Below are 281,570 nucleotides of genomic sequence, written 5' to 3'. Positions count from 1 at the left end.
GCCATATGGCGGGCGTGTATGGCGCCATAGCCCGTGAAACACATTCGGTTGACAGCGCTGTAATTCGCTGGTGGCACGTTTGCTGTGCGGAGCCCGGAAGACCAGCAATTTCCAGTTCGTCAAACAATTTTTCTTTTTCTCTCCCGATCTGTGCATCCATCGACGCAGTTTACAACAATTGTCACTCTTGCCTTTCTTTTTTATTATTTTTGCAGCGGGCCTCTTATCATAATCACTTGACTGTAGCGATAGTCACTTTTTGATGTAACTTCCCTAAAGTATCATGAGCCATTGTAGAAATTATTTCTATTTTGCTTCTCGTTCAAGCAGGCAGAACGCGGGCTCCTTTCTTTTTATTTCGCTGCTGTATGGCAGTGACCTTGCCACATGCGCGGCGCCGGAGTTTTGCCAGGCTCCAACAGCTCCCCATAGAGCCCATAGTTTGAAATAATTCACACAACATGGCCAATGAAATTGCGACGTGGTGGATATTATGCAAAACCAGTCGGCCAATCAGGAGCCTCCATGTCTGGCTGGCTTTTCGGTCGGTCCTGGCTACCATCGACTTCTACTGGATTTCAGGCCTGCCGCCGTTACTCGGTATTCAAAATAACTAAAGCGATTTTGGGGTTAAATAAAGATTTACTTGATACAAAGCACTAATTCAAAGATCTGATACATGGGTGCACTGCGCGTACAAAGCCCACTGCGTTGCTGACACACTGGGACAAAGTTCGAACATGAAGCAGAACGAACACACCGTTGAATTCCTAATACCGAACCAGTCTCATGAGTGCGTACCATTTCATGATGAGCATCTTCTTTCGCTGCCTGCGGTGCATCCATTACAGCGAAGCGAAAAGCGCTTGTGTGGCACGTAATCCTGTCTTTGTTGACAGTCCTCGAAGTCCAACGGCGCTCGAACTTTTTCTTCACGCTCCAACTAATTAAGCATTCCGGTACCGCAGTTGACAAATTGTTCGTGGGATAACAGTTATGTTCAGAAACAGCACAACACGCGTAGACTCACAAGGACGAACTAATAAACCCGCGTAATAAACCATATTTCTGCAAACTGCTCTGTCGATTGACACCACCGAACACAGGAGGACGACATGCCGGCCATGCTATTTCGAAACTATGCTGAAACGGCCGAGACGCTGTACGCACATGCGCGCTACAAAATGCGATTTCAAAACGTTCTCGACCAGTCGGAGCGCGCGCGCAGTCTAGGCCAGTGGGCTTGTAACATGGTGTATGGGCGCAGTGGTACATACTCTACAGCCGCGTCCACGGGTACCTGAGGAGGACTGGTTTTGCTCCGCGTTGCTGCGCGATGTACTGGATGTACGGTACCAAGTTTTCGACGTGTTTCAGAGCCACGTCGCAGCAGAACGTTCATTTTTTGGAGCTACTTGTGCATGTTTTAATGGGGAGGTGATAGGGCGATATTTGGAAAGGTTCTATGAAATGTGCGCGGAAAATGGGAATTTGCAGAACTTGAAATTCCGATTCTTGCTTTGTGCCCAACTGACGAAGTATATTCGGACCTCCGCTCCCACTGATTACGCATGCAAAGAATCCCCCCCCCCCCATGGTACTAAGAACTTCCATTTCTCACTGAATTCTGAACTTGAAAGTTGGTGGTAAATTCGTTACATAATTACCTCAATGACGTAACTCGCAACTAGCAACTTTTGAGTGGTAATTAACATTCCAATTTCTGCTGAAATGTACTTTATTTGAGATTAGCACGTTTATTTGAGAAATAGCACGTGCGTGCTTTACCTGATGAACATTGGTGTCCGGTGGATGTTACACGCACGGAGAACAGATGATTCCCCCAAATATGACCAATGCACCTCAGATAAATAAGAGAGCTAAATTGACTCCTGTGTATTCGTTTAAAATCAAAGACGTCCACAAAGCAATGGCTGCCCGACCTTGTGCTATTTTGATCCGAATCAATCAAAGTAAAAATGCATTCTAAGAAGACACAAAATAACTCTCTATAGTAAAACGCGCGTCGTCAGCACGACAGCAATCTACCGTCGTCTAGCAAAACGTGCATTCGCGACCCAAGATGAAGGGTCATAAGTGCTTGCAAAAGGTATCTGATTTTCGCGATAACTTTTCACGCGGAACCTCGAACAATGTGCGCATGTAATCGGTACTTCTCTTTGACACTGTCTTGTTCCGGCTCTATGCATGACAAGCTTTACCGCAAAAAGAGTAAAGTTAAAAACAGGACGCTCGTGAAGCTGTACTTCAAGACACGTCGCAAACCAGAGAGAGAGAGACACACACAGAAAATACACATCTTATATACGCACCTTTAAGCGGTAGGCGAGCAAATGAGTCAAGCAAAACAACCGGGGCGCACAGACCGCGTGACCGCAGAACGCCAATTCGCCTCTCCATATAATCTACCGCTTGTATTTGCAACCTACAGTTGCCTCCGGCTACGCGACATTACCCTCGGCACCCCACTACGCAATAGAGTGACGCGTTCCGTACAGTTTTCCTCTCTGCGCTCACCGATACACAACGAGGGTGGGAGGGAGTCCGCCAGGCACCTGCAGTGTCAGGCCCCATACCAGACACAAAACGCGGAGCGTTTATATTCCCTCACTGGACTCCAATAAATATTTATCATTCACTCCGCATGCGATGCACAAGTAACAGCCACTACACGCGAACGTCAGACATCGATTAAACATTGTCAGCTTCAAACCTTAGTATGAGGGCTTCGAAACCCATTCATCATATTCAAGATCCATCGTGTAGACTTCAACTTCAAAACACTGTCACGCTGACTTCGACTTAAAAACACATCACGCTAACTTCAACTTCAAATCCCATCACACTCACTCCAACTTCAAATCCCATCCCGTCACAACATAGCCCTTCATTCAACTTCAACTTCACATCACATCATGCCCTTCATTCCACATCACGTCATTCTCTATGAAGTGATGAAGGAGGTCAGTTAAGGCCATCATGAATGAATTCGCCGACCTATGCTCATGCGCTGCCTCATTGGTGGCAGTGAAGGCAATTATGTCAGAGTCGCATGATTTTCGTTATTCGCTGTGCGCACTTTTTTCCTCGTCTGTTAGCCTCTTTGCTGTGAAATTTCAGCAGCGTGCTCTGTGAAAAAGAGCAACCCTACATTTATCTGTTGCAGCCCCATTAAGCCAACCCACAGAAAATAATGCAGGCCGTATTTGTTATGACGCCTGATGCATTTGGTACATTCCTTTTCGAGAGCCCTGTACTTTGTCGATATCAGCAGAGGTAAGGACCTGTCGTACATGTCAATACATTTCGTGCTTAATCCTGTACATGCCACAGCATTGACTTGGACATTTTGGTGTGTGACAGTGCAATGGAAATTTTAAGATGCTATAATACACTATGTATGCTAAGGAAGAATAAATGTATACGTCTGGTAGCCTCTAGTTTCTTTGGGGCCAGGGCAGGGTTTGCCTCTGCATCTTGTGGGATCTGCCGTTATTTAGGTAATTTATCCCACGAGTGTAGGCTATAATAGCCCGGTTTCTTCCCCTGCTACCAACCAAGAATGACTCTGACACGCAGAGTAGACCAACTCATTGTCCCTGTACCTCTGTCAAGCGCTTCTGCACTGTCTGTCGTCAACGACACGAGTGTCCCGTCTCCTGCACCTTTCTTCCCGTCACACCTCACAGTGACCATCGCTCCCCGAGCCTCCGAGGAAGAAGTCAGGTTGGTTTTTATCGGTGTACAATATCAGCGCAAGCAATCTCGTTTCCGAGGCTGGGAGCAGGTCACAGACCCAGTGCACACGTGAATGGCAAAGTTCATTCGATGTAATATCAGTGTGCAATATCAGTAAATATTCGAATCAGTAAATATCCGAATCACTCCCTTACGGATTCGGATATGAGATGTACCGAATAGAGATACCGAATGAGATTTCTGGGCTATTTGGAACTGGACTATTTCCAGCAGTCAAGAAGCTTCAACAGTGATATACTGTACAGTATATCACTATTACAGCTGCCTGACTGCTGAAAATAGTCCATTTCAAAATAGCCCAGATCTCTCATTCGGTTAAAGTGGATATCGCATTCCCAATTCTTATTGAAAGTAATCAAAACTTGCCATTCCCAATTAACGGTCTTGGACAAATACATACTGAAACAAACAAGAATTTAGTGGGTTTCGATAATAAATCACTGAAATGTCAATGGGAACGAAATGGAGCGGAAAGCATGTTCTAGCCGTAAAAAGAAATTACACTTGATGCCGTTTCTGTGTGAACATTTATTCTTGCACATATAACAACACAGTAGACGTGAAAATAGTACAAGCGATATGTATAAATGTGAAAGCTATTTCAGATGATTTTATACGTTTCAAATTTTATATGTGGGAATATTCACCAAGCAGTTGAAAATCGCTAGCATGACATAGAACAACAATAGTAGAAACCTGGTTCACCACTTACATGTTCTGAAAGCATACTGTCCTTCACCAACACACACAACGTCGATCAACGAAGAGTAGATTTATAGGGATGTGTCCCCAATGTCTGAAGAGTCCTGACGATAAAAACAAAAGAACTTGAAGACTTGAAGGACTGAGTTCTGCCATGCTCTTGTGTTTCGTAGGTGATTCGCGATAGGCCATCCACCTTCAGTATTTTGCATGAAAATTAACGCCATCAAACTTCAGCGAGATTCCGTTTTGACTAACTGCTGACAAACGCAGACGCACCTACGTCAGCCGCGTCGCACGAGCATAACCTTCAAGAAATATAATTTCAAAAGATGTTAGCACAGCACCATGTTGGGCGTCAAATACATTACATACCGTTGCTCACAGCGCGGGCGGTAACACTAAGGGCCCGAAACTCGCCAGTTCCTTTGTGGGATAAAGTGAGGCGCTTCATGCGTTTCACGTCATCGGACGTCAGAAAACGTCATAAATTGAACGTCATGGAGACATCCGGTGGCTAGTGATTACTGATTGGTTCCCATGAGGATGAATTCGTTTTCTGAGCGATGATTGGTCGTTTTCAAATTTGTTCGCGAGCGCTCAAACAGCCGACAGCGAGGAGGCTGTGCCGGCTGGAACCGGCGTCCACGGAGTCGCCGGCGTCGCAAGCTGTATCACGTGACTATCCTCGAACAGTCACAGCTTTCAGGGAAGATGCCTGCGCAACATTTCTGCTCTGCTTCTTGGTGTAGAAACTATTCAAGCGTCCGAACGCCTCGTACTCGATATCCGGCCAACGACTGCCGACAGGTAAGTCATTTGTCATTTCTTGTTGCCTTACAACACCGCATCCGCTTCGTGTATTGTGAATAAGTTGCTTAACAGTTACCGTAAATCGAGACCGGAATACGCTGTGACCGAGTCCGACAGCGTAGCTTGCAGATACGATGGTAGACTATATTTCTTTTAGTGAAACAATATCATCTGAATGTTATGATTAAATACCCGCTCACATCGTACTATTAGTCTCGCTACTCACGCTACTGTAAGTCTGATTCTCGATGATTTCGCTCGACAAGTTTAGTCCGACGTTGACTTAGTAGCTGTTCTGTACGTAGCGCAAAAGCCAAGTTTGTCAAGCTATTCGGCCTGAATTGTGAAGTAGCGCAACAAAAGGTATTTTTTGTACTAAGGTCGCTCATCACACCCCATGGCTGCGAACTTCTCACAACCCTACCACCGTTCTTATTTTTCGCGTTCAATAGCCCAGAATTCTTTCTATTTACATTGCAACTTTCATATGCATAGCTGTATGTCTGATACTAATTTTCATCTTGCAGCCAGCTCCAGTTCCCACTAGCAGTCGTTGCCAGAGACAGTCCGACGTTATCAGGCTTCTTCAAGCAAATTCCGGAGCAAAATGTCATGTTGTTTTCGTTACCGCAGTCATGCTGCGTACGTCTTGCTTGCATAACCGTATGTCGCACAATAAAATACTTCATGTGACAAAAACAACCAAGGCTCCGTCGTACTCCTGAAACTGCCACTGCATTCCGACAAACGCAAACAAAAAAGAAATTAAAAAACAGTGAATGGAAGAAAAAAAAAGGAACAACAAAGCAAGACGGGAAGCAGAGCAGAGAGGAGGAAATTAGTGAGAGGGAAACGGATGACACGTAATTTACGTCTTTCGCGCCATAATAAAAAAAAAAAAGATAGGGCGGCTAGTCCTCAGTCATTGGTCCAGCTCCGGAGGTCACGTGAGTTTTCAGCTACAATAGATTTCCACTACAGCTTCGCGCCCCTGGTAACACCAGGCTCGTCGGTACATCGGTGCAGGACGATCCCGGCCGGGCGGCTCAGAGGCCAGTGTCAGAGTTCCTGAGAACATCCAACTTGTGGAGCGCCTGATCCTCAAGGACCAACGGATAACATGTCTCGAATTGGCTCGAAAGACGGACCTTTCTGTGGGAACGTTAAACACTATCATTCATGAACACATCCAGTTTCGGAAAGCCGGGCCTCATCACCAAAGGAGTCGTCCTCCTACAGGACAATGCACGCCCGCACACCGCGCATCTCACTACAGGCACCTTACAGGAATTTGGCTGGGAGTTGCTGCCAAATACCCCTTACAGTCCAGACCTCGCCTCCTGCGACTTCCATCTCTTCGGGCCACTGAAGGCGTTTCTTGGGGGCTGCCACTTCAGCTGCGACGACGAGGTCAAGAATGCGTCCGATCATGGCTGCTACGTGTAGGTAACGATTTCTACGCTGCTGGCATCCAAGCCCTCGTGAAACGCTGGGACAAGTGCATTAGTGCAGCTGGATATTACGTTGAAAAATAAAACTAATTTCTCGCCTGTAAGTTCATTTTACTTTTTCGAAAAATGAAAAGTGCCGGTTTGACTTGAACGCCCCTCGTATATCTGCACGTGAGCCCTCCTTGATGTTACGTATGTTCGATGGTTACGTTTGCTACCCTAGGAGAAGTAATCACACGTACGCCATACCTATACGGTGAAGCCTCTTTAATATGACCACCACCATTCCCGCAGATTTTGGTCATAAAACGCATTGTCATACTAACGCGCAAACCCCAGTGACCGCTTCCTTCCAGTCCTTCTTACGTGCTCGACAGCAGCAGCACTCTGTAGCCGGGTCCAGTGGGCCTTTTATGCATTGCAGAGCTTAGAGTACCATATTTGCGCTCCTCACGTGTCACCCTCTGCAGTCTATCCCTGGGACTACTCTCCGGGTGATGTGACCGGTCGTAGTAACGGGACGATAATACGTGCGTTTTACGCTACTTGTGACAAAAGCCTCGTTCGCAGTCACACAAGCCAGTGTCATACCACCGATGTAGATTTCCGTAGCGGCTGAACGGTTCCCAAGGAAAACGATTATCATGTGAGGTTGTCAGATTATCGGGAGGTATGCTAATGAGGGTTCAGCGTATTGTGAGAATTTCGTCTATCTTTTGAAATCTGCAGTTTTGTGGCACAAGGCCGTTTCAGCTGTGGCGTTATCTGATGCCGTCCGTTAGAAATGACTACTCACGGTCCTACTGATATAGAATACTAGCAGTACTAAATGCTACTTTAGGCGACAGAAAACGCTTATTGGTAAGGATCTGGACAAGCAGTGCAACAATCTACACTTCGCTAGCCGCTACACAATGTCAAGACTGCATTGGATCCTCGTCCGATATTTTCTGTGGGTTTCCGTGGAGGCTCTTAATGTCAGCCCAGTTCAAAGGGCACCAACTCATCCTCCTTACTGCCGTGTCCATGCTTTCTGTTTCCTCACTGTGTGGCGTTACAACACAGGATCTCAGCGGTGTCTCCCCCACAGGAAATTTGAACCAATCAAGACACTGAGTTGGTAATGAAAACGCCTATAAGCAGACAGCCATCACAATACTACACTCCACGCCCCTCGTGAGCAAAAGGTCGTATAGCAGCTTGTATGAATTGCAGACCACACTCAAAGACCCTCATTGTCGCGAATTTTTCTCTCCGGTGTGCAGAGGGGGATACGTAGAAGCAAAATACTCTGAAATGTTGCCAGGTTGGTGAGAGCTATGAGGACCTGCTGAATGATGGTAGCGCTAGGTCCCTTTTTTGGGTAGTTCATCAGTGCTGCCTTTGTTCTGGTAATATAGCACTGGTAATATTTAAAAAAAAATGTCTACATAATAAAGAGTAGAAGTCTGCAGCATAACGCCTTCCCTCAGAATGACGTGGTTTGTGGAGTTCTCTCCTCTAATATGATGGAATTCACTAAGACAATTGGTGTCTGCACAAGGTAGTGTGTATATAGAAAACACTTGGCTTATCCACTACCAAGGCAACAATAAGGGAAGAGTTTCGCACACCGACGTGAGCTCACACACTCAAAGGAAAAAAAAAGAGTAAAATATAGAGCAATTGCAGCTTCTACTGCCCTAGGCTCCCCATGCTAATACCCTAGCCCCGACATTTACTCCCCAGGACTGCAAATTGTCACGGAACTTTGCAAATGCCCTTCCGAATGGAACACTCGACGTAAATGTGCACTCTTGGTCAATTTGATACCGTAAGGCGCTTAGCCAACTTCGCAATCTTCCACCCAAGTTCGCCCTTGTTCTTTAGCGTACCTTTCCCTCTGTATGTCACAAGATTTTATTTCACTCCATATATTATGGTTGACGGGTTGATTCCCAGTATTTTCACGCATGCGCAAGAATTCTACACCTGGTATTCGTGGAACAGAGCGTGGACAGCAGTCTCCATGCCGTGACATTCATTTACTCCCGTGCATTTACCCCTGAAAGGAATTACTTTTTTTTACTGTATTTTGACCCCAATAGGAGTAAAATTATTTATTTCCTTATTGACTCAACCAGAAAAAGCTACCCGGATTTATTTGGGAGAACTTGAGACGCACGCAGATCCACATGCGTAGCATCTTCTTTTCGTTCAAACGGCCATGCGAGCCCGGTTAGCGCGGTTTTCCTTGTTTTTTTTTTCTTTTCTTTTTTATCTATCTCTCTGGAATCTTGGTTCAGAGAGCGGACTAGCTGATCACTGAGATCGTTGAGCAAAGGGGATTTAGAGCAAAAATGATTCAGTAATCAGACTTTACTTAGTAATAGACTTGATCAAGTTCTTTTTTTTTTACCTAGCCCGACGATTGAAGACATCAATATGATGTATAACGCAGCCGCCGCAATTGTGAATAAAACTGAGCTGGGATGCAGACACAGACGAATGTAAGAGGACATTTCACTCGTATCTCAGACGGTTTAGTATACAGGGTGTTTCAAAAAACGTGTCATTCGGACTTTATAAAAAACGGGACGACGGAAGAATACGGGATAAACGGCACTTGTGTGGCAACTGAATTTGCCATCTTGCAAAAATATTTTCATTTGATTTTAATTAAAAGAAATTGAATTTCTTTAATTGAACTTCAAAATTTCCCAAGTCAATCTCACGTTTTTTTTTTCACAATTAGAGAGCCCGTAGCGACTTAGTCAGAACCACCAAGAAATCCGCTGGATATTGCAAAGGGAACAGCCCAAAAAATTCCCGGAGTTGAGGCTTCAGAGTTTCGGGTATTCAACGGCGCACCAAATCAGTCGCAAAGATGCGCGGAGGGCAGGACATGTTCCTGCCCCCATGAAGCTCGAACAGTTTATCGCAGGACCGGCGTGCAGCACAAGACGCGCAGATAACAAGGCAGGTGACATTCCACCATACGTTGATAAGCGGCAAACAAAAATGATTCCGCCTCTGTTTTGCCGCCCTGTTTTTTTTTTTTTTTCGACCTTCTATCTTTCATGGGGGCAGGAGCATGTCCTCCTATCCACTAGTATTTGCGTCTGATTTGGTGCGCCGTAGAATGCCCGAAACTTTGAAACCTCAATTTCGGGACTTTTTTTGGGCAGTTTCATTTGCAATATCGAGCGGATTTCTTGGTGGATCTGACTAAGTTCGCTACGGGCTTCTAATTCTGTAAAAAAAACGTGAGGTTCACTTGGGAAATTTTGGAGTTCAATAATGGAAATTCAATTTATTTTAATTAAAATCAACGAAAATATTTTTACAAGATGGCAAATTGAGTTGCCACACAAGTGCCGTTTGCCCCGTATTTTTCCGTCGCCCCGTTTTTTTATCATGTCCTAATGACACGTTATTTGAAACACCCTGTATATGGACATCAAAGTAAAAATGAAACTTAGTTTATGAGTTTACATCAGCACCCATCGGTTTCTGTGGGTTTCACATATGACGATGAGTGTAAGTGAGCAGTAAACAGCGTTTCAGAATTACTTTGTCTCTGAAATATCGAAAAAACTTGGAATCGGTAACGAAATGAAGTATAGGATGGGTATACGTGATAACACAGCATAAGAGCAGGCATGCTGGTGGATAAATTACATAGTTCTCGGGTACTATGCCTGGGCACTATGAAGATTGAATGCTTGACACAGAGTGAGGTACTCTAGTGCCCAAGCTCAGGCTTTCTTCAACTGGAACACGCATCAAGTGTCACCAAAGTACTTTCAGGCAAGGTCGGAACGTTTGTGTTCCCGCCCCCGCCCTCTTAATTTTACATTCTCATTGGTGTGGCCTTTGTAAACATCGTAGCTGGAGGTATATAAAATAAAGTTCGTAGGAAAGGAAGACTCTGATTTTGCCATCGTTATCTAAGAGAACAAGGCCACCGCTCTTGTAGCTTGTCCGGGCCAGTCCTCCTCAGGTACCCGTTGTCGCGGTAGAGGAGTATGTACAGCTGCATCCAGTCACCACGTCGAAACCCTATTTCGAGCCGCGAGCTTGTGCGCGCTCCTATTGGTCAAACATGTTTTGAAATCGAATTTTGCACGCGCGCATCTGCGTGCCGCGTCTCGGCCGTTTGGGGGTACTTTCGAAAGAGCGGGGCGTTCACTCGTGTTCAGTCTTCTGGTTGCTTTACAGTTGACAGACTGATTGTAGAAATAGTTTCGCGAGTGCATTAGAGTCGCTCAACACGTATGGTGCTCTTTATCAATATAACTAATATCATGGTAAGAGTCATGCGTTTGAACGCGAATAATACGTTCGTATGCCGCCAGATTTCGAGGACTGACAAAAAGTACAGCATTACGGACGACACAAGCGCTTTGCGTTTCGCTGTAATATATGACGCAGAGAAAACAGCGAAAGAAGATGCTCTTGATAAACAGTTACGCTGCTGGTTCGGACATTGTTACTCCTGTACTCCGCGCGAAGTGAATGCCTTTTGGCTGAAGGTCGCTTTCCTTTATATTTAATAACAGGGGAAGACTTGGAAACTAGTACAAGTCGATTATAGTCAGGACAGGGCGAATGGTGATCCACACGAGGAAGCTTCTGGGGAGCCGAATATGTGCACAGTGTGTTCAATATGGCAATTTCATTGGTAGCGTAGCCAGCGTTGTGTACATTTAGGGCCTTTTATCTCAATTCCTTTAGTAGATAAGGCAACAAGTTCGATGCTAGAGAGAGCGCGAAACAGTGCTGCGTGAGTGTTTTCTATTTCATTTGCGGAATTTCCAAAAGGCCTTGAGATAAGAGATCCTGAATGTGCCCGTGTGTCAGGAGTCTTATTCCAGGCTGCCCGAGCTGACGCGATGGATGCCCAGACTAGCGGTCGAGACGTGCTTTAATTAACCCTACAAATGTGACTTTTCCGCTATTTCTTTTTTTCTGTTTTGATCTCATGTTGTGGAACCACTCAGCATAAAGTCATAGCAAAAAGGATGGAGTACGAGACGCCTGTGATGCGAGACTTCCAGATTTCTGTGTACATTGCGTCTACCTCTACAATGGGACGCTCTTACGTGTCAAACTGTTTAGTAAGTGCCACAGTTTCACAGCGCCACAGCGAACTGCGTGTATTTCATTTTCCTCTGACAACGACTGCGGCAATCAGCTATTTGTCGTCGACACCATTCGACATAGCCGTGTGCAACGTCTTGTCTGTGGAGCTGTACGGAGTATAGCATATTTAGGGCTGCGAGTGTCAACGAGTGGGACTTGTCTAGTTGTTCCACGCACTGCGTGGTGATGGTGCGTATCCAGTAAACCACAAACGTCTGTTAGACGTACCAGAAAGATCCCAACATATAAGACCGAAGGGAACGTCTAATCAATATCTATGATACGTACAGATAGTACGTTGTAGACGGTGGAGGTCTATGGGACGTTCATTGTTGCCATGTTCTAGACGTCCTCTGTGTATCCATTTAGCATGTGCAATGAACGTATAATGAAGGTACAAACTTGTGAGACGTCTACGAAACGTTGTTTCGACAATCAGTTCAGTAGTTATTTTTACATACTGCTAGAAGAAAGCGAATCTATCTTGTGAGAACCTGACAAAGTGAAGAACAAGTAAAAGCATGTTTTTCCATTGTTAAAGTCCTGCTCTCTCCAATTACGTAGCACTCTTCCACCAACACAGGACACTATCATTTTGATAGCTTCACTCACTAGGTACTCTCATCATAGACAATAGCCAGAATTACAAACAATATTTGTCAGGAAGGAATGTTTGAAATGTTAGCGGGTAGTTTGAATGGTTGCAGACGTATATGTTAACTGCACAAACGTATCCTCGTCACCGTTACAAACGTTTGCGGCCCCCACTACATTGAACAAACATCCCACAACTATTTGTATTTTAGTATATGCTCCATCCAGTACGCCGATAGAGCTTATTGCGAAATGCACCGGCTCTGTCGGGTGGGGTACGGTCACGGATACGGCATGCACACAGAATAGCCGAAAAAGTAGATTTACAATTCGATCTATATTGTCGCATTTTAAAACGGCAGGGACGTCGATAGGACGTATATTAGACGTCACAATGCCTCACAAACACGTCCACTGGATGTGACAAATGTCCAGCAGGTACCTCCAGAGGACATTCATTTATACAGTTATGGACGAGCTTCCGGCGATCCGTAGCACATCAATGGAATGGAATGTGGACTTGTCTGGATATCTACAAGACATCCCAAATGTCCACCATGTTCCATCTTCCGGATGTTCATTAGGCGTTTTTTTTTTGTTTGTTTACTGTGTAGGCTGTGGTTTCTGCGGTCGATGAAATTCGTCCGCAAAAGTTCTGTCGATATTCGCCTTTCCATGGCAGAGGTTCAAGTCATTGCCAGCTCACTCTGCTATTTCACTTTTCATCGATAGTGGTTGGAAACTGGCGGGATTCTCCTCCTCAATCTCAGCGCTGAGAGCACATGCGACAAGAGCTTTGTGCGCTCATGCGAATGCCGACGACGCCGACGCGCACAAATTTACAGGCACAAAGTTGTAAAATTCATGCAACTGGCGTGTCTTTCCATGCTGTCTTCATCGTTTTTGTTCACAGCACTCCTGTGACAGTATCTTCTCCTTATCATCGTTTTTGTACGGACATGCGAATGCTGACGACGTCGACGCGATCGCGGAAAAGCTTTCACTATAGACATGACGCTCTAAAAGGCGTACATCCCTATTTCTCTTCAATTCGCATGATGGCATTATTTTGTGAAGTGGTTGGACTTAACCGACATAGTCTGCGTCGCCAAGCGCTACTTAATTTCCATATTTAGGGGCGACAGCAAACATGATCGTGTACCATACTCTCGTAGAAAGCAGGGACACCAAGGGGAACAAAGTGGTGCGCATCAACGAGGACCTTACACTAAATCTGCGAAAGAGCGACTTTCTGGGAGAACTAGTCACGGCACAGTGGAAAGATGAAAATATGCACTGTCAACCTGTACGTAAGCTTCCATACGTAAGGTGTACGTAAGCTTTATACCAAGTCAACTCACACCACGCTCATCTCATTACAATTGAAGTTGTGCCGGGAAAGACCCCATGAAGAAAAACTACGACCGAATGTAACTGATAATGAAGGAAATGTGCGTACCACAAGTAACATTTACTGGAGTTTACTGAAGGTTCGTTGAAGCACGCTGCATGGGAAATACTCAGTTGTCTCGTGACGTAAAGCCCCGATCATTACATTGCATGGGAAATAATGAATTTTGAAGATATCTTTTTGAACGAGTTGCGATGGACGCAAAATGTGGTATGGATTTACCGTGGAAGCTTGAAAGGCCCAAGAACGACCTTACTTGCTCTTTCCGTATGTGGGTGTTTAATTTTTTATTTGTTATTTCTTAGAAACAGTATAGTTAATTACATGGAAAATTCGTGTTGCGCTCCCAATACGTTTTCTACCCTGTCAGGATTTTGTGCAATACAGCCACTGCAGAAGGCCAAGCTTGAACACAGCTACTGGCATGACAAATGCACACCCTATCAAATGTAACTGATGGTCAACAAACAAACACATTCATATATGCAAATCTCAACTCCATAAACAGTCAGACATGAACAGATATTGGCAGCCGTCGCACACAAAGAGAGAGAGAGAGAGAGTGAAGATCTATTAGGTTTACGTATTATGAAAAAAAAAAACAGCTTATTAGGTCTGTTCAGAATAGCTAGCAGGCTGCTGCTCCGATGAAGAAATATGGCACCGCCGTGCAGTCTATTCCCAGTTTGTACCAACTGGTGACCAACCGGTACGAAACTGGTGGCAACTGGAAAGTGAACTGGTACAAGTTCAAGCTTGACTATTGGAAAGCGGAAAGTGAAGTGGTAACATATTCAGCTGGAGCAGTTTACGTGTTTTGGGGAAGGTCCAGTTTTGATACCAGGAAGTGTTTGCAATAACATTATGAAGATTGCAGGACACCGCTATAGAAATGATCAGAAAGTATTTTATAGCACAAAATTCATATTTCAATTTTTTAAGGTTAGTTAGTGTTAACAAAAGGTAATTTGACATTGTTATATTTGTATTTTGCACTTTCCTGCTCCAGCGATGAATGATGCATAACGGCTGCTTCCGTGCTGGTGCAGCATTCGTCATCGCTTCATGTGTTTTGACTGTATACATTTACATACAGCCTGAAGTTAGATTTTTGCTCCTTATGTTCTTAGCATGATCTGCACATACATGTTGTTTGTATAGTCTGAAGAATGTGTCTGTATACTAGTGAAGTGGGTGCAACACTACAATGAGTGTTAGGAGCTTTGTGCTTATGTATGATTGGGCGGGTGCCATTGGATTACAGCTCGGCTACCACTGTGGAGACGCTTTATTGTAAGTACTACGTCGTTTTAGTTAGTACTACTGTTTTCCTTGTGTATAATTTAGCCACAAAAACCATTTCTCTTTCTTTCTTCCACATTAGATTGATGTCACCTGCAGTTACATGTTGTTTTACAAATAAGATCCTGTTTATGCTACGCGAAAAGCATTTTTGTATTGCAGTTTCTTGGATGTGCCTGTGTTGGAAAAAGCAATTCTGCATAGGAGCACCACTTATGTACCAATTAGGCTGGTACAAGCGAAACTGTGTTAGTGGACAGGGGCCACTTCAACAGGACCAAGCTCAACAATCAGGTTTGCAACCGGTACCAGTTTTAAATGAAATAAGGGTGAGCAGACAAGCGAGCTGCAGGCAGTTTTAAGTAGGCACCACTTGAGGCTGGGGCAAGTTGGAAACCAGTTGAGCCAGCTCCCCTATCAGAAATTAGCCTTTCAGGCCTCATGTGTTAAAGGACCCCTCAGGCTGAAAGGCCTCTGAGACTAGGAGGACCTCTGAGGCTGGGAGGACCTTTCAGGCTGGGATTACCTCTCAGGTTGGGACTACCTCCCAGGAAGGCGACGTCAGTACGGGCATGAAGGACCCAGTGGACGCATCCGGGTGGCATACAAACTGTTTCCTATGCGCTGTTTTCCAGTGAGCGCTGTTGAAAGATGAACGTCACTGAAAAGGTTAGCCAGCTGTAGGAGTCGAGCCCACATCTTCTGGATTACCAGTCCAGGGCTCTACCAATTGAGCTACGCTAACACGCCTTCCCAGCGACTTCCAGGGTGCATCATCTGAAGACACCAACCAGCCACTCTCTGTCATCCTCTCATCCTCCTTTCACTCTTACATTTTTGCTGACTCATACACACATTCATACGACGGTATCGACGCAAGAGGCAACTGTTGAACATGAGAGAACTGATGTTCTGAGGCTGGAACAACATTAACCTTTCTATGTTCAACAGCCAAAAATTTAAGAGTGAAAGGAGGATGAGTGAGAGAGAGTGGCTGGTTTGACCCTTCAGATGGACGCACCCCGGAAGTCGCTTGGAAGGCGTGTTAGCTTAGCTCAATTGGTAGAGCCCTGGACCGGTAATGCAGAAGATGTGGGTTCGACTCCTACAGCTGGCTAACCTTTTCTGTGACTTCCACCTTTCATAGTTAATTTCTTAGGCAAATTGAGGCTTTGTATGTGTTTTCTTTTCTATGTTGTTCCTGCCGCTGAACATCAGTCCTCTCATGATCGCTGTTTGGATAGAGCGTGAGCAACAATGCCGCAACAGATGTTAGTGCTACACTCAAATTTATTTCCGGAAGTCATTGCACTTCTCGCTCAAGAATTTTCGAATGGAGCGGGATCTGATGCTGGCCTCTTCTTCCAATATAGGATTTGGTCCTTGTGTCAGGCGCTGAATGAAAAAGGCTGGAATAGAAGTGGAAGTTGCCATGAGCTGAGAATACAACACAATACCAGGATTTTCACTTGGCAGCATGCAAGTGAGCATTGCTTCGACCTCAGACAGGATTGTAGTGATTCAGCCGTCCTGGAACTTCGCGACAAAGGCTCATTATCAACATTCTCTGCTGGGAGTACTTGAAAGGGCCTACATGTTGGTGATGCGCTTTTGTTGTGAAGTTTTGCTGCATTGATAGACAGGCTCCTGCATGACACAGCCAGGGAAATGATACAGCTGCAAGTAATGATAAGCTGAACATTGTACAGATGCCTTATTACACTATTGGTGTTACAGTACTGCGAACTATGTGGCACAACTTACCGCATAACGCATCCACCTTCACAGGAGTCAGGCATGGATACCCCCCTCCGTTTCCGTTTTGCCAAGTTTCTTCGCCCACTTCGACAGACTGCCGGTGAAAGACCTCTTGTTCAGAATATCTGAGCCCCAGATCGCTGTTGCCGCTTGCTTAACCAAGCGACTGTCCACTGTCTCTGCAGACAGCTTCGTCAATTTAATCCGTGGAATTTTGACACCGTTTCCAATGTCAATCTACAAAACTGACATGTTTTGCTTTATAAGCATCCAACCTGCCACAACACAAGAACAGTTGTAGTTCATGCTTGTTTATGTTAATGCTGCCATTGTGATTTTAGATTGGTAATCCTGCTAACAATGTGGTAGCAATAGCTGCCCAAGCAAGCTTGAACTGAACGTATCAGTGCCAGTGCTACCTACTCTTGAATTATGAGCAACCGAGATCGCGTCTGAGCTGTTGCGGCAACTGAACTATTGAACTTTGAGCTGGTGATTGAGCTGTCGAAATTCCAAGCGCCACTTTCAATACCTCAGGATAACATTGTAAACTGCCAGTTAGTCAATGAGCTGCCCGTTGTTGAGTTGTGCAATGCGGCACGTGACTCCAGCGTTTTCAAGTCGAATTCCCAGCTGTGTGTTGTTACAGGCATGAAAAACCATGCAGCTTACATTCCATACTGCAGGTAGTGGGAGTGTGTGTCTGCCTGCTGAGCAGTAACGGTGTCATGAATATGCTTTTCATGAGTGAATCAGTAGGGAGTGGGGTCACGGTACGCGCCACCAAAATTTAATGTACGTGTCGTCCCAGATAAATTCCCCAGTAGGAAATTCACACATGATCAGGTCCAATGAGTAAATTCTCTTTGGGTAGGCATCCCCATGCCTTAAGTCATTCCCTGTGCAGGATGCGGCTCGCTGGCTTGCACTCAATAGTACGTCGGAAGGCTTTGGGTCAAGTACCCTGTCAATCTCCATTATCAATCGCATTTAAGAACAACAACAATGACTTAGTCATCCTTGCAAGTAATTAACAAGGTCATTGGTTACATTTTTTTTTCATACAGTACGGTGGCAATATACTGCTAAAATTCTTCTTTCCAATTCCAATTTTACATTTGTCCATTCAGTTCACAAATGGGATATAAACAGGTAAACAGGTTCGCAGGATGTCATGATAGTCTTTTCTTTCGTTCCACAACATTTGTTGGATCTCCATGAAGTGTCCCTGATAACAGTGTTGTGGAAAGCTGCATACAACAGACAAAAGGAAAGTGAAGGAAGGAAGGAATTTCGTCTAAAGATGATATCTATTTGCGGACCGTCTGCAAGACTGGATGTAAGGCGACAGAACGAGCAGTTGCCAAGTCGAATGGCACTAATGGGCCCGCACATGCATTATTGGTTTGGTCTGATTCAGTCTGTCTGCCATCAGTGCATATCCAAGAGTGATAGCCTTATCTTCCTTGCAAACTTGCTACAAAACATGGACTTCAAGGGGCCAGAAATACACATTTACCACTGTTGTACTTTCTCTAAATTATCTGAGATGCGACAACGCTAAGATCTGGTTCTACTTTTCAAAGTAGTAAGAGATATCAAGGAATAAACATCAGTGTGGATACAAAAATCCGGTCCTTGATGACAATATACACAAACGGCATCTGGAATGCACCACGTCTTGTGAATACAGAATTGATATTGGTCATGTGACATTCATATAAAATTTTCACATAAGCAATTAAATTAAACAAGGTGAAGGTGACATGTACTGGATTATAAAAATGCTGCATGCTTACCATGTCAATGTCAGTAGGTTGGCTAGCATCGCCATTTTGTTGGCTGTCTTCACCAGCAACCGCTGACTGCGGCACTGGCAGTGCTGCTGGAATTCCGGCCACTTGTTGAGACTCCATGGATGACGCGTCTAGAGGAAATGCATCCAGGTTGTCCACTTCTAGCTGCTGTCTGGGAGGCGTGATGGGACATGATTGTGCACATCCACTTGGGGGCTGCAGTAGTGCCTGCTCAACTTCATGCCATGGGCTTCGCACTGTATGCTCCGTGACATTGTTGTGGACGGGCGTTTGTTCGACAACATCCAGGTACAGGAGGGGCTGTCTTTCTTACTGCCTCGGAACGGGGGCTTTGCAGTGGCAGTCTGAACAGAATTAAATATGTTGCTCTATACATGCTGCCGCACAGAGCCAGCATACTGCTTCATAAGAAAAAACGAAAAGAAACCGCACAATCATCATGCACATTGTACTCAGGGAGTCGATACATGATGTGCTGGAAGAAAGGCGAACTGAAATCCTTGTGACCAAACTTCAGCAGGAGACAAACAACAGCGTAATGTGTTTTTAAAAGTTTTTTATGGACCTTTTATTCTGATTGCATGTCCGCTCCATTGGAGCTAGACCCTCGTTACAGGGCCAGTGTGTCCAATCCATCCATCCATCATACAAAAAAAAAGGCCGATAGGAAGTACGTTGGCCAAAGAAAAACAAACAGCGCCCTCAGTTAGTGGTGTAGATCACAATCTATTTTCTTGGTAAAACACTCTGCAGATGTTAAGACCTACCTGCATTTAAAATCTTGATGTGGAGTGTGAGAGCCAATCTGTTCAATTCGGCCTCACCGTCATTGTCATGAGCCAGCAGTGGCGCCGCTACATGCTTATAAGCGCGTGCCACGTGCTGTTCTGAGTTTTTTCATCGTACGACGTTCATCATCATACGTCGTTAGTCTGTTGAATCCTCGCTTTACCTTATTCGGCCCTTCATCACCCAAATTGCTAGGTATATCTTTCCAGTCTCTAATTCATTGTATGTATCATACCAGAGTGCTAGTAAACTGTGTGTTATCCAAATGCCGTACTCCTGAATCTTATTTTGAGTTTGGCAGATAGCCAGGGACATCGGGTCCGTCACCAGCGTTAGCACCTTTCTTCACCCCTTTCCCTTGGTCTATCTTGCCTCACATGGCGCAGTCGACAGGATACGGCAAGTGATTCTTCAGATTTTTCACTTCTGGTTGATACCGTATTAATTTTTGCAAGTACTTCGACTTTGAAGTTTTGTGCTTATGGACGTAGTTCGAAAGGCATATTCGATTTAGGCTTAGCCTCGTCATTCGAACGCATTGCATTGCAACAGTTCTATCCCTTCGTAACTTCTACTTCACTTTTTGTCACGCATTAATTGCGTCTTCACTTTTTCGGTGCATTTGTGCATTTTTCAGTTGTTCGCAATTTCGAACGCGACGTTCGACTTTCTTTAGGTTCAGCTGGTAACACCTATCTGGAGCATGGTGCAGGATTGTTTCTGTCTCTCGGTTTTCGTTGTGTCTTAACGACAAATATAGTCTTTTGAGTTCGTGAAAGTCCAAAGGTGTTGAGACTTCTTTTGCGTCCAGCACAAGAGTTGTTTGAAGAGTGCGTCTTACGTAATCTCACACTCCCAGAGAACGCTGATCCTCGTCAGGCAGCAATTCTCATCATGGAAGACGACGAAAGGAGGAAACATGCATCTACGTGTGCTATTCCCACCAAAAATGACAACGAGGAATACCAAACATCGGAGGAATACGAATCATCCCAAGATTAACATCAGGATGAACAAGTCTCATCAACTAACAAAACAAGTAAGAAGACACCTATCGCGAGTTCCTCTGCTCCGATCACCATCGATCAGTTAGCTGAGATTTTCAAACAGATGGTTTCCACACCACAGAGGATAGTAACCACCCCCGACCTTAGTCAGACATTGAAGTTCTTTTATGGACGGCCCAACGATGATTTTCGCGCATGGCTTTCATCAATTGAGGTGTACGTATCCAGTACGGTTGGGACGATCATACCGCTTTGGCCATTGCAAAGAGTGAGCTTCGTGGTGCGGCCAAGGATTGGGACGATGGATCCGGAAGAAGTTGTGTCACATGGCAAGAGTTGGTCAAAAGTTTGAAAGATCAATTTGATTATGATCCAGATCTACCAGATTGGAATCGTGATTGTGAAGCTAAAGTACAGAAAAGCGAAGATTTACAGAAAAGCGAAAAAAAATCTATTTCTGACTACATTCATGCAAAGATCAAAATACTCTGCAAGTGCCCTTACCAGCTCAGGGAACGTGACAAGATCCGTTACATCACCATGGGTCTACAGAGCGAGGCAACGAGGACAAGTCTCACTTCCTACTACTTGTCTACTAGATGTGACTGTCTCACTCTGATCAAGCTGGCACGACAGATCGAACCTTCTCAGAAACACCGTGATCCAAACTGGCGTCAACAAGGAGCCAAGCCAAAGGACTACACGAAGAAGGAACATCAACGTCAGCAAGGCTTTTCGTCCACATCACAGCCTAAGTACTCATCTCGGCAAAAGGGTGAGAAACATTCTCCTACTTCCACCAAAACATCGGACAAATCAAGCCAAAAATACAAAGACCCAAAGGACTACACCAAACATCAAGACAAAGACAAGAAACACAGCTACACTTCTTCAATAAGACACGACTTACCATCTAGACACCCCGTGAGACCCGTCATTGAGATTCTTGTAAACAACACACCGGTCGACGCCCTGGTTGACACGGGTGCAGACATCTCAATCTTAAGAAAACAGGAAGCAGAGCTTTGGGATATTAACATAAAACCATGGAGTGACTCAGCAATGATCGCCGTCGATAACGAGTCCATGCCGTTAGGCGAAGCCGTCGTGGAAGTGAAGTTAGCGAACACAACTGTTTCTCTTCAAGTTGCTATCGTCAATAACATCATATATCGTTTCATACTTGTTAGCGACTGGCGCACATCTGCCAAGCTTGGAATCAACGTTTCGCCTAATGGACACATCTCCATCCAGTTACCTCCAAAGTCCCACCAGGAGAATATCTTCAACAGCATGTTCGTAAAGAAAGACTCCCTCCAGGAACTTTCTCAAACGTCTCCATCACACGCTGAAGAATTTCAACCCATACAGGAACGGATCTTCTACAACACGACATCCAAGGATCAAGACACTTCGACAGACATCAAAACTCATCACATCCTTCACGCTTCCAGCAACGTGCAAGAACTGTCCTTTCCCACTTCTTCCTGGCACCAACATCGTGGCACCTCAGGACGGCCCCAACATCGTGGCATCCGAGGACAAGGTGAAGATACCATCTCATCAAGCAACATCAGTCTCCGCAAGAACAAGTTTGCCTCCTGCAGTTTTGCCTGAGCTGCCTGAGCTCTTCGGACACATCCTCATAGAGTTTGGCAGGAACCATGTCTGCGGCTTTGTCCAGGTCAGGCAGCATTTCCAGGTGACGCTGTTTTGCTGCGTTCTGTGCATGTTTGCTTTTCGCCTAATTTAAATGACAAAATGCACATGAACCATATAGCAGATTTTAAGGAGTTGCAACTACAGTGACGCGCACACTTGTCTCGAACAGCGGAGCGCGTGTCATCGGGCGCTGATAGACACGTGGAAACGAGATTGGGATGATCCACTGCCCCCCAGAAGGGAGGGTCGGTACACACAACGGATGCCTTCGCCGCACCGCACCGGTTCTCTGATCACCCGTTGTGCGTACCGGCCCTCCCTTCAACTATATAGTGTATCATTCTAATCTCGTCTCCAGATGTCTGTCAGCGCCCGATGACACGCGCTCCGCTGTTCGAGGCAAGTCTGCGCGCCACTGTAGCACTTCCACTGCAGTTATCAATTTCGTGTGCACAAATCACAATAAGTAAAACAACATGTTGAGCGGCGTAACACTAATAGTAATGCATCCGCAAGCTGGAGTTACACTAGGGTAGCTGGAAATGCCGTTTACAGTTACAACAGCAGTAATGCAAATATGCAGTTGAAGTTAAAGCAGTTTCATTAGATATTGGGCCTTCCAAGTAAGAAGCAAGAAGCGAAAGACACATGGCAGTACCAGCCATTCTACAGGGTGTCCCAGAAAACGTGTAATTGAATTGTAATAAAAAAAAAAACTACGGCACACAGAATGATGCGGTCAACGTCATTTGTTCTTACTACGTTTTTGCCAGTTCCTGATGTGCATAGGGCTTTACAGGTCTTTTTTTTTTGCTGATGATGTTTTAACGACAGACGTGCGTGTTGGCGGTAAAGTAGAATGCATGTTAAGCTCGGCTGTCATGCATACGTTGCAGTCGTCGCGTGCGTCTCGAAGCCGGTAGAGCCGGTTCCGCCGCACTGATGGTACTGAAAGCCATGCGCTCCTGTATTCCTCTTCAAGCTGCGGAGCCCTGCACTATGCAGACTTACGCACACAAAACCTTGTTGTTCGTGTTACCGCTTAACTGGCATTTTCCGTTACGCCGATGTAACTCCAGCCTTCTGTGCGCATTACTCTTTGCGGAATGCTAGCCACTGCATAAAAACATTGGGTATACACAAAAGCTAGAAATTATGAGGCAGGAATTCAAACCTTCGGCTTCTTGGTACTTGCGTGTGCATTTGCGGTGTTGCCCAGGGGCCTTTTCCGCTTCCTAGCGTGGGTTCGGAGACCCGGTATTGTTACTGGAAGAAATAAGCAGGAAACTTGAAAGAGTGACGTGTTCAGCATGTAAAGTACAACGTTGATACTATATGCTGTTGTAGCAACCAAAATATAACACTAATAATAATTCTGGGTTTACGACGCGTGATAACTAGGATTGCGACTGTGAGGCCACCGAATTGCTTGCCTCTTCGCCTGGGTTCGAAGCCTCGACCGGGGGACTGGAAAGTCGACACTCTACCAACCAATCCACCGTGGCGGCAAACAAAATATAGCAACGCCACTCCTGCACGTGTGAATCATGTTTAAATGTTCCTTTTGGCATTCATTTCTGACTTCTTATACATGGGATATAGGTTAATTGTGGCCCATCGGCCGCTGCCTTAGCGATAACACTGGTCTTCATAACTACGTAGTCCGGCGGTGCCCAGTGCATAATCTGAAATGCCACCGATAATTATAGTTCATTTTCATACTTACCGGAAAGCCTGATGATCTGCGCTTCGTAAAAGCCTCCTTCTGTGGCGTCGTCCCCGGACCAAAAGACATCGCAGATAATATCGGGGTTGAAGTCATTTTCGTTCACGGGATCGAAGTTTGTTATGTGCGAAACTGGCACAACCGACGTCGTTTTGTAAAAGCTGTACCTGATAAGCACATACATCTCTCGCAGCGAACGAACACAGGGCGTCAACAAAAGTACGAACAGTAATAACAAAAAAAGCTAAAGCAAAGAGAACAACTTAAACAACACGGAAGAGCGAATCAACTTGGCAGTAAGGACGAGGTTTTTCTGCAATATTTACTAAAATATCTGTAAAGGTAGTTATCTGTTATGTTCTGCATGGCCACTGCTTTTCGCTTTCTTTATTGCATGCCACAACTTTGTATTACAAATATATAAAACCATACTTTGCTCGCTCTGAAATTTTCCCCACGTAACCACTAACCTCCTTACCTTTCACTATGTTTGCCAATTCTTGCCTGTTGTCCGTTTCGTTCACGTGTTCGTGAACCTCCCATTTTTGTGTAACCGGTCTGGAGCCGAGATCACTCCGTTCACATAATCCCCTCCACACTCTAACAAAGCGGCCATTCACTCCGGCCGTAGAGGCCCGTACGGACCCTTTCTTCCCTCCGGGCTGTTGACCCACAATTCACATGAACTTTTAACACGTCACACCTAACCCTTTAAAGCTCAGCTACGCCGATTTTCGAGTGTTACAGAATGGAATGGTACTCACACGATGTGTTCATAAGGGAACACTGATGATGTATGCAAAATAGTTATCCCAAACTCCTCGGGGTTTTCCGAAAAAGTGAATTTTTAGTTTCACTTACAACCCGTCTTGTGGCCCGCAAACCCTGTGTCGACGACACATTTGTGGTCTGCCCGCGCTCCGGCTTGGCATGACTTTTGGCTTGGTTTCTTCCGCCAAGCCGGCGAGTTTCTTCTGCCGAGCCGTCTGCTGCGTAGATTCACATTGGGGAAGTGATAAACAGTTCGCTATTAGAGAGCCAGTGCATTTCTGGACTTCACTAAACCCACTAGGAACGTGAGTTTTGCTTCCTTCGACTGCAAAGCATTTGCTAGGCCAGTACAGTCTTCCTGGTGTGATTCGTGTTCTGTGCTGCGTGCCGAGAATGCGTGAGCGTTTTGCTCCCGTCTGCAAGAACACTTCAGCATGCAGTTCCAATGTTTCAAACCACAATTTTCCGAAAGGCGAAAGACAAATCTATTGACTGCAACAATGGATTACAACTCCGACTGGGTGCCACCTTCGAAAGCAGTGATTTGATCTGTTCATCTGGCTCATACGAATGTTACGGAAGCAATGCGCAACTTGTTTCACAAGAAGCCGAAGATGTCTCGTCCGGGATGCTGTGCCAACCTTATCTGCAGCAGGAGATTGCAGGGGCAGGACTAGGCAGCAGATAAAGGTACGACGCGTAATGTTAGACAAGTCAGTCATTCGGTGCAAATTGCATCACGTAGAAGAGAAAAATACGCTATCTGTCAGTTACTGCTTCATCCTTTAGAGATTACGCCCCAGCGGGTGTATTCTCAGTACAGAATTGGAACTGCCTTATTTGTTAAATGATTTCGCAGGCATTCTGGCACCACCGAAAACCTTGCACTCCGCGTCTCAACTGTCACCGTCTGGGTTTCAAGCTGAAGGCTGTCACCAGTGCCAACCAGTCGCCCCTTCAAAGTTCATCTGTTTTTGTTGACGGAACAGTAACACCTGGTACTGAGACATTTCATTTTCTGATTAATCAAGTGCATTCCATCACTTGTGCTCGACTTCTTGTGTTCGTATACCCTTGCTGTTGCTCGCTAGCTTAGAGCAACCATGCCTGAGGTGCCAGCGCTTTCAGAGTACATTCAAGCGGTATTATGAGGAAGAAGATGTTGGTCTGAAGCGCGGGAAACGCGCTCGAGAATAAATCATTCTTTTGGGCTACCGCCTAGCAAGTGCCTGCTCTTGCGATTCTTCTCCTAACATTTGGTGGAGGTGTTAGGACCCTCCACCCTCCTCCTCGGAAGATTATCCCTCCTCCCCCTCGTAAGATTATCCTCCAGCGGATAATCTTAAGGCATGGTGCACCTCAGACTCTGATCAGCGACCGTGGTGCAGCGTTTCTCTCCGAAACTGTCCAGAATGTAGTTCAGCTGAGCAACATCGTCCACCGCACTACCACCCCGTACCACACGCAGACCAACGGTCTTACTGAGAGACTCAATCGAACGCTCGCCGAGATGATGTCCATGTACGTGACGGCGGATCACACAAATTGGGATGTCATTCTGCCATACATCACCTATGCCTACAATACCGCCCGCCAAGCGACCACAGGCTTTTCTTCTTACTACCTACTGTACGGCCGCGAATCTTTGTCCCTTCTTGACTGCCTCCTCCCACGGGTTAGCGACGATCCGCTCGATCCCGTTTCCGCCGCCGCTCTGTGCAACGCCGAGGACGCACGTCAGCTCGCACGGATCCGCACACACGACTCTCAGCAACTGCAGTCTACCCGATACAACGCGCCGCATCGCCCGGTATCTTACAACCCCGGTGATCTGGTCTGGTTATGGACGCCAACGCGTCGAGTTGGGCGCTCTGCGAAGCTACTCCCACGCTACACAGGCCCTCATAAGGTCCTCCGCCGTATATCTGAGCTGAACTATCAAATAGAGCCATGCACACCACCCGCCGACCGCAGAACGCCCGCCATCCAGACCGTGCATGTCATCCGGCTCAAACCGTTTCATGCGGCATGAGGACATAGCCGCCTTCGCCGAGGGGGGGTAATGTGAGGAAGAAGATGTTGGTCTGAAGCGCGGGAAACGCGCTCGAGAATAAATCATTCTTTTGGGCTACCGCCTAGCAGTATCATCGTATCATATGCACGGCAGCACATCTTGTGTATTTTGAGTAAGGTATAAATTCAATGTTGGCTCAGCTGTTGTATTTTGGTCACAAATAAGGTGTTCTTACAGAGCGCTCAAGGGCAGTTCAAGCAGTTTCATGTGTGCAACAGCACATGCTTTTTCTCAGTCTTGAATAAGGTAAATCGAAATCTTCCAGTTGATGTCTTTCGGTCATAAATTATGTTTTTCGAGACATTCCAACAGCATCATGTGTGCAACAGTACATACTTTTTCTCGGGTGAAGTAAGCCGTGGTGTTCTGGCAGTGCAGCAGAAGCTTTTGTTGCATTCAAGTGGTATCATGTATACAAAAACTTGTTTTATGCCTTTCTGTAGCTGCTGTACTAATATTGTGAGTACGGAGACATTCCTGCAGAACATATCGGAGCATATTGTGTGCTATTGTTTGTATCATCTGCAGCAGTATATTGATAATGTTAATTATTCAATGACTTCAGCTAACATTTACATTCTTACTTCCAGGTAAACCTGTCACGCAGATGCCCTACCCCTTGGTATGCATAGTTCAAGATTGTACCGAAACAATCCACCTGGAGTATTATTCTTCGACTGGCAGTGGCATAACTATCACAACACACCACATACTGCATGTCTATGGTGCGTGTACAATGCATCAAACCTATTCTCAGGTACAGGCCAGCTGGTACGCAATTACAACATGAAACAACTGACACAGAGACCGTGAAGTCATGCCTTTTCCTCCGCCTCGGGTTTCATGTTATTATCCTCACATGCAGCTCAATTCGCCTGTGCTGTGCAGCATGAGCAAAAGCATATATTGTTTGTGGTCACATGACACGGAACATAAATACAGTGAAACCTTCCTATGTTGGACACCCGCGGTGCAGCCGAAGCGTCTCCTACTTATAGAGGTGTCCGAGTTACAGAATATGACGGCAACAAAAAATGGAAGAGATCACAGCTGTGAGAAATGTCCCCCTTCTTCGATTTAAGGTCCTTAGTGGTACCTGGTGGTGGTGCCTGGTAGTGGTACCTCTACCCACTCTTCACTGATAATTATTACTGATTTTAGTATATTCAATTCCGTTCCGATCCTACTCAATGGCATTACCTCTGGAGCTTTTCGAGCAGCAAGGACTTGTGTCTGAAGCGTCAGGCCACTTCTCATAGCTTTGGTGCAGTGCTCGTTCAAAGGCTCTAGACAAACTGAAGACAAGTGCTCACATAAAGAATTACAATTTAGACTGACAGCACTTGTTTTTGGACTCTAAAAACTAAAGCAACAAAATGCTGAGACCAGTATAGGGGGAGAAAGGGGCAAAAGTCAAGGCCACTGGCTCATTTTGGGTCTTTTTGGTGCAAAGATGGGCCGATATTGAGGTAATTTGGCCAGGGTTTTGTCCGACTTTGCAGGGAAATCCCTATCCTACTTCCAAGATAGGGAGGTGTCCGACATAGAGAATTTCGTCCCCATGTAGTTTCAATGGGAGCCTGCCCGTGCAATGAAATCATGGGGAGTTGTCCGAGGTAGGGAGGTGTCCGGCTTTGGAGGTTTTACTGTACTATGGAGCATTCTACATCATGTAATCTAACAGTTGTTCACATTTGGATATTTTAACCATAGAATTTACCCTGCATGCACCATACCATGTCCAAACACGAACAACTGCTAGAGAGCAGCATGTACTGTTTCCGTATAGCACTTATGGCTTGCGTCCTGTGATCGGAAACAGTGGTGTCTTTTTTTCTGCTACAACCAGTAAACTACAGTAAAGATTTAGAAATACTGCGTCATACCATAAAGCACTATGGGAAATGGCAGTTTGAAAAACTGGAGAAGACTGTTATTAGAATGGGGGACATGATCTACGGTGAATTTTTTTACAGTGTGTGCTGTACCACGTAATGCACTGCAGGCCTACCACAGTATGGTAACGCTCTTAATTCTGATATGCTTAAAAAAGGAATGTGTGCGTTTCTTGTACTAACTTCCCCTTATGCAAGGTTGTAGAAAAATGTTTTCAGTTAATGGGGAGGGAGAGGACATCATTCTGGAGTCTCGTTGACCTACAACGTGTTGTGTGTGAATGTCATTTTGAAGAGTGTAGGCGGTACAAGACTGTGTTCCCACATTCTTGGCAGTGTTGACTAATAACCATAATAAAGTAGAGGGTTATCAGTTGCTTCATATATTTGTGTCATGGCAAAGTATGTAGATATGCATCTATGCATCTGTCTCAACATGCAGGTGACAAAACTGCTTTTTATGCCTAAGCTATGACAAATAGTTGTTTGTTCAGCACCACTAATCATGTGCCGGCCTCCATGACATGTCTGTGACATTCCAAAGTGATTAACATGTCCCATAGACGTGTGCAATGCTGAAGATGATTGTGTACCTTCTATGGATTCTTGATTCAAGAAACGTACTGTGTGATTTGCTAACAGCGCCTGGCTGTACCTTCACAATTCTACATAAAAATATGTAAAACTTGCCGAAGGAAACATCATGAAGGTCATTAGCGAAAAACCCTGAGACGAAGGATAGGAAGGGACATACACAATGTCTCAACATAGCGTGTTTATGTCCCTTCTTGTATCTCCTCTTCAGGTCTGGCCATCATGGACACTATCACCAGCTCGCTTGCTGGTGAACCGTTCTTTCAACGATAAGGGTCACTTTCATGGACTGGATGGCAGCCAACATGCTGTCAATAAAAATAATAATGGAAGGAGCTCAATATGATCCTTAGGCTGTGCGTGGTCACTGCTTTCTGACAAATGGTGACTTAGAATTTCAGGACAGTGCCTGCAGTTGTAGTATTCTTGTGTTCTCACCCTTGACGCCCGTTGTGTGTCATCGGTCACCTGTAATCTGCTAATATGCACATAGCTAAAACAAAGTATATTTGTATTTCTTTGAATACAGTTGGTACAGCACATTGTTTTTTACATATTCTTTGGAAAATATAAATAAAAAATTCTCTACTCTCCAAGTCTCCTGTCAGCTCTACAGAGCAGCTTCGAATTTCACTAGAAGCCACGTGTGAAACCTGGACCAAAGTAGTGGTGAAGGTCCATATAGGTCATAGATAGATACTATTATTATTATTAGATCATAGGTCAGGCTTAGGTCCTGGTTGGTAGCAACGCATTTGAATCTTATTAAAAATTGGTGCAGGAGATGACCAACATAACTAAATACACCAACTGACTCTCACAAATTTTGTGGTGTTATACTTTTGAAACAACATTAATACACCGCAGTGGTCTTTTCTCCTTTGTTCCTTTTAAGCTAGAAATATTATGTTTTCGGCATCACCAGCCTTAGTTGCTGAGCATGCAGTTATTTACGTTGAGCACTGCAGTTTCATATTTGTTTCTCTGAACAAGCAAGCCCGCTTCCTCATTTTGATAAGAGTCTTTCAGCTTTGACAGGGCATTTGTGGACAAGGAAAACATTTGAACTATTGTGTATTTTGCTATGAAGTGCACCATACAAGGCAGAGGACACCATCAACCATTTCCACCAAGGTTATTAAATTTGTGATAAAGTACATATACCTTTTATCACTGACTAATTTGGTGACAAAGTTACTTGAGTGGCAGTTGTGCAATTTTAAGCACATATTTAAAAAAAATAGGATATGGGAAGTGCTGACTGGTTGAACATGTGGAGTACGCAATATAATCATTGGGGGTTTACGTCGCGAGAGAACTGAGTGTGGAATACACAGCACAGTGTAATGTTCCTTATTCTGGCAATGTTAGCATGGTTCAAGAAGTGGGAAATGTTGCACTACCCTTAATAACATCTGTTGGGCCCAGCAAACAGGATACACACACCCTGATCTGAAGACACTATGCCTAACTCAAAAGCAATATGAGATCGACCCGTACGTGTTTATTTGCAAAACTATTATGAATGAAATATGGCCTGTGTGGTATAGAACAATGCGCACACTCAAGTAAACATGCAAAAAATACGTATAAGGTCTCTCGACCTACATGCCGCGATGCGCTCTACGAGATAAACAACACACTGCAAAACTACATCCAACACTTTTTGTGCGGGGCAACTCTAATGAGCACTTTCATATAACTGACGAATGGTTCAACGAATGCAGTTCGAGTGGTCACGATACGTTCCTACGTCGTTCATTGCAGTCGCGCTATGATGCTGCACAATATATGTATCTCGTGTAACAAGCCTGGCAATCGCGCGATGTGCATGGGCAGAAATACGGCCTTCTTTCTTTGAAGACCAGTCCTCTACAGGTATATGCTCAAACGATCACCAAGTCTCACGTTGTTGCTCAATCGCTCCCATTCCTGCACTTGTAGTAAAAGCAGCAAACGGGTTGACGTGAATGGCAGCTGAACGGTTGAACTGCGAAGTTCTCGAGCACACAATCACAATTTCACGCCGAAAATGATGTTGAGGTGAGTTCGCGGTTATTGTTTCCATCGTTCAATAGTTCTCGGGATTACTTCGGACGAAACGCTCATCGTAGCTGGCGGCCATAACTGGATTTCCTCGCAAACGGGAGAAGACGCCAGGGAAGTCAGAGAAAGCATCAGCTTTCATCCAATCAGACGCACGGTTCTCTATCTACGTAGATGGAGCAGGTCTATCCCATCTACGTCACAAAAATGGCTGCGCCCATGGCTTGTTTTGGTTTCTTTGATGAATTAATTTTCGTAATAGGAAGACAAAATTGAGAAACGAAGGTGCGTTTCGGGGGCAGTTGGATGTGCTCGTTCTGAATATTACAACCGCTTCAACACATCTGGAAATCGGCGTAGCTGACCTTTAAATACCCTGCCAATGATGAGGACGGTGCCCCGAAGAAGAACAGTCTCTGTTCGAAATATCGGCGGCTCCTGTACTGAGCAACTTCCTTCCTACCTTGGCCTAAGTAATTTAAGTCATTGAAATTGTTCATTAACACTCAGCTAAGAACGACCCTAAGAACGTTTCATGGTAGTCGGATTGGAATGGTGCGATTCTGAGCTGGGAGGCTTTATGTAAAAGGTGCTTTACTGTGTCAGCACTGACCGCCGTCGTGCTACCATGTGTCCGTTAGAGTGATGTGCCCGTACAACAAAGACAGAGAAAGTGCAGTCAGAGAGCTCGACTCGTTTGGGACCCATTGCCGATTTCTGTCAATACGATGTCAGTATTGTTGTTTTTGCTTCTTTTATTTCAAATCCGCACAGAAGCCCAGCTTGGCATGTTCTTTTCATTTCGACCAGCATGAGGGTGGCTAGCGCATTCCCTAGTCACGCGGCAAACTTAATGCAATAGACGGAACGACAGTAACTTCACCCCATAACCAATCATCATCTCGAATGACACCATTCGCTCCCCTGATTTGTTGAAAACAGGATGCGTACGCCATTTCTGTTATAATGATGTCCGAAAGAGACAATGTTTAAGACCGAAGGTCGCACAGACGACGACGTATTCATCCGTTGGTCCGCGTGTTCGTATTTACATACAGGACGCCTGCGATAACTGCAGTGATGATCTGTAACACATAGCGCTGTCAAAGAAAACCTGATAGCTCCCTGATCAGGGTGGTGTTACAAACGGACTGATCTTACTATGCAGCACCTGTTTTTTCAGACAAGCGTCATGGGAGAGTGTCAGTTTTTCTTTGACAGTGTTATGTGTCAGCGATCATTTCTGCTGTTAGGGTGGTCACCCTCCGTATAGCTGAGTCAGATTTCGTATATTATTGTAATATAGAGGGAGTCCAAGAAAAGTGTCATTGGATTCTAATAAAAAAACTACGCCACCTCGAACCCTTCGGTCAACATCATTTGTTCTTACTAGGTTTTTGCCACCTCCTGATTTGCATGTCACGTAACCTAAGTTTAATTGTGTAAATTTTTGCGAAGTGAACTCGGAAATTTCCCAGTTAAAGGTAACTGTTTTACCTCACGAACATGAAGAGCGTGCCGAATTTATTCGAATTCATGATAATTGACAGGATCTATCATATCAGGAAAAAATAGCCGAACATCACGCTTCTCGGGGCACTTCAGTATAACGCGCGAGGACTTTTTGAGCGCAATCGCTGTCAATCCGACGAGAGGAGGTTGGAAACCCAGCCCACAGAGTGATAGTAGAGACAGCTCTTGAAGTTGAGAAAGGGACGGTATGGTCCCAGCCGAGGCCGGACGCGATAAGCTATGTCTGTTTTATCACTCTCTGCCGTGCCCGGTATAGGCTGGGTTACCAATCTCCTTTCGTCAAATTGTCAGTGATTTCACTGAAAAATTCGTCGCGTGCTATCCTGTGCGAGCTCCGTAGAGCATAATTTTCGGCTATTTTTTTTCGGTACGATAGCCCCTCAATATTCCTGGCAATCATCATGAACCTCAGTAAATTCGGCATGCTCTTCACAATGGTAGGGTAAAAAAGTGACTTTTACTTGGCAAATTTCAGAGTTCAGTTCGCAAAAATTTACATAAATAGCTTAGCTTACATAACAAGCACATCAAGAGGTGGCCAAAACTTAGTAAGAACAAATGGTGTTGACCATATGATTCCAGGCGGCGTAGTTTTTCATCTTTTTCAAAATTCAATGACACATTTTTCTGGGACACCCTGTATGTCACTTAAAAATGGCTACCCAAAACTGTCGTTGATCCCAAATTCTTATATATCTATTCATGTGTATGTCTTAGGATCCTAACAGTTTTCAGTTACTATCTCTGTTGTTATTTCGTGACTCGAAAAAATCCAGATAGTTGTTGCAGGGGACGAAGCTAGTAGATTATGAAAAAAAAAAAAAAAACACGAGAAATAGTTTTTATGTTCATGCGCAACATGCAAAGTTTCGCACTTAATACCCTGTGAACCGTTATTTGAAGCGGTACCCGGTACTCTTTTACCGGTTTAGTTCCGGTTCAGCTTAAAGATGTAGTCGACTCTTTCGCTTCGGTTCAGTTCCGGTTCGGCCAAAAATAACGATTATTAACGGTTTGCAGTTTGGGTCCGATGTTCGGTTCGACTAATGACTCTAATGTCGTATGGGTCAGAGCTGGCTTCATAAAAAATGTACATTTGCTTTCTATGATCCCTTTCTGTTCATTATTTTGCTGCACAAAGAGGCTCACGGTATACAATAGTCGTCACGTTTCATGAAGCGAGACGTTTGCTGTGCATATTTTAAGAGGGCATACTAGCTCTCCGTCACAATGTATTTCCTATGTAACAGTTTTTATGCTTTCCCTCGGTAACCGCCGCGCAGATTTTGATGCGGGTGGCTTCATCATAAAGAGGAAGACGAGATGAAGAGCATTACGCTACCACATTTATCATATATGTATGTATTTTACGGCGACGTCACAAATGCGAAATTTTTCTCCTCCGTCTCTGAACAGGTTTTATTAAGCTTCTATAGACATTTCGAAAAAAACTTTCCATCTACTTTCTCTGGATATACTTCAGGAATCGATAGACATCAAATTTATATGTCTACCACTTTCCGTTTTTATAAAAAAGCATGAAACGTGAGTACGAATAAATACCGTCTCAGAGCCCCGTAAACCGCGTCATTCTGTGTCGCCCTCTAGCCGTAGCACAGGAAAAACCGCGCGGAACATTTTGACCGTATCCATCCGCCGACCATGCGGCGCGCACGCGCACTGTAGTGCTCCCTCTCTCCTCTTTACTTTCATGGACAGCGGACTTAGAGCATGGCCTTGGACACCAGAACAAAAGCTTACTTAGCTGCTCGTAAAGGGATTATCGTCAGCCAGCATTGTCGGGGGGGGGGGGGGGGACGTTGGGTCGACGAGCCAGCATTGTCGCGGCCCGTGTAGGAGACCACCGATACCAATAAGCCTCTTCTTTTTCGGTGCGCTTATAGAGAAGTGAGATGAGGTTATTAGCTTCACATGAAACGTCAATTTGCTCGATTTTGCCGTTTCGGGTTTGTGCTTACTCAGTCAACTGTCTCATAAGGCTAACGAGAATCTCTCGTATTTACGGTTAGTGGAAGGCCGACTTCACAAACATTCCAGTAACGTTCAACAGGACTGCCCTGAAAATGTTCGTAATGGTGAAACAGCCAGCAAGCGGATTACACAGAGATAAATGTTTCTGAGGATAACGGTGCTTAGAACTGCAGCTATATTTGTTGTTTCTCTTTCTTTCTTTTATTGATCGATTTATTTCTACTTTGATGTTTATTATTTTTTCTTTTTTTTCATGAAAGCTCCACGTGAACCAATAAGAAAAATCGATCAAGCGGCCGCTGCACAATTATTTCCGCCCACGCAATGAGCAACAGTCTTTTCCCGAACCCAAGTTCACATTCGCGAAGCAAGGAAAACCAACGACAACCAAGGAAAGCAGGGGGAGGGGGATATATTTATTAGAGGAAAAAAAGAAAGAAAAAAGAGGCTAAAGGTCAGCCAAACGGGACGTCGGCTTGCTATTCCGGAAATACATAAATAAATAAATAAAATCGGGAAATATGAGAAAAATGAAACGGACGCGACGGAACAGCACGTCCGTTAGTTGATTATAAGGTTAGTAAAAGTTCGGTGTTTGCATTTTCGTGCTACACCCACAGACGTAGGAAAGTGTGGGACAGTGTGGGACAGTGTGGGAATGTCAGCGCAAAGGACGCAGGTGTCGCTGAATATAGACGCTGGTGTCAAACCTAGATGCCAACGCGGTACCTCACGGGTACTTCTTTGAATACGAAAAAAATAACTAAATGAAAGGAAGTGATCTGTAATACGGATTGACATTGATTGGTTCACAGACAGCTGCTATATTGGTAAAACCACAAAACGAAGGTCGTTAGAAGGCCTTGTTGACTGCGCTGAGTGCTTGCTGAGAGATTGCTGCCGAGAGTTGATTGTTGCTGAGTGATTGGGTTGCTGAGTGCTGATTGTTGCCGGGTGAGTGCGTTGATGAGTATGCGACAGTACCGCGACCGGTACGACAGCGCGAATGCCGGTTGCCGCCAGAGAAGTGCCGGGGAGGTATGAGACGGACAGAAGGTAGGCCGGGTGCCCAATGTACCGAACGTGACGGATGCACCGGTGAGGGCGGGCAGGGGGACGGGGCACGAGAAGGCTCGGGCACCGGGGTGATGGCAGGCCAAAAGGCAGGCTTGACACGATCCACCGAGACCACCTCGAGCCGGTGAGGAAGCCTAATGGTGATGGTCTTCGCTTGACGAGAGTGGACGGGAAAAGGGCCGTCGTACGGGGGTTTGAGCGGTTTACGAACCGCGTCGTGCCGCAGAAACACATGGGTTGCGGAATGAAGAGCCGAATGAATGAAGACGGGACGGGACGGGATGAAGAGGACCGTGTGGGCAGTGGTCGCAAGTCAGCACAGTACGACGGCAGGCGAGTGGCGTAGTGAAGAAGGTCAGGAGCAGGTTGGGCGAGAGTTGCATGGTCGAAGAATTCTCCTGGTAGTCTTAACGGCGCGCCATGCACGAGCTCAGCAGGTGAGACAGGTGCGTCTGTCTTGATGGCAGCCCTGACGCCAAGGATAATTAGTGGTAGGCGTTCCAGGGAAGGGAATGTTGTGGATGGACAGAGATTGTGGACAAGCAATGAGGTCTTGGATGGCAGCATCGTGGTCCTGAGCTTGCGCAATTGAAGCGTAGTCGACAGTGGTCGGGAACGTGATGGCGGAAATCCGTGCCCGTGAGAGAGCGTCCGCTGCCACGTTGCTGGTGCCAGGGAGGTGTCGAATATCTGTGGTGAATTCGGAGATGTACGCGAGATGGCGCACCTCCCGAGGCGAATGAGATGAGGAACCGGATGAGATGGCGTACGTAAGGGGCTTGTGGTCGGTGTAGACTGTGAAATTGCGTCCTTCGAGAAAGTGGTGGAAGTGCTTGATGGCGAGATATGTGGCAAGCAATTCACGGCCAAACGTACTATACCGGGCCTCCGCCGGCTTCAGAGGCTTTGAAAAGAAGGCGAGTGGCTGAAGCTGTTCGTCAGGGGTGACTTGATGGAGGGCACCACCAACAGCTTCAGGTGTGCGTGGCCTCACGCTAGGACGGTGCCGGTAGAACTGCCGTGCCAGCGCCGTAGCGCGTGGCAGCAGAGGCCCGTCGTCATCGTCGTCCACGGGCCGCCACATCCAATGCGCCGTTACGTCCACCGATGGATGTAACGGCGCGTTGAATGTAACGTCTCATTGGACGTAGCGTCCCCAGACCGGTTAGAGCCGGGTCCTAGGTTAGTTTCCAGGGTAGGTTAGTTTAGGATTGTTTTTGGCAGTTCACCGTCCACAGTTCATCGCATCTTCCTCATCACATTATAATTGGATATTCTGAAATCCTAAGCTGTTTGGAGAAGGATCGAAGACCGCTTGGTCGAAAGCCGTTCGATCGAAAGCCGGTTGATCGACGCCGTTTATTCGAAAGACGTTTTTTCGAAGGGAGTTCGAAGGTCGCAGCGTGTCCTTAGCACCTCTTTCTCTGTAACTTTTGACTCGAGTATATGGAGCATGAGGCAATCAGTGTCCTCTCCTTGTTTGTTTGTTTGTTTCCTGCTTTTTTTTCGGCTAAAGAGGGGAGACCACTGGTTATTTGCAGACCTTTGTCATTCGCGAACATCACAGCCGTTTCGAGTTTGTGCTTACTCAGTCAACTGTCTCATAAGGCTAACGAGAATCTCTCGTATTTACGGTTAGTGGAAGGTCGACTTCACAAACATTCCAGTAACGTTCAACAGGACTGCCCTGTAATGTTCGTAATGTTGAAACAGCCAGCAAGCAGATTACACACAGATAAATGTTTAAGATAACGGTACTTAGAACTGCAGCTTTATTTGTTGTTTCTCTTTCTTTTATTGATCGATTTATTTTTATTTTTATCTTTATTATTTCATTTTATTCTCATGAACGCTCCACGTGAACCAATAAGAAAAATCGATCAAGCGACCGCTGCTAATTATTTCCGCCCACGCAATGAGCAACAGTCTTTTCTGGAACCCAAATTCACGTTCGCGTAGCAAGGAAAACCAACGACAACCAACGACAGCGACTGGGGAGGGGGATATAATTATTAGACGAAAAGGAAAAAAAAAACGGGCTAAAGGTCAGCCAAACGGGACGTCGGCTGGCTATTCCAAAAATACATAAATAAATAAATAAAATTAAGAAATAGGAGATAAATGAAACGGACGCGACGGAACAGCACGTTAGTTAGTTGATTGTTAGATTAGTAAAAGTTCGGTGTTTGCATTTTTATGTTCAGGTTAGTCTAAGTGGGCTTTGGCAATTTCCGCGCAGAGACAGCCAGGTAACATTTATTTACAGTGGTTTATTTTGCAACGGGGACTTCGATCATGTTATTTTGAGATACGGCCAATTTTTCGAAACCGGTTCCCTGGATTTTCCATGTTTCGACAATCCTTGCTATAGTTGCATGTTGGATGACCCAAAACCTATACCCGTCTGTCTTTGGACGGCGAACAAAGGCAGGCCTTCTGAGGAAGATAAGGAAAAGCTCCGGGTCACTGGGGATTCTCCGCTGAACTAGTGTCTACGCTGAACGAAAAGTCTGGTGTAATGTGAAGTACCCTGTGAAAACCAAGGAGTGTCTAAAAATATAGTACTGAAGTTTCCGGGTAATAATCAGAGCGTTATGAGACGGAAATCGTGCTCCGAGACCTCGTCGCGCGTCTTGTCCATTTATACATAAAGATTGAGTTCAAGGAGTTATTCCGAAATCCTAAGCTGTTTGGAGAAGGCGTTTTATCGAAGACCGCTTGGTCGCAAGCCGTTCGATCGAAAGCCGGTTGATCGACGCCGTTTGTTCGAAAGACGTTATTTAGAAGGGAATTCGAAGCTCGCAGCGTGTCCTTAGCACCTCTTTTTCTGTAACTTTTGATTCGAACATATGGAGCATGAGGCAATGAGTGTCCTCTCCTTTTTTGTTTGTTTCTTGCTTTTTTTTTCAGCTAAAGAGGGGAGACCACTAGTCATTTGCAGAAAGGTTTTATTGGTCATTCACGAACAGCACAGCCTTCTCGCTTTTTACTCTCTCCCATCCGAAAGGAAATAAAATTGAATAAAACTGAATTGAATTGAATAAAACAATTCGGAAGCATCCCCCGTAGCTGCAGGACACATACCGAAGAAAATGTCTTCACGTTGGGAGCAGCCAATAGTCTGTGCTCCTTCTGGGCACCCTTTTCATTGCTGGGATCCGAAATGGGTGTCCGCCCATTTGGTCGAACGCCGTTTGATCGAAGGCGTTTGATCGAACGCCGCTTGGTCGAACGCCGTTTGATCGAAAGCCGGTTGATCGACGCGGTTTGTTCGAAAGACGTTTGTTCGAAGGGAATTCAAAGCTGCATGCACTGTGTTGTCCCCACCACGTTTTCTGTAACTTTTGACTCGAGCATACGGAGCAGGCAATCAGTGTCCTCTGCTTTTTTTATTTCTTCTTTTTTTTTCTTTTTTGCTTTTTGCAGCCGAAGAGGGGAGACCTCTGGTTGGTTGCAGACGTTTGTCATTTACGAATCAGTAGGACACATATTGAAGAAAGCTGCCCCAGGTTGAGAGCAGCCGATAGTCTATCCTTGTTCTGGGCACCCTTCTTATTGCTGGCGACATATCTAAAGGGAACGGTCTGAAACGGGATAGTCATATGTGCAAAGCCACTCGAAGTCTGTGGGTGCTAAGAACGAAATTTCGCCATGGTACAACGAGACATATTAAATTAACAGCATGTAAAACCTTAGTTCGACCTTAGAGTATGCATCTGCATTCTGGAATCACTACTCATGTACGCTATCAGAAGAAATAGAGAAAGTACAAAGATCTGCTGCCCTGCTTATCCTGTCTACGTTTTGAATGACTTCTTTGGTTACATGTCTGTTGCAAGAACTAAATTTAGGTTCACTTGCACATAGGCGAAAAGTAAATAAACTGAAACTGCTCTTTCTCCTATACAGTGGTCAGTTGGATACAAACAATAATACACTGTTAAAATTTGTTCACATTCGACGGGAATAAATCATTAAAACTGTCATTTACTTATTTTTTAATTCGTTTGCCAAAATGTTTAATACTTGACATCAATTTTTATTTGACAAAGGGTTGGGGGATTAACAAGTACAGCATGTGTAGTCACTATGTGTCAGAGCGGCAAAACCGGTTAAGGGTGAACAACCTCGGCCCTTGTACTGCTTTTTGGACACGAAAAAGTGGGTTAGCATGAGGAATGTGTTGACGGGGAAGCAGATTACACAAAGTTAAATGTTCCTTAGGATAACTGCATTTAGAACTGCAGCTTTTTTTTCCTTGTATTTTTTTTTGTCATTTTCGACACTCCAAGTAAACCAATTAAAAAAAATCGATCAAACGACCGCTGCCGTTTCGATCAAACGGCGTCCGATCAAATGGTTTTCGACCAAATGTCCCGCGTTCGAGCAAACGGCTTTCGACCAAACGATGTTCGATCAAATGTCCCGGAACCTCTGAAATGGGATAGTGATATGTGCACGAAAGGCACTCGAAATCTGAATGCTAAGAAGGAAATTTCGCCATAGTATAAAATACAAATATTGTATTAACAGCCATATAAAACTTTAGTTCAATCTTGTTTAGAGTATGCATCTGGTCCAAACGAAGCAATAAAAAAATCAATCAAACGACCACTGCCGTTTCGATCAAACAGTGTTCGATCAAATGACTTTCGACCAAATGTCCCGAGTTCGATCAAACGGCTTTCGTTCTTGCGGAGACGATTTCTCCGGGGGACATTTTTCCCTGGGGACGGTTCTGCCTGGGGACATTTTTTTCCGGGGAAGAAAATCTGGCATCTCGGGCGAGCTTTGATTATATGAAACGACTTCTCCGTGATCATTCCTTCATTTGGCAACTAGCGCTCATATTCATCTCTGGAAACCCCAATTTTATAATTGCATCTGTGTTGCCCTTCTAGAATAGCGATTTTCCTAAAATACGCCTAAATTTGGCTCACATGTGTCCTTTTATTTTTTGTCGAATCGTTCCTCTTGGCGTTCAGGAAAAAAAAAAAGACTGTGTAGGGAATATCGAGACTCCCGCTGCGAGGCCTTGCCGCTCGACCTTCCCATATCTTTTTTGGTTGGTTTCCGTGTGTCGACCCGATGCCTTTATCGCCCTTCACCTCCTTTGTACGGTTTTGCAACCTGGTACACCACAAGAAAAGGGGTCCCCTGTCACTGGGGTTGTCGACTGACATTTTTCTGAGCGGGTGTAAGGTAAAATAAAAAAGAGGGAGAACATGGAGGAAAGGAGACTTTCAAATATGTTACTGAAGTTTTCGGTAATAATAAGAAGTCTGTTCTACGACGGAAATTTTGAAAAGACTTTTGCATTAACGCTTTGTAAATGAATTCACATATTTGATAATACTTACTTACCAGAAATATACATATCAAAATGTCATTTTTGCATGAATAATAGAGTTATTATCAAGGTAAATTGCATGTTGTAAAACTATTTTTGGGACCCCTCATATAGGACCCCTGTTAACGAATGCTGCCCTTCTAGACGCAGGCGGGTTAAGTTTGTTGTGCATTTCTCACAAAATATGGACTTTGTCGCAGGCAATGCTATGTACCTCGTAACTTTAATGAGCTCCCCTTCGACAGTTTTTTCTTTGGAGTACAAACTAAAAAAAGCGCTACGGCAACTTTATCATAGGATGTAGTACCTTTATATGTTCACATGCTGTCAAACTGTATGCCGCTGGCTGCTTCAGGGCGAGTGCCACAAGCCTTTCGGCTTCGACGGGCCTGTTTTATTATATTTGTAGTCTGCTTTCTTGCTTGTTGCGATTATTATTATGTAAGCGAGTGCAAAAAAAGGGAATACCGTTTCGAGCACTAGATTATCCAGACTGGCATTGTAAGCGCTGTGTGTAGGCAATGTCTATAGCCTAGTTTATAGCGCTGGTAGATCCAATTGAGAGCCTCCGAGATACCGGCATCCGTACTATCCGACCACACTTGTACGTCGGCAACTCGGCATCGAGTAAGTATGCACTAGTAAAACAATACGAAGAGCAACTAAACATTCCATAATCAGTCAGTACAGGCGGTAGTGACTTGTGAAAACAATAATTGTAGCATAAATATATAACAACAACAAAAAAATAAAAATAAAGTACTCATGTAGCAATATGAGACAAGCAAAAAGACGTGAATGTCTCGAATCGAACTGCGGACCTTTCGTGACAAAGTCCGACACTATACCACTCGACAAACAACGCAGAGGGCGCGGGCCGCCTTAAACTCGCGAGGTCAACCATGCACAATGGGGATTATTTCGGGAGTCGGAGGCGAACGGCGTGATAAGGACGGCGACCGTGGCGCCATCTAGAATCGGGAAAATCGTGAATCGGAGTTGCTTCCCGACTCGTATGGCCTCTTAAGCATATTTGACTGTTTTTTCCCCGCATATTAGCATGCATATTTTGGAAGATGTTTGTGCATAAATTCCCGGGGCCTGATGAGATGACTGATATACAATGCCGTATAATGTAGAGAATTTTGATACCAGTATCGGCACGTTATACGTAGTTACACAGAGTTATACATGGTAGCTTTGTTGCACTGCTCTGTGAAATACAAATTTGTTTCTCATTTCTCTTTTTCAGAGAAGACTACCCCTCGATACTATGCCCTCGATTATTACACTTATGTTCTGCCTTTACCGACATGATATAACCCACTACCACGCGAGTCCTACCATGCTATACGCTTGTGCACATGTATGAATTATTTTCATAATTCATACCTAGTCCTACCCGCAGTCCTACCCTGCGGCACGTGTAACATGTCGCCACGAGGCAGACAAGTCGTACGTGTAACATAACTGTACCATTATTCTTTTCTTTTCAAGCTAACGTGCTCAAATTTTCAATATGCAGACGATACTCTTCTTCTGGAATCCATGTAACTAGTTTCTTGTACCTTTGTCTATACCTCCAGCAGGGGTGCCGGCCTTTACGAATTATTGCTAGGTCGAGAAACTGCAGCTCATAACTGCTCATTTTTTCTACTGTGACCCGGAGCCTTGAGCATTCTTTTGAAAGAGAGACGCTAGTTGAACTAAATCACACTTCACATGCCCGTGATCGACAGTGTTCGACTATTTATTATTAACGACACTGATGCCATGCGTGATTTAGTTCAACTCGTGTCACTTTTTCATGTCACTCATGTTACTCCGCTTCACAGTAGAAAAATTAGAAGTGATAACCTTCAGTTTCTGGAACTAGCAATAATGCGTAAAGGCCGGCACCTCAGCAGGTATGAACGAATACGCAAGAAATCCTTATGCCTTTTCACTCTAATGCCTCAAAGACAATAAACATAAGGACTACCTTGAACGTTTCACAGTCGCCTCTAACCCATTTGTGTCATCACGAGTTGAGTAATAGCTTTCACGCCCAGCTGGAACTGGTGAAGTGCGCCGGATATAACGATGACATATTGAAGATTCGTGCAGAATCCTCAGGAGTTTGAAATGTAAACGGATTAGGATTGACGGGGAGAGTCGTAAGCGTGTAGTAGTTATTCCCTAAGTACATGGTTTTTCATGTTATCTTACGAAGTATGCCCGTAAGCATGATGTCGAGGGTTGTATATCGCGGAACACGAAGTTAAGCTCTATACCAACGGATAAACAAAAGTGGAATACCAGGGAAAGATAGATGCAACGTCTGACATGAAGATGCTGCTGTAAAATGTGCAACGGGAGTGGTGTACGACATTCCATTTTGAGACCTATATTGACCAACCGGGGCGTTGTGTGAATACGCGTGTCACGGAGCACATAAAGTAGTAAACACTGACCACGACTATTCCGAAACACACGGGAAATGGCGACACCATTAATTTAGCAATTAGAGCTCATTAGGACCACGCACAGTAACTGGAACCATCCAAGGAGTCACCACACTAATTGGTGAGCACATAACTCGTGTCCACACCACCCTGCATGTTTCCAGATATTCGTGGTCATCAAAAAGAAAAAAAGGAATAAATAGAGTGGAGAGAAAAAATTTATTCGAAAATCAGCAATGTCGTGTCAAAGAAACCACTCAGGAATGACAAGAGACTGCCATGTTGCTTGTTGACGGATGCTAGTTGCACAGCTCGACGACAGGTGGCCACCTACTAAGAATGCATCGCACCAGATGGCACCACAGTCATGGCTGTATGCGATAAAGACAGAGAACAAAATACTAGTGGCGTGTAAAAATTGTAACAAAAAAGACTGCTAAACAAGTGCTAAACTTGTGCTCACAAAACATGGGAAATGGGCTAACTGCTACCGCAAACATGTGACAGCAAGGAAAAAAGGCTTAAGGTGATGAATTAGGCCTACCTGCACAACCACAAGACAGCCACAAGACGACAACCACAAAATGCTAGGCGCACACCGTTAAACATGCGACAACACGGAGAAAAGGGTTAAGACGCACAACGCTACGGAACTCAAGTCAGTGCCTAACGAGTCCAGTCATATGCGGAAAATGCTAACATGCTAACCTCTGTGCCAAATGCTAAAAATGCAACAGCACAGAGGAAAGGCTTAACACCAGTGCGGTAAAAAATGCGTAAGCACCGGGAAAAAGGCTACAGTAACTCAGTCACTTTTCCAGCACGGCGATGGAGCATCTCCCCTCCCGTCCACAGACAATCCTCAACTGATGTGGTGCGGCGACGATGGCGCGACCGTCGGTACGTCCGTACCCTCGTAGAGCCCTGCTCTACGAGGGTTGCCAGATGGCGAAGGCCTTTTATAGCCCGTTTTCCGGCCACCTATAGCCAAAATATAGCCAAGCACGCAAGTACCTACTAGCCAAATACATAGCCAAAAGCGCCCGATGTGTTTGCACATTCTACTACTTCCATGCATTTTACAGATGCGGCAGGAGAAGCTCCTTGCTTGTTATTCGTTTCGGTTTGACCGCTGGCGCAAAAACGACACCCGTGCATTGAATGAAGGATAAACATTTATTATTCGTGAAATTATGCGACTAGAATGACGGATAAATTCAAACTCCAGTCAGTTGTAGAGTACTAATGGCATTCCTCAGAGTTGCTTCCCGGATCTTCAGGATCCTTGTCCCCCTGCAGTTACTTCCCACCATTAACTTTCTTCATAAAGCACGTGGCTCGAGAACTTCTTAAGGAAGCCGTCTGATGGCTTCAAATCGGCACAGCAGCACAAACTGCCTTTGAGAACGTAGAACTTCATGAACACAAGGTCCTCAAGAGTGGTCGAAGGAACGGTTCCTCAGGTGTGTTTTCATAACAGCAACCTGACTAAATACTCTTTCTACGGCAGCATTGGAGACCGGGACGCTGAGGGAACTCCGACAGCTTCGCTAACATCTTTTTCCAAAAGCTGTTTTCCATGCGTCACACTTCTATCCGGAACTTTGGTGTGTTCTCATCCCGTGCGTCCTTTATAACAATCTGCAGCAGCGAGAACTCAGATTTGATGTCAGAAACTGAGTCGGCAGGAATCAGGTTGCGAAACGATCGATGGAATGCGGAAATTTATGTTTTCTCAAGATTGCTGCATTTTAGCTGCTATAGAGATTCCAGTACTTGCTAAGGGAAGTCGTCTCAACACACTTTTGTCACAGAGGACAACAAAGTCTTTGCATCTTTTCATCACACTCAGTTTTTCCTTATGAGGGAGCTTTTCTTATTGCATGTATTGTGTCAGCAAAGCAAAACATAAAGCACGAGCTTTCAGGGTTAAGAACAACACACTGGCGCAGCAGTGGATTCAAGGAACGTCTGTAACTCTTTTTTTTTCTTGTTTCACATTTTCGTCGTTTCTATGCGGAAATGCGGACCCACGGTTCAAAGTCAGAATATAGCCAAAAAGTACCCAAATAGCCAAACCCGGTATTTACCCGCTAAATACGAGCACAACTAACCAAATTTGGCTATTTCTAGACAAATCTGGCAACCCTGTGCTCTACGGGTGCTACGCATGCGTGCGCGCGCTTCTAGCGCCCTCTGCGCCGCCGCGGCAGTGTGGCTGGCATCGAGCAGTCATCGAGCAGGGATCCCTTTCGCGTGCGTTCCCCTGCAACTCACGATTTCACTCTCCTTTCTCTGGGCGTGCTCCTAGTGGCAAAGGATTGTTTCTCCGTTTCACTTTTGCTCTTGTTTGTTTGTACGGCACGACGTCATCACCCAGGCTTGCAGCTGCATGATTCAACAGCCTGTACAGTTGTGCTCTAGACAGGACCTGTTATTTATCTAATCATTATCCCACGATCATTTCCTTTATTGTACTATAATGATTGCATAATACACACAATAGTGCAATAGTGTTACTGTGCACAGTAACACTATTGTAGAAAAGCACAAAACTCCATGTATGAAAGCTGATCGTAGCAGTTATGCATTTTAATCCCAAAGACTTGCTAAATTAGACTTACCAAAATCAGGAAATAAACTATCCTACGAAGTAACACCATCAATGGGTAAATACGAGGAGCTCAGTGAGGCATCTTCGTTCCATGCGAGAGCCAGGCAGACAAGTAAATAATGACGGTTTGTTCCTTCTCAATAATGCCACGCACTTGTCCTCCTTGCGTTTACTTTCTGAACGAATTTAATCGCGAGATTATTAAGAATCATGACAGCGCTACTCCCAGTCAGATCAAGAGCGTGGCAGCACTGTCGTCATCGTAAATGTACTGTTTCAAAAAGAATGTTTTTTGTCAAAAAGAAAAATATATAGACCTAGATAAATCAACAAAAGCAAAGCATGCATCATATGACAGGACATATCTGGGCGTGTCAGGAGTGATTTCAACAAACACTGTCACGCGAGGAAAAATCGCATGTTTGCCAGACAACAAAGGAAAGTAAGCATAGAGAAACACTTGAATAAAGAGGAACACACACTCTCCAGCGTCAAACTATTTCTAAACGTACACACACTCAACTTATTCAAGAGTACTCATCCTAAACGCGTCCAGGAAAATGCCCACCATCGACCAGCGTTCCATTTTCTGATGCAAAACTTTTTCTCTACTAACGGTAAACTCAATGGTCACCTGAAACATAGTGCATGGCGTCATCGTGATGATATTCGAGCCACCTTCTGTTCGATATGGACTGGAAGATACTTCGTAGCAACCCTTTTATCCGGCCAACAGGGTAAATAATACAGTGACCGGATTTTCTATTCAAAATTTGCAAAGGGCACACTTGGATCTCTACGATAGCTTTGTCTCTGTGACTGTACGCATCATTCGCGACGACGGATGAGAAATGGACGAGAAAGATGTCGTTTTCTTATTAAACCATCTGTTGAGAGGTATGTTGAGGACGGTCACTTTTTATATGAAAAACAAGCTCGTCAGTTCCAACGAGTTGTACGCCGACAGGAGTATTTTGGACGTCGTGCTTCATTCCACGCCCATGGCTCGCCTGACTGTGCACGCGGCTGGACTCGCTGTCGAGGACGACGAACATTTCGAAAACGACTACGACGTCTCGTCTCGCGGTCCGAAACAACGCTTCGAAATGACGAAGGGTGGAAAATACTTTAACCTGGTCAGACAGACCAATACCGATCTGTTCCTACAGCCGCGCCTGATGGTAGCTGCCGTAAAATTCACGTCATTTTCCTCTTAAACAACTACGAATGTAAACTCATATCGGCCCCAACGACAAGAAATGGTACAATTACGAGGTGGACATAAAATAGATGACGTCACACTTGAAAAAGATGACGCTGGCACCTTCCCTGTTTTTGGATTAAGAGAGGCGGCTTCAGAACACACCAGCCATCTACGTCTTACGTGGATTGGAAACCGAAGTGAGAACTTTGAGTGCCCCGAGCTTGGACGCTCGTTTTGAAAATGTTTAGCCGAAAGGGTGCCTTCCAAATTATGGGTTGCCCTGCACGTCACGTCCGGCTTTCTTGGCAATATCCAATCGAACCCCAACAAATTACATTCCGTCATTACGATCCGTCTCATTCAATTCTCTCTGTGGACGGCCAGCAAGTGCGAGCCGAGTGCGACTTCAAAAGAACGACCTCGTGAAAATGTTTTACTTTAACTTCTTGCAAGAACTGGGTGAAAAACATTTCACGTACAGCCACGATTGATTTAAAACGAACAGATTCCTTCTCTACTCAACTTTGACCTGCCTGGACAAGTGTTCCTCTCCTTCGCATTTGGACGAGTTTTGAAATAAGAACGCGCGTCTGCAATTACGCTTCGCTAAAGCGCTGCCACACGCGGTCACCGTACCGCACTGCTTAAGCTGGGACAGAGGAAAGGATGGAAAATACAAGCGTACTTTATACTAATGGTCGTAGGTCACTACACTCGCTACAGTTAGTGACACGCAAATGTGGGCAGCTGTGTGTTGTATTAGTTCTTTTATTAGCAACACCTTTTGCATTAACATGGTGGCGTTCTCGCATATTTCCTCATTTGAGCAGTGATTGGGTAAGTGCCAGCGCCCCCGCAATCTTCTGCCGTTGCTTCAAAGCCTGTATCAAAGACGAACCAACCCCCGTAGAATCCGGCCTGGTTTACCTTGCACACCTGTGAGTAAAATGGGGCGGCTTAACTGTCTGTACATCGTAATTAGACGTACTTACTTTGTTGCTTATCGTGACATCATCGTCAAACGTATATAATGTATCATTCTTCCACAGAATGCATGTTAAGCGTTCGTTGTCCACAACGACGTCATTTGATCTCTTGTAGCAGATCTGTAACAGAAAGGAAAAGCATAGATAACTTGTTATTTTGTCGCTGCCAATACGTCACCGCGGCCGACGTATTTCGAGCTCTTGCACGGTTTGGCGAAATCAAGTGTTGTCGCTTGTGCCTTCTCAGCCTGAGTTGGTGGTGTCACGAATTCCGTGACCCGTTTTGCAGGACTAATAGAAAACATCTGCAGAGTTGTAGCTGGTATATTGACCTCTGTAAGGAGCCGGAGGTTGTCAATCTGCGAAAGAGAGAAAGTGAATTATTGCAAACGCGTGCTGTTCGCAATTTGTTGATAGAAGTAATATAGCATCGAGTAGTAAGGCTAAAGTGATATCTCTATTCTACAATAAATTTCCCAAAATGACCAAGCCGACCTGACGCTTCTCTTGCGTTTTAGTTAACAACGTATTGAGTAAAGTGCCGTGTCCGCGATGTGTCCCAGTATATTTTGATGTACCTCCTACATGCTACTTCTACGTTAAGCTAAACCGTATTGCTAAGAACGTTGAGATTGAGATCAGTGTGCAGCGAGATCATAGTTTCGGATACACACAACATGAAGTGGACAACCTAAAGGCCCGCCTTTTGGCACGCATGTGCGAAGAAGTGACATCGATAGCTGTATAGTCCACGCGCAACACTGCGAGGTGGTGATAGCCTACGGGCGACGTAATTCCAAAACACTACCCAGTGCAACAGACCGTGTTCTCTCTACTCCTAACGGATGATTGGTGATGCTCTGGCAACCTACGCTGGCATGGCGACGCCCAGACGCCACTGCCATCCGAGTGGTTTCAAATATCGTTGGAGGAAAGAACGCAGAGATCTTTCGTCAGCGTACCCTTCCACTTCTGTGGCCGAACTTTCTATGAGTTGTGTTAAATTGCAGATGTTGACTGCCTAGTGTTTTCCTAGTGGACTGATTGTATTAAATCAGGACCTGACATTCACGATGAAAAGAAGGATATTTCTTCTTGGTATGGGGAGAGAGTGGTCAGCCAGTTTTAATGGCTTGGTACTCCTATGGTAGGATACAAGCCATGCATAGGTCGTCGACGAAGGCAGCCTTTTCATGTTCATCGTTATTTGGATTGAACTGTGAGAAAAATGTGTCGTGCGTTTGGCACGTATCAGAACCAGCAGAGCTGCGAAGACTCGTGGTGCTGGTAGTGTGATGATTTCAATCGAACTGAGATGATAGCAACATTTCGGGAATCGTGAATACATATCTGAATGTTATAGGAGTGAAATGCACATGAGACTGTAATATCATTCAGGTAAACTGCTAGCGTAAATAGGAGGTGCATGCATGGGCAGAAAAACAGAATCAGAACGCAATGGGGGTACGTGCTTTACTTATGAAAATAATTTCATATCGCACGAAGGGCACATATGTGGCGGTTGTAATTTCCAGTTGAGAGTGGTGCACCATATAAAGGTGTCACGTCAGGTCTGTCCGTGAAAAGCGCCGACGTATGATTCAGTACTGCTCTATAGTAACTAATTGCTAAATATGTCTCAGGTATAATTATGTGTACGACGCGCCCAGTGCTTTCACACTGCTCGTCGCATATTTATAAGTATCCCAAGCTGGAATTCGGTCAATGATTTGTATTCCAATATTTATATGATTTGTATTTGGCCAATATATTTGTATTGAAACGGAACCAGCTAAGCTTTCTTGTTTTTGATCTGTATATTTTCCGACGTATAACGAGATAGAGCAACGATAACTGACAAAAAGAACTTTTTGACCATTGTTCGTCATTTTACTCCAACGCTACGTCTCTTGATACGATGTCTCAGCTGATATCTTGCGTGGTTCACAGTTCAACATATCGCAGGACAGGAAGTCGAGCGATGAAGTTACAAATTACATGAATTTTTTCACACTGGGTGCTCCGCTTTATGTTTCTGATGTCACTGATGTAATCGTACGTACTAAATAAACACGAAACAAAAACGAGACAGACTCAAAAAGTATCGCTGAGACATCAAGTGGAAAAGATATCTGCTTTCTGTTCCTCCATCGATATTTGAAACCGGTGAAAATACAGCAGCATCTCGGCGTGGCCATGGTACCGCAGGTTGCCAGGCAATCAGCTATAGCCCGCGAAAGCTAGACACAGAGCTAGACGTTGTACAGAGTTGTGTTTTGGAATTACGCGTACGGGCGCCACGTCAATGCCACCTAGATATCAAGGCCTGAGCACTCTTTCGATAACAGCACGCACCTGGAAACCAGCACCTGTGGCCTAGCGACATTCCACGCCGAGACTGTGAGGTGAAATGGGATCGAATTCGGGCGCGGGTGATGCTGTCAGCGTGTTTTTTCTGGGTGTAAAAAGTCAAACGCCGGCAGAATTTCCTGCGAAGTCTGCCCAGGGCGCACGAACCCCCACCCTCTGCGGTAGTCGTGACGTTGCCCGCCTGAGTGTGGCCGACTATGACGAGCAGTTTCACCACCACCACCTAGCACCTGGACCGGCTGCCAAACATTTTCAATGAGGGAGGTTTTCCCTTCGCTCTCGCGATGAGTTCACATGTACCAATGCCAACATCCTCAGTAGGGCCACATGCGCGACGTCAATTGAAAGAGCGGTGAGGCCTTCTGGTATTCATGTGGCATTGGCCACCTCGACACGCCGGTACGACAGCACAGCCTATCACAAACATCACAAACATGCCCAAACTCGTTATTCAGATACAAACTCTGTGTTGGTGAATGCAAACTCCGACGGACGCGCATTTGTTTCAAGTACACACGCTAATATTTTAAGTCATGCATATTGGTACGGTACTAATCCATTCTTTAAAGCGCCAGGGATACAGCAACCAACCAACACAGCAGCCCTACAACCAACAACATAACACAGGCGCAACTTTCAACGACAGCCGTCAAAAAAGCTGACTGACTGCCATACAGACCTATTGATGGTAGGTCGACACATCTTTCCTTCTGCTGACTGATAGAGAATACTTCCAGTATTATCCTGAAGTCTTAGCTGAAGTCTATGATTCGCCTATAGTCAACAGAGATAAGGAACGTCCCGTTTGCGACGTCAGACACAAAAACAATTTTGTTCCCTGCAACACCACCGATCCTTTGGCCTGAAGAAAACATGGTGAAAATTACGCATGCGTTGTTGTATCCTTCGTCTTTGCTCCCCTGGTGCTTTAAAGGGACAATGAAATTTCCTGAACCCCCGTATCTTTTGGCTGCTAACTGTTGTTCCTGTCGAACAACTAATATGCTAGAATTTTTTCGGGACGAAATCGCTCCACTCTGTGAGAAGCGCGCGCTTCACGTTTCTTTTCCGCTTTCCTCCTCTCCCACGCGCATTCTCTTGTGGATAGAGCAATTATGTGTGCTGTGCTGCTGGCCCCCTTTCGCCACCGATGTTGTGCAATGTCAAGTAGGTCTCGGGATCTAACACGTTTTTCCGACTTTTGTTTAAAACGTTTCCGTTTATACGTTTTATCCGCCGTTTAGATTCACGTATAGTGGAAAACGTTTTCTTATGAAACGTTTAAGCGTTTGTGAATGCAAAACGTTTAAACGATTTGTGAATGCGAAACGCTTAAACGTGTCTTTTAACGTTTAAGCGTTATGTCAAGGTGAAGCGTTTAAACATCTTGTTAATACGGAACGCAACGGCTTCCGAAACGGCTAGCTATTTAAGCAACTTCTTATCTTTCTTAATAGGAAACATGGGCGCGCCAGGCATTACGGGGACAGAGATAGAAGTTGTCCCCGTTATGCCTGGCGCGTCCATGGTTCCTCCCATCAGTAATTAACCAACTACGCCAGTTTCTCACTGTCTTATCAGGAGCTTATTACTTCAGTTCATATTTGGTTTTTCGCCCCCCCCCCCATCTATTGTTCTTTTTCGTCGTACATTTTATTATGATCCGACTTGTTTTACTTCAGTTTTAAGCGGTAATGACGTTTGAATCTTTTGGATAGTTTATACTAATGCGAGTAGTATTTTGGTGAAAAGACCAACGCGGCAGAATGTCACCTTCAGCGACTACTTTATCCTGAAGAATGCAACCTGCTCTTTCCTACTGGTTCCCACTATAGCACTCTCAAACCAGAACATTTGCCAATTACACGTTAAGAACCAATCACTGTCCCGAATAATATCATTCTTGCCAAAGAGTGGTGGGAAAGAGATGAGCACGACTTTTGTGGCATGATGTGGCGTGTTTACACGAATTCCCAAAATGAGCCGTACACCTCCTGTTATGAACCAATCGGGATGGAGACAAAGATAACACCCAGAATTGTAATTCTGCCAGACGATGTCGATGAGATAAAGCTCCGATTTTGGAGTGTTAGCAATCCCAACCCAGACGAAAAATACACAATGCTGGGTCTGGTGTGTTTTCGTCTTTCACACCAGAGTGGGAATTCAGACACTGGTCTGGTTTCCTGCTGTGTCCCGTTCTGGTGTGTCGCGTTCTGGTGTGTTTCCGTTCTGGTGTGTCCCGCTCTGATGTGTTCCCGTTGTGGCGTGTTCACGCCACGTCAGTCTGTGAAATGAAAGACATCGTGTAGGCTTCGTATATATGTTTGGCGACATAGCTGTTTATTTAGCTTTCCTCTGTTACTGCGTCTGGCAAGTCGAGCAGCAGTTCGCGTACTGTGCCGGTCGTGGTATTCGATCCGTTGCGTCGCAGCTCACAGATCGTTTACGATAGCCAAAGCCTGCGGTATTGTTCTGATGGATTTAAGACCTTTGCTATGTATTCTGCCACTTTTGGGAAGGAATTGAATCCCCAAGCACAAGATATCAGTGATACAGCAGAAAATATTCGGTAACAAGTTAAAAACATTACGGCCTAACATCCAAACTTGTCCTGTCGCTACTTATGATATAATGTCGCATTTCACCGCGGAGCAGTAGTTATTCTATCGGATCGCCACGTAAATCGCTAGCAGATATTATGTGGCATATATTCTATTTTGCTGTAAAACCACGGTTCAATACCAGGTTTACTTGTAACTGTTCATTTCTCAACACACACGGAAAAATAAGTGTCTTGGCACTACATTTTTGTGCAAATTTTGGGACATGTCATGTTTTTGTAAAATAATAAGACGGTGGACTAGACATTACAGGAACGTTAACAAAAACTAATTTATTTAATGGATAATTTAACACACAGCGTTTTTTTTTGGCCTCACGAAGACAGTGCCACTGTCGAAACGTCGACCATCCTTTGTTTAATCTATGTGTTAAATTACCCATTAAATAAATTAGTTTTTGTTAACGTTCCTGTAATCTGTAGTCCACGTCTTATTATTTCATTTTTATTCAACTTCGTAGCCATCAGATATATGAACCTCTTTGTCTATATATATACATTTACTCACACACGCGCGCACACACACACACACACACACACACACACACGAAAGTAGGGGAAGTAACAAAAAGGGGGTTTATTAAAACTTAAAAATTATAAAAGTTAGGGAGGATGTCTACGGATGTCTGTTAGGATGTTAGGGAGGATGTCTACGTTACGGCGGAAGCTCCGCCTTCTTCGGGACAGAAGAGCTAAATATGGCCACGAGGCTGGTAAGGGGCATGAGAATGACGTGGTCGGTTGGGGGAAATTGGGGGAAAGCCCTGTTCGACAGGGCTTGCCCTCTCAGCCCAATTTTCTATGTACTTGTACCGTACCATGTCTAAGCAATAATAAAAACAAAAATCCAGAGCGCTTTTGTGTCAGGTCCAGGAGTGGGGTCATCGTCCTTGTGGGTCAGTGGGGATTTTAATCTGGCTGAAACGAGAAAAGGCAACAGGGTCTTATCTAGGTTGTTAAACTTCTTATTGTTGACAGCATGCCAGGGTCCTCGTTAATGGCCGATCGGAATTTGTAAATTAGGTAGGATTCCCGTTGTTCCCGGGAGCGGTCGGAGGTAAAGTTCGACTGGAGAATAAAAAATGAGGCTTCGTTGATTGAATGTTCTGGTTGTTTGAAATGGCGTCAGTCTGCAAGATTAGGTTTCTTGGTAACATCCGATCGGTGATTGTTGAATCTAATTGGGAAAGAAGTTTTTGTCTTACCCACGTATTGGGCCCGGCACGTGTTGCATTGGATTACATATATAACGTTGCATGAGTTACAGTCTACGTCTGCGTTGATGTTGACGGTAAAGTTGGAATTCGTACTTCTGACCGTTTGTGCGGTCTGCATTAAATCTGGCATCTCCTGCCCTTACATGGATGACGTGGGTTCGCCTACTTTAGAGCGGACCAAGCTATCTTGTAAGTTACGTGTACGTCTGTAAGCGACACGTGGTGGATTAGGAAATGTGTTTTTCGTGCGTTCTGACTGGAGAAGGATACTGTGGTGGCGGCTAAGTATGTTGTTAATGTTTGGGATATTTCTGGCGAATGTTACAGTTAAGTTCACAGCATTACTTTCTGATTTGTTTTGTCTTTTCTGGAGTAAGCTAGATCTGGTGGCTAGGTCTAGATCGGGTGGATACTGATGACCGACAGAGGTTTGTTGCAGCTGTTCTAAATTTCTGTCCAGATCGTCGTCATTCGAGCAGATTCTCCTATACCGAAGAACTTGACTGTAGGGAATGGCTAGTTTCGTGTGGCGAGGATGACAACTATGGAATGGCAAGTACTGCTGAGAGTCTGTGGGTTTACAGAACAGATCAGACGTTAAAACTCCATTGGTTAGCTTAATTTGAACATCAAGAAAGCTAATAGTGACGGGAGAATAGGTGTGAGTGAAGTTAATAGAAGTATGGAACTCATTGAAATCGCGTATAAATTCCAATAGGCTGTCTTCCGAATGTGGCCAGATCATAAATATGTCATCAAGGTAGCGCTTGTATAATGTGGGTTTGTCCTCACGCGTGCTCAAGAATGCTTCTTTCTTTCTTTCTTTATTTATTTACCCTCAAGTCACATGGAATTACAGAGGGGAGTGGAAGGAAGCAAATGAAAAAAAAAAAAACAAAGTTACACATAAAATACGTCCTGCAGTAAGGAACGGAATCTTGTTGAGTCCCGGACCACTGCGATGGCCGCAGGTAGGTCATTCCAGTCATTTGCTGTCTTGGGAACGAATGAGTTCTGGAAATGATTAGTTCGACTAAAGGGAATGAGGACTTTCTCAGGATGATCCAAGTACCTAGATATACGGTGAGGAGGAGAAAAAAGAGAATACCTGGGAAGAGTGTCATTATAGTAGATTTTATGAAACAGCAACAGACGAGAGAGTTTACGGCGTAGAGAAAGAGGTGGTAGAGAGGCGCGACATTTGAGCTCGCTGACGCTGGAATGACGTGAGTAATCAGAAAAAATGAAGCGAACAGCCCTGTTCTGTACAGATTCTAATTTCCGAATGAGGTGATCCTGGTAAGGATCCCAAATAGACGCCGCGTATTCAATTTTAGAGCGAACTAGTGTGGTGTAGAGTTGAAGCTTCAGTTCGATAGGTGCTTTGGAGTAGTTACGTTTGATGAAGCCTAGCATCTGGTTAGATTTCGAGCATACATGATTAATGTGAAGATCCCATGTGAGGTTGTTAGTTATATGAACACCCAAATATTTATATGAACTTACATTGTCAAGTACGTTATTATCTAGAGAATAAGTGTTGAGCGTATGGTTAGTGCGACATAATGACATGTGTTTGCACTTGTTAATGTTCAATGGCATAAGCCAAGTGTTACACCAGCAAGAAATGGCATGGAGATCACTTTGCAAGGCAGATTTATCAGAGGGGGATGTAACTATACGATAGATCACACAGTCGTCCGCAATGAAATGGCATGCGGTAAGTCATTAATGTAAATTAGGAACAGAAGTGGGCCGAGAACAGAACCTTGTGGAACTCCAGATAAGACAGATGTAATTGAGGAAGTGGTGTTATTTTCATAGACAAATTGAGTTCTGTTGTGAAGAAAGTCCCCAATCCATGCGAGTAAATTTGGATCAATTCTTAGGAGAGACAGTTTATGAAGGAGAAGATGATGAGGAACTTTATCGAAGGCTTTGCGGAAGTTAATAAATATGACGTCTGTTTGGGAACCAGCGTGTATAGATGAAAATAAGTCATAGGTGAAGTAAGCTAGTTGCGTTTCGCATGAGAGACCACGGCGAAAACCGTGTTGTACGTTAGAGAAGTATGAATTGGATTTCTTCTAGTGAACCCATGAATATATTTGCATAGTTTGGTTCCATTTTAGTGCCCATAGCGATACGTGTGTGTGTGTGTGTGTTTACAGTTTGACCGTGCACTCCCAGTCGAGTACAGCTGTTTCGTCCTACTTGGGACTCGTCAGCCCGACGTAGGGAAGTGACACGGTCTTGGGTCGGCGCTAAGAGTGCGTCTCGGCGAGTGTTCCACATTGACGGCGCCACCTGTGGAGGCCGCAGTACAAGCTAGCAAGTACATATACAAAGGAAAAATAGCCGAAGCTCTGTAGCTGCACGTTGAGCATATGTTTACAGTTTGACCGTGCACTCCAAACTCCCACATCCTTTTTATATGTACTTGCTGGCTTGCACTGCGGCTTCCACAGGTGGCGCCGTCACCGTGGAACATTGACGTCTCGCCGAGACGTCACTGTTAGCGCCGACCCAAGACCGTGTCACTTCCCTATGATAGGCGTGCACGGTCAAACTGTAAACTTATGCTCAACGTGCAGCTACAGAGCTTCGGCTATGTTTCCTTTGTATATATATATATATATATATATAAGGTTGGCTCACCCTGACGGGAGGAATCACATGTTACGTGACCTTCTGACGGCATCCGCTCAAACGTTGGCGGCCTGCGTACTGCTGATGAGGCCCAAGAAGGCTGAAACAGATGTCCAGTACTGGCATGGCGACGTTTGACTCGTAAACATATGATATACGTGCAGCCAAAGAGCTCTGGCTATTTTGTTTCGTTGTATACTTGACTGGCTTTGCACTAGGCTTTCACTAGTGGGTTGGCTAACCCTGACGGGAGGAATCACGTGTTACGTGACCTTCTGGAGCCATCCGCTCAAACGTTGCCTGCCTGCGTACTGCTGATGACGCCCAAGAAGACTGAAACAGCTGTCCAGTACTGGCATGGCGACGTTTGACTTACAAACATATGCTATACGTGTATACTTGCAGCTAAAGAGGCTATTTTGTTCTGTTTATATATATATATATATATAAGCACGAAAAATCACAAGACGACAAATAGCTTACAGGAAAACACAAAGGGGAGTTTATTAACACATATAGTGATAGGGGTCTACGTTTCGGCAGTCAGCGCTGCCTTCGACGGGACTCCTGTAAGCTCTTTGTCGTCTTCTGATTTTTCGTGCTTATTTCATTCTCGTGGTCAACCGCCCTCCTAAGCTTCTAATCTCTCTCTATATATACATGTAAAATGAAGAAAAATAGCATACGCTCTTTGGCTGCACGTTGAACATATGTTTATAAGTCCCAAACGTCGCCACACCAGCACTGGACAGCTGCTTCGGCCTTATTGGGCCTTCATCAGCAATGCGTAGGAGGGCGATGTTTGAGCGAGTGGCGTCGGAAGGTCACGTGGAACGTGATGTCCTCCCGTCAGGGTGAGCGACTCACCTCTGAAACCCCAGTGCGAAGCCAGTAAAGTATTAAATGAAGAAAAATAGCATACGCTCTTTGGCTGCAAGTTGAACATATGTTTATAAGTCCCAAACGTCGCCATACCAGCCTTGGACAGCTGTTTCGGCCTTATTGGGCCTTCATCAGCAATGCGTAGGAGGGCGACTTTTGAGCGAGTGGCGTCGGAAGGTCACGTGGAACGTGATGTCCTCCCGTCAGGGTGAGCGACTCAGATCTGAAAGCCCAGTGCGAAGCCAGTAAAGTATTAAATGAAGAAAAACAGCATACGCTCTTTGTCTGCACGTTGAACATATGTTTATGAGTCCCAAACGTCGCCACACCAGCATTGGACAGCTGTTTCGGCCTTATTGGGCCTTCATCAGCAATGCGTAGGAGGGTGACGTTTGAGCGAGTGGCGTCGCTTCACTTACTACTTTACTGGCTTCGCACTGGGCTTTCCGAGGTGAGTCACTCGCCCTGACGGGAGGACATCACGTTCCACGTGACCTTCCGACGCCACTCGCTCAAACGTCGCCCACCTACGCATTGCTGATGAAGGTCCAATAAGGCCGAAACAGCTGTCCAATGCTGGTGTGGCGACGTTTGGGACTTATAAACATATGTTCAACGTGCAGCCAAAGAGCGTATGCTATTTTTCTTCATTTATATATATATATATATATGTAACATGGTAACACGTGCCTGTGTAAAGTATTTGTGTGAAATAATGTCATGAAATATAAATATAGACAGCTATTATAAGCACAACTTTAATCGTTCACTATTATTGAATGACTTTTGAAACTGTGCCTTTAATATATCTTGTCAACAGACATCCAGTGCGCAACACACGACAGCCAACATATCAGTAAGGTAATATGCAGCCTATAGGCTGCCTATGCACAACACACAATAGGCAGAAGATAAATAAGAAACCAATATGCATCCTATAGGCAGCCTCTGCACGACACGCAATAGACAGAACATAAAGGAGAAACCAATTTGTAGCTTATAGGCAGCGTATGCACAACACACATTAGACACGACATGGATAAGAAACTAATATGTAGACTATAGGTAGCCTATGCACAACACACAATAAACGTAATATACATAAAAGAGGATACATAGTCTCGAGAGTTGGTATTGAAAATATTGGCAATAAAAAGTAAATATCAATAGGAAGTGGACAGAATCCATAGAAAATACATATAATGCTAATAGAAAAACACAATCATTTTTATAAGCGGTACTTGCTGTAACCAGTTCGCTGAGTTTCCTGATCATTTTTGACGATGACTGTGCACAGAGGAAATGAGGATGTAGTCAGGACGTAGGTTGAGGGAATTGACAATGCCCCTCACAATGCAGAAAAAGCTTCACCTTCAGCTCAGTATGGCCTTAGAGGGAGTTCTGTACTTTCTCTGTGTAATCATGTTTCTGTCATACATGATATATTCTATGATCAAATGCACATTGTCCTAGAAGGAATTATACGAAAGGAAGTGAAGCTTTTCCTCGATGCTGCGATCCATGAGCAGAAATGGCTCTCGCGGAAGGAACTTAATGAAGCAATTTTGCAGTTCTCGTTTGATCTGTCTGTGAGCAAAAGCGACATCCCCGGACTAACGTTAGCTTCTTCTGCCCGAGCGCATCTCTCATATTCCTACCTCACTTCCTCCTGATAATTGAGGCATACCTACCTGAGGAGGATCACGCTGTCGTAACGTGTCTTACACTCCTATGTAAAATTACGCAGCTCATTTTGTCACCGGCATTGATTGCCGAAGACATCTTCACAGTAGATGAACTGGTTGCGAAGTACCACAAGCTCTATGTAGACTGTTATGAAAGGGAAAAATTTCATTCCTAAGATGGACATGTTGGTGCACCTTCTCGAGCGGTTACGCAGGCATGGTCCCGCAAGGCACCAGTGGACAATGCTTTTTCGGGAAAAAATGGAAGTTGTTTACCTATAATGACGTGCCATTTTATATCGCAGAATACATGCAGCTCAATTCCCCCTTCCTTTTATGGCGGGCTGAGAAGAGCCCACACTTCCATGTGATATTCAGCAACACGGGCAGGGGACCAAGATACATCTGGACAGAGGTGGGCACCCTCGCGAGGGCTTGTGAGAGTGAGGGCTCCCTCACCCTCACCTCACGAAATTTGAGGTGAGGTGAGGAAAATTTTCAGAAATAATTTTGAGGTGAGGTGAGGAAAATTTTCTGAAAAACTTTTTGAGGTGAGGTGAGGTGAGGAATTTTTTTCTCCAGAAAGGCTGAGGTGAGGTGGGATGAGATACATTTTCTGAAAAATTTTTGAAGTGAGGTGAGGTGAGGGAATTTTGAGGGAGGGTGTTTTGGGAAATTTTCTGAGGTGAGGACTTTTTTTCGTGTGCCGATAGAAGAAAAGGGAAAATTTGTCCGAAAATATTTAGGTGATATGAGGCAAGTTGGCAAAAGGTAGTTGTTAGGGCTGCCTTCTTTACTTTATTTGTCTTTTCAGTGACTGTTGTAAACCGAACAATCTCTGCTTATTGGCTGGTCCTGAGTCCTGACGATGGGTCTAGACTCTGGCTGCACATCCCACAAAAAGTAGGGGGCAATATGGGCACGACATGGGGTGCACTGATGACATGACACTTATACGATTATGATTCACAAAGCTGCGCTTCGATTCGACCACCGCTGTAGCGCTCAACCTATCGGATGCCATGCGAAGGTGGTGAACGAGACAATTAGCAATGCACTTGACATCCCACTAGCTGATGGCGAGCGGCCATGATACAATGCGCAGGACATGATCGTAAATAATTTTAGCTATCATCGCCATTCATCAGGTACTCACCGCAGTCGTGGCGCTTTCTGGCCTCTGTTGCGCTTGCGCCACAAACACCTACAGTCACAATCTACCGCTGAAGCAGAGAGTCGGGACTTGATGCTTTAGTCTCGATAGTCGATACTTGCTTTAGGCTGCGTACTTTCGTCATTTAAAAAAGTGAGAAGCGTCGACATTGAGCAGAGAGGGGCACCCTCCTAACTGCAAGTGAGGTGAGGGCGCCTTGAACCCCCTCACCCTCAAAGAATTTGAGGTGGTGAGGTGAGGGAAATTTTTTATGCAAGGCTGAGGTGAGGTGAGGGAAATTCTCTGAAAAGGTTTTGAGGTGAAGTGAGGTGAGGGAATATTTTTTCAGGAAAGGCTGAGGTGAGGTGAGGAAATTTTTCTGATAATGTTTTGAGGTGAGGTAAGGCGAGGCGAGGAAAATTTTCTGAATTTTTTTTTATGTGAGGTGAGGTGAGGGAACTTCTCCGAAAAGTTGTTGAGGTGAGGTGAGGACAAAGCTCCGTCCAGGAAAATCGAGGTGAGGGCAAAGACAGTGAGGAGTTTTGCCCACCTCTGCATCTGGATGAGCTGTTTAGTTCTGCTAATATCATGAACCCAGATGCTGGAATCATGGGAAACAGTTATGCATCCGCAATCTTACACAATGTGGCCCTGCAACAGGAGACATAATGGTTGCCAAGGGTCAAAGTGAAAACAATTTCAGCTTTCTACGAATCACCAAAATTATTGAATACATGGAAAAAAAGGTACTTCCACTGTGAGGTGATGTATAAAGTTGAGCTGTCATCATTTCAGCGGGTTTCTTTTAAAGCAGGCTCGGCATAGCGTAATAATAACAAATAAGGATTTCTTCTACCCATGGCCGCTTCTGGGATACAAACGAAATGAATGGATTTTGTGTATACAAAATGTGGAGTTTTTGGATGAACTTGAGTTGTTGTGATGAACCTTTTTTCTTATCTCAACTATGAGGAAAACATTTGATATAGAGAAATTTATTTTAATCTTCATGTGTGTGTACCATAATAAACTTTGTTTAGAACATTGCGTACTCCATCCATGCCTCATTTTACATTAATTCAGAAAGTGCGATAGGGGGAAAGAATATGGCAGAGCGTGTCAACAAGATTTTTCTGTCTATTGAGGAAACGCTTGTGGTTAGTTTGTAGAAATACCAAGAACAGTGGACGGGTGCTTTGGCCCAATTTTCACTTTCCGTCACCACGTTGCTGAAGGGAGAGCTTTTGGACGACAAGACCCAAGCTACGCTTTCATTGCACCTTAAACTTGAGCTCTACTTTGAGTACGTAGAGTAGAGTAGACACCAAGTGTTGTACTGCACACTCTTACTTATTGCTGTAGTCAACACGACCTCGTGAGAGAAAAAAATTCCGGAGAACAAAGTGGCTTGTATGAATCACTGGGAAACGCTTTGGCTCAGCGATACCCTTACATGGTGTGGGACAAGGCACGGGCAGGAACCAAGCTGGCTCGCTAACCGCCAAGGAATGTATGGGCAAATACTTTCAAGTCCTATTCTACATTGTTGCATTTTCTCATCACAAAAACTTTTTCCTTGCAAAGGTCACTCTTCTCCCACCAAAATGTGATATCTTTGGGTGTTCTTTCTTGTTCAATTTCAGAGTGTTTTATGCACCGCCTCAGTAACACCAGGAAAATGCGGAGGCGGGCTGCTGCTACTGCACTGGCACCGGCTAGTGCAGCACGCCTGAAACCAGATGATGCACTCAAAGAGTTCCAGGTTTGAAAGAGATCGTCAGGCAATGGTGAAAATATCATATTCCTACCCAATGCGGGTTGTACTTAAATAATCTCCTGTTCAGTTTTTATCTGTTTCTCGTTTTTGCCTCATTCCTTCAGAGTCCTCTGGGCTCGTGTATGTGTGTCGCAGGAAAAAAATAAATATATTTAGGCAATGCATAAAACATCGCAGAGGAGGCTCATTTGAAACTTTGTCCAGGGATTTCATACACTCCCTAGGCATTCTATGAATGTGAAATCGTTTTCCATCAAAGTATGAAATGTTTCGTTCATACACGAGGGCCCTCGTGTATGTCGTATTCTTGTGTTCCTTCAACCTCAAGGTTCTATGTTGTGACGGATATTCACCAGCTCGATGCAGTCCTCTGAGTTCTCTCAATGAAATGGGCACCGGTTTTAAATATTTAAACTAAAAATAAGTATGCTATGTACCTGTCCCACACTTTTGCTTGCATCGTTATTTGGTTAGTACTGCTCCACGGCAGTGCATAAGATGAGACTTTGTGCATAACGAGTGCCTATGTTTCAGGGCATCGAAAACTCCATTAAGAACGAGGCATTACTGGACCTTCCACGGCTACCCTTGCGCACAGTGAAAACAAGCCTGTAGATTGTCTCCTTCTCTATTTCCTACAGCAAGATTGCGTAAGTGTACCTTTCAAATGAATCCATTTATTTTCGTCTTTGCTAGGTATTGTACTCAATATGCTAAATGCAAACTCCATCCGAGAATAATGACTTTTTGAATCACTGCAGCGCACATGAATAAAACAGTTTTGTTTCTGACTTAGCTAATGCATGAAGCTGAGTTGCGGATCGGGAGACAGCTCTCAGGGATGAAGCGCATCATGTTGGGACTGCTTCGTAGCTTCGAGAAGCACTTCAGTGTCACTTCTAGACATTTATGTGATATTGAATGCTACCTTAAGTTCAGGACTGTGAAGCAATCTACCTTAACACTTGTGCGTTCAATTTTGGTAACAGTTACATATAAGTTTATTTATGGAGTCTGTTTTCAATTATGTTGTAGGGAGACTTGCAAGAGGAAATTCCAAGGGTGCTAAGGCCAAATGTTTTTCTCAGGGCAACTGTCGAAGTAATCGTGTCTCCTGGGCCAAATGGTGTCCCGAAAGTGATCCTGAACAGTTTTCTCGAGTAGGATGAAGCCCTAATTCTATTACATGTGATATACTACATAAGAGGCCTCACTTATCGAGCTGCCTATGGGCAATCCTTCATATTTCCTCCATCCTCCTAGATTTCTCGAAGTGTTTCTTGTGAAAAGAGGGCCTGCATTTGAAAAATGTTATCGAACCAATGGTTTGCAAGGTCTTGCAAGACACTGGTAGTGCAAAATGAAAATAGTCGTAGGAGACTGGGACGAGGAGAAAGAGGAAGCGAAGGAAGAGGAGGCAAGGTCGTTCGAGAAAGAGATTGGAAACAATCTGATGGCTTTCTGGGATTCAGAGCGTTTACCTGCTTATTCATAAAAGAGGAACGTTATATTTGGCACAGTCGACAGGATCCGAACCTCTGCAGTCATGTGGGTGACCTTTACCATAAAATCCGAGGGGTCGGATGACTTCATCGTCACGACTGCCAAGCCGACGAGGAACCAGCGTTCGAAGTGCATTGGCAACTGTCTACAACAGAGCTAAAGGAACCCATTGCCCTCAAAGCTAAGACGACAGTGCCGGAATTGGTTCAGAAGGGGATCATCAAGGTAAACCTCAAGATGACGGATTATGAAGGACTCATTTCTAGGAAAAAAGAGAATTGCGAGACGTCGAGAGACATAGACTTCAATGCCATAATGTCCCGAATTCTTGAAATGCAGCGGTGTCAGGCCCAGCAACAACAGCGACAAATAAAACAACATCAGGAACTTATGGGTGCATTCTCGGCAGCCTGAAGCATAGGTTGGAGCTAGTCAAGCCCGATGTGTTTGACGGACAATCAGCGAACCCAATGTCTTGGCGCAACTTTTACGAATATGCTCGTGACAAAAATTACTGGCATCTAGATAATGACCGGGTAAAGAATATGCGAATGTTCTTGACTGTAATACCGAAGAAATGGTATGAGCTGCGTTTGCAGGACCATCCGGATCAGTCACGGGAAGATGGAAGAAGGATTTCCTAGTCTCATTTGAAGAAAATTTGGTGGAACGTTGGGACCGAGCCATGCGCTTCAGGCATGGATCATCCGACAGCCCTTTGGAATATTTCTTCGAAAAGCGACGATCACTGTAGGTTCCCGACAGCAACCTTCTGGCGACATCTTTAATCCCGTTGATAATGCACGAGCTGACAAAGGACATGCAAAAACAGGTTCAGGTGAAGTCGCCTAAATACGTCGAGGAGCTGCTTATATCCCTGAAGGAACTATGTGTCGATAATGGACCACGTAGTTCGGGGGATTCTCTGCAAGGCGCTGGAAGGACAAATTCCTTTCGTGATCGGCGGGGCATGTCATCACAGGATGGTGGCAATCGTGGATGGCAAGCTCGAGGTCCACCGGCCGTAAGGACTGTGAATTATCGGGAACCCGAAGATGTTGGCAGACTGCGTGTATAAAAAAACAGTAAAAGAGGGTGTACAGTCCCACCCGTTGACATCAAGTGAGACTATTTTTCTCTGCAACAAGGCTCTTTTATATGTCAATGTCACTGTAAACGGGAAACCCGACAAGGCGTTAATCGACAGTGGGGCATCGGTCAGTGTAGTAAACAGAACAATTGTGAACGACGGGTGTGACGGAAGGGCAGCAGATGTAGTCAGTTATGATGGTACAAGGAACGTTTATAACCAATGGTCCGATGTTACGTTCACTTTTCACAGCATTACCAAGCAAACGAAGGCTTTGGTAATTTAAAACGTTGAGTACGACCTCCTTTTGTCACGCCCAGACATGAAAGAACTGCGCGTGAACATCTACTGGAACGACGAGGTAACAGTGCAAGATGTCTCTGTAGGAAAGTGCGCTCTCAAAAAAGAACAGTAGAGAGAGCCGAGGAGGTCTTTCAGAAATGCCCTGACCTAATGTGCATTGACAAATATCCACAGGCCACAACATACCTGAAGGTGCCATTCGAGTTAAAATACACAACAGTTGTTCGCAAGAAACCGTACAACATGTCAAGAGATAAAGGAGCTGCCTAAAGCAGGAATTGGGAGAGATGCTACAACCGAAAGGTATTCGACCGTCGCTGTCGACGTTTGCATCTCCAATTACGATAGCACCAAAGGAAGATGGCTCGTCTAAGCTTTGCACAGATTACAGGCGTACAAACCGGCAAACGGAGCTCTTTCCTTTTCCAGTGCCACGCATTTATAGTATTATCGATGAAACTGGCGGTTGTTCCGTATTCTCTAGGATAGACCTATGCAAAGGCTTCTGGCAAGTCTCACTACAGGAAGAGTTCAAGAAGTACACGGCTTTTGTCACTCCCTTTGGGGTATACGAATGCAACAGTCTTCCATTTCGTTGGAAGTATTCACCAGCATGGTATCAGAAGTTGATGAGTGAAGCCTTGATTGATTTCCTCGGTATTTTCTGTAACGCGTACGTCGATGACATTATCATTTATTCTCAGTCAAAATAGGAACATTCACAGCATCTCGCACTGGTTCTACAAGCATTGTCCAAGGCTCATGTGAAAATCAATTACAAGAAGAGTAGAGTGAGTTTTTCAAGCAGCAGGTTCAGTTTTGGGGACGAGTGTTCGACGGTAACACGAAGACAACTAAACTTGAGTCAGTGGCACAAATCCAGACACTAATGTAAACCGTCAATGTTCGTTCTCTACGAGCCTTCCTTGGACCTCCCGGTCATTTTCGAGCCTATATCCAGGACTATGCTCGAAGAACCACATGCTTAACAAGTTTACTACAGAAGGATGTACACTTCAGCTGGACGCCGGACTGTGAGGAAGCATATGAGTATCTCGTTAAGACAATCTCCTCCGATCCGGTGCTCACGATGCCCAACTTCAGCTTGCCCTTTGAATTGACCACCGACGCTTCCCACTATGGCATAAGTGCAGTCTAGCGTTACCCAAGTGAATCAAGGATCCGCCAACTTCGGCTTGTTGGATTCCATTCATCTACCTTTACAAAGGCTGAGGTGAACTACACCACAACAAAGAAAGAAGCCTTAGCTGCCCCTCTCAAGGCGATACGCTACTTCAAACCTTACTTAGAAGGAAAGCAGTTTAAGCTCTTCACCGGCCACCAAGCTTTGACCTTTCTTTTAGAAATAACAGAACCGAAGGGGAGGGTTGCTCGTTGGATCAACGAGCTACAACAATTTGAGTTCGAAGTACCGCATGGCCCAGGGGTACATCTCACAGACGCCAATGCTCTCTCGAGACTTTGTGTGTTACGAAACTGAAGATCCCGGTGCCGTGAACGCACTGAAACTATGGAAGGTACGGAGGAGCTGAAACTAGAAAAGGAAGATACAGAGTACCGAACACGATGATACACAAAATTCTGGAGCTCTACCACGACAGTTCAGACTCTGGCGGACTCGATGGGTTCGGCCGAACGTACTGCAAGATCAGGAAGAGGTTTTGCTGGCCTAATATAAAGCGTCATGTTCGGGAATACATTGGTTCGTGTAACGCGTGCCAGATGTACAAATTGAAATTCCGGAAGAAGTTTGACGAGATGGCAGTTAGGGAACATTCAACGACACCTTTCGAGGTCGTCCATCTCGATTTCGCGGAGCTTAAAAAGAAGGGAGAAGGTGTCCCAAGAACGCAGTCATTCCTAGTTGCTATCGATGAATGTACTCTGATCATCGTTGCTCGGCCAGGGACACAGGACGCCAATAATGCCATCGCTCTGCCGGAGCGCACGATATTTCAAGCTGTGAAAGTGGTCGCGTCGGCAACGGTGCAGCATTTCGAAGCAAGAAATTTAAGTAATGAGCTGAGAGCCGGGATATTTTACTGAGGTACACTGCTCCCTATCATCCGGCAGCAAACTGTCTAGCGGAACGCATACTACGAGATGTGAAGCAGTTCATCAAGGTCTACCCTGAATTTAAAGGGGGTTGGAAGTGCTGTCTCCAAGCAGCAGTTGCACATCATAATCGATCATACACAGCTGCATTGGGATGCAGTCTGACGTACGCGGCCTATGGTGAAGTCCCGGTATTACCAGCAGATCGGCATCTCGGGATGGATCAAGGAGTGCCAATGACGGAAAAACGCAGGACCGCTCAGGAAGAAGAGCGTTATCGGAAACAAATGAAACTTAACTTTATAGGCGCCACGCGACGGACATTCCGAACATTGACATAGCTGACCAAATGCCGGTGAGAAAAGGACCTCCGGGATCATCCGCCAAATTCGTGGGGCCTTATCGAGTCGTAAAAGTGGCTAAGGTAAACGGGGTGGTTAAGAACATATCGAACAGAGGAGTACTATAGAACTCGCTTCTATACCAAACACTTTTCCGTATCATTCCGGGAGGAATGTTCTCTCAGAGGAGAAGTAAGTGTAAGAGACTGGGACGAGGAGAAAGAAGTGAAGGAAGAGGAGGAGGCAAGGACGTTCGAGAAAGAGATTGGAAACAATCTGATGGCTTTCTGGAATTCAGAGTGTTTATCTGCTTATTGATAAAAGAGGAACGTTATAACAATGTTAAGCCAATTACCTGTTGTTAAAACCAACAGTTCATTTCAGTGCACACAAGTAGTGTGCCTGCCAATGTGTAACAACTGTCCCAATAAAATCAACTGATGCCGCTTTTTCATGGTGATTCAATCCAGAAGCGGTTCATGTCAAACTGAAACACTTACCGGATAGCTCTTACTAATGTTAATCATTGTACCGATGGAAATGATGAATGATGATGAATTCCATGATGTAGGCTACAAGTTCACTAGACAAAAACTCTTCTTGGTACTAGGGATGTGTCTAAAAGGCGAAGATGCAAGCATCGACCTGATTGACCCACATCACAGAACTGACACTTAAAACGAATGCAGTACACAACGTGTACAAAGTGTACAAAGGGATTTTTTGTGGGCAACAAGGCATCCGGTTTTCCCGGAACTGAAGGGTGACAAACGGCTTAGTTCGAAAATACAATTCTATTGCCAACATCCTTGGCGGCAGCAAGTATGTTATGCGAAATATAGTGATAATAGGGGATGACAACAGTTTTGATTTGCTTATGAGGGTCATCAGACGGTTTTTCAGGGATGAACGACAGTCGTCGAATTTGAATGAATGCCCGAGAAGAAAGCACATGGAAATCATAACCAATACCAAGCGCATGCATTGCGCATACCAAGGATCTTCATGCCATCTCCACAATCATCTGGACTGAACTCAGTTTCATTCACAGGCTTCCTACAAGCGATGGGTTACCGTGAAAACCGGTAAATTTGCTGTTTTGTGGTTTCCCCAAAAAACACTTACTAGTGGCACTTGTTAAGCCGCCAGCGCAACAGCAAAAGTGTCATTCCTTCACTGTTAACCCGTCCAATGTTGTTGTCTGTGGTAGTACGGCTGCCCTGGTCTCTGCTAAACCCAAATCACGTTTTATGGATAAGCTCACCCAACTTGACGTTGCCTCCATGCTTTCCTATGTCTCCTCTACAATTCCTGATATCACTGATACGAATGTATTTCTTGAACGGTCCATTTCCCGCATTCCTGACAGTGCTTGTTCACAAAAGCCTTCACCTGTATCATCTAAGATTTCTGCCACGTTGAGTGAAAATGAACGGTCCGATCTGAAGCTTCTTGAGCGTGATAAATCCGGACGATATGTCATTCTCTCCGTCTCGGCGTTCCATGCTAAAGTTCACACCGCTCTTGGATCCTTGTTTACACCCTTTGAGGGGTCCGTCCGGAAAGCCAAAGCCCGCATCATTGGTATTCTATCTGAATCTCTTCACCCTCTTAATAATGTTGTTGGCAAACGTAAACAGTCTGATCTTGCCGTAAAATTTTTATTAGACCACAACCCCGAGTTTCCTTTTCGTGTTGCCATTAGTGAACGAGGAATGTGGCAGAGGACCGTATCTGATTACCCACAAAAGTGATTTCAAATGTCTGTCACCTTTCACTACCATCCTCTCTTTCTCTCAAAAACTCACAGAAGTTGATTGATTGTGTCAAACCCTTCCATGGCGGGAGCGTATCTATGCTGTCTCTAGATGTTAAGGATATCTACTATTCTATTCACATTCCGCTGCTCCTTAAACGTATTTCTGACTTCATTGACGACCAGCTTGCTTCTCTTCAAAATACCGTAGGGCTCACTTCCGCTAACTTTCTCAATATTCTGGAGTTGTACTTGCAATCCACAGTTGTTACATGGCAAAGGAAACATTTTATTCAAGCAATGGCGTATGTATTGGTTCCCCAGGCGCCCCTGTCCTGGCCGAAATCTATTTGCATGCCCTTAATTGCCCAATTGAAATTGGCCGACGGCCGACTCTCGGCACAAAGTCGGGGACCAGTTGGCAGCCAACTAAGTCGGCCAGCCAGTCATGTTCTAACGTCTGGCCAACGTTAACTGCCAACTACGTCGGCGAGGACCTGGCCAATGACGTTGGGCCAACAGACCGTGCCGACGGGACAGCACCGTAGCTTGCCGTCAGTCGGTTATCGAACTCATCTTCACGTAGCACCAAGGTAAGTGGCCAATGACGTCTCTTTATGACGATTTCAATCAGTTCTCGGGGGTGCACATATTACCGAAGATTGAGACAGTCACGTAGACTCTGTTGTAGTCGTTGAAACTGTCACAAAAGAGTCATATACGCCATATGAAAAAAGAGAAAGGGTCCTCTAACGTCTTCTATATGTTGCATTGTGATAGGCAGAGCGAGGTTTGGCAAGCTGTCGGCCAGGGCAGATCTGTAGCAAGAAACGAGCTCGTTGGCCAAGCACGGCTCGGTTGGCCAGACAAGCTCTTGCCAAGCTTGGTTCAATCTCGGTATGTTGCCTCGGGGAGGGTGAACGCGGAATGGTGTAGCACTGCATAAGTTCAACTTTCGATTGGCCAAGTGATTGTCTCAAACCAAATGCAGTAAGAAACAGGTGAGGCCGACAACAGCAAGCCCTTTCGCCATCACCACCACCACCACCCAGTAAGAAACAGAGGCATTATCTTCATGGTGAGCTAATACGACAAGCAATTCCTCATTTCAGTGTTGTTTGTGTACGCATCAAATTAAACTTAGACACCTCACCCTTCATTTTGACTCACACGCGAGCAGGACTCTCGAATTTGTGGAAGGTCGCAAGACAAACCTATGTATAGTATCTGGTGTTCTTCCTCAGGAAAGAAATGCACTTTCTTTTCTTTATACTGACCTGTTTGATTCTAGTGATCTCGGGCATATTGCGAGCTTTTACGATTCTCCCCCTACGCCGTTACCCTACCCCGCGAGAGAATTGAGTGGGGCCATGCATTTTTTGGCAACGGGCCGTGGTTGGCCCATGCACAGGTGTTGTTCCGTGGACCATTCTAGGACCCACGTTTACCCAATCAGTACGCAAGCTTGGTTCCTTATTGGCCAGGCATCGGCCCTACATCTGTCAGGTCGGCGCTGTACATTGGCCCGAGCTTGTGCCGGCTACGTCGGCCCGAGTAGGCCATTGTCAATCCCAAACCTTGGCCCAAGCTTTTTTTGCAAGCTGGGCCCGACAACTTTTAGGTTGGAAGCAGACGTCGGCCCAGTGTTTCGCCAATATTGCTTTTCCCGCTGGGAAGTAGCGTTGTCATGTAAAATTTCTCACTGGGCCGTGATAGGGCCATATATGGGTCAGCGGTGGCCAGGTTGGCCAGAAAGGTTGGCCCTATGTTGGTGGCCAATGGATGGCCAGTCTCAGGCCGTTGTCAATCCCCAAGCTCGGCCCAACCATCTTGTCTTATCTTGGGCCAAGGTTGGCTTAGTTGGCCAACTCCTCTCAGCCGACCTTGGGCCAAGCACGTTTTTTCACTTGGGTGCGCTGTACAGTTGTGTATTTGTCAGTGTGTTGACAGCGTCGTGTGCATCAGGTGCTACGTTGATGACATTATTGTATTTGTTAAGGACGACGATGAGGGGGTCGCGCGCCTTACTTATGGTGCACGGGGTCCCCGTGCTTAGGATCATTCTTCGTTTCGCTTTGGAACCAGTAAACACTGAAAACGACGCCTCTCTCTGGCTCCTTCCTCTACTTGGTGCCGAACAAATGGTGCCGAAACTCGGGAGATTGCTTGGAATCAGCAACTAGAAGATATAGGGGAACTCTTCAGCCAGCATAATGTCGGAGGCGTCGGAAATATCGGTGAATGAGACTTTACTTCTTCAGAAGAGGAAATCGCTTCGGCAAAGACTTACGATGGTACTGAACGAGGCTCAACAAGCCGTTGAGAATACGGACCGTTCTACGAAGTTTCTCAGTCGCTGCGAGGTGCTACAGCAATGCACCAACGTTTTTTTCTTCAAGTCTGAGCGACGTCGACAGCAAGTTGGAAGTTACGTTCTCATTGGAAGCAGAATTCGACAATGTCATTGAATACCAAGACCGGGTGGCTACTCCCACTTGTCCGCTAAAGCAACGGCTCTGTGTACAGCCCCCAAGACCTGAGGTGGCAGCGAGGACCGATGAGTACGGAGGAGAACTGGAGCGCGCCGTTCGAGCTTCCGAAGTCGTTCCACCGGTTGTACAGCAAGACGCTGCAATAAGTCGTGCCCGACCTCATTTACACAAACTCGAATTCGTCAAGTTCACCGGTGATCAAGCTGATTGGCAATAATTTTGACTTCGCTTTGAGTCTCTTGTTCACAACAATTCCTGCATAACCAACCACGAGAAGATGTCGTACTTGACGTCTGTCTTGACAGGGGAAGCAGCAGCATCAATCAAAGGCTTGCAGTTAACAGGCGACATGTATGGTACAGCGGTGGCGATGCTGGAGGTACCAACACCTTGGTTCAGCTGCACTTGAAGGGGCTGCTGAGGGTTCAGCCGGTTCAGTCTTCTCGAGATCTAGCTCAGTTGAGACGGTTGCGTGACACCGTGCAAGGACACATGAGAAGTTTGGAGACTTTGTGTACCAGTGCACGATCGTATTCTTCGTTTATTTATCCTATCATTCAATGAGCAGTACCAGATGATTTGGTCCTTAGTTTCCAGAGGAAGATTCATAATGATCCACATGAAGGTGCGCATACTGGTACACAAGAGACTCCTCCTGACGCTTTGGAGGATCGGCATGCATCAGGTTCTGCTCCAGAGCCTGCTCGACTTTGTCACAATGGAAGCGGAGTGCAGAGAACAGTTGAGCACGTTATCGGAAATGACACAAGACGTCCAACCACCAACTGCTGCGCGCCCCAGGAAGCAGCGTTACTATTTTGCGGAAAAAAGGCCGTGAGCCTCGGTGCTTAGTGCCGACCCTATTGAAAAAGCATACAAACTTTCTTGCAAGATTAGAGCTTTCTTTTAGGAATTCTCACAGAGGATGTGGATTCCTACAGACATTCTTACAGACAACATATTTTCTCACACAAAATCCTTTAAATGAACTTCTGATGGTGCATCTAAAGAGAAATTTCAAGGATGTTTTTTTGTGAGAAGACATGCAGAGCTCTGTAAGTTCTCTCACGGCTTGTAATGCAAGAGAACTCTTTCTCATAGAATTTCTCACAGCAACACCATCTGACTCATGTGACAGACTGGCGCCGTGTTCCTCTCTCTACTCGTGCACTCTACTCAGTTTCACTCTCTCAGACCTGCGCCGTGCCTCAACGAAAGATGATCTAGTAGACCGTGGCGTTCGTGGTGATCGTGGTTTGACCGTTCCCCGCCACTCAAGCACATGTAGTGAACGGTGCAGGAGTCTGCAGCGAATACTCAATATACGTCCACGTAAACTACTACGACGCTACGGGCTTTTAAAAAGTATAAGATGAAAAGGAACGTCGTTTTAAAGGAGCAATGAGGTGTCATTTAACGTCGCTCACAATCCTGCCTCCTCTGTCAAGCTGTACGTCAGGAGTAACCATGCAAGTTATTTCCGCTCTGCGGTATTGTCACTGTGCTTTCGGATTTCTAAAAATAGTATGAGAAAGCAGCCGCGGAAGCCCGACACGATCCGCTCGTGATGTCGGGAAGGCTCCGTGCCTTATTGTTACTTCGTTTTTGCACTGTCCCAAAAACCACGGGACTGTGGTTTTGTCTTCGCAGCTCACGCGCCGCTTATACGTGCATGAGCTGTGTCGCCGTACGTCACGGGTCATGTGAGGGGAGTAGATAGGTCACGTCATTTCGTTCTTCGATGCGCTATTTTGACAAGGAAAATGGTGTGCGAAACAGAGCCCTGGCGCTCGCTGTGTACGTCACCAGTGCTCATCGTTCTTTCCCCGAAACGAATTTTATTCGTTGGAGAGCACTCTGCACCGAAAAAAAACGAAAATAATTTTTGGGGTCGCCTTAATGCTCCTAAAGAACGCAACTTAACGCACAGAAGGAAGGGACGAGACAATGTTAACTTTCAACAAGCTTTTACTCAAACACGTCATGATGCTGTCTTTTATTCCTTCACCCATACCGAGAAGTTTATTCACCATTCGACGTGGGAGGTAGCTTATCTCCCTATCGGACAGGCGGATTGAAGGCATACCCAAACATTCTAGTCCTAGAAAATAAGTTTCCGGTAGGGGTGGAGGTGTAAAAGGCTGTGTCCTAACGTGTTGCAACAAGAACTTGTTGAAAGTTAGTGCTGTGTCGTCTTTTCTCCTGCTCGTCCGTAGCTGCGTCTACATGAATTCAACGAAAATCATGTTGTATCGACTTATAGAAACAAATCCTCTCCAACAGGGCTAAATCAACCAATCCACCGGTCGGGATAAGGAGGTGCGGTAATTCGATGCGAGAGGCTTCTGTCGCATTCATGTAATCGCGGTACGTGTTAGGTTGCACTCTTAAAATGATAATCACATACCAAGAAGCCCAGATTGATGCATTGCTTAGAATGAACAAAACGCCTCCAGCCTGCGCAAATCATACATTTGATGATCAAGTGCAGTAACAGTATGGAGAACAGTTTATTCACATTTGCAGGGAGTGCTGCACAGATGAGAAAAAAATGTCGCAAAGGGTGAAGACAGATCAGTTTGATGGTATTTATGACTTTTTCTAAAAGTATGTAGCATGGGCATTCCTTGTCGTACACCTTAGTACTACGAGATGGCTTACAGTATATTACACCAGGTACGCGTGCTTCTTGTCCCCATTGATGTTCAGGAGTGTGATTTAACATCTCGCACATGTTGTGCAATGTGCGCGCAGCTCTGATGGAACGCTTTGCTGCTGATGCGTGACACTCCATCCATTTCATGAGATACCTAAAGCGAACCTTGAGCCTGCCGAAAGCATTTTTACAATTATTCGTGCTTTTTATAGGTTATAATTAAAAGCCGGATTTCCACTGGGTTCAACAAGTGTGATATGACAGGGAAGGCCTGGTCACATAATGTAAGCGGCGAGAGGGGTGTTCCCTCTATGTTGATAGCATCTGACCGGAAGTGCTCGTCATCGACCAAAGCACAAACCCTAATCTCGCGTAAACTTGTGCACCTTGCCCTCTTCCTAGACTACCGAGTTTGATGTACTTGAATTTGTAGCGATGATCTACCAATGGTAAAGCTGTGGTACTGTACCTGCGTAGAGAAAGAAACAGTGCAAGTGTAATGCACATTATGTAGACAGCAGCTCGCTCAGCAACAGGCAGACTGAAATGAAGAGGAACCAAGAGCACACTGAGCCACCAGTAAAACGCAAATCCATGTGTTGTTTGGCTCTCTCTCATTCAATGCGTGCCCACCATATACAGGCAGGATTTGAGGCAGGAAAGTAACACACAAAAAAAAACTTACCATCCTTTGTAGTTATGATAAGTCTGTGGCGTGGAGCTCCGGTAGAGAGGCAAGGACGTGGCAACTGTCAAGGATGCTGACAGCAAGAGGCAAGCCAGTGACAGCGTAGAACTCTCGCATGGTAGGTTTCCATTTCGTTACGACGCACCATGGAGATCCATTGCCGTTCATGGTGCAGGATGACGGCATTGCAGAAGTCCTTGAAAGTCGCGGTCACAGTTAAACGGCTTATTCCGAACAGATGTGCGATTGTCCTGTCCTCTGTACTTGAACACAGTCGGTATAGTCCAACTGCCACACGCTTTTCATGCGAAATAGCGTTCTGTGTGTTTGTCTTAGCGCTCGAGAGAGAGGTCCCTTGTAAAAAAAAATTTTGGACATGCTTTAGAATTCCAATTGAAAAAAGTGAAAAGAGGCAATTGAAATTCAGTAGAATTGCTTTTGACTTTATTTGGAGAAACGTTTCGAACTTCTTTTGACTCCATTTGATTATTTGGTACGGACTTCCTTTTGAAATTTGTCAAAAGAACCTGTTTTGAACTTCTGCAATTGTCATTCAATTGACACTTTTATGACTTCAATTGGTCTTTCTTTTGACACCGATTTGCCATTCATTTGATTTTCTTTTGACATAATGCCGAAATTTACCTCGTTGGCCCCCATATAGCACCCAGTACCCCTGGTATTCACGACAAAGAAGCCATCTGTTAGTGATAATACACATAATTTATTACGGGTGATTATTCCATTTTCGAAAGCATGGACACAACACTCACCTTGATCTCTCGCAGACTTGTTTTCTTGCATCTGTATGGTGCAAAACAAGTCCAGATTACCATCTTGGTGTACTTCTGGCAGTCCAGCTGCAACTCTTAGAACATGGTTGTTGCTGCCAATGGCAGTGCAAAAGTGTGCCACATGAATGTGATGGATCCAGCAAGCCAAATCGCGAGGTTGACACTGCAGGAATACAAATAACTGATTAAGCAGTAACCAGCTGCTTCATGTAGACAAAGCCAGAGTTTGGCCAAATCAAAAGCAGCCGGACATTTTCTGTATGAAATCACAACTCAACAATGTATTTTTGAATCAATAGCCTCACACTCCAGAGCAGCAAGCTTACTTAAAACAGCCTAAGCTAAGAGTTCAAAATGGTCCGCATTCCCAATATGCAGGACGGGGTGATCCACATAAGGGGGCCATTCTATGCCAAATGTCTCAGGCATGAATTCGACCCTCACTGTGGTGCAAAAGTACACAGAGTTTTGTTATGAGATGAGAGCACTATGGTTTAATTTTTTGTCTTCAAATTCTCTGTTGAAATCATCGAAATTGGACGGATACCCTAGTCAAATACTAATGGTGCTGAAAAGAAAGATACCAATGATGGTCGAATTCACGTCTAGCATGCTCGGCATGGAATGATTAGTGTTTGTTGGTTCTCGTCCAATTTACCTTCCTCACCATTAAATAGAATGAAAAGTGACCCACGGCTATAATCTGTGATGCCAAGAACGTGTTGCAAAGTGTCACTGGCTCGACACATGCAGAACTTGAATGCCAATGGACGTGCAGTAATGAAGACAGAAAGGGGTCCTTACCCAGAACTGCTTCACGCCGTGTCTCATCCACTGCAGGTTTCAGAGCAGCATCTTTGTGGGCGTTGCATTGTATCCCATATGAAGTTTGCCCAATCATCTCCTCAGGAGAAAACACTGCCCAAATGAGGGCATGGGCCAGCCTGCAAATTAAAGAGCATGTTAAGAAATGGAACAATGAAACTTGATACCAAAAGAGAAAAATGGGCGAATTGGGCAAGAGAGATAGCTATGCCCATGCAGTCGTACCTTGTCCTATCCCCTTTACAGCTCCTCTCTATTCTGTGCAGAACACAGGCGTCCACGCAAACACCTAAGCCGATGTCCAGCTGCATAGAAAAGAGGTATTACACGTATTATCCTGCAAACTGTTAACTTCAAATGATATATCTTTCAAGCACACTCTTACGGCTCATCCGCACTTACCAAACACAAATAAAATATCAAAATTCCGCAGGTGAGACGAACATTACCATTGGTGCTGCTGTAACAGCAGCAGCGTTCTGGTTGGAGGCAGTCGATTAGATTTTCCATTTGATCCACCGTGTTGGTCATGACTGAAAATAAGTACCTGCTACATGCCTGTCACAACATATGTAAAAAAAAAGCCAGCTTACCACACTTCTCTTTGGCTCGGCGAAGCTTCTTTGTCAGGCGGGCATTTGCATGCTCATTGCTCAAGCTCCTCTATTTTCCGGTCGTGCTCTGCACAATGTGTACAGTGCGCACCCTGAGGCCTAGTGGAAGATCAGCAAGTAGTCAGGCTTGTGGCAGCAGCAAATCAATGAACAAGCAATCAAACATGAGAAATTGATGTTCTGAGGCTGGTTCTACAACAGGACCAATAATGCAGAACCGATTAATGTCTTTTTACTATAGGCAACAGTAGGCAAGTCTAAATTGGTAGCGCTAAATGACACGCCATTCCACGTCTGAGGATTGACTTAGACCGCAACAAATACTGGGCAGAAACAGTTAGGCTGCAATTACCACACGCCCTTCGAGGCGGATGTGTAATTGGTTGCGGAAACGCCTGGCCTCTCGCGCTTTGGGAAAACAAAGCATATTTCTCTGTACACGCTGGACTTACCCGCAGCAACGACGAAGGCTTCAGATGGCTCCGCATTTTTGCTCCACTGTATGAGGAATGTCTTCCCCTTAGCGATGTCCACGTTTGCCGGGTCATGCAAAATACTTAAACCTAATTCGATATCTTGCAGGCTGCCGACGAGATAAACGTCCAACATATTCACGCCCGGCTACTTCACCAAAATGTGCATGTTGCACGTAGTTAAGCAAATAGAAAATTGTGTGAATGAAACGTGTGAAATACAGGACACCACACAACATGAACACTCAATTCAAAACCACGTGCGGCGACAAGTCAAACAATACCCTACACTTCGCTTGCGGCTTGGATTGGCTTCGATAGCCCTAGCAGTTTGCCTCGACTAAAGGAGAGGAACGGCGCAACTTAAACCTGTAACTACAAATATGCAAACAACGCCGAATAAAATCGCACATTCCAGTTCTCTTGTTTAATCATATTATTAATAATACATATGTCTAAACAGCGGATAATAACACAGTGAATAGATGCAAACAAACAAGCCACTTCGATGTTCCCTGCTGGAAATAAAGGGCATGATCTCAATGAATTCTCCCGCAGTTCCAATGAGATTCAATGTGAAATCAGACGACCAATTTATTCAATGTGCATAAGAGGAGTATTTCTCATTGAGGGAATTGGGAGTTTTGCAGGGAAGCGGCCTTCGCGACAACGTGTTCCACCATGTTGTGTGGCGAAGGCTGCGCACAGGGAATAAATAACCAATTCAAGGAATTGGTCTAATGAGTATCAATGAGAAACGCTGACTTCCAATTGATTTAATGAGATACTCCACCAATACAAGGAATGCGAAGCCAATTGAATGAATTGGCCCAATGTGAACGAATGAGTCACGATCATTCCCAACTGAAGGAATGAGATGCTACCTTTTCGGCGCCGTAGCACGTTTCCCCATCCGCGCTCCAAAATAGTTCGCGTGATTTCAAATGTTTTTGAATATTTCTTCAAAGGTACAGGAGCCGTGGTATAACCTACTGTTGCGCCTCCCACTTGAAGCTATTGTGTTGCAATTCATGCAATATTGCACTGCACAGAAGTGGAAGCGTCCGCCAGTCGCCAGCGGAATAGTCAGTCTCTTATGAATCGTGGAAGTGTGAGGATGGCGGTCGCGCATCTGCATCAATTCGCCCTTTATCTTTATGATTTTTTGCCGTTTTAAGGTACGTAGTTGACGTGTAAGGCGTTCCTGCTCTTTGTATGCCTTTACCCCTGCAGGTATTATGAGTGCTGACGGAAAGATAGCAAGATAAAGTGGAGTGTTTTAGTGACTGTTACGAACCGCGCTGTGTGAAATGGTACGTAATATATTTTTTTGCCTTCTGACATTATAGCGACGTCATTTGAAATTGTATTTGAAATATTATATGAAGTGTATCTGAAATGCTATTTCGTGCAGGTTGAGCCTGTACAAGGCGGCACGCAAGGGAGTCTTTGTCACGATGTGACTATCACGACGTCGTGGGAACGCAGTCTCTCCTATGTTGGATATGCGTTAAATTTCGCTCAAGAACGGCAGGCTAGACCGTAAATCGTGAGGCGGCAGGTGTACAAGACAGTGAAGAACATTGTTGTCGAAAAACTCAGTGATTGAAGAAAATTTCCCCCCTGCGTTGTGCACTGTTTGGACGTTGCGAGAACGAGCCTCCATGGATTACGGTAGTGTGTGTTGGTGATGAACGTAGGTACGCCTTCAAAGACGCGTAAGTGCTGAATTGAGTATTTGTTCGTGCTATTTATTGTTTCGTGTGGTTTCTCAGTTCCATGAATACTCACACATGTGCAAGCCATTTGAAATAACTTTTCGTTTTTGTGTCTTGCTATTTGTCATAGTTTCACACCTACTGTATTGTTATGTGAACAATAAATTTTCACGAAGAAACCACACCGAGTGTATTTCTTTTTGCAGCCACAACTTCTTTCATTCTTCAACGTAACTTTCATTAGGAGCAACGGTTTTGAATGTTACTACTCATTAAAAAAGTGCATTGGCAGGGAGAATATCAGGGTGACTTGGAAATTCCATAGTGCAGCACGTTGGCTCAATGGGACACAAGACTGACCTCGAATGAATTTGTATGGGTGCTATTCAATGTGTCTCGAATTGGGCCCCATTGACTTCTACAGAGGATTTTCATTGAGACCAACTAAAACACCAGTTGTGTCCAATATATTTGTTCCAAATCATCTATTGGGAATTGGAATTTCAGTTGATTTTTTAATGGTGTTTGTCTGAAAGACGTCCAATTGAATTCAATGAGTTTTTCGGAAAATCTTCAATGGGACCATTTCTAGCAGGGTTTCTCTTAGTTTCTCTCTTGTAAGCCACTTCGATATTTCGGGCCACTTGCGGTGTCGGATTGGGCAGCTAATGAAATGTTTTATTGATTTTTGATTTGTGCAACATTTGTTGGACGCTGCACAGCCGCGCAGCGGTATAATGTTCGTCATGATGGCACACTCCAGGGCGTGTTCCAAAAGCGCGCGATTTGCGAGAGCGACAGCAGCAGCGACAATTTTTCCATGTCTCGGCTTCTCGTTCAACGATTTATATGCGAGCGGAACCTGAAGCGATGTTGACAAGCAAACCGTACGGTTGCAAGAAACCTGTTGTTGCTTCTGCCTGCGCGGAACAGAAAAAAAAAATGTCGCTGTCGCGTGTCTCTATCTATCTCCATGTTGGAACGACATCAGTAGTGAGACCTAGCTTATGTTCGATCAGGTTTCGGTGCACAATTCATGCTGGGGTATCTTCATGTTGGAACGAGATCAGTAGTGAGACCTAGCTTATGTTCGGTCAGGTTTCGGTGCACAATTCATGCTGGAGTTATCTTCATGTTGGAACGACATCAGTAGTGAGACCTAGCTTATGTTCGATCAGGTTTCGGTGCGCAATTCATGCTGGAGTATCTTCATGTTGGAACGACATCAGTACTGAGACCTAGCTTATGTTCGGTCAGGTTTCGGTGCGCAATTCATGCTGGAGTATCTTCATGTTGGAACGACATCAGTAGTGAGACCTAGCTTATGTTCGGTCAGGTTTCGGTGCACAATTCATGCTGGAGTATCTTCATGTTGGAACGACATCAGTAGTGAGACCTAGCTTATGTTCGGTCAGGTTTCTGTGCAAAATTCTTGCCGGTATCTTCATGTTGGAACGACATCAGTACTGAGACCTAGCTTATGTTCGGTCAGGTTTCGGTGCACAATTCATGCTGGAGTATCTTCATGTTGGAACGACATCAGTAGTGAGACCTAGCTTATGTTCGATCAGGTTTCGGTGCACAATTCATGCTGGAGTACCTTCATGTTGGAACGACATCAGTAGTGAGACCTAGCTTATGTTTGGTCAGGTTTCTGTGCAAAATTCTTGCCGGTATCTTCATGTTGGAACGACATCAGTACTGAGACCTAGATTATGTTCGGTCAGGTTTCGGTGCACAATTCATGCTGGAGTATCTTTATGTTGGAACGACATCAGTACTGAGACCTAGCTTATGTTCGGTCAGGTTTCGGTGCACAATTCATGCTGGAGTATCTTCATGTTGGAACGACATCAGTACTGAGACCTAGCTTATGTTCGGTCAGGTTTCGGTGCGCAATTCATGCTGGAGTATCTTCATGTTGGAACGACATCAGTACTGAGACCTAGCTTATGTTCGGTCAGGTTTCGGTGCACAATTCATGCTGGAGTATCTTTATGTTGGAACGACATCAGTACTGAGACCTAGCTTATGTTCGGTCAGGTTTCGGTGCACAATTCATGCTGGAGTATCTTCATGTTGGAACGACATCAGTACTGAGACCTAGCTTATGTTCGGTCAGGTTTCGGTGCGCAATTCATGCTGGAGTATCTTCATGTTGGAACGACATCAGTAGTGAGACCTAGCTTATGTTTGGTCAGGTTTCGGTGCACAATTCATGCTGGAGTATCTTCATGTTGGAACGACATCAGTAGTGAGACCTAGCTTGTTCGGTCAGGTTTCTGTGCAAAATTCTTACCGGTATCTTCATGTTGGAACGACATCAGTACCGAGACCTAGCTTATGTTCGGTCAGGTTTCGGTGCACAATTCATGCTGGAGTACCTTCATGTTGGAACGACATCAGTAGTGAGACCTAGCTTATGTGCGGTCAGGTTTCTGTGCACAATTCATGCTGGAGTACCTTCATGTTGGAACGACATCAGTAGTGAGACCTAGCTTATGTTCGGTCAGGTTTCGGTGCACAATTCATGCTGGAGTACCTTCATGTTGGAACGACATCAGTAGTGAGACCTAGCTTATGTTCGGTCAGGTTTCGGTGCACAATTCATGCTGGAGTATCTTCATGTTGGAACGACATTAGTAGTGAGACCTAGCTTATGTTCGGTCAGGTTTCGGTGCACAATTCATGCTGGAGTACCTTCATGTTGGAACGACATCAGTAGTGAGACCTAGCTTATGTTCGGTCAGGTTTCTGTGCAAAATTCTTGCCGGTATCTTCATGTTGGAACGACATCAGTACTGAGACCTAGCTTATGTTCGGTCAGGTTTCGGTGCACAATTCATGCTGGAGTATCTTCATGTCGGAACGACATCAGTACTGAGACCTAGCTTATGTTCGGTCAGGTTTCGGTGCACAATTCATGCTGGAGTATCTTCATGTTGGAACGACATCAGTACTGAGACCTAGCTTATGTTCGGTCAGGTTTCGGTGCGCAATTCATGCTGGAGTATCTTCATGTTGGAACGACATCAGTAGTGAGACCTAGCTTATGTTCGGTCAGGTTTCGGTGCACAATTCATGCTGGAGTATCTTCATGTTGGAACGACATCAGTAGTGAGACCTAGCTTATGTTCGGTCAGGTTTCTGTGCAAAATTCTTGCCGGTATCTTCATGTTGGAATGACATCAGTACTGAGACCTAGCTTATGTTCGGTCAGGTTTCGGTGCACAATTCATGCTGGAGTATCTTCATGTTGGAACGACATCAGTAGTGAGACCTAGCTTATGTTCGATCAGGTTTCGGTGCACAATTCATGCTGGAGTATCTTCATGTTGGAACGACATCAGTACTGAGACCTAGCTTATGTTCGGTCAGGTTTCGGTGCGCAATTCATGCTGGAGTATCTTCATGTTGGAACGACATCAGTAGTGAGACCTAGCTTATGTTCGGTCAGGTTTCGGTGCACAATTCATGCTGGAGTATCTTCATGTTGGAATGACATCAGTAGTGAGACCTAGCTTATGTTCGGTCAGGTTTCGGTGCACAATTCATGCTGGAGTACCTTCATGTTGGAACGACATCAGTACTGAGACCTAGCTTATGTTCGGTCAGGTTTCGGTGCACAATTCATGCTGGAGTATCTTCATGTTGGAACGACATCAGTACTGAGACCTAGCTTATGTTCGGTCAGGTTTCGGTGCACAATTCATGCTGGAGTATCTTTATGTTGGAACGACATCAGTACTGAGACCTAGCTTATGTTCGGTCAGGTTTCGGTGCACAATTCATGCTGGAGTATCTTCATGTTGGAACGACATCAGTACTGAGACCTAGCTTATGTTCGGTCAGGTTTCGGTGCGCAATTCATGCTGGAGTATCTTCATGTTGGAACGACATCAGTACTGAGACCTAGCTTATGTTCGGTCAGGTTTCGGTGCACAATTCATGCTGGAGTATCTTCATGTTGGAACGACATCAGTACTGAGACCTAGCTTATGTTCGGTCAGGTTTCGGTGCGCAATTCATGCTGGAGTATCTTCATGTTGGAACGACATCAGCAGTGAGACCTAGCTTATGTTCGGTCAGGTTTCGGTGCACAATTCATGCTGGAGTATCTTCATGTTGGAACGACATCAGTAGTGAGACCTAGCTTATGTTCGGTCAGGTTTCTGTGCAAAATTCTTGCCGGTATCTTCATGTTGGAACGACATCAGTACTGAGACCTAGCTTATGTTCGGTCAGGTTTCGGTGCACAATTCATGCTGGAGTATCTTCATGTTGGAACGACATCAGTAGTGAGACCTAGCTTATGTTCGATCAGGTTTTGGTGCACAATTCATGCTGGAGTATCTTCATGTTGGAACGACATCAGTACTGAGACCTAGCTTATGTTCGGTCAGGTTTCGGTGCGCAATTCATGCTGGAGTATCTTCATGTTGGAACGACATCAGTAGTGAGACCTAGCTTATGTTCGGTCAGGTTTCGGTGCACAATTCATGCTGGAGTATCTTCATGTTGGAACGACATCAGTAGTGAGACCTAGCTTATGTTCGGTCAGGTTTCGGTGCACAATTCATGCTGGAGTACCTTCATGTTGGAACGACATCAGTAGTGAGACCTAGCTTATGTTCGGTCAGGTTTCTGTGCAAAATTCTTGCCGGTATCTTCATGTTGGAACGACATCAGTACTGAGACCTAGCTTATGTTCGGTCAGGTTTCGGTGCACAATTCATGCTGGAGTATCTTCATGTTGGAACGACATCAGTACTGAGACCTAGCTTATGTTCGGTCAGGTTTCGGTGCGCAATTCATGCTGGAGTATCTTCATGTTGGAACGACATCAGTAGTGAGACCTAGCTTATGTTCGGTCAGGTTTCGGTGCACAATTCATGCTGGAGTATCTTCATGTTGGAATGACATCAGTAGTGAGACCTAGCTTATGTTCGGTCAGGTTTCTGTGCAAAATTCTTGCCGGTATCTTCATGTTGGAACGACATCAGTACTGAGACCTAGCTTATGTTCGGTCAGGTTTCGGTGCACAATTCATGCTGGAGTATCTTCATGTTGGAATGACATCAGTAGTGAGACCTAGCTTATGTTCGATCAGGTTTCGGTGCACAATTCATGCTGGAGTACCTTCATGTTGGAACGACATCAGTAGTGAGACCTAGCTTATGTTTGGTCAGGTTTCTGTGCAAAATTCTTGCCGGTATCTTCATCTTGGAACGACATCAGTACTGAGACCTAGATTATGTTCGGTCAGGTTTCGGTGCACAATTCATGCTGGAGTATCTTTATGTTGGAACGACATCAGTACTGAGACCTAGCTTATGTTCGGTCAGGTTTCGGTGCACAATTCATGCTGGAGTATCTTCATGTTGGAACGACATCAGTACTGAGACCTAGCTTATGTTCGGTCAGGTTTCGGTGCGCAATTCATGCTGGAGTATCTTCATGTTGGAACGACATCAGTAGTGAGACCTAGCTTATGTTCGGTCAGGTTTCGGTGGACAATTCATGCTGGAGTATCTTCATGTTGGAACGACATCAGTACTGAGACCTAGCTTATGTTCGGTCAGGTTTCGGTGCACAATTCATGCTGGAGTATCTTTATGTTGGAACGACATCAGTACTGAGACCTAGCTTATGTTCGGTCAGGTTTCGGTGCACAATTCATGCTGGAGTATCTTCATGTTGGAACGACATCAGTACTGAGACCTAGCTTATGTTCGGTCAGGTTTCGGTGCGCAATTCATGCTGGAGTATCTTCATGTTGGAACGACATCAGTAGTGAGACCTAGCTTATGTTTGGTCAGGTTTCGGTGCACAATTCATGCTGGAGTATCTTCATGTTGGAACGACATCAGTAGTGAGACCTAGCTTATATGTTCGGTCAGGTTTCTGTGCAAAATTCTTACCGGTATCTTCATGTTGGAACGACATCAGTACCGAGACCTAGCTTATGTTCGGTCAGGTTTCGGTGCACAATTCATGCTGGAGTACCTTCATGTTGGAACGACATCAGTAGTGAGACCTAGCTTATGTGCGGTCAGGTTTCTGTGCACAATTCATGCTGGAGTACCTTCATGTTGGAACGACATCAGTAGTGAGACCTAGCTTATGTTCGGTCAGGTTTCGGTGCACAATTCATGCTGGAGTACCTTCATGTTGGAACGACATCAGTAGTGAGACCTAGCTTATGTTCGGTCAGGTTTCGGTGCACAATTCATGCTGGAGTATCTTCATGTTGGAACGACATTAGTAGTGAGACCTAGCTTATGTTCGGTCAGGTTTCGGTGCACAATTCATGCTGGAGTACCTTCATGTTGGAACGACATCAGTAGTGAGACCTAGCTTATGTTCGGTCAGGTTTCTGTGCAAAATTCTTGCCGGTATCTTCATGTTGGAACGACATCAGTACTGAGACCTAGCTTATGTTCGGTCAGGTTTCGGTGCACAATTCATGCTGGAGTATCTTCATGTCGGAACGACATCAGTACTGAGACCTAGCTTATGTTCGGTCAGGTTTCGGTGCACAATTCATGCTGGAGTATCTTCATGTTGGAACGACATCAGTACTGAGACCTAGCTTATGTTCGGTCAGGTTTCGGTGCGCAATTCATGCTGGAGTATCTTCATGTTGGAACGACATCAGTAGTGAGACCTAGCTTATGTTCGGTCAGGTTTCGGTGCACAATTCATGCTGGAGTATCTTCATGTTGGAACGACATCAGTAGTGAGACCTAGCTTATGTTCGGTCAGGTTTCTGTGCAAAATTCTTGCCGGTATCTTCATGTTGGAATGACATCAGTACTGAGACCTAGCTTATGTTCGGTCAGGTTTCGGTGCACAATTCATGCTGGAGTATCTTCATGTTGGAACGACATCAGTAGTGAGACCTAGCTTATGTTCGATCAGGTTTCGGTGCACAATTCATGCTGGAGTATCTTCATGTTGGAACGACATCAGTACTGAGACCTAGCTTATGTTCGGTCAGGTTTCGGTGCGCAATTCATGCTGGAGTATCTTCATGTTGGAACGACATCAGTAGTGAGACCTAGCTTATGTTCGGTCAGGTTTCGGTGCACAATTCATGCTGGAGTATCTTCATGTTGGAATGACATCAGTAGTGAGACCTAGCTTATGTTCGGTCAGGTTTCGGTGCACAATTCATGCTGGAGTACCTTCATGTTGGAACGACATCAGTACTGAGACCTAGCTTATGTTCGGTCAGGTTTCGGTGCACAATTCATGCTGGAGTATCTTCATGTTGGAACGACATCAGTACTGAGACCTAGCTTATGTTCGGTCAGGTTTCGGTGCACAATTCATGCTGGAGTATCTTTATGTTGGAACGACATCAGTACTGAGACCTAGCTTATGTTCGGTCAGGTTTCGGTGCACAATTCATGCTGGAGTATCTTCATGTTGGAACGACATCAGTACTGAGACCTAGCTTATGTTCGGTCAGGTTTCGGTGCGCAATTCATGCTGGAGTATCTTCATGTTGGAACGACATCAGTACTGAGACCTAGCTTATGTTCGGTCAGGTTTCGGTGCACAATTCATGCTGGAGTATCTTCATGTTGGAACGACATCAGTACTGAGACCTAGCTTATGTTCGGTCAGGTTTCGGTGCGCAATTCATGCTGGAGTATCTTCATGTTGGAACGACATCAGCAGTGAGACCTAGCTTATGTTCGGTCAGGTTTCGGTGCACAATTCATGCTGGAGTATCTTCATGTTGGAACGACATCAGTAGTGAGACCTAGCTTATGTTCGGTCAGGTTTCTGTGCAAAATTCTTGCCGGTATCTTCATGTTGGAACGACATCAGTACTGAGACCTAGCTTATGTTCGGTCAGGTTTCGGTGCACAATTCATGCTGGAGTATCTTCATGTTGGAACGACATCAGTAGTGAGACCTAGCTTATGTTCGATCAGGTTTTGGTGCACAATTCATGCTGGAGTATCTTCATGTTGGAACGACATCAGTACTGAGACCTAGCTTATGTTCGGTCAGGTTTCGGTGCGCAATTCATGCTGGAGTATCTTCATGTTGGAACGACATCAGTAGTGAGACCTAGCTTATGTTCGGTCAGGTTTCGGTGCACAATTCATGCTGGAGTATCTTCATGTTGGAACGACATCAGTAGTGAGACCTAGCTTATGTTCGGTCAGGTTTCGGTGCACAATTCATGCTGGAGTACCTTCATGTTGGAACGACATCAGTAGTGAGACCTAGCTTATGTTCGGTCAGGTTTCTGTGCAAAATTCTTGCCGGTATCTTCATGTTGGAACGACATCAGTACTGAGACCTAGCTTATGTTCGGTCAGGTTTCGGTGCACAATTCATGCTGGAGTATCTTCATGTTGGAACGACATCAGTACTGAGACCTAGCTTATGTTCGGTCAGGTTTCGGTGCACAATTCATGCTGGAGTACCTTCATGTTGGAACGACATCAGTAGTGAGACCTAGCTTATGTTCGGTCAGGTTTCTGTGCAAAATTCTTGCCGGTATCTTCATGTTGGAACGGCTCTTACTGAGACATATAGCTTCTGTTTGGTCAGGTTTCTGTGCATAAGTCGTGCCAAATGGCTCCGTCAGCTTGGTGCGCTTGGTGGATACGCCGTCAGCTTTGAATGGCTTGCGTAATCAGGGTCAACTTCTCTTCAGTTTAATTTTTTTCTCTATAATCCATGCGGGAAGATGTCTTATGGCCAAAGGTGGTCTATAGATTTTGTTTGGGCATTGGTCCAAAGAAAGTCAAAGTCAAAAGAAATACCAAACAACCCAAAGGATGCCCAAACAATGTCAATTGACAGGCAAAGTTCATTTTCATAAGGGGTGCCTGAATGTGTCAGGGAAAACGCGAAAAGCCTACTTGAAGTGGCTCTCTCCTAAATATGGCAATGCTTCCTCGAACCTGCTGTCGTTCCGGTAGAATGCCCATTGCTGTCGGCGAAATCTAGGTGCACCGTCGAGCCATAGAACTGTCATAGAACTAGAAACCAAGCCAGCGAAGGGTGACATGGTAGATACGGAAGGCATAGCGTGTTACGAATGGTGTGTGCTACAGGTTCCGGCGCCGTTCTCGCATGACGCAGCACGGCGTTTAAACAGTACGCTACTCGTTCCATAAGCGGACACGAAAGAAAACAAATACACTTCACGCACGGCATGGCACATGAAGCCCAGCGGGAGCGAGCACAACTCCGATTGGATTGGATAGCACAGCGCCGAATGCGCCTGGTCCTCACTTGGGGAAAGGTCATGGCCGAATCCACAATATCGATGATGGCGCTTCCCGGATTTGGGCGCTGGGACGAGGTCTCTGCTCTTTGCTCTCCCCCATTACTCTCTCTCGCGCGCACTTTTTCTTCTAGCATCTCGCCTTATGTTTTCTACGCCGTGGAGCAATACAGCCACCATCGTATTTGCGAGCAGCGGTTCCTCGATCCGACTCGAAAAAAACGCCTCGATATCGAGCCACAAGAGGCTCTCGTCAGACTTCTGCTTGGCACGCACACATACCTGCACTAACTGGACATTTCTTAGTGAGACGGAATCGTCAGCTGTGCACGTCGCCATGTTTGTCTCGCGGGGATCTTGGAGGATTTTGCATTGTATTATTGGTATTGTACGTGTCAGAAGATCATCGTATAGTCACCACAGTTCAGTAATGAAATGAGTCGCAAAATAATTGTGCATCAAAAATGAAATATTAGTGAAAGTAACGACGTCTAAATATGTTTTGTTATGGGAACACAAAAGCTCAGCTAGCGTCATTGTCATCATTACCCAGTGTCACTAACATGACCTGTATAGAAGGCGGTAGTGAAAGTGATATACAGGGTGTTCAAAATTCACTAGCACTTTATAACTAGGCGAACAAAAGAAAACTGTGCTATTTTTTCTGTTGCTTGAGTAAGAAACAGGTGCTACGTAATTAGCAGCACCTGTTTCTTACACTACACAAGTAGCGTAAAGTTATCATCCGGCTTCCTGTCATCGCTGTGTTTGTGTAGCGCTCGTGAAAGCTTAATTTTGAACACCCAGTATAATATCCAACTAGAGACGACAAAAAAGCAAGCTGACGAACAGTCTAGAACTTCAATCGTGGTATCAAATATAGATCAATGCCTCTGGTTCGCAGGAATAAAATGTCTCGAGGGTGTTTTTTCTTGTTACGAATGTACGTTTTTTTTGTTTTTTTTTAAGTATGGCGGTGTAGGAGCCATGCCGCGCCAGAGGTTTCCGGGTTCCGGGTGCTCCTTTCGCCCTACCATGGTGTGTGACAATTGCTGAGTGTCATATACACTTTAATGACAAACCCATAAAGTCAATAACAAGCGGCAAGATCCTTCCCTCGTGCATTGAAAACAGGAAGCATAAAACTACGCACACTATGCACTACTACGCACTCTACGCACGACAACCAGCGGATCGCAAGTCTCAATATTATGTCTCTGGCTTGTTGGCAAAGCGGATTTTGTATCTTGAGTTTCCATGGAAAGTTTCACTACAAGTTTGTATGTCATAGTGAACAACAACTTAATTAACACATTACCAGAAAATATCGCCCTTGTTTGACGTTGATGTTAATGATGGCCGCGGGTGTCTCCGACAACGGTTGAAAACGGTGCATAGTTTTGCATACCCCGAACCGAAAGAGCTTGCTTAAACCGTTCTTCAAATATATCTTCTTCTTCGCAGACCTGTGTTTGTTTGTTTGTAAGAAAAGAAAAGAGAACGTCGCGTTTCGCATTCATATTGGCTGTATGTCATACAGATGTTCTTCAGCCCATGGAAATACATCCAGTGGATGTATTTTCAGGGGATCTTATTTTCATGTGGTCTTTGCGAGTTGACTTTCGCGGCGAGTCTCTTTACCGTTCCGCGTGTCCCACCGCAAGGTCCTTTCCCGTTGGCGGTGTCGAAGAAGTTCCAAGCGGCAGCGACGCCCAAGTCATCTTCATGGTTACAGTAGTTCGCGAAGTTTTTGCGGTTCTTGTACTGGGAAGCTGCTTCGACATTCATGTATGACTTGTAACAAGTCGGCCAGACCTTGGCCGCAGGTGCGAAGCCAATTGACGTAAACTTTTTTGCCAAGCTGACAGAAATGCTCTTTGTGACTTTCTTTTTTATGATTTGCATTTGGAGGACATTACCACGGAGAAGTAAGGTGATCGAACTCTCTTCTCAAATGACGCTCCTAATTTCAAGCATCATTTGCGGCTGCGCTGTGGCGCTCTTATTCCCTCGAAGACTACCTCTCCGGAGATGCTGTTGTGGCAATGTTATGTTTTACGCTCAAACGCCAAACTAGGGAGTTTGTTAAGTAAACACACAGGTGAAGCATCCAGAAATATCTGACTGTTTTATTTTTGTTTTGTTTTTTGTAGTTCGCTGAGTTGTTTTCTTAATGTTTTGTTTCGCCTTCTTTCTCTGTCATGAAGCGTGGAAGATCGGGTGATTAAGCATTCATTGAATAGCGCAGTAGGAAAACACAGACGTACACAGAGGCCAGTCCGCGACAGTCTATTCTCCTGTGTCGTCGTCAGCGTTTCCCTGCTCCCACATAGAGCGGTGCAGTCATCACTCGCTTCGCATATGGTTGCTCTTTCTGGAAATCTTGAAGCGAACACTCATGACCAGCACTGCCAGAAAACTCACCCTTTTCCGAACCAAAATATGAAAAGCTAACAATTGCGAATTTTCTCTCACATACAAGCATCACGTGTACTTATCAAAATAGGTTTAATATACGTGCACACCGAATTACCGGGGGTGACAAAATACATCACCGATCACCATTACCGTCGTCGTTTCAGTCCTCCTAAAATTTAAAGTATGCATCATCAGTCCGCATTGCCGAGGCATAAAATCGGAGGAGCTAGTGTACCACGAAACGCGGGCACCGCGCTGATCCCACAAAAAGATTCGTGGAATTAAGAACTACGCTTTCTCTATGCCGCCTCGGACCTCGCTCTCGTAGCTTCTCCTGTGATGTCTTGTCCTGTGATCTGTGGACATTACTCAACGACGCTTACACTTACACTTACACGAGCTTAGCGTGCTTTCGATGTCAGTTAATGTCGTTAGAAACGCAGATTGTAGCTATAGTTAAGGGCTGTTTATACGTTGGCGTAACGCCGACGAGCGAGTACGCGCAACGAGGTTGACTGCCGTCGGAGTGTTTATAATCGAGCGGCAGAGAACGTTGTCTATCAGGGGGCTGTAGCAGCGGTGGGCACATTCCACACCGTTCTGAGCATGCGTTAAATACGGCCTACCACGTGCATGTTGGCACAGACGGTGCTATGACATTGCGCGCGCTCGAGGAAGCAAGCGTCGTTATCAGTTACCCTGGCGCGCGTTCCCGAACCTTGAGCGAGCTTGCCAGCTCACGATGCCTCCCCTTTCCGCGTCGCCGTCACCATAGCAACAGTGTGCTCACGTGGCGCTCTTTGTGGGTGGACAAAAAAGAGAAAGAAACTCTCCTTCGAGAACGGCGCTACCATTGCGCGTGGTCGAGGGTAATCGGCATACGAGAGGAGATGGAACAACGCACAGCTCCTCGACGTTCGCATTGCAAATGGCACTTGGCGGATCTGACGAAACGTTACTTGCAGCATGATCGGTCCAAATAGTGCATGCGCCAGTAACCGTGACATTATTGACGACTGTTTGGTGACGTCATGTAGCCTCATTGCGCACAGGTTGGAAGACATAACGCGGCGTAATGTAGGTCAAAATACATACAAAAACATTGCTTCCGCGATGTCAAATGCTGGCACCGCTTAGATGATGCAGGGGAACTATATTCAAGGAACTTGAACTAAGCTTGGTCTAACTAGAGACGCTATTGGTTTAAACTAAGCATACACTAACCAACATCGCTCTATCGCGTAATGTAGGTCAGTCAGAACATTTGCTTCTCTACCGATGTATAGACTAATGCCGGCACCTCCTACTCCTGCAAGACGCGGGGGAACCGTATTCAGGAAAACTGAAATAACCTTGGTCTCACTACACATATTATAAGTCCCAACTAGCCATAAACTAACCAACGATACTTCGTTCTGTGTTGCTCCAGCGCGCCCGCCGTGCCAAGCCCAATCATCGCAAGTGTAGGCATTTCATTCGGTGAAACGACCGACTTCGATGAGACGATTCGATTTCTTTTCATATCACGCCGTCGGTATCCGCCCCGGTTTAAAAGGGATTAGGCAGACCTGAATCCTTGAAACTCATAACAGAACGCAGAATGAAGAATGTCTTGCGCAGTGCGCGGGCCCAGTGTTAAATCAAGCCGAAATTCAACATCGGTTTTAAATCATGCTTTCTGACCCTTAAAAAATAATTGAAGAGGATTTAGCGACCCAGGTCGTCTGCGTAATGTACGAATAGTAACGAAATTACCTCGCTGCGCAGTAAAAAGTTTGATCTGCAACTCTGCAGCAATAATGAGCTAAGCGTCTTCCCGGAAATGGTTAACACACAGGACAAAAGAAAAAATTGGAGCAGGAACAGTTTCAAGAACTTTCGTCTAGAAAAGCTTTGAATCTTGCCTTCCTGTAGGACTCAATAACCGCACATCCAAGCAAATAGAATCGCAAAGTATCGTATGTGATCTCATAAATCATAAAATTTGTTACATATTTAGATTTTCAGCTTCATATAACTGTTATTTGAGACTATCCTAACACTAAAACCGTGTAAGGGACTAAAACGTATAAATTATCCACGTTCATCATATTTACGTGCCGTGAGTAGTATAGAAATGTCTCCTATAGCCAAGAGTTTTCTCTAATCCAATTCCAATCCAGATCTAAGTCATAATGCAGTTCTAATCCAGCCAAATCTAAGCCATCTGATTGGCAACCATTAGCTCCGCACACTTCATGTTGATTGGCCCATGCTAAGCCTACTGATCTGTGATTGGTTGACCATAGCGCCGCCCCTTTATCCTAATTACTTGACTCCGCCCACTTCACGCTGATGTCGATCACTGAACACAGCTCCGCCCTTTTATGCTAATTAACCGGCTCCATTGATTGGCCCATTCTAAGCCTACTGATCACTCTACCTTTTTTCCAGACTTTCTAAGCCCTCTGATTAGCCGTCCCCGATTTAAGCATACCGATTGGCCCGTTCTGAGCCCACTGATTGGCTGATTAAGCCCGCTGAACATAGCCTTTGTTAGCGCCCGCCCGCTCGGCACCGACCCCACAGCGGATTTATCTCACACTTCCAAGCTTACCTCATGCCACCAGATAGCGCAACTCAGGTGCATCAACTCTGCACGGTTCTGCTTTGAGGCGTCACATAAGCGAGATAACTTCGTTGAGATATGCTGCCACATATCATGCTCCCATTTCAATAAAAACAAGTTGTGTGACATCATACGCAAAATCTTCGACGAGAACCTGTCGGCTTACAGGGAGCAATCACTGTGTGAGCTCCAGGGACTATGTCAGGAAGTCCAGGGGAGCTATTCTCATCAAAGTAAGCTACCTGCTTACTTTCCTGCCAAGGAGGTTATTGGTCGCCGAATAAAGAAGGCGTGAACAATGGGAATGTCATTGGGAAAGGTTTTCACGTGCCGTTAGCCACTAGTTGAGCATTCGTCCGTCCGGCCTTGCTACTGTGTCGGTGTTTCCATGACACAATCATCACGAACCGCACATAGAAAGAGAAGGTTGGAGGAATGCGGAGTAAGTATCTAAAAACTTCCATGGGGTAAAAATAGGAAAATAATCTTGTGTAGCGCTGGCGTTGTGTGCGAGATAGCGAGCCTGTAAACAGTGGGGTGGCGCTGGTGCGTGCCCAATATTTTAAACAAGCGCAGTGGCGCAAAAAGATTACTATTCCCCGTACAGATTTTTAATGTAATTTCTTGTTTACGTGCAACACCTACGCGACGTCACTTGTTATTCAATGAAACTGATTTCGTTGTCTGTGCCTGGCATTCGTATTTCTCAGTGTCCACAACCCCGACAACCCCACCCCCTGTAATGAGTCGTGTGAGAAAGTCTGTGTAAGGGACATACTCGTACTAGTTTAATTATAGACGTAATCGGTTCAAGCATCGATGTGAGGAACGACCCTGCATCGGAGAGCGGTGCATTGTGGTGAAGCACGAACTATGGCAACGAGTATAGGATAGTCCGATCATATTGTTCCAATGAAATGCAAATATTTATCCATCATGCACTATTTCTGCAGCCGTGGAAACGCATTTCGAAGCAAAAACAATTCATAGTGCGAGGCATGTATGGCATACTCATCGTTAGCGCTGTTCTCGTTCAAAGTAATCACCCTCTTTTCGGTGCTTACTTTTCAGCGCAAAAATTAAGATACTACATCACTGCCTACGTCAAAATGATGTGCATCTTAACATGATCCCCTGAGCTAGGAAAAATCTAGGGACACCGAAGAAATAACTTCAAAAAGCAATGTTGTTCATAGAGGCACGGTACTGGGTGTGACGCCACTTATTGACCGTAAAAAAGCCAGCGGCGGAGAAGCCCACCGCCAAACATGTCACACCAAAATTACTAGAGCTTCAGTTCATGAGATATATTCTATAGTAACTATAATATTGAGTATCGGGATGTCCTAATTATTCTGGCACGTTTAAACCAATGTTCTGTTGTTTCTCCTCTTTTCCCTCCTCAACCTCCAGGCCTGCAGCCTTCGCATCTGCCTGGGCATCGCTAAGACGACACAGACCGTCTCTGTTCTCGCAGAGGCGAGGGAGTCTGTGATGCCCACCTTGCGTGACAAGGAGACCCTCCGCATCTACACAAGGTACCTGACACGTCACCCGCAGCACTACTTGGTAGATATCGTCATGGAGTGCCCATCATCCGCTTTCTGGTTCTGCGTTCTGTGAATGAGGATGTCTATTCCCTCGCCCACCAACATGCCGTCTCATCCCTTCCCATGTGCACCCTCGCTACTCCTTCCGTGTACTCCAGCGTCCCTGGCACCTTCACGAAAAGCGACCACCGTCCAGTCGCTTTGCTCCAACTCGTACTGGAACAGCTTAATAACGTGCACTACCGAAGAATAGCGGTCTACACGGACGTGTCGGTCTCCCCGGGCGCCTCAACTTTAGCCGTTGTTGTGCCTTCAGAAAATTACGAACTAGCGCTCAAGCTCCCTCACGAGACATCCTCCACAGAAGCAGAGCTCGCCACCATCAATAAAGCCCTTAAAGCTTACATCAACGAGGCCCCCAAACAACTGGACTCTGCTTACGGACAGCAAGGTGGCGCTGCAAATATTATCTTGTCCTTGCTCCAAGATTGTCACAGACATGTGCTCCCTAGCACTCACGACATACAGCCGTCTCACTGCCTCCGGCCACAGCGTGTGGTTTCAATGGGTACTCAGCCACATGGGCCTGCCGGGAAATACCCGCGCTGATGCTGCGGCTAGAGGAGCGCGTGGGGCAGCTGCCACCACAATGACTACCACCATTCCTCTCACTCCATCGGGCTGCTTGATACAGATCCACCGCCAGACGTCTCGCAGCACCCTCGCGTTTAGCTCAAACGCTATAGCGGCAAACACGTTCCTCCACTCCATCGACCCGAGGACGGAACTCATCCTCTCCCAGCTGCTGTCATGACAGGAGGAGTCAATCCTCCATCACCTACGCCTCGATGTTGCCCTGCTGCTCCTCTCTAAGATGGATAGAGGGGCGTCCCCGATGTGTCCCTGCTGTGCTGCAGTCACCGACATACGCCACCTTTTGTTGCACTGCAAGCAGTACGCCGGCCCCCGAGCCGTCGTCTCAACAAATCTCACTTCCCTAGGCCTCAGGGAACTTTCCGTGGTGACGCTGCTGGGGGCTTGGAGCAGTCACCCGAGCCCTCCTGCGTTACCTGAAGTACACTGGGCTGCTCAGCAGCCTTTAAGCTACCCCATCGTCCCCTGCCACTTTTTTTTTCTTTTTTTAATCTTTTTTCTCTGACTCTCTCTGCCTGTCTGACCTTTCCCCCTTTCTTTATCTTTAATGAACATATCCCCCCTTTTTTCCTATACAACATATTTAAATCCGGTAGACAGTGCCACTGTAGATCATAAGCTGTGATGCTCTACACCCTGTATATGCAGTGGGGATAAGTGTGCTTAGAAATCGGCGGAGCGTTCAGGCGGAGCTCGTCGCGGTGGCTCAGCTCAACAGCTCGTGACGTGTAAAGTAAGCAGGTAGCTTACTTTGACGAGAATAGCTCCCCTGGAGACGATCATCAATCACGCTAGGAGCTATGGATGAAAATAAAGATGCATCACACCTTGCTACACAGTCTGCTCAAGTTATTCGACGATGCGCATGCAGTTCCAGCACCCCGCTCGAATTCTCATCTCCGGCGCGTCCATGTGTAGCACGACGGTGCACACGCAGAATATAATGAGACACCACGAGTTATTTAGCATTCCATCTTAGAAGATACTCAATGTACAAAAGTATGCAGCTGAACAGGAAAAAGATTTTGACAGCGTGCAGTTTATGGACAGAATGCCCGCAGATTGGGATGAGCAATATCCCACTCTCATAGGTATTGACGATCAAATCACGGGAAAGGGGGTTCTATCGGAGGTAGAGTCTCTGTTTGTGCATGGTAGGCACCATAAGAATGCATCCGTCATTCTGATCACACAAGCCTTGATCTATCACAACGCCTCTTTACGAACGATATCGCTGAACGCCAGTTATATCATATTGTTCCAGAACGCTCGGTTCCTACAACAGATCAAAACCTTCGGCCGTCAAGTATTCGGGAAGCAGGGGCTCTCCTGTTTTCTCGACACAGATAACCAGGCAACGAAGAAGGCGCATGGTTATTTAGCTGTGGATTTTCACTTGCAAACTCCTCCCTCTCATAGCCCGCGAACGGGTATTTTACCGCACGACTTGTAGTTCCTGTTTACGCCCGCAAAATGACGGCCGATCTTAGAAGACATCTCACGCTCCTCAAAGTATCGGCCACCAGTAGACCGACGCACCGCGCTGAGTCACTTAAAGTCAGCTGCGATGACATTCGAATCCTTTTAGAAATCTGTCTGAACATTATACGCAGAAATATCTCACTTTCAATGGAACTTGATAAAAACTTGAAGAAACACAAAAAAATCTGCTTCCTCGCTTACAAATCACATCAGAAGTGCCCTCGGCAGTTGAAGAAATATAATAGGCAACAACGAGGTGGTCTCAGTCCCATACTCCCACTGCTCCTCTCAGGGCTATCAAGTCTCGTGGTGGGAGCCGCCGGGCGAGCGATATCCAAAGCCATCGGTCATGCCTCATAGAATAGAAATAGGTGAAGTTCTCAAATCTAATGATTCGGACAATGTAAAAGTGGGCAAAATACTGGAAGCCCTCTAGTACTTGCTGAAGCGTGCTCACTATCGTCCTCCACCCCTTCCACCTCCTCCTCCTCCTCTGGAACCTGTCCATTCGGAGCCCAAACCACAACACAACCAATTCGATTTTAATCCTCTACCCTCCGGTGTTGATAAAGCACACGCGAAATCTGTGCTAATAGAATTGAAGAAAGTTTTCACCTGGCAGGCGGATAATGTGGTAGAATATAGAGGGAAGCGAAACAACCGCTCAAACATAGTGGCCTTTGTGAGCTACTTAGCATGTTGTAGCACACTCATCAAGAAACCCAGTTGGTACAAAAAAAGTATAGAAAATTATAAGCGCTCTGAAAATGCACCGAATTGCTCACTGGAGCAAATATGGGGCCCTATAGAAAGATCAAGGAAAAAGTGTTAGGTGGAGTCGATCGGTACCCACGTTATCATATCTCTTCACAGATCGCGGAAGCGAATTTTGGGGTTCCCCCATTCGTCAGTATTTTCAGTCGCTACTGAATCACTATACCACGCAAAGTGGAATGAAGGCGGCCTCCTGTGAGCGCGTGCAGAGAACAATTAGAGAAAGAATAGCCAGACATTTCACTAGTACGGGAAAGTTTAATTAAATCAACAAGCTGCCGAAGATAGTGGCCAACTATAACGACTCGGTACACTCCGTCATGGGCGAAAAGCCAAAAAACGTGAATGCCGGCAATGAAGTAGCTCAGTTCGGCCAAGGGAAGTAGCTCAGGTGGACGGCCGAGGTGTTCGAAGTGTCGCGAACGAGAAAGACTGATCCACCCGCAGTGTACGTGAAGGATTCGACGGGAAAATAAATACTGGGATCATTTTACGAGCAGGAGCTGCAGCCCGTCCCCCATCTTGCCTTGTACGATAAGCGTCTCATATCCACGGTGATTAGAGAGAATAAAATTAACGGGATATTGCATTACTTGGTTCGTTGGTTCGGATACGCCAAAGATCACGATTCTTGGGTGCCCGCCAGCGATGTCAGCAAATGAATTTTACGTGTATCTGCTCTCGAACGCCAGCATGGACCTGCACCCATCCAACACGCTGAACGACTTCACGATCGCGTTAGGTAAGCCGCTACACCTGGATGATTCGTACGTCGTTGGTGTAGAGGGACTTTCCATTCCCAACAGCCTCCTGAACGTGAACCAAGCACTGGATAACCTGATAACACTATCAACACAGAAGAGGCAAACAAAACAGCTCACGTTCGAACACGCGGACACGCTATTGAATAAAATATTTCCCGAATAGAGTGGACTCGGGGATAGAGTGGACCTACGAGGATGATGATGATGATGATTATGATTTTTAATGGCGCAAAGGCAACTTTGGCCATAGAGCGCCACGACAATGGTATGAATCAAAGCTAGTTAAAAATAATCGATTTCATTTAAAGTCAAAATAGGAAAGGTAAAAAGTAGTGAAAATATTTGCATGTTCACAGGTCGTTCACGTAACCTCTGTCTCTTAAAAAGTTGTACACATGGTTAAAACTGATGAGAGGCTCGTCCCCCAGCAAAAGCGCTGGGTGAAGAGGAATCCCATACTGGGTGAAGAGGAACAGTGAGAAGTGTTGTTGACAATGGTGTTCGTGATGAGTGCAAACTATGAGTATATGCATAACGGACAAGGCTGTCCCGCAATGCTCGCACTGTGGTATCTCTTCGCCTCGGAGAAGATACCAGTGTATTAAGAAGGTGTGTCCAGCTCTCAGACGGCTGAATAGAACTTCATTTAATCAATTGCACACTGTTTGATCCGTGGTTTGATAGTGTGCAATTTGTTCAGAGTTTGTGTGTCTCAAGAGCTTTGCCATTCTTTGTTGATAACAATTTTGAGGTCTCTCAGGAGATCACTGAGAAAAATCTCAAATGCCGTAATGTCAGTATCCTGACCAGCAGCGGCAGCACGATCAGCGCTCTCATTTACCTTTATGCCTACATGGCTGGGCACCCAACAAATGCACAAACTGTGGCCTTTTCCTTGAATAAGACTCGCAAGATACTGTGCTCGTCTTACCAGCAGGTTTTTGTGCATGTGGAGACCACATATGGCATGAACTGCACTAAGAGAGTCTGTGTATTTAACCGATGATGATGTGTGCGTTTGCAAGATATGGTTGAACACAACAATGATGCCATAAACCTCAGCACTAAAAATTGACAAAATATTGCTCAAACGGTGTGGCTTAGTGTATACACCAGATACCATGGCACATGATACTCGTGTATTTGTTTTCGAAGCATCAGTGTATATCTCCACATGGTCGCCAAAGTTTTGCTTGGGAGCTTCAAATTCGTGTTGTATTTGCATGGCTGGGCGTTTCTGTTTGTCAAATTTCAGAAGGGTTGTATCATGTTGTACAGGTGGATACCAAGGAGATACCAGCTTACTGCACAACAAGGGCAGTATATTATAGCTTGTAAAATTATAACGTTCTACATCCCGTTGGACACGAATACTAAATGGAGCCACAACATTTGGCTTCTTAATAAAGAGCCGTCGGAAACAAGTGCTGGTTACAGTGGAGTGTGCAGGATGCTGTGGATAGCTCCTTACTCTCAGCCCATAAGACACTGCAAGGTAAAAAAAGCGTCGCCTTTCCAAGAACCACTCGTTTGACTCAACATATAAGCTTTGAACCGGTGTGGTTCTAAAAGCCCCAAGTACCAGCCGCAAGCCAAAGTGGTACACTGGCTCCAGAGCTTTCAGGACTGATAAGTGTGCTGATCCATATGCAACACATCCATAATCTAGTTTAGAACAAACAATAGAACTGTATATGCGGCGAAGATTCTTTCTGTCTGCACCCCAGGAACGGTGTGAAATGGTTTTAAGAATATTTAAAGATTTCAAGCATTTCACTTTCAAGATCTTGACGTGCGCCACGAAAGTGAGCTTTTTATCAAAGATGACGCCAAGGAATTTGTGTTCCTCATGTACAGCAAGAGCGTGACCATCGAGTCAGTGTGGGATCTGGGTACAGTCCCCTTATCCTGGAAAACAGGACACAAACAGTTTTTTCTGAAGAGAATTTAAAATTATTTTGATCGGCCCATTTGAGTAGTTTGTTAATTGCGAGTTGCAGCTGCCTCTCACAAGTACTCAAATTTCTGAACGAATAAGAAATCTGTACATCGTCCACATACAAAGAGTATGAAATAAAAGGGGGAATAATGCTTGCTACTGAGTTAATTTTAACTATGAAAAGTTTTACGCTTAGTACTGAACCTTGTGGAACTCAGTTTTCTTGAATAAAAAGTCACGATAGCGTTGTCCCCAGTTGAACTCTGAAGGTCCTACCTTGTAAAAAGTTGGTTATGCAACTGAAAAGTCGGCCCCGTACTCCTAATGAGTAAAGGTCTCGACGATACCATACCGCCAAGCAGTATCACAGGCCTTTTCTAAGTCAAAGAAAACAGACGCACAGTGATTTCCTCTGACGAAAGCCTCTCTCGAATGGTGGATTCCAACCGGATGAGGTGGTCTGCTGTCGACCGTGCATTTCGAAAACCACACTGGTTATTACTAAGGCAGTTATTAACCTCAAGGTAGTACATTAGTCGGTTGTTAACTATCCTCTCGAAAGTTTTTCCCAGACAGCTTGTCAGTGCAATAGGTCGGTAACTGGTTGGGTTTGAAGCATCCTTCCCAGGCTTCAGGAAGGGGATGACCGTTGCTACCTTCCATGTTGATGGCATTTGGCCCTTTTCCCAGACATTATTAAAAAACTTGAGCAAACATTCTTTAGATTCGCTTGACAGGTGAGTGAGCATAGAATATGCAATGCGGTCTGGCCCTGGGGCACTGACCTTAACTGACGACAGTCCTCTCAGGAGCTCTAGCATGGTAAAGGGCTTGTTGTATAGAAGGTTCTCACAACCTGTGACTGGAATGGCTTGTTTTCAGCTTGTTGCTTTGTAGAGAGGAAATCCTTGTAATAATGAGAAGAACTCGATATGTTGCGAAAATGCTGACCGAGCAGGTCAGCCTGCTCGCCCAAGTTCTGACATGGGGCCCCATATACCTGAAGTAAGGGGATAGAAAAGCCTGTATAATCTCCTTTACTTTTCCAAAGTCACCACCATCTATCTATCCCAAAAATACTGCAAAGTCTATCCCAAATCACCTTTGATGGAGTGTTGTGTGTTAAGGAAGAGGTAAAACCAGGCCTCCACAGCTCCCCGCATTTGCGGCAGTAGAAAAATAAAAACACGTCACAGTCACGTGGTACTACATCGTCAGGCATCATGACGGATGCCCATTGGCCAAAGGAGGATGCGCGCTCCGGGATTGGTTGATAAAGTTTCGAAATATCTCACAGCTCACTTTTCGCGGGCAATCTGGGCAGTCGGCCAGGCGGGCAGCTCCAAGCAAGGTCGCTGCGTCTCCGCGGCTCGCCGATGTCGGTTGACCACAACGACCAAAGAGGAAGTGTACGCGCGGGTATGTTCGTGAGCTGTAGTGACTCTGGCCATGTACTGATCTCCGATAAAGTGTCAACCTACGGACATTCTTGCCGGGTCGGAACTGGAATGCTTGGTGAGTTGACGCCTGAGGAACACTTTCGAGCGCTGTCGCATTTTCAAATACAGTGACTAAGAAGAGAGTGTTCGTAACGACAAAAGTATTTCCCGTGACTGTGACCTACGGTGCATCGCCAGAATGAGAAGAAGATGCTCATCTGTGAAACGCACGCACTCGTGGACTTCGCTCGCCTCCAGAAGTAGACTGTATGTGTGCTTCGAACTTGGTTTGGTTGCTGTCTATTCAAGGAACGAAACGTCCTGTACGCACGGTGAATATATGAGTCAAGCATTTGAGTTTATACGTTGCATCAATAAATATGTATTTCGCCTATCAAAAATGTCTTAGTTATTTTGGAATAACGGGCGCCAGGTATGAAAACCAGTAGAAGTCAATGGCAGCCAGGACCGGCCGAAAGCCGAGCCAAACTGAGAGGTTGCTGATTGGTTGGCTGCTAGGCATCACGACGCATTTTCATTGGTCGTATGTCCAGTGCTGCCTGAATTATCTCAAACTATGGGCTCTATGGGGAGCTGTGGGCGCCTGGTAAAACTGCACCACAAAGAGCGCTTGGCCTGCCTTCTTGTCCATTTGGCTTTCGTTTGGCTCTTTAAATGCAAGGAGGTTCTCCGTAGTGGGGTATCTGCGAAAGATACCCCAAGCTCTGTTCTGTTCTTTGCCTGTTTTCCCACAATCGTTTGTCCACCAAGGTTTGGGACACTTGGGGAGACGCCCAGATGTTTGTGGTACGGATTTCAAAGCAGCATTTATTATTGTATTCGTGATAACATTATTCGCTTCTTCAATGCTAGTGTCCTCAAAAGATTATGACACAAGGTTGGCGTCTTTCTGAAACAAGTTCCAGTCTGCCTCAGAAAGTTTCCATCGTGGAGGTCGTGACCTTAGAGAATTTGTTGGACCACGAAATTTTATAATTATAGGAAAATGGTCACTACCACGAGGCTTTTGCTCAACTGTCCACTCCAGACGTGAAAAAAGTGTAGGACAGCACAGCGAAAGGTCTAAGGAAGAGAAACTTTGCGTTGAAGAATTTATGTATGTTGGTAACCCTGAATTTAGGAGACATATTGGCCTTGAGACAAGAACCTCTCCAACATTTTCCGTCGTCTATCTATTTTTGAGCTGCTCCACAAGGGATTGTGAGCGTTAAAGTCGCCTGAGATGATGTAGGGCTGAGGAAGTTGATCGCATAGGTTTTCAAGTTCTCTTTGTTCTATTAATGATGATGGTGACAAGTATAATGAGCATACTGTCAAGAGAGTGTGAAGGCTGACCTGAACGGCAACTGCCTCCAAGTCTTGTGACAAGCGGAATACGTCTTCTGGGTATGGTCTGCGGGAGGACCACAGCCACTCCGCCAGATGCACGAGTCCCAGTTGTACGGTCCTTCCTAAAAATATTATGTCTGAGGAAAGGATTGTGGTTTTCTTCGTGTAGGTATGTTTCTTGTAAGCAGAAACAAACGGCCCTGTATTTTTCAAACAGGTCATGTATATCATCTATGTTGTGTGGAGGCCTCGACAGTTCCACTGGAGGAATACTTGCCCTTGCTTAATGAGAATTAAGAGGAACAAAATGAGTCTGGCCATTGTGTGTACTAAGGAGGTACAATCCTTAGTAGGGGGTAGTTTCTGTTTGTCTTGAAACTTGCCCCTACCTCGGCCTCCTTGTTTTTCTTTTTGCTCCTTCTTGTGGGGAGGAGCACGTGAGTTAGGTGTACTGGGGGTACTTGACGATGATTTCTGTGACATGCAGTCATCATCATCAAGGTCCATGATCTGTGTGTTTGTCTGGCGTGAACTCCCAGTGAGTTCGTCCCAGACTGAAAGTACGCCATCAACCTTTGCACAGGTTGTGGCCACCACTTGCTGACTGCCCATTTGAGCAGCCGGAGCCAATGGAGGGGAACTCTCCGCAGGCTGTTTGAGTGTTTGAGTGTTTGTTTGTAGTGTTTGAGGAGCTTGGAGTAAAGACCCAGACCACTGGGTCTCTACGAATTTCGTGGGTGGCGTCGCTCCCCTACGCACCACCGCCGCATAACCGCCTTTTTTGGCAAACTCAAATTTTGTTTTTTGCTTCTTTGTATGGGATGTATTCAGTTGCTTTAATCCTCAGCATGTCTTTCTTGTTGCCACTGAGCACAGGACCGTGAATGGACTGGGTGATTGCAGGGTGTCGGAGCGAACCGAAAACCAGAACCGGAAACAAAAAGAAAACTCTAGTTTGGTGCGAACCGGAACGGAATCGAAACCGTATACGTTTTTTTCGCTCAGGAGGGAAACCGAAAATTTCATCTAACGATTTTCGGTCCAAGAAGAAACTTCGCCAGTTTGGATTACGTATAGGCGAACGAAACTGACGTCGAGTGTTCTGAAGTCATATCATGGATACTCTACGAGGGTTACGGCTACGGTGGAATGTATGTCAGTATACTATGATGCTTATGCTCCTTTTGTAGCGTTTTATCGTTCGCGCATATAGACTTAGAGGTACATGTGACCAGTTATGACTCTCTACCAATGTGCCGTAGTGTTCGTTTTAATTTCATCCGCCCAAACTCTCCTCAACTAAACAGCGACCCAAGGGGGCTGCGTAGCTGCTTCTCTTTCAGTAATGCCGCGCAACGCGTGAGAAGTGGCGCCTCTTTTCTGGACAGGACACGAAGAAAAGAAAACGGAGCCGTCGAGCGCATTTGTGAGTGAAGGTGTTCCTCGATTTGTGTCGTACTCGTGCGGTGGTGGTTGCTGGCTAGGAAGCAGCAACAGACATTCGGATGGGACGCGATCGCACCAATCCAGCAAGAAATTACTTTACGTTTGACATCACAACAAACAATTCCGTCTATATCATGCGCTTCAAGAAAGGAGAAAGCCTATTTCAACATACAGTCACCTACAGGAACCAGGAGCTACCAATTTCACAGCTGCCTATTAATATTAAATGATATGTATGCAGAATAAACGGGTTTACATTTTGCAACATTTATTTTTTTTCTGGGTATGATTGTTCCCACCAGAAGCGGAACCGGTTAAAACCGGTATGAACCGTTATTTTTTTGCTCCGGAGCAGAACGGGTACCGGACCGTTTATGATAGAACCGGAACGAAAACCGGAACGAAAAACGTTTCGGTTCGACACCCTGGGTGATTGCCACCGCAGTTTGCACATTTAATCTTATTCTGACAGGTTTCTGCTGTATGATTTTGGTCTGTATCGGCGCAGTTTGGGCATGTAGTGCGTTCGCGGCAGACCTGCGATCCGTGCCGAAAACGATGGCACTTAAAACAACGACGTGGGTTAGGAACGTAAGGTCGCACGGGGTAGTTGATATATCCTGCTTTGATGTCTGTCGGAAGTTTGTGCAGCTGAAAGGAAAGTACGATATGTTTGGTCGGGATTTCTTTGCCATCTCGGCGCATTTTACTGCACCCTGATCTTTCAGGCCTTCCTCGACCTCAGAGTTAGAACAGTCGAGAAGCTCATGTTGTGATGTTACGCCCTTTATGATGTTGAGTGTCCTATGTTTGGAAATTGTAACTGACACATCGCTGAATCTATTGATGGAGAGTAGTGTGGAGCTTTGCAGTTTCGTTTGTACTTAGATTTGTATGTCTCCTGTCGGCAGTTTCTTTGCTGTGTAGGATTTTCCAATGACTTTCTCAAGCTCCCTAGCAACGACAAACGGTGATATTTTGGTCAAAGGCTTCGTATTGTCTTCTCTGTGGATAATAAGAAACTTGGCAAACCAAGGTTCTGGAGTGAAGTCTAGTATTTGGGTTGGCTGTTTATAATTCTCAGAATCCATAAAAGGAGAGTACTGTTTCAGTGTAGCAGGCGTGTCACCCACCATCGAGCCCAACAAGGGGGCACGCACTTACCTCTACAATATACCCGAGTGCAGCTTCTGGCGAGTGAAAAGACTGCCCAAGGTTGACCCTTGCCGCCAAAGAAGGTGAAAAGCAGGAAAGATAGAAGGAGGGAAGAAAGAAAAGCGAGATGGCGACTAGCTGAATAGTCCTGGCCGGGCCTTCCAGGACCACCCAACTATGGGAAGCAGGGGCCAAAGCGGTGTGTTGCTTTCCCGGAGGGGCCCCGAAGGGTCCTAAACAACCTCTGGGTTCACTCAACCGCCAGGATCCCCCTTTCCCCAAACACGGGAAAGCCACGCAAAGCTATACGTGGGGGTCTCCCTCCTGCGGCGACCCAACCGTTGGTGCAGGAGGGTGCTACTGCGGCTGCTGCCGGGCGATGCGGGCGCCAAGTTCCCTACGCCGGGGACTTACGAGGAAGATCGCTACGTCTTTAAGCTACCATCGCGCGTGCGCTCGGTGAAATTAATCGATAGACCGCTGCATCTCGCCTTTGGAATCGCCGACATCGATGGAGATCACCCGTAGGGCGGTAGAGGACGCGCCATCCCAGACGTGTTACCACTTGCGGAGGAAAGATCCGTTATGATGCGAGCGGGGTGATAGTGATCAATAACGATCTAATTTTGGAAACCCGATCGCTAATTACCGACACATTCAACGACCTCTTCAGAGCGACAAACTATACAGAATAAAGGGTGGAATACAAAGACAACACTTACTCACTCTCTCTCCTGGTGAATTTCAACTTCTCAACCAAGTTCCTGGACCTCATTCAGGTGAAGCATATCCACGTTGAAGGGTCCCGAAAGCACATTACGTGTAATCCCATAGTGAAGACATACCACATTCACATAAACACTCGAGAAGCAGAAAGTCGGCGCATTTCATTTCCACCAAATTACTACGAAACACCCGAAACTCTCGAGAGCGCCATCCATGAGCGTCTGCTTCCCTCACGTACGATGCATGGGCGAAGAAGTGTTCGCTGATCTTGCGGGCAAAGGTGTCGCTTACATTATCCGATTACTTTGCGTGCCTACTGGGCGCGAAATCCGTATTTACCGAAAACGGTACAGGCGTCGACGAAGTGACCATAGCTCTTCTCATTGACTGTATAATGATACACACGGATCTCGTCACGCCCTCCGTAGTGGGAAACATGCAGCATCCGATACTGAAATTAATTCCATTCGTATACGATAGGACGAAAGAACAACTGAGTTTCATCTTTCTTCCCATTCAGTACTGCAGTTAGTGCATTCAGTTAGTGCAGCGCGAAATTTCCTGAATCACCGTCTCTATACGCGACGGCATGGGTCGCAAGCTATCGCTACAAAATCGTGGTATATCGACGCTGACGCTGCACTTGAGCATGTACACTAAAGCGGTACCAATCTACGGATTTCGCGTTCCGACGGCATACAGGTCGCACCTGTACCAGAGGGGAGGTAATTTGTTTTCTCAGCTCCTGCGTTTCGCTATTCCACTCCTTACACGTGTATCACGCTACTTAAAGACGGCTGTTTGAGCCGCTAAGCGCGTGCCCAAAACTCTGTCAGAGGGAGACTCTTTCCGAAGTGCGCTTAAAAGATCGGCGAAAGATACGGGTCACGAAATTCTCGAAGGGGCCAGGCGGAGAAAGAGGAGAAAACCGAAAGTCTTCAACGGCATAAATTACGCCGGTTGCGCGGCCACAATTTAGTTGCGAGATGGACACAATTAACGTCGTACACCCCAACACTCCTCTGTTGGATAAGTCGGAAACAGTTATTTTCCGTGCCGGGAATGCAATGGCATATACTGAAGGGAGAATACGAGGTATTCTACGCGGTCGCTGACATATCTTACGTCATAGAGTTCCAGCTTTCGAATTTGGGGCATCACCATCTCGATTTGAACTCCGCGTACATAGTGACGAAAGTCCGCATCATACGTGACGATGGTTCGCTACCGGAAACACACGCTGGCGATCGGACGACCTACGGCGAGGTCTACACCGTCAACGCGTTCACCAGCTTTCAAGAACGTAGCCGTCTTATTGAATCAGACATGAGTATGAATAATGATTTGTACAGCTATAACAGATACCTGGATATTTTACTTCACGCCAGCACCACGGAGCAAAATACCGTGCATAAAGCGGGTCGTTACACGCAAGACTAAGCGCGTCAATCGGAAAGCAACATTCGCGCTCGTGAACCGGCCGAACGATACAACCTCGCACGGGATGGCAAGACCATCGACCTGGTTTCCATGATCAACTCAGACATTTTCCTGCAGCCTAAGCTACTCATATCGGGAGTGGAAATTACGCTTGTTTTTCATCAAGGCTCCGACGACTTCCGCATTATTAAGACTGATCAGGAGCAGCACACGCAAAAAGTGGAAATCACGAGTGCCGCCTTGTACATAAAAAAATCACGGGGTCACCCAGCCTATTCCTCGGGCACGAAACGGAATTGCAGCAGCGCAAGGCTCACTACACACTGGCCTGAAGTGAATCGTGTATTCATTTCCTACCTGTTGGCATCCTGGATGCATACTTGGAAGATTTATTCTTAGAGAAGATACCGTCTAAGGTGGTGGTCGCATTCATGCCCACCTTATCCTATCAGGGAGCATTCAATCGCGACCCGTATCGATTTGTGAACTGGAGTCGGCGACGCTCACTGTGAACGGGACGCAGCGAACAGACAGGTTCGACTTCAGCAATAACCTGAACCACCGAAGCTACTTCAACCTCTTGGAGCATCTGTGCGAGAAGCACGTCCCCTACGAATACGACCACTACGTTGGAAACAAGTACCTACTATACTACGACCTAGATCCCGATCAATCCTCCGTCCACCTGTCCCCGATCAGGCGTGGAAACGTTCGTCTGCAACTCGTCGCAAGTTCTGACGCGCCTTGGCCGAACCTACGACCGTATTAATACTGTACGAGAGTGTGAGAATCATGTCCGTGGATAAGAAGAGGAACGTCACTCTGGATTAGCAATGTTCGATCAAGACATCGAGAGACTCTTGAAGTACAACGATTACACATCGGCACTCTTCCGTGGTGTGTACGCTCGAGACGATCGTCTGCCCACGCTGGATAAACAAGGAATAATCGCGGTCAACACCGATCGACGACAGCAAGCTGGGGAGCACCGGATTCTCTAAACAAAAATGAAGAATGACGTCATCTACTCTGATTCCTTCGGATTGCCGCCCATCGCACCCGAGCTGAAACGCCTCGCCGGTACAAATATAATGATATCTGTATTCAAAGCCTGTATTCTCCAGTGTGTGGTGTGTACTGTTGCATCGTGGCAACACTATTGGCGAAAGGGAAATCACTGAAGAGCATTGTATCCCTGTTTTCTGATAATTTCGCCGCGAATGACCTAAAATTAATAAAGATGCTAGAAAAGTTGTTTGTTGCTTAAAAAAGCGTGGTGTCCTTTATTCTCGATAGCTCCCCACAAACTATACTTGCTTAGTAGATGAATACCCGCTATAGCTCCCTATCATATCATTCTAACAATATAGCCTCCCATCATACCAGCCTATCTTCCTAATCCATCACAACAACACATTTTTCTCTTAAAATCAGAAATACATATATTTTTATTTGACTGATGATTACATATGGGACGCGGACACCGCTGGTCTCTCGGTCACTTCTTCGCGTGAGTGAAGATGATGTTGGGCGATGCGACTCTGACCATCCCTGAATCTCTCCTCTAGTTTCAGATCTGGTAATTCTCGCATTTCTTGCAAATCTTCATCTGTGAGTCGCTTAAAACTACTGGGCATTTACACATTTATCGTTTTCCAGCAGGAGTTTCACGTACACGGCCTCCCCGTACATAGTGTCCACCTTGCGTAAGTCCAACACGTCGAGCTCTTTGTTCTTCAGAGCAATGCTCATTTTCTGAATGTCCCCATCACCGGGTTTCTTTAGTTTATCCAGCTTCTCGAAAATAGATGACATATCTCGCTTACTTCTCAGTGCAAGTTTCTACGCACACAAAGTGAACTGAAAATGAGGACAACTGTTACCTAACTTTCCTGATCTTGAAGACAATAGTAAGACATATCTTTCTCGTTGTGCGCTTCACCCGCAGTCGACCGACGGATGAACAAGTAGCTTCACAGACCTCAAATGAATTGTATATATCGCAAGTTTTATACAAAGCACCCCTGGAGGGGTGCAAGTGTGGTGCGATATGGCGAACGCGCATGTTAGCTGCGAAGTGGGCCCATAGTGTTTTTTTTTCTTAAGATAGACTTGTCTTATCAGGCAGAACAGTTAACTTTTTTAATATGCGCGGCCTCGAAGCGTGGCTGCTGAATCTAGATGACTTCATTTCTCGATTTCTCAAAACATGATTTACGATCTTCAAACTGCGAGCTTTGCTATAAAACAGATAGCCCCAACGTGTTGGGATATGCAGTGTGGCCGATGAAACTCGATGACCTCATTTCTCGGAAAACATTATTCACGACCTCCAAAGCGTGGGCGTACGCGAGCTCTGATGTGAAACAGATGACCCCAATATGTTGGGATAAGCGGTGTGGCCGATGAAGCTCCATGACCTAATTCCTCAGAGAACGTGATTTTTACGACCACCAGGAGCATGGGAGTACGCCAGTGTTGATATAAAACAGATGACATGCACCATGGCTGATGAAGCTCCATGACCTCATTTCTTGGCAAACGTGATTTACGAACTCCAAAGCATGGCAGTACGCGAGCATTGATATAAAACAGATGGCGCGAACGTGTTGGGATATGCAGCGTGGCTGATGAAGCTCTGTGACCTAATTTCTCGGAAAACATTATTCACGACCTCCAAAGCGTGGGGGTATGCGAGCTCTGACGTAAAACAGATGCCTCCAACGTGTTGGGATATGCAGCGTGGCCGATGAAGCTCCTTGACCTCATTTCTCGGAACACATTATTCACGACCTCCAAAGCATAGGAGTACGCGATATAAAACAGATGGCCCCAATGTGTCCTGACATGCAGCGTAGCTGCTAGTCTATGAGCCGCGAGAGTGCCTCAGGGGGGAACAGTCTGCTTCAACTCACTTCAAAAGTAAGTTATTCACCACACTTGGTGCACGTTTCCTACACCAAGAACACACTGTCATCCCAGGGATACCCTAAGAACATCATGCACAGACAGGGATGAGATCCCAAGGAGGGTCAAATGTGATCATCAAATCCTCGTCATCCTGTCAATGTGGCACTATTTATGGCGTACTAAGTATGTCCTCAGACCTTCCTTTTAGGACAATTGCAGGACATAGTGACGACACTTCAGGGACGAACCCTAGTTTCACTTTATTGCGTCGTATTTTTTCTTCCGCGTGCTTTTACCGATCCCATACATCTTCGTAAACTGCCGCAATAAAGTCTCACTGCTCATTTCTACTGCAATCCACAACAACAATGAGCACTGAGGTTTAAAAGAAAGCAGACAAGTGTAAAAGACAAGCAAAAAATCCTAGCAGGGGCACTATGCCCCAGAAACTCACTCGGAAAAGCACTAGAATTAGCTTCCGAAAGCGAAAACAGATACTATTTATTGGTTGTAACACGTCCCTCCATAGATTTGATGGTACTGCTCACTGCTACACAAAACGAAGGGTGAACTGTCCACGTTTGTGTCGATTATGCAAAGAGTAAATAGCCAAAGCGAGAAAATTATTGAAGTATTAGCTCTGCATCACTGCTAAGTCAATGTTTCTTACTCATTTTGGTTTGAGACACCCAGTCATGTACTTTGAAAGTCAAAAGCAGTGCTACAGAATAATGCGTTTCTACCTCTTCCACAAGAAATGCTCCATGTATGATAGACAGTCATTCTTCTTCAAAGCAGTAGTTTTACGCTCAATCAGGTTTTAGGATCGGCCCAAAAACAAAACTAATGTGTTTAGGGAGTCTGAATAGGTAAAGTAAAATAATATTTCGCGTCGCACTAGCTACCCACAGGGAAGGGCACACCCTAGGACGTAAGACGTAGGACGTGTAGGACGTACCTGAATGACTCTCCACGGACAGTCCGCAAGTGCCATCCTCAGGACAGGATGAATCGGAAGACGATTCTCGGGACGGCGCTTCTCCTACACTGTGAGCTCATGTGATGCGATCGCTTCCCCACGTGGATATATCCTTCCCGCCCTTCTTCCCGACTGACAGTGCATTTACAGGTGTCGTCAAAAGGTATGTGCTATTGGCATCTATTCATGATCAGGGAGTAGATGATTTGCGACAATATTTAATGAGTCACTTTCACGATATGGTCGCTATATTGAGAGCACAAAGAATACCCTTTAGGTTTTGCATTTGTTCTGTTGTTTTAATGATAAAGGAAACTTGTGGGGAGATAACCTCGCACATCACCCACTTTATGGCGTTTGCTCGCGAAACCCACAGCAACGGAGCCATCGTGAATACCCTAATGGACGTGATTCAGGAGTTCACAGGGCGCGTAGAAAATTATCAGCGGGAAGGTTGTGGGTTCATGTCCACCAACATCCAAAACGTTCAAATGTGCATTTCTGCCATGAAAACTAAAACATTCGGATGCAATGGGGTTCTTCCCGCTGATTTGGCTAAACGCAGGAACGTGCTAATGAATATACATTTACCAGCACGAAACGAGGGTGAGTGTTTTAAATTCAATACGCTCGCACTCCTGCAACCACAGGGTTGGAATACATGGTCAAAAAAATATGAACCACTGCCACCCACTGCGCGCACTGTAGGCGGGAGTTCGCGCAAGATTTACCCCGTGACCGGCATCACGACCAGTCCAAGCGTTGTACTGCCAGCAAAACTAATTGCATCGCAACACTGTGCAACTCCTGTAATGTGGCGTGCACGACGCGGGAAAAACTGTCCATCATGGTGCACAACCTAGCCTGCGATTTTGCCGGACTGCTGCGGCAATTTCACCTTCTCGGTTTCAAGCGAGTTCCCTTCATCGTGGCCAGTTCCAAGCAAAAAATCCGATCGTTCGAAATTGGCACCTTCCTATTCAGAGATACCATACAGTACCTAAATTCATCGCTGGGAGAGCTCGTCGGAAGAGCTCGGAAAGCGTCAATTCCATGGGGGGGGGGGGTGCAGAGGCGTTCCAATGCAGGTATTCGGAGACGATGATGATGATGATTCCGTTTTTTATGGCGCACAGACAACTAAGGTCATAGTATTCGGAGACGGCTACGAAATTTTGCTTTGCAAAGGTGTAGTCCCGTACAGCCACGTTAGCTCAGTCGCGGTCTCGACGAATTGGCTCTGCCGGTAAAATCCGCATTCCGAAATGATATGACGTCGCGAGCACGACGTTCGAGAAGAACTTCTATAAAATCTCAAATAATGCAGTCTTCGGGAGAACGCTACTAAATAAATTTCATATGCGGCATATTGTGTCATGTACGAAATGCGCAAAAGAAAAGTGCAATGTGATTTCCCCCTGCAGATTTGCTTCACAATTTTAGAACTGCGTAAGTTAACCATGTGCTCATTCTACTATGAAACCCTGGTGAGTTAGCTCACATGTCCGGTGATTACCTGCTATTTTGACACGGATTCTCTTATCCTTGGCCTAATCTGTAAGGACTTCGAGGATCAGTTAAGAGCGATCGCCGACGCACATTTAGACTTGTCTTCTTTCGATCGGGATCATCTGCTGTACAGCGAGAGGAATCGCGGTTGGCTTGGCGCGTTCAAAAGTTAAATGGGTAGCATACGCATAGAGGAAGTAATATGCTTGAAAGCCAAAATGTATTCCATCAAATAAGCCAGGGCAAAACACATAGCAAGATCTAAAGGGGTCAAAAAGAACATTGTGCACAAACATCTCCTCCATGATACGCAGCACGATACCCTATTCAAGCACAGTAGCGTATTGCACGACCAGGTTTCAATAGTGGGAAAGAAACAGTGCATGTACACCATCAGAAATGTGAAAAGAAGTCTGATGGCGTACGATGACAAACGATACCTCTACAATGACGTGGACTCCTACCCGTACGGAAGGTGCGAATATGGTGAGCTCGAATGGATGACATAGATAGCAGGATTCCACCTCGCATTCTTTCCCTCCGCACAGATAATACAGTGGATGAGAAGGAGTAGCGTGATTTGGACTGCGTAACTGGAAGGATGTGGTACCTGGTTCTCATCTCACTCGTCTGGTGCGCGCTGGCGCTGGACGCCGGCAACGGTATGGCGAGCGTCAAGCTGGAGAAGGATAAGTATGCACACGAGTGCCCAGGCGACATCTTCACCATCAGAGTGGCACGTGGTACCTACGCGGTCCAGAATTAACCTGGACAGGAACGCTACTGGATCGCTGCGCACGTGCTTTACGCAGTGCATATGGAAGTGTCAACTCATGGAGGAGGAAATTTTTCTCAGCTGCTGTTCCGGAAACGCCTACATGATCAGTCACTTTCGCGGAACCATGCCTAGCATCAAAAGCATCGACCTCTCCAAGACTGCAATGCTTTTTCTCAAACATGTACTCAATAAACATTGAAGTTTTTTTTTTTTTTGCTGCCTGTCTGAGATAAAGCCACAGCGGGCCCGCTGCCGAGCGGGCGGGTGATGACGAAGGGTATGTTCAGCAGGCTTAATCAGCCAATCAGTGGGCTCAGAGCGGGTCAATCGGTAGGCTTAAATTGGGGACGGCCAATCAGAGGGCTTAGAAAGTCTGGAAAATGAGGAGTGTGATCAGTAGGCTTAGAATGGACCAATTTGCGGAGCTGGTTAATTAGCATAAAAGGGCTGAGGTGTGCTCAGCGATCCGCATGCACCAATCAGTGTGAAGTGGGCTGAGCCCAGTAATTAGCATAAAGGGGCGGCACTACGGTCAACCAAGCAATGATCAGTAGGCTTAGCACGGGCCATTCAGCGTGAAGTGGGCGGAGCCAAGCCGACTAATTAGCATGAAGGAGCGGAGCTATGGTCAACCAATCGAAGATCAATCAAAAAATGAAGTGGGCGGAGCTAATGGTGGCCAATGCGATGGCTTAGATTTGGCTTGTGTTGGATTAGAACTGGATTATGGCTTAGAATTGGATTCGAATTTGATTGGAATTGGATTGGAGAAAACTCTTGGCTGTAGGACACATTTCTATACTACTGCCGTGGAGCTGGGGTCAGGTTTGCACTAGGTTTTCTTATGATAAACATGCGAAAGGTAACAACAACTTTGTGATAGCACATGAAACCAATTCTTACATACTTTCATACTCACCAGTCAGTCTTCGCAGTCTCGGCTATCGCGAGATGAATCCCAGCCATCCTAGCTGAATGATGTTTGTATGAATGATGTTTCGAGAAGTAGTCACAATTTATTTGTTTATATGAACTAAAGTATACGCTGTATTTACAGTTTACTTACTTAACTTGTTTATTTTATTGCTGTTACGAGACGCACCAGTTGTCGAGAGTTGCGTCGCTTCGCCACGGCGCGCAATGAGGTTGTGCAAGGGTTATATTGCTGCCTTGTGCGCACCGAGGCGACAACGGGTGAAGCATCGCGAGCTTCCAAGCTGGCGCAGGGTTCGAGAGCGTGCCCCTTGCTGCGTCGCCAGGAGATGCGGACGCGTTGCTGACATCGCCTGAAGATCGCAGCATCGCAATCACGCTCATTCCATGAGCGCGGACAGCGTTGCGGTGCTTCGATATTCAGGTGATGCCACAGTAGCTGGTTGTCGACGAAGTACGACGACATCGAGGATTACAACAGCACATGAAAGCCAGAGCAGCGTGCCGTAAGCCCCCGATTGCGCCGGGCGACGCTAGACGAGGTACGGAGGGTCATGCCCAGTCCCCTCGTGATGATGCTCGAGACGACGTCGCTTAGAAGTAGACGCGCCAGTCTCTCATGACGTCACAACCACGTGACCATATTCTGTGACGTCACGTATGACGTGTGATCCAGTGGCTTTTCGCAGGATTTCCGTTTTGAGGGCATTGCGATTTGCAGGAGTGGAATGGGGGGGGGGTACAAATGCGCTTTAGAAGACTTGCCCATTAACAACTGTGTTTCTTGCTAAATGTAGCAACATTCAATTTTCAAACACTAACGCTTTATTGCGCTGAACATTTTTTTGCTGCTCTCAAAATACCACCAAGGTAGTTCAGGGTTGTGAGCGTGTTCATTTCTGGTAATAACGTGGTGTGATATTAAAAAGAGAAAACGAGGACAGGTCACGAAAAACGCAAAGAAACACGTGCACATATGGCGCAGAGCAGTTCTCTTCATGTGAAGCGGTAAGTTTCCCCTTCATAGCCTCCTGGGTTTCCGGACCCATTTTTTTTAAAAGCTTTATAACTCGTGGTACTTGTCTGCGCTGCCATCAGGCGTCACCTGCTGTCACGGAATCTGTGGTTCTTCGATGGATATCTTCATCAGAGCGTCAACATGCGCAGGAAGCAATCGCGTAGGTTCTGAGCAGAGTATTCGATTTATACAACCATTCATGAGACCAATATTTTAGTGCGAGAGTACAACACTGTCTCGTAACTGTCCCAGTCAACACAACATTGCAAATTCAACGCTGAAAACACGTTGAAAATCAACCATGTGAATGCAGGATCAACGTTGACGACTAGCGTTGATTCAACCTGGCTAATGCCTCAGTCAGAGAAGGGTTAAATTAACAGCGACCAGAACGCATATTCCACGTCACTGAAACGTAGTTTACGCGTTAATTCAACGTATACTAATGTTGAAAGAGTGGAATAACTAACAGCAAACTGACAACATATAATTAATGTGCGATGAAAATGCAAATTACATTTCATTAGTATTCAATACATGTTATTTCTCGATGCTTTTATTTCACAAATCAGCATAATGTCCTGATAATGGTTACAAATATAGACACAAAAATGTGCTTGCCGTAAAGTTTTATTCTCCTTACATTTTATTAGCTCTGATATACTTTTCCATACTCTCTCTCTCTCGTGAACAATAAGGACCGTTAACTGACCGAACATGATTAAGAACGCGGAGGGACAGGGACAAACACACACGGACTACCAACTCGCTCTACACCTTCTCGCACTCCTTTCGTTAACTGACTGTTCTAATTGTTGAAAGCCACTAGAACCTCGCGAGAAGTCACGCCGTTTCGGCCTCCAGGCTGTCTTCTTTCTGTGCGACGACGCCTGCATAAAAGTGAACACAAACAACGCAAAAGATCAATTCGAGCAGCTAAGAGAGAAATTACGTTACATGCAAGCTCGCCCTTTGCTCAACATCTGCATTGCATTCACCCATCGCCCTCTGTCCTGAAACACAACTGACAATAATTACCACACGAATAAATTTGAAACGGCCAACAACGCTGAAAAACAATTCGGCAGCCCACCATGTAATAGTTCCCTATTTGCACACTCCACAAATGTAAACACAATTATGAACTCAAAGTCGACGTGCACATACCTGCGCTTTCCACGAATCACGCATAAACCGCACACACTGGACTTGCCAGCAGCGGTGATAATCTCCCGAGTCAGCAACCTGGTAGTACAGAGAGCCTGTCGTAACCGTCATGACCAACTCGTACATCCCAGCAGTGTGAGCGAAACCTGTGCTTACCGATATCACAGAGCACAACCCGGTTCGAAACCAAAACGACCCAGGAAACAAGGAAGAAGGAGCCGCAAAAGCTAAATAACCTTGAATCGCCAACATGAGTTAATGGCGGTTATGATCTGAGGAGAATGGCGTCTGGTGCGGCTTCCCCGATCCTCGCTTTGAAAGGAACGAACTTGAATTGGATCGTGGATGGGATTGGATTGGATAACGCAGTTTCTTTACGTATGATAAATCAACGTAATTTCTGCGTGTACACTTTACATGTGGAATCCTGAAGTAAAACTTCTGCAGAAACAATGTTGTTTGTTATATGTTTTCGGTTACGTTAAATTCCAGCGTAAGCATCAACGCTGTCATAACGTGCTCCAATTCCACTGTTCGTAAATGAGTGTTAAATCAGCGTTGAATTCCTGCATTACAATTCGCATGTTGAAATTTTACGTCAAATATGTGTGAAATTCAGGGTCGCAATTCAAGTTTCACATTGTTCAACGATATTCCACGTGGATTTTGCATTCTGTCAACCATGTGTGTTGACTGGGGGTACATCTCGTTCACAAGTTCAGTTACCACAAATTTAGCAAAGTGATTCATCGAGTGCACCGTGCTCTTGCACGATGATCTGGCCACGTTAAACCGCTGTTACTTTTTTATGCTTTACTCACAGCCTTCAAAACCAGTAGGCATCGTAAATATCAAGGTTTGATTTGAATAATCGGCAGGGCCAGATGACATTCCCCTGGGGGGGTGTCATCTGGCCAATTTTGGGGTGCTGGGAAAATCACTGAGACGCGCATAGCCAGCGTTATGAGAAGAGAGACAAAAAGCCAAAAAGTCCGACATGCTGAACTTTCTTCATGGCGTTCGCGAGAGCTCGCAGACCAATGTTCTGGGTGGCATGTCTAAACGACGCCTTCTCATTTTTGTCGGCTGGTTTTCGTCGTTGTCGTGGCAGTTTTTTCGCATTACCCTGATTCCCTGAGGCTTGTATACCACTACAATACTTAAAAGTTGAACGTGATGAGCTGCAGAACAACCGAAATGAGGGGAAACCACATGTGGGAACAGCAGAACACACGAAAAGGATAACTGACCCAAATATCCCCAAGAGTCTCGACACCAGCGAGATACAGCGGCAAGATCTCCGTAGTGAAAACATGTCTCTTGTTCTCTCATGAAAAACGTGTTTTTCTGCCGGCGTTACGCCTCTTCCAGCGGGTTTCACGTCACGTACCATGTGCGACGTGACGTGGCGTATGACATCATCAAATGGAAATTAGGCATGTTAGATTTGGCGCGTTGGTGCCATACATTCATAACTGGGAGTACACTGAGGCAGACAAAGAGAAAAGACGGACACAAGAGTATCGTCGTCTTTCTTCTCTGCGTGTCCCTCACTACTCTCAGCTATGAAGGAGATAAGGTGTCTCCCGTTGGAACAGCGCCTTAGGCTTAGGAATGCGGGCTCGCTGAAGCAACACAAAATAGAGCGACGTTGACTAGTCTGTAGTTAGCTGAAGCCTATATAGGAACGTGTGTATATCCTGTGGCAGGACAGACGGGCATTTCCCTATTTGTGGGAATTTTCCCACAGTGCACAGTAAAGAAAATTATAATGAGAAGGAAACCAGTTTGACAACGTCTCAACTCGATATTAACTTAGAATACATGCCCCGCACTGCTGCTCAGCGTCCGGTACGCTCTATCAACATGTTGGAATGATCACGTGATAGGGGATATAATTCAACCGCATTCAGCAAGCTATATGAGGTAAGATATGTCAATATGGCGGGAAAACTTACCTCGCGCCACAGAAGCCTGAAAGCAAACTCGTGGCACCTTTAACGTAGAATAAATATAAAATTTTCGTCCTTTCAATATATCTTCGTGCTGCTGTTTCACACTACACCACTTGTTTTTTACTTTAAGCTTGGATTAATCTAGCAGCCGGTTTTGAAACTATCGACTCAGAATGGCGATACCCTGCTATACTGCATGTAACATCTGGGTGTGCTTTATGAATAATATCGCGCTTCAAATAACACTTAGAATCCGTAAATTCACCAAAGACCTCCATACATTATAAGTATTTTAATCATAACTTACGAATGTCCCTTGGACTCGGTTTATCCGCTTGTTCCAGATGTTGGGTCCGGTTAGTTGGCAGTCTGAAGCAGACTCCAAGACTTCCTCATAGAAGTTCACGAAGACAACACCATTGGGTTTAGCTTCCCTACAAGAGTAGTAGGACTAGAATTAGTAATGCACCTATTAGGAAAATAAATGTGTTAGCACTGCAGCGGAAGAAGCAAGAGATAGCACAAGTTCACTATCAAATTTACAGGGCGAAGTCACGCGTGCCGGCATGCAGTGGTCGCCTCTTATTCGTATAGGTGCGACATTTTGTTATCTACGTAAGCTCTCAAGGACATTCAATCCTGATGAATTTCAGAACGATTGAGGAGCGCAGCGCAAAGTTATAATACGAAACAGCCGATTCCCGTAATCAAAATAATCTACATGCCGGTGTTGCGAAGGGAAGTTGAGACGCTGCTCACTAGACTGCGACGCCGATGCGCGCCGGGAAATGCGGTTTTCATTTCCCTTTCGTGGAACTCTAATATTTTACTCGCAAATGCACAATATGAGAAGCGAGCTTGCAGGTGTAATTTGCAGACGACAACCAATACCGATGTAAATGGACGGATGCGGTCTACATAGTCCGCAGGGAGCTCCATGCTTGCCATTATAACGCGGGACAGAGCCTCGAATTCCTCGAGCAGACGTGAAACGCTGAACATACTTTCGGCGCCATGTCTCCCAGTCATAGAACGTTCGAGCCGCCATCTGTCCCCACTCGAGCTCAAGGGCATGTCCTACAAGACGCTTGCGTAGCGCTACAATGTATGCTCTGTCGGACACGCCGTAGATTTCAATCTCGTCTTCTACACGACGTAGGAATAACAGAATGTCGTCGTTGTTGACGTGTCACTTCCGAATTGTCATTATCTCCTTGTGTTGAGGACTCACTTGAACGCCAAGGCTCATCGTTGCTTCCCCGCCTTGTCCACGGCTGCGTCCGGCAATCACCAGGGTTTAGATAGTATCCAGGACTAAGCAGTGATTCTCTCTCCGGAGTCCCATTCAAGCTAGGTTGCCCGTCCACCTGGGCATCGAAAGGGACTCCCGTAGCAACCAGTCTTGCGTGCACGTCAGTCGACACGCGGGAATATCCAACAACCCTTCTGTCGGCGTTTACCACCGCGCCGCCGAGATTGCCTACCTCAACCGTATCACATTGCACAGGCGCATCAACGCCCGGGACATTGGACTGTCAGCCGCAGTTTCGACATTCTTGGGCGACAATTTCATTCAATACCTGTGCTAGAGCATCTATCTTCTGGATCACCTTGCTTTCAAGCGTAGCCATGCTTCCGCGAAGCTCAGCGATGTAGCCTTCACGAGCGTCCTGCTCATCAGAGACCTTCATTTTGTTCTTCGGCGTGAGTCTCGTCGCGTCGCTGACCACGGTTTCTTCAGACGTTGGCCCACTAGTTCAATTGCAACGCTCGCCGGACGAATTTATTGACCTCCGGGATACATTATTATAGGATAAACGCCTGTAAACTGTTTAAAGAAAGAAAACCCGCGAACACCATAACACACACGTTACATGTCATGCCGTCATCTTACATTGTCTCTCCCTCTGCCCCCACTCTCTTCCTCAGGTCTTTCTCCGCCGCCTCGCTGGCGCCCCATCGTTCTGTGCAGGAAAAGCGCCGTTATAGGCGCCCACCCCTAAGCGGTGGCCGCTCGGATGAACTGCTACTTTCGCTACGTTCTGTCGTGGGTATTTATACTGTTTACAACGGCATGGGGTCTGATAAAAGAAGAAAGGCCTCCAACTGATCTCTTGTGTCCTTTGTTGCAAGCATGTCGCTAGTGTTGATTCTTCTCTGTTTACAAATTGTCCATGAGCTTTTTGCTCTTGGATTTGCTTTCAACAGCGATTGTGACATTCCGCGGCTCGACATCGCGAGGCAAGGAACGTGCAACGCCAACGCCAGGCCCGCGTTATATGCAACGGTGGCGTACCAGGTGACGTCATTATGACGGAATTTGTAGTAGGCCCCCCAACTGATGGATAGCGCTGACGGTCTTTATCATGGCCACCCTTCAAGACGTGGTGGCCAATGCAAAGTTCGCTACCAATAATATTTACCTTGTGTATCCCGTAATCAGTGATGTTACTAGCAGGGTGTCGAACCGAAACGTTTTTCCTTCCGGTTTTCGTTCCGATTCTGTCATAAACGGTCCGGTACCGGTTCTGCTCCGGAGCAAAAAATAATAAAAAATAACGGCTCATACTGGCTTTAACGGGTTCTGCTTCTGGTGGACATATTCATTCCAAGAAAAAAAAATCAATGTTGCAAACTGTAAACCCGTTTATTCCGCATACATGGTATTTAATATGATCAGGCAGCTGCGAAATTGGTAGCTCCTGGTTCCTGTAGGTCTGTTGAAATAGGCTTTCTCCGCTCGACGGCTTCGTTTTGTTTTCATGTGTCCTGTCCACAGGGATAGGAGACGAATGTGGTGGGCAGGATTCGGCCAGGAACCACGCAATTTTGATAGGGAGCAGGGGCGAGAGCCCATCTCACTAATACCCAAAACACCGATGCAGGATCCACATTGCGCGCAATAGTGATTAGGCAGCGCTTGTGATCGCTCTCAGGTGCGGGCAAAGCGAGTCTCGGCGACAGAGATCAACAACGCAGACACCTCTCCCCCGTTCGCGAACATGATTACACACTTCAAGGAGGGTTGGCGCAGGAGCAGTGACTTCCTTTCGCTACTCGCACTGCCGGTTCCGGGTTGGCAAGATGGCGGCGATGACAGAAGGCCCGCACCAAGAGAACATCGACAAACGCCAAAACAGATGAAATCGCATTTGTATTAATGTGATTTTTTTAAAGTACACATCCTGGACCAGTGTGTCTGTATTTTTGTCTTCTGGGGGTATTGTATAAAAGCTTCCACCAGACGGCTGCAAATGAAAACCAAGGTCACGAACGTCAAGTGCGGACGGTACGACGTGCCCAGCGGGATTACGGCGACCAGGATTGCGGACCGATCCAGATTGTGTGCGACAGTGCGTTTTGGGTATAAGAGACCCATAGAATGGGGTTCGGGAAGTTCGCAGTGCGGGCAATGAAGAAGAATGTGCTCCAGTGGATGTGACTTGAACAAACAACAACAACTTTATTTTCGGCCTTGGAGAGTGGGGAGTTTCATCGCAACAGGCGATGCTCTACCCCAGTGCTTGGTGGAATGGGGGGAATAAAATAACGTGCCCCTTTACAATAGCGATCGAAGTCCGATGGTGTCCAGAAATGTCAGAAGACCTTTGAGCGCAGAGCGTTGCTGGGCTGGATTGGGCCAGGGACCAAGCAATTTCGGTAGGGAGAAAGGGCGAGAGTCTAGCTGACGAAGAGACTCGGAGAGTGTGGTTCGGGAAGGTTCGTAGTGAGGGCAATGAAGAAGAATGTGCTCCAGATCCTCAAGAGCACCACAGTGGCAGCAGGTGGGAGAATCAATTTGTTTCAAGCGGTAACGCCACTGAGCTGTAAAGGCCACATCGAGGCGCATGCGGTGGATTAATGCAGCATCCTGACGAGATGTGTTTCGTGGCATGCGGAAAGCGAGCGTGGGATCAACTCTGTTCAACATAGAGGGGGGAAGAATGTCGGTTGTCCGTTGGCGGGAAGCCAGGGGTGTCACTAGACGTCGCAGAATTGAACGGCGGTCTCCTCTGAGCAGAACAATACGGGTCCGGTTCCGAGACGAGAGTGCTGCTTCTGCGGCGCTGTCGGCCTGCTCGTTCCCCACGACACCACAATGGGCTGGAACCCACTGGAGAACTAGCCTGTGGCCTGCGGCGTAGATAGTGTGGTAAGCCATTAACACTTCTGTGACTAGGGGTGCGGATGGGCCTCGTATGCCGGAAGTTTCAATTGCTTGAAGTGCAGATTTGGAGTCTGTAAAGACTGCCCATTCTCGAGGTGGAAAATCAGCGATGTGTTGTAGAAAGAAAAGGATGGCATAGAGTTCCGCAGCTGTGGAGGAGGTTGGATGTGAAAGGAGTCTTCCGTGCACGACGCCTTCGGATGGAATGACGAAGGCTGAGGCGGACTTGTTGTTTCGGGATGCGCCATCAGTATATGCTGCCGTAAACGTAGAAAACTTCTCGTCTACCAGAGCATGAAAATGGGCTCGGAGGACTTGAGGGGGGACCTGATCTCTTCTTTGCAGAAGGTTTGGGAGACGTACAAAAGTGGGCGGTACCGGTAGAGACCAGGGGGCTTCCGGCGGTATAGTGTCCTTAGTTATGAAGCCAGTGAGAGTCTGGCGTGTTCTCTGCGCTACTCGATAGAAGTCGCTTCCAGGGCGGTATCGAATTTTCCTGAGTAGCGGGTGGCGGGGAATGTGAGCACGCAAACGGAGGTAGTGCCGAGCCGTTTCCCGTTCACGGAGAACTTCAATCGGGAGCTCACCAGCTTCAGCCAGTACTTGTCGTGTTTCAGCCATTCTTGGAACTCCGAGGCATCGACGAAGGCTTCGAGCAAACAGGGACCGAAGCGTATTTAATGAAGTTGTTGATATCCTGTGCAGAATAGGAAGGCTGTAAAGCACAGTTGCCCTCACCAATGCCGCGTGAACCGCGAGCAAGGAACGCTGATCACAGCCCCATCCTGGGCCAGAAAGATGTTGGATTGCGGGGAGCCATCGCTGCACTTTAGTTTCAAGGTGTTTAATGTGCCGAGCCCAGCGCAAGACCGAGTCGATTACCACGCCAAGGAAGCGGTGAAAGCGTACTGGTTCTAGCTTCTTTAAACCAAGCCAAAGTGGGAAATTGGCCATAGCTTTACGCGTGAAAGGGAGCTCGACACACTTTTCGGGTGAAAGGTCCATCCCGAGGTGCGTCAGGTACGTATGGATATTGTTTAAAGCGAGCTGCAGGCGGCGCTGGAGAGCCGGGCGTGATTTTCCTACTGTCCAAAGGACGACGTCATCTGCATACACGGAGAACGACACTTTGCGAGGAATTACTGATTGTAGGCCGGCCATCACCACGTTAAAGAGTGTCGGGCTGAGAATGCTTCCTTGGGGGACTCCTTGGGGAACAGGATGCTGAGGGCTTTGGCCTTGGGACGTACGGACAGCGACAGTTCGGTCCGTAAGGAAGTCTTGGAGCCAGATGAAGAGCCGACCGGATACTCCAAACGAGCGCAAGGCATGCAGCACACAAATGTGCGAGACGGTATCATAGGCGCGCTTGATGTCGAGGAAGACCGATCGGACGATCCGTCGATGGGCTCGAGCATGTTGAACTGTAGAGACTAGGTCGAGAACTGGATCCATGGAGCTTCGGTGGCGACGAAATCCAGCCATTTCGTGAGGGAACGCTCGTCGTTTTTCGAGCCACCAGTCGAGGCGATGCAAAACCATTCTCTCCATCAGTTTCCCCACACAGCTTGTCAGGCTCACCGGGCGAAAGGAGGATAGGGCATTTGGGGGCTTTTCTGGTTTCAGGATGGGAACAACCAAGGCCTCCTTCCATGTATGTGGTAAAGATCCTTGTTGCCAAGACGTATTATAGACATGAAGGAGAGCTTGGAGTGACCGCCCGTCAAGGTTTCGTAGGGCGGCATAGGTGATTTTATCGGGCCCGACTTGAACAAAACATGACTTGAACAAAAAAGTTTAAAGAGGAATACAAATTGGGACAAGAAGTTATGGGGTTTACGCATAAAAATATGACAGCAGCGCGCAATAATGGGTGCAAGACAACCTTCAATCTCGTATGTGAAAAAAAAGCTGTTTCTTTCGGCTGATAATCGGTGCGTCAAGTCAGCCACCCAATAGTGCAGGCGCAACTTCATTGTCTTCTCTCTTTTGGAAGTCTCATTTCACGCTGCCCGTCCCAGTGTTGGTGGTGGTGCTGTAACTGTTCGCCGTGGTCAGCCACATTTGTAGCTTGCAACGCCACCCGTCCCGTGTCTCAGGTGGTCGCTTTCCCTAGACGTTTGTCGACAGCCAGTCAAAACTGCTGACGGACTTAATGTCACTACACGCCAGGAATGGCATTGGCGAGATAGCAGCCGCAGAGAGCTCTCTTGTAAACTAATTTTATCCTGAAATACGCACTTCCCAAACGAAATATTTTGAGTAACGGTTCCCGAAGTAAGTATATTCACATTACGCAGTAAAAAAAAGAAAAATCTCTGTTCCAAGTGCCTCCCATGATCCTTTAAGTGACACTCCATTTTGGGCTAGGGACTTTAACCGTTTGACTGGTTTATAAGGCAATACCCATTGTTGCTTTGTTGATTTCACCGTTGCTGTGTGTTCGCTAGGGAGGACGGAACTGCTGCGACCCGAGAGTGAGTGTTTTCCCACACTACATTTAGAGAAAATACTGTTCCCCAGTGGTGTTACTGTTCCCCAGTGGGGTTGCGGAGGGTGCAGTCGGCACCGGGAGAAGCGACAGAAGGGGTGACGCGCCGCATCAATACTGCCGTTCCCTGTCGTTCTCCGTGGCACGATGACGCCAGAAACATCAGGAGCCTTCTCCGAGCCACTTTTTTGTTCTGTGGTGTAATATGTATATTTATCGTGAATCGCCTGGTGCGGAAATCCTGGTATCCGTTAATGAGAGCATGGAGTGGGGTGGTGGTCGTGGTAGGGGGGGGGGGGTGACGCAAACAGCTCCCGCACCGTGTAACGCGTACTCTAGCGACGCCACTGCTGTTCCCTCTTTTTTTTTCTTCTTAGCTGGACTCCTGTCATGTTTAATGAGACTTAATGGGCAGACTAATCAGATGACTAACGGGCTCATGACCCAACAATAGGCGACATTGATTTTATGCTCGTGAAGCACTCCATTTCAAACCAGCCTCAACCGGCAAAATTGATTGAATGTACAGGTTGCACATAGTCAAGAATACCAGTCCAGTTTAGTGGTGGTCAACAGTTTATTGGCTCCAGGATTCCAATCTCGAGCTCCCTGACTGTCGTCTTTGCGGCTCGCGGGCCCTTTTCTAGGTTTGGTCACCTGACCGCTTCATCTTCGCTCCTGACTCCTCCCCCCTCGCAAGTTGCAGGCGTCGGCCACGTCGAGATCCACTTTGTGGTGGTTGGCCTTTGGTCGAGAGGGAGTCCAGGACTTCCGCTGCACAGCAGTCACTTGCCACCAAGTTGAACCTGTCGGCTCGAGACTTCGTAGTGGTGACTCATGGAACAAGCAAACCTCAACCGATACGTTCCCGGGAGAAACAGCATCCCGCGGCTAATCAATGTTCCTTAGCTAAAAATCTGTACAAAGCTAAATTTACAGCCCTCAGACAAATAAAACGGAAAAACATTACACGCAAACCCAGACTGATATAATTAACTACAAACTCGCCCCCGGCTGCAAGGTTATTCTTACCCCAGCGTTGAAATGTCAATGCCCATACGATGGGGAATGCCGCAAGCTAGTCTCGTGTGTCAAACAGTAGACGACCCGCCAAAACTCTGCTAGCAACGACTCTTTCCTTGTCCCTGCTACCCCACAATATGCCTCCCAGGTGATACCCGCACGCGCTGAGAGCCGCGTTCTTGAAATAACTCAGAACCAGACATGACGTTCCTGTTAAATACATGCGATAAATATCCCTCTCACCAAGCAGTACCGCTTCGCTAGCAACTCTTGCCGATTGGTGAGCTTTCCGTGCTGCACCCCTATACCTATATTCAGATTCCCGCCTCTCTAGACTACCATTTATCCCAGCATCCATAGCGACGTAACGACCAAACAGCTTATTGTACTCTTCCTGCAATCGAGCTCCACCACCGCCACAACGCTGCACAGCGACAGCGACAGAAAATTGCTCTGACTGTGCACATTTTTCGGGAACTAAGGGAGCGCCTGTGCATCTGAGACCAGAGAATCGCCCTCCTAATGTACTAATCGGCATCTCTATCCGTGGCAAAGTAACTTCGTTCACTAGACCAGTACGTGGTGCCTCTACACGCCTTTCGCTCATGCTGCCTAAATTGTTTTCAATTATGTCGCACCGCGTGTCCTCAGAGATTGCACAGATTGACATCTCCGAAGTGCCACTAGATACGTCATCGTAACAATAATCTGATCTGGACTTCATACGCTACGTTACCTTCTACGCTTTTACGTTACCGGGATTGTGCTTTTCAGCTCGTTCCAGGCGTCAGAGGAAACTGCGTTGCCGCGCTGCTCCTCTACGAAGTATTCTTCTACTAGGCCTACTTAGTCTTCGACGACTGTCGACCCAACGTTCTCCCGGCCAAGCTCTTCCACTACGTCTAACACATCCACCGTGTCCACCGTTATCGTCTCAATTACGCTGCTGCCGTTACACGATGCCTCAAAACCATCATGCACCGTCTGGCTTCCCAGCCCGGAATTTAACTGCTCCCAGAAAAGCTGTCCCTGTCCTCAAACCCTGCATCACTACCCGTAATCAATGAATCTCATCATTTATTTCACCAGCCTTCAACTCTGCGGCCGCATGTACCACCTGTCGCGTACTAAACATTGCACTGGTTCTCCCGGAGAAAATCGGTCCAAGGCCTCACCAACTCCCGAGATACGATATCCACACAAAGACTGCAGTCAGGTCAGAAGATGAGCGCAGACAAACGTGGACAAAGAATACTGTCCCGCAGACGATCAGACAAGGACGACGACCTAAGCTTCACTGTTGGACTGCCGGACTCCGTCACAGGTCGCCGATTCTGGATATGCAGGTCTCAGCGAAGACTCTTTTTGCAATCCTGTCGACTGCGCCAGTCAAGAATACCAGTCCAGTTTAGTGGTGGTCAACAGTTTATTGGCTCCAGGATTCCACTCTCGAGCTCCCTGCTCCTTGGTGCCACGCACCAGACTGTCGTCTTTGCGGTTCGCGGGCCCTTTTCTTGGTTTTGTCACCTGACCGCTTCATCGTCGGAGCTCTTCATCTTCTTCGCTCCTGACTCACATAAGTTATTCCCTTCCATTTCGTACTGATGCCGGTAACTGATGGGAAGTAACTTGCTTCCGTACTCTTAGTGGAGTTAGTTATTGTCATTACATTCATTTTTTAAACAAAATTTGTAGAGAACCAACGAGGTTTTCTGGACGGGAGGTTGACGCTCTCTAACGTTGTATCTTTCCTTTCTCTAGTTTCACAGATTGTGAATACACGTGGTCATGTTGATGTTATTTATTTTCATATTTCTAAAGCATTTGACCTAATGGATCATGATATTTTTTTATGTGAATTGCAATCGTATGGACCCTTCGAATACCTTATTCGTTTTACTGAAACGTACTTACGCGAGCGCACTTGCTCTGTCCTCGTCTCTGATTCGCGCTCTAACGTCTTCGTTCCTTCGTCGGGTATTCCTCAGGGGTCTAACCTTGGCCCGTTGCTCTTCAACATTTTCATCAACGACCTTGCGTCTTTCAGCGACTTTCAACTTTCTTACAGTACGCTTAAGACATGAATATACGACCACCTTCACATCATGCTCTCTTGCAGGAAGGCATAACTAGTATACTTAATTTATGCACTAACAACCGCCTCAAGGTCAACGTTGCAAACACTAAGGTTGTTTCGTTTAGCCGTAAAACAAATATTACTCTATTTCACTACATGTCAAGTGCTGAAATATCATGGTCCAGTGTATCACTTAGCAGTGTTCGTGATCTTGGAGACATGTTTGATGCCAAACTGACGTTCCATGATTATGTCGCTGCAGTACGTCGCTCTGCTCTTCGGACACCGGGTTACATAACTTACACGTGAAAAGTTTTTGGAACTTCCTCCGTTTTTGTTAAGCTCTACAAGACATTCGTTTTACCACAACTAGAGTATGCATCTGTTGCATGGAACGCTTTGGCCCCTAATGAGAGAAATCGCCTCGAAGCTGTTAAGAAACGTGCACTTCACTTTGTTCATAACTTTTACCTCCGGGTATCCCAGGGTTTGAATCGTTCGACTACCCGCCTCCCTCAAAATACTTTCGACTCCTCCCCCTAACATCGCAGCGTCAGATTGCTGATGCCACATTCCTTTACAAGGGTGTACATTCCATTGTTGACTCCCCATTCTTGCCAGGCCGCATACATTTCCGCTATTCTTGTCGTGCCCTTCGCAATCCCCCCGCCATTGTATGTGCACAAACCCTGCACATATGTCCCACTCACACGTTGCCTAATTGTCGTAAACACATTTTCGTCCCCATGTAGTATTTTTTCCTCATATGCTGAATTTAAACGTGACATTGCATCTTCCTTACCTTAACTTTAGGTGCCTTCAGACTTGTGCCCGTTACCAAAATAAAGGAACTAAATACCGTTACCCGTTACATCAGAAAAAGTAACTAAATACGTTACTCGTTACCAACATACAAAAGTAACGCGTTCTCATTACTCACAGGTAACGAGTTACTTTTACGTTACCGCCGCATAGTTAAAGGAGTCAACAAACATGCCGTCATGAGTACCAGCTTGCCTGGACCTTCTCCCTTCTTTCCGAAGTGGGTGTGATCGGAGATTATGAAAACACAGGAAAAGACACCGGTTTTCGCGCAAACCGATCACCAACGGTTCCCAAAAACAGACGAGGGGCTGCGTCATAATTCAGGGCGCTCAGAAGCTTAGCAAAGACAAGGAAAAGCTAGAAGTTGAAACGCGTTTTTTGTAGCCATATTGGTGCCCATTCTTGGGAAGGAGTCATGGTCGGAGATTACGGAAACAAGAGAAAAGACAAGGGCCTTCGTTGAAGACGATTCAGCACGTCAACAACACATCCGGCGAGGGACTGCAATAATACTTTGAGTCACACGTGGTCGTGGGTCACGCAGGTCCACGCATTGCGCCACACGGAGTGCCGAAATGTGCTCCCCCGCGCTGAAGAAAAGGAACCAGTAACGTCAGTAACGCGTTACCAATTTTTCTAACTGAATTCGTTACTATTACAATTTCTTAAAAAGTAACTGAATAGTTACTTCGTTATCAAAAAAAGTAACCGTTACCAAGTAACGAGTTACTTGTAACGAGTTAGGCACAACTCTGGGTGCCTTCATCTGCTTCTTTGCTCTTGCTGCCTTCACCATTATTGTTTAGTAACCATTCCTTCTCAGCATTCCACTGTCTCATGTATTGTTTCAAATACTGCAATTTTACCGCCCCTTCCCCAATTATCTTTTGATGTATTATGTCCCCCATATGTACATCTTCTGTATGTATGCTCATTCTTTCCCACTTTCATGTGTGATTATTGCATTCTGGCCTTTGTCCTTTTTATCACTTTAACGTGTTGCTGCATACCATATGTATATATTACTTGTATTTTGCTTTAATCTGATGGTGCGCCAATATCAAGGATCCTACGGCCGTTCTTTTGCACATTAAACTCATTCATTCATTCATTCTTTTGCACAATTCGAAAGAAGAATCACAAATTGGTTTAGATTATATGGATTATAATGAGGGAAGAAGCGAACTCTGGGGTGTCTTTTAAGAACCCTAATACGCGTGAAACAAACGTTCTTGAGTGAAATACCGCGTTCTTATTTTTCTTCCTTCAGATTGAGGTAGAGTGCTGGCAGCCAATAACGCAGAATCCACAATTCAACTTACAGCAACATGAGTTGGAAGTGTGTCTTAACCAGGGAGTCGCTGGCAGCATTACCGCTGTACTGAGCTAATACTCCAACGAAGTAGTAAGCGTAATCACCAGGTTGGCTCTTTAGTTTCTCCTGCTGGCTGTCGAATTCCTGAAAATGATCTTTGATGTTTAACAGAACACTAGAAATCGCGTGCCCTTTCAATTAATTTCTTTCTTTTTCATTTAGCAATACCGTGAGCCGTGTCGGGCCATAACACCGCAGATAACAAGATCCCACATGTACATATCACGTTCCATAAGGGGTACATTACATTAAAGGAGGCTCAAGCTGGCTGTTTAACAAGTGCTTAGAAGCGTCACATAAACAACAAGAAATTAGCCGAGGCAGGCTACAACCATGGACGACCTGAGTTGCTTGATTAAGTGTCACATGCTTGTCGTACATAAGTGCCAGAGGTACAGATCACGTCTTCTAGCACTTTCGTGAAAGAAGAAACATCACTACACTAACAAATAAATCAGCAGGTAGGCACTTCTGTTCCTCCAATATTTTCACACGCACAAAAAACGAACATTTAAACTCATTTATCCTGCTCTGCTTTGGTTCCAACAAACACTGATAGACTGACCGCATTGATCTCCCCTTAGTGCGGTGTTATATAACGTTGCGCATCAGTGAACGCTATCTGAACGGTGCATGGACCCTATTTTCAACAAGTTTGTATACGCGCGCGTTTTATAAGAAACTATAACATTAACTCGGAAACTATAACATTAACGTCGCCAGTTTGGGATCAATTTAACCGAATTAGGAACAAATGGCATTCAGAGTTCGTCGCTGTCGTTCTGCAGTACCCAGCTAGTTGCACCCCCTAACACCCCTAAAATTTTGTGATGTTTAATATTCCGTGAAAAGCATGCAAATATACCACCTTGCGGAGCCCCCCTCCCCCCCCCCCCCCCCCCCCCCAGGACGAAATTCTGGGTAAACCACTGGTTCGAAGTCATCAAGGCTGCCGTGTTGATGGCGCCTACGCTAATGACACCCCCACTTCACTTCAAACTGATGCCAGCAGAAGATGATTTGCAGCTGAGTTGCACCGGTTTTATTCGGAAAAACGAACGGTGGGAACAACGAATCGTCCCTTACGTATAGGTTAAGTCATGTTGGGATATGTTATTATTCTTCGGAATTGGAATGTTTGGCATTGGTGTGGGCAAATAAGAAGTTCCGGCCCTACCTATATGATCGACATTTGGTCGTGGTAACGGATAACCTTGCTGCGAAGTGCCTTAGAAGCGAAACGGAGCACTAAAATACGGCACAATTTTACTTCTTCCTGTGTACGAGTATTTTCGATCTAATGAGCATTGAATACAAGGTATGCCTTTTGAACATCATCATCCTACGCCACGGAACGCCACGTGCCGTACTCACATGTCGTAACACCCGCTTGAAGTCTCACGAGCTGACTTCATCGCTGCACGACAGTGCCGTGGGTAGCGCTTTGGCCTCCCGAAAAGCAAGGAGTGAAATGGAAAAGCCCCGCGGCGAGCCACGTGTTATAGTTTCGGTCGGAGGGTAGCAGAGCTTGGGAAACACTGTTGCATTGATAGTGCACGGACATATAGCATTATAGCAGTCTATTAGCTCACTAAGCTATAAGTAAACTAGAGAGAGTAGAATTGAAGTGCCTATATACAAGTGGAAATTATACTAGTGGATTATACTACGATTACCTTACCTTCCTAAGGGCAACGATGGTGTCAATTTCATTCTGCTGAGTTCCACCTGATAGGGATAGATACAGCACGATCTGGTGACGGACGCCACTTTTCCAGAGCTCTTCCGTCGCTTTTTTCCCATTAGGGCTCCGTAGAAGCTGCAATGCTGTACTCAGGCTGAAAACGAGATATTTTGCGGGTGTACACTCCAAAGGTCTCGGCCTCATACTGCGGAATGCCGCAGGCGTTTATTACCCAAGATGTGAAAACAATGCTTAGGGAGGCTATTTTGTAGATCTGCCACTGCGCAAGTGTTTCGCCAAGTGCTCTTTGTCGTCCCGGCAATTACGATTCCAGATGATGTCTGTCGTAAGGAAGTGAAGTTATATCTCAGCAAGAAAAGAAACACGTAAGAAATAGTCATAGAAAAAACTTCCGAAATTTCATAAGGGGATCATAAAAAAGATATTGGTGTAACATTTGTAGAAAACAATCTCCGGATAGAACGTTATCTGGCAGAGTAAACCAACCAATGCTTGTTCTGTTCAAGTTTTGTTAGCTTTCTTCGCACACCACAATGGCTTAAGTGTACTATCGCAAATGTTTTATTGCTCGCAGAAGCAGACCTTCAACGGGTGCACTGATAACTTTGACCATTAATACAGGGACCCACCAAAGCCAAATGAGTTCGCCAGGTTGCAACTCTGTCCGTACACATTAGGAGGAGTTCTGAAAATGAGCGGATATACTACGCATAATGTGACTTACATAACATACGGCATAGCGTAGTCGACTGTACTGGTCGGCAACGAGGTGACATTTAACACGTCTCGAAACCCTGCCACATCTTTCAAATTATCCATCAGGAAGAACCATGTAAAATAGTTTCACTCTGCGGTGGCTTACAGCTGCGCAATCGAATGTACAAAAAAGAATAATAATAATAATAATAACGACAGTCCGAGAAAGCACCCGCGGACGGCAGACACGATTCTTGCGTCACATGGAATTGTCCCCGTGTCTTTTTTTCTTTTGTTTATCTCTCTGTTGCTTTCTTATCAGCTCATGCGCCCCTTAGACGTGTTTAAATTGTGCGGCTGCACGTCACGAGTAACGCGGACCGGTCTCATAGTACGTCACGACGTCCCCTCGTTCTCCGATGCCCTCTTTTCACAAGAGATGATTTTTTAACGGTGTGCGGAACAGATATCTCGCACGCGCTCTGTAGGTCAACTGTACACGTCGTTGTTTCACGGGAGCTCCTTTTATTCGTTGCGGAACATACCGCAGCGAAAAAAGAACACAGAAAAGGGGGCTCTCTGTGGTTCGTTAATACCATGCATTTGGCTCTCCAATACGCGAAACAGTTTTGCGAACTCGTAGCACAGGTTACGTCTAAGAACAAAGCCAACGTATTAGCAGAAACTTGCGACCAACAAAACAGAATTCACTACCACCTTAAAACGTATTAAGGACGTTTGCGTTTTGAATAATCCCACTTGTGTTCTGCGAAGCTCGCTTTTATTTCTTATGTGACCTCTTTCAGACTGCACTGGATATATTTGTATCGACGGAAGCGCCAAAAGCGAGACCTGTATAAAAGTAACGACTTTATTCTGCTTTATTTTATGCGAAAGCCATATTTTTCATATTTGTATGGCTTTTTTTTTTACATTTTACGTTTGCGGAAGAGATTTGCTCTTCACTAGAATTCATCGTGATGCCGACCAGAGAATAGGCCAACCAAGCATCAATCACGTTGAACACAACCGTAGGAGGCAAGCAAGCTGGTGTGCCGAAATTGCAGTCACATGAGGTCAGTTCAGCATGAGGAGCAGTGAAAAACATACACTAAGGGACGGGACAGAAGCCACCAATGAACATCTATGTACAAAACGTGGCCCACTAAGTTTGGTGAGGTATTGTTTTCTATACCCACCTGTAATGATGCACACCCTTTTAGGTTCAGCCTCACAAGCAGCGCCGCTCCATGCTCTGCAGTTCCGACGGCACCCTGTCACGACTGATTCAGGTTTACCAACACTATATCTCGGAATTAAACGTGATGTGTCACAGCAACGTATCCTGCCTCCTCGAACGCGACAACTTTCTACAAGATTTGGAGGCGTTGTCTCATTTTGACAGCCGCGAGAGAGTCGCGTGATATCTATCTCCCAACTATGTTCCTTTCTTTTCTACGCTGTTCACAATTTCTTGTAAGGGAAGAATAAGAAATGGAAGTGGAACCCTATTGTCATTGCCATGAACAAGGGAGCTGGTATGCATGATACAGCGGCTCTTTCTTCCGATTTAGTCGCGACTAAGGCACCACGTACAAACATTTATCTTCAGTACAACATCGCGCCCCCATTCACACACACTTTTACCTATCCCATTGGTGCACCGTACGATCAAGTATGTACTACGATGCAGCCATTGTGCATCGACAAAGCGCGTGTGTGCCTGTATCGATATGCCAACTAAGTCAGAAAAGTCATGGATAATTTATAGTACTACTATAAGAACTACCATAAGGGGCTGAATAGGTAGTGGCATGAACAAATTTCACGATGTCAGCATAACGGCGTCACTGATGTCGTGGTTTCTCCTGCAAATGGAGGACAGTGAGAATTGTAAATTTTGCTGCCAAACGCAGTGTTCTTATAAGGACAAACTGCTTACTCTCCTGAATGAGTTGCGAGGGCACAATTTTTTTAGAGTGCTTCTTTACTGAACCAATATCGTAATCTCGGTTCGTTTCGGTATGGATTTGGTATCGCTCGTATGTTCGGTATTATGTCGGTTCCGCTCCGCAACCGTCGGGTACGGTTCAGTTGAGGCAAGCCTGGCACATTTCGTTTATAAAATATGTTATATGTGTGAGACAGGATTCATCCCTCTCATCCCCATACTAATCGTCATCATATTGAATGCGCACTTCTTCGAAACCCAACAACCTGGTGGAGGTGCGAACGATTCCCCTTGCTTAGCTATATCTGCTAACTGTTGACTTCCCAGCTAAACTGGAACTTCGAAGTCGACGAATTGTACCGATGGCCAACGCTCCGCCCGCTGCTGCTGGTAATGCCAGAAACTCTAACTAGCCTGCGACCGCGCAGGCCTCTCCGCCTGCCCCAGGTCTCTCGCAGGCCCCTTCGGTGGTACGACAATGCGACCCACCTACTTTCAATGGTATATCGACGGCCAAGACGTCGACGACTGGTTGGACGAATTTGACCGCGTATGTCGTCATAACAGGTGGGACCAGAACGGCAACGTCGCCTTTTATCTATCTGGTGTCGCAAAGATGTCGTTTCTGAACCACGAAGTAGAATTTGCAGGATAATTTGCTGGTCGTCTGCTCGATCTTTTTGGCAGACCTGCGTTCCGGAAGATCGACGCAAAGCAGAAGATTTCTTCCCGTACTCAACAGCTTGAAGGATCATATATGTCCTACGTGGAAGATGTATTGTCACTTTGCAAACGTTCCAACCCTGACAAATCACATTTTCGTAGCGGCTCGTCTTCAACTCAACAAGGAGTACCACAATGGCTTTGCAGAAAATGAGATGCTGTGCCACATCGTATCGGCGAAAGGAGCGTCTGCTGGCCCAGAAAAAGTGAAGTCCCTGTCAAATTTCCCTAAACGATCGTCCCCTGAGGAACTACGCAGCTTTTTGGGACTCTCGTATTACTTACGCCGCTTTATTAAGGGATACGCTAACATTGCGGCCCCACTCACTGCCCTGCCTTCACAAGATGTACCGTTCCAATGGGGGCCCCGACTCGGAGTACGCGTTCGAGAACCTAAAAGCACTTCTCACTGCCGCCCCCCTTCTTCGACACTTTAATCCTTCGGCTCCAACTGAGCTACACACCGACGACAGCGGTACCGCTCTGGACGCCGTCCTTGCGCAAAGGCTTCCTGACGCACCCATGGAGCACGCCGTCGCCTTCGCAAGCCGGTTATTGAGTAAAGCAGAGAATAATTACTCTGCCACGGAAAAAGAAGGCTTAGCAGTCATCTGGGCCATTGCGAAATTTCGTCCCTACCTCTACGGTCGCCACTTCTCCGTCGTGGCCGACCATCATGCTCTTTCTTGATTCTCCTCCTTGAAGTATTCCTCTGGACGTCTAGCGCGCTTGGGCACTTCGCCTCCGAGCTTTTGATTACACCGTTCACTACAAAGCAAGAGGCACACTGACGCCCTTTCCCAATGCTCTCTCGAAGAATACAAATCTGGCGCAGCACTGTTCTATGAAGGCATAATGTGCATATCCAATCTCGAACCCCTACCTTTCCTTCCAAGCAGCTTAAAGATGAGGCAGTTTGTAACCTTATCCGCCATCTTGATGGAAGCCATCCGTCGACGGACAAGAAGTTAATCCAGAAAACCCGGCACTTCGCCTTGCTCGATGGTAAGTTGTACAAGAGGAACTATACGCCTGAGGGCTCTCGATTCTTGTTGGTAGTACCCCGACATCTCCGGAGCACAATATCCCGAAGCATGCATGACTAGCCTACCGCTGCACATCTGGGCTTCTTTAAAACCTATGAACGAGTTCGGCGCAAGTTCTTGTGGCCGTGCCTCTACAGAACGGTGCATGGCTACGTGTCTTCGTGCCGGCCGTGTCAGCAAAGGAAGGCGGCGTCTGCTTCTCCAGGCCAGCTTCGTCCGTTACCACCTCCTGAGCTTTGAACGCGTAGGGATTGACCTCTTTGGACCTCTCCCATTGTCAGCCAGCCTCCGGAAACCGATGGATTGCCACTGCCATTGACTACTCTGTCCGGTACGTTATTGCCTCGGCCCTCCCAACTGCCACAGCAACCGACATCGCAAACTGCTTAGCCATGGGGCGCCGAGGGTTCTTCTAAGTGATCGTGGCTGCAAGCTTGTCGCACAGGTCGTCAACGAGGTCTTTACCAGCTACTCTGTCACACAACCATCTCACGTCTCCCTACCACCCTCAAACCAATAGGCTGAGAGAACGATTAACCACACCCTCGCAGATATGTAATCCTTCTACATATCACCCTGCCAAGACAACTGGGACGACCTGCTTCCTTTTCTCGTCTACGCATATAAAACAGCGACACAATCGACGACCCGATTTAGCACTTTCTACTCATTATACGGACAGGATCTGGTTCATACGGTCGACACCCTCTTCCCTTACGTTCCTGACATCGCCAACCCTGTGCTTGCGGATGCCACCTGCCGAAATGAAGAGTGCCGACAGATTGCGCAATGCCGGACCTTCGATGCCCAAGCCTCCGCCAAATGTCGCTTTGACGCGGCTCATGCAACCGTCGTGTACTCTCCCGCGCAGCTCGTTTCGCTCTGGGTTCCTTTACGGAAACCCGGGCTATCGTCCAAATTTCTATTCCGATACGTCGGGCCATACAAGATCGTTCGCGCCTTCTCCGACGTTAGCTACGTCGTCGACCCCGTGGACATTCCTTCCGACCACCGCTGCAGGTCCACTGAAACGGCACACGTCTCGCGCATTAAGCCGTACGTCCAACGCACCGAAGAGACCCCAACGCTTCCAGGTACTGCTTCTCGCCCTGACAGCTCCACCTCGGAGGGGGGGGGGGGGGGCTTTGAAACAGAATTCATCCTTCTCATCCTCATACTCATCCTCATCATAATAAACGCGCTCTTCCTCGAAACCCAACATATGCCGTTCCCACCCAGCCCGAGTGGGATAATGAAACACCCTCTCCCTCTTTCCTCCGAAATCTAAGTGTCTCATTCGCAGAATTCGCGGTCACCCGCTTGTCTACTCAACGTTACCACACCTCCTCCCAACGGCCGCCCTCCCGTCGGCGCGTTCCACTGCTTTACCGAACGGCCTTGCGGGAAGCAACCTTACAGGATTGCCCAATTACAGGATGTGAACACAATAGAAAATTGCGTTTGTGCTAATTAACAGCAAACTTGAATAAAATTTTTAAGATGTCACCATCTAACAAGTAAGAACATTTACAGAACTCCTGGAAGTAAGAAAGGCAGTAGCAGAATATAAATCGAGTGCACGCAAGTCAATGTATTTTAATGCATTGCGCCTATGGGGATTTCGTCGATTTTTGCACAGGGCCCATATTTAGACCACGATTATTCGACAAAGAAAATATAATTTTTGAAATGTCATCGCCTATTTTGAGTCAGTACGTCCTCCGGGCCACATATCAACCACTACACAACGTGTGAGTGTAAACCCTGATGCGGCCCGGGCCTTCAAAGATGCGTTCCAGAACAGACTCCCTTCTTAGGCGTTGCAAGCCCTATGTTCTAGCATTATCGTCTTACGCGTGCGTCGAAACTCGGACGGAGATCGAAAGGCGAAGGGCATTTCCCTCTAGGATCTCTAAAGGGCTCACCCAGGGTGCAACAGGGGAACGAAACGCGGGTCCGATACTCTGTGTTGTTGATTAAAAATATACAGATGAAATAATTATAATATGACATCTCTGATATCAATTTTATAAGAAGTGTTATTACGAACCAAAGTTCATCAAAATGTCATTTCGGCGTCTGTGACGGCCGGCTGGACGAGGATTTGAGCAAACGCGCCGACAGGGTGTGCAACAGGGGAGCGTGACCTGGGTCCGACACTCTGGGATATTAGTTAATAATATTATACAGACTAAATAATCAGCTTACCTAAGACGTGACATTTGCTCGCCTGTTCGATTTTACCATGAGCCCACCCTGACAGTTTCATAATTCATTTTCATCCCTTCCACTGTGTCGCCGTATAACGAATAATAACTTGTTACGTTCCTCAAATAATTTTTTTTAACTTTTTATCAGCCAATGCATCTTTCAACAGCTGCTATAAAACCAGCTTCAGTCTTCATTCGATGAGGGTAATCGGAATTGTTCGGTTATAACTAGGCTTCCGCGTTTTTGGCTTTAATCGAAAAACATCGAATACATTCCGCGAACCATGACGGGAATTGGTGCACATGCCCAGCATCAGATTCCCACAAGCCAAGCAGGCTTTCCTTTATAACTCTCCTTTTCTTGGTATTTGCTATGGTTGGATGACCTGCGACCACATTAAATGTTCCAGGGTCAATCCTTTTGTCGGGGATCGGGTACGCTGGTCGAAATCCTTTTGCTACTGTAGGTGCCACAACGCGCTTGTGAACCTTTTAAGGACGTGACGTCAAGTAGAATCTCGGTCACTGCCCTTTAGTTGTTTAGTGGAGAGGTTACGATGGTACATGTGTGATGCACCCGCCTGCTCGCGTTGCATCCGCATTAATGTTTACACAACCAAAACGGGTGGGCCCACGCTAAGGCGAGGAAAAACGAGACGAGACGCTTTACTGTATTAGCATCTTTACTTTCCTAGCTGTACAACATCGCATCATGTGGGACAGGCTCACCCTTTCGACGTGGCTTGCAGGCTGTTCTGGCTGACAGGCCTTCGTTGACGACGGCACCCTGGGCGATGGTCTCAGGCGCACCACGTTGGTGTTCAGTTCAGATCCGGGGACGCAAACATGTCGGCTGTGACGCAGGGCCTGGTCGGCGTTGTTCCGGGAGGCGGTTAGTGTCAACCGGCGAACAGGCGATCTCAGAGCTCCCAATCGTCAGGAGACGTTTTCTCTTTCGGTGTCGGGTCTCCCCTGTCCACCGTCAAAGCTCCTCCTTAACGCGAAGGCTATGTCCCTTTGTTTCTCGTTCGCCTGCTTGTTTCCCTTCGAACACCCCGCACATATGGTTTTCATTCGGCTCGAAGTACGCGCCCCTTTGATGCCGCCGTCAGGTGCCACCGTGTCGCCGGAGGTGATGGGGTCCTCTAATTGCTCCCAGACGCGGAGCCTTGTCGCGTCGCTTGCTCCTTTGTACGTCACCTGGTCTGCATTACCTGACCCACCCAGCATATTGTTCATGTCCCACGTTCACCAGAAGGGTCCGTCACATCCGCTCAATCTCGGAGAAGAATTGTGTTACACTAAACAAAATTCGCTTGTCTTTCGCCACTCAAAGATCACCACACAATTGGAGCACAGCCGAAGGTGCCCATACACACTTTGCGATGTTTTGCACGAGTGCAGTGTCACTCTTCTTACAAAAATACTATTATGGCACTGTCCCGTAGTTATCCGGACTTGATTACGCACACAAAAGGAAAACGTTGCCAACCTTGGCACTGGACCGCGACTCCGCAGTGCATATCCTGCGGTTTGTATAGCTACGCTAGAAGACGTGCGTGGGGCATGTTGCACCTCGAAGCTCAGGGCTTCTTCTAACAGAGCCTGCTCTAGTATCTCCGAGGAGATGTCAGGGTAAGGGCAGTGATGAAAGGTAGGCGAGATCACGGGCATGGAACACCGAGGAGGTGGATTGTCGGCCACAGTGGAATCCACTTTTTGATCTTTATCGAAAGGATCATGAGCGAGCTTGAGTCTATTGGCGTGCACTGTCTTGTCCTCGCCCCGCTTAACGTCCCGAATTTTGAAGGTTACTTCAGACAGCCTTTCAATGATGCGAAATGGTCCGCTCCACTTCGGCGCCAATTTGCTGCTCAGTCCCGCCGTTCCTGCCTCTATTCGCAGAAACACCCGATCACCCGGTCTGTAGCTTATGTCATCAGCTTTCTTGTCGTGACGTACTTTCCTACGGCTAGTGGCCTCCGTGAGCGCCGCGGCTGCGACTTTGTGCGCTATTGACATGCGTTGTACGAGCTCTTCCCTGTAGTTTTCGAGGGTACCGTAGTTAATCCTCGTAGCCTGAAAAGCCGCCCCGGGCACCACGGCTTCCCTCCCGTGAAGTAGGAAGAAAGGATTTTCCCTCGTGCCTTCATGAGGAGTCGTCGTATTATACATGAAAAGTGCGAAGGGAAGCCAAAGGTCCCAGTCCCTTTGGTCGCGCGAGACGTAGTGGGAGAGCATCTTAATCACTGTCTGGTTAAGACGCTCGACCGCTCCATTACACTGGGGGTGGTAAGCTGTCGTCTGGAGTTTCTTCACGCCCAGGAGTGTATACACTTCGCTCATTATTTTTCCTGTGAAATTGCCACCTTGGTCTGTCAACAGCTGTCTAATCACTCCGTGACGCAAAACGACTCCTTCGACAAATACTCGAGCCACGGTTTCAGCCCTCTGATCCGGCATCGGGAAAGCCTCCGCGTAGCGTGTCAAATGGTCCACGAAGACCAAAATGTATTTGTTTCCCGAGGTAGTTACTGGCAGAGGACCCACAATATCCATCGCGGCCCGTTCAAAGGGGTAACGCAGCTCCTGAAAGATTTGCATACGTGCTCGCTTACGCGCGCTGTTGTCCTTTCTACAGCCGCATGATTCACATGCTCGGACATAACGATTGATGTCACCCCTCATGCCCGCCCAGAAGTATTCTCTACTCACTTTCCTTATCATTTTCTTTACTCCTGGGTGCCCTGCGCATGGAGCGTCGTGGTAGGAACGTAAAATTTCCCCTATCATGGACCTCGGCGCGACGAAGCGACCACGTGTTCCGCCCTTGCGGTCCTCCCTGCGCAAGATGCCTCCTTGGTCGAGGTGAAAGTTACCAGATATCCCGTCGGCTGACTTTTCGCATTGTTCAATTATAGTGCACAAAGCGTCATCGCGTCTTTGTTCCTCCTGTAGCCGCGCCTCCTCTGCTGAGGGAACGAAAATATCGGTATGACGTACAATAATCCGGCTTAATGCGTCGGCGTTCTGGTTTTTCGCGCCAGCCTTATGAACGATCTTGAAATCGTATTCCTGTAATAGCAGGTTCCAACGCGCCATCCGAGAGCTGGGGTCTCGTGCGTTCATTAGCCATTTCAGCGGCTGACAATCGGTGACGATTGTGAAGTGGCGCCCATACAGGTAGCAGCGGAAGTGACGTACGGCCCAAACAGCAGCTAAACATTCCTGCTCCGTAGCGCCGTAATTTTGTTCGGCCCCGTTTAGCTGTCGCCTGGCATATGCAACGGGATGCTCCTCGCCATCAAAAACCTGAGACAGAATCGCCCCGGCCGCGTACTTGGAAGCATCGGTCGTCAATATAAAGGGCTTTGAAAAATCAGGGAAACGTAGCACTGGAGCTTCCACCAATCTTTGTTTCAACGTGTTAAACGCCTCTTCTGCTTCTTCTCCCCAAAAGAAGGGCTTCTTTGTGGTCAACTGCGTAAGCGGTCGAGGAATTTCCGCGAATCGTTCAATGTGTCGTCGATAATAAGTCAATAGTCCGCGAAATTGCGTGATCGTGGTTTTGTCCGTGGGCCTCGGAAATTCCCTTACACATTTAACCTTATCTGGGTCCGGCTTAACACCTTCTGCCGACACAATGTGTCCTAAGTACTTAACATCTGACTTCAGAAACTGACATTTGGATGGTTTCCATTTGAGACCTGCAGCCTTCAGCCTGTTCAGGATTTCCTCAACATCCCTTATATGATCCTCGAACGATGCACTGTAAATGATAATGTCATCGAGATAAACATAACACGATTTCCCGAGGAGGCCAGCGAGCACTACGTCCGCGGTTCTCTGCCATACCGACGCGCTATTAACTAATCCCATGGGCATCCTTTTCCATTGGTAGTGACCAGAAGGGGTGTTGAAGGCCATTTTTTATTTGTCCCCCTCATCCATTTCCAGCTGCCAGTAACCGGAAGTCATGTCTACCACTGTGAAAAACTTCGCGTTTCCAAGCTGTGACAGTGTTTCTTGGATATTTGGAAGGGGGTAAGGGTCTACTTTAGTGACTTTGTTTAGATCTCTAAAGTCAACTACAAAACGATAGGATCCGTCCGGTTTTTGTACAAGTAACGCAGGGGCTCCCCACGGTGTAGTAGAGTGTTCTATCACCTCGTTCTGGAGCAATTCGTCTACCTGTCTGTCCATTTCATCACGTTTTGCATATGGTATACGATACGCTTTACGGTGTACGGGACGGTCGTCGGTGGTCGAAATTCGGTGTTTTACCGCGCTGCAATGTCCGATATCCGTCGCACTCCACGAGAAAGCCTCCCCGTAAGCCTTGATAAGGTCCGTGAGCCTCCGACGCCTAAGCTCGGGAATGTGTGCGAGATCAAACTTGCTAGCAATATCTACCTCGCTGACCGCGTTGCAATCAGAATCCCGTGAAACCGGCGGCTCAGCGACCTCTACGTCAGCTAGAGTACCCATCATCTTTCCCTTTGGGAGTTTGATTTCCTGCAACGTGGCATTCACTACTCGTATAGGAGCAACTCCGCCCTTATGTAGTTTAACAAGAGCTGGGGCCACAACAACGCCGGAGGTTAGTGCTACGTCGGAAGTATCTACAATCGCGAGCTGACCCTCCCTTGTCGGCGTTACGACTCTTCCCGTCACAATCGACTCGGTCATAGGCGGAAGGTGACACGTTCTAACCAGGCGCACCTGAGCTGTAGTTTCTGAGACAGGCCTGATTTCCGTCGCATCCGGTTCCCCGTATCGCGTCCAATTGACTATGGGCATTTGCTCACTTCCTATTTTTAAGACGCCTTTGCTTAACAATAAATCTGCTCCCTGTTCGCGGAGGATATCCTGTCCAATGAGACATTCAGTGGGAAAGGAAATTTGGTCGTCGCATACGAAACAGTGAGGTCTGAGACTGCTGTCGCCCAAACGAAGCGGGACCCGATAGCAGCCGACAGTCCTGAGTTTATCTCCTGTTATGCCTATTAAAGTACGGCCACCGTTCACCGCATGGTACTTTTCCCTCCATCTTTTGTCTACTCTTTCGAGAGCACTTTCTTTGATAAGGCTGACTTTCGAGCCCGTGTCGATGAGACATCTCATCTTAACCCCCCTATATGACATTCCACAATGGGGCTCGTCTCTCCGCAGAAATTAACAACAATTGTCTCGGATTCCCCTCCGTTGCGGATACCCGGAAGGGATGCGACTAGTTTCCCGGATGAGCGCCTCGCTTGTTAGTACCTCCGTGATGCTCTTCCTCCCGTGACTCCATCTCACGACCCTCGGTCACCCGTCCCCTATACCGCTGCGGGCAGTTGCGGGCGAAATGTCCCTTTTGGCCGCAAGTGTAACATTCTCCACGGCTTCGCCGAAGAGTGGAACGTGCCGGCATATCGCGGTTCTGGAGCGCGAGCGAAGCTTCGAGCATTCTTTCCAGTCGATCAAGTCGCAACTTAACGTCCTCCGTTTCGCTGTTTTCAGTTCGGCGTACTACAGTTTGACAGTCCGCTACGGTTCTTTCGTGCGTCTCCTCTTTCACCGCTATTTCTACCGCGGTCTCGAAGCTTTCCGGGTCGCGGGATAGTGTAAAGCGTCGCACAGGATCCTTTAATCCTTTCAAAAAATGCGTTAGCAACTGCCCAGCTAACAGTTGCCGTGCAATTTTTGTTTTCTGCTCTGCGCCCTCTCCCACGTACTCTTCCAAAGTTGCGTTGCCAAGGCAGCGAAGCCTGGACGCAAAAGACCGCACATCCTCCTCAGCGCTGTTTTGCCGACATGAATTTCTGTAATTTCACATGTACAGGCTCAGTATCGAAGCGCCTCTTAGCAAGGGATTTGAACTCTGCGAAAGATTTTGCCTGACTGACCTCTTCCTCTTGCCACGCAAACCCATATGCAGCTCCTACCATTTTGCAACGAGCGATGCCTATGAGTTGGCTATCTTGCCAACCTCCCATTTTGCCAACCTGCTCCAGAATACGTAGGAAATCTGCCAAGCTTGGCCCCAAATTATCTCCCGTAAATGCGGGAACCATGCCACCTAGTGCTAACACACCTGCGCCTACATTATTCGGGGTAACCACGGGCTGTGCCATAGCGAATCGTTTTTCCTCTCGTGAGAGGGTACACTGGTCTCACACTTTTCCTCAGCGATTTCTCACACAGGGATCCCACCGCTGCCACCACTTTAATGTGATGCACCCGCCTGCTCGCGTTGCATCCACATTAATGTTTACACAACCAAAACGGGTGGGCCCACGCTGAGGCGAGGAAAAACGAGACGAGACCGCTTTACAGTATTAGCATCTTTACTTTCCTAGCTGTACAACATCGCATCATGTGGGACAGGCTCACCCTTTCGACGTGGCTTGCAGGTTGTTCTGGCTGACAGGCCTTCGTTGACGACGGCACCCTGGGCGATGGTCTCGGGCGCACCACGTTGGTGTTCAGTTCAGATCCGGGGACGCAGACATGTCGGCTGTGACGCAGGGCCTGGTCGACGTTGTGCCGGGAGGCGGTTAGTGTCAACCGGCGAACAGGCGATCTCAGAGCTCCCAGTCGTCAGGAGATGTTTCCTCGTTCGTTGTCGGGTCTCCCCTGTCCACCGTCAAAGCTCCTCCTTAACGCGAAGGCTCTGTCCCTTTGTTTCACGTTCGCCTGCTTGTTTCCCTTCGAACACCCCGCACATATGGTTTTCATTCGGCTCGAAGTACGCGCCCCTTTGATGCCACCGACAGGTGCCACCGTGTCGCCGGAGGTGATGGGGTCCTCTAATTGCTCCCAGACGCGGAGCCTTGTCGCGTCGCTTGCTCCTTTGTACGTCACCTGGTCTGCATTACCTGACCCACCCAGCATATTGTTCATGTCCCACGTTCACCAGAAGGGTTCGTCACACATGCACCTATACTTTCCACGTACGGCGGTCCTGTCTTTCCGCGGTACCCGAGATGGAAGAAAAAGGAAGAGGGCGTCGAACTACATTTGTGAAAATCAAGATTTTGAACTCTCAGGCAAGGAATATGTGTTCGTATGCAAGTATTGTCGCGTGACAGTTTAAGTGGGCTGCGGGAGAGGTGCAGTCGCGGCACAAGAGTCCTCGTAAGGAACAAGGTGAGCAAACGCCTTCCGGTCATTTCTTACAGCACTTACAGAAGTCGCGAACTAAAGAGCTCGCAGCAATGTCTGAGAAGAACCTCAGCAAGTACGCCTGCATTTATTACATTAAGCTAAATTGAGTTGTGCTTTCGTTGGTTTCCTAAATGCGCCAGCACCTCACTGTGGATCAATAAAATTTCTTTTGCGATGTCACAAAACTGGTAATTCGCATTGGTTGTTGTTATTTAGTCTGCGTTAGACGCGCGCGGCACTGAAATTACCTTGTAATTGCTATTCGCCGATAACTGTCTGTTAAACCATGTACACCCAATGAAAAACATAGAAAAACATAAGCCGAATCCGCCCAAAAATAAACATCGAAAACGCGGAACCCTAGTTATAACAGACGATAATGACTTCCATAACGCAAGATATGACAATCTTTGATGATGTCAGTCATTTTAGCCCTATATAGCCATGGCCACAGCTCGCTTTTCTTCGTTGTTTGGAGGTATTGAACCGAAATTGTGTAGTCGGCATTTTGTGTGGTTCTGATTTTCCAAGAAAAAAAGAAAAAAGGGAGCAAAAACCTTGTAGTGCTCGCTATCTGTACAGAAGAACACCTCGCATCAGACCCGCTCCCTGAGGTATGAAGTATAAAATACCTTTCCGAGGTTCACCGACCAGGAATATACGGATAATCTTCCTAGCGTCTCACCTTATATATATGTATATATATTATGTAGCTGTTAAAGCATTAAAAAAAATGAAGAAGTAAGGTTCACGCCACAAAGTTTTCACGAAATGACCACAGGGCTTATTTTTTTTTATACCGCACTATTTTTATACACTTGTCCGTCACGCAGAATTTTCACTAGTTAAATCAGGCTGCTTCGCAACTTTTAAAGATACCTTTTGAGGTAAATGAACGACCAATAAATGCCCTGAACTCCTGCTCAGCTTTTATTGATATATCCCATTAACAGCTGAGCCCTATCGTGCTTCTATGCTTGTGCACATGTTTCAACTATTTTAATATTAAGGAGCTTCAGTCATGCGCGCGGTTGAAAACATAATGATCCCCTAAGCCACAACAAAGTGTGTTCTCCTACAACAAACCTTCCATACTGTGCCACCAACCAAACACGACACATAACAATTTTGAACAACTCAGGGAAAAGAGGTACCGGCGCCCCTGCCTCGGCTGGTCGTGCCCTTTGGTCTCTCTTAGCCATTTCTCCTTGTTTACGACACTAGCGAAAACGACAGGCACGCAAAAAGCTTGGTGAGCATTTTTACGCCTTGAGCATTTGGACGGTGAGCAACTACCCACTGAGCAATTGTCCGGGATCCGGTGCCGCTCTGAGACTGCCACATTGATAATTATACCACCTTTGTCGCGTGATCGAACGTTATCTGAGAGGTATTAGAGATGTCATAAATTAATATAGTTGTCTGTGTATTTTAAACTGACGTGCGAATCCTTGAAAACCGTGGTTGATTTCACTGTTCTACTGTGGAAGTGTGATTGAGGTTCTAGTACAAAGGCATGGCTCCTTCTATGTTACACAATATAATAGAGCAAATCGCAAAGTGCCACTGGCATGGTGGTTGTCACTGGTAGCATGTGACGATGCATTTTGTATTTACAGCATTTTAAATATACCTCCACGACGTGGTGGACCCCGCCCACTTCTGGAATTCATTCACCCTGATTTTAATGTTCTTTGTGTTTTTCTTCTTCTCTGCGCTAGCCAGCTAGTAAGTAAATTAGACGCAACAAAGTTTTATTACACTTATATGTGTAATGCACAAGGTGCAGACAATTGCATTTATACACATGCTGTATGGGATTTGTGCTTTTCACAAGTTATTGCTAATGCATGGCTGTACTTCAAATATAAATAATGTGGACAGAATTTGATGGTTGGATTCTCCTGTGATGTACACTACCTAAAATTTTCCACAGTCTTCCCACGTGACAGAGGTTGTAGCTCAGTTCCCCGTCCAAACTCCCAATGAAGGGAGAACAGGATGCACGAACAATGCCATTCTTAGGTTGAACACGACAACGGAGGAATGTCTGACTCGCCGGGAGAAGCAATGCCACGAGTGAATTGGGGTCGGTTGAAATGAGCCGGTTGTTTCTTGCCAAAGGAACCGGGGACGGGGAACTTGAGGGAAAATGAGGGAATTGTGCACCCCGCTGGACAGTTTGCTCCAGAACGACAAAAAGGAAGCAGCAACTTTCTTCCCAAGTCTGATGGGCGTACTCAAGAGGCCCTACCAGGCGGGGAGCAACTCCGATTCACGATTTTCTCGATCCTAGTTTGCGGCACGCTCGCCGTGCCTTATCACGCCGTTCGCCTCCCTCTCCGAAATAATCCCCATTGTGCACGATCGAGGTCACGAGCTTCGTTGTTGTAAGTGTTCTCACCAATTTCATGTGAAGTGTGTTGATGCATTAGCTTCCAAACTTGATGAATTGTGTTCTGGAACGGCTTCGTTCACGTGTGATGACTGCTCTGCGCGTGCTGATGTTGATAGGGACGGTAGGCCTAACTCTGCCGTGCATCCTCGTGGATCTTCCAGCGACTGCGAGCTTCTTTCCGCTGTGCTTGAGTTGCAAAAACAAGTATCGTTTCTCACGGAAGAAGTTATCGCATTGCGCGAAGAAAACCGCAGCCTAAAGAAAATCGTGAGAGAAGGCTTTGCGGGTAACACTATCCAAATGAATGGAATGCGCCGTGAAATCGGACATCTTAAACCCAACGTGCGACCGGTTTCGTCTAGTGTTCCCACGAATGAATGTGTGCTGCCAAAACAACAGCCATCTTACCCTGATAACATGCACTCTGTGCCTGATGCCCCTGGCCAAGCATGGAACGGACGTCCACCAGCCATGCGCCCTACCTCAGCTCCCTTGGCTAGCCTATCGCCATTGCAGCATCCTTCCCCGCCGACCTCAAATGGTCTCCCAGCCCTCCATTTTGCAATGAACTCTTTACGCCGTCCAGAACGGAAAGAGGTCACCCGTGGAACTTCAACTGCGTCCCATCTCAAGGCTGTGTCATCCACTGTTGCCAAGAAGAGCAAGGCGCTCTTGTGACACGCCTTTGTCCCTCTACCTGCCCCGAAGACATAATCTCTTTCATGCGGGGCAATGCCATTGAATTGCCGGTATCTACTAAACTGGTAACTCGGAGCCCTGCCTATGCTTCCTTTCACATTTCTTGCCAAGATAGTGATTTTGAAAATTGATGGATGCGAATCTGTGGCCTGAAGACTGTCTATTCCGCGAATTCAGTGGTCACTTGCGCCCCCATATGATCTTTGCAAGTGATGACGTAGGGCAACGTGTAGCCTCCGCACAATAGTTTGTTTGTATCTTTCAGGTGAAAATGGGCTCTACTTCCGCATAATCAGTTGGACGTTACTCAGTGTAGCGTTTAATTATCAGAATGTACGGGGTCTTAGGACAAAAGATGTAGTGTGTTTTAATGAAGTGATTGAATGCTGTTTTGATGTCATATGTTTCACTGAAACATCGTTGTGGCCAGGTATACCCAGTTCCTCTTTTTTTCCTTCGTCTTATACTGTTCATAGGTCCAATCGCTGTCAAACTCAAAATGAGAGGGGTGGTGGTTCGCTTATTGCTGTTCGGTCTCATTTCAATGTATCTCGTCGCTCTGATCTGGAACTTGTACCGGAATGTGTTTGGCTTGAATGTTGCTTTCGTGATAACGACAAAATCTTAATAGGTGTGCATTATTTTTCTCAGGTTCTAATGTAACTGTTATTGAAAACTATTTACTCGCAATAGGGCAGAAGCTTATGAATGTTAATTCCAAAGTTCTAATTCTTGGTGACTTTAATGCTCCTGGTCTTGACTTCATTAATGACATAGTGACACGTAATTGTTATTAGTTTCATCTGGGTAATGTTCTTGATTTCGCGCGCTTTCATCAACTAGCTCAGTTGAACAACATACCTAACAAGGATGGTAATTTTGTAGACTTGTGTTTTTCAAGTTTGATGTTTCTTTGGAGTGTTCAGTTCGCCCATTGTTCCGGTTGACACTTACCATCCTCCCCTCTCTCTTCTGTTCTTGTGTGCGCGCGTACATTCATTATCATCTACCCCTCGACTCGATCTGCGTTGGGAGATTATGTTGGTCTGTATCATCATTTTGCGGCATGCGATTTCTCCTTTGTGTATAAATGTATTGATCCTGATGATGCAGTGTTGAATTTCACCAACATCATTAGAAATGCTATTTCTGAGTTGTCCCATATACCATACCACGTCGGCGCAAATACCCAATTTGGGTTTTCCGCTCTCACACGCAGTTATCTTAGCTAAAAGAGATATTTTCATAGAAGATTTAAGAAATTTGGAAGGGCGTCTGACTATGAACAATTTGCTGTTTTTCGGCGGCTCTTCAAAAAGTCTGCTGACTCAGACCGTAATGCGTATTTGGAAGGGATTTAAGATGATGTAAAAAGCAATCCTCGTAATTTTTGGACCTGGCATAAACAATGTAAGCGTGAGAATGCTAGCACTATGTCTCTGTTTGACGGTAATGTGATGCAATGCAATCCGCCTGTCGTGGCAAATATCTTTGCGTCACACTTATCATCTGTGTTTGATGACTCGGCCAGCACAGATTCTGCTTTTCTTTACGCGAATGCAACGTGATCATCTGTCCTCGTTTGTTATTACTGAGAATGATGTCCACAATTCAATTCGTAAACTAAGGGCCCACAACAACACCGGGACCAGACGGTATCCCCGCTATTTTCCTTAAAGTTATCGCGACATCCTTTCGCCTGTGCTCGTATTTATATTTAATCTTTCTCTTAAACGAAATACTTTTCACAACCGTGGAAGTCTTCCCTGGTCATTCCTGTCCATAAATCGGGCAGCCATGACATTGTTACTAATTAATATTTTTAGTAATAATAATATAGTAAATATAGTATTATATTAAATTCTAATAACATTATTTATATTAATCTGTCCTCGTTCTTTAAGTGCAAAATTGCAGACAGTCAGCATGGCTTTATGTCTGGGAGATCAACAGTCAGAAATCTTCATTCATGTCAGTCTGTTCCCAGCGGTTCTTTGTCGTGGTCAAATGGATGTAATCTGTTTTGACGTCTCGAAAGCATTTGACTTAATGAACCATGATCTGCTCCTTCGTAAGCTTGGTTTATATGGTGTTTCTGACTCTCTTGTATGTTTCTTTGCCTCGTACTTACGGCATCGCTTATACTCTGTGTGTGTGTCCGGATCCTACTCTGATACTATGTTTCTACGTCTGGTGTACCCCATGGGTCAAATCTCGGACCTCTACTGTTTTAATATTTTTATTAATGATCTTGTATCTTGTGTTAAACATTCCACCATGCTACAGTATGCTGATGACTTTAAAATAATGAAAAGCATAACCTCGCCTTCTGATTGCTTACTGCTTCAGGAGGATGTTTACAGTGTTATTTCTTGGTGTACTTCTAATTATTCAAAATCAACACGTCAAAAACTAAAGTTATCTCATTCACGCGCAAGTCTCAAGTAACCCGATTTCAGTACATTGCAGTGATGGCGAAATAGCCCGAGTCGACGGCATTCGTGATCTCGGTGTTGTCTTGAATGCGACCCTTCAATTTCATGAGCATGTGAGAGCAATTCGTTCTGCTGCTCTGCGTATGCTTGGTTTGCTCACCTACAGCTGTAAAATGTTTTCTTCTCACACAGTATTTCTTACTCTCTACAAAGCTTGCGTCCTTCCCGACTTGAATATGCGTCAGTGGTATGGAATGCTTTATGTGCCACCGATATCAAACGTCTTGAAGCTGTGCAAAAGAGGGCACTTCATATTATTCATTCGCGTTTCTTGCGGAATGTCCCCGCATGTCTAGACTTGTCCTAATGTCTAGCATTGTCCTGTCATGCATTGTACTGTCATTGTCGGCATGTCCGAATGTCTAGACTTGTTCACTAGTGTCTTTCTTGCTCCATTTTTTGCCCTTCAACTAATATCTTGTTGTTGTCGTCTTGTGTTAGCCGTTGAGCTCCGTAGCGATGTGCGGTAACGCTGCGATTATTTCCTGAGCGCTCTGTGTTTTTGAAGCCTTTTCCCTGTCGTGTGTTGTATGCGTTGTCCTGTGTGCGTGCGTGCGTGCGTGTGTGTGTGTCATTGCTCAGCAGTGGCTTGCAATTTTCACACGAAAAAAAATCGGCATATATCGTATTATGTGCTGCCCGAGTTGCAGTGATTTCCCTGATCGCGTAAGGTAATTTGTGTATACCTCTGTCTTGTGCTTTCTTTATGCAAGGGCAATGCGGCTGTGTATGTACATTATGCAAGAATTGCCTGATAGCAGAAATGGATGTATTTTTCTTAGTTGATTAGCGTATGCTTCGGTTTTTGAAGTCATTGCAATTCAAGCAGAAGTGGGCTCAATTTTTTGTTGCCCTTTCCCTTTTTTACCGATTTTACGCAGAAGACAGCCGCACAGTACAGTTGCATCGTGAGAAGAGGGTTGTGTGTGTTTTGTTTGTTAGGCGTAATTAGGAGCAGGGTGTGTTGAAGTAGTAAGCTGTTTGTAGTTGTAGGTATTTGTGCAGAAATGCTTGCATCTGAGCGCAGGAAAGAAATTCTTAGCACGCCACCCTCAGTGTAAATTATTATTTTGGATGTGAGACTGCTTGACTGCATGGCAAGGCTTAAATGGGAAGAGAGAAAAAGTTGGGGCGCTTGATTAATAGTGATCCAAGAACAGGGCAATTCTAGTTTCCATAGGAAGTAGAATTTTTGAGGCTCCTAAATTATAGTTGAGCGTAGTACGGACTTTTTGTGATAGTCTTTCTAAAGTGCAATTGCAATAATCATTAATATAGTAGGAATGCAATCACATCATATATCTACCCAGTTCTGTCTAGTTCTCCATCGAGACGGAAAAGAATTTTGCCCCCAGGCTTTCACGCCTTTTGCTCACAGGTGTAGCCTCAGACGCGAATGTATGGTCATAGAAAAGTTGAGCGCCATGTATTACATAAGCCTGGTGATGATGTTGAGTCTTCTAGGGTCACAATTATTATTTCAAAAAGCAGTGGTCGTTTACTGTTGTTGTGATTCTAATGACCATCTTAAGTCTTTACAGTGAAAATCGCTATATCAGCATTCTTGCACAATACTTTTTTTTATTTTAATGTAAGAATGAATATCATTAAGAGTAGGATAACAGAAATAATCCTGGGATCCAATAAATAATAGGAGTGTTCCTCTTTGCCACTGCCTTCTTCAGACATGATGTGATGACGTCATGCAGTCTTTCAGATGTCTGTAGCAATGCATTGATCGTTACTGGGAAAAAGTTAGCAATAGAGAGAGAGAGAGATTATGGGTTTAATGGCACAACACACAGTTAGCAATAGAAAAATGGAAGGTTGGTCGATGGTGTGCATTGTCCTGGACGTATATATGATGAGCACTATTCTTCGACCAGGAGGAGTGTGTGTGCTTAGAATAGTTGGATGCTGGTTCTCCACTTTCTTCAAGTGTTTCTTTGCGCTTTTGTTCCCCTTGTTGTCTGACAAACATGCGACTTTCCTGACGTGGCAGTATGTCCTGATATGCCTAGACCTGCTCAGTCATTCATTCCTTCTACATGTAGTTCTGTTTTTTTTTTCTTTTTGAAAAGGAACATGCTTGTCTTGACGATAGTGCTGTCCTGAATGGGAGTTGTGCTAGAATGATTCTTAATATTTTTGTGATTCAATTAGTTCAGAGAATAACTGCAAGAGGGACAGGTGCATGGCTTTATTCAGGAGGAACAAAGCGTCATTATTCAGTTACCTGCCTGGCTCTCGGATGGGACAGACATGTCTCGATTAGCTTATTGTATGTAGCCATTGATGTTGTTACTTGTTAGGATATTTCGTTTTTTCCAGTATTCGTAAGAGTCATTTCGTAAGACTTTGGGAATGAAATGCTTAATTCCTACAATCACCTCTCATGTGTGTTGGGTATAGTGCTAGAACGATTCATGATAATTTTTGTGGTTAATTAGTTCACAAAATAACTACAAGAGGGACAGATGCATGACTTTATAGAGGAGAAAGAAGCATTACAATTCAGTTCTCTGCCTAGCTGTCGAATGGAGCAGTCGGATCGTTCTGCACTCCCCGTGACTGCTGTTGCGGTGGGCTCATTTGTTGTGTAACTAATTCTTTTGCACATGATAACTCTGTCCCCTTTTTTGATGATTTTCATGCCCGTGCATGTCGGGTGCCGGTTCCTGTTGTCCAGGCATCCCCGCCATTTTCTAGCTTCGTCTGCCTTGGAAACGAGAGCAGCGCTGGCGTGATTCTTAATAATCTTGTCATGAAGTTAGTTGAGAAAGTAATCACTAGGGTGTGCAGATGCGGGACTTTATAGAGCACAAAAAAACATTACGACTCAGTTCTCTGCCTGGCTGTCGGATGGAGCAGTCGCGTCATTCTGCGCTCCCAGTGACTACTGTTGTAGTGGGCTCATTTGTTGTGTAACTAATCCTTTTTGTTGTTAGCTATTGATGGTTAGCATATTTTCTCTTGCTGTCCCAGCATCTGTATTATGAGTGTTTTTCTCCTCGCATGTCCAGAGGTGTCCTAACCTGCCCAGACATGTCATGATGGCGTCACAGCTGACGTCACAGGATGTCCGGAACTGGTGGTCATAGCTGCAATGCTTTGCAACCTGCCTGTGTGCTACGTCGCCAGCGATGGTCAGCAGCCGTTCTGGATCGCTTTCTTCAAGATGGCGTCATTGATCTTCAACTAAACTCCTTCTCTCCACTCTATCTCTATCTATTTTTTCTTTTTTTATGACCACGATTATCCGGAAACGCACATCTTGGTCTGGACACGAGTTAGATGCTCCCCAATTAGTGTGGTGACACCCTGGAGGGTCCTGATTACTGTGGGGGGTCCCAATTAACTGTAATTGCTAATTAAATCATGTTTAGACCAAGATGTGCGTTTCCGGATAGTCGTGGTCATTTCATACTACTCGTACCGCATTATAAATGCCAAGAACATTCACTGTGTCACACAAACATTGCCGTCTTGCACACCTGTACGTCATAAAAAATGACAAACAGCAAAAAGGAAATTACGAGCGTGCTTTTTCGCGTATTTTCCACGAAATTTAGTTTTACGCCGGTAGAGTTTACCGTTTCCGACACCACAGAACTGAAGCGTCAAGGCAGGGGGGGCAGATTACCAGGTGTGGCCTTCAGATTCTCAGAAGGAAACCCCAGTAAGGCGGGTCGCTTTCCAAGATAACACGTTTGGGCCATTGGTTGATAAATGGTGTCAACCGCTTTTAATATTCACGCCTTTCCGATTGTGCACCAATGACAGAAGACATTTAAAGTAATCGAGGTCGATTATTTTACCCAGGATAGGGCCCCTGTTGAACGCTACTGTAACGAATGAATAAATCCCGGCTTGCACTAACAGTAAATACGAGACAATTTCGTAAGCCTTGTGAGACAGTTCAGACACTTGCCTGAGTCCGCACTAACTCGAACCGGCAAAATGGGCAAATTGAAGTTTCACGTGAAGCTCACAAACTCGTCTCACTCTTCTATACGCGCACCATGAGCAGAGATAGAGGGAGAAAAGGAAAGGGTTGTTGGTGTCGGTGTCCTTTCTCTTTACGTTACACAAGCACGATTATGTATAATATAAGACCCCGGGACTAGGAACATTATGGGGGTTTTACATTATGCATCATCACCAGCTCGCTTGCTTCCTAGCCAATTTTTTTTCACTGTCACGACTATGCAGGCTTAGGGGATAATTCCTTTACGACCAGCTAAGCAACCTTTTGTACTGGTCTGCAAGGCCATGCTCTAAGTCAGTGGGCCGTGAAAGGAACGAGGAGAGAGAGAGAGAAAGAGGACGGAGGAACCAGCATGCCATCCACACCCCATACGAGCTAGAACTGTGGTGCGCATGCGCACTGCTCGCTCGGCGGATGGATACGGTAAGCGCGGTTTCTTTGCGTTGCCAGATGGCGCCACAGAGTGACATGCTTTCCGTCGGTCGTATGTGTACTCACATTTCATGTTTTTTTATAAAAACGAAAAGTGGTAGACATATAAATTTGGTGTATCTATCTATCTATTCCTGGAATATTTCGAGAGAAAGTAAATGGAAGCTTTTTTTTCGAAATGGCTCTAGAAGTTCAATAAAAACTTGTTCACATAGGGAGGAGAAAAATTGCGTTTTTTTCACATTCGTGATGTCGCCGTAAAATACATACGACATGCATCGGAAATGTATCAACGTTATCCGATTCATCTCGTCTTTCTCTTTATAGTGAAACCACCCACGTTAAAATCTCGCGGTGGGTACCGATGAGAAACATGAAATATGTTCGATAGGAAATACATTGGGACGGAGAGCAGGTATGCCCTCTTAACCCAGAGTTACATACACAAAGCAAAGGCATCCAAGGGAAATTGTTGGTTTGGTTGGTTGGTTTTCTGCAGTACAAGCTAGAAATAACAAGTGTGATGCAGCAAAGAGGTGAAATGTAGTATTTCCGTGATTTCAAATTCGTGGCCTGACACGGGCCAGGAAATAGCAGAGTCATGAGCACGTACGAAAGCTGTGATGGGCATCTGCACTTGTATTGTATGCTATTCGCAGAGTTGTACGCGTTACTTTAAAAACGTAACCGTAACTCTAGTGGCAAAGATGCTTTAACTATGTATGCACAATACGTTCTCCTGAGACAATAGTTATTTTTGGGTCTAGGACATTACGGTGCAGGACTTTTCGGTGGAAAGCGCTACAGCGGCAGGGGCATGAGATCACTGCAACGTCGTTTTCACGAAAAATGGTTTCGGGAATGGCTGTCGCGATGTCGACATATTGTAATAATACAAAGGGAATAGGGCGGCTTTTCGTCAAAAGTAGTGCTGCTAAGGAATGTGGTTTACATAGAGAAGAATGTGCTTTATGTATTTTCGATGTCCTATTATAGATTTAAGACCTGATCTGCATGTAATCGGGGTCTGTCGTGGCTTTCAAAATTTTGGGGCATTTTCTTTTTAATATTTTGCGCCCATGTTCTAGTCGCTGCTGTACTGATATTCATTTTTATTTCTTTTTTTTTCAAGAGCAGATGAAGAATTGCTTTGTCATTTTGTAGTTTGATCTCCAAGTGGGTATCTTCAAGGTACTGATAATTGAACTCAACTCATTTTATTACAACAAACAATATGCAATTATGATATTATGCAATTGGAATTCTATTTGTTGAGGAGTTGCAGGTTAAAGCTATGCTGTAACCATTTGATAAGACGTTATTTCCCCTGCGTTCCAAAAAGCTTACCAAGTTACCATGTCCCGTTCCTGTGTTCTCGTTTCTGCACCTTCCCGTGGCCCCTCGAGTTTGCAAAAATGAAACAAAAGTCTTAAAGCATGCACAAGTCTTTCGGCATAGACAGGCCTGTTTATTATATTTGGAGTATGATTTATTGAATGAAAATTATTATTATTATTATACCATTGCCACCAAACATGACACATATTTTGTGAAAACAGGACGCACGTAAAAATCCTCCTGATCCTTGCTCCAAAAGCATTCGGACGGTGCCCAAATGTACGGTGAGCAAATCTCCTGTACCACTCTAGGTGTAGAAAAAAATGGTCCAGAAAAAAAGGTCGGTGGTTGCGTGGGCGAACAATAAAAAAGGGTCCCGCAGGTTCCTGAGCGATCAACAATGCGGATCCAGGGCATTTGCTCACAGTACGAAAGCTCAAAGCGGACAAATGCTCAACAAGTATTTTGCCTGCTGGCCGGTTTCACGTCAGTTCAGGCGGGGATGTCCCATCAGCCTCTTGTATTTTCACTATTTTTTTATATTTAGAAGCTCATCGTACATGATGACCAACAGCTGTAAAATGAATAATTTCTACGGAATAGTTTTTGCGCAAAAAAATCCAGGAAATCCGGCCCTGAATTCGAGTGTTTCAGTTTTGCCTTGTGTTTACACGCGTATATCTCCCGAGCCTTACAAGATATTGCAGTGAAATTTCTTTATGCTTCAGTATGCGTACAGGCCAGCAGTCCGAGAGCAAATTTTGGCGCGCAGGAGCAACGCTCTGTGATATAAAAAATGGCGAACATGCTCTCTCGTGCGGTTTTGTTCCAAATTCGACGCGTGATTTTTCTGACTGTAGATGTTCCTCATTACCCTATTTGATTTCACTTCACTCAGATTTCAATGCTCTTTCATCTGATATATATATAGGGTGTCCAAAATTAAGCTTTTACGAGCGCTACGCAAACACAGTGATGACAGGAAACCGGAGGATAACTTTACGCTACTTGTGTAAGAAACAGGTGCTGCTAATTATGTAGCACCTGTTTCTTACTCAAGGAGCAGAAAAAATAGCACCAGTTTTCTTTTGTTCGCCTATTTATAAAGTGCTAGTGAACGCTTAACTTTGAACACCCTGTATATCGTGGGTATACCCCCCACAGGTATCTGCTGAAACAGGTAACAAGAACAGAACAGAATGCGGCCCGATCTTAGACCATTCATCTTACGCAAAAAAGAAAAAAAAATCTGCTTCAAAAGACGTACACCGGCGATTAGCCCGTTAAAATGCGACCCTAGTTTGCGTGCGTACTTGTCGGAGCCCGGCAGCAGGTACCGCGGGATGGCGGGCATCCTGTCGATGATGTACAAGAAAGGGACAACTTTGTGTAATAGAAAGTGGTAGTTTATGCCGATATTTTTACAAGACTGCGAAAAAGCAGTATTTTGGAATGACAGCGACAAATGATTTCACCACTTTCTATGAAAACGTCACTCTTCCGCACTCGCTGTCCACGGTACTAGCTATAAATGTTTCTCGGCCTAGACTTTCTGGTGTCTTGCTTTGCCACGCATGCGAACCCTGTATGCCACTTTGATGGGCTATAGGTTTACTCATCGCTTTTTCTTTTGCATTTTAAAAGAGGCCACTTCCTCAGCCCGTACATGGAGTAAACGGACGCGCGTTAGAGGTTTTGGCAAGCACGTTATCATATCTTGTGACTCTAAGATGACGTTTTGCTCCAGTAAACGCAAGTTAGGTGTCGTGGAATGGTGCTTGATTCCTGTCACACTGATCCTGTGCACCGATCTGTCACACGCACTTTTGACGTGGCCTGTTCCTGAACAGCCATGTCGCGCTCGCAAAAGTAGATTTGGAGAGCTCATAGAGCCCATGCCGATTTTTAAAATGGCTCATCGCTCCATCTAACACGTAAATCATTACCTACAAGAGGAACATTCTGGTCAAGACATTCTTCAATAGCTATGGAAGCTAACAGTGACTGTGCTGAATCGTGACCGAAGTCCTGTGCTCACCATACCAAAACTTGGCGTTTCCGTGCCAGCTGTTACCACAGATGTGAATATGGAAATCTGTTTTCCGCAGTGGCACGCTTGTATTTCGCTAGGGATAACTACTGTCCAGTTTTGAGCGAAATGGAAGTGCATGAGGTGCGTCTCCCGTATTGCTTTGTTCTGAACGTATCCAGTGTAACTATGACAAATGCGAGAACCCGCCCACTTCACTAGCTGTGAGAAGAAATGTACTGCTGCAAGTTCAGCACAGAACACGCATTTTGTGCTAAAAGCCCTCTGCATAACTTAAAAATATCGTAAAATGAAGTAAAGCAGGCTTCTCCGGAACTTGCGGTAACCCCCGAAAAAGCAATTCCTAACTCGATATTTATTTGTACAGTATTGGTGTCACCCTGTATGGAGCGTGCAAGAGTGAGGTTCTTCCTTCGCTGACCATTAAAGGGACCGAAAAGCGAAAAATAACCCTCATATTTTTGTCCACTGTCGTGCACAACGTTGTTTGATAAGACACAGAAAGCATTACTTCTTAATTCGTCATATTTTTTTTACCTATAAATATTTTGGAGATTGCCGGAACATGGACAACGAACAGCGAAAAAGAGAATCTTGGGTTTCGGTGGTTTCCGGTCCAGGGCTCCCACGGATTGGTCAATCCGTACCACGTGAGAGCTAATTTTATAGAGAACAAAGTTGACGCACAGGATCTTACAGCTAAACGACATTTTAAAAATGACGCTCACTTCCATAGTTCAGCATTCAGCTACGCCGCTACGAGCGACGATCCACCGCGCCATCTGCAAGGCCGTCTGTTATCCCGTTTATTCTATTGCGTATTTATTATATTGCGTATATATATTATTGCGTATTATTGCGTATTTATATTATTGCGTATCTATTGTATTCCCGTTTATTTATTACGTCGTGGGTGGTCACGTTGGCCGCGCGAAGCAGGAAGTGGAAGTGAATGACATGTTCGTGGCTGCCGTGTCACGTATTCGAGATACCTACATATGCTTGGTGTAGTTTTGGTGTTCGGGGATGCAAAAATCATGTTCGTTCATCTTCGTTTTCTGCCACAAGATTGTATAGGAGAGTGAGCGAGAACGAATGTGGTTCGAAACACTCGGCTGCAGTGCCCTGCATCAGTCTTGTCGTGTGTGCTGAGCTCATTTTGCTGCCGATGACTACGAAGATGATGCCGTAGACGGCGAATCGCGAAGGCGTCCGAAGCAAACTGCCGTTCAGTAACCTTCAGTAATCTTGCTTCACCGAGGTGACGAGTTCAACACAACTCTTAGGTATGTACAGGCGTCACACATGTATAAATTATAATATAGCGATGACGTATTTCATTTAACTTATGTTATCCTACTTGTCCCGTACTCAACATTTTCAACATCAACAAATTTAATTTTAGGGGCCTTCCGGTGTTGAAGTGGCGCCAGACTGCTTCGTGTTGTGTGATCCAGGCACTCAAGTTGACATGACAGAAATAGCTGAAAGCAGGTACGCAAAGTCCAGATATGGAAGCAGTAGATTTGTCCGGTGTTGCAGACTTTGTGACATTTATGGAACCTTTGAACAGGTGCAGAACATTAGAACGACGTCTACAGTACGAGAAGAAACCGATGAGAACTACTACATTGTTTGAAGGGTAGAATACTTCCTGTGTGAAGAGGTGTAGTTATGACTAAGGAACGCTAATTAATTTTCTGGAGATGCATCCTCTACACTTGAATTACCATTGAAACAGTGAACGTTCATTGTGTTTGAAGCACCACTACTGGAATTGTTCAGTGTGTGTCACTGCTGCAGTGAGCCACGCAAAGTTACCACATCATATTGGTCCTAAATTTGCAGAGTTCCCCTACCTCGGACGCAACAGACATTTTGCTTTATTGCTCTCCCGATCCTACCATCTCAGAGATTAATGCAGTTCTCCATGCATAGCATGGGCACCACGACCTACTTAATAAGAGAGCGACCAGGTCACTTTCCCAAATCCCTATGGAGCGGCTGTCCGCGGAACCTCCTCGCAATTTCCTCCTCTCACAGGTGAAACGCCCGCTTGGCGCGCTGCCCACATTCCCTAAAACAGGGGGACTCCGCATTGGGACATGTGACGAGACGGTGTTCGTATTGACTCGTGTACATCTTTTCGATGTCCATATTGATTTGTAGTGTACAGCATCGACTCCTGTGCTCGTTTTGTCGGGGTATACTTTACATGGACGCCGTTTATTTTGTTTTCTCGTGCGATGACATATTGGTACACAGTACAACGTACTTCATTTGATACCACGCCGTCCTTGAAAAGCAAGTTCCCCCATACCTGGGAGAACTTGGGAGGTACCCGGGTTCGAGTCCCGGAGCTGTATGTGCAGTGTGGATTTTTTCGTGGGTTTTCATCAGACACTTTTAGACATATCTCCGCACAATTCCCTTGAAGTTGCCCCAGGACGCATTTTCCTCCAGGGCTTTAATCGTGACGTTGCCCACATCTGTGAGGCAGATAACAGTGAAACCTTTCACCACCCCCACCCCCATATCGCTGTAAAAAACCAATCAACTCATTGGCGATCCAGCAGTGGAGACAATCATGCTCTGGCACGTGGAAGTGCGCGCAGGGACTGAAACCGGGGCGAAACCGAAGACGACTTGGAACCCAAATTTCTTCCATATCCACATCTGCAATCCACCATTCGCAACTAACCAAAGCCGCAACCTGAACCGAATTATGTGATTTCGGTTACCGGTTCATATATATCGCATCCCAAGCTGATCGTGTTCACGCGTGAGCATATTCTTATGTGTGAGTATGGAAGCAGCGCAAGCGTAGAAGACGACGACTCGAGAAGACGAGCGCGTGATAGAACCAAGCGCAATGCAAGCCACGCCATCTTGGCGAATGTAAGTCGTAGAATAAAGAGCCGTTTCCTTCGACGCCTGTTGTTCCCCCAGCCGTAGCCTCACATCTGGCGCAGTCGACAGGATGGCGTAGCTTGCATTGCGCTTGGTTCTATCACGCGCTCGTCTTCTCGAGTCGTCGTCTTCTACGCTTGCGCTGCTTCCATACCCACACATAAGAATATGCTCACGCGTGAACACGATCAGCTTGGGATGAGATATATATTTCTTTACAACTCTGATTAGTGGCGTTGAACGTGCTTCTGCGACATCCACGCAGCCAGCAGATACATCCTACAGAAAACCGAAAAAGTACCGGTTCAACTGCTTGGTTACCGGTAACCACAAGCATTAAAACGGCGAGCCTCCTACCTGTAACCGCTTTCAGAGTTCTGACACTGAACCGTAACCAAACCGATATCCGCTTCGGTTCCAGTCCTTCAGTGATAGACTAAGTCCCGGTTTCACCATCACCAATTAGCATTTGAACCGAGAACAACGGTGTCTTAACTTGAATTTAACGCTTAACTATGCTACACTAAAGGAAGTTACTGTCACTGGAATATTCATCAGATCACGCAACGCTGGATCTTAGTCCAAAGTTAACCACTGTTGGTAAAAAAGGGCCATAGGTTAAGAGCAGTTCCTGCTGCTCTTCCTGTGGCGATACGCTCCTGTATGCCGTTATTTATATTTAAGATTAATTTAAAGTTGGTGCCATCACGCACTGAACAAGTGCGTCTGTATGTACACACTCGGTATCTCCAAAGTGAATTGTTGTAGGATATCTCTTCTACATGCTCAAAAAGAAAAGGAAGAAATGTTAGTAATATGTTAAGGGGCAAAGTAAAAGTGACCGCAGCTGAATTGCAAGGTTTTGGAGAAATATCTCAGATGGATGACAGCACACTTTTTCGCTTTTCACGCGAGGAAGCATCTTGCCTTGCAAAAAGGCACTACGGAATAAACTATGCTCATGAGAACTGAGGTCTTCGTGGCGGTTTGGTGCGTAAAGATTACGATATGTTTGGCAAAAAAAAAAGAAGGCACAAATATTTGACGCGGATGCGAAGAAGTCCGTAGAAAGCTACCGCATAAGCACTACAACCCCCATTGAAGTAGGGAATGTCGGCAGCGCCACCAATGCTCCTGCGGCAAACATGTGAAACAAAAAAGCCGGCGCTGGAAGGGGGGTCAAGTGAACTGGTCGTTCTCTTATTAAGTAGGTCGTGATGGGCACTGCCATTTTCTACTCATGCTTTCAGGTTCTTGTTCTGGTGAATAAATCTTCGCTTGAGAGTTTGCAGCCATCACGCTGTCTACTGTGTTTGCCTTTATCAATATTGATGTGCCATAACGGTACAGCAACATGCCAACAACGTACCAACAACAACCAAACAACCTTGCGTAGTCCTGCTTTGGGTGGAAACTACACGATGTGGTAACATCCACATATATAAAATTTTAGTCGACGGAGATTTGCTGTTTTTGTACAACCTTCATTGTACTTTTCTTTTGCCTCACTTAGCATGCATGAAGAAAAGTTCTCATCTTCATCACGATGACAGGTCACTGTTGGACCTGCAGCATTATTGTTCCTGTAATCTTTTCACCAACATAGAATACAAAAGTGCACAAATGGTGAAATATAACTAGCTTGTTAAATTCAAAAGGGAAAGAATGAACTATTAATACTTCTCTTGTTTATTTTGTTGCAGGTTTTACAACTCTATCAAGTACGTCAAAACATCAGATGGCAAGAGATCCTGCTCTGTTTCCTAAATCTCTGGACAATAAAAAAACGAAAGATATAGTTTGAGTTCTCACAAAATGTTGCCTCTACTCTTATATTGTATTTCAATTAAATGTTACGATCCATTTGTCATGTACATTGAAGACAGTTTCAGATTGTAGGGCTGTCAAAAGTACTTTACAAAAGTACATCTCAATTCGTTCCTTCATTCGTTCCTTCATACATCTCAATCGCAGTAACAGAGAACTTATGCACTAAATTACTTAGCCATTTTGGAGTATACTATTGCCCACACCACAGCTGCACGGTTAACTTTAAACCCAGGTCAAGGGTTGCTAATACTTGAAGTCAGCCCTCAAGTCCTCCTTTACAAATGTTGTTGGTGACATGATAATGAATCAGAAGTGCTCCTTTTAGTAAAACAGAGTTAATTAAGTGTTAAGTCTCAATCTTGGTTCAAATATTAATTGGCATTTGGAAACCTGGTAGGCCACCCAGAAAAAGAAAAAAAAAAGATTAGGAAATGACTTAGACAACAGGAGAAACAAAAACACCAGAGGGCGGCGCTATATTCTGATTTCTCCCCCAAACTACAGATTTTAGCGCCCGATTTTTACCCCCCGAATCTGAGAAAGGCATTTAACCCGAAAAAATCACTCCCGAAGTATAATCTACAAATACAGTTATCCCCCAGGTTACTTAACCCTCCAGGAACCAACTTATAATATGAGAGAGCAAGAGCAAGAAAAAACAATGAGAAAAACTTGCAGCAAGAAAGAAATGAAAAGTTGCTGACATCAATATATACATTTCTACGAGTCTGCACACTGATGTGGAAAGCGTCCCTAATAGCATGCACGAGTAAGGCGGGAAGAATATTTTCTATTGTACTTTCTCAGAGCACCCCATATCCGCAATGTGAATAGCCGACAGGTGATATAACGGAATTTCCTGCAGAAATAAGGCGAGTAGCGCGTAAAGACCACAGGGCGCTGCAGAGTATGTTGTCATGCCCTTTTCTCGGATGTATGTAAAACACACTTGCAGTACTTCGGTGTCAAGGCACAGTATTTCGAAATATTCGTTGTCCAATTGTCTGTCTGCTTTTCACACGCATTCTCTACCTTTCGGCAGCAAAAACACTTGTCCGTAGCATCCATCAGTTTGCATTTCCCACATGAACACCTGCACGACGAAACAACAGAGCTTGTTTCGGCTTACACAAATGCTTCTCCATGATACGTGTAAATTTCACAAACCAGTCCATGTTCACGGCACGGTGAGGGACTGGTGAGGACGAATGTGACTCCGGTGAATCTCTGGACGAGGAATCTGCTGCTGCGAAGCACACACTTTCCAGCACGCTGTCGTACGAATAGAAGTTCTGTGTGAGCGATCTGTTCCCGAATGCGGAATTCCAGCGCACTCATGCTCGAGAGGTTCGACATCCGATACATAGAAAGTGGTCACAAATGCCCTCCGCCATTTTCGTTTTCGCCGGATTTGCGAGCAGAAGGGCGCGTATATTACATGCGTCCTCGACAGATCGACAGATGGCGTGGGGTGATGCAATTGTTGACAGACTGCTCGGTTTCCTACTAGGTCCCTCGACATGTAATCATCGAAAATTCGATTACAGAAAAACTACAGCGATTTCAGCGGAGTTCTTTGATATTTGAGCTATTGAAGGTTCAAGCTTTTTGGTGAATATAAATTTTCGATAGGTTTATATTCACTTTTCGGTCCCTTTAAGTTTGACCTAGCGTTTGAAATACGGCTTTACGGCAACGTAGGATTTCATTCTGATGCTTTGTTGGAAATCACAAACTCCCAGAAGTGAATTACTTCTTCAGCAGGACGTCAAAACTTTGCCGACGAATAGCTCATGTTCGGCTAAGGCCAGACAACTTTGCTCAGACAAAGGGAGCATCGACACGAGGCCCGCCATCCCGCGGTACAGGCAGCCGGGCTCCGACACGTACGCACACAGACTAGGGTCGCGTTTTAACGCGCTAATCGCCAGTGTACGCCTTTTGAAGCCGAATGTTTTTGCATAAAATGAATGGTCTAACATCGGGCCATGTCCTGGCAAAATATAAAAGAAATAAAAAAGGGCCTTTTCGAGAAACGGACGCTCAAAATCCTTTTTTTTCTCGAAATATACCTTAACCTTTGCCTGTTTCAGCAGATACCTGTACTGTAGGGGATATACGCTCGATATATATACCAGGTGAAAGATCATTACAAGCTGAGTGAAGTGATACCAGGCAGGGTAGTGAGGAATACGTACAGAAGAGAAATGACGTGTCGAATTTGGAACAGAACCGCACGAGAGAGCATGTTCGCCATTTTTTATAGCACAGAGCGTTCCTCCTGCGCGCCAAAATTTGCACTCGGACTGCTGGCCTGCAGGCACACCAAAGCATGAGGAAATTTCGCTGCAGTATATTTTAAGACTCGGGAGATATAGGCGTGCAAACACGCCAAAACTGAAACGCTCGAATTCAGGGTCGGATTTTCTGATTTTTTTTTTTTGCGCGAAAGCTATTCCGTAGAAATTATTCATTTTGAAACTTATGAAAATCCAAGAGGTCGATGGGACCGTACTAGAGGGTTATGTCGCTAGAGGCGAAGCATGAGTGTAATAATCTACTGTATTTATTGACCGTTCACTTACTCTAAAAATATAATTCATAGCTGCCACATCCTGTTGGAACTCTTTATTTTGCGGTCTTTTTATAATTCGCGCTTCGACTTTTCCACATTAACTCATTAAATGAAATCTATCCCTGACTTCAATAAACCGGGAGAGCGAACGACCACACCACCTGGTCAGTTGTGATGTGTTTCATCAGCCGTGCGAAACCACGTGCTTGTATTTTGGGCATGCAGGAGCCTGCGTGATTTTTTTTTTCGCATACATAACTACATTTTGTCCTACACCGTAATGTCAATCACAATCATGGACAAAGTTGGTGAAATTGTCAATCTGGCAGTCCCAGACGGCCCCGTGGACGATTGCAAGAAGCAAAGGAGGGGGCGAAGCTCGTTCATTGGTACCGAAGAAGTGAGCTTCGTATGATAAATGTACCTCTGCAGGAAAAACAATGGCGTGCTACATTTCAGGTTTTGAGTAAATGTCTGTGGATTCACGACGGCCTCTGTTTCGGCTTGCTTTCTGTCCTCGGTGACAGTAAAGAAGACGAGATGCTACGCTGACACTTCCTTTTGCCCATGTATTATTGATGACTTCAATCAAAAGCGGGCTGTTTTCATCTTTTGCATAGATTGACTTCGTGCGAACACCTATTGCGCAGTAACTAATACTCCACTGTATAATTAGAGATCTAAAAAAAAGAAACAGATGGTTATATTCGTCTTGTAATGCCACAGTTTCTTCTAATTGTAACACCGGAGACGAAGAACCAGAACGAAAATACTTCCATAACTTAAGAACGCGAGACTATGGGACAAAAAACGACAACACAGACAGGGTCGCTTGCTCCTCTCTATCCTCTCGTTATCGAAAAAACTGAATTCTGTGATCTTTGCCACGTTTTATTTTTGTTTATTTTATTTTTTTATTTTTTTGCTCATCATGTCAGGTTCAGGAAAAATGAACTAGTAATGAAATGATTTTGTTGTTGAGCGCTAAAACAGTAAAACGTACTGCGTCGTTAGTATAGGAATCCCAATGTAGCTCAAGATTAAATGTTCAGCTTAGATGCCTATACTTTCTAAATGGAACTGTCTACTCGAAGTTTGGATTTGAAAGTTGTGGTGAATCCGGCCACCACACATAGATGGCACAAGGCAAAACCTGTGTCCGGGTCAGATGTTAGCCTCACGCGCTGTGGGAGGGGCCTTCGCTTGGACAGATCAAAAACCGCGAGCAGTTGTGAGTGTGTTCAGAGCCTGGAGCGGCTGGCCTCGGAGACGGTGCGTGGAACGACCGGCTTGGAGAACATTCTCGGTGTAAAGATTCCATTATGTGAGTTATTAAATATCACGTTTCTTTCCATATTTTGACTTTGTCTATGTGCCTCGCTTTCCACGGGAGTCGAATAGACGGGCTTTGCCCCTGAGAGTGGGAATAGGTTCCCACAAATGGCGCCCAGACGTGGGGCACGAGCTCGTTCGTTCGATGACGTGGAAGACGCAGCACGTTTCATTTACTGTTGTTCTATTTTGACGTTTGAAATTTTTTGTTCGTTGTGATACCGCTGGATTGTGCTGCTTTGATCATTTTGTATTTTCATTTCTCCGGTGTATCTGGTTTTGTCAGGGCAGCATGTTTTGCTGTTCATCTTTTGTTTGAGTATTGTAGTTGTGTTCGGTGTCCGAGCCCTTACAGCTGATGGACCGTTCGCCTCCACGCGGGTACAACCTCCGGAGCGCAGCGAAGGCCCCGGTACCCAACGGTCCCACTCGGAGGAGCGGCCGGTACAGGCTGCCCCGGCGCCTACGGAGCCGAGTGGACTGGCCGACGATGAGAAGGCACCTGCCGTGCCTCCATCCCAAGGTACGTCGACTGCGGTATATGCAGTGCCGCAGTCAGACACCACAGCAACGGCAGAGCTTCTGTCACGTATGGCGGAGCTGTGCTCGTTGATGACGCGACGGCTTGATGCCGGGTTGGTTACGCCGCCGCAGGCACAAGCGCCCGTCCGACTGGCAATCCCTGTTCCTACATTCTCAGGGTACACCGATAGAAAGTCAGTCGCAGACTTCTTGGATGACCTTATCACCTGTGAGGCTGGTATGGGAATCTCAAATGAGGTCTTGATCCTACGTATCCTGCAGGTTGCTTTGGTAGGAGACGCCGCCCGCTCGCTTCGACTGCAGTCGAGGTTCACGTCTTTGCAGGACTTCAAGCAGCGGCTTAAAAACGAATTCCTTCCCCCGGATTACGAATATCGTATCCTGGAGGAGCTGCACAAACGTACTCAGCATCCAGATGAGACGTTGTCAGAATTCGTACGGGCCCTGCAAGAGCTGTACAGCAGAGCAGAACTAACTGCAACAGAGCAGCAGCGCGTAGCACGGGCTATCCGTCAGTGCCACCCACGCTTCTGGCCCTACCTTCGAGCCCATCGCTTTGATAGTCTTGAAGCGTTGGCGCAGGAGGCTCGTACCATACAGGGCGACCTCCTAGCCGAACTCGAATATCGGCCCCCGCCGCCGCCTGTATGGGCGTTAGAACCATGGTGTGCGTGGTCAGAGGGAGCAGCCTCGGTCGAACGCCTACCTGCAGTGGGACAGGATGAGCACCACCGCAATCCTTATGCGAAGCCATCCCGCCGAGCAATTGATCCCTTCCGTCATGGACAGAGGGCGATCCCCGCAGGAACGAGCCATGACAGACCCGTCCTGCCTAATCATAGTGGTCAAACCGGCAACACAGCTGGCGAAACTACGGACAGGAAGCGGGAACGGCAGCGTCTGCCGCGCCTGTAGCCGCAAAGTTCCGCCGGCTGTTGGAATTGCGGCAGCCCCGAACATTTCCGTCGGGACTGTCCGCACCGAGGGCCGAATACCCGTAATGTGCCAACGGGAAACGGCCGCAGCCGACGTCCATGAACGCTCGCGACGTCGGCTATCTGCCGAAAGAGCGAACGAACGGTCGCTAGCAGCGGCCTTGATAATGCAAAAGCTGGCTCTGCAAGCAGACAACCAAAGGAGACGCATTAGCTCCTTTTGCTCTATCTGTTCAAGACATTGGACAGACACACATGACATTCAGGACAGAGAACCAAATATCGCAGTTCGCATTTTGGACAGAAACTACATCGCACTTATACAGATGGGAGCTGCACTATCTCTCATCGGCGACTGTGTTTACGAGCACTGCCTGCAAAGACAAGTAGTTCTGCAGACTACTGAGGTCACCCTTCGTCTTGCTTCCAATGACGTCATTCCAGCACAATCTGCAGTTGTGCTGTGGCTCTGTTTCGATGGGAGACGGCGAAAGCAGCGCTTCGTTCACCTTCCTGGCCTGGCAGTGCCCGTTATCATGGGCAGGGATTTCATCATCCGGCACAAGTTGGCGCTGGACCTGCCCAATGGAGGATGCGTATACCACGGCTCGACAGGGTTCTTCCCCTTCGCCACGGCAGCGGACGATTGCACGGCACAGCAAGCTGCAGCAGCCTCCACCGAAACGTCTGCACTCCCGACTGTCGTGGGGTAATTCCATGGTCCTGAGAAGGAGCGCCGTCAGCTTCAACAAGTATTACGGCAGTACGACGGTATCTTTACGAAAAAAAAACGATAAGACGTCTGTTACAGCATAGCATAGACACGGGTAACGCTAGTCCCTGGCGTTGTAATCCAAGACATTTGAGCGTACATAAGCGTGCTTTGTTAGACGCTGCTCTAGAAGAAATGCTCCAAACCGGTGCATTTCAGAGATCCCAGAGCCCTTGGGCGTTTCCTGTCGTCTTGGCTCCGGAACGTGATGGTACGGCAAGGTTATGCGTCGACTATCGTCGACTTAACGCAGTAACTGTAAGGGACTCTTATCCCTTCCCGTCCATCGAATCAATCATGTATTCCCTGGGCAACGCTGCGGTGTTTTCAACGCTTGATTGTAGCAGAGGGTTCTTGCAGATGCAAGTTGCCCCGGAGGATGTCCCGAGGACAGCCTTTACCTGTCAGAGGGGTCTGTTCGAGTTCGTACGGATGCCTTTCGGTCTGTCTAACTCACCAGCCAGTTTCTAGCGGTTGATGGACACCGTGCTAGGAGATGCGAAGTACAATTTCGCGATGGCGTACATGGATGATGTCGTAGTATTTTCCGGAAATTTTCAGAAACACTTGGAACACCTGTCAATCGTCCTTGCAAGGATGAAGCAGGCGGGGCTAACCATTAACCCCCGCAAGATACATCTGGCATCGCCTAGGATCAGCCTTCTCGGCTTTGTGGTGGACGGAGGCACCATCAGTACTAGCCATGACAAGCTAAAGGCAATCACGGAGTTTCCGGTTCTCGGTAACGTAAGAGCCTTGCAGCGTTTTCTAGGTATGGTTGGTTTTTACCGGCAATTCATTCCTAACTGTGCTCAGTTAGCGCAGCCGCTTAACCAGTTGTTGCGCAAAGACACACGCTGGCATTGGGGAGAACAGCAGGAACAATCGTTCCGAGCTCTATCTCATGCAATCGCTAATACGGCCAGGCTGTATTTGCCCAACCTAAATAAACCGTTTGTTGTGCAAACAGATGCTAGCGATTATGGTGTTGGCGCAGTTCTCTTGCAGGAGCATGACGCTATTCTCTGTCCAGTGGCTTTTGCAAGTCGCACGCTGAATCCGGCAGAACGGAATTATTCCGTCACGGAAAAGGAGTGCCTGGCGATCATCTTCGCTCTCAGGAAGTTTGATCTCTACCTGGATGGCAGCACTTTCACCGTCCAGACTGACCACCAGGCACTCTCATGGCTGCAGGCGGCTCCATAACCCAGCTGGACGTCTCACCAGGTGGGCCCTGAAGCTACAAGGCTACTCCTTCAACATGGAGTACAGGCGGGGCCCCACGAACGTGGTAGCGGACGCACTATCCCGTGCGCCTTTACCGGAGTGGGGAGAGGAAGGCACTGAGGCGCCTTCTCAACTCCTGGCAGCAGCACAAGTGGCACGGGACGGATCCTCGTCCTGGGGCACGGTCGTGAGCAGAGAGCAGCTCCTAGATGCTCAGAGAGCGGACGGCCTTTGTCAGCGGGTGTCTCAATGGTTAGCTGAGCAGGTCTCGGCGGACACCGGAACGACTGACGGATGGAACGACTCCTATCTGCTGGGCATACCCCAGGTTCAGGTACATACCCCAGGCGGATGACGACGACGGTACATCCCCATTCAGAGTCGCGGTGCCAGGTAAGCTGCGTAAGTCTTTCATACGTTACTTTCATGACTCGGCCTTGGAAGGTCACAGCAGTGGCAGGAAAACTTACGAAAAGTTATGTAGCGTTGCGACATGGCCGGGTATGAGGCAGGACGTAACTAAGTATGTTCGTACTTGTCCGATATGCCACAGAGCAAAATCTCGTGGTGGTTTACCCCCTGGGCGCTTACAGCCGGTTCAGAGCAATACGCCCTGGCAGATAGTTGCTTGTGATGGGATGGGACCTTTTCCTCGTAGTCCTAGAGGTAACCAATACCTGTTTGTGGTTACTGATCATTTCACAAAGTGGGTTGAGCCTGTTTCCTCTCAGGACGCTGACTTCCCAAAGAGTATGGGAACGACTACTCGACACCTTTTACCGGTTCGGGTTTCCCGCTCAGCTGATCACTGACAACGCAACCTACTTTACAAGTAAGGTGTTCTCAGATTCTTGCGCTGTCTTAGGCATTCGGCACAAGAAGACTTCCCCGTATCACCCTCAGGCTAATATTACCGAACGTGTTAATGGGAACCTGAAGATGTTGGTTGCTTTTACTAGTCAGCACCACCGTGATTGGGATCTTCGCCTGACTGAGCTGGTGTTCGCTACACGGACGACGGTCAACAGATCTACAGGCTTCACCCCGGCGTTCCTGAACTTGGGACAAGAGGCTCCTTTTCCAGTAGAGAATGCCCTGGGCCTAAGGGATGGCAGTAATCAGCCTTCTTATTCAAGGTACGCTGAGGATCTCCAGAGCCGACTGGACGTCGCAACTCGGACGGCTCGGGAGAACTTGGACGTCGCAAGGTTGGACCAGGCTCGCCGGTAGAACCGTGGACGACGGAATCTCACCTACAGCGTCGGTGACCTTGTCCTTCGACGGACTCACCCGTTTAGCGATGCGTCACGTGGCTGAGCAGCTTCGCTCGCAGATAGGTGGGATGGCCCCCTCGAGGTAAGTGCGTGCTCCTCCGACCACGCTTACAGGCTTCGTCGGTGCGACACGGGCGAAGAAACGGGGCCAGTACACATCGCGGATCAGAAGACTTACCACCTCCGCGACCCCAAGGGCGAAGAAGCAACTCCTCAGCCTCCTCCTGAAGACCTGGACCAGGATCCCGCTCCCGGACCCTCCAGTCGCTGCAGTTTGCGTCGCCGCAGGCGACCCACGTAGCCGTCACTATCCCAATCACTAAATCCTAGTGTTCTTGCGTAGTTTATCTTTCTTAATGTGATTTCTGCTTCGCAGTCTTCAGCTATAACCTTCTGGGGGAGAGCCTTTTCAGGTTCTCGCGGTCGGAAATTGCTTTCTCACCGTGATCCTCTATTTTTTCAAGCAGCTGCCATGCCTCCCCGTGCGAGGTACTACAGCAGGAGGGTCCCCCCTCCGACACGGTCCTTGCCCGAAGCAGGTGGGCCCTCACGCCGGTCCCGTCCCCCCTCGGAGCCACTTCGGGGACGTCCACGAGGCGGTCTGTAGCCACTTGGACTGTGGTCTCGCAAGGAAGACCGGTTGGCTGCGTTGGCTGGGTGTCACGTTCGAAATGGAGCTCCCAGCCCCGCCCTGTCTGCGGAGAAAGCCCGTCAAGGGTACAGCCTGGACTGACCTTGGTGGAGAGACACCCCTGCGATCCCCCAATTCTGCTGTCCGAAGATGAAGCTCGACAAATCTGTCCCCTGCGCGGTGTGCCAGAGCTACATCGGCGTGCACACCGCCAAGGCCAGCTCCACCAGTCCAAACTTGAAGCCTCCCGATCAACCGCCCGTGCAACCACTGACGTCTCAGCTGCCCTCGCCACTCGACGTCACTGTCCTGACCTTCTGAGGGAAACGGGAACCTCTCCCCTCATGCGCCCGCAGGTGCCTACCACCTTCCCAACACCCGGCTCCTCCGTACCTCGAGGCCCGGCTGACGATCACATGGACGATACGGTTCTCGACATGCCTGATGAAACTGTAACGGTGTGAGCTGCTGTGGATGTGTGACATTTTGTTTCACGTTTTGAACTATCAGAGTTGCATTTGTATGCAATTACTTGTTAAGGTATTGACTTTGTATTTTCTTCATGTATTTTTTAACACATTGTGACTTCTATTAGAGGGGGGTAGTTGTGGTGTATCCGGCCACCACACAGAGATGGCACCAGGCAAAACCTGTGTCTAGGTCAGATGTTAGCCTCACGCGCTGTGGGAGGGGCCTTGACTTGGATAGATCAAAAACCGTGAGCGCGTGTGAGCGAGATCAGAGCCTGCAGCGGCTGGCCTCGGAGACGGTGCGCGGAACGACTGGCTTGGAGAACATTCTCTGTGTAAAGATTCCATTATGTGAGTTATTAAATATCACGTTTCTTTCCGTATTTTGACTTTGTCTCTGTGCCTCGCTTTCCATGGGAGTCGAATGGACGGGCTTTGCCCTTGAGAGTGGGAATAGGCTTCCACAAAGTATTGTCCCCCTTATTCGCCTCCCAGCCCTCAATGCAATGGCTATATTTGTTAGGAGCATAGCTGACAATACGGAATACACGCAGATATCGGAATTTCCCAGCATACTGTAGGGCGGTCAAGACAGGAAACCTGGTACCCAAACCCGAACTTTACTCTGAAACGAGCTGTATTTTTTATTTTTTTGCTAAAACAGAACTCGCCAGGCTGTAACATATTCTCATTTTCTCACGGCGATGCAACTAAACCATAGGGGGCAATAAAGGTAATGCATTTGTTTGTTTGTTTTTACTTCACCGACATCGATATACGGCATAGGGGAGCACGGGACCTTTCTTTTTTCTGCCACTGCAGCTCGGACTTTCTTCTTTACACATCATGCGCTATCAATCACTCAAAGTTCCTGAAATTTCAGTTTGGCAGTCGGAGAGAGACCTGGCAGACGATTTAGCCAAACGAGACTTCATTTCAGTGGGAAAACGACTGGCGAAATCTCAACACACTCGACAGGGCCAAGCTCCAGTGGCTTTCCTAGCTTTGTTTGTGTACTTCATGATATAGGCCAGAAGAACACATTGTACCCCGTTGTGTGTATGGCAACGGGATTACCGACGGGGTATTGAAGAGCACGAGGGAAAGGATACTAGGAAAGGGGAAAGTATATGATGGAGAGTTGAAGCCATGTGGAGCCACTTTCGTGAACTAATTCGGGGTGTCCGGCAATTCTGCTCATGCTCCTTTTGTTATGCATGCCGATTCTTTTATACCGTGTTAGCGCCGCGAAGCAACTGTGGCTATGAACGGCGTACAGATGTGTACAGATGGAGAGGACATCACCAGTGCGCAAGAAGGACAGAAGAAAGGTGCCCACCCCCGTACCACACGAAGTAATGTAGAGGGAAGTAATGGAGAGTAATGCGAGAGGACAGCAGGAAGCAGTGACGGACAGGGGGTTAGTACGTGTCCTGGGACTACTTCAGGGGGAACTGTGCCGACATTAGTCTGGAAAGTCAGCCGGAAAATCCAGGGAAACACCAGACAGCGCAGCCGGTGCGATGATTCGAACCCGTGCCACCTCCCAGTTTCGGCATGGAAAGCGCAAGCTGAGGCTGCCTTGAAGCAGCACGGAGTCAGTGCAGCATAGTATTCTTAAGGAGTAGGCTACTTTCTAAGGAGTAGGAGTAGGAGTAGGAGTAGGAGACCTCGGAAACTAGGACGTACTGGGGAGCACAGCGCCATAATGAATCAGCTACCGTTACCGCGCGCATGCAAAAAAAAGAGAAAAAAAAAACAATCAGGGAAGCATATACAAAACATAATTAAAAAAACGATTTTTGGAGCAGTAACGCACAAACCTAATCATGAAACCCTACAATTTGAAAGAAAGAAGAAGAAAAAAACAGACACGACACGGACACCACATGGGGACGCGGTCACCGCCGCCGCCCCGCTGCCTCGACCAAGCTTGGCTACAAGCCTGGATAGGGGCGGCCAGTGACAAAATCCGTAGCCAACGGACGCAGCGGAGCAAGCTTTGCCAACCGTTTTCGGAATTGCGCCTCCTTTCGGAGCCTAAAAATAAGCGACGTTTCCTCGTCTGATTCAATGGCTGCCTCCGAGCGCATACATTGAGAGAGGGAAGAGCCCAGTTCTTTGCTCTCCTCCGCTCCTCCTCCCAACCTTTCCTTCTAGCCTCTCTCCGTAAGATTTCTACGCAGTGCACCCAGTGTATTCTGCTCTGCATTTTGCAAAAAAAAAAAAAACATTATTCAACGCAATACAACAGTACCTCATGGAGATCCCACAGGTGAATTTACCCGATTTTCCCTTCGTGGTGAGGGGAAAATTATACATAAAGCTGGAGCGCTTCGCTATACAGAAGATTGCACGGCAAAGTATTTAAATGGACTATGAAATCTTTTTTTTTGTTTTCATCAGAAAGAAAATATTTTTATGAGTGTAGAGCGAAAATTTTACCTTCGTCGTGGTAGGAGCATTCTCGGGAGCGAATTTAAACGGAGCGGCGAAGGGAGTACACCTGGCGCCGCACCGTGGCGAGCTGCCGCGCGGAGGCACAGCGAGCAACTTGACTTGAGCGAGCAACCACAGCCGGGTCCGCGTCACGTCATGGTGACGTGTCGTGGTCCCGCCAGGAGCATGAGCCGTAGGATCGCGCGTATGCGTTCAGCGGGAGTGGATTTTCCCTGACGCGCGCTTCCGTGCGATGGTCGCAGGCTATTGGAGTTGCATAGTCGCATGATCGCAGTTGTGGTTTTCTCCGACATGCGGAAATGATGTTGGATGGTTGGTTGCCCTAATTCACGTCAATATTCGCCGGGCATCCAATGTCAAACGCTTGACAGTGACAAGACGGACAGCTTTTGATGCCTCGAAGCAATCGGACCGGAGGAGTGGAAAGACAATGCGGTGCCGTCGACTGCTCGTGTTTGTAGCGGACATTTGCACGACTGGATTTTCGGAGGTGACGCTGAATATCTTCAACGTACTGGATAAGGTGCTCAGCTGAGTCCGTATGGTCGAAATCGAGCTCACCGGTTTTTGGATTGCGTAAATGGGTTAATTCTCATCTGCGTAACTCGGAAGGCTTGCGGCAGCTTACGGCACACGAGAGAGTAAAAAACACAAAAATAGAAGTCACTGAATCTAGTCCCTAAACTGAGGTGGGGCACTGTTGATAAATGTGCACTTCGTTTAGCATGATTTTAGAAACCATACTTCAACAGAATATTTATGTAACATCTTGAACATATGTATCCGTTCTTTTCTCTTCACTCATCTGCTTTCATGTTTACAGGTAACTTCCTCAGCTGAGCCCGAAACCCCTGATGTGAGGCAGCATGATCACTGCAATCCACTATTCAGAGCAGACAAATGCTGTGCAGCCTCCCTCCAGATTCCTCTTTGCAGCATTGTCTTGCCTGCCGTTTGGGCTCTGTATACTGTTCCGAAGTTTCTTTTCTTTAATTTAATTTCCGTTTACTGTATCATGTGAACAAATACGGTATTGGGGAGGACGTTTTCTTGTTGACACCTACATAAGCTAGGTTGCTTTTAAGATGTGCAGACTTTTGTTTATGTTATAATGATTACTCAGGTGGATTACATCCATTTGCATTCAACGGAACTGGAGTTGCATACTGTGTTTTCTTTTCTCCTCTCAAAGCAGGGCGACCCAAGTGTATAGCAGCTAAAGTCTTTCACCGGGGTAACATGCCAGAACAACTCGAGCAAGTTGTCTGTACTTCACATCAGAAAAAAAAAAACGACGTTTGACGCAGCATGTCGTCAGGAGATTTTGTTCCTCCTACAATTCTGTGCTTTACAATACCAAAAATAACCTTAGCAACCACTGCTATATCAGTGGAGTATTGCTGTGTTCAACCAGTACAACTTGCTCTGGGCATCCTGTAAAGCCTGCGCTGCGACTTCAGCCCTTATTTGCTAATAACATTCGTGACGATACAGTTGTTAGATGAGCTGTGTGGCAGTGTAAAATAGAATGCACCCTGTTCTTGCATATGCATAAGAAGTATGCATCTGTACCATATAATGTGCATGTGTAGGTGTTTCATTTATTAGCTCTTGCGCATTTTAGCTACCGTACTATTTGAGCACAATGCCGACATTTCAGCTGTGAGAGCCTGGTGCACTCGTCCTCGACACGTACGCAAGTGGGGCAAAACTTTCGGCGGAGCCTCCACAGCTGACGACTCTCTATCCAGGTGGCATATTGGACAGTTCTTTTACGAAGAACTGTCAGATTTCCGTCGAGAGACCAAAAAGCGGTTTATTTGAAGTTGCAACAATTACTTCTCGTTTTTATCGCGAAATATATATGCCATATTACGTTACTACTGGGGCTTTTGCTTCTTTCCAGGTACCTTAACTGGTGACAAAGCTTATGTAACACCTTAGTATAAGGCGGCAATGAAGCAGGCGAGCTGGTGTCGTTAGTTTGTGTCCCTCAGTCTCGAGATTGATTATGAAAGTATTACATAGTATTGTAAGCCTGGTTGAACAATAAACATGTTCAACTTACAAAATAATCTTACAGAATGCGCTGCACTTGAGTTTCTGTAGTTGTTAATGCTAACTCTTCACCTTTATGACGCGCTCAACACTAAATACCTCATAAACTACACTCTAAGAAAAAAAGGAGTAAAACGGGGAGTAATTGCAGCTTCTACTCCCGTAGTCTGCAATTACTCCCCGTTTTAGTCCCCTAACCCAACATTTAGTCCCGCCATTTACTCCCCAGGACTGCAAATTGTCACTAAACTTCGCGAATGGTCTCCTAAATGCAACAGTCTACGTAAATATGTGCCCTTCGTCAATTTGAACGACATCAGGCTGTATAACTCAGACAACGTAGCAAATTTCCAGCCACACAGAGTAAGAAACAGTTAGCGCAAATTGTGCCCTAGTATGGCGCAAGATTTTATATCACTCGATATATCACCGTTGACGGTTTGCTTCAAAGTATTCTCATGCATGCGCACCGATTATGTACCTGGGACTCTTACAACAGCGCGTGAAATGCGGTCTTCACTCTGTGACACTCATTTACTCCCGTGCATTTACTCCCGAAAAGGAGTAAAAGTACTCCTCTTTTTCTTAGAGTGTACAACACCATTCTGAAACATATTCTTAGGCAAACAATAAGTCCTTTGACTCAAGAAAATACGACCAACCCGTCGCGTCTGTACACTACGAAATGCAGAGCAAATTAGAATCGCTTGAAAGCGCGAAGCTGCTTTGAATAATAATAGTTATAGTGATGGTAATGGTGAACACGAGTTGAGGCGTATTTCGTCAGCAAAATCCTCATAGCCACGCAGATTGGTACTTGCGTTTCCTGAGACGATTACATTCGACGGAAAAGTGCAGCTCACATCTCACACCTGCCAGAGCAAGTGTAGCAAACGATTCACACACTAAAAGCTGTTCATTATAGTGCGTTATCCGAGCGCCTGCAACGAAGAGAAACGTAATCCTTCAGACCTCAGACGCGACTGATGCCTTGTAGGCGCGACTGGCAGGAGCCAATGCGCTCACAGCCTCACAACAGCGTTGCTTGGCATTGCGCAACATCCGTGACGTAACGGGGGCCAGCAGCACGGCCCGCATAATTGCGCTCTCCACGGGAGAACGCGCTCGAGAGGAGGAATGCGGAAGAGAAACTTCTTGGGCAAGTGAAAGAGAAGGATTTCGAAGAGAAAGAGAGCGCTTCTCACAGAGTGGAGCGATTTCGTCCGGAAAAAATTCTGGCATATTAGTTTCTCGGCGGGAAGAAAGTTTCTAGAAAGAAAAACATCTAGTCAATGTATCCTCGGTCTGGCGAAGCAAATGAGAACGAAACGTACAGAACGGACTGTAATCGAATTCAATCCGTGAGCACGTCCTGCGTAAAAAAAACGAAGAAAGATGTCCCTTCTATGTTGTTCCAGCCTCAGAACATCAGTTCTCTCACGTCCTGCGTGTTCCGTTTTCGTTTGTTTTCCTCGTTTCTCTCAACTCAGGGAAATGGCACACACACCAAATGTTCAGTTCATCAAGTTCACATCGAGTTATCTGTTTTCATCTCTTCCTTGTGGCCCACGCTTAGCCTTCCGTAATCACCCCAGCTTCCTCGCGTCCTCTTACAATACGTTCATCCATAATAGCAAACTTTATGGCCAATTAACGACGTTCATTCCTAACGCACAGAAGTGGTACATGGAAGGAACAAGTTTGCACACCTGCCCTTAGTTAGCATCCCACATTTGGTCCTGGAGTAGCTGCGACACTTTTCGGCGAACTCGTTTCTCGCAGGGCTGGCGTCATTGAGGGGCTTGGGGTCTTCAAGGAAAAGGTAATCGCAGAGATCGTCCCTTGACAGAGAGTCATTGAAGATGGAGCAAGCCAACTTTTCTGCAAACACAGTAAAGGAAACTGTTGTTGGGAACAGAGGGCCTTATAAGAACCAGTATGACCCTTCCAGCTAGTTCACATTAAGATTGAGCTATAAATAATGGGGAACAAAAGCGTATAAAGAGTGGTCGCAATCAACGCCGTGAACCCTACTCGAGGACTGGGCTATATAACGTTATGTACAGCTCACTGCCTCAGTGTAGGTCAGGGGTCGAGTAGTTAGAAGAAAACTTGTTATTTCAGAGAGTCACAAACTTAGATAGGCATAGGCCCCTGCAGTACGGAACGCCATGCTTCGAGGTGATGTGTCGATTTGTAGTTCTTTCGTACTTGGAACATGCCAAGTGACCAAATGTGGTCGTTTGACCATTCGCAGTACATTAATAACTCAATAATTCGTGCAATAATTTTCAGATAACTGCCTCTAATAGAATTCTACCCAAGAAACGTCCCCGCGACATAATCATGACGTTGGAAGACAAAGTGCAACCAAAACAACACGGACGGGACGACGCTGTTTCACTAAACCGTATTCCTTCATGAAGATTACAGGTCGCTTCTTTGTATTAGTGGTACGCTCAAATGATGCCACGTTTTTGATGGCTGTGATGTCTTTACGGGCATGCGCTTCACTTCCCAGTCAAGCGCGGAAAGAAAAGGCGGCTCCACCCAAGGGTTGGTTGGATCGTCTCGAAAGTCAATGACCTAATCATGTTTGGAATGTGGTACGCTACCATGACTTAGTCCGTATTTGCTTTGTAGAGAAACATCGCGTGTACTCTGAGCGAAACGCGTACTCCTCAGGTTCTTCAACATGCAAGAGCCGGCAGCCATCTTTCGAAATTATGAACGCACAAATGTTACATAAAAAGCTATAGACGGGACAGTTTTACGGTTATGTTCTTTACAGCATGTTCCCTGAGCGTTTCGTCCATATTGTGCACTGCTATAGCACGATGAGCACCATGTGAAAAGTCACTATTCCACGATTATACCACCTTTCAACTGAAATAGTGGACGCTTGAGACGGAAGGGCAAGTGACTCCGTATTACTTTAGGATGTGAACGCACAAATGTTCAATAAGAAAGCTATAGACGGGACCGTTTTACGGTTACGTTCTTTACAGCAAGTTCTCTGAGCGCTTCGTCCATATGGTGCACTGCTATAGCACAACGCGCATCATGTGAACCGTCACCATTCTATCATTCTCCCACCTTTCAACTGAAATAGTGGACGCATTAGACGGAAGGACGACTGACTCTGACATTGTTTTAGGATGTGAATGCACAAATGTTGGATAAAAAAGCTATAGAGCGGAACCGTTTAACGGTTATGTTCTTTACAGCACATTTTCTGAGCGTTTCGTCCATGTGGTGCACTGGTATAGCACGATGCGCACCATGTGAACACTCACCATTCCATTATTGTCCCACCTTTCAACTGAAATAGTGGACGCATTACACAGAAGGACGACTGACTCCGACATTGTTTTAGGATGTGAACGCACAAATGTTCGATAAAAAAGCTGCAGATCTGAACGTTTTACGGTTATGTTCTTTACAGCTCGTTCTCCGAGTGTTTCGTCCATGTGGTGCACCGGTATAGCACGATGCGCACCATGTGAACACTCACGATTCCATCATTCTCTCACCTTTCAACTGAAATAGTGGACGCATTAGACGGAAGGACGCCTGACTCTGACATTGTTTTAGGATGTGAACGCACAAATGTTCGATAAAAAAGCTGCAGATCTGAACGTTTTACGGTTATGTTCTTTACAGCTCGTTCTCCGAGCGTTTCGTCCATGTGGTGCACCGGTATAGCACGATGCGCACCATGTGAACACTCACGATTCCATCATTCTCCCACCTTTCAACTGAAATAGTGGACGCATTAGACGGAAGGACGCCTGACTCTGACATTGTTTTAGGATGTGAACGCACAAATGTTCGATAAAAAAGCTGCAGATCTGAACGTTTTACGGTTATGTTCTTTACAGCTCGTTCTCCGAGCGTTTCGTCCATGTGGTGCACCGGTATAGCACGATGCGCACCATGTGAACACTCACGATTCCATTATTCTCCCACCTTTCAACTGAAATAGTGGACGCATTAGACGGAAGGACGCCTGACTCTGACATTGTTTTAGGATGTGAACGCACAAATGTTCGATAAAAAAGCTGCAGATCCGAACGTTTTACGGTTATGTTCTTTACAGCTCGTTCTCCGAGCGTTTCGTCCATGTGGTGCACCGGTATAGCACGATGCGCACCATGTGAACACTCACGATTCCATCATTCTCCCACCTTTCAACTGAAATAGTGGACGCATTAGACGGAAGGACGCCTGACTCTGACATTGTTTTAGGATGTGAACGCACAAATGTTCGATAAAAAAGCTGCAGATCTGAACGTTTTACGGTTATGTTCTTTACAGCTCGTTCTCCGAGCGTTTCGTCCATGTGGTGCACCGGTATAGCACGATGCGCACCATGTGAACACTCACGATTCCATCATTCTCCCACCTTTCAACTGAAATAGTGGACGCATTAGACGGAAGGACGCCTGACTCTGACATTGTTTTAGGATGTGAACGCACAAATGTTCGATAAAAAAGCTGCAGATCTGAACGTTTTACGGTTATGTTCTTTACAGCTCGTTCTCCGAGCGTTTCGTCCATGTGGTGCACCGGTATAGCACGATGCGCACCATGTGAACACTCACGATTCCATTATTCTCCCACCTTTCAACTGAAATAGTGGACGCATTAGACGGAAGGACGCCTGACTCTGACATTGTTTTAGGATGTGAACGCACAAATGTTCGATAAAAAAGCTGCAGATCCGAACGTTTTACGGTTATGTTCTTTACAGCTCGTTCTCCGAGCGTTTCGTCCATGTGGTGCACCGGTATAGCACGATGCGCACCATGTGAACACTCACGATTCCATCATTCTCCCACCTTTCAACTGAAATAGTGGACGCATTAGACGGAAGGACGCCTGACTCTGACATTGTTTTAGGATGTGAACGCACAAATGTTCGATAAAAAAGCTGCAGATCTGAACGTTTTACGGTTATGTTCTTTACAGCTCGTTCTCCGAGCGTTTCGTCCATGTGGTGCACCGGTATAGCACGATGCGCACCATGTGAACACTCACGATTCCATCATTCTCCCATCTTTCAACTGAAATAGTGGACGCATTAGACGGAAGGACGCCTGACTCTGACATTGTTTTAGGATGTGAACGCACAAATGTTCGATAAAAAAGCTGCAGATCTGAACGTTTTACGGTTATGTTCTTTACAGCTCGTTCTCCGAGCGTTTCGTCCATGTGGTGCACCGGTATAGCACGATGCGCACCATGTGAACACTCACGATTCCATCATTCTCCCACCTTTCAACTGAAATAGTGGACGCATTAGACGGAAGGACGCCTGACTCTGACATTGTTTTAGGATGTGAACGCACAAATGTTCGATAAAAAAGCTGCAGATCTGAACGTTTTACGGTTATGTTCTTTACAGCTCGTTCTCCGAGCGTTTCGTCCATGTGGTGCACCGGTATAGCACGATGCGCACCATGTGAACACTCACGATTCCATCATTCTCCCACCTTTCAACTGAAATAGTGGACGCATTAGACGGAAGGACGCCTGACTCTGACATTGTTTTAGGATGTGAACGCACAAATGTTCGATAAAAAAGCTGCAGATCTGAACGTTTTACGGTTATGTTCTTTACAGCTCGTTCTCCGAGCGTTTCGTCCATGTGGTGCACCGGTATAGCACGATGCGCACCATGTGAACACTCACGATTCCATCATTCTCCCACCTTTCAACTGAAATAGTGGACGCATTAGACGGAAGGACGCCTGACTCTGACATTGTTTTAGGATGTGAACGCACAAATGTTCGATAAAAAAGCTGCTGATCTGAACGTTTTACGGTTATGTTCTTTACAGCTCGTTCTCCGAGCGTTTCGTCCATGTGGTGCACCGGTATAGCACGATGCGCACCATGTGAACACTCACGATTCCATCATTCTCCCATCTTTCAACTGAAATAGTGGACGCATTAGACAGAAGGACGACTGACTCCGACATTGTTTTAGGATGTGAACGCCTGGACACAATCAACCATCAACTCCTTCGTCAGCCAGCAGACTCCTTGGTCAATGCCAAAATCAGCAAAACGAGCACCCCGTACACGGGAACACGACCCTGCAACCTCCCGCGCTGCAAGACATGCAAGCACGTTCAACACGCTAACTCCATCAAAAGCACTGCGAGCAATTACACCCACCCCGTTAACCACGCATTCACATGCACAAGCTCCAATGTCATATACTGCATTGAATGCGGCGACTGCTCTATGAAATACATTGGTGAAACCGGCCAACAAATGAACAACCGCCTTACCGGACACAGAACCGAGACGTCCAACAAACTCCCCAAAGCAGTCGCCGAACACTTTAACGTTCCTGGTCACAATTTTGACAACATTAAACTATATATTCCAGAAACCGGGTTTAGATCCACACGTGACATACGTTATGTTCTTCACATCACTTTCTCTGAACGTTTCGTCCATGGTCCATTCACGCACCAGGTGAACCGTCACCATCGCATGATCCTCCCATTTTTCAACTGAAATAGTGCACGCATGAGACGGAAGGATGAATGACCATACTATTATTTCGGGATATAAACGCACTAATGTTCGATAAAAAATCTATAGAAGGGACCCTATTACGGTTATGTTCTTTACATCACCTTCTCTGAATGTTTCTTCCATGTTGTGCACTGGTATAGTACGATACGTACCAGGGGAACCGCCACCATTTCATGATCCTCCCATTTTTCAAAAGAAATAATGGACGCATGAGACGGAAGGACGAGTCACTCTGACGTTATTTTAATATGTGAATGCAGAAATGTTCGATAAAAAAGCTATAGAAGGGACCTTTTACGGTTATATTCTTTACGCACGTTCTCTGAGCGTTTCGGTCATCTGATGCACTGCCATAACAAATGCGCACTTAGGGGATTATGGGATACGCGGAACAGCTTTACAGTTACTGAAACCTTAATTAAACATCATAACAATTAGAATTTCATCCCCACGAATCACTGCTGTTCGTGGTGTACCTCAGGGAAGTGTGCTTGGGCCTCTTTTGTTCATTGTATACCTCAACGACATTGTTAAATTGAACGTACAAGGTGACGTTATATCGTATGCTGACGATACAAGCATATGTTTTAGTGGCCCTAACATTGATTCGTTAGTTGACACTGCTAATGAAGCACTCCATTGTCAACAAATATGGTTTGAAATTAATCCCTTACGTATTAGGGGTAGTAAGACTAAAGCTTACTTTTCGGCAAAATAAAAAAAATAAATATAGAACCATAAATTTAAGGAACGAAATAATATACGATGGCACACCACTTTAAAATAGATGGAACCACTTTAAATAGTGATTCTGTTAAATGTTGAGGCGTTATTTTCAACGAAAGCCCACTGTGGAATGAACATGGTAACATAAACTTAAAAGTTATGCAAGATAATGGGTATACGTAGGAAGAATAGGCACATGCTTCTTTTTCGTCATCGTAATTATTGTAATTTAAATTGGGGTAAGTCTTGAAAGAATAATGTAACTCGTCTTTTGGTATCGGTTTTCGAGAGTGTACACAAGGATATTTTAACTTTAGAATATCATAAATGTTTTTGATCTTGACAATTATCGACTGTATAGTTTGTATCAAAATTTCCAATGGTATACTTCCGTTGTCCCATTTGTCAGGTGAGAACGAAATCTTATGTCTCACAATGTTCGTCAGAAGAGAGATTGGATAGTCCCACGTCTCTGAATAATTTAGACATCACAATCCTTGTCATATCACTTAACATCTATTTTAAGTATTTACACATTTATCGATTGAATGACCGTGTAATTTATGGAATTTACCATGTTTTGTTTGGTCCCTTCTTCGTTCATGTAATATAGTAAAATCTGTATGTTTATTTTTACAAGTTAAGTGTTTGGCAGTTGGGAACTTGTCAAGCTACATCTAGCACTTTTTTTCAGTCTTCTCCATAAGAAAGTATTTTTCATAAAATGAACTCAATTCAATTTAATTGATCGCCCACCCATCAGGGAATAAGAAAATAAACGTTGAATTGAATTGTATGCAAAACTACTCAGTATGAATGCCTGCTGCACAACACACTAGTATTGTTCGACGTCGATAGCTTTCAGCCATGGGTTTTTCCCCACGGAAAATTGCAGTTATCGCAGACAATCACCCGCCTACGAATATAACGCACCACATCGAAACATAACAAGCTTATCAGAAGGAGAAAAACAGGCAGATTGACCGGGTTTATGTGTCGTGGTTGTAGTCGAGGTAGAGGTAGAGGTAGAGGTGGTCTCAGGCGTTGTGGCCGAGCTGGATTGTGCATTAGATGCCTGATATTGGTCATCACTTGGTTGAACTCCGTCATCTCCAGCTCCAATGATGTCGTCGCCACTATCGCCGCCCAACCTAAGCACTGTTAAGTAATCTGATTAAAAAGCGCAATACGAAAACAAAGGCAAACGAGCCGAGACGGCCTTCATCTAGGGACAAACACAACACATAGAGCATCCAAGTGCCTACTGGGAAAATCAACGAACAATTCACGTTTTGAGCCTGGACTGTCCTGATCGCAGCCAAGAGAAGCCATCTTTACACCGTATTAGCATTGCCTTCTCGTGAACTGTGGAGCCTCAAGTAATCGTGACGGACAGGTGATACACGAGGCATGTCAGCTGTTCAGAACAGACGGGCATATGAACCAATGCGGTTCTGTATCTAGAGCAGGGGTGCCGAACTCATTCGCGTCAGCATGCCGCATTAAGCTATGGTGAAACTACAGGGGCCGCATACCACGGGCATGCGGGGCCTCTTTTTGATATAGATGACGCAACATAGCAATTAAAGCAACACAAAATCATATATATTTGCGTTACTTGGCGTTGGTCAATCACAGTGTCAGTCATTTTCTGTCAATTGGGAAAACATGATACCAATGATTTTAACTATTGCGTCAACATCGGGTGAAAGTAATTGCGCAATTGCAATCTTATGGACTGCGTTGGGGTGTAACTTTAACTTATTGAGGTTCATCTCAAACATCTCAAACAACAGCTCATATCAGAAGTACACACTAACCTTTTTTACACCCTTTGGAGTGTAAGGTGGGTGTACCATAACACACCCCATTAAGTTTAGAAGTTTGTAGGTGTAATAAAATAAACCTATCACTCACGGTGTATTTCACAACACACACACACATACAGACGATTCACACTCTTATATCCCCTTTAGATGTCCACTTTTACCGCTTCCTCGTTCAGGCTTCACCATCTCATATACGGACACATATACACACTCATACAGCGAATTCACTTGGGAGGTTACCATGCCTGCAACTGAACCGGTCCACTTGAGGTAGCACCGAAGGCACCAATATTATGAATCCCTCATGTAGCGTTTACTCAGAATTTTTAGTAGGAAGTATACATCAATATAAATCAAATAAAAATCAGACGCAGGGACAGGTTTAGAAAGTGATCAGGAAAGATAAATAAAGTAACGCAGGGACAGATGTGGAACGTCGAACTTTCAACCTGTAATCATAGGTCGGCGCAATCATGATCGCAATGCCTTATCAAAGCCTGATGATCGCGATCATGAGTGCGATCACGAAGCACTGGCAAGGCTGCCGCGATCATGCTCGCGCCGACCTATGCCTGTAATCATTTGATTCAAGGTCGGTTATGATTCAAAGTTCAAAGTTCGCCGTTCCCTATGTGTCTCCGTGTTATTTTTGTCGTTTTCGCTGTTGTCATGTAGCAACCGGCCCCCCTTTGTCTCTTACTTAGAGAGTAATCTGCTTTTCCAAGTAAATCGCAACAGTTGTCTATCACTACCCAGCAAACAATTAATATATCTGGGACATCGGTACATGGACCCGAATGTCTTGAATATCTCGACATTTATGTGATCTGTATCCGATATCCCAGAACGTTATTGGCATTGTGATTTACCCAGTAAACAACAGATATCCCACGTACGTCTACAGCATATCGCACTCTGCATATTCTGCTTCCCCTGTTCTCAGATCCTGGAGCCGTTCTCGGGACATCCAAGAGACCAGGATGTGAGCACTGATTGAACGTCGCAGCAACATCATTAGGATGTCTCCGACAGATATATGGATGTGTGGGACTATTAAGGAATCCTGCTGTGAGTGTCAATTTAGTAGTAGCTTTTCCATAGTGCTCGAAGCATGCGAAAATGACGCGCATGAGATATGAAGTCAACAAATAAGCAAATTCGCGTCCTGGTATCTGCAAATTATATACGTAACATCCTTCGTGCAACAGAGGCATGGCACGCATCAGGCAACATATGTTTTACATTGACACTGGTTTCAATGGCATTGGCATGGCCTTCTAGTGAACTAGGGAGCCTAAAGTAATCGAGACGAACAGGTCATACACTCGCTTCCACACACACTTACATCTATCCTCACTCACTCGCACATTCATACAGTGGATGCAGCGGCATTTGAGACATGGTTGCTGCTGAGAACAGATGGCTAAACAAACCAATGCTGCTCCATCCAAGGAGACACATAACACATAGAGCCATTAAGCGCACAAGGGACAAACGAAACAATAATTCACGAAAAAGTCAACGAGTGTCAGCGCAACGGTTGAGCATGGCACGCCCTGATTACCAATCAGGGGCGCTACTTTTCCTCTGCTAGGGCATGACCTTCTCGTGAATAGCGGAGCCTCAAGTAATCGGGACGGACAGGTCATACACTTCGTCCCACTCGTTCTTACATGTAGTTTCACTCACTGACACATTCATACAGTGGCTGCAGCGGCATTTGAGACATGGTTGCTGCTGAGAACAGATGGCTAAACAAACCAATGCTGCTCCATCCAGGGAGACACATAACACATAGAGCCATTAAGCGCACAAGGGACAAACGAAACAATAATTCACGAAAAAGTCAACGAGTGTCAGCGCAACCGTTGAGCTAGGCACGCCCTGATTACCAATCAGGGGCGCTACTTTTCCTCTGCTAGGGCATGGCCTTCTCGTGAATAGCGGAGCCTCAAGTAATCGGGACGGACAGGTCATACACTTCGTCCCACTCGTTCTTACATGTAGTTTCACTCACTGACACATTCATACAGTGGCTGCAGCGGCATTTGAGACATGGTTGCTGCTGAGAACAGATGGCTAAACAAACCAATGCTGCTCCATCCAAGGAGACACATAACACATAGAGCCATTAAGCGCACAAGGGACAAACGAAACAATAATTCACGAAAAAGTCAACGAGTGTCAGCGCAACGGTTGAGCTAGGCACGCCCTGATTACCAATCAGGGGCGCTACTTTTCCTCTGCTAGGGCATGACCTTCTCGTGAATAGCGGAGCCTCAAGTAATCGGGACGGACAGGTCATACACTTCGTCCCACTCGTTATTACATGTAGTTTCACTCACTGACACATTCATACAGTGGCTGCAGCGGCATTTGAGACATGGTTGCTGCTGAGAACAGATGGCTAAACAAACCAATGCTGCTCCATCCAAGGAGACACATAACACATAGAGCCATTAAGCGCACAAGGGACAAACGAAACAATAATTCACGAAAAAGTCAACGAGTGTCAGCGCAACCGTTGAGCTAGGCACGCCCTGATTGCCAATCAGGGGCGCTACTTTTCCTCTGCTAGGGCATGGCCTTCTCGTGAATAGCGGAGCCTCAAGTAATCGGGACGGACAGGTCATGCACTTCGTCCCACTCGTTCTTACATGTATTCTCACTCACTGACACATTCATACAGTGGATGCAGCGGCATTTGAGGCATGGCTGCTGCTGAAAGCAGATGGCTAAACAAACCAATGCTGCTCCATCCTGAGAGACACATAACACATAGAGCCTCCAAGTGCATAAGGGATAAAGCAAACAAGTTATTAACGAAAAAGCCAACGAGCTTCAGGGCCACGGTTGAGCTTGGCATGCCATCAATCAGGGGCGCTACCTTTCCTCTGCATGGGCATGGTCTTCTCTTGAATAGCGGAGTCTCAAGTAATCGGGACGGACAGGTCATACACTCCGTCGCACTCATTCTTACATGTATTCTCACTAACTGACACATTCATACAGTGACTGCAGCGACATTTGAGACATGGCTGCTGCTGAGAACAGACGGCTTAACAAACCAATGCTGCTCTATCCGTGAGCCACATAACACATAGAGCCATTATGTGCATAAGGGACAAAGCAAACAAGTAATTCACGAAAGAGTCAACGAGTGTCAGAGCAACGATTGAGCTTGGCACGCCCTGATTACCAATCAGGGGCGCTACTTTTCCTCTGCATGGGCATGACCTTCTCGTGAATAGCGGAGCCTCGAGTAATCGGGACGGACAGGTCATGCACTCCGTCCCACTCATTCTTACATGTATTCTCACTAACTGACACATTCATACAGTGGCTGCAGCGGCACTTGAGACATGGCTGCTGCTGAGAACAGATGGCTAAACAAATCAATGCTGCTGTATCCGGGAGCCACATAACACACAGCCATTAAGTGCATAAGGGACAAAGGAAACAAGCAATTCAAGAAAAGGTCAACGAGTGTGAGCGCAACGGTTGAGCTTGGCACGCCCTGATTACCAATCGGGGCGCTACCGTTCCTCTGCATGGGCACGGTCTTCTCTTGAATAGCGGCGCCTCAAGTAATCGGGACGGACAGGTCATACACTCTGTTCCACTCATTCTTACATGTATTCTCACTCACTGACACATTCATACAGTGGCTGCAGCGGCATTTGAGACATGGCTGCTGCTGAGAACAGATGGCTAAACGGACCAATACTGCTCTATCCGGGGAAACACATAACACATAAAGCCTCCAAGTGCATAAGGGACAAAGGAAACAAGTAATTCACAAGTAAAAAGCCAAAGAGTGTCACCGCCACGGTTGAGGTTGAAAATGCGATGGTGAGCATGCATAGGAAAAGAAGTTTAAGGGGAGTGTGGGGGGTTCTACTTGGGAAGTGTTTTTGTAAACTTCAGTTTGATAAATGAATGCCATTAGATAGGATTTTGCTATCAACGGAAGTGTTGAATCAAAATGCCCTACTGTTTTGTAACCTATAATTCCTCCGATCATTGATATACGCTGCTGTCAAAACTCAGGACAGTACCAAGCAGAAAAACATGCTATGTTCGAAATGACTGCTCCCGACATGAGGCAATATATAAATAACGAAGTTTCGCTTCGCACACGTAACAATTTAGTACGCTACAGTGCCTTTGGGAGTTGGCCATACCTGTAAGCGCTACAGCGAACGCACATCCTGTCAACAAGAGACAAACTGCGACAGCAATCACCGCTGTCTTCGAGCCCCTGCAAGAAATCTTTGGTAAATGCACTCCCAGCGTTTGCATCAAACGCATACATAGTTCAACGATTCATTTCACTGAGTGGGGGAAAGCACGGGACAGCCATGGGCACAACAAACTAACAAACGGCAAATTGTTTATGTAACAAACCACAAAGGAAAAGGGCATTTAGAATAGAGTGCTAGAGATCCACTAAAGAATTACACGGGGCAATGCATGCAAGCTGCATCAAGGATGACACATGTACGTGCCGCCTTAATGTACAGGGTGTGCGCAAAATTAGTAACTCCACATTCGCACATGCACATAACGCGTTGCCTGCTTTCTGTATGGGCATCTGGTGGCGCTCGACGGCGCATTGGTGGAATAAACGCAGCCAAAAATCGTGGTAATCAAGCCAATAAACCGTGGTTTCAAAGTACCATCACGTACAACTTGGGTGTGTGATCATACACACAAGTCATCATCTGTCAGTTCTTCATACTTATCGCACTAATTAATTTTGAGCACTTAGAAGCTGAAGGGTGGGGATCCTCAACCTTCGTAAAGGACAAAGTTGGAGTCTGCCCCGGATTGGCGGAAAGACATCACGTGATTTTCAAGTACACCGTAGCGCATTTCACACAATTTAGTAATTACCGTGATACTTTTTGAAGCACATCAATTCTTCAGAAGCTCAGTCTAAGCTGTTAATGATTGTAACGTCCCAGTTCGCAGCAAACCATTAATATCCCTTGGACATCCCTACAAGGTCGTCAAGGTGCTGAATTCGTTCAATATTCTATGGACATTCCTGAGACATCTATTGTTTAATGGGTTCCGTGCCTGCGAGGTGATCTGTGCCATCTGTTGGCCTTCTCTCTCTGTGACTCTGTGTCGTCTGCTCGCTGTATCACTGCGGTTTGCAAAACCCCGCATCCAAGTGATTTAAAGGAGCATGGAAATGATCGAAATAAAATATGACCGGAGAAGTAGAAATTATGACTCTGAGCCCTGTGATACATATTCGCACAAAAAGTTTGAGCGTAGCGCACAATCCTGGATCGCGAGGGAGCTTTGAATCTCGCGGCAGAAATGCCCCCTCACTCGTCTGTCAGCCGCTGACGTCATGTGGCCGCGCCGTCTTTTTCTTTCTTTTTAGCGATTTCTCCGGCGTCGCGGCGCTGCCAAGCCGACTGTACGGGAAACGTTGTTCATCGGACGTCGTGGAGAGGACAGGTTATGGACTGAACACTCTTTAGGCGACACGTCTGCTCTTCTTGATGAAACGTTTTATGGAGTTGGAGCCTAAGCTCCTCCAGTTTCGATTTCGCCACACGAATGTACCGGAGGCTGGTAAGTGATGCTGCTAAGTGTGAACGAACATTTGGATTGAAATATAATGCTTTTTGGTTACAAATACATAGTGATGAAGACGCGGCGCAGTGACCAGTGTTCTCACTTGAAGAGGCAGTCGACCATCATGACTTCTCCGTGTTGTGGTCAACACTATGGGCTCTGAAACGCATGGGCACTGGCAGGCGAAAGAGCGGACCGATGAATGCATAGCTGTGTAACATTGCGCTTACCATATCTTACTGATACCTGTGGCAACATTGCCTGGAGTGCAACGTCTCCACAAGCACAACAACATGGAAACCAAAATAAAGTCAGTAGAATTCATATCTGCTAACGATCTGTGGGAAACCCCAAAACACATGGCCAAATAAGCGTTTTCTTTTTTGAATGGTCACATGCAGCATACAACAATGGCACATGGAATAAATCTCGAACTGACAGGAATGTATTTAGCCGTATCATATATATGCTGCCCACACAGGCACAATACTGCCCACTCATTAACGACACCTCAGCAGAATCGGAGCAGAAACCACGACGGCGTACGATTCACCTCAACCCGGGCAACACAGAGGCCTAGCCACACCTTTTATACTGCCCGCAGTCTTGTTTTATGCAAAACGTACTAGACAAATCGTGTAAGAACGCAAGTGAATGTCAAACGCAAACAAATAGGAACAGCGTCTCAGTCGGTAGGGCGCCACGATTCAGAAGCTAGCAGACGATTCTGGCGGGGAGCGGACGCTTCCGGCAGCCAATGAAGTGGTCGGCCTTCTGACGTCACCACACGCCAGACTCGGCTTGGGGGAGACTGTCGCCGCGGAGCGCATTCTTGCGAACTAATTTTCGCAGGATATTCGCGCTTTTCGAAGGAAATATTTTGCGTGACAATTTATGAAGGTAGTATGTTCATATCAAGCGATGAAAAAAATATATGTTCCAAATGATTTCCATGCTTTCAACGAATCTGTGGTTGGCGTTCTTGTATTCCCAAATACACAAACTATGCACCTTCGCAATGAAGTGCTTACTGCAGTCGCGAGCAACGCACTATCTCGTCTGATGTATCGTCTAATTGCTTGCGTTCTCAATAGATGCCGCACGAGTAGCGTCAGGGTTGGGGCGAATATGAAGTCCGCTAGCATGCTTTGAGTAGCAATTATTGAAATTCGATAGCTGAAAAAATACTCAATATACAACACCACTACTACGTATCTGTCGCGTCCAGGTTACAAGCTTCCAACAGCATATGATTTCTATAGGTTTGTCATTCACTTTGCAGTTCCCGTAAGCACAATTTCGTTATAACGATCTTTTTGTTGGTTTCGATCGCAAAAATGCGTCGTCATACGACTCCTAAAGCCCGTACGGTAGGCCGACAAGGTGGTACCTGAAGCTACTTTATCTGCACACACTGTGTACTGTACGCAATCAGAACTCTGGAAAGTGGAGCACACTCCACACCACCTTCTATATCTTATCTCACATTTCCGTTCACGATTGATGTTGACGCCACCGGTGAATCACACAACTTTTTCGCCGAGGTAACCTAAACCGTATCATAACTATGTTCGGTACACCGCATCTTTCCCACAGGAAATGAGTTATTTGTTATATTTGATGTTACAAACCGAGTCACTGTGATTAATCGCAAATTGGGTAATGCCCTGATTTGAGTTTTCGTTTTGTAACTGGTTCGCATTGGCATGCTAACGGCAATCTTCTGTAGCTTTTGTGAAATGTCGAGGGAAATGCGAAGGGCCATGAAGTGTACTGCGCGAACTACGTCTTTTTTCACACTCTCAAACCGCGAGGGGACGGCCGCATCCGTTCCAGTTGATTTTGAAACTATAGTGTCAATTTATTCTTCGTTGACTGCTGACCACGGTATTGAAAATCGCACGCGAAATTGTGGAGCAGTTTAACTGCTATTCGGTGGAATACATGACAAGAGCAAACGCCGGATGTTGAGTGTACGCCGTAACGACCCCGCCTTATACAGAAGGTCGGCTTAATGCCCCGTCTAACTCCTTCACACGTAGACAAATGAAGTCCACCAATCGCACCACCAACTGCCGCATGCGATATTGAAACACAGGCTTTCTGTGGGTACCAGTTGCTTCTCACGCGGTTAATGGTGCCGCGCCTTCATGGCTACGGCCGCTGAAACCACCATTGTGATGGGCGGACTCTTAATTGTTACCTCACGTCGCTCTAGCATCAGGCTTTGTTTTGATTTGGTGTCGGGCGCAATTCCCTCTCTGCAAAAAGAGCGAAAACGTCGTTCCCTTCACCGTCACCAATCAGATCACTGCCTTGAGAAAAGTGATACCGCGGATGTGCGGGCGTCTCTACGATGCCCTTCTCACGGAGACACCCCTCCACTCCTCCTGTTAGGAAGTGACGTCACATTGGTGTCGTTGTCGCCTTCAAAATTCGTTTATTTAATGTCTAAACACTTTTCAGACGAAAACATTAGCTAAGCAGATTGTCGGCCGATGCCAAACATGGTTTCGGGATGCGGCTATCCCTTTAAACAACTTGTTTGAGGGTAAAATCATCCGAAACGCCCACCCGAATGACTCGGCTATCGTGACTACGTATTAGGAAGTCCACTTGAGAATGTTCTTGCATGATACAAATACTTACGACCCTTGATCTAGAAAGAAGGATGTGACGAATATGAATGCTAATTTCAGTCCACCATCGGGAGTATACAACATGCCTGCGCGTATTGTCAATACATGATTCGTGACATGTGTGGCTATTTCACCCAACAGCGTTCTTTTCGATGTGCGCCCTGTCGATATCCCTTATCCACTCATGTTCCTACGCTGTGTGAAGTTAGCTACTCCATGTCATAGCACATACATAGCAATGGCTACTTCGTGCACCCCTTTGCCATCATGAAGTGCGATCAAATAATTCACTTCCGTTTTATATAAAACAGCAGAAGCATCTTTGTCTTGATATGCAGGAGTTTTTACTCCATATGTGTACAATTATAAATTAACACAATTTCAGTTGCATTCAAATCGCACTTCTCTTTTGCCTCTGACGCTCATAGTGACGAACTAGGTCTAGATGGCGTACACACGGCCGGGGTCTCTTTTCTGCTGACCCGTGTAGCTGGCGCACTGACCACCACGGCATTATTTTTCCACTATAAGGAACCGACACATATACAGAAACTATTCTTCGAATGATTGTTCTAAAAACACGTTCGAACTAGTAAAACCGACGAATAATAATTCTGTCTGACTTCAGGCACAGCCTACAGTGCATAATGACAAACTGGAGCAAGAGACGAGGCCAAGGTTAGAACATGGAAGACAGTAAACGACTGCAGACAGAGGGAATTAGTGTAAAATCAAATCAAATCAAAATATTTTTATTTGGAGCTTTAGATATACATGAAAGGTGTGCGACAGCGAGGACAAAGCGTGTGCTGCTGTCCCAAACATGATAGTAGGACACAGGAATAAACGCACGTCTTGTGGGCCTACCGGGTTATAACCAGTTTGTAAACATAAACTATAATAACAAAGAAGAAGAAAAGAGAGAGAGAGAAAAAAAAGGTATGATATCTGCATCAATTACACGCAAAAATAACTTTGAGATACCACAAAAGGGGGAAACATTAATATCTATCAATATATATCTACATCGATTAATACACAAAAACAAGGCTGACATTCAACGTGGTGTTCATCGCAGCCAAAAAGACACACACTCAGACAGAGGACACACAACACAAACTGCAAGTGCCAATGCAAGCGCAATGCCCCCCTTGTGAAGGCTGACATCGATCGCATCACATCTCTGACAAAACGTAGGCCTTCAAGTGTTTTTTTTTTATTTAAGCTGGAAAATTATTGGTTTGTCTATACGCTTCGTGCAAAGCGGCCGCCGCGCCACGCGCGGCAGCCATAAGAACTTTTTTGTGTGAGTCCTCTTGGTTCTCGAGGGCTATTCGTACGCTCTCAGTATTCACCTTGCTTCGGTGACTCCGGGCCTGAATTGATAGCTGGTAAAAGACAGCTGATAGATAACTGATAGCAGGACAATAAAAGCTGTTGCCCTCTCCCAAGCAGCACAATGTACTGAAAGTCGAGTGCAATAGGGGTGGCCGGGTAGCTGGAAGGCCTTGAACAGGCTCGTGAAACTAAAGAACATTGATAAGACACATACCGTCCACCCCTATTGCACTCGACTTTCAGTGCATTGTGCTGCTTGGGCTCATTCGGTGATTCATTGGCCTTTCAAGTCCGTTTCTGCAGAAGATACGGTTTATCCACGTTGTATGACAGAACAACTGTAAAACCTGTCTGACCAATAACAGAAAAACACCAGCTTGAATTGGGAATTGTAACACTAGGTTGAGTTGGGAACTACATCCAAGGACCCCCCGTACAGCGAATGTGAGGTGGGAGCCAGGCTAGTGAGATCAGTGCAAAGCGTGTATGTGTGTTTTATTTTATTGGTACGAATACAGAAGGTAATGTGCCTCTTTACTTACTCCTCTGTAATCCGTCCTGTTATAAAAGAACGCAGGTACCATTTTTCGGACATATCTGTACGAAATCGCATTATCGGTACTCCACAAAAAAAAGAAAAAGATAAAGAAAAGAGACAGGAACAGAAGGAACAGTCGCAATGCGCTCAATACAACCGGTACAGCAAGTGTAATCGCTTTCCCGCCAAATCCACACGAAGTGGACAGGAGAAGAAGATGGGTGTAGGCCGTCAAACGGGTACGTGTCACAAAATAAGCTACCCCGTGAATTCTATCTGTCTCTTTTAGGCCAATGATTCTCATTGATTGTCGTAATCAGACCGTATATCGTTCGTGATGTGCGTTCTCAATTCAGAAATGAACTTCCAACTAGCTTGGATCTTGTCGCTTTGTCCCACTCAGGTAATGAGACTTTTGCATCCTTTTGGTGTGCGTGCAACCTTTGCAAAGTCACTGTAAAAGGTATAAAAGAAAACACACACAAGTGCGGTGCGCAGGAAGAAAAGCTAAAAAAATTGTAATAACTCTGACAAACCTTCTTCTGCATATCGTCTTATGCCTTTTTGGCCGCTGAGGGCAGAAATTAGTCGTTCGCACTTTCAAGCTATTGAAACCGGCAAAATTGCACAGCCGATTCACACATTTTTGATTTGCATGACGCCCGTCACATACACTTTTGACTGGTTCCGATATCGGACGACTCACACAAAAAGTTCGCTTTCCCACCGCTACGTGGCCACGCAAAGCGCCACCTTTAGTCTGTGCACGAGGCGTATACTGTAATGGCAGTGGGTTCCATAGCTTTGGACCTTTTTACTCCATTTTTTGCAGTTCAACGTTAGTCCTTTGTTGTGGCACTCTGAGACACATATCATCTCTGCGTCAACTTTAAGAGCAGATGAAATACTCGAACTGAACCAGGCCCCCATAGCTCCCCCTCTTCGCGGCTCTAAAAAAATGTTTTCACGTCATAAACACGTGCTATTACTCCGTTATCATAGTCGTCATCGTTATCATATCATCATAGTTGATACCCATTGGCCGAAGGACATTGCGCGCTCCGGTATTGGTTGGCAAACTTTCAAAAGAGCATTCTTTTGGCGAGCTGCCTGTCTGGCGGGCAGTTACGAGAAGAGAAGGGAGAGAAGTGGCATCGGCGTCTCGCGTCTCGACGATGTCAGTTGACAGCACCGTATGACCGCATTGTACAAAGAGAAGTCGCAGTTTGTTAGTGTGTCAAAGTGGCCCAGCGCGTGTTGTGATGTTTCCCGACACAAGTATCCTTATACGTACGCAGTGGCGTATCTAGAGCTACCTGCGCCCATGGCAACATGGTTAACACGATGTCCTTGGGGATGCGTTTTCGTGTGGCCCGCTCTAGGTTTCACACTACAACCTCTCTAATAGCGGGTGCTTTAGATCATTTATGAATGTGCCAGGTTGAGTGCCCGACCTGGCACATTCACACCCGACCACATAATGGCGCCCCTGTTCACCTGGCGCCCATGGCACCTGTCCACACCTGCCACACCCTAGATACGCCACTGTACGTACGAACAGTCTCTCGAGTTCAGAACTGGAATGCAGTGGTGAGCTGACGCCTCAGGAACATTTGTGAACGGCGTAGCATTTTCAAATGCAGTCACAACGGAGACAGGGTTCGGTGTCCGTGCGACAACCGTTTCCCGCTTCGTTGAAACCTTCGCACTGCGACCAACGAAAGGAGATGCTAACCGTGAAATCGCATGCACTCGTGTGAGCGTTGCTCGCTTCTGGGAGTAATGTGTGTGTCTTTTGCGAGTTCGAACTTGGCCAACGAACGCAACGATTTGGACTCTGTACGCACGGTGAATATTTGAGTCAACAATGTTTAAAATAGCTAACTTAACTTTGTCTAGTAGTTCTGGAATACGGAATAACGAGCGTCGGGCACGAAAACCAGTAAAAGTAAAAGGCGATGGTAGCCAGTACCGGGCCGAAAAGCGAGCCAAACTGAGAGACTCCTGATTGGCCGAATTGTAGGCATCATAGTTAATTTTCATTGGTTGTATGCCCAGTGTTGCCTGAATTATCTCAAACTATGGGCTATATGGGGAGCTGTGAGAGCCTGACTGAACCACGCAGGAAGTATGCTTTGAACCGTACGGTGCATGAATAGCAGCACCTTGTATTTGAGTAAAGTAAAAATCTCCATGACGGATAATACGGAGAACGAAAAGGAAATCGGCTGTCGTGATTGTATTCTCAGTATTACTCTCAAGGCGCGTTTCCTCAATACCAAAAGAGGTTGGAGAACACTCCGATAAGTTAAGCCGTAAATTTCCAACGCATAATGCAGGTGTGAATGAACTATTGCATAATAAATTTTAAGAATAATATTAATAGGAAATAGTGACGCCACTTTCGAGAGCGCTTGAAGGCCTGCCAGTATTTTGCGTTTCACGGCATTTACATGGTGTTGCCATGTGAAGTGTTCATTTAGTATCACTCCTAGAAAATTCACTGAGTGGAGGCGAGAAAGTACATGCACTCTAGAAAAATATGTGTAATCTCCTACCTTTTGGGGTAGAAGGGTGTTGTTACAGATTCTCAACCCTTTTGGGGTAGAAAGTGAGGGGTAGAAACACTTCGACCCCTTCATTTCTACCACACTGGTGGAACAGTTCTGCCCCTGAGTGTGAATAGAGTTCTACCCTGCTAGTGGCAAAATTCTGCCTCTACATGGTTAACTGTTATTCCCCTGGGGGGTCTACCTTTTCTGTCAACACGGAAGACACGTCTACCCCAAGGATGAGAAATATCTCCCCATCTTGACGCTAAATATTCTACCATTCCCGGAAGGCAGTTCTACCGTGAGTGGAAATGTTCTCCCTTATTGGAATATATTTTTCTTTTACCCGAAAAGGGAAGCATCTCTGTTACACTCAAAACCTGGTATCCTGTAGTAAAGGGCAAAACGTTCAAAATTTTTACCCTTTATTTCAGAAGTTACCTCGTAACCTATGGACAATACCCTCTTTAAACGTTACACAGATCACCTGTAAAAGAGGTTAATGTCTCCTAACCGCCACACCGAAGTAAAAGTTACCGTTTCGCCATGCATGACTGTCTTTAAGACGCTAGCCTCTTCATAGACGCTAGAGAACAAATGGTGCTCAAAATGAGCTCTCATCTGTGCAGAACGCACACTGTCATTCACAACATATAGCTATAATATACGTAATTCATCTAAAGGCGTACCGGTGCGAAAAGTGAGTGATCACTACATGTACAGATTCACATGCACAACAAATAAAACAAAGACATAATTGCAACTGGAGCATACGTATTATTTAATTGGTAAACCTGGAACTACAGCTGAGGGAAGAGCACGAGGACGTCACAATGCCAACACTTCAGATGTGGTGAACGACTTTCAGTGTGAAGAATAAGGTATACTCTTTACAGTCCTCACGTTGTTGCAACTTCCTCTCCAGTAGGCCGAAAATATTTCTATTCCTTTCTGACATGTCAGAATTACACACCAGCGACGAGGATGTGTTTAATCAGAAGCACACGAAGAAGTGAAACACAAGGATCACAAAGGATTAAGCAAATAACGGACGTTACACACACACACGTACACACAGTGTTGAACCGTTGATCCGTGTTGAAGAGACAGACCGTGCTGTCCAGGAAAAATGTAACCGCATAAACTTTGTAATGAACATACCGTAGAAATACCCTGATAAAGTTCCGCCACTTCAACCTTGTGCTTTCTTCACAATTCTGAACAAGATCCGCAATTCGTACAGACGCAGAATAATGTAACGCGCAAACTCTCGTACTGAATGGTTGAATGTGCGGCTTGAACGAGAACACAGTGACTTTTCAGCTGTACCTTTTCTACAGGTTACCTTGCAAAGAAACAAGAAAAACAAACGAAAGAAATTCAAACGCGGAATTCGTTTGTACGTTACAACGTTCCTACAAAGGGTTCATTTATAAGTTACGTGGATTGGATTTCCGTAGCCTCTATTGCTCCTCCAGTGTCACGTTACAAGTCGCGTTTAACCTCTAAATAGACGTATCGGCCGTGTAACCTCTGCGATATTTGGAAGTATACGTCTATGTAAAGGTTACGCATTGCTAAAACTTACAATAAAGGGTACCGAGTTAAGAGTGTAGTTTTGGTTCCCTTTCCTGCTGTACTGCTCAACTATAGTTTCAAATCTCTATGTAGCGGTCTTGCGGGTACTTCAGGTAACCACATATATGAACAAGTCAATAAATAGCCTTGTACATAAACCACACAAAGGAAATAAAATAGCGATGTCCGTAAGACATCCCTCCTTCGGACGCTCAATGTCTCCGTTGATGTTCGTCGGATGTCCCTGCGGACTCCCTGTTTCTCTCACTTGGACCTGACATAGGTTAGATATTCATAGGACTGCCTTGTCATCAAGAGCAGGAACTCAAGCGGGAACGTGGAACATTGTTGCTTGACGAGTTGGGCCGTTATCTCTCACCAGAAGTCGCCTCAAGCCGTGTCCCTCGATCTTCTCGTAACACGTAACACATTTACCTTTTTCTCTATGTCTACAGGCAACAACCTATTCAAGTATGCTGTCACAATACAGTGCACGTCAGCTACCGCACGGTACATTTAACACATTACCGACTGGGGAAAATCATATATCACTGATGCGATCACCAGCCTCACATATACTTATTCTTCTTGCATGATGTACTATAGCAGTCTGTAATAGGGGTACGCAGAAGACAGAACGACACAATGTGCAGGACTTCCAACTAAGGAGGAACACCCGGAAATAATACTTATTCTTCGTTCACACTTCCTTACATAATCGCTGTTTACCATGATCGCGGCTGTCTAGTGAAACCAACACACACTGTCTGCACTTAGCATCCAGGAGCTTGTAACCGTAGCCACTCAAACCGTGAAATAAAATGAACTATTGGCTATATATGAACGTTTGCCCGTCTCGTATAAATTTGGGGGGTGCACGTTAATATTACCTATCAGTGCTGGTATTTCTACATATGTCCATCACTTTGCACAGGGCTCTGGTGAGTGGAAGACAGGAGTACTATCTCGCCTATACTGCAAAGGGTACGACCGCGAGGTGTTGAAAATAGCGCGCAGACGGCATTGCGGAGCTGTACTTCCGAGTCCACCTACGCCAGAACTAAGCAAATATAACTTCACGGCGTTGGGAGGAGCTTCTGTGGATGAGAGGTTTTGATTGACATTATGGTGGGTCATCGAAAAATCTGGGAGTTGTGTGATACGTTTCCCAACAAGAAAGTGGGAAGGACAAAGGGGAGAGAAATCTCGGGGGTCATTGGAAATATTGGTCAGATGGCGTGAATTAATAGTGGCCTCGATTTCACTGAGGACTGTAGTGAGTTGTCAGCTAAACGAAAAATAACACGCGCGCAGGAGAAGGGGGGAGGCAGGGGCTGGGCCTCGTTGTCTTCCGTAAAACACTTTCATGCTGTTTTAGTTACACATGTTCTGACGGTTTGATTCCTCCCAATACATGATTCCAGTGAATTCTTCCATTGTGTTCTTCATTGACAGTTACTAAGCATTTTATATCGGAATCGTGTGATTGGCTTTTAGGTATTACACGATCCAGTAAAGTATAATACCTAAAAGGCACTCACACTCTTCAGGTATGCATTTCACCAACTTGTAAATGGTCACAAGGAAATGTCATTGTATTTATGCGAAAAAAATAACTAAACCACGAAAGTTTGTATTGTGCTCTTCATAGATTTCAACGCAAACTAAATAGGTAATGTATCTGATGGGTGCTTTAATGTACTTGGCCTAGTGCTACGTGCTTTAGTATACAGTGAACCCTCGTTATTATGACCGTGGTCGTTCCCGAAAATTTCGGTCATAATGCGGAATTGTCATATTAACGGGGCGGGATTTGCAGAGGTTTCACTGCATTGTTCCTCAGGAGTATGGTCGTAAAGCGCGTATGTCAGATTATCGGGGGTCATATTAACGACGGTTCACTGTATTTGCTATCTGGTACTTTGTACTAAGTATGCGGGACACTTGGCCACCACTGCCTGGAACTGACTCGCTTCAAATACGAACCGCACTCTTCCCTGTTGGACAAGGACAGGCAGCCAATAAAACATGTTGTCTATGCTAACAGTTTGTCATTCGACGCGTATTACATTTGCGCAATGGATGTGTGCGTATCCGAAATAGATTCACTCGACCCATGAATAATGTCCACCCTTATTTTCCCGACGGCAATTAGCTTGGTCAGGTCCGAACCATGTATCAACGCGCGTATCTGATATTTCTAAAAGGAATGGTGCATCTCATCCGTTCGACAATATGAATTCAGAACAGAACATGTTACCTGCTCCTGCAGCTCCGCTCGTGCTTTCTGCAAGGTCAAGAAAATGGCCATATAAAGGGAATCTGTTCAACACATCAGGCAGGGAAAGCAACTTACGCGACATTTCGCTCGCCGACTCTACCCCACTCATAGAGCTCATGGAACTCATGGAACTCGCGTCAGCTGCAAAAGAGAAGAAATAAATGAGTTTGGAGACCGTCCTCCGGCACAAAGATTCACACAAAAAGGGGAAATTGTTGTAAAGAAGTTCGGCAATTTTGGTTCATTTTCTTCAGTCTCGCATACATGATTCAAGAGTACAGTTATCATAAACGATGTCCTTCTAGAACAGAGCACACTCTCTGAAAAAAAGGAAGTATGGCAAACTCCATTGGGGGTGCTCACGCTCGTCACAAATATGACTCACTTTGCGGTGTTTGGACTACTCCCCTTATAAGGGTGTTCTCCTGACTCCCTTGATAAGGCTGTCCCCTCGACTCCCCTCCTGTAGGTGATTCCTTTTACTGCCCTAACAAGCACATTGCAGATAACACTAAGCAATCTTTCCCATCCTGTCGTTAAGTGGTGTTACTTGATTGGACTGCTTTTTGCTTTTCCTTCTTTTTTCTTTCTTTTTCTTGTTGTGCAGATACTGATCTGCGCTGCACCGCGTTACAGAAAAAATAATGCCCTTGTCCCAAAACACGAACAACAGGCGCAGTGCCTTTCAGTCTTGCTCAAGAATGCAGGTAGTCTTACAGAACTACCGAAGCAGAACACTCCTCAGAAGCGTTCATTGGGATTGCAGTACTATGCGACCCAAAACTTTACAACCTGCTCCTACAGTACAAAGGAGCGAAACACGTTTGTGACGGCGACGGACATACACCTCATCAACTCCCACTGCATCTGCAGTAACTTCAAGGCAATTAACGTTGCAGAACATATGTCTTTCTATCGGAGATTGCGTTTCTTACTTGATATGCCGCTTCCCTTGTCACTAGAGAGTATTCCCACGGACAATTTCCCTCGAATGAAATGACCGATCCGAGTGTCAATTACAGTTATAACAAGAAAGACTGCATTGTAGAAGACAGGATCTTCGTGAGCACAGGGAAAAAGTTGTGAGCACCAGCTTGCTTATGAAGTTGTAGTACCTGTTCCTTAGTACATATAATGTTGGGTGCTTTCCAAGGATATTTGCCACCAACAGCTTTTCTTGGTACAGCCAGGCCTTGCGAAATGTAAATGTTATCTGCAAGGATACTACTACTCTGGCCATCCCAGAGACAGCCTTGTTCATCGCTTCTTTTATTGTGTATAGGTGTGTCGCGGTAAGCTTAACAAATCAATAAAAGTACGAGACTCTACAATTCAATGGTCTGGAAGAACCTCGTCATAAACTTTGGGGAGTAAGGCTAACACCCTAACTAACATGAAGACTAACATGAAGGGAGTGTACGCAACACCACGCATTAAATATGGCCGAGAAAGGGTGTCGCTGCAACGCTTTCTTTGTTCGCTAGGGTGTCGGAGCATTGTTCGACACCCTTTTGACTCCCTTTTTTCTGAGAGTGCACATCAACACTCCCGGAGTGAACGAAGCACAAATGGTATGTCATCTACCATGGGACCTACCGTTTAACATTTACCAGAAATGCTAATACACCTATTCATTGTTTCTATGCTTGTACTTTGCACACACTTTGCACTTCCACTTGTATGCTTCAGTGGCAGTGCTACTTCACTGAACATGCACTGATCACATCCTGTGTTACAGATTGCAATCTTCAGCCTGCGTGCCCTTGCTACCTGACACACAAATGGTCTTCGACAACCTGCTTATCAACATGTTCTGAGTCATCGCAGCTACGTCGTTGCAAACACCATTTCCGTCATCGAAAGCTTAAAAGACGCTTCTGCTCTGCGCTCGTCCTTACTTCAGTGGCAGTGCTACTTCAATGAACGTGTACTGATCACATCCTGTGTTACAGGTGAGAATCACCAACTTTCATATAGTATTGTACAGCACTTCCGCTAGAGTATTGCTTTGTGTTTCTTGTTGTGTGAACTATCATTGACGCACGATGTCGAGCACAGAAATCAAAGAGCTAATCAAAATGATTGATGATTTCAAAAGAGAAATGCGTGCTGATAATCGCTCCTTAAGGAACGCCATTCAATCTTGCCAAGATACCTTGTCGGAATGAAAGAACGATATCAAAGAATTAAAAGCATTACGTAGCGAAGTAACTGATATCAAGCGTGAGAATTCTGAACTTCAGGATTCCGTGTATAAGCTACGGCAAGAATTGAATGTCATCGAGCAATATCAGAGGTTAAATAACCTCGAAACCAGGGGCGTACCCAACGACATCCCAAGTCCAGCTAAGTAGTGAAAACAATTGCTGAAGTAGTAAAAGTGAAGCTTGAAGATCATGATATCGAAGTATGTCATCGCATCCCAACAAAACCGTCTACTCAGGAAAATATAATTGTCCGCATGATTTCTCATGCTAAAAGGGATGAAGTTTTCCAAATGTCAGGGAAAGTGAAACTGACTTGTTCATCTTTGGCACTGCCTGGTGGTGATGTGATGACATTCATTAATGAGCATTTGTCGCCTGCTAACAAGCAAGTATTAGGCGCTGCGGTAGCACATTAGAAAGAGGTGAACTGGAAACACCTTAGGTCCCGCAAAGGAAAAATCTACGCGAGAAAATCTGAAGATTCTCCAGTTCTGCATATTAAGACCAGAGAAGACCAGGTGTTCGTGACGATGTGAAGCCTCGGAATTTGTTCTCCATCTTCCTTGCAAGACCTTGACGAGCATTATTTACGGTTTGCTTTTTCTTAGTTTAATTTAAATGTCCGAAGTTTAAGTAAACATTATGGTGATCCATCCATATTACCTAACAAACAAAAATATTAACTAACAAACAGGATAACCTTCGGTCTATTCGAAACATGGCTAAAACAGGATAATGAGCAGTACTTTTCGTTTAGTGTTAACACCTGGAATGCTCTAATCGTGTCTTGGGGCTCCACGGCGGCGTTGCGCTGCTTATTGATGATTCCTTGACTTATCATTTGAGAGATGGCATAGACCTAGGCTCTGAGTTATGTGAAACTTTATTCATCCAAGTTCCCTGTGAACGCTTCGGGAAAGAGTCATTGATGATGATGATGATTCAGGTTTTTATGGCGCACGGACAACTAAGGTCATAGTGCGCCAAAGCTATGGTGAAAAGACAATGGGGGTGGGTGGTGACTATGTAAAAGCAGGAAGATTAAACTAAAATTATCGTTTTAGAAAGGTTTAGACATTAAAACACGATACGTGAGCAAAGCTGGGTAAAACTATATTGCATTTAAATAGCCAATATCTTTAAAATAGTTAAAAACTCTCATGAAGGGTAAAAGAGGCTCATCACCCAACAACAAGGCTGGATGAAGTGGCAACTGATATCTGTAAAGCTATTTAAAGTGATACTGACGATGAGGTTCATGTGCAGGACACGTGATTAGGATGTGCAGCACAGACAGCTGCTCCCCACACTGCGTACATTCCGGTGGTTCCTCCCGGCGCAGTAAAAAAACATGTGTGAGGTGTCTGTGACCAATGCGTAAGCGACTAAAAACTACTGAATGGAGACGATTTTTAAAACACGGTATGCTTCCTAAAATTGTGTTTTTTGACATCCAAAGCTTGTTGTTTTCTCGTGTAGCCCACTCTCGTTGCCATTTCACATTAATTTTCCTCCTCAGGACTGACTTAAGGTCTTGAGAGGGACTCTCCAAAAGGCTCACTTCAGAAGAGAGCGCAGCTGCAGCTGCTGCATCTGCGAGTTCATTGCCGGGTATCCCAACGTGGCTGGGCACCCAGCAAAAACCTACACAGAGACCTTTTTTGATTACCTTGGTTGCAAGATATCGGGCCCTTAATACAAGGTGATTTTTCTGTTTCTGTATCGTACAGATGGCTTTAAGAGAACTCAGTGAATCGCTGTAGATAATCGAAGACTTCATCTGACGGTGTAAGATGAAGCTAAGCGCCATGATTATTGCATATAGCTCTGCAGTAAAAACTGATGCAGAGTTTGGAAGCCGCTGTCACTTCGTGCAAGATTCAGTAACCATTGCACAAAAATTGTGTGTCTTTGACCCATCGGTATAAAAAGCAGTGTGATCTCCAAAGCTTTCGGCTACATAACTGAATTCTTGTTGGAGCGCACATGGTTGAGTGCCATGTTTGTTATATTTAGCTAAAGAGTAATTGCATTCTGGAAGTACGTCCCATGGCGGAGCTCCCACACACGCTTGCAAAATTGGTGTGTGATACTCAATGAACTCATACGTTTCGATTCCCTGTAGCACACGCATACTAAAAGGAGGTATAACTGTGGGTTTGCTGAGAAAGAACTGTTTAAACGGTGTCTCCCTCACAGACTGGAGTGGAGGATGTTCCGGATAGCCTTTCACTCTAAGCGCATATGATGCTGAGAGGTAGAACCTACGTCTCTCCAACGACCACTCCTTGGATTCGACATATAGACTCCCAACTGGTGATGTACGAAAGGCACCAGTTATTAAACGCAACCCCTGGTGGTGAACTGGGTTCAACATATTGAGAGCAGATTCGCGGGCAGATCCATAGAGAATGCACCCATAGTCCAATTTTGACCTCACTGTCGAAATGTAAATTCTATGCAACGTGTCACGATCTGCGCCCCAGGATCTGTGTGACAGCACCTTTAAGAGGCTTAGGGACTTGGTGCATGTCGTTTTAAGGCTCTTAATGTGCGGTAGGAAAGTAAGTTTGCTATCAAACGTGACCCCAAGAAATTTGTGCTCACTCTTAACAGTGAGGTCCTGTCCATTCAGCTTAAAGGGACGGTTTCGTACACCCTGGCCTACCCACAAAGCGTACCATTCGATTCCTCATATCTGAAAACGTAATACTGTGAATTCGCTCGTCCAGAATCGCCACGGTTATTAAATAAACGAATTAAGTTGATAAGAACGGCGCCAGCACATTGCGATTTCTGTTGGCTACAGCGATATCCGCTACGATGGCAGACCGCTTATTGGATGAACAAATCGTCTGCTCTCGCGCCTTCTTGCAGCGGTGAGAGCAGACGACTTCCAAAAGGTGCTCGAGGATCACGGCGACGGCAATAAACTTGCTGCATGTAGTCTGGTCAAACGAAAGATGCGTATTGTAAAATGTGGCCGAACAACAATGTCAATACGTCTCGCATCTTCATTTCGAGCGGCAGTTTACGTGGATGACTCCACCTAATAAAGGCAGTTGACGCTTATTTACTAACTTGTCTCGTATCGTTCGGTATTTTGAGCACTTCTAGTTCGTCTTACCTGCGAAAAGAATATTCCGTATGGAAGTGGTGAAAACGTAACCCGGGTGTATAACAACTCTTTTGTCGACGACAATGTGACGAAAGTGGATATAGAAAAGCACCTGTTGGGAGTCACACACTCGAAACATCTTCAACAAACGGTCTGATTGTCACACGCGCGTGCGTGTACTCCGCACGTTTCGTTCACGATGCATATGAGGTAAAGAGACGTTCTGCGGGCACGATATGTATGGGACGGCGCCGGACGCAGCTCTAACTAAAAGATGTCGGCCGTCACGCAGTCAACTGTTAGCGTCAACGGTGTCCAAAGAAGTGGATACGCGCAGTATGTAGGTATTACTTTGTTGATAATAGCCAAAAGTGATGTGTACAGAAATTGTCGGCACCGCACGCAACGGCAGTCCCGCGTACCTCGGAAGGAAGTGCTTGATCCAGCAGGCTACATCAGTTTGTTTTGCATATAGCCTCTCTAAGGTATTATCCCTACCGGAGCAGTATATCGCCAAACTATGCTCAATAATGTTGTCTTGTGCCCCTTCAGTAGCTGACACTAACTGATGAGAGTGGCACTCCTTCCTGTGCCAGAATCAACACCTATTAATGGGTCACGAATATAACTCAAATTCGCAGGTTTCACAGCTCTATTTAATTTTTCCCTGCACATTGCTGATGTGAGAAAAGTATTGCATAATATAAATATGTAAGTTACATCCACAAATCAGTGTTGTGATTATATGATGTTCAAGCAACAAAAGACAAGACAACCTTGTTGACAGGACAGGACGACAGGTTGCTCAGAGCTTGCTGCTTGAACATCATTATGACTACCCGATACCAACAACCCAATTTTAACACAATTGGTCAGTCCTGTGGACGTACATTACAATAAGGGACAATAAAAGATGACTACATAAATACTCAACTTCCGCAAACTTTATATTCAACGTGCTGGACATGTTAGTCTGCAACCCCTGATATCGAATCAAAATGTGAGCCAGTATGGGCAACAATAAGCCAGACGACATGTAAACATGTTGCAAACCGCTGTTCCATCTTCCAAATTTGTCATGGATGTCTAGGTATTTTTGATATTTTTGAAAGTTTTTAAACATTTCCAAATCTTTTATATTCAACGTGCTGGACATCTTAGTGTGCAACCCCTGACACAATCAAAATATGAGCCAGTATGGGCTCATGAACACACCGGTGTAACATGAGCAACAATAAGCCAGACGACATGTAAACAGGTGCAAACCGCTGTTCCATCGTACAAATTTGTCATGTACGTCCAGGTATTTTTGATATTTTTGAAAGTTTTTAAACATTTCCAAATCTTTTATATTCAACGTGCTGGACATCTTAGTGTGCAACCCCTGACACAATCAAAATCTGAGCCAGTATGGGCTCACGAACACACCAGTGTAACATGAGCAACAATAAGCCAGACGACATGTAAACATGTTGCAAACCGCTGTTCCATCTTACAAATTTGTGATGGACATCTAGGTATTTTTGATATTTTTGAAAGTTTTGAAACATTTCGAAATCTTTTATATTCAACGTGCTGGACATCTTAGTGTGCAACCCCTGACACAATCAAAATCTGAGCCAGTATGGGCTCACGAACACACCAGTGTAACATGAGCAACAATAAGCCAGACGACATGTAAACATGTTGCAAACCGCTATTCCATCTTACAAATTTGTGATGGACATCTAGGTATTTTTGATATTTTTGAAAGTTTTGAAACATTTCCAAATCTTTTATATTCAACGTGCTGGACATCTTAGTGTGCAACCCCTGATATCGAATCAAAATGTGAACCAGTATGGGATCATGAACACACCGGTGTAACATTAGCAAAAATAAGACTGACGACATGTCGACAAGTTGCAAACCGCTGTTCCATGTTACAAATTTGTCATGCACGTCTAGGTATTTTTCATATATATTAAACATTTACACATCTTTCATATTCAACGTGCTGGGCATCTTAGTGTGCAACCCCTGACACAATCAAAATCTGAGCCAGTATGGGCTCACGAACACACCGGTGTAACATGAGCAACAATAAGTGAGACGACATGTAAACATGTTGCAAACCACTGTTCCATCTTACAAATTTGTCCTGTACGTCCAGGTATTTTTGATATTTTTGAAAGTTTTTAAATATTTCCAAATTTTTTATATTCAACGTGCTGGACATCTTAGTGTGCAACCCCTGACACAATCAAAATCTGAAACAGTATGGGCTCACGAACACACCAGTGTAACATGAGCAACAATAAGCCAGACGACATGTAAACATGTTGCAAACCGCTGTTCCATCTTACAAATTTGTGATGGACATCTAGGGATTTTTGATATTTTTGAAAGTTTTGAAACATTTCCAAATCTTTTATATTCAACGTGCTGGACATCTTAGTGTGCAACCCCTGATATCGAATCAAAATGTGAGCCAGTATGGGCTCATGAACACACCGGTGTAACATTAGCAAAAATAAGACTGACGACATGTCGACAAGTTGCAAACCGCTGTTCCATGTTACAAATTTGTCATGCACGTCTAGGTATTTTTCATATTTTTTAAACATTTACACATCTTTCATATTCAACGTGCTGGGCATCTTAGTGTGCAACCCCTGACACAATCAAAATCTGAGCCAGTATGGGCTCACGAACACACCGGTGTAACATGAGCAACAATAAGCCAGACAACATGTAAACATGTTGCAAACCGCTGTTCCATCTTACAAATTTGTCATCTACGTCCAGGTATTTTTGATATTTTTGAAAGTTTTTAAACATTTCCAAATCTTTTATATTCAACGTGCTGGACATCTTAGTGTGCAACCCCTGACACAATCAAAATCTGAGCCAGTATGGGCTCACGAACACACCAGTGTAACATGAGCAACAATAAGCCAGACGACATGTAAACATGTTGCAAACCGCTGTTCCATCTTACAAATTTGTGATGGACATCTAGGTATTTTTGATATTTTTGAAAGTTTTGAAACATTTCGAAATCTTTTATATTCAACGTGCTGGACATCTTAGTGTGCAACCCCTGACACAATCAAAATCTGAGCCAGTATGGGCTCACGAACACACCAGTGTAACATGAGCAACAATAAGCCAGACGATATGTAAACATGTTGCAAACCGCTGTTCCTTCTTACAAATTTGTGATGGACATCCAGGTATTTTTGATATTTTTGAAAGTTTTTAAACATTTCCGAATCTTTTATATTCAACGTGCTAGACATCTTAGTGTGCAACCCCTGACACAATCAAAATCTGAGCCGTGGGCTCATGAACACACCGCCATAACATTAGCAAAAATACGGCTGATCCATCTTGCACATTCGTAATGCACGTCTAGGTATTTTTGATATGAAATACTATAATCATCCATGATGATAAGAGCTTATTCGATGCAGAAGCATGGTCTTTGATGCAGATATGTTGGATGGTCTGAAAAGGGCTTTTTTTTTTCATAGGCCAGGGGTAATTGAAGACGTTGAAGTAGATGAGCTTATCCTTGATTTTGTCATTTGCTCCAGGTGTAATGACATGAATGGAAAGCCTTCACTTATCACGTTGACAACCTCCTGCCGCTTGCGGGAATGGATAGAGAGAGCAGCTTTCTTCAGCAGTCTATCCAAGTTCTGATACATACATGACCAAATCTGAAATTTTGCATAACGTACCATGAAACACACATTTTTATATGCAAATAAAAACCTCCGCAACAAAAACAAACTTTACAACACCTTTCAGGAGAATACAACACCATGTGTACGTGACTGATCGAAACAGGTTCCGGCACATGCTGGTATTGGCGAGCAGTGTCTACACACACACCTGCAATGTTTGTACAATTTAGAATGGTGTCACGATCAAGCGGAACATATATACGCAAAAAAGTGCGCTTTTATGGATGAGTCTTACCCGCGTCAATCGATTCCCGATCATCCACTACTTTCACTGGCTAACCACTTTGATGTTGCAAAGGGTCAGTAGCTGAAGGTTCATTGACGTCCCCGGTTCTTCAATCGATCGGCGCCGATGAGCTCATATTCACCGCTTAGTGACAGGGACCCGTCACTATCGCTAAATTTGCTATCAGACATTACGACGTCGCGCGTGACAACTTTCAAGCGCAAAGCACATACACCTCCGACTGTACTGTGCATTGCGCTTCGGTCGCCCAATGGGCGAGCTGCCACCATAAATACCATAACCACGTCACATTTGACGTTGCATGAGAGGGAGTTGAATCCAGCTGCGACTTCCGTCGTCTGCTGTCACGGCATATTCCTTCAAATTTCTCGAAAACCACTTCGTTGTTCTGGTTGAAACTTCGCGACTGTATTTCTGTAGCACTCTTGAATATAATTTCAGCTAAGTTTCGGAATCGCCCGATCTGTACGAGACCGTCCCTTTAAGAGTAGGTGGAGGAAGCATTCCTCTGACCCTAGAGAAGTGAACACAGACAGTTTTCTCGTGCGAGAACTTAAACCCATTTCCGAGGGACCATGTGGTAAGCTTGTTTAGAACTAGCTGCATCTGACGCTCGCATATTGCTAGATTTGTAGAAGAATATGATATTTGAATGTCATCTACGTATAAGGAGTATGACATGGAACGAGGAATTACATTGGCTACTGAATTGATTTTCACAAGAAAGAGAGTAACACTCAGGACAGATCCCTGTGGCACTCCATTCTCTTGAACCAGAACACGAGATAGCGTCGTTCCAAGTCGTACTTGGAAAGTCCAGTTTTGTAGGAAGTTCATGACGCACCTGAGTATGCGCCCCCTGATCCCAAAAGAGTACAGATCTTGTAGGATACCATACCGCCAAGCGGTATCGTATGCCTTCTCAAGATCAAAGAAAACAGAGAGGCAGTGTTGTCTTCGGACGAAAGCTTCACGTATCATTGTTTCTACTCGAACGAGGTGGTCTGTTGTGGACCGCCCGGCACAAAAACCACACTGCAGTTCAGAGACATTTGCTTTCCTCTAGAAAATGGACGAGCCGACCATTAACCATACGCTCAAATGTTTTGCCGATGCAGCTTGTGAGATCGATAGGTCGATAGCTAGTTGGATTTGAAGGGTCTTTTCCAGGTTTTAACAGTGGGACAACGGTGGCAGTTTTCCATGCGGATGGCAATGTGCTGTCTGCCCAGATTCGGTTGAAGAAACGAAGCAAGCATTCTTTAGATGTTTCGGACAAGTGCTGAAGCATGGCATATGTCACTCGGTCTGGACCAGGTGAGGTAGCCTTTGCTGAAGATAATGTTCTCTGCAGCTCTATCATAGTAAACGGCTGATTATATCCATGGTCGTCCCCGCCACTCATTCGAATTGTCTTCTTTTGTGCAGTGTCTTTGATCTTAAGAAAGTTTTTACTATAATGAGATGAGTCAGAAATTCTTTGGAAATGCTCCCCAAGCGCATTCGCCTGCTCTTCTAGGCTTTCACATACCTGACCGTTAACTTCTAAAAGAGGGACGGAATGACTGATGTGTTCTCCTCTGATTTTGCGAAGTCTGTCCCATACCACTTTGGATGGGGTATTACAAGACAGAGACGATACAAAGGCGTGCCAAGAGGGCCGCTTAGCTTGCTTGCGTGTCCACCTGGCCCTTGCTCTGGCCTTTTTAAAAAGTAGGAGATTTTGTGAAGTGGGGTACCTCCGAAATATGCTCCACGCCCGATTTTGCAGTTTGCGAGTTTCCTCGCATTCACTGTTCCACCAGGGTTTAGGTCGCTTTGGGAGACGACCAGAAGCCTGGGGAATGAATTGTGTTGCTGCATCGAGGATGATGTTACTAATAAGATTGCTAGCTTCCTCGATCGTCACCCTATCAATAGGAATCAGAGAGAGGTCACATTTTTCAGAAAACTGATTCCAGTCGGCTATTTCAAATTTCCACCTGGCAGGGCGTGTCGTCAGAGTGTCGACTAGAGTAAGGTATTTTAACACCACTGGGAAGTGGTCACTTCCAAGTGGGTTTTGTTTTACAGTCCATTCCATCTCCTGAAACAAGGAGGGACTGCAAAAAGACTGGTCTAAGGCTGAGAGAGTCTGACTTGAAGAATATATGTATGTAGGTGCCCCTGTGTTTAAGAGACAGATGGATATTGATAATAAAAAATTCTCTAACATTTTCCCTCGGGTGTCAGTTCTTGTACTGCCCCAAAGTGGATTATGAGCATTAAAGTCACCTAGAACTATAAAAGGACTTGGAAGTTGGCTGCATAAATCTTGTAATTCTTTTTGTGTAATAGTGTCTGATGGCGGCAAGTATACCGAGCAGATGGTGACGATCCTGTCTAAACACACCTGCACGGCTACAGCTTCCAAGTTTGTAACTAGGTGAATTGCTTTCGTTGGGAGAGATCGTCGTGTGATGATCGCTACACCACCAGATGCTCGGGTGGCGTCACTTCGATCTCTTCGGAATATGTTGTGTCTACGCAGTGGATTTTGTGTTTGGTTGTTCAAATATGTTTCCTGAAGACAAAAACATGTAGCATTATAGGTCTCGAAGAGATCGTTCACATCATCTAAGTTAGAAAGGAACCCACGACAATTCCATTGGAGGATCGTGTGCTGCATAATAGTTGCAGTACTAAGAAGGAGTAGTAAGTGTGTCAGAAACTTTTGCCGACTTTGAAAAGCTTTCATTACCTATTTTTTGTTGGAGGTGTGACCCGCGGCCTTGTGGGTTTCTTCCGCGCAGCCACAAGCTCTTTATCAGATATGTCAGGGAGTGACCCACTCCCCGACAGACTAGCTCTATTCTTTTGGAGGACTTGGGAGCTCGTGCTCGCAAAGGAGCGCTCAGAGCTCGTCTCGTCCTCGCAATCCATGGATGTTGCGTCCGTGGACTGTGAGGACAGAAGTGGCGTCGGTGTTAGGGACGCCACTGGAGTTTCGGGGACTGGAGGTGGATGTGCACCCCCTTGGACTTCATTTGTGGTTGTCTCTATCAGCAGTGATTGCTCGGTCTGTGTCAACTGTGTTACTAGTTTTACTTTCTGTTTTATGGCTGTGGCAAAGGATTTTTCGAAAAAGATGGGAGCTACTTTTTTTCTGGCTTCTGGGTAACTGATGTTCTGTGTAACCTTAACGTGCAGGACTTCTTTTTCATATTTCCACTTTGTACATTACCTCGAGTAGGATGGGTGGTTGGAAGAACAATTGACACAGCAGTCTGGCCCTTTGTATTCTTTGGTCTCATGGTCACTCTTGCCACACCGTGCACAACAAGCAGAGCCGCGGCACCCGTCTGCAGCATGTCTAAACCTGTTGCACCGAAAACAGCGCAACGGGTTCGGAATGTAAGGTCGGACATCTGCTGACAGGTAGCCTACTTTTAGTTTTGTTGGAAGTGTGGGCCTGTCAAAGGTCAGTACTATATTTCGTGTGGTGATGTACTCCCCATTTTTACGAATTTTGATTTTCCGTACATCAATGACGTCCTGGTCCCTGAGCTCCATCAAAATTTCTTCAGGTGGCACGTCAACCAACTCAAAAACTGAGATTACGCCCCTGCAAGTGTGAAGTGTTTTGTGCATCGAAGCTCCAATCTTTACTCCCATCAATTCATGAGCGTTCAATATACGGTTGCAGTCTTTCTCATTCGTTCATTTTATGAGCAAGTCCCCAGATCTGATACGTTTTATTCCCGTGATATTTTTAGACAGGGATACCACCGCTTTTTCAATAAAAAATGGTGACATCTTTCCCAGTGGTACATTTTTCTCTTTTTCGGAGTCTGCACTAGACAGTACTATGTACTTGGAAATGAACTGTTTAGATGCACTTTGTAAAACTTCGGTCCGTGGTCGCTTTGCGGCCACGATCTCAAGAGAGGAAGAAAATTTACCCATAGAGGTTTGTTGAAAGGTTGTTGACATAAATATAAATGTATTAGATAAAGGTCAGTCAACTTCATATCTAAATATATTGCTCGCCAATAGCATTGAGCAATGGATTCGATGCCCTACTCGTACCCAAGTTGGGCATACTGGTACCCTCGTAGATCATATCCTGTCTAACACTCATTCGGACGCCTTCACTGCCGGTGTTGCCCTGCGATATGTCCGACCATGACATTTTTGCGATTGAGAAAAAACGTTGTGAGACAAATGTTTTCATGCTGTTGTACGTTTCTGTGACTTCTCATTAGCTAGGTCATATATCGCGAGCGTCAACTGGTCTTTCGTGGATGCAGACACATCTGCTACACGTAAATTTAGTACATTTCATAAGGTACTTACTCAGTGTATCGAGGCATCGTCAGAGCTGAAAAGATATTCTAAAAGACAAACCAAAAGGAAACCGTGGCTAACTACCGGGCTCTTACTGTGTGTAATGCGTAGGTCAAATTTGTATAACAAACATCGTCTGAACCCTGATAAGACAGCGTTGAGAGAGAAATACGTTAAACATGTCTAGCAAACTCCTACGCATAGCTAAGAGAAACTACTCCTACCAAAAATTTAATGAAGCTTTTTGGTGATTCACACAAGTCATGAAACTTAGTAAATTGCGCTCTTGGGAAGAGCAGGCAATCAAACGCCATTTCAAGCCTTGCTGATGATTCAGGGAATACTCATGACAATCAAGTAACTATATGCAATCTATTAAATAATTACTTCTTAAATGTCGCTGCGTTCGTACTTTCAGACAACGCTAATTCTGAGCTAGGTCACATCTTGCCTTCTCGTAACCCCCACACATCTTTCTTCTCCCCTTGTTGTCCAGAAGAAGTCCAGTCGGTCAATTACAATGTGAAAAACACGGCGGCTTCAGGATATGACCACATATCTGTGGAGTTTCTTAAAAATGTGGCCACACTGATTTCAACGCCTTTGTCCGCCATCATCAAATCATTATTTCATGAAGGATCGTACCCTGATGAGTTAAAGGTCTCGAAAATCTGCCCAATTTTCAAGAGCGGTAGTCGTTTATCTCCGGGGGACTACAGACCCATCGCGACTCTGCCCACTATCAGCAAGATATTAGAACGCCTAATACTATCCAGATTAGAGGATTTTTTTCCAGAGGCATTCCTTGATATCGGATAACCAGTTTGGTTTCCGCCGGAACAGGTCGACTGAAATAACAGCCCTCTCAGTCTGAGAGTTGATTAAGTCTGATATTGAGTCTAAGCTCCTAACCACGGGCGTGTTCGTTGACCATTGGAAAGCGTTTGACACGATTGCCCATCCATTACTTTGTTCGAAATTAGAACGGTATGAAATTCGTGACTTAACTCTCGAACTTATATCCAGCTACCTGTCTAATCGAAAGCAAACTTTGTTCAACTTGGCGATGCCTCTTCATCTGTTGGCAACGTTTTGGGCGGGTGTCCCCCAGGGTTCCATTCTTGGGCCGTTTCTCTTTTTGGCGTACATAAATGACCTGGTATCTTATCTGAACGAGTCAACAATTCTATACGCGGACGATACTTCCATATTTCTGCAGAGTTTCGATGTAAACGATTTATTCTCACGCGCACTATGAAGGCTTCATTCTTGGCTTACTTTTAATAAGTTAGAAATTAGCCCGTCCAAGTCTTCATATGTCATCTTCAGTTCCCCCCAATTATTCACAGATAGTTGTAGTAGTGACTTGGTGGTTGGTCCCGATACTATTGCCGAACGCTGCTCAAAGAAATTCCTGGGCATAACGCTTGATGAGGACTTGTTATGGCACGACCAGGTTTCACACGTGTGCAACAAAGTTTATTCGGGTACTTAGGCAATAAACAAGTTGAGGTTCCTCGTGCCGTTACGAGTTCTAAGAAGCGCTTACATGTCTCTTGTTCAACGCCATATTTCCTATGGCATCGCATGCTATGCCCTATCATACGATTCCACAATTAAGCCTGTGCATGTTGCCCATAAAAAGGCATTACGAGCGATGTTAGCTACGTCAAATAATGAAAGTATTACTTTTGCATTTAAATTGTTCAATATTCCTGAGGTAAAAGTTTTACTTCAACGCAGGTTATGTACCATCGTTTACAAACTGCGAAACAACGTATGTTCTTTACCATTTGTTAGTCTGAGGAGTAGTGAATGTACCATGCCGATAAGAAACTACGGACCGTTTTCCCTAGGTCTACCTTAGATAAGAACCAACTACGGCTACTTTTCTTTCCAATATTACACTGTAAAGTTATGAAACTCATTGCCAGTGCATATACAAAGCAGCACATCAATACATGTCCTTAAGAAACAACTTCAAAATTACTTGATGCTTCAAGCTACAAATTAGCTGTTATCTCGGATTGACATTAACTGAATATGTTCATGTTACGGAATAGATCACGTTGTACTTACAAATTTTCATTTGTTTTTTCGTTTGCGTCTTGCATATATATTCGTTTTATTTATTATTGCGCACGATTTGTTAGGTTGCAGCTTGTAGTTCATGAGTTCATTGATGTGCAATCCTAAGTTACTGTTTGCCGTATATTTCAGCTATCAGTTTGAGTACGGATCAGTTACACGCGTTAAGCGTCTGATCCCTCAGTGTCATTCCTTATGTAAATGATGATGATTCTTTTGTTGATGAAAAGTCGGAATTCCTGACGTGATACCAATAAAAGAGCTCTCGCTCTCTCTCTCTCTTGAAATAGCAGCTGCACACATTTGGAGACCGTGCATAACTACGATGTTAATCGAGCGTTATAGTTTCTTCGCATTTTCGCACTCTAAATGTAACGCGCAACCTCCGCCGTATATGTTTCCGCCGTCCTACTTCTCCGATTTTTAATCCGTCTTGCATTCATCAGTAGACATTGACGACAACTATTCGATAACAACGAGAGAAACTTCGTACATGAGGTACGCGCGCGCGGCGAACATCTGTCCCAGACCAGATGGAAACCTGGTTGTTTAACTTGAATAGGTCGAAGCGGTTCCACTTGAAGTGGCCCTTGTTCGTGCAAGTCACAACCGCTCCCAGTCTGAACTGATGCCCGTTGAAACCGGACATGGTTCTGGTACCAGTGCAAAAAAAGAAAGCAAAATCACCTCGGTAGGTAGACGGTGAGATCAAAACAGCATGAACGGGCACCGCCGTTTTACTAAGCCGTCTTCCTTACCTTCCTCAAGCCGTCTACCAAGCCGCATTCAAAAATGATCAGCGTTATGGGCGGCGAGGCAGTTAACATGCATACAGTGGAACCGGCAGTTCAACAACACAATTCTTGATATGGATCAATACTGTTGTTGTACGTTAAGCGCCTCGAATCAATTACAGGTTGATTGTAAGTTGCTAAGACGTATGCCTCGTACCGCTGCAGGAGAGTTACGATCCATTTTAGACTATGTGCGAGTTGTGCGTGAAATCTGCTAACTTTGCCAATGATTCTGGCTGCTTCCGCGATGTTCCCAGTGACGGCTGCTGAAGGATGATTGCATGTGTTTCTTATGATGGGTTGTTGTATGCGACTACCCGTATCCCAGAACAAGCGGGATCTTACTATTTCACAACCGTCAGCCGCCGATGGCAAGGTTGCAGTATCTATGCAAAAATATAACAAAAGAAACAAAAGATATGAAAGAAAGACTAATGACCCGTAATATGATGAGTTCCTGTTGTCGTGTTACATATTGAAGCCAGTTAAAGCTAGACTGGTGTGGACAGTTACTATAGCTACACATCATTAATATTTTTCACTGGCTCACCACGGGCCAGTGCAACGCGCCGAAAAACAAAGACACAGCTGAAGTTAGACAGAACACAAGGCGCTGAGGCGCAAGGGGTGTCTAACTTCAGCTGTGTCTTTGTTTTTCGGCGCGTTGCAGTGGCATCATGTACAAATAATCCCATATTTCTATGTTGTCACCACGGGCTTGCAACGTTGGACAATATTGGCAGTTTCATTGGTATAATATCGGTCCGATTTGCACGCCCAGTATTGGAGCAATGTAACTTATATTGGCTGCCAATGTTGGACCCATATTGGACCAATGATGGTACGCTGCTTGGGACGGATCTGGACGACAATTAGGGCTCTGAAGGATGCGCCACGCGAAAAAGAATCCTCTCGCGGCATCGGCTATCATTTAGGGTGTAGACGAAAACATGCTAGCGGCAGGTTTGTCCGTCGCCCTGACGACACCGGCGGCTGCCTCGGCGACTGCGGTATACAACGTTTGTTCAGAGGATTATGACAATTTCACCAAGACAGGCTTCATCCACCGGAGGTTATGGACCGCGACTTCACTCTGATCGAGCTGAAGACTGCGTTGAAACTTGTGAATGTGCAATCGTCCCTAGGACCAGATAAAATCACCTATGCCGCACTGCCAGACATTGACGAGCGGTCACTCCAAGCTCTGCTTCATGTTTATAACACATCTTATCCCCGTGGAAGGTACAGAGATCCGTACCTTCCACCTGGAAGGAGGCATTAGTCGTGCATATTCTGAAACCAGGCAAACATTTAAATGCCCTATCTTCCTTTCGCCCTGTGGGCCTGACAAGCGCTGTGAGAAAACTGATGGACAGAACGGTTTTGCATCAACGGGACTGGTGGCTGGAAGAGACGAAGTGTGTTCCTTGATGAAATGTCTAGATATCCTCGCCACCGAAGCTCCATTGATCCACATCTCGACCTGGTCTCTACAGTCCAGCATGATCATGCTCACCGGCGAATTCTTGTATAGACTTTCCTGGACATCAAGCTCGCATATGATGTCGTCTCGCACATATGTGTGCTCCACCCCTTTTCGGTTGTTTGGACCATGTGGTTGATTCTTCAGCTGGCTCCACGATTTCCTTACGAACCGAACTGTCGCTGTCCGCACATCCCACTGCCAAAGCCATAGGCGCTTTAGTGATCAAGGCGTACCCCAAGGAAGCATTACGAGTCCTACACTCTTCAACGTGGTAATGGCAGGCCAAAAATCGATAATTCCTCGCAAAGTAGTATTCTCTATCTATACCGATGAAGTTGCATTTTGGACAGTAGGAAAGTCACGACCCTTCAGCGCAGATTGCAGCTAGGTTAAAGTTAATGTTCATTCGTACCTCTTCCGACTTGGAATTGACGTTTCGCCCGCAAAGTGCGTCGAGCTCCCTTTCACTCACAAGGATATGAGAAATTTCCCTCTTTGGGTTGTCGCAAAGAAGCTCGAGCCTTGGTGTGGTCCAGGACTCGAGCTTGCGTTGGGCTCGCCACATGAAGCACCTTGAGACCAAAGTGCAGCGGTAGTTTCTCGCAATTCAACATCTTTCTGGCTTAGGATTGGGCAGTGATCAACGCTCCCTTCTAGCCGTTCACACGGCTTTGGTGCTGGCGACCTTGCTGTACAGCCTTCCAATCATACACATGATTTCTACATCGTCACCCTACGGACACTGTTCGCCCGAAGCCTTCGTTGCTGCCTTGGAGTTCCAAGAATTGTTTCAACAAACATGGGAAGTCTTAGCTAAAGCTGGTGAACTCTCGATGGAGGTCCTTCCTAAGCGTGAATAGACTCGACACTTCTTACGTGTGCGTGCGCACATTCCCCGTCACCCACTCAGAAAATTTAGATACCGTCCTGAAGTAATTTCCATCATGTAGCGCAGAGGATACGCAAGAATCTCACTGGCTTCATAGCTAAGGGCTTCACACCGCCGAATGCCCCCTGGTCCCTGCCTGTGCCACCCACCTGCGCGCGTCTTCCGGACCTCCAGGAACGAATAGGTTCCCCCTCAAGTCCTCCGAGATCATTGCTGTGCTCCGGTAGACGCGAAGTTTTCTGCCTGCCGCAGCATACACTGATGGCGCATCTCTAAACGGCAAGTGCTCGTGGGCATTTGTCATCCCATCCCAAAGTGAAGTGGAAAGACGTCGCCTTTCGCATCAAACCTCATCCGCAGCTACGTAACTCTATGAATGCAACAAAAGAGCATATTTTCAAAAGAAAATATTGATGCGAGTAGACTGACTGGCGCTGAGACTGTGTCTTTAATCTCCAGAGAGAATGTCAGAGAGCGAGCCGGGGGGACGGTGGCACGCGCTCAGGAAAAACATCCACTCGTCTTCATGTAACAATATCCCCCTCGCGGAGAGGTTGATCATCCTGATCAACTGTGGGCGAGTGGTAGGGTTTCAGTCGGGAGACATGTACGACGTCTTCTTTTGATGTTCTCCGGGATCACCGATGTGCACTCTCAGTAGCTTGGACGACGTAATTCACCGGCGACGTTTGACGAAGAATTTTATACGGGCCGAAATAGCGCCGCACGAGTTTCTCAGACAGGCCAACTTTGCGCTCAGTTTTCCACAGCCACACCAGGGCTCCCGGGTGGTATTGGGTATCGGAGTGCGCCTCGTCGTAACGAGCCTTTTGGTCGGCTTGGGAGAGCATCGTATCCGTGCGGGCGAGCTGGCGGCTTTCTTCGGCACGACTCATGAGTTCGGTGACAAAATCAGTCCTGTGGCCGGCTTCGACGTAAGGAAACAATGTGTCCAAAGTGGTGGCGCTATTGCGGCCGAACGCGAGGAAAAACGGGCTGAAGGAGGTGACGTCATGCCGGGAGGGGTTATAGGCATAGGTCACGAAAGGGAGAACCGTGTCCCAGTTGGTGTGGGAGGCGTCGACGTACATAGAAAGCATATCCGCAAGGGTGCGGTTCAGCCGCTCGGTGGCACCGTTGCATTGTGGGTGATAAGCCGTTGTAGAGAGGCGGCGGATCTGGCAGGCTTGGAGGAGCTCTGAGACTATGGTCGACAAGAAGGCCGCACCTCGGTCACTTAGGAGTTCTCTGGGTGCTCCGTGGCGCAATATAACCTGCTCCAAAAGGAACGTGGCGACGTCAGGCGCGGTGCCGGTCGGAAGGGCCTTTGTCTCCGCATATGGGGTGTGGTGGTCGACGCAGACGACGATCCACTGGTTGCCATCGTTCGAAGTGGGGAAAGCACCAAGGAGGTCTTCGCCAAGACGTTGAAAGGGGCCAGCAGGGGGCAGGATAGGCTGCAAGGGTCCTTGTCGCGCGGACGGCAAGTGTTTGCGTCGCTGACACTCAGTACAGCGCCGTACATACGCGGAAATGAAACGTCGCATTCCAGGCCAGAAGAACCGCCGGATCACCCTGTCGTATGTACGTGCAAATCCCAAATGTCCAGACGTTGCGTCATTATGAAGAGGTCGTAGAAGAGCTGCCCGAAGATGACGCGGGATCACTATTAAATATGGCTGCCCGAAGGGATCGAAATTTTTCTTGTAGAGGACTGAGTCACGAAGGACGAAGTTTCGTGACCGCCGGGATTGCTGTCGAGAAAGAGGAGAGGTAGCTTCCAGCTTCTCGATGACCGACCGTAAAGCGAAATCGCGGCGTTGTTCCTCAGGAAGCTAGAGGAGGTCGAATGGAGTACAGTCCACCGATGATGAGATATAAGCGACATCCGGTAGGGCAGCGCGGGATAGGGCATCGGCATCAAGGTGTTTGCGACCGGCTTTGTGGACAACTTCAAAACGTATTCTTCTAGCAAGAGTGCCTATCGGGCGAGTTTCCCAGATGGCGCCTTGATGCTGGCTAGCCAACATAGCGCATGGTGGTCTGTGACGATTTTGAAACGGCTCCCGTAGAGGTAGGGGCGAAACTTATGGATTGCCAACAAGACCGCCAGACATTCTTGGTCGGTGACGCTGTAGTTCTGTTCTGCGGCAGACAAAGAACGACTGGCAAAGGCCACCGGGTGCTCAGCGTCGTCAGGACTTTGGGTCAACACGGCGCCAAGGCCGGTACTGCTAGCGTCGGTATGAATCTCAACTGGCGCTCGTGGATCAAAGTGGCGGAGCAGCGGGGAAGCAGTGAGAGCCGACTTCAAGCAGTTGAAAGCAGCCTCGTGGGCGTCTTCCCAACAGAATGCAGTGCTTTGCTTCAAAATGTCGTTCAGGGGTCGTGCCTTACTGGCGAAGTGTTTAATGAATCGCCGGAAGTACGAGCATAAACCAAGGAAGCTCCGGACGGCCTTGATCGTGGTGGGCCGGGGAAAATTCCTGACAGCCTCTGTTTTCTTGGGGTCTGGGCGAATGCCATCAGGGGAGACAAGGTGGCCCAGGACTGTCAGTTCTTGACACCCAAAGTGACATTTCTTGTGCTTGAGAGTTAGGCCAGCGAGCTTCATGCACTCGAGTACTTGGCGTAGCCAGCTGTTGTGCTGTTCAAGATTGGAGCCGAAAACGACGATGTCATCCAGGTAGCAGAGACATGATGTCCACTTTAGTGGACCGAGGACGTTGTCAATCATGCGCTCGAATGTCGCTGGTGCGTTACATAAACCGAACGGCATCACTTTGAACTGATAGAGTCCGTGAGGTGTGACGAATGCTGTTTTTTCGGCGTCTTTCGGGTAAACTTCAATTTGCCAGTATCCCGAACGCATATCAATGGAAGAAAAGTAGCGTGCTTCCTGGAGGCAATCCAGGGCATCATCAATACGTGGCATCGGGTAAGTGTCCCTTTTGGTGATCTTATTGAGCTCCCTAAAATCGACGTAGAATCGCCAGGAGCCATCTTTCTTGCGAACAAGGACTACTGGCGCAGCAACGGACTGGAAGACGGGGCAATGACGTCGTCGTTCAACATATCCTGTTCATGTTGCTGGATAACACGTCGCTCAGCGTGGGATATGCGGTACGGCTTTTGGCGCACAGGAGGATGACCCTGCGTGTCCATCGGATGTTGGACAAGTGCCGTACGACCCTGTTTCCTGTCGAAATCGAAGATATCAACGTAGTCCTGGAGAACGGAGAGCACGTCAGTATGTTGATTGGGGTCGAGACGGGAGTCGATCATCTTGGCCAGCCGGTCGCGTGCACCACACGTTTCAAGTGCTTGAATAGAGAAGACAGGCCATTGCGAGGTCATGTCGGCGGTTTTGTCGACGGGTACACAAGTAAGCTCGGCGGAGTGTGGAAAGGAGCGAAACGAAGCGACGACGATACCATCGGGAAGAAGTTCGGGTTTGTCGCCTGTGTTCAAAATCCACAGTTTGGCGGAGTTCCTTTGAAGTGACGTGAGACTGTAAGGCACCACGACGCCCTTTTTAGACAGTAGAGTGCACGCAGGTTCGGCGATGATGTCCCCGCAGGTGACCCGGTGAATATGATTAGGGTCGACAATTGCGAGTACGCGTACGGCCGACTTCGGCGGCACTATCGTCGTCTGTCGAAGTTTCAGCTTCCCAGAATGTAGGGCTGAATGGTCCTCCCAGAACAGTGGGTGTGGGAACGGGGAAATGTGAAGCTCTTCGCCACCACAGTCAATGAGTGCAGCGTGTGAAGCCAGAAAGTCCATCCCCAGAGTTACGTCGTACAGGTGCAATTTTCGAGAACTACAAATTGGACTGGGACGACAGTGTTCTGAAAGAAAAGCCTTGCGGTACAGACGCCGAGGGAGGGTAGCGGCTGGCGGTTGACTGTACAGAGATAGCGGGGCCCTAAAGGTGTAATAATTTTGTGGAGCTTTCGTCGGAAATCGTCACTCATAACAGAAATGGAAGCACCTGTGTCAATCAGCGTCGGCACGACAACATTGTCCACGACAATATCTACAACATTCGTCTTCATGTGAAGGACTTCCGATGAAGGCACTTTGTCTGAAACACGTGGAGCGGCCTGGCCTTCAACGGTCGCTATCACTGGTTTCCCTGTGGGGATTGGGGCCTGAAAAGTGGCGATGGGGTGCGGTTCCTCCGCGTTTGAGCAGGAGGCGGGGATGGCGACTGTCGGCAGGAGGTGCGGATGCTGCGCGACAGGGAGCGAGGAGAAAAACTTCGTGGAGTAGTTGAGGTTTGTGTCCCTTGTTCTCGCGGTATTTGTGCACTGGAGTAGTTCCAGTTGGCATTAGTAGTGCGACAGTAACGGCGAACGTGACCCACATGACCACATCCGAAACATATGGGGCGGTCGTCTGCGGTGCGGCCATAAGGGGGAACGAGCGGGAGCTGCGCAGGCGCAGTGTGAGCAGTGAAGTCGCGTCTATTGTAGCCCATAAGAGGAAGAGTGTGACCGCCAGTGCCGCGTATATTGTAGGGGGCGTTTCCAGGAAGGACAGCAGGGACACTGGTGTTGACGTGGGCAAGGGGCGCCGGGGAGAACCCCAGTGGCAGACAGTGAGGACATTACCCGCTGGACTTCGTTGTGGACGGCGTTGTACAAATGGGGGACCGACGGGGAGGCCGGAAGGACGTGGAGTAGGGCTGCCTGTACCTCATCGCGGACGATACGGCGAATTAGAATCTCAAGGTCCTCGGACGTGTTATGAACGGCAGCTAAGGTGGGAACGACGTTAGGGAGTCTTGTGGGACGGACTGCAGCGAAACGGTTGCGCCGGAGCGCCTCAAATTTTCGTGTTTCTTCCACGACGCCCTTGATGGAGGTAACATTCCGGATGGCCACGAAGTTGAAAACATCATCGGCTATGCCCTCTAGCACGTGGCCGACCTTCTCCTCCTCCGTCATGTCAGGGTTTACTGTGCGGCAAAGTTGGAGCACGTTTTAAATATAGTTCGTGCAGGTCTCGTTGACGAGTTGCGCCCGAAAAGCGAGAATGGCCTCTGCTTCCTTTTTCTGATGGTGGCTATTACCGAAAATGGCCAAGAGCTGGGACTGAAACTCGTCCCAGGACTGTAGGGAGTCTTCATGGTTTTCAAACCTGATTCTTGCAGTCCCGGATAAATAAAATATGACGTTGGCAAGACGAAAAGAGTCGTCCCAACCGTTTACAGCGCTCACTCGTTGATATTCATGGAACCAATGTGCAGGGTCCTCGCTCCGCTTGCCTGAAAACGTTGAGGCCTCCCTGTCCCGCCGCGGGTAGGAACGATGGGGCGGACTCGCCAGGATATCCGCGTAGGATCTTTCGCTGGCGACGGCAGATTGGGAGGACGCCGAGGGTCCGACGACGTCGTCACCGGTCATTGGGAATTCCAGCCGGAGACCGCGGAGGCGCCGACTAAACCGAGGCGGGGCCGTGGGGACTGTGTGGGGTAATCGAGCTCGCACCTCCACCAAAATGATGCGAGTAGACTGACTGGCGCTGAGACTGTGTCTTTAATGTCCAGAGAGAATGTCAGAGAGCGAGCCGGGAGGACGGTGGCACGCGCTCAGGAAAAACATCCACTCGTCTTCATGTAACAATATATCGAATATTTGCCTTTCCTCTCTTCATTGGAAGGCCTTAATATAGGGAACACATTTTTTATTGTCGGAGCTTGGGCATCTTATGGACAGATGCTGAAAAGTGGCTACCGCGTACCTGTTTGAATTGTGTTAAATTAATCTGTTGTTTGAAACTGTATTGAGATGGTATTGATTATTCTTTTTTACGCTTATTGAGGAGCAATACATAGCTGTCATTGGCGCAGTACCACGAAAAAAACAGATACGATATATCACTTCGCTTGCCAGCTTCCGCAAACTCGAGTGTACTGCTTGCCCCTTGAGTCAGAATGAAGGATGAGTCGCCTAAACATAATTCGATTACACGCACATGCAACACTGAAGTGAGGAATCGCTTGGAGTATTAACTCAAGACCAATATAAAGTGTGTTTCTAGCGCTTTCTGTTTGAGACATTGAAAGCCAAATTTGTGCAGTGGGTAATTTGCCATGCAGGTTCACATTGATGCAAATAGCCGTCTCACTCCACAGGTTCGCCTTTCTGTGGACTTACTGGGTGTCTCAAACCGAAAGCAGTTACAAACACAGGCGCTATCTTTGTCGTGAGTTAATGCTCAAAGCAATTCCTCACTTCAGTGTTGGATGTGTGTGTAACGGAATTAAGCTGGGGCACCTCACCCTTTATTCTGACTCAGACGCAAGCAGGACACTCGACTTTGCGGAACCTCGCAAGATAAGTCCAGTTCATGCCGCGTGCTCAACGGTGGACGTCCTGAAAGCGCTGACAAATTAAAGCATAGAGCAACTTCATTGCGTGACGTCATAGCGATGCGTTGACGCTGTTCTCCTGTTTGATGGCCAAAAATCTCGCGATGATCGAGTCAGTGTGTGTTTTGCAGTGTGTGTTTTGCAAAGTGTTTTAGCTATTGAATGTGCCACACTCTGCAGAAAGACCAAATACACCAAAAACACCCTGTGGTTAGACATCCGTTGGAACACTTTTTTGTGATTCCTTGGACCACGTACAGACTGTTTTCTTTTGAAAGTAAAGAGAAGACAACTTCGAAGGCAGTCAATAGATTTCTTTTGGTCTTTAGAGATTCAGGGAAAAAAAACCAGCTTCTGTCTACAGCCGGTTTTTGGACAATCGCCCATTTGAGAAAGTTCCGTGGAGCAGCACGCGCCCTTGCAGGGCGTGCCGGGAAAGTGGTGACACACAACCGCCATGTTGTAGCTACCCTCAAGCGGGTGCTTTTGGCATAACCGTCATCTTGTAATGGTGGCACGTCATATAAAAAACGTCACATTGATGTCATGTGTCTTTGTTTACATGCCGTTTTGCCGTATTATTCCGTCGTCAGAAAGCCAAGAGATGAACCCACTTTGCAAGCGTAAATTATGCGGTGTTTCTTCCGCAAGATGCATGGTAGCCGATTTCTTCATAGTTTCAATACATCGCATCGGCTCACTGAGTCTTAAGTTGTCATCACATCTTTGCAAGTCGTCAAGATGACGAGGCCTTATCTGCAAAACTACGCGTTTCACGGGGAGATTTACCGACGACAATAATTAGCGTGATCGAAAGACGTCCAAACCGTCGCGCAGAAACTGCAACCGCATTGTTTACAAACCGTTTGGCCGCCGATCACGGGCGCTGCCATCTTTAAGGTCACGCGCGCCTTTACGTTTGCTGTGTCGTGCTACCAGGACCTGTCCAGGGCGTTCGCTCAGCACGCTTTCGTCTACGGAGCAATACATTGGATGCCACCCCTATGGTGAAAAACCAGAGCGACTTGCTATCGTCTCCGACCGTCTTCGCCGTCCTGTTGGTGTATGCACCGTTGCTCTCATGTTGCTCAGCATTTCCCGTCATGCGCACTGCTCCCAGGAATGTTTGCAAATTGTGCCTAATTGTGCAATTGTCTACAGGAAATCAAAGTCAAAAATGAAATAGAAGCCAAAGACGGGCAAATTTCATTTTCACAAGGGTCGTTGATTATGAATGTGCCAATGGCTTACAAACTCGTCTACGAAGCAGGGAACAGGCTGGTTCTCCAATGGGTTCCAGCCCATCGCGGTGTATAAGCCAATGAACAGGGCGACGGTATCGCAGAAGGAGCTCTCTCGCCTCGGAAAGAGACGCGAATTGCGCTGCTGAGAGGAGATAGTCGGTCCGTACTTCGACGCCTCGTGACTCCTCTGGCTACACGCCAATGGACCTGTGGTATTCTCCCCCAGCCGTGCTGAGTAGAGTTCATCCAGCGGTCGCTCTCCGCATGCCTCGACATATCACTCGGCAAGATGCCGCGTAAGTTCATTGAATGCGCCTCGATGTGGCTTTTACAGCGCAGTGGTGTTGCCGCTTGAGGCAAGTTGACTCTCTCGGCTGCAGTCACTGTAGTACTCTTGAAGATCTAAAGCACATTCTTCGCCATTGCACACACTAGAAACCTTCCCGAACCGTACTCTCCCGATCGCTTAACCAGCTCGACTCTCGCCCCCAGTCTCTTACAAAATCGCTTGGTACCTGGCCACATCCAGCCCACCAAAGCTCTGCCCTCAACGCTCTCTTCACCTTTTTGGATAGCATAGGACTTGGGGCCATTATTCCATTCCCCGTATCATCAACAGCACAGTAGTAGAGTATCGTCCCTGGCGAGAAAAATCCCCAGTTATCATGTTGTAACAACGTTGGTGTTGTTGTCTTTCAATTTTTCTCGTTATTATCAGTTAGTTTTCATGCGCCGTTTTTTGCGCAAGACCCAGCCGTGCTATAGAATTGAATAACGTGAAAACTCGGGATACGACTTTGTTGAATAAAAAAAGAAGCGACCACGAACGGGGGCCGGGGGGCAAATACCGACGTTATTTTGTGACCTGATTGACGGGCGTTTGGCGCGGGGGGCGGGGGGATACCTGTCCCAGTGTTTAAAACATATCTCGAAATGATAGGCGGCATTTTCATCAGAGCAGTATGACACTTAGAGTGGAAGGGACGTCATAAAAAGCCGCAAACCATTCAATGTGGCCACATGGAGGATTTAAACCTACCGTTGCTTAATTTTGAAAAGCAACCGAAACGTGCGGAAGAAAGGCCGCAATCACGCACGAGGTTATGCGCATAATTACATTTGTCCGACATGATGAGTTAGTGACACAGGAAGCTGCAAAGGGCCGTCTGTGTCCGACTAGCCTACACTTGTTTGCGTCCCCTGTGCTTCCATGTTCTGCTACATGCCTTTCTCTTGACATCAACCTGAAAGCCTACTATGCAATGTGGTACCATATTTGGAGAAACCTCCTTTCCAGCTCCTTGCAGAGCAAAATGAGCTTCTATTAATATACCACAAAAGTGCAGGTATTTTCGCAAAATTCGCTAGCGCTCGTGTCTTCGCGAATTTAAAGTTCGGCGAAATATACGAACGAAAGACAGAAAAATGTGCGAACCAAACATGGAAGAAAATTAATCACGACGCTGGGGTAACTTACGTTCGCGTCCCCCCCCCCCCCCCCCCGCCACCTTTTTTTTTTCCTTGCGCGATTACATTGCATTGTTTCAGAATGTGTCCAGGTCTTATCCTTTATAAGTTGAGATAATAATTCAACCTTCACGAATGTTGCGCGCATGTAGGGGTCCCAATATTCCAGCTCCCTGCAAACTTGGGTCATCCAACAACCGTGTATGGGTTTAAGGATGTTGCCACGAGGATAAGCTTTTGTAAAAACTTGCCGCATCACTATATCGAATATTTTAATCGTACCTGTTCAATGCGCTGACAAGAATAACTGGAGACAGAGCAATTCGGCAATACCAGGATACCAGCCGGACCAGGACCAGGATACCAGCCGAGTAAGCACCCAGTAATCCCAGCGCTCTCAATCAGAATGGCTCAAAACGAAGACAAATGCAAAGGGGCTATTTACTCAGTTGTGGCGCCCCTTTATGGCATCTTCTTAGGAGTTAAAGGTGAAGGGCCCCTAAGATGCACAATGCGGGGTCGAAGCGCAAATTTACACGGGGTCGACGCGAATTTAAGGTACGAATGATTGCATGGTCCAGAAAATTCGCGAATTACGGAGTCCGCGAATATAACCTCTTATTCAGTATACTATGTTCATCAACGAAGTTCACCATATTTGAGAAGGAAGCAGGCGAGCTTCGACACAGGAACCGAGGCATCATCGCTCTCTTTGGAGTAAACAAGCGACCGGCAAACGAAAGCGCGGGCTTCAAAAAGGCTATAAAATAGTACTTTTGTCCAAGCTCCGAGGGCGATGCACGTTTGGGCGAACATAATCTACAGTGGATACAGACCAGAAAGAGCAGCCCGATCTGGGCACGGCAATTGAAGCACAGCCTGAACGTGAACACGGAACACTTTCTCGAAAACATGCAACACACAGTAAATAACCTTATCAAACTTGAACAATGGACACGCAGTCTGTCAACAATATAGTAAGACATAGTGAATCGTACGCTATCCTCCTTGAGTACGTAACGGACAGCGTGGGATGCGCTAGACCTTATATCCAAGGTGCAGTATAAACGCAATCAGCCTGATCTGATGTCAATGAAGAATTCCCAACGCCTGTAAACAAAATATCCATAATAGGCGAAAGCGAAGAAACACACTAGCCTTATCTCGCCCCGGAAATGGGTGCGCAGTTTAATTGAACAATCTCCAAAAAGTGCAAAACGAACGAAAAAAAAAATGGCAGTCTAACATAATCTCAGCAATGACCGCATGCTCTTCGAGATCAAAATCTCTAAACTGTGAAACACGCAAAAGCGGTAATCTTAACTTATTTAATTTTGTATTTCTTCCGGGTTAGCACCGCGAAGCAACGGTGACTATGAGCGGCGTACAGATGTGGACAGATGGAGAGAGGACAGACGGAAGGAGGGGGTTAGTATGCATGCTGGGTCGGGTTTAACAACGTTTAAAAAAGTTTAACAACGGTTAATCTCGGATCAAAGTTAACCAGCGTTGGTGGAACCGGGCCTAAGCCTCCGAAGGGTGTAGTTCGTTACCGGGACCACTCGTTTTTAAAAATTTGTGAACACGTTTGAATGGTAAATATTGCATAGAAGTTAAAGAAGTTAAAAACATATCATTTGCCTAGTTATCTTCTTTCTTCAAAAATAGCCCCTTGAAAAACGCAGTGGTCCCGGTAACGAACTGCATCCGCCTCCGAATCTAATACTTAGATATTAGCTTGACCGACCATAGTTAGATGATTGCTTACTCATTCTCAGTCGTAGATATATCCTTTCAAATATGAAGTTCCTTTGTATCTTCTACTAGGGCTCACTGAAGGCTCACAGAGGATGTGGAACGTCGTATGATGTGCGCTACTCCACGTCACGTGCACGGTAGAAGTAAAAGCAGCTTCTCAGGACAGCATCGACGAGGTAGAAGACGTACATTAAAGTAAAATACTTCTCCATTTTGAGAAATATCTTAAATAGGTAGTTTATATGGCGCTTACCTAGCTGTACTCCAACAACTGTGATGTTCGCTGACTGCAAGTACGGCGACCATGGGATAAAAGAACCAACAAAATGGCATTCATGTAAGCTTATGTCTCCGCAAGGCACATCATTGCGTACAGTACATAGCCAATGTCACAAAGACATTGTTTCCCAGGTGCTGTTGACATGCTCCACCAAAGCTTAAGTCTAAGAGGCAATAGGTATATCACACAGACGCCATCGCACAGAAATGGTTGCCGACTTCAAGATGAACTATGCACTGCAGTAAAACAGCGTGGGACGCTGACCGGCAATCCACGTTGTAAAATGTGGTAATGCTCGTAAAACGCCGATTTGGGAGATAAGACTAGAAGACTAGAAATTCGTGTTGTACGATGTTGTAAGCGTGTATAGAACTGAAAATTGGAAGCTCTTGCATTGCACGTTCGGAGCAGTGGTATTATTCATCTCATTTCCAGTGATGGCCAGTAGTTAACTACATGTAGTTAAACTAGTAGTTAAACTACCAGACTGTAGTTAAAAAGTAGTTATCAACTACTTGCAGAAATGTAGTGGCAACTACTAGTTAAACTACTATTTTAAGTAGTTAACTACAGTAGTTAGGTTAGTGAAGGCGCGAACTACTTCCGATTTGGCCGCAAGCTTTGCGGCACGATTGTGCTTCCGACTTTTACCTTGAGCTACTTGTTTGATGAGAACGGTGTCGTGCATGTGTACTAAATCTTCACTTTTAATGCTTGTCCAGCAGTGTTGCGGATTTAACGAGTCAAATCGGATTTAAATCAAATCCATGTTTTTCGGAACACCGCAAATCAAATCCAAATCAAGTCTGGATTTAAAATTGAGGCGACAAATATCATTTTAAATTCGGATTTGTTTTTGGTGTGCTAAATCAAATCCGGTTTTAAATCAGGATTCATCAAATCCGTCAACGAATCCGGAGGCTCAAGTTCCCGAAATAACTGTAGCATGCAGCTGACCATGTCTACAAGGTACAGTTACTGAATGCATTCGCTGGATAATACCCGTGACATGGTATAAACACATATAAATCTCACCTGCAGCGAAGAGTATGAACAGCCAACATAGCGATGCGAAGGTTGACACTGACATTTTATTTATTTTCACGTGAATATCGGAGTAACATATTTGTCAAATACGCTTACTCGGCACATAAGATAAAGCCAACTGCCGGGAATTATGTTGTGTTAAATGTGGCGGCTGCGTGCTGCACACCGCAGTTGTGTTATAACAAACTCAGTAGTGCATCCGCCCAACACGCGTAAGCAGTCTTATTCTCTCAAGTTCTTGTTTAGAAAGACCAGCTGCTCCAATGTAGCTTGGTGCAGCCTGTTTCTTTTCGCGGTCTTGATCAGGCTGGCTGCAGAGAGCACTCGTACGACTGCTCCAGAACTTGCAGGTACTGCAAATACATGTTTCGCTACTTCCGAAAGCAGCGGGTAGCGGGCCACTGCGGACATCCAATAGCAGAGAGGGGAAACAACATCATCCTTTACTGTACACTCGCTTAAATAGAGGATTTCGTCGTTCGTTTTTGCGGTAAGAGTTCTGCGGTGGCACCGAGTTGACCATAAGCAAGCCTCTATGAAAAAGGGCAACCAACATTCACATTCCTGTTCCTGGACACAATGACCTCATACGACTGGTTCTCATGTGGACATTTCGGGACTTATTTTAGCAATCTCTGGGACACCAGAACACGACATCAGTCGCAGTTCAGAGCCAATAAAACAGGCAAAATACGTGTATGGTAGTCCTTTTCTCGAACGTACATTGTTTGAGCTCAGTGGACCAGTGGTGCGCTTTCTCCAATGCGTTCCATTTCTGAGAAATTATAGAAAGCTGTGATACCGTTGTGAATTAGACATTGAACTGCCCATGTGATTATATGTGATAGTATTGCATGACGTACCTTTAGTGCTCGGAAGGGAAGATGGCTATATGCCTTAGAGGTGGTCTGTCTGACAGACAAACCACCTCTTAAACTTGAAGCAGTCTACAAACAGTATCCGTAGACTGATTCACGCAATCAAAAAATCGTGGCATTTCTTTTTAAACGAAACACAACTTGTAGCGGGACATTGGGAACCGAGATGGCGGGATGCAAGGCAAGCCATCTCAAATCCAAACACTTTTTAGACCTTCTCCTCATTAAGAGTTGCATAGCATCATGTGTAAACATATGTGAAATGCAATTCAGTCAAATCTCTTGTAAAAACGTAATTACAGAGACGGCCTCAGATACGACTGACAAAGAATCTGCCCGCCCGTCAACGTCAAATTTCGTAGCAGTCAAAATCCAACCATTTCCCTTCAGAAGCTTGACCAAATACACATCCAATTCCGTCGAAGAAAAAAAAAAAACGTGATTCAATCCAAATCCAAATCATCTGCCAAAATTGTGATTCAATCCAAATCCAAATCATCTGTCAAAAATGTGATTCAATCCAAATCCAAATCGTCGTCATATTTTCCCCGTAAACCAAATCCCAAATGAAATCCACGAGCCCTTTGATGGATTTCAATCAAATCCCCGGATTTAAACCCGCAACACCGTTGTCCAGTGAAGCCTCATTTGCTGTGAAATAATTATGCAACTCAGTTTATCGCGGAAGCAGAGAAAGAATCCCGCCGCAAGCTTTGTATTTCACGGTCGTAGCAGTGGCTTGAGCCAAAGTTTATCATTGCTTGTGATTTATATTTAGGAGTCCAAGAACACTACAAGGGATTGGTGTTGATGGACAACGTTAAGTAGTTATAGGTGTAGTTAAACTACATTGAAGTAGTTAAAGAAGTAGTTTTAACTACTCCCCTGAAAAGTAGTTGAACTACTAGTTAAACTAACGCCATCACGAAGTAGTTAGTAGTTATAGTTAAACTACTGTAGAAGTAGTTAACGGCCATCACTGCTCATTTCACATACACATCAGAAATATGTAAAACATTCGGGGCACATTACTATCGGCTATTGGGCACTTTTCGCACACCAAACTACTTTAGAAACATATGTAATTAACATTATGTGATGAAGTGTCTAGCGTCCTTCAGCTATCTACGCACGCTGCTATCCAAGCTGCACAATGTTGTTATGCGTGTAAAACACCCCTTTGGAACATTTTTCATTACACGTTCGGAGCGCAGGCATTTTTAATAATATTGCACATTCAGCTAGAACACAACAGAAACATGCAAAACCATCAGGCACACATAACAGTTCCATCTCAAATCGAACAAGCCGGTAAGTTTCACGTCTCGAATGAACGGGAAAAGGAAATGTATATGTTGAAGCCATTTGTGAGCCAAAAGTAGTGTATTCACCGCCACATGCCAGACAGTGTTCAAAACGAATAAGATTGTGTTTGATACCACTGAATTGCTCGATTCATGGGGCTTTCGAACGGGATATAATGTGTTGCGCCACTCTGTCAGGGACGCAACCGACATCTCTTTGAGTAGCACCATACCTCCGAACAATGAAGAATTTGGGAAGCCTCTGGCTAAGAAACACCACCAAACATTTTCCTCGAAAATTTTATACGGAGTAGATAGACCCTTAGGCCACATAAAGAAAAAAAATCAAAATTCGGACTTGACCGTAAGGCGCACTGTGAGTTTTTTTTGTGGGCCCTGTACTCTGAGCGTAATCAAGCTGTGGTATCGTGTCCCGCGTGTGGCAAAATTGATTTTTCGAAATGAACTTTCAGTTTCTATCTTCTCCTTAAGACTATTTGTTATGAATTGAAGCCGTTCTGAACCTTTGCGTTCATAACAGAGGTATGGCGCCACGCAAAGTGGCATCACTTACGTTCGTTTCAAAGCAGCACAACAAGGTGTGCAGAGTTCGAGAGCCTCATGACTAAGAGATGAAATCGCATCAAGACCAATCTTATTCGTTTTGTACATCGTGTGGAAAGTTGCAGTGAATATGGTGCTTTTTGAGCTTTGAGTTCACTTTTCTTCAGACAAACGAGAACTGACACAGCTCTGCAAAGGCAAGAGCCTCTCATGTTCTAGGTGGCCGAAAGCCAGTGCAAGAGATCACGACATAGCCTGCGACAAGAAATAGCCTTGCATGGGACACTAAAACCCGCGTGCAATGACATCGTCCTGCCCTATTTCCCGAACCATAAGGACCCAAGCACCCCCAAGGGGTTTATTTCTCCTAACTCATAACTTAACTCACAACTTTCTCCTAACTTCAACTAGTTTTAGTTTTTTTTTGTTTTTCAATTTTCGTTTTAACCCAACATTTTTTCCCGTTCAATCGAGACATCAAATGTATCTACTTGTTCGATATGAGAAGGAACTAGACTACAGATATTGATGTGTTTTAGCTGACCGAACAGATTCAACTCCCATTGCATTATGACGTGTCTAGCATCTTTCAGTTACCAGACGGAGATCCATCTTGAACAGTATTGTAAAGCGTGCAAAACGATAAACTGAATAACATAAATTCAATGTGTTATTCAGTAACATTATAACATAAATGATAGAGTAAAATAATAAAATAAAGTTAGAAAGTAATGCAAAGTAAAAAAAAAGAAACATTATGCTATTCAGTGTGACATCTGGCAAGCACAATACATAGGCCAGACCAAAACATCATTTCGGACCAGGTTCAACAACCACCGGTCTGACGTTACAAAAAAGCAGAACCGTCCTCGTCTCTCGCTATTTCAAACAACCAGGCCATTCACTAAATAATGTGTTACTTTTCATTATCTAGTCAAATTTTTCTTCAGATCGGCGCAGGGAACAACACGAATCTTATCTGATTTCCAAATTCCAATCAACCATTAAGGAAGATCTCGGAGCACTGTCAACGGTAAGAAATCTGGCCGCCTAGTCGAGCTTCTTTCTTTCCGTTCCTTTCCTTATTTCTTTTTTTTTTCAGCAAAGTCCGAAGGAGCACTCACCCAGCCCAGGAATTGTCCCTCAAATCGGAAAGGGACCAAAGAAGAATGACATCACCACCCGCACTCGACCTTCGGAAATATTCCCGTTCCTGACTCACCGACAACCGATTATGACGTCACGTAAAAAAACTATTTCAGAAATCTGTGACCGCTTGTGCATCTTTTGTCCTGACGAAGACACTGCCACTGTCGAAACGTCGACCCCTCTTTTTCCATTTGACATTTAATTTCTGTCCATTAAATGAACTAGTGTCCTTGCTTCCATAAAGTCTGTTGTCTGCGTCTTTTTTTCTTTCCACAACTCTATATAGGTCAAAGAGGTTAATTCATCAGACGGCTACGAAAATGGCGCGCGGACGACTACCACGTGGCATACTTGCTCCGATTGTGACGTCACTCACGGAATCTATTTAAGCAATATGCAGCCCTTGTACCTGTTTTGTCCTGACGGAGACAGTGACACTGTCGAAACGTCGTCCACGTCTTATTAATTAACTTTTATTCAACTTCGCAGCCGTCTCATATATTAACCTCTTCAACCTATATATATATATATATATATATACTTGGTGAATGAGGTTCGGACGACCGCGAATATATGTAGCTGAAATGAAAATTGAAACACAGACTGCGGAGGTACGGGAAGTGAGAAAAAATTGGTAATTTATTTACATTTAAGATACTTGGAATGCTAAAAGGGTTGTCTACGTTACGGCGGAGGCTCCGCCTTCGTCAGGACAAAAATATGTCAGTGATACACAGAGCTTATAAAGGCTCGCATAGTGACGTCATCGGGAAAGGGAAAACCCCGCTACATGGCGGTTGTCAATGGGTCACGTTCGAGAATGTTGACTTGTCAGGTTCAAGTGTGATGTCATCGTCCTTGGGGGAGTGGCTTTGTCCAGGTTGCGCCACCCATCTGGCTGAAAAGGAATTGGAAAAAAGTGCATTATCTACGAGGTTAGACTTCTTTTTGTTGATAGCATGCCGGGGTCTTCGTTAATGGTCGATTGGAATTTGTAGATTAGGTAGGATTCGCGTTGCTCTCGGGAGCGGTCAGAGTTGAAGTTTGACTGGAGAATAAAGATTGATACATCATTATTGGAATGACCTGGCTGCTTGAAATGGCGGGAAACTGGAAGATTAGGTTTTTTGGTGACATCCGATCGGTGGTTGTTGAATCTGACTCTGAAAGAAGTTTTTGTCTGACCCACATATTGTGCTTGACATGCGTTACATTGGATTGCATAGATGACGTTCGAGGAATTGCAGTCTAGGTCTGCAATGATCTTGGCGGTAAAATTAGAGTTTGTACTTTTGACTTCCTGCGTGGTCTGCATTAGTTTGCAAATCTGACAACGTCGGCCATTACATGGGTGACAACCAATCGAAGGGTTTATCGTACTGTTTACTTTAGAGCGGACTAAGTTATCCTGCAGATTAGGTGTACGTCTGTAACAGTGTTGTGGATTTAAATCCACGGATTTGATTTAAATCCGGATTTAAATCCACCGGAGGGCTGGCGGATTTGATTTGCGATTTGATTTGAGCAAAAAAATATGGGCAGGATTTGGATTTGGATTGAATCGTATTTTCCACTAATGATTTGGATTTGGATTCAATCGCATATTCCAGGTATGATTTGAATTTGGATTCAATCGCATTTTCCACAAATGATTTGGATTTGGATTGAATCGCCCCTTTTTCAGCGGATTTGCGCGTGGATTTCGCCAAGCTCCCTCACAAAATGCATGGATTTGAAATTGAGCGAAGCGCCGTTTCGCATTCTACGCGAATTGATGTGACCTTGTCTGAAATCTTCACACGCACTAGCGGCGTCCTCTCTCCAGAGCGACAGGAGTAGCCGTTTTGATCCAATCACTTCCCCTCACCGCACCGAGGGAACAACAGGTGCAGGTCTTTGAGCGCAGTTAACGTTATTCTGTCGATTGGACGGCACCTTTCCCGTGGACCTCTAGCTGAGTCTTCAAGCACGATCCGTTTCAAGCTTGCCAAATCATGTCGCGAAATTCTTGGTCTTCGCCATCATATTGAACGCATATAGTACACGCATTCACGTCAAAACAAAGTAAAAACGAACAATAGATATATCACATCCTGTCATTTCGTGATTTCGGGAAGGCAAGCCTTTCTTACTCCCATGGACAATCATGGCAAGATGTGCCACTCTTCCTCGCATACCGCTTTTTTTTTCCCCTTGATTACAACAGTCTGTATTGCGCGAGGAAAATGTTTACAAATCCCCGAAACATCAGCATTAAACCCATGGGCTACATGTTTAGCATAAGTATTCGTAACATGTCCCAGGATTTATTAACGATCCATTTAATTGTGACCCCCAGGGTGTAGTAACCAACCATGGTCTTTTGAGTACTGATGGTAGAAATCGACGCAGGCGTGTGTTTTTGGGCGTAGCTGAGCCTAGGCCCGCGATAGGAATTCCTTGACTCAGGCGCGTTCGCCAGGTGCTAAATGACGAGGAGGTTCCAGACCCAAAATCCGCTTTTGTGAAGTTGTACCATACCTACCAACCCCACACTGTTCGTGCCCCGTTAGGCCCGTGATGACGGAGATGGGGGTTGTGCACCGCCCCTCCCAGAGTGAGCCAGTCATCTACGATTCAATACACTTTTATCAGTATCACTTTTTCTATTTTGGTGTAACGCAAAAATTTAAGGTCACTTAACGAATTACATGTTGGCAATGCAACAAAGTGCGGCTGATTTTCGATAAAGTTTTACTATTTTCTTTCTGGATGCCTTCAACTCAACTCCCATCATTCATTCATTACATGTATTTTCGTTGGGCTTCCCTTTGCGCCCCTCTTCTACTGGCATTGCGCAATTCCGCGCGGCGAAGTGGCCAGCTGTCGGCTACGCGCCGGCGAGGAGAGCCGTCTGAGCCAACGGGGAATTAAATGACGGAGGACGAGTTTTTTTCGTGAGGAGGAATCTCATGCTATCACACTGCAGGCCGACGCAGCTCTGGGCTCGGGCAATGCTCGGGACTGCCTACACTCTTAAAAATGAACTTCACTGCATAGCACGCTCCTAGCCAATCATCATCTCGAATGATATCGTTATCTGCCTTGATTTGTAGAAAACCGGAGGCGTACGCCTTTTTTGTGACAATTATGAACAGCATAAGTGTCACAAAAAAGGCGTACGCCTCCCGTTTTGAACAAATCAGGCAGATAACGATATCATTCGAGATGATGGTTGGCTAGGAGCGTGCTATGCGGTGAAGTTCATTTTTAAGAGTGTAGCTCTGGGGGAAGTACATATGCCCTCCAAAACGCGGCCGGTGTTAGCATCCAGCTAATCGTACGGCGGCTGGTCGCACGTGAAATACAACATCCACATTCAACGATCTCAACGATCCGAATTGGCTGCGCGTCTTCAACCTTCAAGAGGGACCACGATCGGCATGTCCGTTGCCCGCACGGGCGTGCGAAGGCTAGAGGTGACACAGTGAGGTCGCGTTCTGTCCACTCTTGGGTAGTTCCATTTTAAATCGACAAGGGTGTGAAATTGACAATTTTTGATTTCCATGAAAAAAATATATGTTAGATAGCATCTCGATTGATGACAAATGCAACAATTTCGAGCTCCATCCGATGAACCGTTTCCGATATGGAGAAGCGGAAGGTTGCGGCGGCGAATGTTGGTTCGAATTTTTTCCCAACTTTGACCTCATAGCAATGCGCTTCTTGTTTTACCACATCCTTCAAATGTGGCTGATAAAAACTATAGGTTCAAGACAGCACGCGGAAAAAGTCCCGTGACTCCTACTTTAAAGGGGCGCTACGAAAAAATTCCCGAACACAGCACTTCCGGCAAAAAATGTACGATTTCGAACTTTTATTGTTCATGAGCGGGTATTCCCTTGAAGGTAAATTCATTAGAACCGTTAACTGATTCTTTATCGAATGGTATAGATATCATTTATATAGCTCCTGTGGTAGAGCGAGCAGACGGCTGTAAGTAGAAGCAACTCGCCGAATTGCTCCCCTCAATCGCCCCCCTCAAAACGTCAGTTTATACATTGAATTTCCCTCTCCCCCCTCCCCCACTACGCGCTCCGACAAAGAAACCGCCCCCTCCCCAAACCGAGCGTCTGGATCCGCCCCTGACACAGGCTGATACGTGGTGACTGATAGTCTGGTACACGCCGAGCGGGCGTAACCGAAAATGTCTTTCTAAACTCAAAAATTTATATCCTAAAATATGAATAAAATTTCGGCCACCGGATTGATAGGTTGGTCCTTTATATCCTCGTCAATCAGACGAAATTTATTGCTCTTTGTGCCACGTCACGCTGTTATTTAAGCGTTGTTCAGTGAATACGTGCAGTATTAGTAATTTGTAGACACAGTTATAGGTCTAGTAATGCTACTGCACGAATTTTGGCTCCCGGATTTGTCAAAAGATTCGATAAATCCGGATTTAAAAGCGGATTTGATTTAGGGCCGGAAGAACAAATCCGGATTTAAAAGGATTTGATTTAACGTGTCAAAATTAAATCCGGACTTGATTTGGATTTGATTTACTACCTTCAGAAAAAATGCGGATTTGATTTAAATCCGATTTGAGCGGCCAAATCCGCAACACTGGTCTGTAAGCGACACGTGGTGGTTCGGGAAAAAATTCCTTAGTGCGTTCGGACTGGAGGAGGATACTATGGTGGCGATTAAGTATGCTGTTAATGTTTGGGATATTTCCGGTGAATGTTAGAGTTAAGTTTACCGAATTGGTTTTCGAGTTATTTTTCTTTTTTTCAAACAAGCTAATGCGATCTACTTTGCGAGCCCTGTTGAGAGCATCTTGCACCGGGTTCCGTGGATATTGACGATCAACGAAAGTTTGTTGCAGCTGTTCTAAATTTTTTTCCAGATCGCCATCATTTGAGCATATTTTCCTGTATCTAAGGGCTTGACTATAGGGGATGGCCAGTTTCGTGTGCCGCGGATGGCAGCTTTGAAGTGATAAGTATTGTTGAGAATCGGTTGGCTTACGGAACAGATCAGTTGTTAAACCACCATTAGTGAATTTAACCTGAACATCTAGGAAGTTAACAATGGTGGCTGAATAAGAATGAGTGAAGTTAATGGATGGGTGGAAGTTGTAGAAGTTGCGTATAAAATCTAACAGGCTGTCTTCCGAGTGTGGCCAGATCATAAATATGTCGTCCAGGTAACGTTTGTAGAGAGTAGGTTTTAGCTCGCACTGGCTCAAGAAATTTTCTTCCAAACTGCCCATGAATATATTTGCGTAACTGGGTGCCATCTTAGTGCCCATAGCTGTGCCGCTGATTTGCAGATATTGTCTGCCATTAAATTCGAAGTTATTGTTCCTCAGGATCAGTTTCAGTAGAGCAGACAGCACAGTCGAATCACAAGGGGAATCGGAGTACTTTGAAAAAGCCGTTTCTGCTGCGGTGATCCCGTCTTCGTGTGGGATATTGGTGTATAAGGATGACACGTCTAGCGTAACTAGGAGACTAGAAGCGGGTGGCTGACATTGGTTTAGTACTTGGAGGAAGTGATTAGTCTCTTTAATATACGAAGGGAGTTGTGGGGGTATGTCTTTAAGGAGATAGTCTACAAAGCTAGAGAGATTTTCTATGGCTGTTCCATTACAAGAAACGAGTGGGCGTCCGGGATGTCCCGGTTTGTGAATTTTCGGGAGCATGTAGAACCTGCCTGGTTTTGCGTTACGTGGGGGAAGGTAATCATATAATGCCGAATCGATTTTCTTTGTTGCCTTCAGTGTCTTTAAATTTTTGGTGATGTCAGTAACAATTTGTTCCGTACGATCACCGTCCAGTGGCTTGTAAAAAGTAGCACAAACCAATTGTCGGAGTCCCTCATCGATGTAATTTTGCATATCCATTACAACAATTGCACCACCTTTATCTGCTCTTTTGATTATTATGTCTTTCGATTGTTTGAGATGAGAAAGACTACGATGCTCCGCTGGGGTAAGATTCGGTTTGGGTTTGCGAGAAGAAGAATTGTATGCTGTTATAATATCTTTCTGCACTGCCTTTATGTAGATATCTAGGGCTTTCTGGCGATTAGGTTCCGGTGTAAAATCGGACGGTGGCCTAAAATGATTGGGGGTTTGATCCTGTTTATCATAAAAGTACTCTTTAAGGCGCATTCGTCGAGCGAAGTTGTCTAAATCGAGATGAAGTTGATATCCGTTTGCGTTATTATTGTTAGGGCAGAATGAAAGGCCCCGGCTAAGCAGCGAGACTTCGGAGTCTGTGAGTGAGTGAGACGACAAATTAACGACGCTCTGTGATGCAGTGCTGGTGGTGATGGTGTGAATTGAGGAATTTTGATTATCACGAGTACTATCTTGGGCTTCACTTTAGGAATTTAATGAGGGAGTATTTACAGTACTGCTTGATTTAAGTTGGATATCACATTCACACAGAAGGTCTGGGTCTATCTGGTCCCTAGCGAGTTTTTTACGTTTGGTATTACGTACTTCGATCTCTTTGTCTGTTGTAAATTGCAGCAATTCCGACTTGTCGGAAGCTCCGTACCGAAGAAGGCGGAGCTTCCGCCGAAACGTAGACATCCCCAGACCCTTAGTTTAAATGCCAGTTTAATAAATAACTTTCCCCCACTCCCTACTTCAGTCTCTGGTGTCTTTTCTCCCCTATATATATATATATATATATAGATATATATATAACAAATAGGTTAATATATCAGACGGCTACGAAGTTGAATAAAAGTGAAATAATAAGACTTGGACTAGAGATTACAGGAACGTTAACAAAAACTAATTTATTTATTGGGCAATTTAACACATAGATTTAAAAAGAATGGTCGACGTTTCGACAGGGGCACTGTCTTCGCCACTGCCACTGCCATTCTTTTTTAATCTATGTGTTAAATTGCCCAATAAATAAATTAGTTTTTGTTAACGTTCCTGTAATCTCTAGTCCAAGTCTTATTATTTCACTTATATATATATATATATATATATATACATATATATATATATATATATATATATTATACACCATCTGTAATATAATAACATATATTCAGGGAAGGAAGAAGTGTCCAGCAATTAATAATTGGAGGTTTACGTCGCGAGACAACTGAGATGATGAGCGACGGCACAGCGGTGGGTCTGTGGATTGCTTTTGCCCACCTTAGGGTTCTTTAACGTGCGATGGAAGCTCACCACGCGGCACCCCGTATTTAACGTCCCTTTTGCATTATTCGTACTTACAATTCCCAGATGGCATCAAAGACAGATTTAAACACGAAACTGAAGCCAACATTAACAGCAAGTTGGGAAAGCACCTTGCTGGTGCAAGTGATCGTGATGGAGGACGAGCCAAACGACAAAAACGTCTTGAAGGGCAAGGGGACTTGTGAGAGGACCTTCCCCTGACACCGTGAGGATGAAATGTGCTGAAGAAATACTTATTTGTTTACCTGTACCTTGAGAAATAAAAATGTATTATGCTATACCTGCATTTTAACTGCGTTCACAAAAATTTTGGTGTGATAGCAAATCGTCATGTGGGACGAAAAAAAGTGATAATAACACTGGCCGTAGCTGGGCCAATATTGGAAAACGATATTGGTGTGATATCCTGCAGACACCACGCCGATATTAGAGCAATATTGGTTGCCAATATTGCGCCGATATTAGCCGATGTCGCAAAAACGGTGCTGGTCCGATATCGGCAACGGATATTCACCCAATATTTCATCCGATATTTCCCGACACTGGACCGATGCTCACCCGACATAACTGTGCTACCTGGGGATCCATCTGTAAATATCTTCAGGTGCTCGTCGAGTGTCGTCTGAATGAAGTCGGAGGCGATTGATTTTGCGACGATTGCGGAGGCTGTCTTCATCTTCCGTAAGTGTGGTATGGACATCCCGCAGCTTACTTCACTTATAAGCCATGGTGGTATTGCCTCAGGGGTTTCAGGGAGTGGATCAGCTAACAGGGAGAAAGTGTGCACGAGGTTTGCGAACCGTGAGTGTTTGTGCGCCTTACGCGCCTCCTTCGACAGAACCCATCCCGTGCGAACCTAACAAGTTACCGCAGAGTCTCAGCAGTCCTACGTCGCTACTCCGTAGCCCTGCGTAGGCACCAATGGTAATCATTCTGTTCTTTATTGAGCCCACAAACACCTGGGGCAAAAGTGTGGCGAGTCATAGACAAACTCGCAGGAACCCAACGTGATAGTCGTCCTTTCCAAAAAATTGCCCTAAAACTGAGCTGAGCTCTTCAGTGAAACCTTCACCCGGGAGGGCAACCCACAGGAGCCAGTAAAAACGGCAAAGGTGCAAAACGGACGCGACATGAGCTACTAACAGCCTTGCAGAAATGTACACGACGCAACAGCCCAGGACCCGATGGCATCACATATCAAGCCCTTAAAAACTTCCCGCCACAAGCACAAACGCCACTTCTTGATCTATACAACAGCATCTTGATCTCTGGGACTGTCCCTCTTGCTTAGGAGCATGCCATCCTGGTTCCCGTCCTCAATCCTGGTAAACCTCCCTTTATTCAACCTGAATCCTACCGACCAATATCCCTCACCTCCTGCGTTGCCAAGTTAATGGAAAGGATGGTTCAAGCAAGACTACTGTGGTTCCTGGAAGTTCACTCCATTTTGCCCAGTAACATGACTGGATTCCGCTGTAAACTCGCAACCAAGGACAACCTCTTAGAGCTCTGCTCTGCCGCCGCTGATGCAAAAAAAAAGAGGTCTCGCGTTTCTGGCTGCTTTTGTTGATGTAAGAAGCGCTTTCGACATTGTCTCGCCAGATGTGGTGTCAGCTCAACTTCAGAAAATCAAGGTCACTCGTAGAACCCTCCGCTTTATCACTGACATTCTCAATGGCAGAGCCACTCAAGTAAGACTCGGAAGTCATTTGGGTCAACTCAAACATTGCCCTACTGGATTACCACAAGGAACCGTCCTGAGCCCGCAGCTGTTTAATGTAGTAGTGTCTAGGCTTCCTGAAGCAATTCCCAGCCTTTCCCCTGCTGTGCAGCTGACCATGTATGCAGACAACTTCACAATCTGGACTGTTGGCAGCCGACTAGTACAAATGAATCGCAAAGGACCTTAAACGCCATCAAGGAATACTTGGACTCCGTGGGCCTCTCCATCTGAGCCGAAAAATCGTCCTACATGATTGTCAACAAAAAACGGAGAAAAGATCCAGCCAGCCTCAATATCAACGGCATAAAAAAAACCAGGGTGAAACAACAAAAAATCCTAGGCCTGATTATGGACGAGCGGCTTTCATGGAAACCGCAAGCAACAGCCCTCATTACAACAACTGTACAAACTCTGCAATTGTACAAACTATGCACAATCACAATCACCGAAGCGAAGAGTCTGACGTGATTGTAATCATTCAGACAAGGGACTTGCGATTACCTTAAACAAGGTTGATGGAACATGAATGAGGTGGGAAGTTCTTACGGTTGCGCCCAGCTGTCAGCTGATCTCGATTTCCCGAGTAGCGCGATCACACTGTGGCGTCCCACGGCGGTGCGAAAACGCAATCTCAATACAACCGGACTACGTGATGGGGCGCTTCCCGTAATGATTTCGAGAGTGCGCCATCACAAGCTGCGATGCTTTGAAGGTCGGTGCTCTTTGCTTGAAATTGAAACAGCTCGGGCTTATTTTTCTTTTGTTCTTTTCCTTTCTTTTCTCTCTCGCTTTTTTTTTGTGTGTGTGGTATGGTCGATTCTTCTGTATTGTATAATCGCTACTAAGCGTGTGAAGAACAGCATTTCCGGAGCCGGGCCGTGGCACATGGTATTGTTACGCTATCGTTTTTGCGTACGTAAGGGACAGCATGGTTCTGTGCACTGCGCGAAACTCTATGTATTTCGCGTGCCCAAAACCGCCAACGCTATCCCTTACGTACGCAAGGGCGATAGCGTATGATGCACTAAACTCTCTAATGTCGTTGTAGTTTGCTTTATGAAACGTCGTTCTACATTGCACACATTTTGGTCGTTACCGGCCTCAGCGGTTCACCGGTGTAGCGTGTTCGCTTATGATCACAAGATCGAGGGGTCGAATCCGGCCGAGGAACTTTGTAGTTTGGTACAAGTTGGTTACAAACGCCGTCTTCCGCGAGGGACGTATATAAGGAGTGCCGTGTGGGGAGCCTTCATCACAGGTGACCCTCAGGTGGGCAAAAGCAATCTTCAGACCGACCGCTGTGGCGCCGCTCATGATCTCAGCTGCCTCGCGACGTAAACGCTTAGTAATAATAATATTAATATTAATAATAAAAGACCCACCAATTATTATTATTATTATTATTTTCGTTATTGTCTTTTCTTGTTGTTGTTCCTGTGCCCAGTACTGGGAGCTCGCTCTTATTGTAACTGCTCTACGCCAGAATTTAAAACCAACATTCTGTCGCTATTTATGATAACATACACCCCCCCCCCCCCAAATGAAATAGCTCCCAAGCAGCACAATGCAAGGAAAGTCGAGTGCAATAGGGGTGGTTGGTATGTGTCTTATCAGCGCTCTTTAGCTGCACGAATCTGTTGAAGGCCTTCCACCTACCCGTCCACCCCTATTACACTCGACTTTGAGTACATTGTGCTGCTTGGGGCTGTTTTCTCTCACAAACCGCTCCCCCTGTATCATATCACAGATGACACAGCGTCAGCCGCTGGCGCTGCGGGGTGGCACGTGTGTTGTTATCGTTATCGCACGAATGCACTAGTAATGCCCCATGATCACGCTTTATAATATCGCGAACGTGTGACGGCAATCACCAGTGTCACTGTTTTTTCTCGTAGCGTGGTAGCCTGCGATAACAAGCGATCCTCGGCAGAGTTTGTACAGTATCGCACCGGCGCTGCAAATAGTTTCCCTGTGAGTATGGGATGACGGACGCCATAGCAGCCACCACTGATTACGCGTGCGACTGAAGTGGGCGCACACTATATCAGATGATTGTGATCGTGAGTTATCGTGAGTCAAAATGCCGAGCTCTGGTAGTGGTGGGTGGTGGGGGGATTCGAACGGTTTGCCTGCCTAGATTGGCGGCACGTTGTCCGCGGAAAGGATGGAAGGGGGTCCTGTTGGTCGTTAAACGGAAATAAATGCATAAAAAAAACGTAACGTAAAGATCTTGCATCATTTTTATCCGCTACCTTAACTTGGTAGCACATTAGAACCTCGAACCGGTTCCGAACCGGTTGATAGCCTCTGAGCAGGTTAACCAAACCAATATTTGTGAACTCCGGAGCTAAATCGGAACGGAGCCTTTATGGCCAAACCCGAACCCGAAACAAACCGAAAAACGTTTCGGTTTGACGCTGGCAACAAACACGTTATGAATATCAGCTCTTGCACAGGGACTATAAGGATTCGACTTTGCCGCTCCCCTTGCGGTATACGGTGACGACGACGCTTGAGCTTAGAAAACTGAAATGCCGATGTTGATTATAGTGATATGAGGGTTGTTCAACCTGTAATGTGCCAGAGTGTGAACTATCGTCGTGGAACTATATTTAGAACCTAAGACGATGATTTTGAGACTGTTTCTGACTTGAGAAGCAAGAGAGTCGATATGGGCTGAATGGTCGATAGGCACGACAGCCCCAGAGCAGCGATGGCTTTTGGCACCCGCGTCTGAAAATAGTTCCACGCAGGGTGTTGTTCTTTGCGGTGGACTGGGAACGAGAGTACCGAGTCTGGGAGAATCGATTCCTGTATTTTTCGCCGGATATCAGGATTCTGTTGACATTGCTGATAATGCTTTGTTCTGCTGCTCGCCTGTCAAATTTGAGTACGTTCAACTTTGAAATCGTGTCGTAAGTCACCAAATGAGCTCCAGTGTTCGCTCCAGCTATGGTGAACATCTGCCATATTGTGAACATTATCGCGGACATCGCCATTCTCCTACATGCCTTGGCTGCCTTGGTTGTGAAATCGGAGACTTGAAAAATGACGATCGACGAAAAAACCAAATACCGGTACCTCGTGGATGTGTTGTGTTTGTCCGTCTGTGTGTGTTTCAGCCTCAGAACCGTAGAACCGTGAAATCCGAACCTGACTGTGTACTTTCATGCGTGTGGTTTTCCTTGGGCGGCTACGTTATGATAAATGCAGGGAGCTGATACTGGACAGACTCTCGAAATGCCTTTCCGCAAATAAGCTGCACACCAATGTGAAGAAACCGTTTGTTGTTTAAAAAAAAGCTATTTTCTTTCTGGTGAATAACTGAAGTCAGCAGAGGTGCCTTCATTTTTTCTGTAGGACACGGTAACCTTAATGTGTAAAGAAATAAGATTCTAATTTCAGGAACATCTACATTGGCCACACATCACACACCTTCCTATACAACGATTTGCCATGCAAAAGCAGCAAGAGATGTATCTAGACATAATACGTCAAGCACTTTGTTCTCACTGGAGTTTGGATACCCTGGAACCTATAAGAATGCCATATTCAAGGTCTCAAAAGCCATGCAATTTTCAGCCAGAAATTTAAAAGCCAGAAAAGATTTCTGCATCGTTTTTTTATTTTCTTTTATTTTTTTTTATTCTCGCGGAACTATACCGCAAATTCTGTTTCTCTGATGTCGGAACTGTGTCTCTAAACCAAGAGCAATAAGTAACTAAAATCTGAATGAAAACTGATCTGAATGAAAATCTGAATGAACTAAAAAATGAATGACACCCTCTGTTGTATTCGTTTGCCTTCCTTTCTCTCTATGACCTTCAAGTACATTTACTAACGGATCACTATTTATGCTAAGCACCCACGCAAAGAAGATGTTTGAAATTTACGGTACCAGCTACTTCATTGTATGCGACAGTACCCTTGCACCTATTTTTACAGCTGTGGAAACATCAGTTCCCACAACCTCGGGGCGTCAGCCCTTCCGTTCCGCGCGCGGAGGAACAAGCAGCACAACAGGTTTAATCAAACAACATACAAGGTTTATTTTACCTTCTCTGCCACAACGTGTACCGCGTCAGGGCGAGCATCTCCCAAAAAAGTAACCTTGCCCTGTCGCACCCTGCCTTTTATCTTCCTGGAGGACCTTCGTGACACCCCTGGCTTCCCGCCAATGGACAACCGACATCCTCCCCCCATCTATGTTGAGCAGAGTTGATCCAACGCTCGCTTTCCGCATGCCACGAAACAGGTCTTGTCAAGATGCTGCATTAATCCACCGAATGCGACTCGACGTGGCCTTTACAGCTCAGTGGCGTTACCGCTTGAGACAAGTAGACTCTCCCACCTGCTGCCACAGTGGTGCTCTTGAGGATCTGGAGCATATCCTTCTTCATTGCCTCCACTATCAACCTTCCCGAACCCCACTCTCCGAGCCTCTTCGTCAGCTGGACTCTCGCCCCTTCTCCTTATCGAAATTCCTTGGTCCTTGGCCCAATCCAGTCCAGCAACGATCTGCGCTCAAAGCTCTTTTGACATTTCTGGACACCATCGGACTTCTATCGTTATTGTGAAGGGGCTCCTTATTTTATTCCCCCATCCCCACCAGCAATGGGGCAGAGTATCGCCTCTGGCGATGAACCTCCCCACTCTCCATCTCAAAATGATGATGTTGTTGTTGCTTATTCACTGGTAACATGGTAGCTTTTGTTTCAGGTTGCCGCCAGTCCCCCAGGCAGTGCGAAAGTCACATCCTGTTCATTGGCAAAAGAACGTTTTGGAAGTTTCGAAAAACGTAAAATGTGCCCATTGCGACACCCCTGCAGGTGATGGCTGCCACCATTGGATTAGCATCATCCGATAGCTTTAGACATGACCTTTCACATGATATAAAGTGCCTTTAAACATTTTCTCTTTCTGATTGAGACGCAGGGCTACCTTTCCGTGGAGCGATTTTTCCACACAAAGGCGCTCCTCGTATGTTTACGAGCGCGTTTTGCTCGTAGTCTTGCTAACTCAGTGTAAGCCCTAGAGGACTGCCATTTTAAACCTACTAATAAAAGAACTAGAACAGGTACGGAAGACACTCTTTACACGACTAAATTTTATTTACAAGAAATAATGCTCGACCGTGGCTGACCTTTGCAGTGCTACGAATCAGCCTAGCCCGAAACACCTGACACCTTAAATACAATTTGGTCTCATTTCTCCCTGCTTCTTAGTCACAATAATTTTTGTATCAGACCTGGGCTCAGTTTGGCTGACTTCCATTCATCAAGCTTTTGGTCTCTGTGCTCGATTGCGTCCTTCTGACAAACGTACAATAGCACAATATTGGGGCACCTGGGTGCCAACTTGCAAACGAAAGCTTTCGGGGTTTGCATAACATCCACGGGTGATGACCTCAAGTGGTAAAGAGCGACTCTGTGTTTTAGAATGTCGCCAATGCCGTCACAAGCGTTTTTGTCATGGCCTGGAGCAGAAAACAGCCACTTGCGGATTGTTGGGCACCTTGCCGTTTCAAACTCTTGATGTCGGAGATGTACACACGTCTGAGACGTACACACATTCGCGCAAAGAAGAGGTTGAAGGTCGCGTGGGCATGGGTGGGGCGCGCAAGTCCGCAGCCTCGTGGACCCTGCCTGACAAAAAAAGAAAAAAAAACGCTGTGCGTCTCCCAGATAAAAATAAAGGATTGTCTCACTTGGCGTCTAAACCAGGGGTCGAAACCGTAACTGAACCGAAATCCGCAAAAAAACGTTATTTTTGCCGAACAGAACCGTAAACATTTTTTTTCTCCCCTTGAACGAACCGGAACTGAACCGCAAAAATATGATGCGGTAACCGGTTCGCCAGACGGTAAAAACGCCTACCTCCCGCGCACCAGCTCGGAATCTTGCCGAATTCACAGAGCGGACAAATTGATGAACCGAAAAGAGGTGAGTCCATGCATCTCCTACAGCCTCACCTCCAAAAGGTTCACGACATCCCTGTACGTTTCTGTGACTCGAGGTGTAAAAAAGAAATAAATAAAAAAAGATGTGCTGCACAACAGCTACACTTTGCATTATTGCCTCGGCTGCTTCCTTTCATTCAGCGTCGCATTGTGAAGGCGACGTAAATTTTAAAAGTTCACAGTGACATCCACAAGCAACGCAGTCCTCTAGCGACCGCGGGAAAGACGTTGGCGTATGGTCCAGCGCATAGGAGTAAGGAAACACAGGAGCGGGCTCTAGCCCTCTTTTTAACGGGAAGCACAGTGCCGGCCTGCGCATGGGACTCTGGGATACACGTATCCATGTGACCGCTTTCTTTCTCTTTTTTTCCCTTCGAAATTGGCGATAGCCTTTTACAATGGGGTTATGTTGTACGCCATTTCCCAGCACTTTTCGATTCAGTAAAGGATGACTGCTGTGAACGCATGGCTCTTTGTACCTATCAAGTGTAGAGGCGAGGAAGTAAGAGGAAGGAAGGAGGAGCAAGCCATCGCCAAACCTGATATTACCTCTCACATGTAATACGCTGATTAGCATAGCACACGTAAACCGGTTCGAACCAATTAATATCGGTTCAAACGTTATTTGGTTGCGCTGAACCCAAACTCGAACCGAACCGATAACCTTGAACTGGAACTTGAACCGAACCCCAAAAAATAACGGTTCCGAGCCCTGGTCGAAAGTAGAGGCATGACGCCACCTTTCCAAATAATCAAGGAAATCGAAGATGGCATTTTTGGGAAAATTGAGATGCAACATTGGCAATTTTCGCCTACCATGTTGGATTCTCAAGCAAATAACACAGAAACCAGTGGCCTGAGAAAAAATAACTCTATACAGCCCGAAAGCTATTTCAAGTCCTATTGAATGGCACTAAGCTCGATGTCCTCAGACGTTCCGTCATGAAGCAAATTGGTAACAAAGTTTTGCCTTTTTGAACGTTTATGCCAAGTTTGGCATTTTTTTACAGAGAATTTGTGGCCCCCAGAGTTCTGTGGGTGGCTGTCGACAGTGTCTACGGTGCAGCCCATAATCACAAAAAACTTCAAGTTCCTAGACGTAAAATCAGCGGCGCTAGATCCCGGTAAAGTCGGTCCAGAAGAAAGCGCGCTCAAGCAGCTTTCCTCCTCTCCCACGCGGAAACTACTCCTCGCACGAGCGTCGCACGCGGCGCGATTTGCGTCGTTTGAGCTGTTCTCCAATATTTTTTTTTTCTGCACGAATTAAAAAGTACGACTTTCACACGTTGTTCGATTTAAAATGAAACTACCCTTCTATAGGTCTAGATTGCTGCCTCCTATTGAGTGCAGATATTCTGATGCCTGCACAGCTGTAAGCTGTTCTTCCGGGTAAAAGAAAGCTTGAAGACTGTGCATGCACGGTTGGGAGCATGCAGAGAATTGCGTGCACAGATACGGTTGGGAGAGAAGTTACTGTACATAAAGCACAGTGATGCATGCCCCACCCAGGCCACGAGGAAGTGCTATTATAAGCTATTACCTTCTGTTCATGCAGCAAAATCGCCTATTTCCACAGAAAGACAGACAGTGGGCTCATTTTTCTGTTGTGGGTGAAGGGCACATGAGATCACAATAAATGATTTCCAAGAGGTGTTATGTCGCATTCTGACGTGATATGAGCCAATATGGTCAGCTGAAGCAGTAACATCAACAGAAAACATTTGCACATAACAGGATGTTAGTTTTTCCCGTTCAAGGAAACATATGCCAGCAGATTTTGAGCATGCTATTGGACAAGGTGTGTCCTTGAAATCATGTGATTTGTTCACTTTCCAAACAAATTCAGTTATGCGAAAACAATCATAAATGTTGCTGAAGCTGTTACGAAACAGCGTCTGCAACTAATCTGTAGGACTGGGAAGAACAGTAGAATGGAAAATCTGTTCAAAGTATGATATAGCACCATACAGATGAGATGTGAATCAGCTGACGATTTTTGTTTCTTGCGTAAGAACAAATATACCTGTAGGTTCTCAAAATGGAAAAGCAGATTGTCGATTTTCACAGGAAGACAGCCACCTCAACTGACGAACAAGCTACATTACAATATGGCGAAGAAAAAAAATATTGTTGAAAGAAAGATACGCCTGTAGATTTTCAATATGTTATAGGAGAGGATCTGTCATACCAATAAAGCACCATTTCTTTTACTTTCTAGACAAACTATATGTGAAAATACAATCTGAAAAAAAAAATCGTTTTTTTTTTCTTCCAAGTGATTGGTGTCCACGAGTGCTCAGTTAAACGGTGAATATAGATTAGCTTGATATTTTCATGCGGAGCTAATTTCCGTACAACCGTTTACGAGCATAAATAATCTAGGGATCCTCGAAGGATGCTAATTTTGCGGAAATTTATCGTAAGCTTGACCCAAAGTGTGCTCCAGTCTTGAGCTTTCGCCACGTCACGAGATTTATTCTCGTTCTGTATATGCGCTCGGGATGGTAGACCCACGCTTCCCCTCTAACACTGGGCAAAGAAAGCGCGGTAATGACGTATATGTAGATGTCAGAAGGAAGCTCGTACCAGACAACTTTTTCATCTTTGGGCCCAGATTAACGCGGCCCTGTTGTTCGAGAAAACAAAATGATGACAAAAACGTTTACATTATGTATACATATCCTCCACAAACTGCACACACTTTTTTTTCAGCGATATTTAAGAGAGCCAAGCTGCACCTCTGGCTGGTTTTGGCAGGAATGGCCCAGATTGACAGTTACACAAGCAAATGAATGTCAACTTTGGAACAGGTGAAGGAAAAATTATTTTAATATGCCTGACTGTGAGTATTGTGTAACCAGCTTCCTTAATTTACTACTTTTCATAGCTAACATCTGTGACAGGTGTTCTTTATTACCCTATAATGATTTTATTGCGAAAACCCACGAGAATGACCCGTCGTCACAGTAACAAATTTCAATTGTATACAAAGTAATAACAGAATCATATTCTTATTTTTTCTGCAACCATGATGTGAATTACATTGTTGAATTGCAGGCTTCAGCGAAAAATTTTAGCTCCTAGTCACATAACATGTGATGCCAGTGTCTTTCACCCTAGCCCATGTTATTCCATGAGCAGCTCAAATCAGGACCAATGAGTTTGCGTTGATGCACTTATGAACGCTAATTTCATGTGTGCCCATGAACGTACTGGATTGTTAATTAAAAATATAGCTTGTAGCTGCGGAACACACTCATATTCAGTATGCCATGAGAACTAGGGGAGCATCTTTTAGTTAGATGTAAAATGCTCGGTAATTCGGCTAGTAGTTTTGTGCACTTCAGCTTTTAGCAAAGAAGTAGCTGATAATCACACAGGACGAACAATTTGAGCTCTAAGCTTCTCAGAAAGGTAACATGAAAACGGTTAGGAGCCACTAAGGTTTATTTGAACAAGAACTTTAGTGAAGAGGCCGCACTTATTTAGGTTACACAAATAACTGCGACACAAGTATACTATATATAACCAAGGGAAAAAAATGATACAACAAAACAGGGTGTCCAGAGACAAAAGAATGCAATGCACCACATGAGCGACCGTCAAATGAGAAAAAAGAAAGAAAAACTGTGAGACATTCGGAGAATTTGTGTTAAAAAGAATTTGGTGGTGAAAACGGGGGCACAGGTGTGTCTCTAGCTATGTACGTGGAACACATAGCTTTTGTTGCGCTGTGTGGGAAGACCCGAGTGACCGTTTGGGCTCGAGAGAAAATGGAGCTAAGACTGCACACGGGGAGACAAATAATGAAGTAGCCTAGCGAGATGATAGATCATCTGGGTATCTAGCTAAGCTACTAGCTTGTGAGGAATTCCGATATTTTCAAAGCGCAGGTGGTTGACTTTACTGAACTTTTGTTGACAACATCCACTGTTTTGTTGACAGCAGTTTCAATGTTGACTACATATTCCCTAGTTTCAGTAAAGGATTTCGTAAGGTCTCTCACAGTCGCTTTCTGTTCAAGTTGTCCTTCCTTAAAATTCAACCTATTATCTTGTTCTAGAATCAGGCTTTTCTGCTTGAACCCTCTCGGTTTTCTCCCCGTGCGTAACTCCGATTCAACTCAAGCCCGTCGTCTGGTGGTGCCATCGTGGTGCAATCCCAATGACTGTAAATCACTTACGATTTCTTCACTCATGCGACTTCCCCTTCCAAGCTGCATACACCATTAATAGCAATGTCTTTGAGTCTATTTCTACTTTTAAATGACTCTTATAGACAGAGCATATCACACACATATCTAATGCTGCTAACTGGTCTCTTGAGCAACTAACCGAACCGAAACTGAAAACCGCAATTAACCGTAATTTTTAGCTGGAACTGAACCGGAACTAAACCGTAATTACTAGCGCCAACTTAGAGCTGAACAGGAACGGAACCGATATAAAAACTTGGGTTACCGGTTCGCTATACCGGTTCGGTTTGGGTGGGTGATGTGGGGGCGATGTGGGGATTATTGCGGTCTGCCTGCCTAGGTTGACGGCACGTTGCTCGCGGAGGCGATAAAAGGGGGTCCCGTTGGTCGGAAAACAGAAATAAATGGATAAAAAACGTAGCTAAGAGAGCTTGCATCATTTATAGTGGTTACCTATAATTTTGTACACTCTTTGAAGTATCTCTGAGATGCCACAGGAGGATATCCCCCTGAGGTTGGCCTTCCTAGTTTCTGATGGAAACACACATGTTTTTGGTGTTTCATTCTTGGATCAAAAATTTCATCTGAAAAATTATTTTCCAAATAATTATACCAAATTACTGTCATTAGTATATCATAGCCCCAACAGTTTGATGAACGGCTCTGGGGTAACAGGAGCCTTTCTGGCTCGATATAATGTTTCACAGAATGGTGCCACCAGCACCAGTTAACTGAAGCGTCGTCGTCATCGAGTACCGCGAGGAGAGCAGCAGTGAAGAAGATTTTTATTCTAAACGCATCCGCCACACCGGCAAAGTTGGATGACTAGCACTGATAGTATGTAGCACAGCCAGATTTGAATTTCGCTTTTGCGGTGATCGCCGCAGTAACACTGAATTGGACGGAGTGCCCCCTCCCCCGGGGTTTCAGGGTTGTTCGCAGGGTATGGCACGTACAAAAAGTAATATCCCTTTGGAGCGTTGTTATCTGGTATGTAAGATGGAATTTGTGTAAAAGAGGTTACCTCCATAGGTAGTTATCTTGCTTGATGACAATACACCCCCCTCCTAGTGAAACAAATGGAGTTTGCACACTCAGGGCCTATCCCGCTAAATAAACTTTTTTGAAGTGTCCCGGCATCGATGGCCTCCCAGTCGAGTTCTACAAACGTTTTTGGAGGGTAATTGGCGGTGCTTTAACTGGTATATGTAGTCAATGCTTGTCGCGAGGCTCGCTCTGCTGCACGATGCAGAGTGGCGTACTTGTCCTTCTCTCCAAGGACGCGTCAAGAAAGAAGGACCCATAATACTTTTGACTTGCGATTCCAAAATTCTAGCCAAGGCGCTTCTCCAACGTGTTTCGCCTCAGTTGAAGAAGGTCTTGCACCCATGTCAAGCCTGTTCGGTCAATGGCAGCTCATCGGTCCCCCACAGGATGGCGATTCGGGACGCCATCCAGTGGTTAAACCTGGGACAGCTAACAGCGGTGTTAGCCTCGTTCGACAGGCAAAAGCTTTTGACACAGTGCGTCATTGTTTTCCATGCTTACAGCTTTAGGTTTCCATGAAGCTTGGGTTCGCTTTGTAGAAGTGTTGTACCTTGGTGCGAGAAGCCTGGTCTCCGTTGCTGCTGGTTTATCGCGTCCGATTGGGATTACGCGCAGTGTACGACAGTGCTGTCACCTTTCACCTGTATTTTACGCTATTGCAATCAATCCGCTCCTGGTTCGTTTAAGCTCTCTCCCTGTCCTTCTTAGTTTGCCCGGTGGTTGCCCCCCTCCTGTTCTTGCGTATGCAGATGATATCTGTGGCATGCTACCAGGGGAAACTCCACTTGAACCTGTGCTGAACGCTTTCGCCGATTACGGTAAAGTGCCTTGCGCACAACTCAACAGGTCTAAGAGCAGTGGCATTATTGCGAAACCTTTCCGCCTTGCCCCCTACGCGTACCCTGAAAAACTCTACTCAAAATCCACGTCATTGTCTTCGATTCTAGTGGGGTATCTCCTATAAACTGGCCTAGAGATCTTAAACGTTCCTCCGCTGTTCTCCGTGATCTCAAATCTGTGGACCTGCCCCTCACTTTCCGTGCGCGCTTACTGGTCTCTTGGTACTACAGCCGTCTGTGGTTCCTCGCCGCTGTATGTCTGCCACCTGCAGTCATTCGAGTCGCCATAACTCGAAACGCGTTCCGTTTCCTGTGGGCTGGTTCATTTGAATGGGTCAGGAGGTTACAGCTGTATCTAACGCGTGATCGGGGCGGTTTGGGCGTGCCGGCTATCACGGAGCGATGTCTAGCACTGTAGATTCGTGCTCTTTTTGAGGCTCTTCAGAGTCGTGATCATCTAGCCTGCGCTTTGGTGCACTATTTCCTCGGTCATGCTGTTCGGTGGCTCACCGATATCACTGACAGCCGCCCGAGAGCAGAAGTCCCCCCCCCCTTTTCACAGCTTGCATAGCTGCCGTCAGACGCGTACGCAAGACGTCCCGGACGCTGACATCTCTCTTTGGGAAGCCAGGGACTTCTGCGGCGCACTCATGGAGCAGCTGCTGGTTCCCTCCCTCCCTGGTGCTGTGGGTGGTCCTCCCGGAAGAGCCTGGCGACGTATCATGGCTGACTGGTTGTACGCTCGTCGGGCGAGTCTCCATTGGAAGCTGGCACATGGTGTCCTGCCACTCCGTGAACGTTTACACCGCTTCTATATGTGTCGGACGGATCAGTGCCCGTCTTGCGGCACTTCAGAGTCACCGGAGCACTGCTTCCTTAAGTGTCAGTTTCCGCTGGTCCTGTGGAGCAGAGTAGAGGTTGTTTTTGATCTACCAAGAGTCGAATGGGCCCCTGTAACGTACATGCAACCGTTGCCGGTTGCAGCAAGGGATCGGAAACATTTGACCGCGGAAATAAATTTCCAAGCTTGGATACGCCGGTACCGCTTAGCATTCGGTGGCCCCGACTGCGGGAGTTTAGATCTCTTTCAAGCAGTTCGCACTGGACCGCGGGCGCTGATTACCACGGGACACGCATTGCTCGGCCCAGTCGAGTGCTCCCGTCGCTGGCTTCGGTCCACTGGCATCTTCCGCTATGATCAGGGTGAGTGGAACATTCTGTTCTAGCCAGTTTGCTAAACTTGTACTGTCCTCGGTCGCGACTATCCCGCATGTCATAGATTGTTCGGATGGTATGGCCCGTAGAAACAGCAATATTCCTTAGGAGCGTTGTTACCCTGCCTTTCAGCACAGTGCGCTTCTAGTGTTCCTGTTTGTGTAAAGCAGCCTACCTCCATAGGTAGCTCTCCTGCTTGATGACAATACAACAGCAATAGCAACCAAGGTGACGTAAATGTGATGTAGGCAAGCTTTCGCTTGTCCCGTGCTACAGGGCAATAAGACCTCGGAGTAAGTTGGCAGTTGGACGCAGCTATATTTCAGGCTGTCGGGGCAGGTCCTCGTAGCCACATCACCCGTGAAGAAGCACTGTGCGGCCTTCTGGAGTGCTCTCGCCGCTGGCTGACGCCTACTCGACTTTTCCGTCACGTTCAGGGTGAGTGGCAAATCATGTTCTAGCGAGCATGCTAGGCCTGTACTGTCCTCCGCAGCTGCTTTCCCGTGTTTGAATTGGTATGGGCAGTGGTATAGGCGTGGTATAGACGCATGGTATGGGCAGTACGGAAAGCAAACTATCCTAGACAGTGTTGCTACCTAGCTAGTGGGATTGTAGCGTGCAGTTAGTGTCAGTGCAAAGGGGACTACCTCCATAGTTAGTTCGCCTGCTTGATGACAATAGACACATTAATGAAGCCGTAGCCGCCATAGCCTCCATAGGTACATCTCCTGCTTGATGACAATACACCACCTCGTTCATGTTTAATCAAGTGCCTCTAAAATGTAATTGGTGTGACGATAGCTCGCGGTTGTCCCATCCTACTGTTGGCAGTACAATTGGTACTTGCATGACTGGGGTTTTTAACATCTGCTTAACCCAAGCGTCGCTCTGCCCCAGCATTCAGAATGGTGTTGTTGTTCTTCTGTGCAAAGACACGTCTCGAAAACTGGACCCCGATGCTTATCGTCCGATTACTTTACTGACGAGGGATTATAAGATACTAGCTCAAACACTTCAATTGCACGCTTCGCCTGTGTTCGAGAATGTGTTATATCCCTGCCAAGCATGTTGTGCTTCCGGCAGGTCTTCATACCTTAACAGCATCGCACTTTGCACAGCCGCCCACTGGATGAAGAGTGGTCAATCCAAAGCATTTGATCGTGGGAGACACGCATACCTGTTCTCTCGGCTGAGGACATATGGGTTCGCCACATGCAAGGCTAATGGGCGTATTATCGTTACCGGTTCCATTTGTGTTACTACATTATTTTTGTTTCAGTTATTCGTTTCTGATACCAACTTTTCTATCTCGTTTCTTTTACGTTTCCCGTAAAGGAACGGCTGTTAAGGAGTTGCGGGAGGCCAGCCCGTCTGGCTCTGTCAGCACACTGTTTAGCCCAAGTGCTGCTTGGATGTTATGCGTACACATTACACAAGTACTTTTACGTCGTCGGAATGTGCACGTCTTGCATGATTTTTTAAAGAAAGGCAGGAAGATGACTTCAGTCACTCTGAATCCAGCAACACAAGATGGGTGTAACCTTCATCCAATGTGGCATTCACAGGTGGATGTCCATATCCACGATGAAATGAAAAAGTAAAAAAAAACTAAAAATAACGAAAGACATCGTAGGTTGTTATCCTCGTGCAATGGTGGAGTATAGTGCGTGGTGTCTATATTATGTAAGTCCCATGCGTTGGCTCAGTCCAAGTATCAGGGACGAGTAGGTAAGCGAGGTATGTACCCTGGAGATCCGAAATTGCGCTTTGTTTTCATGCTCTCGTGTAGTATTCAGAGAATTACCGGGAAATTAGTCATCAAAATAAAACGGTAAGTCACTCAAATGTCATCACACAATAGGAACAGCCAATACCCGAATTTAATACCAGGTGATAATTTCCGTCTCCATTTCTGTTAATGGAGAACCGTGGTATGCGTTTCCCCTTTCCGTTATCGTTACCAGTTCAACAGTGTCATGACAATTTCGGTTCTGGTTCGGCTGGACACCAAGGTCTAAGGGCCATACAGTCGCACTCATGGCAATGAAAATATCCCAAGGACATCCGGGAACATTTTTACATACATGGGATATACTCAAAAGTGCCAAGATAGCATTCGCGCGCTTCCGAAAGAAGTCCTTCGTACACCAGGGCAAACCTTTGACCAGACTGTGACGGACCTTAAGTCGACCTTTTCCCCGTGCCCATTCCGTCACACTGGGAATTTCTGAACATTCGCATGACCATGTTGAAATGAGTATAACAGTACATACGTATGAGCAGCACAAATGAGCAACGTGGGATTAAACATTTTATTCCGTATAGAGCGTCACAGCATCGTATCACCTCACAGAGTGTCATATCCCACCGTAACGTGACGGGCATTTTTGGGCATTTTTCAGCAACTACATTACTACAACAGAGCAATTACATGTTTCCGAAAAGATGATGTCAATCGACACACAGAGCAGAGTAGTTTAATTTATCATCAACCAAGAAGTGCCGGTGACATTTTTATTTTCCTTTAGAAAAAAAAATGAATGTTACATCCAATAAAAAAAGCACAAGCCTGGTCGCAGCTCTCTGCGATACTTAGTTATCGGTCTACGAGGCTCTGCATGAATAAGCGCGATTTGGGAACTTCCAGCTTTTCGGACTTTGGCACGCTGGATCCTCCGAACGGCTGCTCTCTGCTGAATACTTCTTTTTTTCACTGGGAGAATGGGTTGTGAAGATTTGCTTAAGACAATTAAATGCGGTTTCAAAGCCTGAAACAATATCGAAAGAAATTGCGAAAACCCCTCCGAGAACGTTGATAGCGCAAAATTGCCAATTTCTTACTTGATCCCACGATTTACACATATGACGAAAAGTATACGAGATGAATTAACCTTTTTTACTCTTTCGTTTAGTGTATAGTGCGTTATCAAAGCTTCAGGCATCCGTCTACAGTGACACCGTAATCGCGAAGGTGTGCCAGAAAATCGCTGTGTGCATGGGCGATTTTCTCAAAAAGGTCGTCTTCGATTTGATTTTTATTTTGTGGAGACATGCCCTGAACACCACTCTTTAATACTATAAAATAAAATTTCCTTTTATTCTATTTCTTCAGGGTGCTCGAATTCTATTCCCGCGCCAGGTCGCTTTTAGATCCCATGAGTCAGATAACCGGGCTTTTGACCCGTTTGCTTTCTGCTGAAGGTACGTCATGCACGTGTAATGACGTGCATGTCATTACAGGTTGACAAAACCAAGAGGTAACCACACTGGTGTTACTCTAACTTAAACAAAAGCGCACAGCGCAGCCTACCCACATCTCCCCATGGGACTGATCCCTTGAAGGTAAGTCACGTTAAGGTGAAGTTGTACGCGAGACAGGAAGTCTCGCATTGAAGACTATTCAAATGGGCTTGGCTGCATCCATTGGTTTCCTTGTTTGGCGCTTTGTGTAAGCAAGACTGGGAAGCCTTATCGGCTACTTTGCTTTCTGGTTGGAAATACGCGCGGTTTCGAAGCATTCAAAAGTACGAATACCAAGGGCACGAGTATCGCTGACCAACAAAAGCGTCTAATTCCGTTTGGTCCTCACGGGTTGGGGGTGCATGGTAGGTTCTTTTTTTCTCAAATGTCTGTTTCATAAAGATGTCCTTCACCGAAGAAACCACGTTCTTTACGAGGGAACAGCGAGTCAAACGGTTTTAGTGATTTCAGCCTTTCGCATTCCGCTCCATACTCGTATTTTGCACGCGTGTATCGCAGTTACGTTTTAACAGTCACAACAGTCGAGATACGTCTTGGATCTGTCAACCTCTATAGTGATTAACTTTCAGCAGAAGGTAAACGGGTAAAAAGCGCGATTCTCTAACTCATGTGTGATTTCATTTCAGTTCGGGCAAGCCGGTCCCGATGGGGTCATCGATTTCGGTAATAGTTTTGTTCTTTTTATCTTATGACCGAATCTTTATTCTGAAGAACGTCGCAAGTACCGACTTTGATATCTTAGCGCTTGCGGAGAAAAAAAAATCCGATATGCCACTAGGTGAATCGCGGCTGTATATGCGCCTGAACCGTTTTGCCGCATTTTGAACCCTTATAACTTGGTACGATTAGAAGTGTAACTCCTTGGGATTTTTCAGCTCATTTTACAGGTAGTGTCTTGATCCTATTCATCACCAATGATTTCGTCTGGTTCTGGGGCCGTTCCGCACCTCGCCAGTTGAGATGCTCTATGTTGAGCGAAATGAACGGTCACTAGAACGACGAATGTTTCATCTTGCCACTTCATATGTACTAAGGATAAGAGGCTACCCTGACCACCCGGCATTCTCATGCGTTGAGGACACGCGCTTTAAACAACAGTTCATTAATAGACCCGCGATCGTCCCGCCACTTAGCATGCGCTTTTGCAAGATGTCCAACATTATGGCTTTACACATTATAGCTCTTTCGTGTTGGAAACCGGAGCAAGAGTTCCTCCATGGCAGCCGCTTCCACGATGTAACGTTTATTATGAAAATTTAAAAAGCAAGATGCTACATGTTGTGCTCCAACAGGAATTGGCAGTCATGAAACATTGATTAAGCAACAACAAACAGGGATCTCGTGCGCAATGGTAACTGACAAGTGTACCAACTCCCACTGACTGACAAGCTACTTTTCCATCTTCAGTGCAGAAGTATCGATGTGCAGAAGTATCGATCGAAGTGCTCTTCTCGATGTTCCTTATCAGGACCTTCTATGGGTCCTGCAGAAAAAAATCCACGAAGCATGGCAGGGAGACTGGTGTTCTATGCAAATGGACAAGTTACGTTTGATTAAGGGTAGGCAGTTCCAGTTTCCGTTTTAGAAATTGTTCGTTTGAAGTCATTTTGAGCCCTCTCAGGATGAGACACACACACTTGACACATGGTTTCCTGCTGCGCAGGGAGGATGCACCCCAATGTGTGCGCTGTGGGGTGCAACTCTCTGCGCTACACATCTCGATCACCTGTACATCACACGAACATCATCGTCGTCGTCATTTTCATGAATTTTATCGACAACAACCGCTACATTCGCCACTCTCGCTGGTGATGAACCACTTATACCCGCTTCAAGATGTTTTAGCTTTTTTAAGGATATCGGGCTTCTAAATGCACTGCGATTGTCTGCTTCTTAATTTCTACTGTCATGTTTTATGACACTTTTACATGCTTTATGCTTAACGTAATCGGTTTGTTTTAAACCTGTTATGTTCATTACCACAGTTTTGGCGCTGTGTGACCTTTGTTGCTTTTGCGCCAATAAAATTCAATAATCATCATCACGAATACATGAAGGACCGGCTCCCCTTTGCCTTCCTAAACCGCGTAGGTGGAGTTGAAGGGATGATCCACCGACATGTACTGTCATCAAGCAGTCGTATTGCCAACTGTTGGGTGGGAGAGCTTCCTATGGTGGTTGGCTCCTTTACACAAACGGGAACACTAGAAGCGCGCTATACTGAAAGGCGAGATAACAACGGCCTTAAGGGAGATGTCGAATTGCCAGCTATCCTAAGGGAAATCTAAGAAAATATCTTCCCGGCACACCACCGCCAGCGATACTCCATACTTCAAATGTGTATTGTCATCAAGCAAGATAAATACCCATGGAGGTAGGAAGGGAGTTGGCCTCAGGACAGAATCCGCCGATATTTCGTACAGAGACTGTTGTTCTTCTGGGCTCCGTCCTCATCATCGGCTTGGTATTTAAAGGGTTAGTTGTGACGTGTTAAAGGTTCATGAGAATTATGGGTCAACAGCCCGGAGGGAAGAAAGGGTCCGTACGGGCCTCTACGGCCAGAGTGCATGGCCGCTTTGTTAGAGTGTGGAGGGGATTATGTGAACGGAGTGATCTTGGCTCCAGACTGGTTACAGAAAAATGAGAGGTTCACGAACACGTAGACAAGCTCCAATGTCATATACTGTATTGAATGCGGCGACAGCTCTATACAATACATTGGTGAAACCGGCCAACAAATGAACTACCCCCTTACCGGACACAGAACCGAACACTTTAACGTTCCTGGTCACAACTTTGACAACATTAAACTATATATTCTAGGAACCGACTTTAGATCCGCACGTGACAGACGTGATAGAAAATCTTATCTCGTATACAAGTTCAACGCTCTTCACCCGTCCGATATCAACAAATCACAAGGCACCCTAGAAACACTTCACAAATAAAATATGCTTTTCCCTTCTATCCCCATTTTCATCTGTTATGTTCTGCATAGCCACTGCTTTTTGCTTTCTTTATTGCATGCCACAACTCTGTATTACATATATTTAAAAAATACTTTGCTCGCTCTGGAATCTTGCCCACGTAACCACCTCCTTATTTCTCGCTATGTTTGCCAATTCTTGCCTGTTGTCCGGTTTCGTCCATGTGTGCGTGAACGTCCTATTTTTCTGTAACCGGTCTGGAGCCAAGATCATTCTGTTCACATAATACCCTCCACACTCTAACAAAGCGGCCATTCACTCCGGCCGTAGAAGCCCGTAGGGACCCTTTCTTCCCTCCGGGCTGTTGACCCACAATTCGCATGAACCTTTAACACGTCACAACTAACCCTTTAAATCGCCTGCCAATGATGAGGACGGTGCCCAGAAGAAGAGCAGTCTCTGTTCGAAGTATCGGCGGCTTCTGTCCTGATGTAACTCCCTTCCTACATCTCTACCGGTTCGCTGGATTTCTACCTATGGAGGTAGCCTCTCACATTCTTCCAAACCCATGTATTGGCATCGGAGCGGAAGACGAGTCACACTGCAGGTTGCTGCAAAGGTTATTGCAAAGACAGTTACAGAGTGACCACAGCTACATATAATCACTGGGAGTTATTCAAATTTGACTGCGTGACATAAGCTTTATGTGTCAAAGTGTTAGCCTCCTCCTAGCTTCACGGCAGGCTATGGCAACGACGCTTCAGTTTGAAAAACTGATAATAACAATAGTAATAGAGTAGTAGGTAATAGTAAACATAATGTATACAGTGCAGGCGAGGTCTTGCGACCTACTCCACCGGACCTTCCCAACAGAAAACGGGACACGTGCATAGTGATGGCAGTACGGATTAGTGGTGGCGGCGTGGCAACAACTCCTAGGAACCACAAGCGACTATATATAGTACCAGGCCACTAGCAGGTGAGCCAAAAAAATGATGGGCAAATCAAGGAACTGAAGCTGCAGCAGGACAGATCTGCAACGGTTAAACACATGGGTTCTAATTTACAATAGATATCCGAGTGCAATCAAAACTCACACCAATGATTTTGACGTCTGGTCTCACTGGAACAGGGAAACGATCCCCACAGGAAGGATGGAGGTTCAAAACCACTGCTGCACTTTCTGATCTATTCAGTCTTGCCCCTGAAACAGCTTGTAGTCTTCAAACGCCTTGAGAACAGGTCCTAGGGAACACTGGCGAGAAAGGATCGCAGTGATGTCGTCCACGAACGCAAAAATAGCTCGACCGCATCCATTGGACAGTGCCTGTGTCAGAAAGGACACCCCTGACGGACACCACAATTTACATCAAAGGGGCACGACAGGCCGCCAGCGACAGAGACAACGCTTCTAGCGCCCACCTAAGGCGTTTCCAGATACCTGACACAAGCAATGGCGAACCCGTATGCCCTCAGCCAAGAGAGCAGTTATGCGCGTCGCACACGATCAAATGCCTTGGATTGATCGAAGGATGCCAACACAGCGAGGGCATCGCCACTGTTAATCCAGTGGATGGCATTGCGAAGTGCGATTCTATAAAGAGACGTCCGAGGACCTGCTGGGGGCAGAACACGCTTGGCAGGGATGTAACACGTTCTCCAGGAGAGGGGAAACGAGCAACAGTAGTGTTTTCGCTGCGATTCGCTCGTCAGTTATGCTAGGTCCACACTACATCATCGAAGGCCGCCAACGCGCGGAACTCCTTCACCGCTAATTACCCACTGTGAATTTCAAGTCACACACCGAAAACTGCCTGTTTCCCATCCACGCAAGAAAAATCGACCCTTGTACGCTCGTTGTTGCACTCAGGTCACAATGCACTTTCACTTTTGCTATCTGGCAGCTTTCTGCGCCGCCCGCAAGAGGGCCCACAGTGCTTTAAAGATGGCGGCGTCCGTGTTTGCGTGTGTAGCGTGGCACGGCTACTAATGAGGCTCACTACGGTCGTACTTTTCAGTTCTGTTCTTGTACTGTATGAGTTTATGCCTTAGTATTCGCCAGGGAACACGACGAGCACAAAAACCAGTGCCGAGAGTCCGTAATTACGTAGTCCTGAGCCAAATCAGGTACATGAATTTGGTGCAACATAGGGCATGTCGTTGTCAACTGTTTACGAAATCACACAAGTTCTATTTTTCGAATTTCAGAAAATGCTGCCGAATTTTTTTCTATGGTCTTCGTGAGAATGGTCGTAGAGACGCACTTAGGAACATCTGCACGATTCCAGATGAGAGTGATGACGGCGACAATAGCAGTGACTCGGACGAGGATTGGGAACCAAATGTAAACAACGTCGCCGCGACGGAAGCAGCCGTGGCAGAAGTGGCAGGCAATGTCGGCGCTAGCAGTGACCCGACAACATACAGTCAGCAAGATACACCAGCAAAAAAGCTGAAATGGGGTAATCCTGCTCGCCTGTAACCCCAGCGTACCCTGTATGGGTTGAGTCACCAGTGACAGCGCCTTCAAATATGTTGACGTCATATGAATACTTTTGTAAGTTTTTTGACGAATCAATGTTCGATTACATAGTTGAGCAGTCGAACTTGTATTCTGTGCAAATGGACCCGAGCCAGCCCCTCAACGTAACCAGGAGCGAGCTGCAAGACTTTTTGTCGATTTGTATCTTCATGTCGGGTTGACCGCTGTCCGGATCACGAAAGTATTGGTCACGCTGGTTCAGGATTCCTCAGGTGGCAGACACCATGCCAAGATACTGCTTCGAAAGAATAAAGAAGCTGATACATTCCAACGGCAATTCCAAGCAAAAAACTCCATGTGAGGACAAGCTTTTCAAGGTCCGGCCATTCTTCGAGATGGTTCGTGAGAAATTTCTTGGAATTCCATTCACGATGGAAATGCTGTCGGTGGACGAACAAATTATACCTTACAAAGGCAAAAGTTGGCTAAAACAGTATGTGCCGAATAAGCCCAAAAAGTATGGGTACAAGATATTTGTCTTGTGTGATGCATCTGATATCGTGCAAAATTTTGAACTATATACTGGAAAAATTCTACCTGCAAATGGGCATTGTGATGTTGCCAGAGGTAATATTGTCTTGACACTCGCGTCTGCTATACCCTCAAGAATGAACTACAAACTGTATTGTGACAATTAGTTTTAAAGTGTGCCTCTTTTTTTCGAGCTTGCCAAGAAGGAGATTTGGACGCTAGGTACAATCAGACGGAACCGACTGCCTGGGTGCTGTCTGAAAGATGAGAAGGCCCTCAAGACCAGTGGTCGGGGTTCAAGAAAGCATCACATGGGAACATATCATTCTACGCAGTTACATGGTATGACAACCGTCCAGTGAACTTTCTTAGCACATTTGTGGCTGCCAACCCAGTCGAGCCAGTTCAGCGATATGACAAGAAACAACGTAGCTATGTTGACGTTCCATCGCCAGCATGTGTCATGACCTACATTAAGTTCATAGGGGGAGTTGACTCAGTTGACCAAATGACAGCTTGCTCCCGCACGCCCCTCACGTCTAGAAAGTGGTACATGAAGATATTCTTCCACTTAGTAGACCTGATTTGTATCATCGCCTAGTTTGTGCACAAGCAACACTGCCGCGAAACGGACACGCCAAAAAAAAGACGTGCAGGGTCTTTTCGACTTCAAAGCAGAAATTGGGTATATACTAACACTTATTCACGAACCCCGCAGAAGTGGCAATGGAAGGTCATCGAAAAGAAGCGTGGACACTCTGCACAAGGAGAAATGCAAGCGAGGGCCGGCGGCACCTATACCAACAAAAGACGTGCGGCTTGATGAAACCTCCCACTGGCCAAAGTATGGCAATCGAGGAAGGTGCAAGATGCCAGGGTGTAAGAGGTAACCAAGGTTGTATGCGCCAAATGCTCTCTGAACTTGTGTTTCACGCCTACGAAAAATTGTTTTTTTTTCTTTTCATACTGAGCATGCGGCACTGTAAATTTCAGGCCAATAAAGGTGCAGTTTGATGTGTTTCCGATGTGGTCTCAAATGACCATTGTGATTTTGAAGTCACGTACCAATAGCTCGAGCTGGAGTCATTCAAACTATAAAGTGATGGTGGGAGACCTCAACCACACTGTTAAACAAGTGAAACAACTATATGCCACGTCATAGTACCTATTTTTTCGCGTTTGGGCAATTAAGGAGGCTTTCCCGACCGTCTCGTCCACACTGCGCTCCGAACGCCGAAAATGCCGGCACTACCGTCCTCCGCTTACAAAAATCTGATCCGTTTCATTCTTCGTACTGTACTCAAACTCCGCACGTGTAATACGTATAATATCGTTTTGATCAATCAAGATAAAATTGCAAAACACGTATTCAGTGTGCAAAACACGAATTCAGCATCCTCGAAGGCGGCGCCCTCTGCGAGCAGCAGATGGCAATCGTTTGCACACGGACGCATGTATACACACAGTCGACACACTTACTTCCTTGTCTTTTCTCCTGCAATCATGCGGTCTTCATGTCAACGTTTCTGCGCTTCTTGCGTTTGCTGTCGTACAGCACTTAGCGCTACATTGGGGGCTTGATTATAATTTCGTAGACCGGGCTGCCCATCCGCCGTGTTTGTAGCACACGCCGCTGCTCTTCCTTCCCAGCATTAACGCTCGTGGAGCCAGCTGATTAGTCCACATTCGCGACTTTCCCGGCGCTCTCGGCAAAAGTAGAAGCAAGTTCAACTCTCGCATCGCGTTGATCGGGGCCTTCGTTGTTCGGGGCTTTCCCAGCTCTCGCAGATTGCTGTGTGGACACGACAAGTTTTCCGGCATTACCGGCGTCCGCGGCTTTCGCGGTGTTCAATGCCGTAGTGTGGACGTAGCGTAAACTACTCGGACGATCACCACCTGGGTCCATTTTTTGCTCGTGTCATTGCACGGAACAAGAACACCACCATTCTGCATAGTAGAGCATAGCAACCCCTGGGTTAAACAGATGCTAAAAACCCGAGTCATGCAAGAAGCAATTACACTCCAGAAGCGCTCATAGAACTCAACTGGGAGGCCATCAATGCCAGGACACTTCCGCTCGTCATTTAAGAAACAGATGCAAAACCTTTATTTTGCGTGAGGGGCCCCGAGTGAATGTGCTCCATTTGTTTCGCCAGTAGTGGGCACTTTCGGCTGACAGCAGCTTGTCGTGAGGTGACTCCTGATAAAGGGCCGCACAATGCTCACGCATTGGACAGTGTTCATACGTCACCTTAGCTGAGTGATTCCTAAGTCCGGGTTTTCTGCTACATAGCGCTTGAGTAACATACGGGAGCAATATGCCTCCCGGCACTAGCGCACCACATTGCGTTGCGCAACAAATTTGCGCCAGGACTGCATTCGGAGAGAGGCTAGTCGCCTCCGCACGTCCTCGATATCGGACGCCGATTCAGGACTGCGTGAGTCAGGGTGGCGAAGCACAGCTAACACGCATCTGAGTGTACCTCACCGCTGCCGGTGTTCAAGTGCGCTGTCTGCCCCTACGCTGAAAACGGTGTGCTGCATCCAGCTTCAGAGCCTCCCAGTGACTGGGTCCAAAATCGCGCGCCGAACAAACATTCGGAAGTCAATTGTTTACGTCGTTTTTAATTTCGTGGCCATTGAGCAAAGACGCGTTCAAGCGCCAAAAACCGGAGCCACATTCACTAGTCAGTTTCACTAGACACACCTACGGCTGGGATGGTCACACTGGTAGCCTGCGCAGCTTGCACAGTCGGCACAACGGGCGCGTTTGGTGGCACGCCACCAGCTTCTGCACGGGAAGCGCACGTCGCAGGCGAACACTCGTACAGGGCGTGGTGTCCATCGCAACGCCTACACAAGGCACCACAATCCTTATGCCCCACCTCGCCACAGCCTTCCGGGTCCAAAGCCTTCCGCATTGCATCGCATGCCCACGCCCTTTAGGCCATCATAACTGATGGTCAAACGCTTACCGCGGACGCTGATGAAACTCGGAACAGGGGGTCGCATTTCCATATGAACACGACGGTTTCCTGTTTCAATTCCATCTAATTCGTGCTGAAGGAATGTCACATGGATCGCCTTGGTGACTGGCCCATATGTGCTCTATGTGACTGGCCCGTGACAAAGTTGGACTCGAACGAGATCATCTCAATCACGCTTCCCTTCGCTGTACGTGAAACAAGGGCTTTCAGCTTTTCAGCAGAAGCACTTGACTTCACTATCAGGTCGCATGCTCGACCTCCAATGTGACACTTGCTCTTGACAAGTTCTCCTGGAAGAAGGAAATCTACCTGTGACACGCCCGGAGGCTGTGTCACGGAGAACGCTAAAGGCCGGCTTGCCATAAGACAGAGGCGGCTCAACCCCCGACAGTACACGCTTTACAGGCCTCTCTCTCTATCTCACACAGAAGAAACACACCGAAGAAGTCAACGAATACTTACCCAAGCAAAGTAAAAGAACACAAAATTCTCTATCAAGGCAGCAGCGAGCAGAGAACACGTCGTCTACCGTTCTCGCAATCGTAGTCGTATTATCTTATTATTATCGTCGTGTCTATTTTAAACCTGGCAACTGTGAGGATTCTTAAGAAAAAAATATATAAATTCAAGGAGGACAGCCCAAAAGCTGTATGTATTGTCATCAAGTAGGCGAAATACCTGTGGAGGAGCGCATTGTCATTAACTGTTACCGCGGCGATCACCGCAAACGCGAAATTCGAGTCTGGCGACTGCGTTTAGAATAGAAATGTTCGCCACTGCTGCTCCCCTAGCGGTACGCGATGAAGACGACGAGTGAGTACTGCTGACACCATTCTGTGAAACATTGCATCGAGCCAGGAAGTCTTCCTTTCCCCCAAAGATGTCAATCAAACTGTTGGGAAGATAAGAGACAAATAACATAAATTACCACTGACAGTAAGTTGGTATAACCACGCGCCTATCTCAAACCCGGCGAGTGTCAGCATATTTTTAAGGAAGTGATGTTTCAGAAGAATTCTTCTCAGAAAGATCCAAGAAGGAAACCTCGAAAGCATGTGTATTTGCATCAAAAAACAAGGGAGGCCGACCTCAGGGACCGGCTTCCTGTGTGGTATCTCAAACATGCTCCAAACCAGAGCGTCGAACGGAACCGGAACCCATACCGAAAACCGGAATTTAAAAACCTCAACCGTCTCGGCCAGCTCGTTGAATTCAAAACAGACACTAATACCGATGGCGCTATCGTATGTGACAATGAGAGCGTAAAGTTTCGTTTTCAAACTCGGGTGAAAGCCTCAAAAGCGTGTCAATTTCGCCAGTCGAGGAAATTACTCGTATTTGCGAAGCGAAGTATCATTCTTTTGGAAAAGAAGTTGCGCTAATGAACTCATGATAATTCTAAATTGCGGTTTCCATGGTAACAACGCGTAGTGCTCGTACTCTGGCTCCTGTATGTGTGGTGTCTGCGAATCACACGAGACCGATCTTATGGTCACATTAAAACACTATGTCTGTCTAGTGTGCACACCAAGGATACTAGAAGGCAGCAGAATCCTTCTGGAGTCATATTAAGCCACTCTGGTGTTGACACATAAGGAGAGCTCGACTGCACCAGAATCACCCTGGTGTCACGCCAGACATTTTTGATATGCATATTACAAACACCAAAACAGTCTTGTGTTGGCGCCAGGAAGACCAGGAAACACCAGAATAACTCTGGTGATTTTCTGAATCGGGGCATGGGAGGAAATAAATAGCCCAGTGCTCCCGGAAGCGCCTCTAGGCTGCATATGTGCACACATATCAAAACAGAAGACACACACACAAAAAAAAAAAAACACAAAAGGAAAACCGTGTGTTCCATCTTAAGGTACCCGTGTGGTTTAGTGAGCCTCGCTTTCGAGCAGACGTCCACAGTTTAGCGAGTCAGGTTTTAGCGAAAAAGGGTCAGGGTCCCTTATAACTTCTTGTTTTCAGAACGACTCTTTTATTTTTTTAATGTGACTGGGAACTGCCAGCGAAACATACGTGTTCCGGTTAATACGGTTATACGTTCAAGAATGGGTTATTATCCAAAATTCTATAGCAAGTCTTGCTAGATATATACCGATGCTCTGATGTTCACAAATCTCTGTTTACACAGGCGCTAGTTACATACTACACTACAGAAACAAAATAAAAAGTTTTGCAGGCTATTAGGTGCGCGTTATCTCGTCGTAAAAGGAAGATCAGGATCAGCATTCACTCCTTGCACAACGTAGGCAGGCTTGGTGGGAGGCCAGAGTGAATATTGTGTACTGACATCTTATAGATAACCTACCTATTAATGTGACGGTATATCTTCGGGTAAATTTCTTCAAGGTTTCCTTAAATTGAACAATAACTTTCCTGTCATCTTCATTATTTTCAATATGAACCACATTTTGAACCAAGCTGCTTCCCTTAAGACGTTGTGCCGAAAGTATCTATCATGACATCTGTTGCCCCTGCAGGAGCAATAGTCAATTTTCTGGCAAAACCTTTGCGCACAAAGGTGCTTTGGTTTCCTTCGTCAATGGGGCCCTGAGGTATAGGCTATACCTCATGGGCAATCCAGTTCAATTTGGCGAAATCATTCATAGACTTTTGTTTGGTTCACTAAGCCCTTCAGAAGATTCGTTCTTTCGTTCATCTTTCCGTGACATCATAACATCATGTGACCGATCCCAACGGCGAGGTCGGCAGCCAGTTTGCTGAGTTGACTTGAGATTCCTCCGGCGCGCCATGCCGGCTGCTTTCGGAACACGGCGTTCGATATCCGATTGTGCGTGTTTTCTGGAATTTTATTGTAACAGCAGCTACATCTACATATTTCAGACCGTTATAAGCATCGGAGTGGAAATAATGAGTGGGGCAAAAACAGCGGCAGCTACTTATGTCCAGTGTTGTAGACAGTACCTGAGTAAGAGTTGCCAGTTTGTGGGTACGATCCTTAGAACTCAGTAGTGTGTTGGTTGAGTAACGTGGTAACAAAGAGGAAACGTGAACAGGCAGAGGACGCGTCTTCTCTCCGTCGGTATTGAGTCGCGTTTGTTATACCATGAGCCTCAGATGAATAGCTTTTCACTGAGTAAGAGTGTTTGAGTAATGTCATTAATATTACTCAACAGACCCAAAAACTGTCCCGTTACAACGAGACACTTTTTTGTCTGTTGAGTAATATCAATGACATTTTCGTATGTGTTCTTGCACCTCATGGTATTCCATACCTTTTACAAATGATCGCGGAAAGTGCAAAAGGATTGGGTGCAGAAGACGTCAAAGAGTACCTTGGTAGTGAAAACGGTGGACATGCACACAAATAAATTATTAGCGCAGTCTATCTGGAAAAAAATCCGTCCCTGCGAATATGGACTTGTAGATACGACGTTAGTAACGAACGGGAAGGCAGAAGGGGGAAATCATATTTCGGACCAGTTCACAAACTGAAAAGAATGTACTAGAGACTGCATTTGAAACACGCAATTAGATTGAATCCGAAAACGTCCATAACGGTATATCATCAAAAAGACCAATAGTGAAAATATCAGCGGCGAGCACTTCAGTGATAGAAGAAACCCTGCTGAAAAAAAAAATCATAATAAGAGAAATATCTTGAAAATCGCATGAGGTAATTTGAGAGCGGTTGGATGCTACTACGACGACCAAAATAATGCAATTGCGCAAATACTGTGAGGCATTCCAGCAGAGAGAGAGTGAGATGTTACTAGGATGTTAGAGAGTAGTATAGGTCTAGACGCTAGCAGCATGAACGCACTTTATGAGTGCCTGCAATACCGCCATACAATGAAAAGATACAGGGAGTCTACCACCATCACAGGACTAAGATGCACAGAACAGCATGCGTCCGACGAGTATACATTCTCAGAAATAAATGGGATACTATGTGTCAACTAACAGTTCAATTTTTGACATTTATTACGTGTCAATAAACGTAACTTACGTAAAATATTAACGGAAGTTACCGTGATGCTTATTTAGGTGAAAAAGCTTTACACATAGTCCATCACTCTTAATAAATATTTTAAAAAAACTGGACCGTATCTTGACACCTAATTTAAGCGCTAATGCTTTACAAATACGGCAAGTGCGAAGCAATTCCCGCTATTTTTCCTCTCAACCGTATCCCGCATCCAGCTTAGTAAGCGTCAGTGGGAGCAGCCAGTAAACGTAAAAACGTCAACTCACAGTGGATGGTGATCATGGACATGTATTGCCGCATGCGCTTGCGTTGCAATAGGTTCGCTACCACATGCGACTGCCTCGACGTCCACGACCAGTATAGAGCTGCTTAGGTGACATTTCTGCGCTTCTGCTGCGCCCCATTTGACGCACACTAACTAAGAAAATCATGGTGATGAAACATCTGCATGTGCGTCGGATGTCATCTCCAGTGCTCCGACAGGGAGACGCGCATCGCTTCAGAACACCTATGAAAAACAATGCAAAGCACACCACCCAGTTGGGCCGACATCTTCATATTTTTCTTTTTTCACCAACCAACCAAACAACGAACCACCCCATCTGTCTAGTATACACCGTTGAAGCGTCAGACAATTAAATGCCAAACTTAATAAACGAACTTTAGCTTCACACTCCTCCCATTCTGCATATAGTTCATTTGTTGATTCTTAATTGACCTGTTTCGCACCTATTTTGCCTCTACATATACCGCTTGCGCAATAAATGGAAGAATCGTAATATTCGCATCGAGCTGCGTCATTGTCGTATCATAGCTCTAGAAATGAGACATAGTGACGCTTCTCGGGACGACACGCCTGTTTCATGCAATATTATAACCTCTTTCCGTTTCCGTTGTGTGATATACATACACGTCGCACGTATACGCAGGCGTGCGTGTGCACGCAATGAAACCTAGCAGTGTGAACCAAGCTGTATAGCTTACGCTGCATAGACAATATGTCCTACCACATAATTCACAAACCTTACGCTGGGTTACCGGAATTTAGAACCACACGGACGAACAAGAATCGTCCGAGTGGTGGTGCACGCTGACACTCGTGCGTTCAGCTTGATTGCCATGGGAATAAGGAGTTCTAGCCCATCGGGAGGTCTTAACGGTAACGCTTCAGAAAACATAAGTCAATCCTGCCTAAATGATCGCTTGCGGGAGCATGCCCTCAAAGTAAAAAATAACGATTGTTCTTCCGAATTGGTAAAACACCTACAAGTCTGTAGAGGTTGTACGCCCAGATGGCATGCAACCTTTGTAATGTCCAGTGAAAGTGACCTTAACAAAAGGCTTATGAAGGAAACGCTGTCCATTATCTCTGCTGGGAACTGTGTCAGCAAGCCTTCCCTGACCTTCCCGTTGGTTTTCGGGACGTTCTTACGTTCTCCTCACCCTTCATTCTCACCCACTTGAACACTTATATGTTTGTGCTGTTAAGTCAACTTTGAGCTGTGTTTGAGACCTTGTCTGTGTTTGTCGTTTTTTTGTCCCCTAGTCTCGGGTTTTTAAGTTATGGATGAAAGTAGTAATAGTATGTTGGGAGAGAAACCGGATGAGAGTACGTTCTGTGGGTGTCTGGTTCGAAACCCACAGCGTCTGGGCCACCGTCGCGTATTTTTCCCCGCGCGGCGCGTGTGCGGAGGGTCGTCCGCTCGCTTATCGGCGGAGGAGGGCCACGTGCGCGCTTACCCTCTCACATTTTTCAGCCTGGGCCAACTTCTTTCGTCATTTTTCAATCTGCCAATTTCAATCGCAACTTTTGTTCCAGCTACAACAGGTGTTCAGTAGGCTGTTTACATGCAAAGGATAGCCATACACAAAAGTACAAGTGAAAATATATTTATTAAAGTCATTAGTGTCAGGGGGGGGGTATGTTTATTGAGAAAAAAAAACAAGGAAAGGTTAGTCAGGCAAAGGCCGACTTGCTATTCCTTTCGTAAAGAGGAACGGAAAAGGAAAGGGGACGAAAAGATAGGAAGAAAACGAAAAAAGGAAAGAAGGCGGCAAGAAAGAAAACGAAAAAAACGAAAGAAAGAAAGCGAAAAAAAGGGAGAAAACGAAATAGAGGAAAGAAAACGAAAAAATAGAGAGAAAACGAAACAAAGAAAGAAAAGAAAAAACAGGAAAGAAACGAAAAAGATGGAAGAAAACGAAAAAAGGAAAAAAAAGGAAAGAAACGAAAAAAAAAGAAGAAACGAAGAAAAAAAAGAAGAAACAAAAAAAAAAAAGAAACGAAAAAAGGGAAAGAAAACGGAATACACACACCCATACACACAGACAGATAC

The 281,570-nt window shown here is 45.9% G+C and overlaps 1 protein-coding gene across 1 annotated transcript; it reads right to left on the bottom strand.

The window, feature by feature from the left end:
- Window positions 1-48,289: 48,289 nt before the first annotated feature.
- On the bottom strand, window positions 48,290-235,826 carry LOC135373637 (uncharacterized). Its single transcript, XM_064606733.1, has 13 exons — window positions 235,683-235,826; window positions 206,014-206,079; window positions 205,918-205,944; window positions 197,662-197,671; window positions 193,602-193,678; window positions 188,573-188,746; window positions 182,020-182,191; window positions 134,092-134,248; window positions 132,358-132,494; window positions 120,759-120,885; window positions 48,690-48,875; window positions 48,523-48,636; window positions 48,290-48,466 (listed from the first exon to the last, which is right to left on the bottom strand). Exons 1-13 carry the CDS (start codon window positions 235,684-235,686, stop codon window positions 48,320-48,322), a joined length of 1,398 nt encoding a protein of 465 aa, XP_064462803.1. The 5' UTR covers window positions 235,687-235,826; the 3' UTR covers window positions 48,290-48,319.
- Window positions 235,827-281,570: the final 45,744 nt, after the last annotated feature.

Source organism: Ornithodoros turicata, unplaced genomic scaffold, assembly GCF_037126465.1.
Source record: "Ornithodoros turicata isolate Travis unplaced genomic scaffold, ASM3712646v1 Chromosome28, whole genome shotgun sequence".
Lineage (NCBI taxonomy): Eukaryota > Metazoa > Arthropoda > Arachnida > Ixodida > Argasidae > Ornithodoros > Ornithodoros turicata.
Note: the sequence above shows the minus strand (reverse complement) of the source record. Positions and strands in the feature narration are given on the sequence as shown.

Coding starts and splice junctions, on each gene's coding strand:
- LOC135373637 (XM_064606733.1), bottom strand. Junction 188,747..193,601: donor GTTCGCTGTAGCGCTTACAG/GTATGGCCAACT, acceptor ATTACTTAACAG/TGCTTAGGTTGGGCGGCGAT. Junction 48,876..120,758: donor ACCGAGTCCAAGGGACATTC/GTAAGTTATGAT, acceptor TCTCTTTCGCAG/ATTGACAACCTCCGGCTCCT.